Source organism: Carcharodon carcharias, chromosome 7, assembly GCF_017639515.1.
Source record: "Carcharodon carcharias isolate sCarCar2 chromosome 7, sCarCar2.pri, whole genome shotgun sequence".
Lineage (NCBI taxonomy): Eukaryota > Metazoa > Chordata > Chondrichthyes > Lamniformes > Lamnidae > Carcharodon > Carcharodon carcharias.
This window is the reverse complement of record NC_054473.1, coordinates 113,330,997-113,615,743: the sequence shown is the minus strand read 5'-3', so window position 1 is coordinate 113,615,743 and position 284,747 is coordinate 113,330,997.

Here is a 284,747-nt window from a genome sequence, read left to right as displayed (position 1 = left end):
GAGGGGTCTCGCCTGGATCAACAACCTTGGGGAACCTCCCCTGGGGGTGGGTCATAACACTTTGCACGAATATGGCATCTGGTGTAATTTACCCCACAGGTACGAGTGGGCATTGCCCACCATTTTGGAGCTGTAGGGGCATTCCTAGCACCCCAAAAACAGGTGCTCATGAGCCCAGTTTCTTCCCCCTTACATCTAATATGCTCCCTGGTCTACCCTATCTGTTACTGCTTCAAAGACTTCATTAAAGTTGGTTAAGCATGACCGTCACTTTCTGTGCTGGCTACCTCACATTATATTTTGAGTTTATAGATGTTTTTAATTAGATGTTTTGGTAAGAATTCCATTATCTTTTCTACCGCTGACCTTAGCTATTGGGGCTATAGTTGCCTGGACTTGTTCTACCTCTGTTTATATATATAAGATTTGTATTAGCAGTTGGCCAATCCTCTGGCACTATTCCTTTTTCTAATTTGAACGAACAATGGCACCATAGGCACACATGCCTGTGTATGGGTATGCTGGCCTGTAAAGTGGGGAGTGAAAACACAGGGGTGTGGGGGATGGGGGAAAGAGACAGAAACAATATAATAACATAAAGACTGCCCCTTATAGAAATTGCCCAAAATACAAACCACTCAGTTCATACCTTCACTGAAGAAGACGCAAATCCCCCTATCCCATGGCAAACTCCATCTGGTTCCATGCCCTCAGAGAGCATTGGCAACCATGCTCTTCCATCAGATTGGCCCATGACTATGCTTGGCAAAGCACTGCAGTGATCTGCCATTGCCTTCTGTACTACAGTTGACCAGGAGCTGTCCCAATCTTTCCACTTGCCATCAGGTGCATTGGAAGGATTGATAGGCCTTCCATGGCCATCAAGTCCTGAAGTGGGACTTGAACACAGATCTCCTGGTCCAGGTAGGGACTCTACCCACTGCACCAAAAGTCACCTTGACAAAGGGCCTTAAAAGTTGTCATTGTGAAGATTATTCTGAAAACAAGCACTGATTGGTGTCGATGTCATTTCAGCACTGTTAAACATTCTGCAAAGGAAACAGGGAGTGACTAACAGGAGAGAAATAGTTTCTCAATGCTGTGTTATTTTGTTTCGGCTGAATTCAAAATCAAAAATGAATGTCTCTTGCTGAATAAAATCTCTTCACTATTCAGTCTGAGTATGGAAAAAGTGAATATAAAACCTTGAACATAACAGATGCATTTTAATAATTCAATAAATTCTGTGGCCAAATTAAAATTGAAGTATGTTAATTTATTTCAAAGGTTTGCATATTGTGATAATAGGAAATTCAAGAATGAGTAATTGTGATATTAAAGTGGTATAATTAATTTAGTTTGCAAAGAATAGTAAACACCAACATTAATAAATTTACTTGATTACACATCAAACTAAAGGGATATTCATAAGCTCTAGAAAAAAATCTTTTTTCATTTCTTGAGCTGACATGGGCCTGGAGAAGTCTGTCAAAACTAAGCACTTGCCTGGATTATTTGCTGTTCGAATTAGTGTAGTTGAGCTGGAGGAAGGCTCTGAAGAATAGCCTGGAGCTGTGGTTATCAAATTAAATATAGCTTGGTGACGACACTCCCCATTTCAATCTCTGAGGTCAAGTAGAGATCGCTCCAATTGTTCTATTGCCGATTTTCCACATACTAAATTCTTGGAGGTTCTCCTGACCTCCTGCTGTGACTTTCACGGGAGACTAGCGAAACTGTTCGAGAGTTGGCATATATGGCTGAGAAATAGCTGTTTACACCAAAATTCCCGGGGCTGTGCCGACCTCTGGTTGGAGATACGCTGGGAGATTGTCAGAGCTCCACATGGAACCTCAATGCCTTGGACTTTTGCAAATCATTTTTTTAAAAAAAGTCTCTCTTGATACTACAAAAATCCTAAATTTAGCCTGGCCTTTAATCACAAAATGCCAGTGTGCACACATTGTGTTAGTGGCATTATCACCCAAAAGGGAAGGGCAATTTCACAGTACCTGATAGTGGAAAATGGACAATATTGGATCAACCACTCATTAAACAACTCACTTTCAGCACTTCACTGAAATGTCAGCCTAGATTATGTACTCGAATCTCTGGAATGAGGCATAAACAATGAATCTTCTAGTACAGTGGTCAGGGTGCTACTCATTGAGCCAAAGCTGACACTTAGAGCCAATTAAAGAAACAATTAAATATTGTAATGGTATGGGGATATAGAGGCATCCTATATTTATGAAGTTGGATGGTCTAAACGGCTTTATCATTCTTCATGATTTTATGAAGAATCCCACCTGACCATGCTGCTGTTAAAAATGCAAATTCATCTGTAATAATTCTTATTAACCATCCTAACTTCTGGGCGCTGGCTGCTGCTTACCTGGTGCCATGCTTTTTATTACACTGAGTGAGCAAAGACTGAGCAAGTGAGGCTGGAAACAGATACACAGCAGTTGGCTACATTACAGGTCGCTCAATGTGGTGACATGGCTTTGGCACCAATGGGCAAACTCCTCTGAGTAACAGTCGCTGGTATGCTAGCTATATTAACCAGTGAAGAGCATTTCAGGAGCTAGCAAGCACTTAAAAGCAGGGCGTTGAATTATCTCCATATACAGCTCTCAACTAAGCTGGTAAAGTCCTGATGTTGCTTTAATCATCCAGCCTAGGATGAATACTGAGACTTCCTTGGGCATGGTTCCTTGGGTGTTCATAGGCCCTCAGGAGCTCACCGAATTGGCCATTCTCATGTCCATGTCTAGACAGTGAGTGGTGATTGGGTTTCCTATCATGAGGACAGCATAACAACCAGGCCCCAACCTGCTCTCACCTCACCTCCTTGTCAAGCAGGGATAATGGTTGAAGTGGTTGATTTCCCTGCACCCTCTTCATCAATCCATGAGTATTGGGGCTATTGTCATGTCGCCACCTCCACTTCTGTAATTCTTTTGATGATGGCAGCTTAACGGATTTTACCTTATTCAAGTTATAATTGTCATTGATGGGGATCAGCAACTTCCATGCAACATGTACCAAATTATGGACCACATTTGTGCTTTGGACTCTAGTCTCCTAAACAGCAAATTGGAATTCCCAAAATCATTTTACACATAACCTTTACAGTTAAGAGAGAGTGGAGACCTTCACCCTCTACAAACTACTGTGGTTCCCTCTGCCATCCCACAAAGCCCTCTTTTTTCCATTTGTCTCCCCTGTGTTTAAAAACAAGTCCACAGCTCAGATTCTCATTCATAGTTCACTGTCCAATTTCCACAGACTGTGGTTTGTTCTTAGTGGTAAAGGGCCGACTTAGATGGAAACTGTGTTGAACCCAGGTCCCAGAGGTAAGGTGTAGCACATTAACCCATGACTTCACGGCCTAGCGAAGCAGGCTTTGACACGGTTGAGAGGCAAGATGCACCTTGGAGAGAAAATCCAGAAGAAACAGAAAAGCCGAAGCGTAAAATAAATTTCTAACTTTGTGCAACACATATTAAAATATTGATGAATCACAATTAAAAACGATATTTCATGTGGCCTTAATAGCTGTCTGGAGGATATTTAAAATACATTGTTCACATTACCACATAATGAATTGCTACTGAACATCCAGTGCAGTGCAAACCCAGTAAAAGTCTTGTCGAAAGGAAATTAATTTAAGTAGTGATGTTGGGCAAGTGAATTATTTAGATTTCTCACCAAGGAAATAAAGTTTCTTCACAGCTCAATACAAAATGATTTTTTGTCATCGATTTCATAATTGAATGGCTGTCATTGAGATTTGAATTGTTTCTAATTCTGATTTTTTTCCCCTTTCAAAATGTAAATTTCCTTTCCGATTTACAGAATGACATGAGTGATGGGGACTTGGAAACAATTTCGGCACACTGGTGTCAGGATCAAGCACCCTTAGGTCAGTCGAAATACAGTTAGAAAAGGCAATAGCCATAGCCCACAAAGGACTATAGGTATCGCTCTTGTTTGGAGAGAGTCAGTACCACTTCTCAAGCACATGGTGCAGAGCAACAAGCCTCCATGGGCTACCACAGGAATTAAACCCACTCCATTGCTATCATTATGTATCTTTCCCTGGCCAACTGAGCTAACTGATCCCTACTACAGAAGCAGAACAAATCATGCTGCCTCCAACAATGCGCTTCAGCACCAACCTTTACAGAATACTGCTTCTGCATCGTTCTCAATTTTCCCAAACCAGCAATCACTATAAACTCCAGGTGCAACTGTAAAAAGGAATTTAACAGTAGGGTCAGTACGTTTAGGGGGATAGCTACTGCTCTCTGCGGCCCAGTGAGTCCCGAAGGCTGTGTTGTCTGCCTGATGCCAGGGGTAAGGATCTCCCCTTGGAGCTGGAGAGGAACCTGGGGTGGAATTCTCCAAGCCTGCTGGCAGTGGGTGTGATAAGTGGTGTGTTCAGAAAATATGCTGGGACCCACTTCATGACGGTGGGAAGGCAGGTCGCGATCCTCCGCTCAGCCCGCCAAGGGCAGGCCGCGGTTCCTACCATCAGTCGGCAGGGAGCTCATTCTAATACATCAGCAGATAATGAACAGGCCATCCCGCCAGGCTCTCGGAACCCCACCGTATCATCACAACAACACACAGGCAACGTGCACTTGGCGGCCTTCACTTTGGGGGAACTGAGGTGAGTGAGCAGCATCGTTCTTCTCAGCTCACCCGTTATTTACAGGCCTCAGGGGCACCGGGAGGAGGGGGAAACTGATATCTGGCCCCTCAGGCAACTGCAGAGAGGGATGGGGGTGTGTCTGGCGGCATGTTGGCCAGCCTCGGAGGCCACTGCTGAGGAGCAGGGGTGTCTGGGGGAAGTGCCAGCCAGCCTTGAAGGCTACTGCTGAGGGTGGGAGTCAAGTGCTCCCCTGGTGCGGCATTCCGTGCACAGACAATCGAGGTGAGGTGCAGGGTAAGTGAGAGGAGTGGCCATGCATTAGAGACACCCTGTATAAACTGACCCTGACTCTGTAACTGAGACAGTTCAGACACAGTCACATTGATATGTTTGGGGTCAGGCTCCTAGCCTGCCCACCACGCAAGCATCGCGGAGGCACCAAAGGGCCACCAAGCGCTTCATACCTTACTCACCGCCCCCCGACCCCGGCACAGACTTCGAGCCCGCCAATACTTTATTGGAACTTGGAGCAGTTGGACTGCACACATTGTACAATCTCCTCGCCAACGCTGGCCATGTAGCAGCTACTGCTGCAGGTGCTCACAGCCCCTTGCAATCTCAGCATCCTGGTTTGGGCCAGTCTCCCTCATGTCGCAGATTGACAGGGCAGCCATGCAGCACACTCATCTCTGGCCATCCTAGGGGTGACCAGCACTCTCTGGGAAGCGTTAAGGGGCAGTCACACAGGACCAGAAAAGGTGCTAAGTACAGCCATGATAACCACGTCTCTCTCTCTTTCATGCTGCAGGAGGACAACATCAGGATCATGGATCCTGGTGACCTAGCTGTATGCCTGATGGCCTACAGAGACCATAGTAGGTGGAGGAGAGAGCGACTTAGGCTCCTGGCTGCGCAAAGGCAGGAGCAGCAACCTCATGAAGAAGGGGCAGCAGGGATTCCCGCACACGCTGCTCAGAAGGGTCAGTGAGCCGTGGCTGGTCGGTGTCTAGCTACACCCAGCGTCTATAGATACCGCCTACCATTCCTGCAGATGACTGAGAACCAGTGTCGCCGATGACTGCGCATGTCTAGGGACGTAGTGGCTCACATCCACCACTTACTGCAGGACCTGGCGCCAAGGGGCAATGGAGGGAATCCACTGCCATTGGCTGCGCAAGTGACCATGGTGCTCAATTTCTATGCCAGTGGCTCCTTTCAGGGCAACACAGGCGACATCTGTGGGATCTCACAAACTGCCACCCACACATGCATCTATGAGGTCACAGATGCCATCTTCTCCATGGCACACTACTTTATGCATTTTGCCCGGGACCGGGACAGCCAGGATGCATGGGCCATTGGATTCTCCTGGATCTCGGGATTCCCACAGGTGCAGGGTGCGATTGACTGCACTCATGTGGCGCTCAGGTCTCCATCGCTACACTCAGTGGACTTCATCAACCGCAAAGGCTTCCACTCACTGAACGTGCAGCTGTTGTGTGACCACAAGACACCCATCCTGCAGGTATGCACACGGTTTCCAGGGAATGTGCATGACACCCACATCCGGAGTCGCTCTCAGGTCCCTGCAGTCTTCCAGGGTCCACAGAAACTGCAGGGTTGGGTTCTTGGGGACAAGGGCTACCCACAGAGGCCGTGGCTGATGACACCCACGTGGCGGCCTCAGACTGCAGCTCAGACTCCGAGCGACACTATAATGTGGCTCATGCTGCAACTCGCAACTTGGTGGAGCAGACCATCGGGATGCTGAAGATGAGTTTCCGGTGCCTGGACCGGACTGGGGGGCCCTGCAATACAGTTCACAGAGGGTGTCATCGTCGTCTGCTGTGCACTTTACAACCTGGCCCTGCAACGGGAGAGGAGCTAGATGAGGAGGAGATGCTGGAGCTAGTGGTCTCCTTCAATGAGGAGGATGCTGATGGGGATGAGGCCCTTGCACTGGCTAGATGAAGTGGGCATGATCCGGAGGCCCTCATGGTTGTTAGATTTGTGGAGGATGACAATTACATGCAGTGAGGTGACCCCATAAATCCTCACATTGCATCCGTTAACATTTGACTCCAGTTTGGCTTATGGCAGTGCTAATGCCCTCTGTGAGAATGCTCCTGTCATGGGGATGCAGTGGAGGCCCTAATAGTCACTCAATTGCAGGAGAATGGTGACGACATGCAGTGAGGACACTCCATAGATCTTCACATAGCCTCTGAGAATGTCTGACTCCTGTCTGGTTGAGAGCAGCTTGCTTGTGCTGTGTGATCAGGGTCATATCATAGAGATACAGCCATGAAACTTTAGATACATCTGATGTTGTGTCCGCCTTCAGCACTTCATCCATTCAGGAGCTGGTGCACAGAATCCCTGATCACAGGTGCTGGAGCGATGGGGGTCAGCCCCACCTTAAAGGTGCTGAGAGCACACAGAGAGCACGAGAGAACTCTGCGATGCCTGCCCACTACATTCTGGCAGCAATGACCAGCACCACTGAGATGCTGCCATCAGTAATGTTTCCAGGAAATGTGAGGCTGGACAATCACTTTGGTCTGAAGGCTGCACAGAGCACTGGGAAAAGGCCCTGGACTGCCTTTATCTTGTGCAGAAAGATTTCACATCTGAGTGACAAGAACACTGCTCATCAGAACAAGGAGACACAGGCAGGGAGACATTCTTCGGAGTTTATTGACAATAGTGAACTGTACGTTCAAGTGATTAACACTGTGCCTAGGCTGTGCAATTACTTTTACTTAACTTTCCTAACCCTGCTGCTACATCTTGGTGCTCCCCAGGCATCCACAGTGGACATGGAGGCAGCCTGCTGACTGCTACTCCCTGTCTGTGATGACCTTGGTGAGCAACCTCTGGAGGGCTGAGACTTGGAGAGCCCCGGCCTGCTTTCAGGGTCCTGCTGTGTGGCAGTGACACCCTCCTCCTGTGAAGCTGGAGCTACGGAGGTTCCAGGAAGAGGGGAGTCAGATGGGCCGGTCACTCCCTGAGTCACCTGGGTGGATGGCCCTGGACTGTGCAGCTGCTGATCCTCCTCCCACTTGGTGCCCGAAGGCCCCTGGCTGACTCCATGAGCGGAAGGGGTAGCTGGACTGAAATATAGCTGCCCAGCACCCACCTCCCCCCACCCGCATACCCACTTTTGGAGGCCAATTATGGCATCAGCAATGGAGTTGAGCCCATGCAGCAGTGCAGGAGTGACATCCTGGACCAAGGTCTCCATGGCAGCCACCATCCTGCCAGTGTTGACCTCGGTGCATTGCAATGCCAGCGCAATCACCTCCACCTGAAGACGGATGGACTCCTCCACTGTGCCTTGCAATCTGAGGAGTGCAGGGGACATCCCTTCCTGATGTTCCCTAGTTTGCCTTTGCAACTCCAGCAACTGTGACATGACCGAGTCCAGAGACTTGGCATCAGTCCTCCAAGTGCCAGGGACCTGGGAAGGTCTCCACCTGCTATGGATCAGAAAGTGCGATGTGCTCACCAGATTGTGATCCCTACTCTAAACCTAGGTCCCACCTAGATTCTGCACTGGTGGAGGGTTTGGATGAGCGCTGTGATGGGATTTCAAGGAGGGTGCCTCCAGATTCATCTTCAGAGGTTTCTTTGGGGCTTGATTGGAGGCCCTGGGTCATGGACTCTCTCGGCTGCTTCCCAGATGTGCCTGCAAAAGCAAGGGGAGATAACTAGTGCATGGCAGTGGCCTGTGAAACATCACTCACAGCATGGTTGTCTGATGGATGTTGTACTGCTGGATCCTCACTTGGTAGAGCAGCACCGACCTCACCGTCAGCACAGGACTGGTCCTGGTCATCGCCGGCCAGCTGGATGGCTCTGTTTTTAAATTCTGTCAGAACTTTGATCTCCGGCATTCCTCCACCTGTCTGCAGCCTTTCCCTCCTGTTGTGTGCCAGTTTGTCTTGCGTGGATAGAGTGAGGAGAGTATATCAGGATGCCTGCCAGGCCAGATGATAAGTATACCTGGCCTGTGTGAGTGGTGAGTGGTCCCATGGATGGGATAAGGACAATGAAGATGTGTGTGAGAGAGTGAATGGTGATGTCCCTTGCACCGGCAGTGAGTGAGGGCCCTATGGACATGTGATGGGTTTGTGAGTGAGTGAGTTGAGAGTGATGAGAAGAGTGACTTACCCTTGGCTGAATGGAGGAGATCATTCATCATTTTGTGGCATTGGTGGCTGTCCTCCTCTGTAGTGTGTTCGTGCTGACCACCACTCTCACAGCCTCCCAAGTCGGGTTGGTGTCCAGAGCGGGGATAGAGCGTTGGACCTCCGCAGCATCCAGCAGTCGCTCGAGGGACCCGTCATTGAAGCAGGGGGCTGCAGTCTTTTTTCCTTTGCTGGCCATGTCTCCCAGGCAGCGGTGGTGAGCTGGTGAACTAGGCGAATGAGAGCCCGCCCACCATGGAAATGGTGAGTTTTGCAGGAGTGAATAATAATGAGGTGGGCTTGGGACAATACTGCATGAAAACCTGTCATTTTCATTGGTGGGTAGGACTCCATTTTAACTGGCTGCTACCACACTTAGTGCAACCCTGGGAAAATTCCGCCCATTATCTAGGTCACAAATAACGATTGGCCACTTAGTTGAGGTTGTCTGGAGCTATGTAGTCAACACTTTCAGGAATTTGATTAGAAAATGAATCCGTGTAGTTTCTGTTTACAATGCCTTCCTTGCTGTCAGTGTCCAATATTTCAAAAATAATGGGATAGTAATCAAATGATGCGTGAATGCCCTATCTCATACTCTGTGTATTCATGAGGATTTTACAGCAAATTAACAATGACTCTCTCTGGGAGTGATTAGAACTCATGGACAGAGAAGATAAACATTGCATAAGGAGCATAGGTATTAAAGTTACCCTTTCGGTTATTTTTAATTAAACTGATATAGAGGAAGGTTTTTATTGGAATATCAGTTTACACATTACACACTCGCAACAAAGCCTTTAAAGAATGTAACAGTCGTGGGCAGGTGAGGGGGCTGGGACAGAGTCCAGCACAATCCCTACAGAAAATGGCAAATTTGCTTTTGGATCATGAGGAGGGGAATCACAAAAATGATTTTCCCTCTGATTTAGGAGCCAGCAGCTTAACATGAGAACTCGGCTGTTTCGGGTGATGTTAGAAAACATTTCTTCGCGCAAAGGTTAGGGGAAATCTGAAAATCAACGCCCCCACCCGACCCCCCCGCAACCCACCACCCCCCTTCCAAAAGCTTTTGAGACGGGGTAGGGGGAGTGGGGGAGGTCATTTATAATGTCCGCAATTGTAATCTGTATGTTATGGAAGGGTTTTGGAAATGAGGTGAGTAGGTGGAGTTAGGGTACAGATCAGCCAGGGTCTGACTGAATAACCAAACAGGCTTGAGGGGCTGAATGGCCTACCCCTGTTCTCATATGTTTATCTCTTTGTCACAGTGTCTGTGCGGTTTAAAAGCAGGTTTGCTCACAGGAAATGGTCCAGCTTGCTTTGATACTCGATAGCTCCAGAATATAGACAGCATACTGAGTGAGAAATCTAAAGGAGGGACCAAGCCATTTGATTCCTGTATAGGAATCTTGTGCTTTTCTCCCCTTTCTTCTTCCACAGGATGTGGGTGTCGCTGGCAAGGCCAGAATTTGTTGCCCATCCCTAACTGTCCTTGAACTGAGTGGCTTGCTAGGCCATTTCAGAGGGCAGTTAAGAGTCAACCACATAGCTTTGTGTCCGGAGTCACGTGTAGGCCAGACCAGAGGATGGCAGAATAGCTTCCCTGAAGGGCATTAGCGAACCAAATTATGACAATTACTTTAAAATCCAGATTTATCAATTGAATTCAAATTCCACTAGCTGCTGTGGCGAGATTTGAACCCATATCACCAACACATTATCCTGAGTCCCTGGATTACTAGTACAGCGAAATGCTTCTCTCTATATTTGATTGGTAGCTCAGTATGAGTTGAAAAGGCACCTATTTACATTTCTGTGCCCTTGTTAAAACTTAGAAATCTTTCCTCAGCCTGTCTTGTTCAAATTGGAAAATGCATCTAAAGCCATCAGAGAGGTAGTCAGACTGAAGACACTCCAGGGATGATCCACAACAGAGTGCAATATGATGGTTAATGGTCAATAGTCAGGGATCTGGGGTTAAAAGTTCTTGGGCTTTAAGAACTTAATTTGGGGTGGGATGTAATTTTGTTTGGTCTCTGCCTTTTTTCAGCCAGCATAAAACTCCAGTGGACCTGGGAACGATGTTTCTCATTTCTGTCCTAACACTCCCCGTTTTTTCAGGCTGGGACAGACTGTTCCTAACCTCGTCACCCTGTTTGACCCCCCCCAAACAGGTATCTGCTCCACCACAAAGGCTGCCAGCTTCTATATCACATGAATCCACTCCTGCCTCAGCCCCGCTGCTATTGAAACCCTCATTCCAGCTTTCACTATCCAAACTCAAGGCTCTGCTTGCTGGCCTCCTACTTCACATCTCCCACAAACCTGAGCTCAGCCCAAAACCAATGTCATCAATTGCACTGTTTACCCACTACCAGCATGCTCGCTGATGCAAATGTGGCAGTGAACTGAGCGTAACTTGGTGCATTCTGGCCTGTGTTTACTCAGTAGCCCACCACCTAGTGCACTGGTCGGCATTAATGTTAATGTTAAACCATTACTGTTCAATTTCATTGTAAGATCTCCATCATCCTACAGTAGGCAGATATTGGAGGTTAAAGGCAAAAGCTCATATGGACTCGAAATGTTGACTCTGTCTTTCTCTCCACAGATGCAATCAGACCTGCTGAGTTTTTCCAGCACTTTTTGTTTTTGCTTCAGATATTGGAGGTTGTTGAGCTCAAGTTGATTTTATTAAAGTGATTCCAAGCAGTATTGGCGGAATCACTCCAGATTTGCACTAAGTGCGGCAGTGGGGGGAGAAAAGACATTTTAGCCGTTGGCCGCAGTGGTGGCTTCTCACGCCGTATCGTCCCAATCCCGCCTCATTAATTATGCATTCCTGGGAAACACGCCGTGTTGGTGGCAGGCGGCTTCTCATTCGCCCACCACGCCATCACCTCGCTGCTTCATCACGCCGGGTGCCATACGCCATATTTAACGTGCAGCCATGTGCACACCTCTCAGTGCTTCCTGACAAGGACCACTGCAAAGAAGACATGGCCCTGAGAAACAAGGAGACTGCAGCCGCCCACCGCCTCCCACCGCCCCCCCCACCCTGGTTTAATGACATGTCCCTTGAGCACTTTTTGGATGCAGTAGAGGCCTGCTGTGATGTCATCTGCCCCTCGTTCTGGCGACAGGAGGGGCAGCAACATCCCCAATCCAGCTTGGTGGCAGGGGTGGTCAGTGCCAGCGCCCTGCAAAAGAGGACAGCCACCCAGTGCAGGAACAGGATGAATGATCTCCTCCACCAGGGTAATTCACTCTTCTCATCACTCTCATCTCACACACTCACAAACCCATCACTCACCCACAGGGATCTCACACCTCAAGGGACAACACCACTAACTCTCACACACACCCTCACATCTCCATCAGGTTCATATCCTCTGGAGCTTGCATCCTCACCCTGTCCATGGCTCCGCTCACCACACAAACATTCCACACTGTGCCATGTGTCCTGCTCACACTCTCTCCAACTGTTTTCATGCAGGAGAAGCTGGCTCACAACAGAAGGGAGAGGTCCCAGACTGGGGTGGAGTGGCCCACATTAGGCCCCTCACTCACTTTGAGGAGTGTGTCATCGCGCTGACTAGTGAGGATGTGGACTGTTCCTGTGGCAACGGTGAGGTCGGCGACAAACACTCACCTGAGGATCCTGCACCACATCATCCCTCTCTCAACAGAGCTGTGAGCGCTCTCTCTCTCTCTCTCTCCTGCTTTTGAGTCTGCGCCATGTACTACTTATCTCTACTTTGGTTCACAGGGAAATCTGCCAAGTGACTGATACCCTCAGCCAGCCAGTCCCTCAGCTCCATCCACGTCCTCACCTCCAGCCAAGAGGACACCTTCTCCACTGAAGAGCAGGAAATAAGCAGACTGCAAGACCCGTCACAGTGCTTACCCACACCCTCCACCAGTGCAGGGACACACACCTCAGTGGAACCTAGATCTAGAGCAGGCTCAGGTTCATAATCTGGTGGTGGCTGCACAGATACGTGTTCTTTGCAAAAGGTGGCAGGTTTAGCCAAGCTCCCTGGCACTTGGAGGACTGCTGGGGAAGAACATATGTGAGGTCTGAGTGAGATGCAAGCCTCTGGATTCGGCCTTCCAACTCATCCTGGAGAGTCAGCAGAAGGCTGGGGAACATCACAGAGAGCCGTTGGAAGTCCTCAACAGAGTGGCACATGAGTCAGAGGAGTGGTGCCCACATGTGCAAGCATTGAGGTGTCCATGTGGAGGATGATAGATGCTATGGAGTCCTTGGTCCAGTAGAATGGGGAGATGTGTACCGACCTGCACTCCATCACTATAGCCATGGGTGGGTTCCTGGAGTGGTAACGCGAGAGGGAAACGGGGCACCTCAACATCCATCCAGATGCTCCTTCCCCTTCAGGAGATAGGCCAGGGCCCTCGGGCACCTGAAAGGAGGAGGAGCGGCAGCTGGACACCCCTGGGTCATCCACTCAGGAATCTCAGGAACAGTCTGTCCTTTCCCTCCAAGTGTCCTTTGCCTGAGACCCCCTCAAATCGGTCCTCTGTAACCTCCTCCTTCCCATCCCCAGCGTCTGTGTGTGCTTCCAGGTCCACACCAACCACCTGCGCCATCCCTGCTATCGATACCATTGCACCCTCACCCTCCCACCCTACCACCTCACTCTGTCCTCAGTCATTCTCATAATTCCCTCATACCATTCCCAGCCTCACTTCATTCCCCAGGAGGCAGTCATGGACTCAGTAGAACCCTCACTTGCATGTTCACCTGCACATACCCCCCTCTGGAGTCCTTCCCCTCTTGGAGCTCCTTTTCCCCACCCCCGATATCCCCTCCCTCCCCCAGACTCCTCATCCCCACTTAGTCCTTCTCCTTTCCTGACTCCTGCCTCCACTGTTACTTCTTCTGCACCCTTACTCCTTCCACTCTCTGGACTCTTTCCTCCACCCTTACTCATCCTCCAGCCTTACTCCTTCCCCTTTCCCTACTCTTCCCTCCAGCCTTACTTCTTCCCCCTTCCCCTCTCCGAAATCCCGCCCCCTCAGACTCCTTCCTTCCCTGGACACCTTCCCCTTTCCGGACTCCTTCCTCCCTCCAGACTCCTTCCCCTCTCCAGACGCCTTCCCCCATCTGAACTCCTTCCCTTACATCTTCGTCCTCCATTACAACTACCTCCCCAGTTGCCGTCTTCATGCCCATTACCCACTCCTGTACTCCCTCCCCCCTCCCAACCTCACCTCCTCCAACACCTTCATTTCCCCCCTTCCTACCCCATGCCGTCCCGATACCTCTTCCTCCTCCAATCGATCCTAGACCTTCCTCTCCCACCCCAGTACACTATCCTGTCCCAACCACAGCTGGATCTTCTCCTCCACTCCCTCGACAATCATCCATTGTGAGCAGACCCTCAACGGTGACTTCACAACTGCCGTGGCCTGCTTCATGGTGGAGCCATGTCCATGAGAATCCACCCAGCATGCCATGGACGTTCCTCCAGTGTGCTGTTGCTGTTGGGCTCCAGCATCTTCTGCTCCTCAGATGTCCATGATGTGAGTAAGGCTTTTGTGGTAAGTCCTGATTTCTGCACGTCACACTTGTCAAGACATGTTCTACGCTGGCGTGTTTTCCCGCTGACATGCTCAGATGATCCAGCGTTGGAGGATGATTCCGGTGAGCTGGGCCTATAATGATATGCAGATGTATTACATTGAAGTTCCCAACATGTGGCGGTGGGAAACACGGCCCACAATGGACGGGCAGAACGGACACTAGCAAACTAGTTTATGATGTTGTGATACCGATTTTTGGCCTTCTTGCATATTGTCTGCCCACCCCACCAAACATGCCAGACACCTGGGGGCATGGAAAATTCCACCCTATGAGTTTGGTTTGAGGATTCAGCAACAGGTTCAGGAATGTAGAAGGTCTGTGCTCATTTCATGGGGGAGTGTACTGAATGTTGATATTCCCTATATTACGATGGAAAAGTTAGCAGAGCACAGGTAACCTGCCCATCCACTGATGCAGCCTATTCTGCAGGGGATTTCCATTAGCCTGGAGCTCTCTCATCAATTGCTCTAATTGTTGCTCTGCTATCAACAATTGATATGGGACAGAGAAGCGCTTATCTTCTGCCACCCAGGGTCTCCTGTGCTGGGTTTGCCAGCTTCATTGGAACACCACGGCCTTGAGACTGACCAATTCACACAGTCTCCGCCATTACCAACTAATGCCAGCACCCCCTCGTAGCACTTGAGCTGAGGGACTACTCCCCAAGTTCTGAACCCGCTTCAGTCCCAGGCTCTGAACTTTGGCCACCAAGTAAAGAGGGAGGTGAGCAAGTTGGAGTGTATCCTCGGGATTTCCTCCTTGACTTGGCTGAGGTGACCACTCATAGGTCCAATGTGGCCCATGGGAGTAGTCACTCCAGATATCTGCCTTTCTTCCACAATGTTATCCATGTCTAGATGGTCCCAGAGAATGAGTGGGATGTAATGGTACACTTGAGCATTTAGTCCAGAACAAGATTGTTACTTAATTTAACCTGATGTTACTCTTCTTTGGAACTGAAGAGAGGTAGAGATGTCATGGGTTTTATGCTGTTGACAAAGCTGGAGGGTTAGGGGGATTGCAGATAGAGCAAAAGAGAAGGCCAGGGATAGGCAGTGCTATTGATGTCTGATATACTGACCTCTACCTCGTAGAGGCTGAGCAACAACTCTGAGTCACTTCCTCCTACCTCTCCCTGGACCATGACCCCACCACAAAACATCAACCCATTGTTTCCAGGACTGTCAGTGACCTCTTCTCCTCTGGAGATCTTCCCTCCACAGCCTCCAACCTCATAGTCTCCCAACCCCACACTTCTACCTCCTCCCCAAAATCCACAAATGGGACTGCCCTGGTAGACACATCATTTCAGCCTGTTCCTGCCCCATTTAACTGATCTCTGCCTACCTTAATTCTATTTTTTCTCTCCTAGTCCAGTCTCTTCCTGTCTACATTCATGAATCTTCTGATATTGTCATATCATCAATTACCAGTTCCCTGGCCCTAACTGCCTCCTCTTCACCATGGATGTCCAATCCCTCTATATATCCATCCCTCACCAGGATGGTCTGAGGGCTCTCCACTTCTTCCTTGAACAGAGGCCTGAACAATCCCTATCCACCACCACTCTCCTCCGTCTGGCTGAACTTGCTCTCTCATTGAACAATTTCTCCTTTAACTTGTCTCACTTCCCCCAAATAAAAGGTGTGGCTATGGGTACCCACATAGGCCCCAGTTATGTCTGTCTCTTTATGGTGTATGTGGAACATTCCAAGTTCCAGTCCTACTCAGGGCCCCTTCAAAACTCTTCTTTCGGTACATCGCTTTGCGGAACACCTACGCTCAGTCTGCGAGCCTGACCCGCACATTCCTTTGCTTGCCATTTTAGTTTACCATGTTGCTCTTATGCTCACATGTCTGTCCTTGGCCTGCTGCAATGTTCCAGTGAAGCTAACACAAACTGTAGGAACAGCACCTCATCTTCCGATTAGGCATGATACAGCCTTTTGGGCTCAATATTGAGTTCAACAACTTCAGACCATGAACTCCGTCCCTCCATTTAGAATTCCCTCCCTCCAGCCCATCTTGTTTTCATGGGTAGTATTCTCCCTTCAGGGGCAAAGGTCCCGACGTCACCGTGCTTCATTTAGATTGCAGATTCGGCAGGCGTGCAACCACATTGGCTGCGCGCCCGCCGAACTGTCAAAGGCCTATTAAGGCCATTATTAAACTAAATAAAGTTGTTAAGAATGCTGCTCGTCCAACCTTAAGCAGAAAAAACATGAAACCTCAACCACGAGTGAGATGAGGTTTCATGAGGGATTTAAAATTTGTGTTGCGTTTTTAATAAAAGTAATTGACATGTCCCAGCTCATGTGACAGTGCCACATGGGGGGACATGTCAATAAAATTTTTCTCATTGTTTATTATCTTTTTAAAAGTAACACAGGTCTCCCTGAGGCAGCACTTTGCCTCAGGGAGACCTGTGCGCTCTTCCGCACACATAAGCAAAAGAGCGCACTCCTGGCTCAAGAATTTCCCCCCGCCCATACAGGAAGCGCATAGCGCTTCTTGGCACATGTCACGCTGGGCGGGCCAAAAGGCCCGCCCATATAAAATGGTGGCACACCCCTGACTGGGGGCGCCGATTGGGAACCCGCCCCCTCCCGCAGAACCCCTCCGACGGGGGGAAAATGTTGCCCCATGTTTTTGCTTTCAGACAGCCCTGACCTTTATTCTGCTATTAACACATTCTGCTATTTTACTTTCAGACAGCCCTGACCTTTATTCTGCTGTTAACACATTCTGCTATTTTACTGTTAGACAGCCCTGACCTTTAGTCTGCTATTAACACATTCTGCTATTTTACTTTCAGACAGCCCTGACCTTTATTCTGCTGTTAACACATTCTGCTATTTTACTTTCAGACAGCCCTGACCTTTATTCTGCTATTAACACATTCTGCTATTTTACTTTCAGACAGCCCTGACCTTTATTCTGCTATTAACACATTCTGCTATTTTACTTTCAGACAGCCCTGACCTTTATTCTGCTGTTAACACATTCTGCTATTTTACTTTCAGACAGCCCTGACCTTTAGTCTGCTATTAACACATTCTGCTATTTTACTTTCAGACAGCCCTGACCTTTATTCTGCTATTAACACATTCTGCTATTTTACTTTCAGACAGCCCTGACCTTTATTCTGCTATTAACACATTCTGCTATTTTACTGTTAGACAGCCCTGACCTTTATTCTGCTGTTAACACCTACTTTGGCCCAATGCTTTGTGTCTTTAATAATAACATTACCACTCACTTTGCCTTGTGTTCCATGACATATTTGTAATTTGATCTCCCTCGCCCTCCAACTTATGCCTGACTTTCTATTTGTTCTCCCTGTCCCCTCCCATCCCAACATTTTGACTAGCATAAAGCACATCACATTTCTACCTCTCTTCAGTTCTGAAGAAGGGTCATATTGGACTCGAAACAATAACTCTGTTTCTCTCTCCACACTTGCTGACAGACCTGCAGAGTTTTTCTAGAACTTAATGTTTTATTTCAGATCTCCAGCAACCGCAATATTTAACTTTTACCTTAATACTTAATTTGATTAATTTTCTTTTTAAATTTTATTATTAGTTGTGCTTCTTGACAAACGGAACAACTGTATTATTCTCTTTAATTGATAACATTGAGGTAACACAGTATCCCCTCATTATTTGTATAATAAAAAACATGAAGAAAACACATTTCCCATAGGGATTCTGTATAAAGTCTATTGTTCAAACACACTTCAAAAGTTTAATTGTTGAGAAGGTCATAATCATCTGCCACTTTGCATAACCGGAGAGTGTACAGCAAAAGTAGATTTCCTGAAATATAATCATAGCTTAGAAATAAAAGAGTAAAATATAGCACTAACCTTTCAATCCTGGGCTGCCTGTAATTGAATCGTATAACACAGATTTAAAAGCTAATGTGAAATGTTTCCAGTGCTGGGTGGGGTCATATCCAAAAGATACAGATTGAATATTTCACAAAAGACAAAGAGGGGAGATAAGAGTAGATTTTTTAAAACAGGGAAACTTTGAAAATTTATGGCACAGAAGGGGGCCATTCAGCCCATCATGTGTATGTCGGCCAACAACAAGCTATCCAGCCTAATCCCACTTTCCAGCTCTTGGTACATAGCTTCATAGGTTACAACATTTCAAATGGGTATCCAAGTACTTTTTGCATATGAGATGAGGGTTTCCACCACTATCACCCTTTCAGGTACTGAGTTCCAGACACCCCACCATCTTCCAGACACCCACCACTTTCTAGATACCCACCACCTTCTAGACACCCATCATCTTTCCAGACTCCCACTGTCTTCCAGGCACCCACCATCCTTCAAGAACCCCATAACCTTCCAGACCCCCACCACCCATCCAGAACCTCATCACCTTCCAGACACCCACTGTCCTTCCAGAACCCCATCACCTTCCAGACCCCCATTACCCTTCCAGACCTCTTTCACCCTTCCAGACACCCGCCACCTTCCAGACCCCGACCACCCTTCTAGACACCCACCACCTTCAAGACCCCCACCACTCTTCCAGGTGCCCACCACTCTTCCAGACCCCCACATCCTTCCAGTATCCTGCCACCATCCAGACCCACACATCCTTCCAGACCCCTACTATGCTTTCAGACCCCAACACCTTCCAGATCCCTACCATCTTTCAAGACACCCACCATCCTTCCAGAACGCCACCACCTTCCAGGCACCCACCACCTTCCAGATACCCAGCATTCTTCCAGACCCCCATCATCTTCCATACCCCCACTGTCTTCCAGACACCCACCACCCTTCAAGAACCCCATCATCTTTCATACCCCCACCACCCATCCAGAACATCATCACCTTCCAGACACCCACCACCTTCCAGACACCCACTGTCCTTCCAGAACCCCATCACCTTCCAGACCCCCACTACCCTTCCGGACCCCCTTCATCCTTCCAGACACCCACCACCTTCCAGACCCCCACCACTCTTCCAGGTGCCCACCACTCTTCCAGACCCCCACCAGTCTTCCAGACACCCACCATCCTTCCAGACTCCCACCATGCTTCCAGACTACCACCAGTCTTCCAGACCCACACATCCTTCCAGACCCCTACTATGCTTTCAGACCCCAACACCTTCCAGACCCCCATCAGCTTTCAAGACACCCACCATCCTTCCAGAACCCCACCACCTTCCAGATCTGCACTATCCTTCCAGAACTCCACAACACTTCCAGACCCCTACCAGCCTTCCACACCTCCACAATCCTTCCAGAGTTAATCATAAATTTTGAAAGAGAATTGGATATATACTTGAAAAGGCAACATTTGCAGGTTTATGGGGAAAGAGTTTGGTCAGTGGGACTAATTAGCTAGCTCTTTCAAAGATCTGGCACAAGTACAATGGGCTGAATGGCGTTCTGCACTGCATGATTCTGTTATCCTGTAAACCCAAGGATCTACAATGCTTTTTTTCAAAGCAGCCTTATCAACATGCCTTGGCGCTTTCAAAGATTTGTGTACTTTGGCATTTTCTAAGCCCTATTATCGAGTTGTGAAATGCTTGTTTAAATTAAATGTCTAAAGCTTGGAGAGTATAAACACTGAAAGTGGTGATTGAGTGGTTCCGTGTGAACATTGGAGGACAGGAGAAAGATTTTTAGTCTGGGGGTGGGGGGGTGAGGTCTTTGAAAAGAAAGGCTTACAGTTATATATCACCTTTCACCATCTTAGGATATCCCAAGAAGTATTTAGAAGATCTCATGAGACTATTTTGAAGAAGAGCAGGGGAGTTCTCCCTGGAGCCTGGACCAATTTTTATCTCTGGATCAACATCACTAAAACAGAAGATCTGGTCATTGTCACATTGCTGTTTGTGGGACATTGCTTCATCCAAATTGGATGCCTCATTTCCTATGCCAGGATCTGCCCTTCAAAAGGGTGTAGAGGGTGTTGGAATACTCCAAGGCCTGAAAGATGCTATATAAATATAAGGTATTTATTTGCCAATAATTTCCAAGCTTGAGTACAATTGAACAAAGCCGACATCCACATTTGGGTATGGTCACATAATTGGGCCCAGCATCTCCTGGGGGAGTGGACTGACCATAAATTCAATGGACTCCGAACTAGAAGGTTCCAACCTACACCTCCTTTGGTCCTCTCAAAGGTTTCAGGGAGTGTTGGAGGGTCTTGCCTGCCCATGACAGCACTATATCCAGGATGCTCCATTCCCTGCTCGATGCAGTGCTTCATAAACCTGTAATTAGACCAAAGCAAGAAGATCCACATAAATGTTCTGATGGTGAGAACATCCCATAGGACGTTGAGGAGAGTTGTCCAATGGTCCAACATGAGCTGACTATGAAAGTGCGGGTGGAGGAAAAGTGCCACAAACAGTAAGTAAGCAGGAAACTGGAGAGACAATAAACAGCTAACTGTATCAGCACATCACTCATCTTTTGGGCAATGTCCTATAAATATAAATGGAAAAGGATTTTCACTGGTATATTTGTTCCATTTTCTTGCAATAAGAAAAAACATCCACTTGTGTGTTAGAGTGAGTTCATACACACAAACGCACACACACACTCACTCACACACACACATACTAACTCACACACACACTCACACACAAACACATACTCACTCGTACACACACACAAGCACACTCACACACACAGCACGTGCACACCCACACACATGCATGCACACACATTCGCACATACACACTTGCACACACTCTCGCGCACACACACACATGCACACTTGCACACACATGCATGCACACACACACACTCACGCACATACGAACACATTCGCACATACACACATGTAAACACACACTCACACACACACACGCACACAAAATTGCTGATCCCGGGTGAACCCCAACTTGTTATGACCCACCCCCTGGTAAGATTCCCCAAAGTTGTTGATCCAGGCGAGACCCCTCAATTTGTCACCACCTGGCTAAGACACCACCAGATCGTTATGTCCCAGGTGAGGAGGGGTGAACTGGCTCCCTGTCTTTATTCTGCCACCCTCCCCCCCTTCTGTTGGTTGCAATAAGATTAAATTTAAAAAGGGTCCCTCTCGCGGATACCTTTCCCCCAGACCCAATCATTCTGGTTTTGAAGGAGCCAATTTGATCAGACTTTCTTGAGTTAAAGGTAAGAGTAGGTTTATTAACTACTAAGGGCAAGAAAGGATAAATTACATGCATATATGGTCCTACAGGTTAAAAGTAAGAATTTAGCTTGAAGTAGGTGAATATATGTATGTGTATATAAAAAAAAGGGTATATGGAACAGTCCTTGACTCATGGGGAGTAGATGATTGAGCTTTCTGGACATTATGATTCGAGATTCCAGTAGAATTGACTCCGGTAGATGAATAGTTTGTTTTGAGATTCCAGTAGTGTTGAATTTGATAGAGAGGGAGAGAGCTCGGGATACCTGCAAAATGGCGATTTACAGGGATACTGTGTGTGGCTGTTATTTCTGAGTCAAACTTGCAGCACTTGCTCTCGCTCAGAACACCCACCAACAGACAGACACTGGGGCAGCTTTTCAGCTCAGTTTTAACCCCTTCTTTGTATATCCCAAATGGGAAGTGAATTCACAAATCTGTCTGGGCATTGCTTACAGGATATCTTGATGAGATGATACTCATCTCCCATTATGTCCAATTATCTCTACCCGAGGGAGCAATTAGTTTCTGGATGTCTTTAAAAGTACCTTGTCTGGCAACAGGGTGGGGTTCCATTACCTCTTAGGGAGTCACCCTGCAGCATTCCAGCCAGTGGCTTGTGTGCATTTTCAAAAGCTCAGCTCTTATTTTTTAAAGTCCAATATTTCCTGACGCAATTCAGTGATTTCCTTCATTATCATGACAACACAAACACACACACACACACACACATGCACTCAAACACAGGCGCACACACATGCACTTAAACACACACACACACACACACAAACACACACACGTGCACTCAAACACACACACACAAACATGCACTCAAGCACACACACACAAACATGCACTCAAACACACACACACAAACACACACACATGCACTCAAACACACACACACAAAAACATGCACTCAAACACACACACGCACAAACACACACACACACAAACACACACTCAAACACCTACACGCAAACACACAAACGCACACAAACACACACAAACACACACATGCAGGAAAATTACCTGCAGTTAGTTCTTCGTGGGTAACAGGAATTGGCCTCAGAAGTTTAGCAAGCAGTGTAGTTAGCTGCTGACTGTTCATCACTGGCCCTTGCTGGAAACTGTGCATGACATGTGATGGCATGGTATGATGCCAACACCCCGCTCACCCCCTCCCCACCCACCACTCCTCCATATTTAAATCTTTTGCCAACCCTTAGCCACTTGGATTGGTGTTCCTTGCATGGGAGCGTAGCCCAGCGTCAGTAAGCAGAGTCATCAGAGGAAGAAGGAAGTTTACATAGGATTACATAAGATATATGACACACTGACAGGCCATTAAGTCCAACCAGTTCATACTGGTGTTTATGTTCCACTCGAGCCACCTCCCATCTTTCTTTATCTAAATTTATCATTGTAACACTCTATTCCCTTCTCCCTCAGAGGGTTGGCTAGATTCTCTTTAACTGCACCTATATTGTTCACTTCAACCACTCCCTATGGTAGCGAGTTCCACATTCTCACCATTCTCTGGGTAAAGATGTTTCTCCAGATTTCCCAAATGGATTTCTTGGCGACTATCTTATATTGATAGCTTCTAGCTGTGCTCTTACCCACAAAAGGAAACATTCTTTCTGTATCCATTCCATCAGGAAGTTAGCCAAATGAAAGGAGAGGAGCAACGGGATAAAGAGAATGCACTCTCTATTTTATTGAACACATTTATTAAATTTATTATTTATTACAAGACGCGCCTGGGGACTCCCTGGATTGATTTGAGGTAAGTTCTTCTATCAACAAGGGTGTGGCAAAGAATGGCACCTGGGGTAGAGACACTGCGAGTAATTTGTGGTGCTTGTCGATAGATTAATTGCTGTTGGTCTGAGATAAATCAGGCGCGTTGAACTGCAGTTGACTTTCACATTGCACAATTAGGCACCATTCGGTAGGGGAAGGAAGGAGAGAGATTGGACGTGACAGTCGCAATCAGCCAGTGCACACCGGGTATTGGAGCTGTCACTCGGCTCAAGATAGATTGCAGGCCTCCTCCTCTTGGTGCTGAATCACTCAATTTCCTAAATAGTGCTTTGTGACAAGTCGATGAGATAGAACCTTCCAACATTGACACAGCTCAATAATGGATTCCTTTAACAGGCTGCAGCGAGGCTGTGGCCTTCAGCTGGTTGCACTTAACAGCAGACAGGAAACCTGATTCAGGGACATTTTATCAGTTTAACCCTTTCAGGCCCATTATTTGCTCTTCGTTCTACTTGAGCAGGTTCCATTTATAACAGGAGTTGAAGTGAATAGATTCAATCCAGTCACGATGATGCAAGTCCAAAAACAAGGGAGTTATGAGGAACTCGTATGAATCGCTGGATCATATCTCAGCTGGAGCACTGGGGGGAGTTATTATCTTCTCCAGATTGGAGAGGGGTGAGGTGGTCTTAAATTCTTAAAAAACAAATCCTACCACCTTGCCAGCATGGACATGCCTCTTTCCAGTTTAACTGGGGGCGAATGGGGGTCAGGTGAGTAGCTGCTCTCCAGAGGTTGATCTAATTATCTGCTTTTGGTTGAACACAAGCTATTTTCAACAAAAACAGGTTGAAAAATACTGAAGAGGAGTCATACTCAAAATGTTAACTGTTTCTCTCTCCACAGATGTTGCCAGATCTGCTGAGCTTTTCCAGCATTTTCTGTTTTTATTTCAGGTTTCCAGCATCCACAGTATTTTGTTTTTATTGAAAAATTCTGCACCCTGGAAGCATCATTCAGGCCAGAGACAGCAATGTTTCCAGTTCTCCTTCTGCATCTTCTGCCTCTTTGGGTCATTTCAGAAACATTTCTCGCTGAGAAGCATTGATCCGGAAAAACATGAGCCCAGAACTTCTGATCTCCAGGGAGGTCGTACCCCAGGGATACCCCAGAGGATGCACTGGCGGATCCCCATATCCCTCACAGAAGCTCCCAAGGAAGGACTGCATGGCATTTGCCCAGGAAGTTTAAATTTCCAATGGTAATTTATCCTGCACTGGGAAACATCCGATTTAAATTGGAGACCTCACATGGTTCCCACTCACTTACCAGAAGTTACCCAGGAAAGGTTAGAAGGATTAAAACCACTTCTAACTCCTGGGTAACTATGGTAATGGCCTCCGGCTCCCCACATGACATCCCAGCTACCCCTCCCCCTGATAATTCTCCACCTTAATCAAGTAACACCCCCAACCCCCAACTACTCGGCTACGCCGACCCTCCCGACTGCCCTCCCCACTTCCGACTACCTCCCCCCCCACTACCGACTGCCCTCAATCCCAACCCCCACCAACTTGGCCCAAATGAGTGAGAAATGTGCAGCTCCCGACCTGAATAAATAAAAAGGAGGGGGGGTGGGGTGGCAATCTGACAGTGATTGTCACTCAGTAGAAGTTCTGATCCATGACTATCATGTCGATTGATCACCACTCCCATGAATATGTGGCCAAATTTCAAAGAGGATTTTCCACAATGGCCTCTTGGGTTTTAGTTTAATGTCTGAAAAGTTTTTTCTTAATTTTGCTTTTAGGCAATCACCTCGTGCTATTCCAGAAAGTCAGACTGTGAAGGGTAGAACTGGAGCCAATCTTTACATACTTTATAAGAGCTGAATCTTTGGCTCGGCGAGCAGGGACAGGGCCTGCTTGCCGAGGCGTAAAACGAGGCAGGGTGATTTCAGGCTTGTGCCCTGATGTTACCGCGCGTCATTTAGATTTTCAGTTTGGCGGGCATGCAGCCGAGTCGGCTGTGCACCCGCCAAACTATCAAAGGCCTGTTAAGGCCATTAATTAACTAATTAAGCCTATTGAGAAAGTTTCCCATTGAGAAAGTTGCCCGTTCAACCTTAAGGTTGGGGGTCAGGCAAAGAGCCCAGGCGGCCTTCGCATTTTTCATGGAACCTCATCCACGGGCAGCATGAGGTTTCATGAATGATTTAAAATTTTCAGAAAAATTTTAATTAAAATTAATGCACATGTCCCAGCTCACGTGACAGTTTCACATGAGGGGACATGTCATAAAACATTTTTACAACATTTTATTAGACTATTTAAACCTAAAGCTAATCTCCCTAAAGCACCTCTTCGCCCCATGCCCAAAAGATCACACTCCCGACTCAGGCAACCTCCCCTCCACCCGCCCACACAGGGAGTGCCTAGCGCTTCCAGGCACCTTAAATGGCCTGTTCACATTAAATGGTGGCACCCAGCTGATCGGGGTGCCAATCGGCTCTGTGCCCACTTGCAGCAGCTCCCGTACAACCCCCCGCACAACTCCGCCAATGGGGAAAATATTGCCCCCCTAAATTTTCATTTACAGAGGTACACATTGCAAACATATACCTCCTAGCCTAACAACCGCAGTTTTAGTATGCTCCTATTGACAAGTGAATCGCCAGTTAATGCCTGTCATCAGCATACAATTAATCACAATTAATATACATTAAAAATGTGAATGTCAGAACCATGAACAGCTGCCATTCAAAAGCAAAAAAAAAAATTAGGCAAGCAAGAGGAAACAAAATGAGGGAAGGCATTGCATTAATTGTTGAATTCAGTGCTGAGCCCAGAAGGGTGGAAAGTGCCGAAATGAAAGATGAGGTGCTATTCCACAAGTTTACATTGAGCTTCATTGGAACATTGCAGCAGACCAAGGACAGAGAGGTCAGAGTGGACAAAAATGGGGAATTAAAATGACAGGTTACCAAAGGCTTGGAGTCACATTGTGAACTGAACGGAAGTGATCCACAAAGCGATAACCTAGCCTGTGTTTGGTCTCCCAGCATAAAGGAGACCACAGATTTGCCCAATTTACTGTAGGCAGCCTCTGTATCATCCTATTGATGGCAGCCTTATCTAAATCTAGAACTGAGGAAGACAGTGGCAAAGTAGTAATGTCACTGGACTTGTAATCCAGAGGCCCAGGCTAATAGCCTGGAGGCATGGCGGTTGGCGGACTTTAAATTCAATTAATAAGTCTGGAATTTGAAAAAAAGATGACCATGAAACCATTGTCATAAAAACCCATCTGGTTCACTAATGTCTTTTAGGGAAGGAAATCTGCTGTCCTTACCTGGTCTGATCTACATGTGACTCCAGACCCACAGCAATGTGGTTAACTCTTAACTGCCCTCTGAAATGGCCCAGCAAGCCACTCAGTTGTATCAAACCACTACAAAGCCTAAAACGAATGGAATGGGACAGACCACCCGGCATCGACCTCAGCACCGGAAACAACAATGGCAATCACAGCCCCGTCGACCCTGCAAAGTCCTCCTCAACAACATCTAAGTGCTTGTTCCAAAATTGGGAGAGCTGTCTCACAAACTATTCAAGCAACAGCTTGACGTAATCATATTTATGGAATTATACCTTTCAGACAATGCCCCAGACTCTACCCTCACCATCACTGGGTATTTCCTGATCTCACCGCCAGGACAGACCCACCAGGTGTGGCGGCACAGTGGTATACAGTTGGGAGAGAGTTGCTCTGGGAGTCCTGAGTATTGACTCTGGGCCCCATGAAGCCTCATGGCATAAGTTCATACATGGGCAAGGAAGCCTGCTGATTGCCATATACTGCCGTCAGTACCACCTCATACCTCACCCCAGCTGATGAATCAATACTCCTCCATGTTAAACATCAATTGAAGAAGCACTGAGGGCAGAAAGGGCACAGAATGTACTCTGGGTGAAGGACTTCAATGTTCATCTCCAAGAGTGGCTTGGTAGCACCACTACAGACTGAGTTGGTTGAGTTCTAAAGGACATAGCTGCTAGACTGGGTCTGCAGCAGGTGGTGAGGGAACCAACAAGAGGGAAATACATGCTTGACTTCGTCCTCACCCATCTGTACATAGCAGTATTGGTAGGAGTAAATACTGCATAGTTTTTGTGGAGACGATGTCCTGTCTTCACATTGAGGATACCCTCCATCATGTTGTGTGGCACTACCACCATGCTAAATGGAATAGATTTCGAACAGATCTAGCAGTTCAAAGCTGGGCAGTCATGAGGTGCTGTGAGTCATCTGCAGCAGCAGAATTGTACTCGAACACAATCTGTAACCTCATGGCCCAGCATATCCTTGATTCTGCCTTTACCATCAAGCAGTGGGGTAAATAGTGGTTCAATGAAGAGTGCAGGAGGACATGCCAGGAGTAGCACCAGGCAACCCTAAAAATGAGGTGTCAAACTGGTGAAGCTATAACACAGGACTACTTGTGTGTCAAACAGAGGAAGCAGCAAGTGATAGACAGAGCTAAGTGATCCCATAACCACGGATCAGATCTAAGCTCTGCAGTCCTGCCACATCCAGTGGTGAATGTTGATGGACAATTGAACAGAGATCCTCAAATATCCCCATCCTCAATGATGGAGGAGCCCACCACATCAGTGCAAAAGATAAGGCTGGAGCATTTACAACTATCTTCAGCCAGAAGCGCTAAGTGGATGATCCATCTTGGCCTCCTATGGAGGTCCCCAGCATCACAGACGCCAGTCTTCAGCCAAATCGATTCACTCCACATGACATCAAGAAACTACTGGAGGCACTGGACTATGGGCCCCCACACCATTTCAGCAATAGTACTGAAGACCTGTGCTCCAGAACTTGCCGTGCCCCTAGTCAAGCTGTTCCAGTACAGCTACAACACTGGCATCTACCCGTCTATGTGGAAAATTTCCCAGGTATGTCCTGTGCACAAAAAGCAGGACAAATCTCACCTGGCCAGTTACCGCCCCATTAGTCTACTCTCGATTATCAGCAAAGTGATGGAAGGCATCATCGACAGTGCTATCAAGTAGCACCTACACAGAAATAACCTGCTCACTGAACTGGACCAATGATATAAATACTATGGCTACAAGAGCAGGTCAGAGTTTAGGAATTCTGCAGCGAGTAACTCACTTCCTGACTCCCCAAAGCCTGTCCATCACCTGCAAGGCTCAAGTCAGGAGTGTGATGGAATATTCCCCACTTGCTGGGCTGAGTGCAGCTTCAACAACATTCAAGAAGCTGAACACCATAAAGCAGCCCACTTGATTGGCACTCTATTCACCATAATAAACATTCACTCCCTCCACCACCGACACACAGGGGCAGCAGTGTGTACCATCTACAAGATGCGCTGTAGAAACTCACCAAGGCAGGATAAAATCACAAACAACTAAGTCTTTCATTGTCACAAAAACAAAAATAGCTGGAAAAACTCAGCAGGTCTGACAACATCTGTGGACAGGAAGATAGAGTTAACGTTTCGAGTCCGTATGACTCTTCATCAGAACGGATCCTTCAAATCCTTCATTGTGCTGGTCTCAACAGCATGGAGACCATCCTCCCAGCAAATTCAACTTAGATGGGCAGGCCATGTCCCCACATGCGTGATTCCAGAATCCCCAAGCAGATATTCAGCAGGAAGACATTAAGGCAGTCAGTGCAAACAATACAAGGACAGCCTAAAAAAGAGCCTTAAAAGCCTCTGCACTGCAGGCCACCTCTCTTGGGAAAATAGTGCAGCCAGCCAACCCAAATGGAGGCCAGAACAGAAATTTGGGTTCAGCATGTTTCAAGGACTATCTAGGCCACAGCACAACAACTGACATGCCCACAGGAAAGCTAGAGTTGGCCCAGCTGCAAAACTTCCCCCAAGAACCAGCAATGACAACATGAATTTGCAGTTTTGTGGACGTTCATGCCGATCCCACATCGGACACCTCAGCCATGAGAAGAGCCACAGAAAACAATTAAGTCATTTACAGCTTGGACATACACGAACAATGAGGTGTTACAATGGCCTCCACTTCACCTGTTATTCAGTCTGAGATCTTTTTCTTAATTTTTCTTTAATAACTGAACAAGGGAAAGGTAAGCTTATAAAATTAAATTACAATATTCTTCTCAGTCCCCACTGGTCATGGAAAACCTGCAGTGTTCACCAGTGTATACCAGTGAACACTGTGCATTCCTTCTCTAGGGCAACCAGGACTTGGAAACAAATGCAGAAAAGAAGAAGTAGGAGCAGGAGCAGCCCAAGCTGACACTGAGGCCTGCTCCACCCTTTGATAACATCATGGTGGATCTTTTCCCACAATTTCACCTTCCTGAACTATCCCCATATCTCTTTATTCCTTTAGTTTCCAAAAACCTATCAATTTCTGTCTTGATGACTGACTCAATGACTGTCCATCCACAGCTCTATGGAGTACAGAATTCCAAAGAGTCACAATCTTTTGAGTGAAAAATAATTGGTTGATTTTATTCCTAAATGGCCAAACCTTTATTTTGAGGCTGTGACCCCTAGCTCTAGACTCCTCCTCCTATAATTCACCCTGTCAAGCCCAGGGAGAATTTTATGTTTCAATGAGATTTCCTCTCCCTGCATGTTAACTTTCTGTGAATAGTGAACGAGGATGCACAGGTGCCTCTGAATATCAACTTTTCCCTGTCTCTCACCATTTAAAAGATATCTTACTTCTCTAATTTCCCTACCGAATTGGGTGGCTTCACGCTTTTCCATATTATATTATAATAATTTCCATAAAGTTATTGGAATTTATTGTAAAGCAGAGTAATAGTGGGGTCTGTGACTATGTCTGTATGTGTGTGTGGGTCTTAATTGAATTAAAGGCAGCTGGTCTGAAGGCTTTGATGTATCAGAAGACAAGCTAGGTTTGAAACGTTGAATAAGTAAATATGGGGGAATTTTTAGAATGTGAGGTGTGAAGGGAACATTTACATTTTTAAATAAACCAGACTAGCCTGAATTCAAAAGAAGGGATGAAATGGTTCACCTAGCCAGGCAAAGTTAAGAAACAGTGTGTTTATTTTACCCAAAGATTTTTCGTAGAATTGGCACTATGATAGATTTTTATTATTAGAGAGGTAAAGTCCAAAGATGTAGTGTAACAATGGGAATTTGCATTCAAATTGGAAAATATGTATAAAGTAGAGAAGGCTGTGTGTAAGGGCAGGCATTCTAAGATCTAACACAATTGTGAAAAGTCTCCAGCACCTAAGCCTCAAACTGCTGTCTGCAAGAACTAAAGTTAAGAAAACTCACATTGAATTTGACTGTTACTTTGCCTGGGTCTTTTGAAATCTGTGGGCAGGATTTTATATTGGTAGGGCGGGCTTGGCGGGAACAGGCAGGGGCAGTCACAAAGCCAACTGCTGCCCACATTTGGCTCAGCACCGCGACTTCACACAGGTGGGCCAATTAAGGCCCTCCCAGCATGGAGAGTGGCTACTGAACAGAGTCACTGGATCCAGCTAATGAACTTTGAACAAAACATAAAAAATTTATTAAACAAGAAAAGATGAACTATATTACAATACTCCTTTACCCACAGCCATACCTTTACAGATGTATACAAATTTGTTAGGATAACACGAATTACAAACACTATCTTATACTCTAATGTTCACAGGAAGTACACTGCCCATGAAAACCAATAGGCACCCTGTGGTCAGACACACCACACTCTGAAATCACGTGACAGATGCCACCCCAGACAGATGCTATGAATTCCTCATCAACTCCCCCAGATGCTTGTCACACAGTGAGACAACCAGCCTCACTGAACTCCGTCTTCACATGAGGGCTTCCAATCTCCACTCTCCAAGAACGCAATTTGGAATCTTCTCCCTAACCAATGTTTTCTCTCAGATGCAAGGATTCACCTCCAAGGTTTTGAACTCTCCTTCTGATGTTCTTCTCCCTTGGCTCACCACATGCATTCAAGCTTTCTTCTGCACACTCTCAAATACTCAGCCGTGTCCACAGTACGCCATTGCTTCACATGCCCATAGCAAAGAGTTACAGACCTCTAGCTGTTTCTTTGCATCTTCTGGCTTTTCACTTTAAATCTGCTTCCTGCAGCTATTCTTCCTTTAATCTTGAGCTTGGAACCTTCCTCTGCTCCTCATTCTTAACTTCATGAACAGGACGTTTTTCCAGGTTCCTGTCCTTCTTTTGAATAGAAGGTTCTTCTTGGGATTTTATCCTGTTTCTGTCTCACTCCTTGGCCTTGGTACCTTTCCTTTTTAGCTTTGGACTTGATATCTGTCCCTTTTCATGTCCTGCCTGACGTGGCACCTTCTTCCAACTGAACTCAAACTGTTGTTTTTACCCATGTGTGTGTTTATGTGTGTCTATGTGTGTGTGTGTCTATATCTATGTGTGTCTATGTGTGTGTGTCTATGTGTGTGTGTCTGTGTGTGTGTGTGTGTGTGTGTGTCTCCCTCTCTGGACTCCTGCTGCTAGTTAACAGCACAGGTTTTTCTACTCTTGTGTTTGCTTTAACTTCTCTTCAGCATTGGGTAAAAACTCATTAGAAAGGCAGGCACCTTTTAAAGTGAAACTAAAACTCAACTTGACCTTTTCGTAACACACAAATACAGAAATAGAAATCAAATTTAAACTTTAAAGCTAAAACTCATTCCTAGCACCCACAAATACAATTTACTTAAACTGCCTCTATTTCCTAACAATTTCACATGAATCCAGAATTAAAAGACTAATGGGTCTTCAGAGGTCAGCAGACTGAAACTGTTGCAAGATGATCCGTCATCCCAGAAGCGATAGCACGTAGAGATCAATTAGTTTTGAAGGCACTGATACAGGAGTTCCAATGCTCCAGTAGTTCATAATGTAGATGAGGGCCAGGCACTTTACCTGAACAGAGCTCTTTCCGCTGCTGTTAGATGATAAAATGGTAGACTGTTTGGGTTCAGTTCTACATGGCAACATTACAGGTTCTAGCAGCTTGGGGAAGGTCATGTGACATACCAGCCCATTTTTTTTCTCCTCGGTGTTGGACAAAGGATGCATTTTTACAGGTTTGGAATCTTGAGGTGTTTAATAGGGGTTTGTCAGGGTCCCTTTTGGCCCTCGCAGACATGTCATCTCTGATGGCCAGCTCTGCCTTAGAAATATAAAGGAGTGTTGGTGGATTTCTTTGGAATTTGATTTTCCTAAGTCACAGAGGCATTAGCACCTCTTTAAATATAACAAGGTCCCTGCTGGTATCTGAAGGTTAGAAATTCCTCTGTTATGTGTCATGGCCAATCAGGGAAAAGCCTTTGTCCATTTAAAACAAAATAAAATAACCATGGCTCAGAGTTTTTGGTTATTTTCATTAGTTAATGGAGATAAGTGTCTTCTCTGTAGGTTAGTGTATTATTTGCCTACAAAGTAATTTTGAGTCAATGTTGATTTTATTTTGTTTGTTACAGTAAAGCCTGAAAAAATGAAATCTTGTCATGTGTTTTTTTTCTGTTGGTCGCTGGGAAAGTCACATCTCTTTTTAAAACTTCAGTCTCTATGGGGTTTGTAGCAACCATATGAAGGAAAAGTGGAGAATTCTCACACCAATTAAAAACTGCATCATGGCACAAATTCTCCTGGTCACCAATGCGGTAGATTAAATGCGAGTTTGAGGAAAGAACTGATCTGAGAGCTGAGGCTGTGTTTGGAGCAGTGTTGATAGGTTAGCAGTGTCACTTTAAAAGTGTAAAGTATTGGGTACAGTTTGAAATTGATTAGCCATTCACTGGTCAATACAAGGTGACTTGGTTGGAGGATTGGAAGTCAATATCATTACTTTGTCAGACCGTGGGCTAATCCCAAAGGCTGCAATATAAAAGCCTGTGGAATAAAAATGGCAATGTGTAATTGAGTGCTACAAGTGACCTATTTTGTACAGAATCTCCCAGCTAGAGGACGATTGCTGAACAGCTGGTATAGCAGTAGCACAGGAGCAGTACTACAAAATAATTATTTATATACATGACCTACAAGATCACTATAAGCTGCAGTAGTGAAGAAAAACAGTGGCGTAGATCAGATTCTGTTTATAACAAGTTTCATTTATCTAGCACCTTTAATGTACCAAAACCTTCAGAAGGTGCTTCACATCAGTGTAATTAGACAGCAATTAACACAATTGTTACAATCAGGGAAGATGGGCAAAGTAAACTTCTTTATTTTCTCACCAACTGTCTGTCCATAAGCAGAATTGTTTTAAGTAGGCTGTGGCATGTTTTTCCAACCCCTCAGTTTGTATGATCCAATTTAATATTCAGTGGCAGTAAACTTGCATTATAATTAACTCAGAAGGTTAGGCTATTCAGGGAGAAGTGTTTGCAGCATGCCACTCCACATACACTCACACACACAGACGCACACACACACACACACACACAACCAAAGTGGGGGTAGTAAAAAAGAAACTTTTTCAACCATGTATAGTAACAGTAAAAGAAACACAGAAATGAAAATTAGTTCATGTGATCATCAGAGTCCACAATCAGATTCCAGTTAGGAATTCCTTCACTTGAGAACTCTACAAAAGAACTTGAGCTCTTTTTACTGTTGGCGCTGAAACCTCAAGATTAAGTTAGTACACAAAAGTTAAGTCAGGTCTGCTGATGATGTTAGGGAATCTTCCAACAGAGGCTGGCTTCGGTGAGCAGGCTGTTGTTCAGCCTGGAGCCCTACTTCTTGGTGTTCACAGGTTGAATGTTAAACAGCAGACTCCTTATGTGGCCAGAGATGTAATGCTAAAATTGTCCAAAAGGCCAGAGGCCTGGTTCATGTGACATGGCCCATTAAATACTGATTGCAGCTTAACAATCAGTTTCTGTGCTTCTGGCCAGAATCCATTGTTCCCCCATAGGAGAGAGATGAGGTGGCTATTAGTATCTCTTCAGGCATACCAAGTTTTAATCTCTCTCCTTTGTGATAGTGATAGTTCAGGTTAGGGAGCCAGTTCATCTGCACTTCCCCTGTTTTCATTGATTACCTGGGGTCTGTAAAATGAGGTGTGAGATTCCACAGGAAGAGAGAGGGATACTTTTGTTCTTGTAACTGCCGCTAGAACATTCCAGAAACTGTGGTCACTCTTGTAACCAGGAGACCTGTAGCAGCCATTTTGTGGTCCAGCAAAAGTCCATTTTTAAAAATAATTAAAAAAGAATAAAACTTGATGTACCCAGTTTGACTTCTTTCATGTCTAATGGGCAGTTATAAAAAGAGAGGGTCAGGGCTGGTGACCAAGAGCTTAATTATCAGGAGTGTCTTAACAGAGGAGAGGGAGAGAGATAAAGAGGCAGAGAGATTAAGGGAGGGAATTCCAGAGCTTTGGGCCTCAGCAGCTGACGGATGAAGAAACTGAGAGAAGTACAAGCATTTACATCATCTTGAATAAATGCAATGCTTTTCAAATTTCTTACATTTACATTACTACTTCTCAGGAAATGAATAGCACAGTGATCTATTAAAGTGACCTTTCACTTCTGGGATTGGGTTCAAATTCAGGCAAGGCTTGAGGCCCACGTAAAAGCCTCCTCTTTCTGCTGGCTGTAAGAATCCAGCATGAAATGGCTTTGAACAGAATCAAGTTCTCGCTTTCTGTACACAGGCCCACATTATAGAACTGCTAAACTGGTTTAAGGAGGCAATTCCAGAGTTTAGGGCCTTGGAAGCTGAAGGCACAACGATTAAAATTCAGGATGCTCAAGAGGCCTGACTTAGAGGAACACAGGTATCCCGGAGGGTTATGAGGCCGTAGAAGATTGCAGAGGTAATGAGGGGCAAGTCTATGGAGGGATTTCCAAACAAGGGTGAGAATTTTAAAATCGGGGCATTGCTTAACTGGGTGATAGGGGGACGGGACTTGGTCCAAGGAAGGATTTGGGCAGCAGAATATTAGGTGACTCAAACTTATTGAAGGTAGTACATGGGAGACCAATCAGGAATGCATTGGAATAGTCAAGTCTAGTGGTAAAAAAGGCAGGAATGAGGTTCCAGCAGCAAATGAGCCAAGACAGTTATGGAGTTAGGCGATGTTACAGAGGAGCAAATAGGCAATCTTCGTGATGGGGTGTGAGGTCGAAAACTCATCTTGTGGACAATTATGATACCGAGGTTGCAAACAGTCTGATTCAAGTTCAGACATTTGCCAGGGAGATGAATAGATTTGGTGGCTAGAGAACAGAGTTTGTCACTTGAACTTAGACAGGCACATTCAGCCTCCCAATGGGCATTGAAGCCAATTGTTTGATATCAGCTAACTGAAGGTAAAGTTTGGATTCTCGCCTGGGATCTGAAGGATACCTCTGGCTCTGCTGCACACAGCCTTAACCAACTGTAGGCCAGGAAGTCTCAGCAGTGCCATTTGATAAAAATTGGTGAGGTGCAGGATGAATAGGTTTCCTCAGATGTGATTCTCCCAAAGTCCCAGACTGCAAAATATTATTTGTCTCTTACTGTGAACACACTAATTGCTTTTTATTAATTAAAAAGTAGGATTTGCAACAGTAATTCAATATGTGGATGGGGCTCAGTACAATAGCTCTTCCAGTTTCTAAGATTGCTGGACCATATCCTGGTCTCCCTGATCTTTATTTGAACATAGTTTTCTTCTCTTACACTCACTTTTAATTTCACTGAAGCATAACTGCAATAATTGAAACTGATTTGCTTCAAGAGCCTTGAATCAAAAATATTCTTTAATTATCTCCCTCAGAGGCAGGGTGCCAGAACATATGGAGAGGAAGGATAAAGATGGGGAACACCCACTCCAGGTACCTCTGTGTAATATTAGTGGTTACCTTGAGCCTTGACTATTTACACCTTTACACCAAGTAAATAAAAGACTACACAAAAAACATCCTTCAGCCACTACTGGAATCTCACTGGAAGTTGGGGTCAATTTAGTGTTATGGATTGGGTTCTGAGCCCGAGTGAAACGAGGTTGGGTTTGGAGAGTTAGGGTGGGGGGACGGTAGGAAATGGAGGCATGTGTGACACAGTGTGTTACAGCATGGTGCTTGTCACTCACGTCCAGTGCAAACCTAGTGCAGGCTCAAGGGATGAAGATCCGTTCAGTTTATCAGCCTCGCAAACAGCAGACAGAGACTTGAACTGCAAGTTCACTCAGATAATTCCAAGATATCTTCCTAGAAAATTAGTCAAATTTGACAGTCCAAGCAGTTGCCAGCTCAAAACAAAAGGCCTCGAATATAAGGCAGTACATGCAAACGAATGGTTAGGTTGCAGTTGGAAACACACAAAAGGGAAGGGGGGTCCGTCATAATACAGTCATAGATAGGCAAGAAAGATTCATGAGAACAAAGACAAAAATAAAAATACCTGGAAAAACTCAGCAGGTCTGACAGCATCTGCGTAGAGTTTGGTACCAGCTTATATTTCACCTCTTTTCTATTTTTCCTTAGTTCTGTTGAAGAGTCATACGGACTCGAAACGTTAGCTGTGTTCCTCTCCACAAATGCTGTCAGACTTGCTGAGTTTTTCCAGGTATTTTTATTTTTGTTTTGGATTTCCAGCATCTGCAGTTTTGTGTTTTTATCTTAGAGGTGAAATATAAACTGGTTTAAGGGGGGTTGAGACAGGTGGAGCTGGATAGAGGGCCAGTGATAGGCGGAGATAGCCAAAAGATGTCATAGACAAAAGGACAAAGTGGGGTTGACGGTGGCGATATTAGCTAAAGAAGGTGACATTAAGGACAATGAAAGCAGGACGAGCAAGATACAGATAGCCCTAGTGGGGGCAAAGGATCAAAATAGGCTAAAAGGTAGAGATAAAACAATGGATGGAAATACATTTAAAAATAATGGAAATAGGTGGGAAAAGAAAAATCTATATAAATTATTGAAAAAAAGTGGAATCAGAAAGGGGGTGGGGATGGAGGAGAGAGTTCATGATCTAAAGTTGTTGAACTCAACATTCAGTCCAGAAGGCTGTAAAGTGCCTAGTGGGAAGATGAGCTGCTGTTCTGAGATGTGACAGGCCATTTCAGCTTTCTTCCCCATGCAGGAGCAGTTGTACATTTCTCCTTTGCAGTTCCATTTTGATTGCAATCCCTATGGAAATCAGGTGGCAGAGAATTCAGAACAAAGTGAGCAGCCCACTAAATCAAAAAATTGCTTGATAACCTGCAAATGGGCTTGGGTTTCACATCCCGAGGGACCTTTGGAAAAACCTGTGAGGTAAAAGGCCGGCAATCGAACACAGGGATCGCAATGTGTGACTAACCTGTGCTGTTCTGTAGCAGTGTAGGCAGCACACAAGCTTCGCTGTCGGCTAATTTAAATGATAATAGTGTACAGCCCATTGTTAAGCGTGCTGCTGAGTGGCTTCATGCCTCAGGAGGAGATGCAAAATTGTGGGAGGTTAGAAGCAATTATAGCTAGCTTGGACTGGTGATGCGCAGGAGAAGAAGTAATGGAGACCTGTCCAGCGCTACACCTCCTGGATAAAAGCAAAAAAACTGTGGTTGCTGGAAATCGAAAACAAAAACAAAAATACCTGGAAAAACTCATCAGGTCTGGCAGGATCTGTGGAAGGGAGCACAGTTAACGTTTCGAATCCGCATGACTCTTCAACAGAACTAACGAAAAATAGAAAGGGGGTGAAATATAAGGTGGTTTAAGGCGGGGGGGGGGGGCGGGTCGGTTGGGACAAGAGAGCTGGATAGAGGGCCAGTGATAGGTGGAGACAACCAAAAGATGTCACAGACGAAAGGACAAAGAGGTGTTGAAGGTGATGATATTATCTAAGGAATGTGCTAATTATAGGTAGAAAGCAGGACGAGCAAGGTACAGATAGCCCTAGTGGGGGTGGGGTGGGGTGAAGGAATCGATAAAGGCTAAAAGGTAGAGATAAAGCAATGGATGGAAATACATTTAAAAATAATGGAAATAGGTGGGAAAAGAAAAATCCATATAAATTATTGGAAAAAAAACAAAAAGAAGGGGGAAAAATCAGAAAGAGGATGGGGATGGAGGAGAGAGTTCATGATCTAAAATTGTTGAACTCAATATTCAGTCCGAAAGGCTGTAAAGTGCCAAGTCGGAAGATTTGCGTTGAGCTTCACTGGAACAATGCAGTAGGCCAAGGACAGACATGTGGGCATGAGAGCAGGGTGTGTGTTGAAATGGCAAGCGACAGGGAGGTCTGGGTAATGCTTGCGGACAAAATGAAGGTGTTCTGCAAAGCGGTCACCCAGTCTGCGTTTGGTCACTTCAATGTAGAGGAAACTGCACTGGGAGCAGCGAATGCAGTAGACTAAGTTGAGGGAAGTACAGGTGAAATGCTGCTTCACTTGAAATGAGTGTCTGGGCCCTTGGCCGGTGAGGAGAGGGGAAGTAAATGGGCAGGTATTGCATCTTCTGAGGTTGCATGGGAAGGTGCCGTGGGAGGGGTTGAGGTGTAGGGGGTGATGGAGGAGTGGACCAGGGTGTCACGGAGGGAACGATGACTATGGAATGCCGGAGTTTGGGTGGGGGGGGCGGGGGGGGCGGGGAGGCGGTGGTGAAGGGAAGATGTGTTTGGTGTTGGCATCATGCTGGAGTTGGCGGAAATGGCGGAGGATGATCCTTTGAATGTGGAGGCTGGTGGGGTGATAAGTGAGGACAAGGGGGACCCTATCATGTTTCTGGGAGGGAGAAGAAGGTGTGAGGGTGGATGTGCGGGAGATGTGCCGGGCACGGTTGAGGGCCCAGTCAACCACCGTGGGTGGAAAACCTCGGTTAAGGAAGAAGGAGGACATATCAGAGGAACTGTTTTTGAAAGTGGCATCATCAGAACAGATGCGACGGAGGCGAAGGAACTGAGAGAATGGGATTGAGTCCTTACAGGAAATGGGGTGTGAGGAGCTGTAGTTCAGGTAGCTGTGGGAGTGGGTAGGCTTGTAATGGATATTGGTGGACAGTCTATCATCAGAAATTGAGACAGAGAGGGCAAGGAAGGGAAGGGATGTGTCAGGGATAGACCATGTGAAAATGATGGAGGGGTGGAAATTGGAAGCAAAATTAATAAAATTTTCCAGGTCCAGACGAGAGCATCAAGCAGCACCAAAGTAATCATTGATGTACTGGAGAAAGAGTTGTGGGAGGGGGCCAGAGATGGACAGAAACAAGGAATGTTCCACATACCCCATAAGGAGACAGGCATAGCTGGGACCCATGCGGGTACCCATAGCCACACCTTTTATTTGAAGGAAGTAAGAGGAGTTGAAGGAGAAATTGTTCAGTGTGAGAACAAGTTCAGCTAGACAGAGGAGAGTAGTGGTGGATAGGGATTGTTCAGGCCTCTGTTCGAGGAAGAAGCAGAGAGCCATCAGACCATCCTGGTGGAGGTTGGAGGTGTAGCCGGATTGGACGTCCATGCTGAAGAGGAGGCGGTTGGAGCTAGGGGACTGGAAATTGTTGATATGATGTAGGGTGTCAGAGGAATCACGGATGTAGGTGGGAAGGGACTGGACAAGGGGAGAGAGAAGGGAGTCAAGATAGCAAGAAATGAGTTCCGTGGGGCACGAACAGGCTGACACGATTGGTCTGCCAGGACAGTCTTGTTGTTGGATTTTGGTTAGGAGGTAGAAGCGGACCGTCCGAGGTTGGGAGACTATGAGGTTGGAAGCTGTGGAAGGAAGATCTCCAGAGGAGATGAGGTCAGTAACAGTCCTGGAAACAATGACTTGATGTTCAGTGGTGGGGTCATGGTCCAGGGGGAGGTAGGAGGAAGTGTCTGCGAGTTGACGCTCAGCCTCTGCAAGGTGGAGGTCAGTGCGCCAGACAACAACAGCACCATCCTTGTCAGCGGGTTTTACGACACTTCCCTTCCCTTCCTTGACCTCTCTGTCTCAATTTCTGGTGATAGACTGTCCACCAATATCCATTACAAGCCTACCCACTCCCACAGCTACCTCAACTACAGCTCCTCACACCCCGTTTCCTGTAAGGACTCAATCCCATTCTCTCAGTTCCTTCGCCTCCATCACATCTGTTCTGATGATGCCACTTCCAAAAACAGTTCCTCTGACATGTCCTCCTTCTTCCTTAACCGAGGTTTTCCACCCACGGTGGTTGACTGGGCCCTCAACCGTGCCCGGCCCATCTCCCACGCATCCACCCTCACACCTTCTTCTCCCTCCCCGAAACATGATAGGGTCCCCCTTGTCCTCACTTATCACCCCACCAGCCTCCACATTCAAAGGATCATCCTCTGCCATTTCCACCAACTCCAGCATGATGCCACCACCAAACACATCTTCCCTTCACCCCCCCACCGCCACCCCCCCTCCACCCCGGCAGTATTCCGTAGGGATCGTTCCTTCCGTGACACCCTGGTCCACTCCTCCATCACCCCCTACACCTCAACCCCCTCCAACGGCACCTTCCCATGCAACCTCGGAAGATGCAACACCTGCCCCTTTACTTCCCCTCTCCTCACCGTCCAAGGGCCCAAACACTCATTTCAAGTGAAGTCGCATTTCACCTGTACTTCCCTCAACTTAGTTTACTGCATTCATTGCTCCCAATGCGGTTTCCTCTACTTTGAAGAGACCAAACGCAGACTGGGTGACCGCTTTTCAGAGCACCTTCGTTTTGTCTGCAAGCATTACTTAGACCTCCCTGTCGCTTGCCATTTTAACACTCCACCCTGCTCTCATGCCCACATGTCCGTCCTTGGCCTGCTGCATTGTTCCAGTGAAGCTCAATGTAAACTGGAGGAACAGCGCCTCATCTTCCGACTAGGCACTTTACAGCCTTTCGGACTGAATACTGAGTTCAACAATTTTAGATCATGAACTCTCTCCTTCATCCCCACCCTCTTTCTGATTTTTCCCCCTCATTTTTGTTTTTTCCAATAATTTATATAGATTTTTCTTTTCCCACTTATTTCCATTATTTTTAAATGTATTTTCATCCATTGTTTTATCTCTACCTTTTAGCCTTTTTGGATTCCTTCACCCCACCCCACCCCAACTAGGGCTATCTGTACCTTGCTCATCCTGCTTTCTACCCTTAATTAGCACATTCCTTTAGATAATATCACCACCTTCAACACCTCTTTGTCCTTTTGTCTGTGACATCTTTTGGTTGTCTCCACCTATCACTGGCCCACTATCCAGCTCTCTTGTCCTAACCACCCCCCCCCCACCCCCCCTTAAACCAGCTTATATTTCACCCCTTTTCTATTTTTCCTTAGTTCTGTTGAAGAGTCATGCAGACTCGAAATGTTAACTCTACACCTCCTGGCATCAGTTCACTAACAGTTATTCCTGTGCAAACTGCTGCAACAGTTGCACTGAGATTTGCGCACATCTGATTTGCAATTGCTTTACCAGGGCTTGATGTCCCGGCCACTGTATTTTCTGTGCCCTGGATGCCTACTCTGTTGCAGAATCACTCACATACCGTGCTGCTGTAAATACTGCAGATTCACTTGTTGGATCTTCAAACTTCTACACACTGGGATTCCGTTGCATGTGGAGCAGTTCAGTGTTGCAGGTTCTTCAAACTTTTCAATTCAAATCTTCAGCATCTCCATTGCCACCACGTTGTGTTTTCTACTTTACACAAACACACCCGCTACATGGCGAAGATTGATAACTCGAATAGGTGTGTTCTTTTATTTGAAGAGATGCAACTATACAATATCTGGGAAGCTAGGTAACATGCCTAGACTCTAGGACTGCCTGATGATAACAAGAGTATATGTATCACTTCCAATCTGTTGATGCAGCCCTTAGAGGTAGACCACAACAAGCCCTGGCACTGACCAGGCAACACTGCCTTTGAAACTCACACTCTCGGCTACAGAGATCAGTTCCTCTAACTATTCCGTCCCCAACTAAAGCTACCTTCCTTTTTACTCAGCTTAAATTCCCTTCTGCACCATGGTGCCATGGTCAGTTTGTACATCAATCTTTGCTGTATCTTATCTCATCCACACAAGCTGCAAGAATCTCAAACCTGTTAGACAGGCAGGGGCTCCTCCATTGCTACATCCTGGGTCCTCATATCTTGCACTTGCTGTCCCGCCCTTCTGAAGAACCAAATCTGAAGAACCTATCATAAGGGGTGTTGCTTCCTCCTGGACCAAAGTGTCCAGATGACTTTCCTCTCCCTGATAGATTGCGGTGTCATAAGCTCCGACTCCAGCTCATCAACTCAGAGTTCAAGTTCTTGAGCCACAGAAACTTATGCAGGTGTGGTTGCAGTGGATCACACTGGTGTCCACCAGCCCCACATGCTGCAGCTGCAACACATCACTTGTCTTGCTATCTTGGTTGCATTTTATTTAACTAATTAGGTTTCAAGTTTAGAAATATCAATCAACAATTATTTGTAGTTATAGTTTTACAGGAGGCATACTGCTCATCCCGATGTTCAACAAGGCTGCCCCGCAGCCATAATGCTCTCTGGATAACTTCCAGGGGGTGAGGGTGGGACTTCTGCCCCTCAGTTTGAGGGAGCCCCTTCCCTCAATGGGAGGAAGTCCAGCTCTTGAGACCTGCTGGCCAATCTGATTGGCCGTCAGCTCTAGCAGTCCCAGCAGCACCAGAACTGACTGGTGGATGCTGCTGGGACTTCAAGGAGGCACCAGGATGAAGAGCAATGGATCCTAGAGAGAAGTAAGTCAGGGGCATTGGATGGAGAGGGATCAAGGAGCCAAAGGAGGGAATGTGGTCGGCCTTTAAGGCCAGGCGGGGATGAACATAGTGGGGTAACATGTTGGGGGAGGGGGTGTCCCCAATGCAGGCAGACTACCATCCGCCCCCCGCCGCCCCACCCCACCCCCGAAGTACATACACCTCCCATCCTTCCCACAATTTCCACAAAGCATTTTAAAAAATTGGCCTTTGGACTCTGACCCGCCTGCCCTCTCCAACTGTATTATAGGACGGCAGCATAATATTTGGGTTAATTAGCTTGTTAACAAGCCCAATTGCTCATTAATTTTTTTTTGAAAAAAAAGGTGGGTGGTCTGCTGATTTCCTGCCTGCCTACCATTTTATGGGATTGGTCAGGGGTGGGAGAAAGGCTGTGGGCTAGCCACCCATTATATTTTACACAAAAACATGCCTGGTCCAGGGGGAAGGGAGTGGGGCTATGAAATCCACCCCATTAAATAGTTTAACAATTTAAGCTATAGATTTAATACAATATTTATGTTTCCCCATAGCAGATAAACCTACTGCCCAGTAAATTAATGTCCACAGTCCCTGCTTTGTCATTTTGTACTTGTCGTACACCTCCTGTTAGGTTTAATTCCTCAGCTTAGAGTTTAGAGAGAGAGGAGGAAAAGTTCTCTCCAACCAATCTGACATCACATTAAGGGCAGAATATTGAGCCCGGCAGGCAGGCACGTGTCCGATCTGGCCGAGTGTTTAATGACGTGTGGTTATGCTGGGCGAGTGTCGCCCCCATGATATTTCGTTCGACGGACGTGGGCCGGATTCAGCAATGCACCCACCGACAATTAAAAAGCCTATTAAAGCCACTCTTGCTGGTCTCAGCTCATGTGGTGCTGATGCCATTTTGGTATTAAAACAACAGCTGCAGTGCCAAATGTACGGCTGGTATGGAGCTAAGTTCATGACCCATGTTTATTGGACAAACCTGATTTGAATATGGAACATTTTGTTTTCCTAAATCATACTTCAAAGGGCGTGAGAAGCATATTGAGGCAAGATGTTCCCAGTTCGCTAGTTCTGAATATATCCATGTACCCCAGCCCATGAAAAGGAAGATGGAAAACAAGAGCCTTATATTAGGAAAGACTTGAAATTTCTAGAATGCCTTTAGCAACCTCACAATGTTCCTAAAGATTTTGACAGTCAAGCAAGTTTTCTTGAAGTATAGTCACCGTTGTACTGTACTGAATAGCGCACAGCAAGTTCCCACAAACGGTAATGAGGTAACTGCCCAGATAATCTGCTTTTAGGGACATTGTCTGAGACATAAATGCTGGCCAGGACACCATAGTGTACAAGAGGTAGTGTAAAGTGAATCCAGGTTTACCATTATCAGTAGAGTTGGAAAAGCTACATTAGCCAAACTAGTGTCATATCTAAGAAAGAAAAATCTGAATAAACTGCTGCACTGCACTGCTCATCTGTTACTTGTCATCAGTTTGTTCCACAGTTTATTGCCTGAACCACACTCTGATTGTTTACCCTGCTGCTTTCTGAAATCTAGAAGGGCTTGTGTCAAGTCGAGTAAGGTGAATAGCAGTGAGGGATGGTGTTCAACCTCTGGGGTCACAAGTTAACCAGGCACTGGACATGTAAATTCACACACTGATTTGTAGGGCATGAATATTTGGTTACAGCACTGTTTTGATTCACACTGAGTATGAGAGTATTATCTAGGTAAAGCCTAAAAATAGAGTAGTTTTGGTAGCAAAGTTACAAAATCATTGAGGTATCAAAAGCTATTCAAACTTTGGACGTTAAAGTAAATTCAGCAGCAGCTTGCCTGTGCAAGATCATTGGAAGGGCTAGAATGGGAGCTGGAACATAGCTAGAATGAGCAAACAGCAACAATTACCATGGACCTTCGCCATCATTAGTATGTACTCTTGTCACAATTACCATTGACTTCCACCATCATAGATTGAAGGTTTTGGGCAAGATATACAGGGGGAATGTTTGAGAAAGAACAAGTTTTTACTCAGTGAGTGGACATGACCCTGGAACTTGTTATCTACAAGGTTGGCAGGAGCAGAAATGGCAAATGATCTCAAAAGGAAATTGGATAGGTACTTGAGGGACAATAAACTTGGAGAGTTACGTGGGATAGAGTAAGCAGGGAAATGGGACTATGGAGAGCTAGCATGCACTCAGTGGGCCAAATGTCTTTCTCCTGCGCGATTGTAACTCTGTGAGCGTTTCAGGAGAGCGGGGAAGGGAGAAAACCGGACAGGCATACCAGTTAGAAGGTGTTGAAAACAGAGACTGCAAACAGGAACACAAGCTTTAAGAGGAAAAATGAAAGAGCAATTAATGACCAGAAAGATGGAACATCAATGCAGCTTTGAAAAACTGCAAAACAGCTTCAGCAGAAGAACATAAACACACAGTGGAAGAACAGGAACATCCGCATGAACCCATGGTGGCTGTGGAGAACTGACTGACTGGTTTCACATAGGGGTTGCCAATCCTCCAGGGCGGCCCAAGATTTAAAGGTTAATCTTCAAGACACACCTGTAACCTGCGCCAAAAATTGTAAGCGCTTCAAAAATAGGATTTGCTTTGAACATGTTTGTTCATTAGAGTGCTTTGTTTATTGATTCATGGGGCGTGAGTGTCGCTGGCTAGACCTGCATTTATTGCCCTTCTCAAACTGCCCTTGAGAAGGTGGTGGTGAGCTGCCTTCTTCAACCACAGAAGTCCCATGTGGTGTAGGTACACCCACAGTGCTGTCAGGGAGGGAGTTCCAGGATTTTAAGCCATCAGCAATGAAGGAGCAGTGAAATATTTTCAAGTCATGACTTTGAGTGGCTTGGATGGGAACTTGCAGGTGGTGGTGTTTCCATGCATCTGCTGCCTTTCTTCTTCCAGGTGGTAGACGTTGTGGCTTTGGAAGATGCTGTCAAAGATGCATGTGGATGTTAAACCTTTTTTCCAAATATGCATGTCCCCTTTAACTTCTGGAACCTTGGTGAGCTGCTGCAGTACATCTGTTGCATAATGCTGCTACTGTATGTTAATGATGCAGGGAGTGAATGTTTAAGATGGTGGATGGGTTTCTGATCAAGGTGGTTGCTTTGCCCTGGATGGTGTCAAGTTTCTCGAGTGTTGTTGGATCCGCACTCACCCAGTCAAATGGAGAGCTTTCCATCACACTCTGTCGGACTGACAGCCAAGAATCATCCAATTGGTTGACAATGAATCTGTTTGCTGCCAAGTTGGATGGGTCTGTCATCCAAAGGGCCAGAGTGTGGGGACGGACAGTTGGGGCAAAAGTTCATGTGCAGAAATTTGTTGGAGCTGAAAACTCTACTCTGACATCCTTGCTGTGGCCTGGAAATATCCTATAGCTAAGGACCTGCATGAAAATTTAGTTTTGATGTATTCATCAAAAGTATATTAGGTAGCATTGTAAACTATGGGCTTGAGTGTGTTCTACGAGTTTCTGAATAAGATGCAATGCTCCATTTTCTGAATGATATTTTGTTGTTTGTGGAATCTCTGGTGATCAATGCACTTGACCCACCATCTTGAGCAATGGGCTAAATAAATGTATGTGTTGTTTGCTGCCCCTTCAAGTCACACACCATCTTGACTTGGAACCATATTGCTGTTCCTTCATTGTTTAACTGCCTACCTTTTTTTAAATTCATTCACGGGATGTGGGCATCATTGGCTAGGCCAGCATTTATTGCCCATGCCTAATTGCCCTTGAGAAGGTGGCAGTGAGCTGCCTTCTTGAACTGCTCCAGGCCCTATAGTGCGGGTACACCCACAGTGCTGTTAGGGAGGGAGTTCCCAGGATTTTGACCCAGCGACAGTTAAGGAACGGCGATATATTTCCAAGTCAGGATGGTGAGTGGTTTGGAGGGGAGCTTCCAGGTGGTGATGTTCCCATCTATCTGCTGCCCTTGTCCTTCTGGATGGTAGAGTTCATGTGCACAGCACTGTGGATGTACCTATTCTGGATGAACTGCAGTTCAAGAAGGCAGATTTTGAGAAGGGCTATAAATGCTGGTTTTGCCAGTGATGCCCACATCCTGTGAATCATCAAATAAAGCAGCTTATCAAACAAAAATGTTCAACATAAATGATATTTTTGAAGCCCCTGCGAATTTTGGTGCAAGTTACTTGCAGCAGTGTCTTGGAAATTAGGAGATTAATCTTGACTTGCACCACCCTGGAGGGATGGCAGGTATGATGCTCATTGTCCAAATATTTGCACACATCCATTCCCATGCTTGCCCCCAACAGGGTCCAAAAAGTCCTCCCCAATGTGTCTCAGCAATAAAATCTGGAGAGGTCTAAATGCCACTGAGATACCTCTCACACCATTCATGATAAACTGTGGGTGTCATCAGTTGTGCCGTGCACCCCATAAAGCCCAGTCACATGGTAAAATGGGGCAGCTCTGTCTCACCTCTACCACAAAAAACCAGGATGAATTCTTCTATAAGGTGAGTCAATGAGACATGCCAGGGCAGCACCCTGGGTGATAATGCATAGCTCCATGCTGTTGCCTGAAATATGCCTGTAGTACTAAAGTTGATTACAGTTGTCACTTTCACAGCCACAGGCAGTACTGTCCATACAGATAATCTTGATTGCAGTTCATATAATAACACAGCTCTCTCATTGTATAGTAATTATTGTTTTATTTAGTACCTTTAAGAATAATACGTTTTAGGAAAGATCACATGATCTGTAGTACCCAATAGGAGATTAGCACAGGCTATCTCAGTAGACAGTGCAGAGTTAGAGTTGGAGTTGAAAGCACACATGTAGTTGCTGCTGAATGTATTGTAAATAAACTTAATTTTTTCACTTAAGAAATGTCTGCAGTTCATCTCTATTAGTAATAGTACAAATTGGCCACTCTACAACAAACTGGTGATGAGAATAAAACAGGATTGATCAGAAGAAATCAAGTTAGAAAGAAATCAGCACCGTACCTTGCCCAGTGATTGTAAGTAGCAAGCTCTGTTAGAATTGAAAAAGTTATCCCCTCTCAAAATGGTGCAATTTGGGGGAATTGATCCTTTTGAACTAGCCACAGATGATTGGTCTCAATACATAGAACGCCTCATGTTCTTTTTTCAAACAAACAAGATTATGGGGAAGAGAAGAGGCAAGCGATCCTCTTGAGTACTTGTGGGAGTAAAACCTACAGCTTGATTCGAAATTTGATGGTACCCAGTGCCCCAGATTTGAAGAATTTTGATGAATTGATGGACCTCGTGAAGGGTCACTTTCAACCCAAGCCCTCAGTCACAATGCAGAGGTTCAGGTTTAATTCATGAAATAAAGCCCCGAGTGAGACAATTACATGCTATGTGGCAAATTTGAAGAAGTTAATGGGATATTGTGAGTTCGGTACGACTCTAAACAACATGTTCAGAGATCGTTTAGTGTGTGGTGTGAAAGAGGACACTATACAGAAAAGATTATTGTCCGAAGTGAATCTAGATTTCAAGAAGGCGTTAGAGATAGCGCTGGCCATGGAAAGCACTGTAAGAGATTCAAAAGCAATAAAGGGTGTGCAAGATGGCACTGTCCTTCACATTGAGCAGGAAACCTTAAGCAAAAGTGATGCGAAAAAGTGAGACTCTACCGAGAAGTGGGAAACAGCCCCCACTAGCCAAAGAATAAAGAAAAATAACTTAGCAGCGAGATTGAAGAATAATTTTAATGGAGGTGGAAACAATCAAACTTTTAGTGATTAGCAGTTTAAAAAAAAACTAATGCTATTATTGTCTTGGGAATGGATATACAATGAGATAGTGCAAGGAAAGATTTAAGCAGACTTATAAACAAAAGAAGAAACCCAATAAAATTTACAATGGAGAAGAGCCTGAAACAACAAATTCTGACATTTACTCATTGTTTAATCTGAAAGTTGGAAAGACAGAATCAACATTTGTCACAGTGAAAGTAAATGATAAACCTGTTAAAATGGAAGTAGACACAGGAGCTTCCAGTACAGTAATTGGGGAACATACCTACAGATATTTCAATAATGGCAAACATCAATTAAGTTTAGAAGAAACAGCCACCAAGCTAAAAACATAGACAGGTGAAGACTTTCAAGTAAACAAAGTAACTGTCCATTATGGAGGCCAATCGGCAAAGCTTCCAGTGTTAGTATTGTGAGGCAGAGGACCAAGCCCTCTACGGCAAAATTGGCTAAGGGAAATCAGCCTTGATTGGCCACTGAGATTCCAAAAGGAAGCTGGAAGCATTCCTGTCTTGAAAAAGGTGTGTGTAAAGATGGTAAAGACTCAACAACCTGAAGAAATGCAGGCTGTCTTAAGCCAAAACCTAGAAGAACAGCAGAAGAAACTTGAAGAGACCCTGCTTGATGACAGAGTTTGAAATGTGGTGAAACCTTCGAAGGGATGAAGAAAACCTGTTGAAAGACCGTCACACACTACAGTATTCTCTCAGGTCAAAGTTTATACATTCCGACAAGTGTGAAGAGAAACATAAATAATTCAGCACTTCTCTGAAGGAACTGAAGGACGAGTTGGCACAGAAGACACAACAATGTTCACTTTTCCAGGAGGCAGCAAACAAATACAAAAGAGAGACAGAAGAGCTGAAGAGTCAGCTAAATAAAGCCAAAGAGATTTTGGAAGCAAAAGTCTCAGAATTTTCCAAGAAGCAAACAGCTAATGAGATTTGGGAGACTCAGCCACTGAGCTCAGACAAGTTGAGCTAGTATCTGAGAGAAGTCTGGCCAACAGTGAAATCAAAAAGGCCGAGATTAAAATCTGTGCTAGAAAAAAGATACTGAAATAGTAATAGGGCTTAATTCTGGCAGCATACAAATACTCATTCATACATAGTCCTGGCAATCAAATCACAAATGCCGATGCCCTTAGTCATTTGCCTTTAAAAGAAAATGGTGATCTTGTCCCAGTTCCACAGGAACTTGTTTTACTGTTAAATTTTTTTGATTCCTCATCAGTATGTGCTCAACATATCAGAGACTGGGCAAGTAGGGACCCAGTCCTATCTCAAGTATGAGAACAAGTGCTACATGGTTGGTCACAGGAGCCTGTATCTGATGAAATGAAACCGTACTTCAACAGAAGACATGAAATAACCAGCCAGGATGGCATCTTATTGTGGGGAAGGGAAGGGAACCACTTTTAATGGAACTACACAGTGCCCATCCAGGAATTTCCCAAATGTAGACCATAGCATGCAGCTATTTATGGTGGCCTGGGACGGATGGCGAAATAGAGAATTTAATAAAACACTGTGTGCAATGTCAGCAACTACAAAAGTTACCAGTGACAGCTCCATTACACCCATGGGAGTGGCCAGCTAGACCCTGGGTGCAGTTACACATTGACTACCTTGGGCCTTTCCTGCGAACACGTTTCTGCTCATTGTTGATGCCCATTCAAAATGGTTGGATGTATATGAGGTGAAGTCATCAGCGTTGGCCGCTACAATTGAGAAACTATGTCAGAGTTTTGTTATTCATGGACTACCAGAAACAGTCATTTCTGATAACGGCACGGCATTTACGAGTGCTGAGTTTCAAAGGCTTATCAGCCTCAATGGTATCACTCATGTGAAAACTGCACCATACCACCCTTCCTCAAACGGACTGGCTGAAAGGGCGGTTCAAACGTTCAAGGCGGGTATGAAAAAACTGACTGGTGATTCCTTGGCAACCAAGCTAGCACACTTTCTTTTTCATTACAGGACTACCCCTCACACAACAACAGGTGTCACACCTGCAGAGTTATTGTTCAAATGCCATCTCAATGTGAGATTGAACTTAATAATGCCGAATTTAAAAGGAGTCAGGGAAGCCAAAAAACTAGACAGAACTGGCATAGCCACAAGACAATATTTACCATGGGAGAGCTGGTATACGTGAAGAACTTCAGGGAAGGACCAAAGTAGTTACCAGGTAAATAAGAGCATTGACTGGACCTCTATCTTACCATGTGGAGGTGGAATTCAAGATCATCTGTAAACATGTGGACCATTTAAGGAAGAAAGAGACAAATTGTCAAGATACGGTTCCACCATTGACCATGACCGGGTCTGCGTTTCCTGTTGAAGATACTCAACCCAGGACTGACATGTTTGATGTTCCTGTAGGAGTTGAAGATACAGAACTGCAAGTGCCCACCAAAGCACCTGATGTTCAGGCAACTCCTGAAAAGGAGGTTCCTGACAACGAATCTGAAGTTGTGGAGCTGCAACGTTCCACATGTACCAGGCAACCACCTAAAGACTGAACTTGTAAATTCCTTACCCAGTGTAAATATTATGTTGTCTTGAAAAAATGTACTTGTAAATATAATACGTACAGCCGAGTTAAAGGGGAAGGAATATAGTAATTATGGTTTTATTTAGTGTGTAATGCACTTTTAGGAGTAACAGTCATTAGGAAGGATCATATGATCTGCAGTAGCCAATAGGAGAGTAACGCGGGCTACCTCAGCAGACAGTGTAGAGAAAGAGTTGGAGTCGAAAACACAAGCGTAGTTGCTGCTGAGTATATTGTTAATAAGGTAAATTTTTCTCCTTAAGAAGTGTCTGCAGTTCAACTCTATCATCAATAGCAACAACTCAGCCACCCTACACCACATTGGCCAGGATTTTTCAGTCAGTGTGTGGGGCTGGCCCGTCACGCCGGCACGTAAGATGACGCACGATGACATTGGGCATGCGTCCTGACATCATCGCACTGTCTCGTGAAGTTCCGTTTGGCGGGAGCGCACCAAAGTCGGCTGCATGCTTGCCGATAATTAAAAGGCCTACTTAGGCCATTAAGGAACTAATTAATTTCAAAATTACACCGCCCATCCAACCTAATGGTTGGCAGGTGGGCAAAAAGACCACTTGGCTTTTACGTTTTTCAGGAAACCTCATCCATGAGCGGGTAGGTTCCCTAAAGCTTTTACAAATAGAATGAAAAATTTTTCAAAAATAAAAACTTGTTCCATCTCATGTGACACGGTCACACGAGGGGACATGTTTCATTAAATTTTCATTGCATTTAATTATTTTTTCAAAAGTGATTCAGTCTCCCTGAGGCAGCTCCATGCCTCAGGGGCATTAAAGCACTCTTTCACGCGCATGCGCGGAAGAGCGCTGGGCCCGACTCTCCCTCCTCTCCCTGCCCACACAGGTAACGTAGCGCTACCACTCACGTTTTATGCTGGGTGGGCTTTAATTGACCCTCCGCATAAAATGGCGGCGCGGAGCCGATTGTGGGCGGCAGTCAGTTCCGTGACCGCCCCCACCCGCTCCCATTGAGCCAGCACAACGCAGAAAAAATTCAGGCCATTGTCTCCTTGGCAAAGCACATTCTTTTCATACAGAGCTGCTCACTGTGCATTTATTAGCATCTGAACAGGCTGGAAACACTAGGGTCATTGGTGAGGTGGGTGGTGAGGGGATGGTCGATGGGAATTTCGGGAGGACAATATATGTTGGGGACAGTCTCTTTGAATGCACTATCCACTGCTCACTATCCACTATACACTGCTCATTATCCACTATCCTTCGAGTTACGATCCACCCCCAGGTGAGGTTCCCCAAAGTTGTTGATCCAGGTGAGGCCCCTCAATTTGTCACCGTCTGGCTGGGACACCCCCAAATTGTTATGTCCCGAGTGAGGAAGGATGAACTAGCTCCCTATCTTTATTTAGTCCTCCCTCTTCTGTTAGCCACAACAAGATTTAATCTAAAAACGATCCCTTTCATGGATAGCTTTACCTCAGACCCAATCGTCCTGGTTTTGAAGGAGACAATTTGATCAGATATTCTTGGGTTAAAGGTGAGAGTAAGTTTATTAACTGCTAAAGGCAAGAAAGGATAAAACACATGGGCGAGCATCCCAATGTCATCCCACGCTTGCACAAAATTTTGGTTGGTGGGCGGTTGCAAAAGTCAGAAGCCAGGCCTGCCGACAATTAAGCCCATTAATGGAATAATTGACTCTGATTTTTCCTGGTCCGTCCTCTTACGGTTGGCGGATGGGCAAATCGGCCAGGCGACCTTTACATTTTTCATGAAACCATCCCATGGGCAGGATGAGGTTTCTGTAAGGAAATAAAAGAAAAATAAATTTCTGTGGACAGCATTTTCAGTAGCTAAATTTTCAGGTGATTTATTAGGATGCACAGATACTTTCTTTCAACTTCTGAAACCTTTATTTTTGATTTTTCAGGTCTTCAGCTCCCTGAAGCAGCTCTCTGCCTTCAGGGAGCTTTCTCTCAGTGCTGACCCGCCTACCTTGACGTCAGTGCCCGCCCTCTTCCTGCCCCCGCCCCTGACAGTACTGAGATTCTCAGCATGCGCTTCATGCTGGCTGGCCGTTAATTGGCTAGCCGACGTGGAATCATGGTTGGGGGCCAATCACAGTCAGTGGTCTGTTCCCTGGCCGATCCCAGGCCCGCTGATCACGCCCGTCCGCCGACCTAAAAATTTAGACTGTGCATACACAGTCATGCAGGTTAGAAGTAAGAATTTAGCTTGAAGTAAATGAATATATATTATATATTTGAACAGTCCTTGACTCGTGGGCAGTAGATGATTTGAGTATTGTGGCTGTTACGATTCAAGATTCCATAGAATTGAATCCGGTAGACAAATAGCTGGTTTCGAGGTTTCAATAATTTTGACTCCAGTAAAGAGGAGGACAGATCGGGATACCTGCAAAATGGCGATTTGCAAGGGTACTGTGTGTGGCTGTTACTTCTGAGTTAAAGTTCCAGCACTTTCTCTCTCTCAGAGCACCCACAAACAGACAGACACTGGGGCAGCTTTTCAGCTCAGTTTTAACCTCTTCTTTGTATATTCCAAGTGGGAAGTGAATTCACAAATCTGTCTGGACATTGCTTATAGGGTTTCTTAATGAGATGATACTCATCTTCCATTATGTCCCATTGTCTCTACCAGAGAGAACAATTTGTTTCTGGATGTCTTTAGAAGTACCTTGTCTGGCAACAGGGTGGGGTTCCATTACCTCTTAGGGAGTCACCCTGCAGCATTCCAGCCAGTGGCTTGTGTGTATTTTAAAATCCAATATTTCCAGGCAAAATTTGGTGTTTTTTCCTTCATTATCATGACAACTGCTCACTACCCACTGGTCACTATCCACTACTCACTGCTCACAATCCATTGTTCACTATCCATTATCCACTGCTCATTATCCACTATCCATTGCTCACTATCTATTATTCACTGCTCACTGCTCACTATCCACTAACTGCTGCTCACTATCCACTGCTCACTATCCACTATCCACTGCTCACTATCCACTACCCATTGCTCACTATCTACTGCTCACTATCCACTATCCATTGCTGACTGTCCACTGCTCACTATCCACTGCTCACTATCTACTATTCACTGCTCACTGCTCACTATCCACTAACTGCTGCTCACTATCCACTGCTCACTATCCACTATCCACTGCTCACTATCCATTACCCATTGCTCACTATCTACTGCTCACTATCCACTATCCATTGCTGACTATCCACTGCTCACTTCCCACTAACCATTGCTCACTATCCACTGCTCACTATCCACTATATATTGCTGACTATCCACTGCTCACTATCCACTAAATATTGCTGACTATCCACTGCTCACTATCCACTGCTCATTATCCACTATCCATTGCTGACTATCCAGTATCCATTGCTCATTATCCACTGTCCATTGCTGACTATCCGCTATCCACTGCTCACTATCCACTGCTCACTATCCACTATCCAGTGCTTACTATCCACCACTCACTGCTCACTATCCACTATTCACTGTTCAATATCCACTGCTCACTATCCACTGCTCACTATCCACTGCTCGCTATTCACTGCTCACTAGCCACTGCTCACCATCTGCTATCCACTTCTCACTGCTCACTATCCACAACCACTACTCACTAACCACTGCTCACTATCCACTTCTCACTATCCACTGCTCACTATCCGCTATCCACTGCTCAGTATCTACTGCTCACTGTCCACTGCTCATTATCCACCTTCTGTATCTTATACTGTTGCACCTCTTCCATTGAAATTCCACAGAATCTCATAATTATTCCTGGGAACCTCGAAGAATGGAAGAAAACGTCAGAGCAGAAAATCAGGAAGTAATGGAAAGATAAAGGAATCCGGGACCTGAATTGATAAAGCACCTCATAAATTCTGTGACCTTTCACAAATTATTTGACGTCAAGTGGATCAGTAGGAGCTGTGACTAGGTAAATGTGTGGAGTGGTGGTCCTGGGAAAAGGCATACATTAACTTGGAACATTGTAGGAACTAATATTTGTGGGATCTTAAATAACCCTCTGAACCAGTGGTACAGACAAAAAGGGCCTCAATTTGTGTCTTGTCAAAAAGATGGCATCTCTGGCATTGCAGAACCTCTTCCTTACTGCATTGGAGTGTTAACCTAAATGTTGTGCTGGAGTGACACTTGAATCCATAGCCTGCCTTAGAGATAAAAGTGCCATCAAGTGAGTCATAGCTAAAGGCAAACGTGATGAGCTTCAAACCAATTACAGGCAGTATAGCAATAAGAAAGGACAAAAGATGTGCATGCAAAACTGGGTGTATCTGCTACCTTTGAACTTTGCTGAAAAGAGAGACATGTCGCTGAAGCTTTTGCACTCATCAGGAACAAATGCAAGAAAGCCAAATTTCAAACAATCACAACAATGTACACTACACTGGAGCAAAGGGTGCTGATTGGTTGGCCAGTTGACTCTGATTGCTTTTCACATGGTAGTGCCTCAGCCAAACAAAATTGACTTGCAACTAATCCACCCCCTTTATTCCTGTAATATAAATTGTTGTTGTTGTTTGATATTTGGCATTCTTATGTTGGTCCTGATTAGTGCAAGACAAAAAGCTTTGGCAACATGTTTCTCTTTTCAGCACCATCTGTTAAATGTTTTTCCTCTGTCTGTTTTGACTCATGATGATGTCAAGTTTCACTGGCTCCTCCACCCAAGTTCCACATGCTTGGGGGAGAATTTTCTCCCCATTGGTCGGGAACAGGTGCGGAGCCGATTGCACCCCGTGATTAGCTGCGTGCTGCCATTTTATGTGGGCAGGCCAATTAAGGCCCACCCAGCATGACATAACCTGGTAGCGCTCAGCATTACCTGTGCGTGCTGAGGCGAAGGGAGAGTCAGGGCCTACGCTCTTTCATGCATGCGCGTGAAAAAGTGCAGGAATCTCCCTGAGGCACAGAGCTGCCTCAAGGAAATTCAATTGTAAAGGTGGAAAAAATAATAAAGTAAAATTGTTTAGATATGCCCCCCATGTGACAGTGTCACATGAGCTGGGACATGTTTATGAATTTTCATAAAATGTTTTTAAAAATGAATGAACCATTCATGAAACCTCACCTCGCCCATGGATGAGGTTCCATGAAAGATGCAAAGGCCGCCTGGGCTCTTCGTCTGCCCGCCAACCTTAAGGTTGGACAGGCAGCCCTGACAATTCCGTTGATTATTAACGGCCTTTGGCAGTTCGGTGGGCGCGCAGCCAACTCCAGTGTGTGCCTGCCAAATGAAAGATCAGGATGACATGTGGTGACATCGGGACGCACGACTTGGTCTCTGAATGCTACCATTGGTCATTAATGTAGCTGAACCTAATCGTGAGGTAGGAAGAGGGCAATGCACTTATAAAGACTTTCACTCGATGATCTCTTTCTAAAATACCTAGGGCTACATTTTAATTTATTCATACATAAGAATAAGAACATAAGAGATGTACATTGGCTGGCACTTTGGTGCAGTGGTTGGTGCTGCTGCCTCAGGGACCCAGGTTCAATCCTGACCTTGGGTGTCTGTGTGGAGTTTGCATGTTCTCCGTGTCTGTGTGGGCTTCCACCGGGTGCTCTGGTTTCTTCCCACTGTCCAAAGATGTGCTGCTTAGGTGGATTGGCTACGGTAAAGTGTCTGTGTCTGTGTGTGTGTGTGTGCAGGTGTGTGATGCATATTTCATCTCTATACAGCCAACTCTAGCAGTGTAACAGAAGCTGAGCCCTCCTTCGGGGGATGTGTACTGTGCCAGCAGCTGCTCTGTCTATGAGCTGTGCAGAGTGCCATCTTGAGAGGGGCACCTTTGTGGTCCATATCCTGCCATGGGTGGAAACAGCTGAACAGCCTATTGGTTGAAGGAACACACATTGCCCAAATTTGGACCACCCAGAACCATTGGACAGATTGCACATCACTCAACTAGGATCAGCCATTCATCTTCAAGAAGTGTCCAGCAGCAGTGTTATTTAAAGTGCCAGGTACCCAGCCTTTTATGAACCTCTGCCATTGCACAGTGACTATGAATACTCTGGAGTGTTTCTTCAGATGTTATGGTGAGTTGCTGGATTTGGCAGGGGGTGTTGCTGCATCCCCATAGAGTGAGTAGAGGAGCAGGTGACCTGTCCACACAAAGACTGCCGTAGGTATCGGGGCTGCAGTTGCAGTGCCTCTGAGCATGCAGCAAGGCAGCATAGTGGAGCAGAGGCTGCTATCAGGACAAATTCTACATGCTGGCCCCTGCTAACCTGAAGCCAGATTTCTCCGTGCTCTCTGACAGTGGCAGGGGGATGCCTGGCAGACCAGCCAGTGCATTTCGCTGTGCATACCCATCAGCGTTTTCCTATATGCCACCCCACTAAGGCCCTCACCTGAGTCCTCTGCAGGATAACCTGCTGCCTCCTTTCCCTCTGGCAATCTGGCAACGAACCATCCTTTACCGTGAGCTGGTGACAGCCACTCATGGCTGGTGCCGCACCACATGATGATCTCAACTCTATGTTTGTCTCTAAGGTACATTTACTGTCAGAATCTGAGCTGGTGGCTGAGAGTGTCAGACCAAGTGATGGGGGCCTCTTCATCAGTGCTGTGCTGTTGTTCCCTCTTCTCCTCCTGAGGCAGGAGGCAGTTCTGGGGTGTCTGGAAGCAGAAACTCAAAAGGGGAAGGTCTGTGTGAGGGAAGTGTGGGGGGTTTTGGAAAGAAGAAGTCCATGGCCATACTACCAGCAGCATGTTCATCATAAGATGATAAGAAGCAGGAGCAGGAGTAGGCTATTTGGCCCATCTGAGCCCGCTGTGCCATTCAATGTGATCTTCTACCTCCAAACCATTTTCCAGTACTATCCCTGTATCCCATGATGTTTTTAATATGTAGAAATCTATCAATCTCAGTCTTGAACACACTCAATGACTAAGCCACCACAGTCCACTGGGGTACAGAATTCCAAAATATTCGCTACCCTCTGATTGAAAAAAATCCCTCCTCCTCTCAGCCTCTTTTGAAGCCTGAGAGAAGGTAGGATGTCTGTGGTTGTGTAACATTGAGTTTGGGTAATATGCCTGCCATGGATGAATAGCTGGAGGTACATGGAGACAGTGAGAGCTGGCTGTGAGGCTGCCTGCATTGGCAGGGTGGGTGGTGAGGGAAAGGCATGAGTCCTGAGTGCCAGGGCATATTGGTGAGCGAGTGATGGAGGTGAGTGATGCACTGGGCAGTGTCAGAGGCTTGTGGAGGATCAGGCAGGAGATGTGATCCGGAATACATTGACTGAAAGGGCGATGGCAGCAGATTCAATTGTAGCATTCAAAAGGGAATTGGATAAACACTTAAAAGGGAAATATTCACAGGGCATTGGGGAATGAACAGGAGTGTAGGACTAATTGTGTAGCTCAAGAATAGGCACAGGTACGATGGGCCAAAGGGCCTATTTCTATGCTTTATCATTCTATGGTTCTATGACAGCAGGAGGACAAGAAAAACCCAGGGTGCTCAAAACACGAATCTCAGCAGATGGTTCAAGAGTACAAATCCAGGAAAGGCAAGGCTGTTCTAAGAGACAAGAGTTTTCATGTCGGAGATTCTCCTAAACTGCCAACATCGCTGCTTTTACAATGAGAAGTAAATAAATCATCTGGTGTCCATGAGGTCAGCAAATCTCTCAGCTTCTCGGGGAATCTTTAGTGATTTGTCATATGGGCCCCTGTGCTGCAATTCCAGCGGGAGCCATTATTTTGCCAAGGAAGCAGAACAGATTTCTCTCAGTATGCTGGCAGTGGCAGGTGGTGTTGTATCAATGCTGCACTCACACAAATGTGCAGTGCTTCTTTCACACCGCTGTGACCTGATACCAGCATAAAGAACACAAACATATGCTTCATCAAGCCATTAAGACGACTGACATGTAGTGAATAATGTCAAAGCACAATACCTGAACCCAGTCAAGGGAGAAACACATTGCTCTCCACCCACAGTGAGCGACTTCACATCTTTGAGATAACTTCAAGTATTAGGCTCTACCCCTGTGTCCCTCAAAAGCTTTTGTGCAGACACTATTTGATTCCAGTAAATCACATGGTAGTGAGGATTCCTATTTGAAACAAAGCTCTAAAAGATTTCATACTGTGAAACCATCTGCATTAACTGTACTGGTGGGTCCCTGTAATGACGTGATGGTGCAGATGTGTTTCAACAAGAAACACACAAACTTTTTACAGAGAGCTTTTCAGATGCTACATGTTTGATCCGGGCTCTCATCAGGAAGCCTCACCCTCCTGGATTACCTGTGCTTAAAGCTCATTGGTCAGAGCCAAGAACATCAAGTGATCCCTGATAGACAGCAGGGGAGGCTATACCCTCAATTACTACATTTCCTCCACCTTAAGTTTTTTACATTTTCTATTTACAGAGAATATTTGAAAGTCCAACAGCATATACATATAAACAACTTCAGGATATTAAAGATTAAGTCATTGGTGTGCTTTCCTTATTTGGTTAGAGTGACATAGCTCTACCACTTAAGGTTCCTCCACAGGATCGACATGATCAGGATCTGCAGCACGAGATACATCATTAGAAAGTAGCAGTTCTGGGCTAGGCAACTCTACAGAGACATCGGGAGTGTCTATTCACTGTCGAAATGTCACCTTAGAAATTGATGTTTCGATGTTAATTACAGGTGGAATAGTTGGCTGTTGGAGTCTATCACGAATATGGTCCATGTGTTTTCAAACAATTCTGTCTTCCACTTACACCTTTTTTAAAATTCATTCATGGTATGTGGATTTTCCTGGCTGGACCAGCATTTATTGCCCATCCCTAATAGTCCTTGAGAAGGTGGTAGTGAGCTGCCTGGAAGGAAAAGCGAGCAGTCTTTGGGACAATGGTTCCAGGAACTGAATAATGTCCACTTCCGAAATTCCGCACGAATGCTATGTTTCCTACACTGAATGTGCGAGCTTTGCTATGAATATTGTGATTCAATTTTTGATTACTCTGATTCCTTTTTATCATCCCCTCTAAGTTTGGAAACACCAGACTTAACCTTGTACATAGGCGGTGTTTCATCAATAATTCAGACGGTGTTGAACCTGTAGTCGAATGAAGCATCATACAATAATTGAGAAGAAAGTGGGAAAGTTGAGTTTCTAGAGCACCTTCTGACAACCTTTTCATTCCCAATTTGAAAGTTTGCACAACTCCCTCAGCTAAACCATTCGATGAGAGATGATATGGTGCTGTTCTAATACGTCTGATTCCGTTTAAATTCATGAATCTCTGTAAAGACTGTACCATTATCAGAAGCGATGATTTCCAGTAGGCATTGTATGCTAAAACAATGACACAGCTCTCGATAGCACTCGAGGTTGCTGATTTGACTTCCCACACATCCATGCTTTTAGAATGTACATCTGCGATCAACAAAAACATGGTACCTATATAATTGATATGTAGTCTAACCCAGGATTGACCAAGCCACTGCCAAGGATGCAGTGGAGCTGAAACAGGCAGCTCTGTCGTTGCTGACAATGGAGACAGTGCTTGACCATGTTTTCAATGTCACTGTCAATGGCTGGCCACCAGTCAAAGCTTCGCACAAGCATTTTCATCTTCGATATGCCTGGATGCGCACTGTGAAGCTCTGTCAAGAGCAGTTGTCTATCTTGTGAAGGGATGACAACTCTTGATCTCCTCAACAAAATTCCACCCTGACAACTCAACTCTATTTTTCAGGCATGGAAATGTCTCATCTCCTCAGATAGAAGTGAATTTGACCATCCTTGCAAAACAAGGTCTCTGATTTTCAATAAAATTGGATCCCTGTTTGTCCAATTTCTAATTTGCTTCGCACACACAGGTGAAGAATCCAAGAAATTCAGTACAAGCACCACTTCTTGTGGCACTGGAGCATGTACAATGCTACCTGGTAATGGGAGACGACTGAGTGCGTCCACATTTGCAATGTGTAAGCCAGGACGGTACATAAAGGTATACTCATACGCAGATGCCCAATGTTGAATCCTTGCTGGTGCTATTGGGGGAATGGCCTTAGTCTCATTGAATAAACCCATTAGTGGTTTATGGTATACTTGTAGCGTCCAACATCTTCATTCTAGCTCCTTGAGCTCTAGTGTGGGGTTAGCCTTTTCTAATCTGATTTCTGTCCTTTCTTTTTCTGTTTGCCGCAGAGTTCTGCCTTGTCCTTCATTTTGATTTCACAGTCGGCAAGTTTCTCTCTGGTGAAATCTTAAACTTGGTTCAGTTTAGTAATTGAACTACCCATGGCTTCGTTACCCATTCGTATCTTGGAAATTTCTCATTCTTGTATCTCTTGGCTTCCTCCTGGAATATTGAACATTGTTGAGTCTTCTCTGCTAACTGTTTCTTCAGTTTGTTCAGAGTGATACTAAATTCATTGTGTTTCTCTTCATAATTTTCCAGAGGAACCAACTCTGATCTGAAGGATCCTTGCAGCATGTGAAGGTCCTTCAATCCTCCTAACATGTCCTGAAATACACCATCATGTTCCCATAGCTGTTCAAGAACTTCTCCTGATTTTGGGTGAAATATCTCAGACCAGTCAAGCCTGCTTTTCTGTAACCAGTCTTGACCTAGGAGATTAGATCCTTCTTCTGTTGCTATAGTGTCTGAAAGCTGGGCTGTCAGGTACTGTGACAATGCCCTTTACCTGTGTGGATTCTCCAGTGCATTTCTTCAATTGAGCCGTTGTTCACTCCAGATTCAGTGGCTGGGTACCTTCATTAAGGTACTTAAGTATGTTCTCTTCCACATCTGTGGTTGAGGCTCCCGTATCCACCTTCATTATTAGTGATTCCTCATTAACTTGGATAGTAACAGTGATAGGTTCAGTTTTTACAATAGTGACGTTATACGGGAATAGATGTCAGTGTAGGCAGCTTCAGGTTCTGCTGTACTTTTTAATTCAATCATGTTGGTTTGCTGCTTTTTGGGCTGTATCAACTTCGCCCCGCATTGCCTTACTGTGTGACCTTTCTTATGGCAGTAATGGCATTCTGTCTCCTTGAATCTGCAAGTGTCTGCTCCATGGTCACCCCCACATTTATAACCTTGCAGTCACTGCTGAAGTGTTTCTGCTCGGCCTTTTCATGTTTCTAACAGCAGACATTGCCTCTCGTTTCGATGCTGTGCCTCTGGTTTTTGTGCCACACCGGGCAGTGGGTTCCTTCCCCACATGAGGAACAGCGCCATGTTGTATGTGTTGCAAAGCCTGTGAGTCTCTCGCAGCACTTTCCACGGTGAGGGATATTTCCAGGACACGCTTCAAATCAATGTCGATCTCTGAGAGTAAACAGCGCTGAATGGTATCATCCCAAACTCCACAAACTAATCAGCCCCGCAGCAAATCATTTAGTGTGTCCCCGAAGTCGCAATGTTCTGTCAACTGCTTAAGGTTTGCTACATAGTTTGGGATGGACTCTCCCAGGGTGTTAACTCTGGAATTGATCTTAAACCTCTGCATTATTACGATGGCTTCGGCTGGAAATGCTTTCTCATGAGGTTCACCAACTCATCATGCGATTTACAATTGGGGCCATCAGACTGCGAATGAGATTGTATTTTGTTCACTACTAAATAAAACCAGGATGCTCTACAGCCTGGCTCCAGTCTTCCATAGTCACATCATAAGGATTGATTCTGCTGAAGGGTGTCATGACTGGTGAGTAGTCTTTTCTTATCTCTTAAGGTTTGTTGTACTCATGTTAAGAAGGTGAGGTGCAGTATCGGAGCTATTTTATCCTCATCACCAAATCTAATGAGGAGTGGTGGTGGCGTAATGGTACTATCGTTGAACTGGTAATCCAGAGACCTAGGGTAATTCTCTGGGGGCCCAGGTTCAAATCCCAACATGGCAGATGAATTCAATTAAAAAAATGGTAATTAAAAGTCTAATGATGATCATGAAACCACTGTTGATTGTTGTAAAAACCCATCTGGTTCACTAATGCCAAAATCTGGCTACATGTGACTCTAAATCCACAATAGACTCATAGATATCTACAGTACAGAAGGTGGCCATTTGCCAGTCGACAAAGATTTGACTATACTAATCCCATTTTCCAGTGCTTGACCCATAGCCCTGGAGGCTATGGCAATGCATTGATATATCTAAATGCTTCTTAAATGTTCTGAGAGTTTCTGACTCAACCATCCTTCCAGGCAGTGAGTTCTAGTCTCCCACTGCCCTCTGGGTGAAAAGGATTTCTTCTCAACTTCCCTCTTAGCCTTCTATCTCTTACCTTAAATCCATGTCCCCTGGTTATTACCCCCTCCACTAATGGAAGAAATGTCTTCCTTGTTATGCCCATCTTACACACCTCTATCAGGTTCCCTCCCAACTTTTGTTGCTCCAAGGAAAACAACCCCAGCCTATCCAATTTTTCCTCATAGCTCAGACCCACCAGCCCAGGCAGCATCCTGATAAATCTCCTCTGCACCCTCTCCAGTGCAATCACATCCTTCCTATCAGGTGATGATAAGTTCTCCAGTTGTGGCCTAACCAGCGTCTTATGTAGTTCCAACACAACCTCCCTGCTTTTGTATTCTATGCCTTGGCTAATAAAGGCAAGTATCCCATATGCCTTCTTAGCCACCTTATCTACCTGCCCTGCTACCTATAGGGATCTGTGGATATGCACACCAAGGTCCCTTTGATCTTCAGTACTTTCCAGGGTCCTACCATTCATAGTGTAATCCCTTGCCTTGTTAGCCATCCCCAAGTGCATTACCTCACACTTTTCTGGGTTGAATTCCATTTGCCACTGCTCTGCCTACCTGACCAGTCCATTTGATATTCACCTGCAGTTTACAGCTATCCTCCTCACTTTTTACCACCCCAATATTCATGTCATCAGCAAACTTCTTCATCATACCCCCTACATTTAAGTCCAAATCATTTATGTACACCACAAACAGCAAGGGCCCCAGCACTGCGCCCTGCGAAACCCCACAGGAAACAGACTTCCAGTCACAGAAACATCCCTCTACCATCACCCTCTGCTTCCTGCCTCTCAGCCAATTTTGGATCCAATGTGCCATTTTGCCTTGGATCCCATGGGCTCTTACTTTCTTGACCAGTCTGCCATGAGGGACCTTATCAAAAGTCTTGCTAAAGTCCATGTAGACCACATCAAATGCATTACCCTCATCAACACTCCTGGTTACCTCCTCAAAAAATTCGATCAAATTTGTCAAACACAACCTTCTCTTAATAAATCACTGCTGACTGTCTCTGACTAATCCGTGTCTCTCCAAGTGCCGATATATTCTTTCCCTCAGAATTCTTTCCAGTAACTTCCCCACCACTGAGGTTAAACTGACTGGCCTGTAATTTCCTGGTTTATCCCTTCCTGTCTTTTTTAATACTGGGACAACGTTAGCAGTCCTCCAGTCCTCTGGCACCTCACCTGTGGCCAGAGAAGGTTTAAAAATTACTGCCAGGGCCCCTGATATCTCTTCCCTTGCCTCCCTCAACAGCCTGGGATACATCTCATCCGGGCCTGCAAATTTATCCACTTTTAAGGCTGCTAAACCCATTAGTACCTCCTCCCTCTCTATGTTAATTTCCTCTAATATTTCACAGTCCTCCACCCTGATGTCTACACCTGCGTCGCCCTTTTCCATTGTGAAGACCGATGCAAGATATTCATTGAGAACTGTACCCACTTCTCCGGGGTCCACACACAGATTACCTCTATCATCCCTAATTGGCCCCATTCTTTCCTAGTTATTCTCTTGCTCTTTATATATTTAAAAAACCCCTTTAGGTTTTCCTTTATTCTACCCATCAATGCTTTCTCATGCACTCTCTTAGCTTTCCTAATTTCCTTTCTAAGGTCCCCCCTGCACTTTTTATACTCCTGTAAGGACTCTGCAGTATTGAGCCCTCAGTATCTGCCATAAGCTTCTCTTTTTTACTTAATCCTAACCTTTATGTTCCTTGACATCCAGGGGTCTCCGGACTTGGACACCCACTTTGTCTTTACCGGAACATATTTGCCCTGTGCTCTTGCCATTTCCTCCTTGAATGCCTCCCACTGCTCTGGCACAGTTCTATCTGCAAATGGTTGCTCCCAGTCCACTTGGGCCAAATCATATCTCACCTTAGTAAAATTAGCCTTTCCCCAGTTTAGAACTTTCATTCCCGGCCCAAACTTATCCTTTTCCATAACTATCCTAAATCTAACTGAGATATGGCTGACTCTTAAAATGCCCTCTGAACAACAAGGGCAATTAGGGATGGACATTAAATGCTGGCCTAGCCAGCGATGCCCACATTCCATGAACAAATTTTTTAAAATTGACTTGACGGAGTGGACGCGTTTCAACAAGAAATAGATAAACTTTATTAGAGAGAGCTTTTCAGGTGCTACATGTTCGATCAGGACTCTTATCAGGAAGCCCCAACCCCCCTGGTTTACCTGCGCTTAGGGCTTATTGGTTGGAGCCTCCAAGAACACCACGTGACCCCTGATAGACAGCAGGAAAGGATATACCTTCAGTTACTACTGCCCCAAAGCTCAAGATGGACAAATGGTTCATTGCTTGGTTTTTGAAAGCCTGAATCTGAGGTCTCTAACCAAGAGAGAAACCATTTTACAACAAATTAAGATTGATTTCAAAAGATCTTCCCCTGAATTAGGAAGGACAGAACATGTAATTTTACATGTATTTGATGAATTTCGAATAACAAGACATCCACTTTCATTTGGCTGCTATTTAGCTTTCTTTCCTCGACTTCCCAATTCAATTCTTCTGTACAGAGGCTTGCAACTTTGCAGGTTAAATCAATTTAATCTCGGAGCAATTCAGCGCTTGTCCAAACAAACTCAGAATCAGTTTCACTCAACATATCTATGTGATCCCTCGCTTTTGATGTTCTGCTTATCCATCCACAAGTTGTATGAAGGGTTTCGGGTGAAAAGGTTCCAATTCCATCCTGTTCTACATCTGAACTAAATTGGCCCCTTCAAAGGGTCCAGTAAAGCGTGCCTCAAATACTCAGGTAACAAATAATAGAAATAATTGATTTAGCTTGTAATTCACTTCCGGGTATCTATTAGTCTAAATATAAATCGTCTGAATCCTTCGATTAGACTCCAGTCTGTAACTCACTCCCGGATATCCATTTTTCTATATATAAACAATATGAACCCCTCGATTAGATTCCAGCCTGTAATTCACTCCCGGGTATCCATTATTCTATATATAAACCATCTGAACCCCTCGATTAGATTCCAGCCATTAGATTCTATGGCCAGGATTTCCCGGTCAGCGAGTGGGGGGGCTGGGCCTGCTTGCCGACGTGTAAAATTACATGGGATGACGTTGGGTGGAACTCCCAACATCACCACGCCCCATTTAAATTTTCAGGAAGGCAGAGGCTCAGCAGAATCAGCTGTGAGGCCGCTGACCTGTCAATGGCCAATTGAGGCCATTGACAGATTCATTTATGTAATTAATGGACCTGCCCATCCTTGGCCAGGAGCCCTGATGGGCATTAGAAAAAGTATGAAACCTCATCCACGGGCAGGATGAGGTTTCATGTAGGTTTTAAAAAATGTAATTAGAGTGCATTTAAAAGTGATGGACATGTCCCAACTCATGTCAGGGAATTTTTTTTTCTATTTTTAAGGTTTTTTACAGTAGAGCCGATCTCCCTGAGGCAGCACTTAGCCTCAAGGGGATGAGTGCACTCTTTTGTCCACATGCGCGAAAGAGTGCACTCTCGGCTCAGGGAATCCCCCCCCTTGCCCGCGCAGGGAGCGCAGCTCCCATGCGGGCATCATGCTGGATGGGCCTTAATGGGTCCGCCCACTTAAAATGGCAGCACGTCCCCAATTAGGGGCGCCAATCAGAGGCGCGCCTCCATGCGCCCACTCTGAAACTTCCCCCCCCCATCCCCAGCGGGGGAAAATTCTCCCTATATATAAATCATCTGAATCCCTCAATTAGATTCCAGCCTGTAACTCACTCCCAGGTATCTGATATTCTATATATAAATCTTGGACCCCTGAATTAGATTCTAACTTGTATGCATATCCATCTCCTTATGATGGTACAGGACAATATTTTGAAACCATCATTTCGATAAAGAATGGAATGGTATTCCAGAGTAGTATCATGTTGGACATATATTGAAAGCTTTAATTTTCAGACACTTGGGGGAGCTTTTCTTCCCCCCTCCCTCGCCCATTTTCTCAGGCTGTTTTCTCAAATCCTCAGTTAGGGGACAAGGTGACCGGCCGTGGTACCCCTGATGTTAACCGGCAGCCCAGGTCCCAGGTGACATTCGCAAGGTGCCAGTTTAAATGATGCTCATGTGCTACTTGCTAGTTGATAATTCATGTGAAAATCTTGCACCTGGGATTTTGTGTAAAATTGACGGGTCCAATTGCAACAGAGCCATTCTGGTTACAGCGAGAATGTTAAATCAGCAGCTAACAGAGGAGTGCTTTGTATGTTTTCCAGAGGCTGCTTGGAGTCTCATATTATGAGTGGAGCAGCCTGCCTTGTGTTCATTATCAATGCCTGCTGGGAGGAGGCTTAAGGCATAAAATTCAAATGAATGCCCTTTCATTTTAGTGTAGTTGCGGATGTTGATTCCATTGGGTTTTGAGATATCTGCTGCTCTGTCAGTCTCTCAATCTGCATTCTACACAGTTAAACAAGCATCAATACTTCTACAATGCAGGGCTCGGGAGACCAGCTAATTGGTTTTCAATGAGTTGAGGGGAACAGGGAATTGCTTGTTAAAGATGGGTTGCTGACCTTTGTTTTAATGTTCATTTAACCATCAGAAACCCACTGGAAGCTCAAAGCGAACATTTTGCTTAAAAAAAAGTTACCTAATTATTGCATCAACAGAAAAGTGTCATGATGTGCAAACTGTCACCTAGGGCTGGGCTTTACACAGAGGCAGTGGCGCTGTTCACTGGTTGTAAAGTCAGGGGCAAGTCTGCCTCCACCAGGCCAGGAAGCCAAGAGCAGATTTTACGGTTGTCGGGCAGCTAATTGCCTGTGGCTTCAGCCCCCTTGTAGGAGAATACCCCACCTTGAAGAGCTGCCAGCCAATCTGTCAGGAGCAGTGGCCACTGCCAGGACTGCAACCAATCCCTGGTGAGGAGCCATGGAGGAGGCCGGATTGGGAGATAAACAAGGTGACTTCACCAGGCCCAGTCAGGCAGGCCTTGGTGAGATGGCGTGCGGCCACAATCAGGGAGCTCAGGGGAGTTCAAGTGAGGGTGGCTCTTCCTGATGCTGGACAAAGGGTGCACAAACAAGAGGGACCCCCACTCCCACCACCCCCTCAAGCTTGCAGTAAGACCACCAGGGTTTATCTGGCAGCATCACCACTTTGTGTGGGCATCTACGCCGTCCTTGTAAAATACCAGCAAGGGTATGCAAGGGAAAGGGATAGCACCCCCTGCCGCACTCCAATTTTTGCCCCCACCCTTAGCCCCACACCTGCCACCTCCAGCCCCCTCCCAAAGAGGCGTAAAATTCTAGCCCTGGAGTATGGTAGACTGCGCAGTCAACGAAAATTGCTACCGTTAAAATGGAAAGCTTTTCCCCCTCACAAAGACAAGGTTCACATTTTTAAGGAGAATTACCCCACTGCATCTTTATTAGTATCTACACTATGTCCTGCACCAGCAGAGACTAGTACTGTTCCCTCCACTCCCGACCATCTCTCCAAAATGTCCATGTCTTAACGCTGGTACAAAAACTGGTTGGACTCCTGGTCATTTCGTTTTTTGTTAAGAATTCCAAAGCTGCTTCCATGTTAGCCCTGATGCTGGTTGGGATTTTCCTGTCCCGCTCATGGCGGGAATCCTCGTGGACGGGGCGGGAAATTTGACAGACCAGCCAAAGGTCTGTTGACTTCGGGCGTAGGAACAGGAAATCCTGGCCTGTTTGCGTTATTAACTCCTGTCATTGACTCTTGTCACAAGGGGCATTTTCAGCCTTTGGAAAACCCCAGTGTAAACTTGTTGTTTTTGATAATGGTTTGACAATTTGCCTAGTGCCACTCCTCCTGCCTTTTCCCCATAGCCTTGCAACATTTTCTTCTTCATATAATGATCCGTTAGAAAGCTGCAACATAAACCATAAAATACACCAAGTTTGCATTGAAGTTACCACTGGATATGTCAAACTGACCTATCAGGAATTAATGGTGTAAGCATCAAGCCAGATCAATGTAATACGTTCTCTGGAGGACATGCAGAGGCAAGTGTTCCCCTCCTCTCACTCACCTCAAAAAACTGGGTCCAGCCCCAGATTCCTCCCCGACCAGGTAACAGTGAATTTATATTGCTGGATTCCTGGAGTTTATGGCCCAATATTTGTTTGCTTTCACAAGCTCATGGAGCCTCTGTAATAACCAATAATTCTTTCACGGGTGTAGTCAGTGCCCCACAAATTTCATTCACCATCTACTTCAGTATCTTTGGATGTGTTCCATTTGATTTAGGAGGGTTGGTTAACCTTTAGTCTGCTCATTTTAGCAAGTAAGATCTCCACACTGTCCTTAAAGTTTTCTGAGTTGAGTGGTCAGTCATTATTTACCTCCCGAGATAAGCACATGAGAGATAAAGGAATAGGAAGACGGGGTTCGATAAAAGGGGTGGCATGGGGCTTGGTTGGACCAAAAACATCTGCTTGGACCCCATGAAATGATGGGATCCTAGAATGGGTACAGCACATAAGGGGCCATTTGGCCTGTTGTATCTGGGCTGGTTCTCTGCAAGAACAATTCACTTAATCCCATTTCCCTGTAGCTGCAACATTTTCTTCTTTAGAGAATGATCCATTTCTCTTTTGAAAGCCATAAGTGAGCCTACCTCCACCACACTGGCAGAGAGTGCAGTCCAGATTCAAACCACTTTCTTTGGCATGAGGAATTGCCATTTCTTCTTTTGCTGGACACCTTTAATCAGTGTCCTCTGGTTCTCAATCCTTCCACCAATGGGAACAGTTTCTCCCTATCTACTCTGTACACAGCCCTCATGATTTTGAATATCTCTATCATATCTCCTCTCAACCTTCTCTTCTCCAAGGAAAACAGCCCCAGCTTTTCTAATCTATCCCTGAAATCATTCCTGAATCTCCCATGCCTTCATTTCTTTCATAAAGTGCAGTATCCAGAACTGGATGCAATACCCCAGTTGAGGCTGAACCAGTGTTTTGTATAAGTTCATTGTAACATTCTTACTTTTGTACCCTATGCTGCTATTTATAAAGCCCTCATGCTCTTAGCCTGCCCTGCCACCTTCAATAATTTGTGCACATATACCCCCAGGTCCCTCTGTTCTAGCACCCCACTTTAGAATTGTACCTTCTTTTACATTGCCTCTCCTCTTTCTTCCTGAACTGAATCAGTTCACATTTCTCTACATTACATTTCAACTGTCATTTGTGTCCCATTCCGCCAACCTGGTCCTTTTGAAGTGTTACACGATCCTTGTCAGAGTTCACAATTTTTCCAATTTTCATGTCATACACAAGTTTTGAAATTGTGCTCTGTACAAGGGAGGACAGGGGTCCTAACGCTGACCCTTGGGGAACTATATTATAAACATTCCTCCAGTCTGGGAAACAGCGGCTCAGCACTATTCGCTGTTTCCTGTTATTCAGCAAATTTTGTATCCATGTTGTTAACGCCCCTTTTTATTCCAAGAGGTCTAACTTTGCTCACAAATCCATTGACTGGTGCTTTATCAAATGCCTTTTGCAAGTCCATGTACACATCAACAGCATTACCCTCATCAACCCTCTCTGTGACTTCATAAAAAAAAACGCCAGCAAGTTAGTTGAACATGATTTTCCCTTAACAAATCCATGCTGGCTTTCCTTAATTAACCTGTATTTGCCCAAATGACTATTAATTTTGTCCTGAGTTATCATTTCTAAAACTTCCCCACTACAGAGGTTAAACTGACTGGCAAAAGGTTGCTGGGCTTGTCTTTACACCCTTGTTTGAACAAGGGTGTAACATTTGCAATTCTCCAGTCCTCTGGGACCACTGCTAAATCACAGAAGCATAAAATCACAGTGCAGAAGAGGCCTTTCAGCCCATCGAGTTCGCACCGATACATGAGAAACATCTAACCTACCGACCTAATCCCATTTACCAGCACTTGACCCATACCCTTGAATGTTATGACGTGCCAAGTGCTCATCCAGATAATTTTTAAAGGATGTGAGGCAACCCTCCTCCACCACCCTCCCAGGCAGTGCATTCCAGACCGTCACCACCCTCTGGGTAAAGAAGTTTTTCCTCAAATCCCCCCTAAACCTCCTGCCCCTCACCTTGAACTTATGCCCCCTTGTCTAAGGAGGATCGGAATATTATGACCAGTGCATCCACAATTTCCATTCTCACTTCCCTCAGTATCCTTGGATGCATCTCATCCAGTCTTGGTGCCTTATCAACTTTAAGTACAAACAGCCTATCGAATACTTCCTCCTCATCAATTTTAAACCCATCAAGTGTCTGAATTACTCTCTGTTTCACTATGACTTGGGAAGCATCTTCTTCCTTGGTACAGAGAGATGCAAAGAATTCATTTAATACCTCAGCCATGCCCCCTGCCTCCATGTGCAATTTCCATTTTAGGTCCCTAATCAACCTCGTTCCTCTTTTTACCACACTTTTACTATTATGTATCTATCAAAGACTTTTGGATTCCCTTTTATGTTAGCTGTCAGTTTCTTCTCATGCTCCCTCTTTGCTTCTCTTATTTGTTTTTTTTTCAGCTTCCCTCTGAACTTTCTGTATTGAGCCTGATGTCCAATTGTATTACCCATCTGGTCTGTCAAAAATCCCCCATTTCTACTTCATATTATTTTCTATCTTTCATCATCAAGGGAGCTCTGGATTTGATTGCTCCCTGATTGGGTTCTCCCTGATCTATCTCCTCCTTAAAGGCAGGCATTGTTCAGTTATAGTTTTGCCTACCAATCTTTGATTCCAATTTATGTAGGCCAGATCCATTCTCACCCCAAAGAAGTTTTCCCTCACCCAATTAATTACTCTCACTCCAGATTGTACCTTGTCTTTTTCCACAGCCAACCTAAATCTTTTGATACAGTGATCACTGTTCCCTAAATATGTCCCTACTGACACTTTCTCTGCTTGGCCCACCTCATTCCCAAGAACTAGGGTCAGCAATACTTCCCTTCTCATTGGACTGGAAACATACTGCTGTAAAGGATCCTCCTGAAGGCACACAAGGAACTCTTGAGGAACTCCTGGCCCTCTCTGTCCTTTACACTACCACTATCTCAGTCTATATTAGGATAATAAAAGTCCCCCATTGTGACTAATTTATACTTCTTGCACTTCTCTGTAATGTCCTTGCAAATGTGTTCCTCTACATTTTCCCCACTAGTTTGTGGCCTAGAGAATGCACTGCGCAATGTAATTGTTTCTTATTTCCAGTCAAATAGATTCTGTCTTGGACCCCTCTTGGACATCCTCTCTCTCCAGCACTGCAATGTTCTCCTTAATCAATGTTTCACCCCTCATCCTTTAATTCCTTCCCTATCCTTCATGAATATCTTGGGCCAGATTTTATGGTCCCAATTTCTGCATTTCTGGTGCCAGCTATTTTCAGTGGTGCAGGAAATGGAGTGGATTAGGAACTGCTGCTGTTTAGAAGTAGGAAGCACAATTCTAGAGTTGAACATTTGAAAACTTCTGCAATTTCCATGGAGGCAGCCATGTTATGGAAGCTTTTCTGAATCACATCTTGTGAATGGTGGTGGAAAGACTTTAAAAGGTGAATAGAAATGGTGTTTCCTCCTTTACAGTTCATCATGAAATCCTTTATGTAGTCTGAGTTATATTTATGTTTATTAAAGTGAGTAATGACAGTGCTGTGATTGGAACATTAAGTGCCCATTAAATAATGTGGTTGCCTGGTTGTTACTTATGACAACTGGTAAGCTGTCAAATGAAAGAGCAAAATTGTAGAAATAGAAAAGTCTTCAGAAACGTTAGGTCATGCACTGGATAAAGTGTTATTCTGCATTGTACAATATTGAAAGTATAGCCCAGTATGAGATCAATAGCTAGTTGGTTAAACTTTTCTCATTGCTTTCATTCATTCTTAAGAGCAGCTCAGCCATCTGCTTGGCTATTTGAAAACTTTGACAGGTATATGGGGCTTTGGTTGTCTTCAAAAGCATTAATGGATTCTGTACTGCAGTGTTTGTTTGCACAGCTGTGATAGGGAATGTCACTTTGATGATTTGACTGCTTTCCAAACCACAAACGGATAATGTTCTGATGAGTTAATTTACACAGATGTCCTGGGGAATGTGAGCTGGATTATTTTGATAGGTTTATGAACTCCAAAGAGGGCAACAGTTTTTGAAGTGCCTGTGAAGTGGTCTTTGTTTATTATGGCAGACTTATGAGTATTTTAAAGACTTTCAAATGTTACTAAAAGGCTTATGAGTTCTATTTGTAATGTGGATACTGGATGATTGGGTAAGGGGTGGGGTGAAGAAGGGGTGAAGGTGGGGTGATATGGGTGAGGAGATGAAGGAATAAGAAAGGTGATGGGGTGAAGAATTGGGGTGAGTGGGTAGGTGGGTGTAGGGGTGAGGAGTTAAGGAGGTTTAAGGGGGTGAAGGGGGTTTTATTCTGATCTGCAGAACTGGGCTGATGCCTTTGAGGATGGAGGTGGGCCTATTAAACTAGCAGCTTTGGCATTGGTATGCTTCTGTCTCTGCTTTGGGCCCACTCAAGGCAGAATCGCAACATTGGGAAAATTCACGACCCCTGATTCCCACCTCCCTGAATAAAATTCTGTCCCTTGCATCCAGAAATATTTCCTACTGATTCTGCCCTTCTTTGAGCCAGACTTCCATTATCGCCACAACATCATATTGGCTATCTGTGCCTGCAACTCACCAATCTTATTTACAACATTCTTCACATTCACACACATGCGTAGTAACCCTAATTTAAATTTTCTTCCTTTCCCTCTTGCCCTGAGCCCACCCAATAACTTATTATTTACTACTTTGGTGCTATCTGTCTCTCCAAATTCTCTGTGCCTTGGTATTCCTCCCTAGTATTACCATCTCATTTCTATGCCCTTTTCAAATTCGTTTAAACCCTCCCCAATAGCGCCAGCAAATCGTTGTCCAAGGAAATTGGTCCTGGCTCTATTCAGGTATGATCCATCCGACAGGTACAGGACCCATTTCCCCCAAACCGGTCCCAATGTCCCGGGAATCTAAAGCTCTCCCTCCTGCACCATCTTTCCAGCCATGCTTTCATCTGCTTTATCCTCCCATTTCTATACTCACTTGCACATGTTACTGGGTCTAATGCAGAGATTACTACTTTTCAGTTGCTGCTTGCTTGTTTCTCTCCGAGTTCCCTAAACTCTGACTGCAGGACCACATCCCTCTTTCTACCTATGACGTGGGCCATGATGATTGGCGGTTCACCTTTCCCACTCAGAGTGTTCAATGACATCTTTGATCCTGCCACCCTGCATCCTGGATTCACATCTGTTGCTACAGAAATGCCTTCTCAGTTGGAAATTGCTTGAGGACATCCTGAGGTTGTGAAGTACACTATATAATTACGAGTATTTCTTTTCATAGATGATACAGCATAGGAGGCCATTTAAGCCATCATGCCTGTACTAGCCCTTTGATACAGCCATCCCTTAGTTCCACTCCCCTGCTCTTTCTCCATAGTCAAGACTTTTTTTATCTTTCAAGTGTTTAGCCAGTTTCTTTTGATTATTACTAAAGAATTTGCTTCCATCAGGTGTTCAGGCAATGCATTGCAGATCACAATAACTCATGCTGAAAGTCGTTTTCTTATGGCACCTCTGGTTCTTTTGCAAATCTCCTTAAATCTGTGTCCTCTGGTTACTAAACCTTCTACCAAGGGAAACTATGGCCGGGATTTTCCGGTCCCACTTGCAGCAGCAATTGTTGTGGGTGGGAGAGAAAATCTGATGCCAAAGGCCCATTGACTTCAGGCAGCCCTTATTATTGTGTTCCTAGGTTGGATTAGTTTCAATGATATCCCAAAGACTGCTAGCTATAAACACTCTAACATTCATTTTAACCTATTTACAGATTATGGAGAACACTCTTACAAATTTATGACCATTCTTGCTTCTTTCTTACTTTCACTTTAGACTGTCCCAGGTCTCACATCACATGAGTATATGTCACTCTCTTCTATGGCACCATAGACTTTATGGGACTTAGCCTAACATGCTCCTTTATACAACAGGAACAGTTTCTCCTCATTTACTCCATCAAAACTGTAGAAAAAGTTTACATATAGCAGCATTCCAACTCAGTATTCCAACACTGGGAGATGTCAACTTTAGTTACTGGGATTTTAGTCTCATGGTACACAGCAATTGAGGCGTACCTGGACCAAAGGTTGAATAAATTGCGCTTTTATTCATTAAATTTTCTTCAAAGGTGGAAAAAACACTTAATATGATGCTGCCCATACCCGTACAGCAACAACAATAATTTACATTTAAATAGCATAATGTGGTAAAATGTCCCAAGATGCTTCTCAGGTGCGATATCGAACGAACTTTGTCGCTGAGCCACATAACAAGGTATGAGGACAGAATGAACAAAAGTTTGGATAAAGAGGTTGGTTTTAAGTTGTTCTTTCAAGAAGGAGAGAGCAGTAGAGAGTTGCTCAGAAGCTGGAGTGTGAGAACATGCACCTCATTAAAGCTGTTATTTGTACATAAATCCTTCAGCTCCTCCACACAAGAGAGCTTCTCTCTAATGAAAAGGAAGCACAATGTCGTGACTTGAAATCTAATCTTTCCTTTGGTGCTTGAAAATTTAATACCCACAACTCTCAGATTACAAAACACAAAAGTGAATTGAAAATGACATTTAAAAGACGAGAACAAAAACAAAAACAGAATTACCTGGAAAAACTCAGCAGGTCTGGCAGCATCGGTGGAGAAGAAAAGAGTTGATGTTTCGAGTCCTCATGACCCTTCGACAGAACTTGAGTTCGAGTCCAAGAAAGAGTTGAAATATAAGCTGGTTTAAGTTGTGTGTGTGGGGGGCGGAGAGAGAGAGAGAGAGAGAGAGGTGGAGTTGGGGTGTGGTTGTAGGGACAAACAAGCAGTGATAGAAGCAGATCATCAAAGGATGTCAACAACAATAATACAAAAGAACACATAGGTGTTAAAGTTAAAGTTGGTGATATTATCTAAACAAATGTGCTAATTAAGAATGGATGGCAGGGCACTCAAGGTATAGCTCTAGTGGGGGTGGGGAGAGCATGAAAGATGTAAAAAATAAATATATATATATATTTTTTTTTCTCTCTTTCTCTTTTTATAATGGAAATAGGTGGGAAAAGGAAAATCTATATAATTTATTGGAAAAAAAAGAAAAGGAAGGGGGAAACAGAAAGGGGGTGGGGATGGGGGAGGGAGCTCAAGACCTAAAGTTGTTGAATTCAATATTCAGTCCGGATGGCTGTAAAGTGCCTAGTCGGAAGATGAGGTGTTGTTCCTCCAGTTTGCGTTGGGCTTCACTGGAACAATGCAGCAAGCCAAGGACAGACATGTGGGCAAGAGAGCAGGGTGGAGTGTTAAAATGGCAAGCGACAGGGAGGTTTGGATCATTCTTGCGGACAGACCGCAGGTGTTCTGCAAAGTGGTCGCCCAGTTTACGTTTGGTCTCTCCAATGTAGAGGAGACCACATTGGGAGCAACGAATGCAGTAGACTAAGTTGGGGGAAATGCAAGTGAAATGCTGCTTCACTTGAAAGGAGTGTTTGGGCCCTTGGACGGTGAGAAGAGAGGAAGTGAAGGGGCAGGTATTGCATCTTTTGCGTGGGCATGGGGTGGTGCCATAGGAGGGGGTTGAGGAGTAGGGGGTGATGGAGGAGTGGACCAGGGTGTCCCGGAGGGAGCGATCCCTACGGAATGCCGCTAGGGGGGGTGAAGGGAAGATGTGTTTGGTGGTGGCATCATGCTGGAGTTGGCGGAAATGGCGGAGGATGATCCTTTGAATGCGGAGGCTGGTAGAGTGATAAGTGAGGACAAGGGGGACCCTGTCATGTTTCTGGGAGGAAGGAGATGGCGTGAGGGCGGATGCGCGGGAGATGGGCCGGACACGGTTGAGGGCCCTGTCAACGACCGTGGGTGGAAAACCTCGGTTAAGGAAGAAGGAGGACATGTCAGAGGAACTGTTCTTGAAGATAGCATCATCAGAACAGATGCGACGGAGGCGAAGGAACTGAGAGAATGGGATGGAGTCCTTACAGGAAGCGGGGTGTGAGGAGCTGTAGTCGAGATAGCTGTGGGAGTCGGTGGGTTTGTAATGGATATTGGTGGACAGTCTATCACCAGAGATTGAGACAGAGAGGTCAAGGAAGGGAAGGGAAGTGTCAGAGATGGACCACGTGAAAATGATGGAAGGGTGGAGATTGGAAGCAAAATTAATAAATATATCCAAGTCCCGACGAGAGCATGAAGCGGCACCGAAGTAATCATCGATGTACCGGAGAAAGAGTTGTGGAAGGGGGCCGGAGTAGGACTGGAACAAGGAATGTTCCACATACCCCATAAAGAGACAGGCATAGCTGGGGCCCATGCGGGTACCCATAGCCACACCTTTTATTTGGAGGAAGTGAGAGGAGTTGAAGGAGAAATTGTTCAGCATGAGAACAAGTTCAGCCAGACGGAGGAGAGTAGTGGTGGATGGGGATTGTTCGGGCCTCTGTTCGAGGAAGAAGCTAAGGGCCCTCAGACCATCCTGGTGGGGGATGGAGGTGTAGCGGGATTGTACGTCCATGGTGAAGAGGAAGCGGATGGGCCAGGGAACTGGAAATTGTTGATGTGTCGTAAGGTGTCAGAGGAATCACGGATGTAGGTGGGAAGGGACTGGACAAGGGGAGAGAGAAGGGAGTCAAGATAACGAGAAATGAGTTCTGTGGGGCAGGATCAAGCTGAGACGATCGGTCTACCGGGGCAGTTCTGTTTGTGGATTTTGGGAAGGAGATAGAAGCGGGCCATCCGAGGTTGGGCGACTATCAGGTTGGAAGCTGTGGGAGGGAGATCCCTAGAGGAGATGAGGTCAGTGACAGTCCTGGAAACAATGGCTTGATGTTCAGTGGTGGGGTCATGAAGCTGCGCGTGCCCCCAGTTTCATTTTATCCTTCAGCTCATCTGACGCCTCAACAAGAAATTTTTTCTCTTTCTCTCAAGTGCTAAGGAACGCAAGCTCCAACAACTCATCGACACCAACATCCATCTAGGACCCTCCACCCCGGCCTGTCCCTCCGTCCCCACCCCATCTTCCAATCCCAACCCCAGCCGTGTATTCACTATACCCCCTGACCTTCCCCTCTCCGATGCTGAACGTTCAGTGCTCAGCAAAGGACTTAGTTTCATACTCTTACGCCTTCACCTCAATGAATTTCGGGCTCGGCATGATGCTGAACTCTTCTTCCGCCGTCTTCTTCTCCGGGCGCACTTCTTAGGGCAGGAATCCTCTCCCAGTTCAATGGATCCTTTTACCCATCTCCAATATTCTCCCTCCACCTGGACCCCTCCTTCTGGATTCTTACCTTCTCTTGATCTTTTCGTTGAGAACTGTCGGCGCAACATTAGTCGTCTCAATTTCTCTGCTCCTCTCACCCATTCTAACCTGTCTCTCTCTGAACTTACTGCACTCCATTCTCTCAGGTCCAACCCTGACATTGTCATCAAACCCACTGACAAGGGTGGTGCTGTTGTTGTCTGGCGCACTGACCTCTACCTCGCGGAGGCTGAGCGTCAACTCGCAGACACTTCCTCCTACCTCTCCCTGGACTATGACCCCACCACTGAACATCAAGCCATTGTTTCCAGGACTGTCACTGACCTCATCTCCTCTGGGGATCTTCCTCCCACAGCTTCCAACCTGATAGTCGCCCAACCTCGGACAGCCCGCTTCTATCTCCTACCCAAAATCCACAAACAGAACTGCCCCGGCAGACCGATCGTCTCAGCTTGCTCCTGCCCCACAGAACTCATTTCTCGTTATCTTGACTCCCTTCTCTCTCCCCTTGTCCAGTCCCTTCCCACCTACATCCGTGTTTCCTCTGAAACCTTACGTCACATCAACAATTTCCAGTTCCCTGGCCCCAACCGCTTCCTCTTCACCATGGACGTACAATCCCGCTACACCTCCATCCCCCACCAGGATGGTCTGAGGGCCCTTAGCTTCTTCCTCGAACAGAGGCCCGAACAATCCCCATCCACCACTACTCTCCTCCGTCTGGCTGAACTTGTTCTCATGCTGAACAATTTCTCCTTCAACTCCTCTCACTTCCTCCAAATAAAAGGTGTGGCTATGGGTACCCGCATGGGCCCCAGCTATGCCTGTCTCTTTATGGGGTATGTGGAACATTCCTTGTTCCAGTCCTACTCCGGCCCCCTTCCACAACTCTTTCTCCGGTACATCGATGATTACTTCGGTGCCGCTTCATGCTCTCGTCGGGACTTGGATATATTTATTAATTTTGCTTCCAATCTCCACCCTTCCATCATTTTCACGTGGTCCATCTCTGACACTTCCCTTCCCTTCCTTGACCTCTCTGTCTCAATCTCTGGTGATAGACTGTCCACCAATATCCATTACAAACCCACCGACTCCCACAGCTATCTCGACTACAGCTCCTCACACCCCGCTTTCTGTAAGGACTCCATCCCATTCTCTCAGTTCCTTCGCCTCCGTCGCATCTGTTCCGATGATGCTACCTTCAAAAACAGTTCCTCTGACATGTCCTCCTTCTTCCTTAACCGAGGTTTTCCACCCACGGTCGTTGACAGGGCCCTCAACTCGTGTCCGGCCCATCTCCCGCGCATCCGCCCTCACGCCATCTCCTCCCTCCCAGAAACATGATAGGGTCCCCCTTGTCCTCACTTATCACCACACCAGCCTTCGCATTCAAAGGATCATCCTCCGCCATTTCCGCCAACTCCAGCATGATGCCACCACCAAACACATCTTCCCTTCACCCCCCCTAGCGGCATTCCATAGGGATCGCTCCCTCCGGGACACCTTGGTCCACTCCTCCATCACCCCCTACTCCTCAACCCCCTCCTATGGCACCATCCCATGCCCACGCAAAAGATGCAACACCTGCCCCTTCACTTCCTCTCTCCTCACCGTCCAAGGACCCAAACACTCCTTTCAAGTGAAGCAGCATTTCACTTGCATTTCCCCCAACTTAGTCTACTGCATTCGTTGCTCCCAATGTGGTCTCCTCTACATTGGAGAGACCAAACGTAAACTGGGCGACCGCTTTGCAGAACACCTGCGGTCTGTCCGCAAGAATGACCCAAACCTCCCTGTCGCTTGCCATTTTAACACTCCACCCTGCTCTCTTGCCCACATGTCTGTCCTTGGCTTGCTGCATTGTTCCAGTGAAGCCCAACGCAAACTGGAGGAATAACACCTCATCTTCCGACTAGGCACTTTACAGTCATCTGGACTGAATATTGAATTCAACAACTTTAGGTCTTGAGCTCCCTCCCCCATCTCCACCCCCTTTCTGTTTCCCCCTTCCTTTTCTTTTTTTTCCAATAAATTATATAGATTTTCCTTTTCCCACCTATTTCCATTATAAAAAGAGAAAAAGAGAAAAAAAAAATATTTATTTATTTATTTATTTTTTTTTTACATTTTTATGCTCTCCCCTCCCCCACTAGAGCTATACCTTGAGTGCCCTACCATCCATTCTTAATTAGCACATTTGTTTAGATAATATCACCAACTTTAACTTTAACACCTATGTGTTCTTTTGTATTATTGTTGTTGACATCTTTTAATGATCTGCTTCTATCACTGCTTGTTTGTGCCTACAACCACACCCCAACTCCACCTCTCTCTCTCTCTCTCTCTCCGCCCCCCACACCCACACGTTAAACCAGCTTATATTTCAACTCTTTCTTGGACTCGAACTCAAGTTCTGTCAAAGGGTCATGAGGACTCGAAACGTCAACTCTTTTCTTCTCCGCCGATGCTGCCAGACCTGCTGAGTTTTTCCAGGTAATTCGGTTTTTGTTTTTGTTTTGGATTTCCAGCATCCGCAGTTTTTTTGTTTTTAAAAGACGAGCATTGTTGTCATTGTTTATGGTTTAGAAGAAGCTTGAATAACAAGACTAAAGCCAAACAGATGCTGCCACTTGTGGTCCTATTTTTGCCTATGCATATGGAGGGAGAATTATGATTAATGGTGATAAATATATGCCAAATACTGACAGGAATCTGAAACAAGAAAAGGGGGTTGATACTCCTGATGAAGTGTCCTTGTTGCATACAAGCTGTTTAAAAAGAGCAGCAAAGAGGTGATGCTTTAAAATAAATCTTAATCACTTGTCTTTGTAACAAGGCATAACGGCACTAATTAAAAGGCAAGTAAGGATGGAGGTGTCGTGCACAATATCCCGAGGTTAACTATAATTAGATAATTTGTAACAAAGGATGAATTGTACAATATCACTACAATAACAACCATACGATGCCCTTGGGGCCATCAGTTTGAACAATCCAACTTCAAATCTTGATATATGAATGTATTCCTGTATTTAGTCTCCTTTAATTTAGGGAGCTGTTCATGAAAGTCCCAGCAGTAGCACACAGTAAAACTCTCAGACCCAAGTAAATGTTGCAGAGATTATTATTGTTCATTCATTTCTAACATGGCTCTGAGAATCTAAGCCAATTTATGCTAGTCCCTTACCTTCCTCACCTTTTCCCTTCCTTCTGGTATATGTATGATTTTGTCCTAAACGCGGTGCTGACTTTATCCCAGTCGGCCATCCTTGCATTCAACCTTTCCGTGGTCTCAACCTTCCCCATTGTTGCAACGTCCTCCACTCCTAAAATCGTTTGAAAAGTCTACGTTTTTCCAACTCTGGTCCCTAGCTCATTCTTGACTTACTTCACACTACCATTGGTGGCCTTGCCTTCAACTGCCTAGGCCCTAAGCTCTGGAATTCCCCCATTAAACCTCTCTGCCTCTATCCTCCATTAAAATGTTCCTTAAAAGCTGCCTATTTGACAGGTCCTCATAAGTTCATCTTTAGCTTTGTATCTGATTGCACTCTTATCAAATATCTTGGGACATTTTCCTACAGTAAAAGTGCTATATTAATATATGTTGTTGCTGTTGTTGTAGGCTATCATAGGAACACACCCTATAAAAGGTCCCTCCAGTTGATTTGTGTAGCATGTTACTGGTGCCAGCTATCTGATGGGTGTTAAGGTTGGTGGATTTCAGGAAAGAAGACTCCATTGCTGCAGAAGGAAGATGGCATCAAAAATTGGATTGTCGTTAACTTGTGTTTTGTATATGAACCCAAGAGTAGGCAGCTGAAGAACACTAGTGGTAGAGGTGTTGAAATTGTACTTCACTTATCTTCCCAGTTTAGAGAAGTAATTATGCTGCCAGGAGAATTAAAAAAAAAGGTCATTGTTAGAAGATACCCAAGGATAAAACTAGGTTAGATGTTAGGTAATTAGCAACACTGGAGTTAATGGGAATCAGGGGGAATATTCTCCACTGGTTGGATTCATACCTAGCACAAAGAACAAATGGTAGTGGTTGTTGGAGGGCAGTCATCTCAGTCCCAAGACATCACTGCAGGAGTTCCTCGGGGTAGTGTCCTCAGCCCAACCATCTTCAGCTGCTTCATCAATGAACTTTCTTCCATCATAAGGTCAGAAGTGGGGATGTTCACTGATGATGGCACAATGTTCAGCACCATTCGTAACTCCTCAGATACTGAAGCAGTCTATGTACAAATGGAGCAAGATCTGGACAATATCCAGGCTTGGGCTGACAAGTGGCAAGTAACATTCCTGCCATACAAGTGCCAAGCAATGACCATCTTCAACAAGAGAGAATCCAACCATTGCCCCTTGATGTTCAATGGCATTACCATCACTGAATCCCCCACTAGCAGCATCCTGGGGGTCACCACTGATCAGAAACTGAACTGGACTAGCCATATTATTACTGTGGCTACAAGAGCAGGTCAGAGGCTAGGAATCCTGCGACGAGTAACTCACCTCCTGACTCCCCAAAGCCTGTCCACCAACTACAAGACACAAGTCAGGAGTGTGATCGAATACTCTACACTTGCCTGGATGAGTGCAACTCCAATAACATTCAAGAAGCTTGACACCATCTAGGATAAAGCAGCTGCTTGATTGGCACCCCATCCACAAACATTCACTCCCTCTGCCACCAATGCACAGTGGCAGCAGTGTTTACCACCTACAAGATGCACTGCAGGAACTCACCAAGGCTCATTCGACAGCACCTTCCAAACCCATGACCGCTACCATCTAAAGGAACATGGGCAGCAGATAAATGAGAACACCACCACCTGGAAGTTCCCCTCCAACTCACTCACCATCCTGACTTGAAAATATATCACCATTCCTTCACTGTCACGGGATCAAGATTCTGGAACTCCCTTCCTAGCAGCTCTGTGGGTGTACCTACACCACATGATCTCCAGCGGTTCAAGAAGGCAGCTCACTGCCACCTTCTCAAGGGCAACTAGAGATGGGCAATAAATATTGGCCCAGCCAGAGAAGCCCATATCCTGTGAATGAATAAAAACAGATATTCTTTTCCCAGATAAGCGTGAACCAATGGCCCAGGTTGCAGACTCGTATTGTGAATATACTTTCAAGAGAGAGTTGGACTTGCTTCTGGAGTGGAGACCATCTCACTCAAGAGCTAGGCATACAAATCATGAACAAAATGTGCTCCTGGATTAGTTTTGCTTGCCACAAGATACAGAGTTGGAATTTTCCAGATCTCTTCCCTCAGTTGGTCTGGGTTTTGCTTTGAGTTTTCATCTTCCCCAGGAAATTACATCAGAACACACCTATAGGGAACCAGCTAGATGGATCAGTGGTCTTTTCCTGTCTGACCATTGACCATATTCTCTTACCTAATTCACTCCTTTCCCTTCTCTTTGGGAAAGAAGCGAGTCAGGTAAAAAGACTCATGTTATAGAGCACCTTTCACAATCTCATGGCCCCCTAAAGCAGGCCTCATTAGGCCCCCCTGTGGTAGCTATTAACGATTTGGATGTCAGTTGAGAGGGAATGATCAAGAAGTTTGCAGACAACACAAAAACTGACTGTGCAGTTGAGGGTGAGGAGGATTGCTGTAGACCGCAGGAAGAGATCAATGGACTGGTCAGGTGGGCAGAAAAGTGACAAATGGAACTCAGCCCAGGGAAGTGTGAGGTGATGCATTTGGGGAGGTCAAACAAAGCAAAGGATTACACAATAAATGGGAGGATACTGAGAGGTGTAGAGAAAGTAAGAGGCCTTGGAATGAATGTCCACAGGTCTCTCAAAGTAGCAGGACGAGTTGATAAGGTGGTGAAGAAGGCACATGGAATCCTTTCGTTTATTAGCCGAGGCATAGAATATAAGAGCAGGGTGGTTATGCTGGAACTGTATAACACATTATTTAGGCCACAACTTGAGTACCGTGAGCAGTTCAGGAAAGATGTAATTGCATTCGAGAGGGTACAGAGGAGATTTATGAGGATGTTGCCAGGACTGGAAAATTGCAGCAATGAGGAAAGATTGGAAAGACTGGGTTTGTTCCCCTTGGAACAGAGGCGGCTGAGGGGAGATTTGACTGGGATGCACAAGATTGTGAAGGGCCTGGATAGTGTGGACGGGAAGGGCCTATTTACTTTAGCAGAGAGGTCAGTGACTAGGGGCATAGATTTAAAATGATTGTCAGAAAGATTAGCGAGGAGATGAGGAAACATTTTTTTTACCCAGTGGGTTGTTGGGGTCTGGAACTCACTGCCTGAAACTGTAGTAAAGGCAGAAATCCTCAGCCCATTTGAAAGGGTGTCTGGATTTGCACCTCAAGTGCTGTAACCTGCAGGGCTATGGACCAAATGCTGGGAAGTGGGGTTAGGCTGGGAGGCTTATTTTTCAGCCAGCACAGACACAATGGGCCAAGTGGCCTCTTTCTGTGCAGTAAACTTTCTATGGGGAGGGTTCTTCCCTCGTCGGGCAGTCTTGGCGGGGCAGTCAGGAAGCTGACCACCACCTGCAATCGGGTCCCAACTGCGATTTCACGCTGGCGGACCAATTAAGGCCCACCTAGTATGAAATGCAAGTGGCAGCGCTCAGCGCTGCCTGCCTGGGGAGGGAGGAGTGGAGGGAGGAGGGTGAACACGAATTTCACGCATGTGCCTAGGTGTGTGCTGGAAAAGTTCCCTGAGATACAGAGCTGCCTCAGGGACATGAACAGGTTAGTACATTAAAAATTAAGATTTTAAAAAATGTTATAAAGAATGTCCCCTCATATGTCCCTGAAACACGAGCAGGGACATGTTATAAATGAAATTTAAAAATTTTTTTTTTATTTTTATTTGCCGTTGGGAATCTCATCTTGCCCGTGGATGAGGTTTCCTAAAAATTGCAAAGGCAGCTTGGCCTTTCCGCCAGCCTGGCAACCGTTAGGTTGGATGGGCAGCAAAAAATTTGTTTCAGCTACCTTTTTAATGGCCTTAATAGGCCTTTTAAGGTTGGATAGGCAGGTACTTTAATTACTTAATTGACCCTGTCAATGGCATCAATTGGCCATTGACAGGTCGGCAGGCGCACAGCTGATTTCACTGTGCTCCTGCCTTCCTTAAAATTTAAATCAGGCGCAGTGATGTCAGGAGTTCCCCCGACGCCACCGCACATCATTTTACACATTGGCGAGCGGGCCCCACCCCTGCTCACCGACTCATAAAATTATGCCCTCAGTGTCTATTATTGGATTTACTATTTAAAAACACACTCATTCATTAAACTCATTCACTACATTTACATTTCTTCAAATGCACAATCCTTATAAAAAATTGTATTCATAGCCCCACATGAAATACTTTATAACGACTTGGAGCTGTCAATTAAATTGTGAACTAGCAGGCACCCCACTGTGATAATGATAGGTTGTGAATTCGGTCAGGCAGCACAAATCCCACAAAGTTAGCCCTCAGGCTTATGTCAACAGACAGCGTGAAATAACAGGCTCTTATTTCTTTTAAACTGCAGAATTTTTTTTTAAAATTACAGGTCAGGGGATTTGAATGCCTTGACAGCTTAACAGTTCCATTGAGTTTATCCACATTTTATGCACATTCACGCCTAATTTAAGTATTCCAAAAGGGCACCTTAATTCTCCCAAAGGTATCCCTGGACTTCTCTAAAAGGGTACCCTACCTCTTCAAATAACTGATAGCTTCAGACTTTCTCTTGAAAAGTGTGAAGCCCACAAGTCATGTTTTGGACAACCCACTAGCAAAAATTGCATATGTTTGAAGGCAGCTTCACTTTAAGGTATGCAGCAAACCTTGGGTATGCAAATTACAACCCACCCTTGCTGCTCCCCAGTGATGAGCCTGGTGGATGCCGGGTCAGGGAGCAGGACTTCCGGAATCAGGGCTCTGGTGCCATTTTGGCTAAGTTGGGAGACCCCCTCAGTCCTTGTAAATTTTTAGGCCTATATGTTCACCTGAGAGGCCAGATGATGTCCTGGTTTAGCATCTCATCTGAAAGAGCGCAGCTCTCCCTCAGGACTGCAATGAAATATCAGTCTAGATTATGTGCTGAAGTCTCTGGAGTGGGAGCAGAAGCCACAGCCTTTTGACTCAGAGGTGTGAGTGCTATTCACTGAGACATGGCTGGCTGTGTTAAGAGAAGGCAGAATCTATCTTTCACAAATTCTTTGGGATCAGAAAATTAGAATTCATGGCTAATAAAATGATGAGGGAAAGCTAAGGAAGCCTGTTTGACCTTTCCAGAGTAAATGCAATGTACATTTTCCCTGTAAAATGGGATCATTTCTCTTAATCTACACTAACACAGATAATCCTGCATCATTACTATAGCTCGGTATCTGAAAATCTGCTTGTGCAAATTATCAATATTCATCAATATATGTGTCAGATCAGAAGAGGCTCCCTGGACTTTACATGCTTCAAGATTAATAAATTATACTTGTTTTTCTTACTTTTGAATTATTATTCTGTTTCATAGACCCCAATAGGTGTGATACTAGAAAACAATTTGTACAGGGCAAGGAGATTAAGGGTTATAGAACAACTGATTCCATGCAAATAGCACAGTTTAACAAAGCATTACACAGTTCCATTGGTCCCCCAACGCACAGGCTATTAAGAATGTAAATAGTCATTTTCCTAAAGGACTGACTGTGGTGGGGGTGGGGTGGAGGGTATAGTTGACATGAGGAATGGCATCATCTTCTGGATCAGTCCTTTCAATCCAATTTGATAAATTTAATTCCAGCAGATTCTTCCCCACAGCTGACGCCTAATCAGTTTTTGTTCAATAGATTACTTTGTAACTCAATTTCATTGGCTCTGGAATGCACTAGAAAATAGACTGGGCTTGGGGGTGAACACAAGATGGAAACACACATGAACAGATTCCTTGAAAGCTAATAATGAAGAAATCTTGCCAAGGAAAGTCTCACAACTCCTTTATTTATCTTTAAGATAATCACAGGTCAGTATTGAAGATTGAACTGCTGGTATGGTGTAACTGAGTGGTAAAAATGCCCCACCTCTGAAGGGCATCTTCAATTACAAGATGACATTTACACTTCTCACACGGACCACCCTCTGGCCTCTCTGAATGGGACTACCAATCTCTGCTGAATTATGGGTGTGTCGGTACTACAGAGCCATTCCATTTATAACTGGGTTCCCTCAGACTCATGTCACTTCGGAGAGTTTGAACAGAGAAAAGAGGGAAAAGAGATAGCCACCAATCCAATGAGTCTGAGCTGGATTCACAACCAGATGCCTGAAGTGAAAGAATAGGCTCTTGGGGGAAAAAAAATCTCAAATTTCAAAAACAGATTACTGGCTACCGCACAATTGTTATCATCCCTGTTATTAACCTTTATACGCCACACATGGTCTGGGATGTACAGAGAAAGTTTTAGTAATTCTGTGTAATGAAGGCTCTAGTTTCCAGATTTCCACGACCATCCACACACCCGCCCACATTTCCCCAAATGACTCTTCAAACTCACACGATGACAGCTTTCTTACAAGTCTTCTGCAAGACACACATCCATCAGATTTGGCATGTAAGAACAGTCAAGGACTAGAACAGAACATCCAGTCTATTAAAATTCACCCTCTGGCATCTTAATTCATCAGCCTAGTGCCCAACAACATTGTGAACACTCCTAATGCCCATTACCTGGACTAGTATCTTTACAAGCACAGGTTTTATCCTTTATTCTTTGATGGGATGTGGGCATTGCTGGAAGGCTAGCATTTCTTGCCTGTCTAATTGCCCTTGAACTGAGTGGCTTGTTAGACCATTTCAGAGGGCATTTAAGAGTTAACCACATTGTTGTGGGTCTGAAGTCAAATGTAGGCCAGACCGGGTAAGGATGGCAGATTTCCTCCCATAATGGCCTGTTTCTGCTCCTATATCATATGTTCGTGGGGTTTTACGACAATTGATGATAGTTTCACGGCCACTATTACTGAGGCTAGCTTTCAATTCCAGGTTTATTAATTGAATTTAAATACCCCACCAGCTGCCATGGTGGGATTTGAACACGTGTCCCTAGAGCATTAGCCTGGGCTTCTGGATTACTAGGCCCAGCATTACCGGTATGCCACCACCTCCCCCATCACTCATGATAAGAGAAATTCTTCCTAATATCCATGTTAAATTTTCTTTATCCCTTATGTAAAACTATACCTTCTGGTGCTACTCATGCTCCTTATTGCAGAATAATATTCCATGTTTACTGTACCTACTTTCCAAAGTCCTCCCACTGAATGGGAGATAGGGCCAGGAGGAGGAGGCAGTGGCGGTGGGTAGTTAGGGAAAGTGAAGAACATATTTACTTCCACTAATTTTTTTCGCATGAGTTCTGCACTTCTCTTCTCCCAGTGCAAATGCCACAATTCCCCTGAAGGCCTCCCCTAAGTCTGTAAAGGTGTTGGCATGACCGCCTATACCATGTAACATTTTATGTACATGGTTAGGGCCCCACTTGAATTTTCTCTGTAGCCTGGACCATTGCAATATTTTGCTAATAATTCCATTGAAGACACAGTTAAGGGAGATGATTAGAGAAAGAGTGCTCCTGAGATTTATGGGCCTGAATTTTCATTCAAATAAATATCAAGGAGAGCGTGGATATACTTGGCCTAGAAATCAGCTCGAGTGAAAGCTCCTTTTGCACCCATATAATTAAAACAGACGCATTCTTAGATCAGCAGATCAGCTGTATATCCATTTCAGTAAAAAAACCTACAAGTAATGAGGGCAAACTGGGTGGCAGGGATTGTTCCCCATCTAAGTAAGGCTGAGGAACCAACGTAACTCAAGTAGAAAATTCCCACCATTTTACTTGAAGTGAAGTGCCATCATTTTAGTGTATCTTTATATAATCAGTTAAGTGCAGGGTGTTCTCTGCCTGGATCCTCAGGCCTGAAAACTTGGGCCTGAATTTTCGCTCCCGGGAGAGTGTGCCTTAGAATGTTGGGTGTTTGGCCTGGGAGGCTGGGGGAGCTGGGCAGTAGGTGGGTGAAAATGGGAGTCTGGCAAGCAATGCCAGAACAAGTGCAGAGGTGGGCTGGGCGGAAGGCCTGCCCTGGTGCATCAGCACTGTGTCAAAGTTTAAAAAAACAAGAAAACATAAAATGGCCCTGCAGCTCTCACCCTTCACACTCCCACCGCCTCCCCCCACCTCAGACTCCTCATGCCACATCCATAACAAATTTAGTCTCTCATCCACACACCTGGACCCTCACACCCTCCATGTCACCCACCCCATATGGCCCTTTATAGTCCCTACACCAACCTAGTGCCAAACCATGTCCCCCACACACCCCTCCCATGATCTTACACCTACCATGCCAATTCACCCAGTGCCCACCATGAACAGAGCTTAGGACCCATGATATGATGAGGTGAAATAAAGTTCTTTATTTAAAAGTAAAGCACTCTCATTCATTAAACCCACATTCACTACATTTACATTCCTCCAACTACACAATCCCTTATAAAAATGAACATTTCATTCAAGTGTTTAGTCTCATAACAATAAGTATTTGAATTCATAGTCCCATTTCAAAGCATCTATGAGCACTCGTAGCTGTCCATCAAACTGTGAAATGGCAGTCACCCCAATGTAATAATGGAAGGTTGCGTAATCAGTATTCCAGCACAAATCCAGTAATGATAACCCTCAGGCTTATGTCAACAGACAGAGTGAAATAGCAAGCCATGATTTTTTAACAATTGACATAGCTTTTTCAAAGATTTAAAGGACAGGAGTTTTAAATATCTCGACATAGCTTTTGGCAGTTGCTTTTGACAGTTCATTTTGACAGCTGTCTGGATAGTTCCAATGAGATTATACATTTTTTACAGACATTCATCTTTAATTTTAACAATCCCAAAAGGCACCTTACCTCTCTTAAAAGGCAGCTTACCTCTCCTAAAAGGAACTTGATGTCCCCCAAATATACCCAGGACCATATCCAAAACAGGTACTTTATTTCTGCAAAAGGATGTCCACCACTCCAAAGCACCGTGCAAGGTTTATGCTTGCTCCTACCAGGTCTATTCTGCATGCATCATGTTTCCCACTCCTGGCTAATGAAAATCAGGCTCGTCTGGTGACAGCTGCTGTTTTATATGGGCAGTAGCCACCATAAAATGCACATATACAAATCCCGACGTGCTCCCATTCCCATCGAAAATAGTAGGAAGATGGAAGACCTATTCAGGTTGGTGTGGTGTCGATAATTTGATATTGGATGGGGGTAAATTTTACAAAACAGCTTTGAAAAAAGGATGTCTTCTTACCAAGTTACAGGGATCATTTTTAAAAATAGAATTTTGGTTTTCTGAAGCAAGTTACATCTCTGCAAAATTCTCTTCCTATTTCTTCAATCATACACATAGAACATGCACTACAATAATGTTCAGCAAGTCTCCTGTACAATTTGGAGTGTCAGTGGTGAAGTATGATTTGGATTTTCTATATAAACTTCAGCAGCGCTGAGGACTATTACTCATGGACAGGGATATCAAGTGACAGTTTTGTTATCTGTTTTGCTGACATTCCTACTGTGCTGAGCTATAAATCAGGAGCTATGTTAGAATATCAATCCCTACGGAAAGAGGGGAAAAAAGTCAATCAAAAAAAATTCCTCCAGAACGGCCTCAGCAGGAAAAGTGTTGATGGGGCTATTTGGTGCTGGCCTCTGCCATACATGTTAGATTCAGTAGATATAGGAATTCAATCTACTTTCACCTATTCAAGATAACCACACTCACCAAGTGAAAAACCACCTATAGCTGCTCTTTAATTATCACTACAAAGCTTTGTTGGGCAGTGGAGATTAATCCTCCACAAATATGAGATGGATTTTCAAGCAGTGTGTTTTCATTTCTTTCTCTCCTATTTCCTCCTCTCCTCTCCTGAAGGTGCAGATACGTACAGAGATGCCCTCTGATACATCACCCAAGTGGCTATATTTGTCCACACATGTACCTAGGCAGTGAGACCCACAAGCTATTAACTGGAGACACCATAACAAAACCACTTCCTATCCTCCTGCAGTATCTACACATGTGAGCAGGGATGCTGTACAGTGATCAGGAGCAATGTCCTGGATAATACTTCCTTCTCCCCAGCCCAGGGATGTCAAAATCCATTGGTAGGACCCACCACTGCTACTCCAATTGAGACCAATGCACCCAACACAGAGCTGGAGTTCAAACATGGGGCCTTGCAAGTTTGATTCAGTTCTACACAGGGCAATGCATTTACCAATTGATCTAACAGGGCACCTTAAATTAGGTTTTGAAGAAAGAAAGAAAGGTTAGAAAGACCTGCACTTATTTAGTGCCCTTCACAACCTCAGGATGTCGCCAAGCACTTTGCAGCCAATGAGCCCCTTTTAAAATCATAGACTCATACTGCAAAAGTGGTGGGAATTTGGCCCTTTGGTCTTGCTATCCAGCTAATCCTATTCCCTTGCCTTTTTCCCCATATCTCTATAAATCCTTCCTTCAAGTATTTATATTGAATCATAGGCCTATGTTTACTGAGGTGAACTATGTAGAAAGTGGGAGGGGTGGTGCGGGGGATGGACAGGAGGTGTGAAGTTTCTACAGTGCATCCTGAAGTCAGGTTTGCACTCATGTCATGGAATTTTAACTCCATGGTATGGTTATTTTGGTCCTGACAGACAGGACCAGGGAGAGAATACACGGACCCTTATCTTTCTCCTGTTTCTGGGCCCCTTATCCCTATCCCTCCCACCCCCACCCACCATCCTTTAACGCTCCCCCTCAATCATGCATGCGATTTGTTCCCTTTTTAAGATTCACCAATTAATTCACCAAGCAATCACAGATAGGTCCTAGTAAAATGATAATGCCCATTGTTGGTATCTGGTTACAAATATTGTGCGATATATATGCATCATGGGTCATTAAAATTGAAAGCAGTGACAATATAATACTGTGTTAGTTTGTGTGCATCTATAGGTGATCTCACCACAACTATTAAACAAACCAGAGAGTGCAAATTTTACTTTAACAGCATGATGCAATATTGTTCATTTGGCAAGAAAATCTCCCACTAGTTATTTATAACAATGTGCAGACGATAACACTGATTTTGGAGACTTCCTCAGCCCTCGTTAACATGTTCACATATTGCACCTGTCACAATAATGAAGGAAAATCACTGAATTGCTGTCCAGAAATATTGGACTTTAAAAATAAGACCCAAGTTTTTTAAAATCCTCACAAGCCACTGGCTGGAATGCTGCAGGGTGACTCCCTAAGAGGTAATGGAACCCCACCCTGTGGCAGACAAGGTACTTCTAAAGACATCCAGAAACAAATTGCTCCCTCTGGTAGAGACAATGGGACATAATGGGAGATAAGTGTCATCTCATCAAGATATCCTGTAAGCAATGCCCAGAAAGATTTGTGAATTCACTTCCCATTTGGAATATACAAAGAAGGGGTTAAAACTGAGCTGAAAAGCTGCCCCAGTGTCTGTCTGTTGGTGGGTGTTCTGAGAGAGAGCAAGTGCTGGACGTTTGACTCAGAAGTAACAGCCACATACAGTACCCCTGTAAATCACCATTTTGCAGGTATCCCGAGCTCTCTCCCTCTCTACCAAATTCAACACTAATGGAATCTGGAAACCAGCTATTTGTCTACCGGAATCAATTCTACTGGAATCTTGAATCACAATGTCCGGAACGCTCAATCATCTACTCCCCATGAGTCAAGGACTGTTCCATATGCTCTTTTTAAAAAATTATATATATATTCACATACTTAAAGCTAAATTCTTACTTTTAATCTGTATGACCGTATATGCATGTGTTTTATCCTTTTTTGCCTTTGGTAGTTAATAAACTCACTCTTACTTTTAACGCAAGAAAGTCTGATCAAATTGGCTCCTTCAGAACCAGAATGATTGGGTCTGGGATAAAGGTATCTGTGAAAGGGATCCTTTTTACATTAAATCTTTTTGCTAGCAATGGGCCCGGGGGTTAGCTGAATAAAAACACGAAGCCAGTTCATCCCTCCTCACCTGGGGCATAACAATTTGGGGGTGTCCCAGCCAGACAGTGACAAAGTGAGGGGGTCTCGGCTGGATCAACAACTTTGGGGAACCTCACCTCAGGGTGGGTCATAATATACCATATGGACATGGTAACAGCAAATTCACATATGGGGGAAAGATTCAATGCTTGCAATTCAAATTGCAACAAACCTTTCAGTACATTTCGGCTACCTATTCTGCACAGAGGAAAAAGGCTATCTCCATGCTGCAGTTCACATTGTTTCATTGTTGGAGACTTGTAGAAGGGAAAGAGGGAAGCAGGGAAGCAGGGAAGGAGGGGAGGAGGGAGGGAGGGAAGGGAGGAGGAGCAGGGACAGTCCCATTCACTTGCTGCTGCCTAAGCTCCCTCTGTGTCCAGACAGATTGACACAACACTCGCTCACATGGCTCAAGGTAACTCAGTCTCACTAGAAGCAAAGTTCCAGGTCCCTGGGAGAGGCACATGCTGTGGATGTGGATGGCAGTTGGGTCTGACCTCGCATAAAGCCAAGTGACAACTCCCCCTGGCCTGCTCCCCCTTGGACTGCTCCCTCTGGCCTAATCCCATGGACCTGCTCCCCCGGGCCTTCTGTCCCAGGTCTGTTTCTGTGGGTCTGCGCCCTTGGGCATGCTCCCCGGGTCTGCTCTCACAGACTTGCTCCCCTAGGCCTACTCCCCTTGGTCAGTTCCATGGGCCTGGTCCCCAAGGCCAATACCGCCTTACCTGTCCCCCTGGGCCTGCTCCCCCTGACCTTGTTCCCTGGGTCTGATCCCCTGGCCTGCTCCGCCTGGCCTGCTCCAGCCTCATTACAGGTGGAGACTCTGATGTTTTCTCATTTTCTATTTCTTCTCCTTGACTGCCCAGAAGATGTCATCACAGATCATTCAGTGAGTTGGAATTCCTGTGTAGAGGCCAGTGGGAGTGACCAGAATGGCTATTCAACTCGTCCAATCACAGCTTCCTTCTCTCCCGCCCTTGATGCTCCTCCAATCATAGATTCTGTCTCTGGATGAGTAGTTCGAGCAGGAGAGAGGGAACCTCTGATTGGAGGAGCTGGAGCACTGAATTCACGGGCTTGTCTTCTCTCATTGGTTTCCCCAATAGCTTGACTCAATGGGTCTTAGCAACTTCAAGGAAAGGTAACATGAGAGCTTCAAAAGAAAGCCCTCAGCTGTACACTCACACTTACAGATCTGTTCATACATTATATCATCTTCATTTCATCTTCATACATAAAATGAAAATCATTGCTAGACAACCAATCAAAATAAGGGAGGGGGAAGAGACAGCGCCACACAGAGCCACAGGAAAACCAGCTTGACAAACAAATCACCAAAAATCAATGAACAAAAGGAAGAACTCATATATGTTCAGTGTGGGAAATACAGGATCTGAGATTGGAGCAGCAGCTCTGTCTTTACCACGCCTGTTGCACCCCCAAACACTGCCCTGCTGTCAGGTCCCACTCTCAGCAGCAGACAGTTTAACTGACAGTCAATGGTTGTTTTTAAAAACAAAGTTACAGTTGCTGAGAGTGGGGAAGACCTTCCGGCAGCTTCATGGTTGACCGGCTTTTAAAAGAATTAGAATCGCTATTTTAACGGCAGTGGCTACACTTCAAAAGTAGGTCATTTGCTGCAAAGTGCTTTGGAATATCCTGAGGTTGAGAAGATAATTTAAACTGCACAAGATCTTTTCCATTCTGTAGAAGAAGTGGAAATCTTCTTCCTGCCTGGGTGCGTGATATTATTTGATATAATTATTTCATGCAAGTGGTGTAATTGGATTCAATTTTATCATTAATGTCACAAGATAGAATTGTCAAATGACACCTGGGCAATGAAGTGGAATGATTGAACAACATAGGTCTTCACCGTCAGTGAGAAACATTGAAGCCCTCAGGTGTCTCTGTGCAATATAACTTCTATGAGGCCAGAGGACAATGACTGAAAGGCTCACAATTGTATCTGTGTTTTCTTGGTCAGCCAGTCTGAAAACTCTACTGGTTGCTGTTTCTCACTACAATATATTTTCAATATATACTAAGTAACATAAATTTATCATAATATTTTTCAATACCTCAAAAATACATAAAAGCACCAAGATGGAGTTGGATAATAAGTAAGTAAACAAATAGGGCAAGGTTGAAGTCAATGGAAAAGACTCTTGAGAATCATTTGCAGTGTAAAACTGGTAACCGATTCACTACAAGCTCATTATGCACTCCTGGCTATTTTGCCCCACAAAACCTGTTCACGGTAAACTTCTATTAGCGACACAATAAACAGAACTCCAGCCACGATTCCATCTTCTGTTCACAAGATAATTATGGTTGACAAAGGCCATCTAGCCCAGCTCATCTTATTTATCCAGATTGACCTTAAAAGATCTCCCAATTACTGGTACAACGTCCAATTGATTCTAAAAATTTCACTCACCATTTTTCAACTAGATTTTCAAGCAAAAGCACTCTTGTGACAGCTGCTGCGAGTAGGAACTGCTGCTGCTGACCTTCAGGCAACTTTGTAGTTTTCTGGCGGGTTTTTAAAGAAAAATTGGAACCACGAAGCTGCCTGAAGGTTGGAAGCAGCAGCACAGCTACTCATCAAAACTGGCCTGAAAGATCAACTTTTTAAAACAAAATCAGAGCTGCCTGGCTGATGGTTCTGATTTCTTTGTTAAAGTCAGTCTTTCAGGTCTGAAGCACTGGCTGCTCAGTGTGGACAATGATGAGAACTCCGTTTGCAACACTGAGGGTGGAATCATCCAGATTTGTAGTAAGTGGTAGCGGGTGGGTAAAACGACATTTTACCTGTCGGCCACAATGGCGGCTTCTCATGCCATTTCATCCCAGATCCACCACACAAATTATCCATTCCCAGGAAACACTCCATTTCCATTCAGTTGCTGAGAGTGGAGAAGTCCGTCTGGCAGCTTCATGGCAGTTTGGCTTTTAAAAAAATCAGAACCTCTATTTTAATGGCAGTGACTACACTCAAAAGTAGGTCATTTGCTGCAAAGTGCTTTGGAATGTCCTGAGGTCGAGGAGATGATTTAAACTGCACAAGATCTTTTCCATTCTGTAGGAGAAGTGGAAGACTTTTGCCTGCCTAGGTACGTGATAATACTCAATATAATTATTTCATGCAAGTGGTGTAATTGGATTCTATTTTATAAATAATCTCACTGGGTAGAAAGGTCAAATGACACCTGAGCAACAAAGTGGAATGAATGAACAATATAGGTCTTCACTGTCAGTGAGAAGCATTGAAGATCTTAGGTGTCTCTCACAGACTCTCATTCATCCGCCACACCATCACCTCACCATTTAATCACTCCGAGCGCCATATTTAAAGTGCAGCAGTGCACAGACCTCTCAGTGCATCCAGCCCAGGACAGCTGCATGGAAGACATGGCCCTTAAAGGCAAAAAGACTGCAGCCCCCAGGCTCAATGGTGAGTTCCTCGAGTGCCTTTTGGACGCCATGAAGGCTCGCTGTGATGTCCTCTACCCCACTCTGGCCACAGGATGGACAGCAAGATCACTAATCCAGCTTGGGAGGCGATGGCAGGGGTGGTCGGTGTCAACACCCTGCAAAAAAGACAGCCATCCAGTGCCGCAAGAGGATGAATGATCGCTTCTGTTTCACCAGGGTAAGTCACTCTTCTCATCGCTCTCAACTCATGCACTCACAAACCCAATACAAATCCCCAGGGATCTCTCTCACTGCCGGTTCAAGGGACATCACCATTCACTCTCTCACACTTACTGTCATTGATCTCATCCCGTCCATGAGACCACTCACCACCTACACAGACCAGGCATACTTATCAGGTGGCCTGCAGGCGTCCTGCTTACACTCTCTTCATCTCTATTTATACAGGACAAGCTGGCACACAACAAGAAGGCGACATTGCTTACTGGTGGAGGAATGCCTAAAATCAAGGCCCTCATGTACTTTGAAAACAGAGCCATCAAGCTGGCTGATTAGGATCTGGACCGTGAGGACAGCGGTTCTCTACAAAGTGAGGATCCAGCAGTGCAACATCCATCAGACAACCATGCTGTGATTGATGTGTCCTCTTTCACATGCCACTGCCATGCACTAATTATCTCCCCTTACTTTCACAGGCACATCTGTCAAACAGCTACTGAGGTCCATGGCCCATGGCCTCCAAGCAAGCCTTGAAGAAACCTCTGAAGAGGAATCTGAAGGCACCCTCTATCAGGAAGATATAATAATTTTCACAATGTTATTGGAATTTATTGTAGAGTAAAAGTGGAGTCTGTGTCTATGTCTGTGTGTGTGTGTGACTTAATTGAATTAAGGGCAGCATGTCTGAAGGCTTTGATATACCAGAGGGTAAGCTTGGTTTGAAATGTTAAGTAGATAAAAATGGGTGAGGTTTTAGAATGTAAGGTGCAAAGAGAGAATTTTCATTTTTAAATAAACCAGGCTATCTTTAATTCAAAAGAGAGGGGGTGAAATGCTTCACCTATCCAGGAGAAGTTAAGATAGAGTATACTTATTTTTCCCAAAAATTACTGATAAAATTGTTACTATGATAGATTTTTTATTATTAGAGAGGTAAAGTCCAAAGGCATAATGAAACAATGGGAATTTGAATTCAAAGGGGAAAATAAATATAAAGGAGTGAGGTCTGTGTGCAACAACAGGAATTCTAAGATCTAACAAGTGTGAAAAGCTTCCAGCATCTAAGCCTCAAGCTGCTGGCCAAGAAGAACTGAAGCTGAGAAAAACTCACTTTGAATGAGGCTGTTCAGGGTATTGTGTGTTACTTTGTCTGGATCTTTTAAAATCTATGTATCTTACTGTTGCCTTAATGAAAGTGTAACTGGGGGTTTAATTAACCAGGGGATTTACAAGTTATCATAGTAGTAATTTGTAGATCTATGTATGTGCTTAAAATAATTTCTTCTATTAATAAAGGTTTAATTTAGTTTTGTAAGGAACCCATCAGACCCGGTCTTATTACTACTGAATTCATGGCACATATCTCGAAATTTACACAAATTGCAAAACAGTTATGGCAGTTGTTCCAAGTTTCCCTTTGGGATTTGAGCAGCTTAGCATTTACCATTGGCTGTGCCATTATACCTCCTTGAATTCCCATCACAGCGCTCACCCACACCCTTCACCAGAGCAGAGACAAACCCCTTGGTGGGACCTCGCTTTAGAGTAGCCTCAGGATCACAATCTTGTGAGCACATTGCACAGTCTGACCAACAGCAGGTGGAAGCAGGGACTTCCCAGGTGTCCAGCATTCGGAGGACTGCTAGAGGCCAGAAATTTGCTGAGTCCAAGTCAGATGATGACCCTCTGGACTTGGGCATATCACAGTTGCTGGAGCTGGAAAGGCAAGCTCAGGAACATCAGGAAGGGATGCCCGTTGCACTCCGCAGATTGTAAAGCACGATGGAGTGGTCTGTCTACCTTCAGTCTGAGGTGATAGCACTGGCATGCTAATGCACTGAGGTCAACACTGATAGGATGGCGGCTGCCATGGAGGCCTTGGTCCAGGACTGAGCTCCATCGCTGATGCCATAGTTGGCCTCAAATAGTGTGTACACGAGACATGTGTGGGGCAGCCCAATCTCACTCCAGCTTCCCCTTCCCCTCAAGGAGTCAGCCTGGGGCCCTCAGGCACCCATAGGGAGCAGGATCAGGGGCCATCAACCCAGGTGACTCCAGGAGTGTCCGGCCCATCCAAATTCCCTCTTCCTGTGTCCTCAGCAGCTCCAGCTTCAGAGCTCGGGGAGGGTGCCGCTGCCACACAGCAGGATCCCGAAAGCAGGGCGGGGCCCTCCAGGTCTCAGCCTTCCAAAGGATGCCCACCAAGGTCTTCATAAATAGGGCATAGTAGTCAGCAGGTTGCCTCCACCTCCACTGTGGATGTTGGGGGAGCACCATGACATGGCGGCGGAGTTAGGGAAGGTTAAGATGTAACTCTTTTGAGCAAAACCATATAAACTAAATTGTAAAACCAAGGGACAAATCGAAAGGTAGCCCCTTTAAAGGGAAACTGCAAAAATAAGAGACAAAACTTAAAGGAAACTTACCAACATTAAATCAAAATGTGATTAAGAGGGTCAATAAAATACCCCAGTCCCCGTGGTGCCCACCGGGCACAGAAGGCCTCAACAGTGCCAGCAGACACCGCGTGCTCCCTCTCCAGGGACACCCAGCTGCGAACGTAGCCACGGAAGAGGGGCAGACAGTTGGGTCGGATGACCCCCTCAATTGCCCGCTGCCCGGGACTGTTAATGGCCAACTTGGCCAGGCCCAGGGATAAGTTCACAAGGAGTTCCTCCCCCCTCCCAGCACCCCCGCCGCACCAGGTGCCCGTAGATCAGGAGTGTGGGACTGAAGTACAAACAAAACAAAAGCAAAAGGTTTTTTAAGTAACTAAAAAGGGGGAGTGCAGCCAACAACAAACAACATAAGCGAGATCCATGGACACCACAAGGCTGCAAACTGTGCAGGTATCTTGGGAGTCTGTGAACCGACGCAACCTACAGCTGTGAGGGACTGCTGCATGCAACACCCTCCACCACAGGTCCTCGGTGGAAAGCGGGAGGACACCTCTGTAGAGGGCCCCCCAATGGGGACCTCCACCGCCGGACGGCAACAAAGCATGCCAGGGCGAGTCCTGGTGGGGGGTGAGGGCAAGGAAGTGAAAGGTGTACAGCAGGAAACCCCTCTGCGACATGCTAAAGGACACGGAGGGTAATTCCATGAGGTGACTCAGGTTGCAGGGCACCGGCTCCCAAGGGAGGGCTCGGGTCTTGGGGCCAATGTGGAATTCTGTCCGAACAGGGACACACTCAGTCGGAAGACCACCACGCACTGTGCCACCTCAAGAACTAGGGTGATGCCAGGGTCGAGCACGACTGTCTTAAGGTAATGAATGGCACTGGCTGCGAGCCATTCGTCCACGGACGCACAAGGCGCCAACTCCTATGGAAACATCCAGCCCACTCATCCACTACCCAGCACGTTCCTGATCCTGCTCACCACGGCAGCCACAGGCCTCCACTCCACCAGCCACTGTAAAGGGTGGAAGGGTGGATTCCTGAGCAGTGGCTCTCTGATGATAGCCGCTACTCCTAATAACAAAGAGCTGCGTTGCGAGATGACCATGTTCCGGACTTTGATCGGGTCCTGGTAAAATATATGCAATGCCTGCAAGGAGCCACAAAGGCCCCTCCAATCTACAAACAGGAGCTGCACATCATAATTCAGGCTGGGCACCTGGCAGAAGAAATGCGTCACCAGAGCACACCATCTCGGAGAGGATGTAACAGTATCACTGCAGGGCCTGAAGGTGGAAAGTCACCACCTGACTGCCCTCCCTAAGCAGGAGACTCAGAACCTCAGCAGTGACCCAGTGCAGCCTTTTGTCCCAGAAGTCGTCGAAGAGCATGCTCTGGATTTTTGTGACAAGGTCCGGGGGAGGGGTCAAAGTGAGCAGCTGGCACCACAGCACGGTGACCCCGGTAAGACAGCACTCGGAGCAGTCCTGTCCAGCGCCGCAGTCAAGTGGTGACTTTGGTCTCCAGCTCCTGCCTGTTTGCCGGCCAGGATTCCTCAGCAAGGCAAAGGTGGACCCCCAGGTAGACGAGGCTGGTCCTGTTCCAGGTGAAAGGCCTGAGCTCCTTGGGAAGGGGCCCACCTACCACTGACTGATCAGGAGTCCAGAACATTTCCCCCAGTTGATTCTGGTAGAGGACGCCACAGAGTGGACCTCCTGGCCTTCGCACATCCTAAGCAGGTCAGCCGGGTTGGTGAAGATGAGGAGCACATCATCGGCATAAGCCGAGACGACCACCCGATCCCCGGTCTGCGCAGAACCAATCCCTCGAACCTCCTCTGCAAGGAACAGGAAAGGCTCCACACAGATAGAATACAATTGGCCAGTTGGGGGCAGCCCTCCCAAAGCGAAGGGGCGTCAGGGACCCGTTAACCTTAACTGGATGCTCTGCGGCAGCGCATAGAAGTCGGATCCGGGCAACGAAATGTGTCCCGAACCCAAATGCTCGCAGAGACCCGATTAAATATCCGTGATCCACCCTGTCGAATGCCTTCTCCTGGTCAAGAGACAGGAAGGTACTCAACAGACCAGCCCTCTGGGAATAATGGATAATGTCCCGGACCAGATGAATGTCATCGAAGATGGCACTGCCCGGGATGGTGTAGGACTGGTCAGGGTGGATCATGTGGTCCAGCACGGTGCCAAGGCAAGAAGACATGACCCTGGCAAAGATTTTGTAATCGGTGCTGAGGAGCGAGACCGGGCACCAGTTTTTAAGTAGGCGGAGATCCCCCTCATTAGGCGCAGGGCAATCACGGCCCTGCGCCATGAGAGGGGCATCTCCTCGGTCGCGATACTCTCCCCCTGGACCCCTGTGTAGTTGTTCCCCAGGACGTCTCAGAACTCCCTGAATAACTCCACGGTCAGCCCATCCAGCCCCAGGGATTTGCCCCTGGAGAGACTGTCGTAGGCACTGGTCAGCTCCCCCAGACTTATAGGGGAGTCAAGCTTTCCGACAAAAGCCTCCCACAAACCTCTACAAGCCTCCTCGCTGGATGGATCCGGAGAGAACAGCGCAGTGTAAAGGTCTCAGGAGATAGTCCTGATGACCTCTGGATCCAAGGGAAGGGATCCGCTGTGGGCCAGCAGTGTAAGGAGCTGCTGACAGACCCCGTGCCTTTTTTCCAGCAACTAGAAGAAAGAAGAGCCACAGTCCAGGCCCTGGAGGAACTGGATCCGCGACCTCATGTGTGTGCCACAAGACCCAATGAGTTGCAAGTCCCACAGCGCGCAATCCTTCTCTTTGTATGCCAACCGCAGGGCCATGTCCGCATGGGGCTGATGGAGATGTGCCTCCAGGTGGAGCATCTTCTTTTCCAACTCCTTGACCCTGGATTTCCGCCTCTTTGTTGACTTCCTCGCGTACTCCTGACAGAAGACGTGGACGTGGGCCTTGCCCATGATCCAACATAGCCTCAAGGAAGGGAAGCCCCCTGCTTCCTTCTCCAGCCAGCTCAGAAAAGATGAAATGAGTCCAGGAACAGCTCGTCCTCCAGCAGCAGGTTGTTAATATGCGGACCCTATTCGAGCGCAGAATGGAGCGAGCTCCTCCCACGCCAAATGGTGATCCGTGTGTGGCATTTGCTGCACAGAAGCAGACAGAACGCAGGACACAAATGCTTGGGAAACACAAAGACAGTTGAGTCTGGACGCTCCAACTCCAGATGACACGAAAGTAAAAACGCTGGAGTCAGGATGAAAATGTCGCTAGACGTCCATCAAGTCGAAGGGCCCGACCAGGTCCCGCAACTTACTCACACCTAGTGAGCGGTGCTGGGCACTGTGACAGTCCCGGGCCTCGGGGGTACAGTTGAAATCCACCCCCCCCCCCCCCCGCCCCCCCCCCCCCCGAGGACGATGCACTGACTCTCATTGATGGAGCCTAGATGAGGGGACACTTCCTCAATGAAGCTCACGTGCTGCTGCATGCCCAGGGGAGTGTACACATTCACAAAGTGAAGCGCCGCACCCCCGAGGTGCACAGTAAGGTGCAGCAACTGGCCTGGCACCGGCTCCTTGACCCCCAAGATCTCTGGCTGAAAGTGTAGGGCCAACAAGGTAGCCACCCCGCCAGAATTGGAGGCTGGGTGACTCATGTAGACCCCCCCTCACCACTCCAGGAGCCATGTAACTTCGTCTCCCGGAACGGTATGGGTTTCCTGCAGGAAGCACAGCGCATACTTCCCATCCCGGAGGACCGAGAGGTTCTGGAACCTGCACTGTGCGTCCCTGCTGCCGTGGATGTTGAGGCTGGCTATGGTAGTCTTCACTGTTAGAACCATGTGCTACCATCACCCAGAATAAGTGCAAGAAGGGCAGGACTGTTTTAATCCTTCCTCTCCTTCAGAAGCCCAGCGAGAAATGCGTGGACCCTCTGCTTGGCATTCCAGTCCAGCCCAGGGGCCATGAGAGCCTCACGGCTGGGCCAGAACACCAGTGGAAACGAATGTCACTGACCAAGGCCGACTGGACCCTGTCTCGGCGACCGCAATTATTTGCTAAAAAGTCCAGAGCTCCCATTAAGGGGTGAGGGAAGGATTGGTGGGGTGGCACCAGGGGATCCACTACCTCTCCCGATAGCGACTCTGAGTCGTCCCCGGTGCTCGCCACCAAAACTCTGTCCTTGTCCAGGTCATCGCCTCCAGCTTCCAACCCCTCCCCCATATTGAGTACATGGCTGGTTCAGAGCTGCCACTCGGCTCCACCTCCACCTCGATCCCACTCCCAGGATCCAGGGCAGAGAGGGGCAGAGAGAGGGTTCTCTCTGGTCTCCTGTTCTGGTTTTGGGCCACAGGGCGATGGCAGTCCAGACCCCACTCTGCACCAGGCGCTGGGTTGCCTGGCAAATCCAGATAGAGTACTGGACCCAGGAGAGAGGCGCCCAGCACTAAAGGTTGTGAGGCCCTCCTCACCCATGAGCTCACCTCAATGATGAATTCAGCTTGGGAGAATTTCCAGCTTTGTGGATGGATCTGTTTTTGGAGCAATGTCCGTTAAACCCACTGCAAAATATCACGAAGACTTGATCTGCACTGGACATAAGTTTCTCTTGAAATTCTTCTGATTGACTTTGGACAAATATTGTTGGCAAAGGCATCACAACCGAAAGGAAACTCTATCCCAATGTAGCAGATTGTGGCAAAAGTAACTTCTGATCTGTATTAGGTTATTGATTCAAATTAATTATCACAAGTAATTGGGGGGGGGGGCGGTTGCGGTGGTGGGTAAATAAAACCATGTTCATAAAGAAGATGTCTTGATGAGATCTTGTTTGGCCTATTTTCACCTTGAAACTGAAACAGTCTACCGTCTACCTGGATAAAGGCTGCAAACCACACTCTCGAGTCAGGGACACATAACCTGGCTGACACTCCAGTGCTGCAATATCCAGAGGAGCTGACTTTTGGATGAGACGTTAAATTGACGACTTGACTGTCTACTCGGCTGGATGTAAAAGCACACTGGAGGAGCTGACCAGTGCCCTCTCCCAGGGCAACTCTCTGGGGCTGGATGGGCTGACTGTGGAGTTCTTCAGGACATTCTGGGACATGCTGGGGAACAACTATGTGTGGGAGAGTATCAAAACTGGGGAGATGCCCCTCTCGTGGTGCAGGGCGGTCATTGCCCAGCTGCCTAAGAGGGGGGATCTCTGCCAGACTGGTGCCCAGTCTCCCTCCTCATCAATGGAGTATAAAATCTTCGTCAGGGGGATGGCTTTGTGTCTTGGCACTGTGCTGAACCACATGACCTGCCCTGAACAGTCCTACGCTGTCCTAAGCCAGGCTATCCATGATAACATTCATCTGGTCCGGGGCCTGATCCACCATTCCCAGAGGGCTGGTCTGCCGAGTGGCTTCCTTTCCCTAGATCAGGAGAAGGCGTTCGACAGGGCAGGTCATGAATATTTATTTGGGACTCTGTGAGCATTCGGGTTCGGGATGCATTTTGTCACCCGGATCCAAGTCTGTACACTGCCGCAGGTTGTCTAGTGAAGTTTATGGGGTCCCTGACGGAGCCCCTTCACTATGGGAGGGGAGTGCATCAGGGCTGCCCCCTGTCTGGCCAATTGTATTCCATCTGCATAGAGCCATTCCTGTGCCTCTTGGGGAGGAGGTCGTTGGGATTGGTTCTGCACCGGCCGGGCATCGGGGTGGTCCTCTCAGCTTACACTGATTACGTGCTCCTCATGTTCACTGACCTGGCTGCACTGTGGAGGATGCAGGTGTGCCAGGAGATCTACTCTGAAGCATCCTCCACTAGGATCAACTGGGACAAATGTTCTGGACTCTTAGTTGGGCAGTGACATTGACTCCCTACTGGAGGAGCCCAGGCCTTTTGCCTGGAGTACCACCAATCTCCTTTACCTGGGAATCCATCTTAGTCCTACTGAGGATTCCTGGCCGCTGAACTGACAAGAGCTGGAAGCCAAAGTCACCAAGTAGGGTGCTGGACAGGATTTCTCCGAGTGCTGTCCTACCTGGGTCGAGAGGTGGTTATAAACCAGCTGATCATGGCAGTGCTGTGGTATGGCTGGTCACTTTGACCCCTCCCATGGACTTTGTCACAAAACACAGAAGAGGCTTAGTGATTTCTTTTGGGACAAAAGAGTCACTGCTGAGGTTCTATATCTCCCACTTAGGGATGGCCATCAATCGCTGGTGTGCCTTCATACCCAAGTGGTGACCTTTCATCTCCAGACCCTGCAGCCCCCTCCTTGATGGCGTGCCCTGGCGCTGCATTTCTCCTGCCAGGTGTACAGCCTCAACTATGACCTGCAGCTCCTATTCGTAGACCCGGAGAGTCTCCATGCCTCCCTGCAGAAGTTGCCTGTCGTCTATAAGGAACTGATCAAGGTCTGGAAAATGGTTGCTTTACGCTGGAGTTCTCTCCCATCAGGAGTAGCGGCTATCGTCAGAGCTACTGCCCATGAATCCCCTCCTCCATCAATACAGTTTCCAATGGCTGGTGGAAGAGAGGGCTGGGGCTGCTGGTGTGACCGGAGATGGGGGTGTGCTGGATGGCAGAGGAGTGGGCTGGATGATGTCGCAAGAGCCTTCCAGGTGATGTCTGTCAATGTCCAGCTTGTGGCCAAAACCATCCGCAGCCTGAAAGCAGCGGTGCTCGGACCCATTTGCACTGGTAGCGTCGAGGGGTCTCATGCGTGCAGTGGACTTCCGACCAAGCTGACCCCCGTTTAGACCAGATTTCGCATTGGTCCTGCATCCCGACACCTCCCTCGGGGGCTGCAGACCCAGCTTGGGGAAATTCCCTCCGTGCCTTTCCGTTCGGCGCAGAGGGATTTCCTGTATGGCCTGCTGCTGCACACCCTCCATTTTCTTACCTTCCTCCACTGTCAGGGCATGCCGTGGCATGCTGTTCTACCACTTGGCAGTGGGGGAGGTCCCCAGTGGAGGGCTGTCTATATGTGAGTGCTCTCTTTCTCCATCGGGGAGCTGCCGTGGAGGGTGTTGCATGCAGCAGAGCCATGCAATCATAGATTAGGTGGTTCACGGATCCCAGGCCGCATATGTTTTCTGCAGTCAAGAGGGGTCGGTGCTCCACGTATATCTAGATTGCCCGAGGAAGCAGCCCCTCAGTTTTTTTGAAGGGGCTGGTCCTCAATTTTTGGTTGCACTTCAGCCCTACGCTCCTGATCTTTGGCCACCCAGTGCAGAGGGAGGCCAGGGTGGGAGGAGGACCCCCCTGGTAAGCCTGCTCCTGGGCCTGGTCAAGGTGGTCATCAACAGGGACAGGCAGCGGGCAGCTGAGTGGGTCATCATTCCTGACTGTCTGCCCCTCTACCACAGCTACGTTTGTGGCTGGGTGGCTCTGGAGAGGGAGCACGCAGTGTCCATCGGTACGCCATTGCTGGGCAACGCAGGGGCTGGGATACCTCACCCCCGGAAATGACACTTTGATTTAATTTTGTAAATTTCCTTTCACGTTTTTGTTTTGCAGTGGCCCACCAGGGGCTGTCACCACCTCCGGCTATTGATTTTTAGTTTCATTTATTGATTTTTGCTTCTCAAAAAAAGTCTACAAATAGCAGACAGCTGGGACACTGGGTTAGGTGGGAGGGGGGGTGGGATTAAACAAGTCAATAAAGGAAAGCTCTGGATCTTGGCTTCTGCTTCATCAGCAGGCTTGGATCTGATTCGCAGAAATCAGGACTTCCTCACATGGAGGAAAGAAGATTAGATGGGGAGGCTCTTTGGGCCACAGCTACGTGCCTCCTAGTTTCTACTATGCATCTCTCAGCAACCGACCTAGACCAGACCTGAAGTTCCACTCATTCCCCTGAAGCCTGAGTGACACAGAAAGCAAATAACATCAGAAGATGCTGAAGTATGGACCAAGAGGACATCATATGGTCCATGAAGCCCGGTCCATCAACATTCAGGTATAATTTGTGCGACGCACCTCATCTAATTCCCCACTGAATGCTTCAGAAAAAGTTTCTGTTGAGACTAAATGAAGTTGAAGTAAAATTACACAATGTCTACCCAAGAATTGTGGCATACATTAGTACAGCGCATACATAGTCCCAAACGCTAAGGAACCTTAATGTTGCACTCAGCTTTTGAATGGCCCTATATTAACTAAGTGTCTACTGTTTTGTATCCTAACAGTCTATCTGCATAAGTGCCCATAGTGTTATCTCTGTTTCACCTCTAAATCAGAAGGTCATGAGTTCAAGTCCCACTCCAGAAACTCAAACACAAAATCTAGGTTTATGCAGTACTAAGGGAATGCTGCACTGCCAGAGGTGCCATCTTTTGGATAATACATTAAACTGAGGCCCTCTCAGGTGGACATAAAAGATTCCATGGCACCATTTCAAAGAAGAGCAGGGCAATTCTTCCACAATGACATGGCCAATGTTTGTTCCTCAACCAACACCTAGAACTGTTTATTTGGGCATTATTACATTTTCTGGGAGCTTGCTTGTGGTAGTTTGCTGTGCTACATTTAATTGGCTGTAAATTGCCTTAGAATGTCCTGATATCTTGAAAGATGCTATATAAATAAAAGTCTTCCTTTCTTCTTGTGGCAGTGTAAGCAGAGGGAAGTCAATCTAACTAAGTGAAGAACCTTGGTTGCTTGATACTCTGCATTTTGCTCTCATGTAGAGGGAGTGCATTTCAGACAATGGTTCTCTGCAATTGTACATGTTGTAAACTCGGCTGCTGTTGCTACAGCTGCAGGCTGGCACATTCTGAAACTACAATGAAAAATGTTGCCTCTCATGATGGCACTATTGTTTTAAATGAGGTGCCATTCCGATCCTTGCTCCTGTTACAATTCGATTTGCCCAAATTTTAAGTATTTTTCTGAGAGCCAAAATCTTGGCTGGTGACTTCTGACTATTTACCATTTATTTTCATTGCTGGTGGATACATATGGCAATGAGCTCTGAATGTCATGATTTGGCAAGCATTGAGATTGGCAGCTTTTTTACTCATTGATAGGAGAATATCACAACCTCTGCCTGTTAAACTCTCTCAGCTAGCTATTCAGTGCTTTCCACATTAGCTTCATTCTGTTTCCTTGAAAGCTTTCCTTTCTGGCTGGTTATGCCTTCACACAAACTCTAGTTTCTGTACACGTCTCCACATATTACACTCATAAATCTAAAAATGAGTGCTCCATATTAATGCCATGACTATTTGTCCTCTGACCTCACTGAGATCTTGATCAGCTGAATGAACAGATCAGGTAGACCGTGATCACAGAGGTCACCTGCCTCTCTCTGCCATCTCAAGCACTGGCGTGGGCTATTGCTGGGCAAGGCTGAGAGCTTTATAACATTGAGGACACTTTATAACACTGATTGTTTGAAAAAGTATATATGTACGGAAGGAAGCATGAGTGTTCTTTACTTGAATGGAAGAAAGCACAACCATTTTGTAATTTAGCAGGCTGCGCTGATCAGTCTAATATCTGTAACTGAGATGGATAATCATTATATTATAGGCATGAAATTCTGTGAAGGGTTTGACTAATTGAAGAAAATAGTTGGCTTGAGAACATTGTCATTCATTATTCTGCTCTTGAAAGAAAATTTGATGCTTATAAAGTTAATTCCATCCATTATAACATCCAATTTCTTTTACTTTTAAGATAAAATCCAAAAAAATCCAATAAGCTTCTGATTCTTTTAATTCAAATGCCATGATTGCTGAGACAGACTATTCATATCTATTTGCCTGTTCTCCATCTGTAAGGCATTGGATGAAAGGAAGTCCCTAGTAGTGTTTGAATAATCGGAGCACTGAATGTTATCAGTGACGGCATGACGCCAGAACTGAAATGTTGAAAGACTGATAGTTCCACCTCGACTCCAGCTCGATTTCAATGGAAGTCTCGGCAAGATTTTATTACATCATCTTTAGTCTGTGGAAAGTCCTTGGATCAAGGACGTGTATTTATCTAACACTACAGGTTATAGAAATAGACATCCATGCTACAAAAATTATATGCCATAGTCACTTCCCTGAAGGTAGGTTGTTCGAGTGCAAGATATCATAGACACTTCACTCAGGTAGACTAAGAGTACAAAACAGAGGCAAGGCTAACAACACAGCGTCCTGTCTTTCTCCAACATGCCCGAGATCAGATGGAGACAGTTATTTTGCAGTGCTGCACTGTTCTCATTGGGGTTCAGCAGGCAGATTCCACACAGATCCCTGGATATGACTGGGGCAGGCGTGGATGAAGTTGCTGCCTCTCAGTGTAGCCCTGTGTCTGGCAGCTCCCACTCATCACTGAATTGGAGGCTGATGTGCCAGTAAGTGGCCAGACCCAGGTACTCATTGGAGTTGAAGAGGCGGTGGAAACAGTTCCAGAGCCAGTGCCATGAGGCGGAGGGTGATATCCATCCCTAGAGGGTCTCACTGACATCCAGCATCCAGCTAACTCCACCCATTGGAGGAAAACCTAAAAGGAGGGCAGAGCAAACTAGAACATATAAAACACCATTAAAGGGAATTGCCAGGCAATAAAAAAGCTACCCATGCACACTAATCACTTTTAGAGAAATATATTTGGTAGCATTTCAGTAATAAGAGGAGGAATTGCTGTGAAAGATGCAGAATAGGCTATCAATGGATCAAAATACCAGAATTCTATTTTTCTTGGTTTCATGCAGAGGACACAGCTACTGAAGGTGTGATGGGTTGCACATTTTTCATTTGCAGAGGGACATCAATGCACTGGTTGGATGTGGCACGGCACTGAAGATCTCCTCCAGGAGACCCTGACAAGGATGTTCAACTGGGCCAGCTCAGGTCTGGTTCTGCTATGTGGGTCGGTCATCTTCTCCTCCAGCTATTCCCCAATGAGACCTATCTGGATGATGGCAGCCAACACCAATCTTCATGATCCTGGCAGGGCTGCTTTGTTCGATGTCCAATGATTGGTTCAGAGATCCGTGGACGTTTTTAAGACCTGTATTCGGTAATGACACTGATGGATGCAAGGACTTTGCTGTTTTCTTTTTATGGCTACTCAGCATAGTTGTGAGCCAGGGTCGGCGGGTAACTATGCCCTTGCCATTCATGAATACATAGCTATTGCATGGTGGAGCTCAGAGGCCATACTCCTTCATGGGACAGCAACAAAAATTATAGGAAATAACATTTCCAATTACAACAGCTCGTCAAATCAACCCAAGTTCAAAAACTAGTCGGGAACACCATTTTAGATTTCTGTTCCTTAAAATTTACTTCATTAATTGGACTTGGTGTCAATTTTGGCTATAGGTCAGAAGGTTATGAGCTTAAGCCAAACTACAAACTAGAATCTAACACCGAGGCAGTGCTCTGTGGAAGGAGGGTATCATCATTTGGATAAGTACTTAAACTGAGGTTGTGTCCATTTGCTGAGGTGGATATAAAAGATCAGGTATTCATCTCATCTGCTTTTAGTGGGGCCTTGCTGAGAACAAATTGGCTCCAAGAAGTGTCTATAATCACAACAATGATGCCCTTTTAAAAAGTAATGCTTTAGTTGCAAAGCATTTTGGGGCATTCTGAGAATGTGCTAAGGTTTCAAGAAGTTGTAAGCTCTTCCTTATGTAAAGTCAAAGCTTCTAGCTGTCTGTAGCTCTGCCCCTTTCAACTCCTAACCCTTATTAAATAGTTTGTTCTACTTAGTACAGCAGGAATGCATATCTACATCCACTTTAGCCTCTCTCTCAATCACTTTGATCCTTGATTGCTCAGCAAGACTTCAAATTCTCCCATGACAATCTACAAAGCTTTTTATTAAATGTACTTGATTGACGTCTAAATGATAGTTCACTGGTATCATAATCAGTTTAAATTCCAGCTTAACAATGACAAGAAAAGGGTAGCAAGTTGAAATTTGGCATGTTAACAGTCATTGTCTGGTCTTAGCCATGCATGTGTTCTCTCACGCAAGTCAAATGGTTTCTCAAATGGAAAGAGTATAAAGAAATTTGAAAATAGCAGACCTAATCTTCAGTGTAATATCTTCAAATAGATGATTATATTGTTACACTCTCCTGTGTTTTAAACTAGTGCAGATTGTCTTACAAAACCATTTGCAATGGTAAAATTGTCACTGTAATTTTACAGTTTTAAAAAAAATTAATATTTTGAAATTCAAGGCAGCCCAGTAAATTTTGACACGTCATAAGATGACTTTTTCAACAAATACCATTATGTATGTCAAAGTCTGGATTGCTACTGTGCTTTATCACACAGAAACGTCTCAAACACATCACACAATGTTTGATATGAAGTGACTGTTAGGCAAAGACTCTGTACCAGGAGCAGAGTAAATATTTTTCCATTCTCCATCTCTAACAAATAATTGTCAATTGGTTCTACTTCTGTTTAGGTATGGTTTTGAATGTAATATTCCCTCAGATCCTCAGCTTATTTGCTGACTGTTTAGGCACATCACATTTCGTCCTCTCTACACACATGCACATACTTTCTAAGCTGTGTTTCCTGACTTCCTTTGAAGGACAGTCATTTTGTTTCTTTTTCAATCAACCTCCTGTCAAATGACAGGACCTGCAAAGACTTCAAATAAGGGGAAAGCACCCTCTGTGCTCTCCAAGGTGAATTGTGTCAATGCTGAGGGACAGGGATTTTGTATACCTCAATATCAACATCAGTCACTTCCAGGTCAGGTATAACAGGGTTCAGCTGCAAGGTTGTATTCAGCTATGACAGACCCATTCTCACCTGAACACAACCAACATGAATTAAGATTATTTTCAAAAGCAAAATACTGCAGATTATTTTCACTGGATGTGTAGGGGACAGCAGTTCAATCCTGAGTGAGTATCGAAAGAAAAGTATCAAAGATTTGAATTTCTATAGTGCCTTTCACAACCTCAGGATGTTCCAAAGCTCTTTACAGCTAATGAAGTACAGTCCCTGCAGTAACGTGGGGAATACAGCAGTTACAAACAAGGTGACACCGACCAGATAATCTGTGCTTTTTGTGATATGAATTGAGTGGGAAATATTGGTCAGGTCACCAGGGAGAACGCCCCTGCTTCTCTTCCAAAGAGTGCCAGTGCAACACTCCTTCAAGATTATCCTGAGGTGTCAGCTTTGTTTTAGGGCTGAATTTTATGCTGGGGGGAGTTCCCGCAGCCAACACACTGGTTAATAAGCTTGAGGCGGGACGCTGCACCTCATCGGGGAGGAAGTCCTGCCTCAGAGCTGCCAGCCAATCAAATAACTAGCAGCTCTTTGGCCCCAGCAGCACCAACTGGATCAGTGACTGCTGCTGGGACAGCAGTTCACCCCAGGGGTAAGATATGATAGAGCCAGACATCAAGGTAGATCCCAGAGGCAGTGGGAGAAGACCATTAAGTGACCAATTAGGGCCTCAATTGGCCCACAATTGGGCAGGCCTCCTAACGCAGGGTAAAATTGCAGCAGGGTGGGGGGTTGGGATGATCAGATAAGCACAGGAGACAGGGCCCAATCTTAAGGGACAGAATTTTTCGCTCAGCAGGCAAGTGCACCCCCAACCCACTCGAGCGTGAAATAACACATGATGAAATCGGCCGAGCAATGGAGGCAGTGGCGCTCCCGTCAGTAATTAAGGGCCTTGACACACCGATTGCTTTGGGTTTACGTAGCCCGTGCGGTTTTTGGTCATTGCATGGGCAAAACAGGCAGCCAGGCAGACCACAATTAGCAAAAGCTCACCCACGGGCGGGATAAGAAGGGTCAGTGGCCTTGTCAATGTGAGTACTGATGAGTTTTGGATATAACTTGCTGCTGATTGCTTCTGTGAGCTCAACAGCTCCATCTCACTTCAGAGCTGCATTCTGAGCATTTCTAGGCTTCATTTCAGGATTCATTGGTGTCTTCCAGGCCCCTGGAGGATTCAGATTGTGTGGATCCTTCCAGGTATCAGACAGCCTTCCCTTACCCTGGTGATGGGAATTATGGTCTCCTCTGAGGAGGAAGAGAGGGCCAGAAAGGGGAAGAGGCCAGGTGTCCAGGGGAGGGGCCTGTGGGAGGAGAGGTGCAGACACGAAGGGCGGTAGAGGTTGCGGAAAACGCCAACATCCTGCTACCAGTGTTTACAGGCAGTGATGCAGCTACCTCAATATGTCTGAGGTGCAATGCTGAAGGAGGTTCTGCCTCTCAAGGGAGACAGTGACCTCCGTTTGTAAGAGGATTGGGCCTGAGATCAGCTCCGGCTGTGTGGCTGGACACCCCATGCCAGCGGTACTGAAGGTCACAGTGGCCCTCAACTTCCAAGGGCAGAATTTAGCCCTCGATGGGCGGGTGGGCAGCTGAACTCCACTGCCGAAATGGACCCCGCTGCCATTTTGAATGGGTGGGCCAAGTAAGGCCAGCCCAGCGGCCTGCCCGACAGGAAGCGCTATGCGCTTCCTGTTCTGGGAGGGGAGGGATTCCCCAACTGTCAAAGTGCGCTCTTTCGAAAGAGCGCACATCTCCCAGAGAGTAAGTGTCTCAGAGAGATTACTGACAGTTTGACAAACTTAAAAAATAGAAAAATAAAAAATGTCACACGAGATGGGACATGTTAATAAATATGAATAAAACTTTATTAAACTTTTAAAAAGCTGACATGAAACCTCATCCTGCCAGTGGATGAGATTTCATGGTTTTTCAGAAGCCCGCAGGGGTCCTGGCCTGCCCGCCAACCTTAAGATTGGACGGGCAGGGAACTTAATTGCCTTAATTATCCTGTCAATGTCCTCGATTGGCCATTGACAGGTCGGCGGGAGTACAGCTGATTTCACTGTCCACCCGCCTTCCTCAATATTTAGATGGGGCGGGTGACGTCAGGGGCTCCTCCCAACGTCATTCCGCATCACTTTCCCCTCAGCGATAGGGCCCCAACTCGCCGAAGGAAAACTTCTGGCCTATGCCTCCGGCTCTTTCCAAAGCTCAGCGGGGGATCTGTGTGGAGTCTCCCAATCAGTTGTTTCACAATTGCATCAAACTGGTGACAGACGGTCTGTTCAGGAGTGCATTGTCATTCAGTCATTATCCTATAGATGAGGCCAGCCAGACAGAGTGAGCCAGAGGCTTTGCAGTGATTACTGGGTTTCTCAACATCCAGGGTGCAATAGACTGCACACATGTGACCATCAAGGCGCCAGCGAGTGAGCCCGGTGCTTTCGTCAACAGGAAGGAATTCCATCCTTGAATGTGCAGATAGTGTGTGATCACAGGATGCTGATTCTACAAGTCTGTACAACGTACCCTGGCAGCTCCCATGGCGCTTACATCCTGAGACACTCCCAGGTGCCGAGGCTCTTCAGTGCTCCAGCTCGGCTGGATGGCTGGCTGCTGGGTGACAAGGGCTATCCCCTCAAAAGGTGGCTCATGATGCCTCTCCGCCATCCAAGAACAGAGTCTGAGCAGCGCTACAATAGGAGCCAGGGCACCACAAGGGCTGTGGTGGAGAGAACCATCGGTCTTCTCAAGATGTGCTTCTGATGCCTGGACCATTCAGGGAGCACTCCAATACCCCCAAGATCGTGTGTCACTGATAGTGGTTGCATGCTGCTCTCTCCACAATCTGGCACTGACAAGGGGGGAAGCAGTGGAGGAAGAAGATCTTGACGGAGCTACAGAGGCAACAGATGATGAGTCCAGTAGTGAGTCTCAGGATGAGCAGTGAGGAGAACACTGGGGGGACAGACGCTGACCTGGGTAACCTCCAGGGAGGCAGGGGGACCTAGAACACTTTGATCTAATGCTCCTTCGGCTAGACTACCAAATAAGAACCACCACCACATGCCAGGGCTGCAGGCTTCATACTCGATCCCTGACAGGGCCATTTCCTTAGCCAGCAGCATACACTCTGTATCTTTGTAATAAAGTTTCAGGAGAGACACGTCCATCATTACATAATGGCCATCCCCGCACCTACAGAACAAATGAAGCAGACAGAGGCCAAGAGGATAAGATAAAATCTCATTTAATTGTGAATGTAAAGCATAGCTGAAATAAACACTAACAGGTGTTTTTAATCACATCATGAAAAAATGTAAAGCAAAATGTGGGAATAAAATATCACCTGTGATAAGTCCATCTTGTCCTTAAGGTGCTTTACATTTACGTTTACGGATGCTACATCTAAGTGCTCCCCCCTTGCTGGCACCAGCATTGGAGACAGCCTGCTGACTCTGATGTCCTGTTGGCCTTAATGACGTTGGTGGTCATCCTCTGGCCCATGGAGCCTGTGAAGGCCCTGCCTGGGAAGGAACAGCCAGTGGCACAGCTGGCATCTCCCCAGTCTCCGCAGCCTCATCAGATGCCATGGGTATTGGCAGAGGGGTGGAGGAGCTGCTGCTGATCCAGAGACCCCTGAGAGGAGCCCACAGAGATGGCAAGCAGCTCATTTGCCAACGTCAGGTTGCTTTGGACCTCCCTGCTCACCATTGATGGACGGGCACCTAGCTGGGATATTGGATGCCCAATTCCATCTCCTGCACTGATACTGACCAGCTGAGGTCATTGCCGGTGTGAGGGCTTGCAGGTCCGAATTTATCCCCAGGAACCCCTGATTGAGCCCCTGGAGGAGCCTCTCCATGAGAGTCACCACTCTCTCCATGGAGGCATTACATTCGGCCATAAGGGTCAAAGCAGTGCTCACAATCCTCAGGGACTTCTCCACAACGGACACCATGGCACACATTCTCTCATGGATCTCCGCCAGATCCTCCTGCACACCCTGCTGGACATCCAGCATCTGCTGCTTCATGGATGACTCCGGAGGCCCATCATCAGCCATCAACTGATCATTGTCCTGGTCCCTAGCTTTCCTCTGACTGCCGATGTCCAGGGCACTCTCTGCCTCTGCCTGCATCTCAAGTGGGTGTGAAGTGACCTCACCAATGTGCACTGATAAACTACATGGTGATGTTATGCCCAGCGAGTTGCTGGTATCTGTGCTGGTGCCTGCTGGGTAAAGAGGGTGTGACGCAGGTGCATGATGAGCATGGTGGTCCTCAGGAGTCAGGGGGGGCCTTCAGGCTCCACATGACGAATGGCTGCTGTGAGCCTAAAAGGGAGAAGAAGGACCTGTGATTAGTTCAAGTTATGACACTGTCACTGTGTATGCCTGGCACCCTGATGAAACAGAGACCTGCATCATGATGCTCTCGTCTTTCGATTATCAATGGGGACTCCAGGTTCCAGGCTCACATCAGTATAGAGACAACACTGGAATGGTTGCAATAACCAACATTCTCACCTCAGTGCACTGCACTCTCACCTTCCTCTGGCACCCTAACCTCAACATGGCTGCTTGACCGAGGTGCATGATGCCTCTCCAGCTCCAGGGCCTCCTGCTCATTTCGCGTGAAGATGAGAAGGTGCGAGGGACCTCTGACAGTCCGCAACCTCTCAATATTGTTATGGGATGTTTTCTCCTGAAAGGATAGAGGAGTATGGATTAGTCTACTCTCTCTACTTGCAGCACCATTGCAGCTTGGTTAATCCTGGAGACACAAGGCACTCAGACCAAGTAGCCAGGGCTCACTCCCTTAGCCATCTCCTGCATCATTGACACTTGGCACTCACACTCTAACACCTCTGAGGTTTACAAGGGGATGTGCAGCACTTAACTGAGAAAAGTGACCCATACCACCATGGTACTCACCCTTCCCGATCCCAGGAGATCGTTGAAGCACTTCTGGCACTGTACCCAGGCGCGTCTCACCACATTGTGACTGCTGACCTTGGATGCCACCTCCTCCCAGACCATTTTGGTGACATGGGGGGGCTGCATCCTCCCATCCCTGGGGGCAAGGGTTTCTCTCCTCGCTGCCACTTCCTCCAGGAGGGCAGCAAGGCACTCATCCGAAAAACACGGAGTCAACTGCCCTGCCTACCTGCCCTCCCGGCCACCGTGTCCATCCACAACAGGATCCATGGAGACTTCAGCGTCCTTCCTTGGCAGCCTTCTAGGGGCTGCCTGGGCTGCTTTCGATTCGGCCGCCGGGTCACCATTGGACCCAGCGGATATCATGTCTCAATTGGCCCGCCAGCCGAAATTGCAGTGCACTGCCGATTGCGGGTGGCTTCCCAAATGCCCCTGCCCATCCCCGCCAAGCCTGCACACCAAGGGCAAAATCCTGCCCAAGGCTTCACACCCTCCCCCGCCTGATAACCCACCCTGAGGGGGCTGTAAAATTCCACCTCTGGAGTGGGACTTGAACCCACAGCCTTCTGATTCAGAGGTGAGAACATTGCCAATGAAGCCAAAGCTGACAGGAGGCAATAGTTCAGTCTATCTGAGAAGTAGGAGCAAATAACCCTCTGATTCAGGGGCAAGTGTGAGACCAGCTGAACCACTGCTGGCAGTACAAGCAGAGAAGTACAGAAAAGTGAAAATTGACTTACCAGACCAAATCGTCAAAGATGGTTTTTGAAAAGTAGATAATGCCAAAAACACTCTGGGCCAAATTCAGAAACAATAAGTGTAGCAGCAAAATTTCCTTGGCTGTCCCAACTGTACAAACAAAGGGAATCCAGTGACATAGCTGAAGAAATAAGCAGAGGCACTGGGTTGACGAACACTGGTATTTCCCACTGAGCTTTGAAAGGGCAAAACCTCTGCCCGCTCCATAGCAAGTCCCTGATGTGGAAGGGGAATACACATACTAGGAGTTACTCACAGAATCACAGACTGCAGAAGAGGCCCTTCGGCCCATCGAGTTTGCACCGACACGTGAGAAACATCTGACCTACCCACCTAATCCCATTTACCAGCAGTTGGCCCAGAGCCTTGAGTGTTATGACATGCCAGGTACTTTTTAAAGGATGTGAGGCAACCCGCCTCCACCACCCTCCCAGGCAGTGCATTCCAGCTGTCACTGCCCTCTGAGTAAAAAAGTTTTCTCTCACATCTCCCCTAAACCTCCTGCCCCTCACCTTGAACTTATGCCCTCTTGTGACTGACCCTTCAACTAAGGGGAACAGCTACTCCCTATCCACCCTGTCCATGCCCCTCATAATCTTGTACACCTCGATCAGGTCACCCCTCAGTCTTCTCTGCTCCAATGAAAACAACCCAAGTCTATCCAACCTCGCTTCATAACTTAAATGTTTCACCCTAGGCAAATCTGGTGAATCTCTCTGCACCTTCTCCAGTGCAATCACATCCTTCCTGTAATGTGGCAACCAGAACTGCACACAGTACTCCAGCTGTGGCCTCACCAAGGTTCTATACAACTTGAACATGACCTCCCTACTTTTGTAATATATGCTCAATTGATAAAGGCAAGTGTCCCATATGCCTTTTTCACCACCCCACTAACATGCCCGTCTGCCTTCAGAGATCTATGGACACACACGCCAAGGTCCCTTTGTTCCTCAGAATTTCCTAGTGTCATGCCGTTAATTGAATACTTCTTTGTCAAATTATTCCTTCTAAAGTGTATCACCTCACACTTTTCAGGGTTGAATTCCATCTGCCACTTATCTGCCCATTTGACCATCCCATCTATATCTTCCTGTAGCCCAAGATGCTCAACTTCACTGTTAACCACTCGGCCAATCTTTGTGTCATCTGCAAACTTACTAATCCTAACCCCCCCCCCCCCCCCCCCCCCCCCCCCATGTAGTCATCTATGTCGTTCATATAAATAACAATTCAGCCCATACTGATCCACTGAACATCCAGACAGCAATATAACTGACCATATGGTTGTACTCCCGAATAGAGCAAGTGGAATAGCAGGCTAAGGGTGCTTACCTAGATCCCCAAAGAAGAGGACAATTTTTTGGGAAAAAAATACTGTTCTTTGTATTGTGGGCCTACAGAATTTCAGGCCCAAAAGGAGCAAAAAACATTGAATACCAGCTCATGATGAACAGGCAGGTGGCTGGCCAGCTGGTTAGAAATTCTCCATGGTGCCCTGGCAAATACTTATCCCTCAACCAATATGATTAAAAACAGATTACTGCATTGCTGTTTGTGAAGTCTTCAGTGTACAAATTGGCTTCACATTTCCTATGTTACAGCAGTCACTCCACTTCAAAAGCACTTCATTAGCTGTAAAGCACTTTGAGATGTTTTGGGGTCATGAGAAGCACTATATAAATTCCAATTCTCTCTTTCTTAGTAAAGGAAGTGATGTGGAAGGATAATGACATGGCATTTCTTATCATGAATGATCTACACAAGGCACAAATGGTTGATTACAAATTACTGACAAACTCTGTTAAGGTGCTCACCAGTGACTACTAACTTGGCTGGTTAACAGTTTCACGTTTTCTGTGGAATATTCACAATCAAATGCTTCCTGTTTCCACTTGCCCTGATGGACATCTATTCTTGTTCTCAGAGGTGGCCATTTGCTATTCCTCTGTCTATTTCCTTAACAAAACCAGGTCTGCTTGAAGCCTGTTGATCTCTCAGTGTCCTGCTCATTCTGTCCACCGAGCCTGGTGGTATCAGCACATTTTTTATCTTATCGATAAACCAGGCTGATGTGCGCCGCTAGCTCAGGAAGGATGAGACGGTTTCCGCGAGGATGCAGGAATGGTTTACAAGAATGACTCCAGAGATGTGGGACTTCAGTTACGTGAATGGATTTGAGAAACTGGGCCTGTTTCTATTGAAAAGAAAGATCTGGGTAGAGCAAGATAAAAGTAAAATACTGTTGATGTTGGAAAACTGAAAGAAAAGTAAAATACACAGCAAGTCAGGCAGCATCAATGGAGGGAAACAGAGTTAACGGCCAAATTCTCTGGCTTCCCTGACCTCTAACGGGATCTCTTGGCCCCACCAAAGTCAATGGACGTTTAAATGGCTCGCTGCATCTGCCTCGGGAGATATCCCCAGCGGGGGGGTGGGGTGTTAGTGATGGTGTGGGGGGTGGGAGGGGTGGGGTTTGAGGGTCCAGGAAGAACAACAGGGAAGGTCTGTGATAGGGTGAAAGGCAGGAGAGATTACACAACAACATTTTTCATGACACAAAAGCCAAAGAGAGTGGTACTGGGTACAGTAAAGAAACAAGAATGGGGTGTGAATGGTTTATATAGCAACCACCTGAATGTAACATGAACGGAGGAAGAAGAAAACAAGTCAGCAAAAAACAAACACATAGAACAAGATGGAGGCAGAGGTAATGAAAGTTGAGAAGAGATTTGATAGAGGTGTTCAAAATCATGAGGGGTCTAGACAGAGTAGATAGGGAGAAACCATTGATGTAAGTGTCAAGAGGATATGATTTAAGGTAATTGGCAAAAGAAGCAATGGAGGAATGAGTAAGTGCGTTTTTCAGCAGTGATTCGGTTAGGATCCGGAATTCACTGCTGAAAGGGCGGTGGAGACAAATTCAATTGTGGCTTTTACAAGGGAATCGGATAAACACCTGGAGGAATATTCTGGAGGACGATGGGAGAGGACAGGGGGAGTGGGACAAGCAGGGTTGCTCTTGCAGAAAGCTGGCATGGGCATGATGGATCGAATGGCCTCTTCCTGTGCTGTAACTATTCTATGAATCCATGATTCTATATATAGCTCTCAATATTACCGTAGCATGAACAGAAAATACATCTAGTGCCCATTGGATACAATTACTTTAGTTGACAATTGACCTAAACAATTACATTATTTGTAAGGCATCAGGAAGACCATTGATTTGGCACTTGAATTTTGGGGTGAAAACTAATATCCTGCTGTAATGTATTGTGTGATTTAAGCACATGGACTGCAACAAAGTGTATCAACCCTCAAGGGAAAGCATAGCTCCAAGAAACAAACTATTTACAGAGAATATTCACAGCCAATGCTCTAGACCTCAGTCCTATTTGGGGCCTTGGCCCCTCAATGCAGTCACTAACCAGGCTTGTTCTGCTACCCAGTTCCTGGGTGCACTCCTGTTTCCACTCTTTCTCTCATGAAGCTTCTCCTGCCGAGGTGTATGTTTCTGTGCTGGTGGAGGGTGTGGGTAAGCACTGTGACGGGTCTTCCATGCTGCTTATTTCCAGCTCTTCAGTGGAGGAGGTGTCCTCTGGATTGGAGGTGAGGACCTGGATGGAGCTGAGGGGCTGACTGGCTGAGGGTGTTGGTCACTTGGCAGAGTTCCCTGTGAACCAAAGTAGAGGTAATTACTGCATGGCAGCAGAGTCAAAAACAGGAGAGAGACCACTCACATTTGAATTGAGAGAGGGATGATGTGGTGCAGGATCCTCAGGTGGGTGTTCGCCGCCGACCTCACCGTTGCCACAGGAACAGTCCACATCCTCACCAGTCAGCGCGATGACACACTCCTCAAAGTGAGTGAGGGGCCTAATGTGGGCCACTCCACCCCCAGTCTGGGACCTCTCCCTCCTGTTGTGAGCCAGCTTCTCCTGCATGAAAACAGATGGAGAGAGTGTGAGCAGGACACAGTGTGGAATGTTTGTGTGGTGAGCGGAGCCATGGACAGGATGAGGACGTGATCTCGAAAGGATATGAGCCTGATGGAGATGTGAGGGTGTGTGTGAGTTAGTGGTGTTGTCCCTTGAGGTGTGAGATCCCTGTGGGTGTGTGATGGGTTTGTGAGTGTGTGAGTTGAGAGTGATGAGAAGAGTGACTTACCCTGGCAGAACAGATGAGACTATTCATCCTCTTTTCGCACTTGGTGGGTGCCCTCTTTCACAGGGCATTGGCACTAACCACCCCTACCACCACCCCCATGCTGGATTGGTGACCTTGATTGCTAGTCTTCGCCCAGAGTGGGATTAGAAGACTTTGTAGCGGGGCCTCCAGTAGGCACTCGAGGGAGGCCTCGCCAAACCTGGGGGCAGCATGTTTCCTCCCTTTGGCAGACATCAGTTCCCAGCAGCTTCCTATCCCTTGAAGAGTGTTAGCCCTGTGCAGGGGCAACCTTTAAATATGGCACCCAGTTTACTGAAAGCCTGAGGAGGCAGTGCAGCGGGCGAATCAGAGGCCAGCAACCCAGCGTGTTTCCTGGGAATGCCTTATTTATGAGGTGGGATGTGCCAGGAATGGGATGATATGGTGCGAAAAGCCACCATTGCAAAAAGCATCCTTTTTCCCGGCCGCTACTGCATTTAATGCAAATCTGGGATGATTCTGCCCTATGTGTGGAATGCACATGCAGAGACCAACTAATAGACCAAACAATTGTCAATGCATGGGATCAGTCAGTCTATAGTGGGTAACCTGGGCAACTCAGTCACACAGGATCATGCATGCAAATGTGTCTTTTGTTTGCTGGGAAAAGAGGGGGTGTTTGTAACTTCACTTGCATGAAAAAGGGGATGTTTGGGTTTTCAAAATGCAATGCCGTACTGACTAACTGGCTTGCCATAGTCATGTGACTCTGCCTTATGGCACTCTGCCTCCAGAAGCAGACATCTTAGGTCAGTTCATAAAGGCTCTCACTGAGTACACACTGAAGAAGTGCAGCAGTCCTGAAACAGTGTCCTTTACAATCCCAGCCTTCCCCTGCAAGTGTTGCTTCCCTCACAGTCTTCCATGCAATCATCCCCTTAGTGGCCTTACCCAACACTTTGAACTTTTCTTTTCCTTTAATGTGCAGCACGGAATAACTCAGTTGTTAAATTGGAGTGAAATATTGTCATATAGAAGATTAAGATAAACACCTGTGTCAACAACTACTTCTCTTTATGTAGCAACTTTAATGACAGCTTGTACTTATATCGCACTAGAATACAGTCCCAAGGCATTTCACAGAAGGGGAGGAGGTGCCCTAATGGTACTGTCACTGGACTGGTAATCCAGAGACACAGGGTAATGCTCTGAGGAACTGGGTTTGAATCCCACCACAGCAGATGGTGGAATTTGAACTCAATATCCATCTGGAGATAAAAGTCTGAAGATGTCCATGAAGCTATTGCCGATTGTTGTAAAAACCCATTTGGCTCACTAATGTCCTTTAGAGAAGGAAATCTGTTGTCCTTACCTGGCCTGACCTACATGTGACCCCAGACCCACAGCCCCCTGAATAAGGGCAATTAGGGAAGGGCAATAAATGCTGGCCTAGCCAGTGATGCCCACATCCCATGAACAAAGAAATGATCAAACACGATTTGCCATTGAGTCACAGAGAGAGATATTAGGACAGCTTACCAAAAGTTTGATCAAAGAGGTAAGTTTTAAAGGAGGTGAGATGCAGGGGTAAAGAGACAGAGAGAGCTAGGGCAGGAATTCCAGCAACTGAAGGCACAGTCACCAATGGTGCAGTGATGAAAACCAGAAGCACACTAGGCTTTAGAATGGAGGGAGTGCATAGATCTTGGCGGGTTCTGGATGTTAGGATAGTGGCTCTGACATTAACTAAAAATGCTTCTCATGTTTTTTGCACCCTTTCATGGACAAGAGGCCGCAATCACTGGGGAGAGATTGGCTGTAGATGTCAGAACACCGAAGCTCTGGCTGACACCTCCCTCAAGAGGAAAATGCTCTTTAAATCTGTCGACAGAGACCATGGAAGGTGTACAACATCATGGTCCATTGACTAGTATATAGCAAACATTGTTTGCCGATAGGATACATGCCACTCAGACAAATAAAGTAAAAGAACCAAAGAAACAGGAAACTTAGCTCAAAGTCTTGGAAAGAGTAAGTGCAGCTACAAATTCATGAGTTTTTCAATAAATAAAATGCTCTTGAGCATCTGCATAATGAGAACAGATGCAGGGTGGCTCAGTGCTGTTACTTGGAGTGTGGGCAGTGCATAGACAGTTGAGATTAATGAGGCAGAAAGGAATAGCAATTTCAATACAGTTAGTTATGGACAAGGGGGAGTTCTAATCATCATAGGACAGTGAATGGAGCAAGTCTTTGCTCCCTCACATTACAAACTTTATAACTCACAATATTCCCAATGAGGCAGAGCCAACGGCTCTTAAACCACCATTACCATTAGCACTGAGGAGCACATATTGATGGATGGGCATATCATATGCAGCAATTCACAACTCAGCCTTGACCAGTCACGAGGAGCAGATAGTCCAACTCCTGATAAAATGTAGTCCCTCTTACTGCCTATAACTAACAATTCAATACAATAACAAGATATGAATGTGAGATACCAAGTGGTGAATTCTACGGTCCCCTGCCGGCATATTTGAAGGCCAGGAGCAAGCACATAAAATAAAGTGGGTGGTCAGCCCAATGCCTGCCCCATATTACAGGGGGCATCAGCCAGCCTGCTCACCCTTAGACCTGTTGAGACCCTTAGATCGCAAATTAAAAACCACATAAGGGCCCCTTTCATCCCCCATCACCATAATACAGTGGGTGGGGTAAAGCAGGAGGAAAATGGCCATCCCGCTGCTTTCCCAACTCGGGTAAGAGGCAGGAAGGAAGTGGGGTGGGGAACACCTTCCTTTGTGCCTTTGATCACCTCCTCCCCTGCTGAACTGGTCTCTAGAACCTGACCGCCCACACTTCTCACCCTTTGTGATTGGGTCCTCGATCCCTTCCCTGCCAAACACCAGGACTTACCTTTCAGTCGGGTATCCATGATCCTCTTCTGAGGATTCCATTGCAGTCCAAGCAGCAGCCATTACTATGCTGCTGGGACTACTCAGCTATTGGCCAATCAGACTGGCTGGCAGCTTTTGAAGTTGGGCTTGCTGTGCCTGAGGGGCGGAGGTCCCACTCTCACCTTGATAAGGCCTCCCCCAACGTATTATCACTGCGGGCCAGCCCTTGTAAAGTCAATGAGCTGCCGACCGATTTTTCTTCTGGGTTCAAGCAATAAGCTCCCCTCCCATAAAATGGAATCTCATATATACAAAAGTCCACCTTTATAATATAGTAAGCAAACAATTGTGTCCAACTTTGACTAGTCAACAGGAGGAGATAGCTCAATTTGAATGTTACATGAGTTACAGCTGCAGATACTCTAACTGCACTGTTACTGGGGCCTTTTATTGATCTGTCTACTGGGAAACAAAAGGTATGCATTTGTATAGCACCTCTCATGGCCTCAGAATGCCCCAAAGCACTTCACAACCAATCAAGTTCTTTCGAAGCAAAAACAGGAAATGCTGGGAAAACTCAGCAGGTCTGACAGCATCTGTGGAGAGAAAAGCAGAGCTAACATTTTGAGTCTGTATGACCCTTCTTCAGAGCCAAAGAGGAGTAAAAATGTGAAGAAATTTATATTGTTTAAGGGGTTGGAGCAGGTGGAGCTGGATAGAAGGCCAGCGATAGGTGGAAGCAAAGGAGAGATTGGCAAAGGTGCCATGACAAAAAGGAAAAGGGGGTGTTAATGGTAGCATACTGGCTAAAGGAGCTATTGATAGTGGCATTAAGGTAAGAAAGCAAAATGTGAAGTCCTTTTGAAGTGTAGCTACCATTGTAATGTAGGAAAAATTGGCCAGATAACATTTCTTTCTTTTTAATGATGTTGATTGAGGGATAAATATTGGCCAAGGCGCTGGGGATAGCTCCCCTGCTTTTCTTCAAATAGAGGCATAAGATCCACTTGAGAGAACAGATAGAGCTTCAATTTAATGCCTCGACCAAAAGACGACCAGCTCCAACAGTGCAGCATTCCCTCAGTACTGCATCAGAGTGTCAGCCTTGATTTGTGGTCATGACTCTGGAGTGGGGGCTTGAACCCCAACTTTCTGAGGGTCAGAGGGCAAATGGGAATTCTCCCTGCAGTAGTAACATTGGGAGGCTGAAAACTGGCTGACCTTCCATTTTCCTGTTGTGATTTACATACGGAGGGTGAGGAAGGGATGTCCAATGGCAAGGATGAGAAACTAAGGTGTGTAGCCTCACATATATGGAACCTCCCTGCCTAATTTTGTCTTCCCTTTTGCCACTTTCCTGTCCAATTTTTGTGAGGATGGCATAGGTAAACCCAGCATCTAGCTGTCTGTAACTGACCTAATATGCTGCATGCTGAAACAGAAAATGTTCTATCGCAAACACAAACATTGGAACAGGACGAGGAGGCCATTCAGCTCCTCGAACTTGCTCCGCCATTCAGTGAAGTTATAACTGAGCTGTACCTCACTCTACCCACCTTTGTTTCATATCCTGTGATACCCTTGCCTGACAGAAACCCATCAAATCACAGTCTTGAAAGCTCCAATTGTCACACCGTCCACAGGCTTTTTGAGGGATAGCGTTCCAGGCTTCCATGAAACTTTGCTTCCAGATTTCCCTCCTAAATGATCTGGCTCTCATTTTATGCTTCTGACCCCATTATTCTTGACTAACCCACCAGGGGAAATAATTTCTCCAACCCAACTCAACAGAATCCTTTAGACATTTTAAACACCTCGATCAGATCACTCAATCTTCTAAACTCATGTCTTACCTTGACAGGCGAAAATATTAAAATATGATTATGGTTGTTATTATCCATGCCGTTTAAATGTGTGTTAACAGCCAGTAGAAAGGGAAACTTATTCTCAGCACTAAAGGCCCCAGAAAACGGACTAGATTGAGTAAGGATGCTGTGCCCTTCAATTGCCTCTTTTTATTTGGGACAGCATTCATTCCCCCAGAGTTTTATTTCTCCCATCACAGACAAATTAATTCACCCACCTTGTGAAGTGGGGAGGGGTGGTGCAAGGAGGAGGGAATCAAAAGCACCACATCACTGAACAATTCCAATTAAATTCCCAATTAATTATTGATAACCCGGCATTCAATTTAATAGAGAAAAATCAATTTTGTAGAATAATATTAAAAACAAAACTGCTCTCATCTTTGACTGGGAAATATGTTCATTTATTTTCAGTCGGAATCCACTTCAGAGACCTTATTATGCATAAAGAACAGCAAAATCGTGTTTTTAAATTTTAATGTGTATTTTAATGAAATATGGGATGCATCATTCACGTCTGGTTATACCCACGTGATCTTTGCTTAACAGGCTCTGCAAAAATATTTCATCTGCCTCTCTCAGCAGAGATGCCCTGTTTAGAGGATTGATGGGCCAGGCTGAACAAGCTGACGCTCCGCAGAACTGAGCTGCGGGCTGCTCAAGGCCATAGGGACAAATTATTTTGCAGAAATTCTGGCTAAGAAACCAGCACGAGTGATAGATGGATGTGCTTTGTGGTCTTTTTTGGAAATAATGGAGGCTTTAAACACATGAAACCACATGTAACAATGCAAGGACAAAACAAAATAGTCAAAACTTAGGAAGGAGGAACAAGTCAAGAAAATATGGGTAATGGCACTTCCCTTGTTAAGCCTCCGATCTCTTGGTGAGATCTCTAGGTTATTAATTTTAACTGGGCACAGTAGTGTGATGGTTCTGACACTGAATTAATAATTGAGAGATCATGATTTAAAACCCAACCTGAGATTTTGAATTCAGATTTAAAAGTTAATCGGCAATAAAAAAACTTGCACCAGTAAGTGTTTATGAAGCTGTTGGATTGTTATAAATGCATATATGTATTTAAGTGGAAGTTGGATAAGTACACAAGGGAGCGAGGAATAGAATGATATGCTGATAGTGTTAGATGAAGTAGGAGCTTATGTGGAGCATAAACACCAGCAAATATAATTTCCATGCTGTAAAATTCAATGTAAAAACCCTAATGGTTCACTAACGTCCTTTTACTGATGTAAATCTGCTATCCTGATCTCGTCTGGTCTATATGTGAATCCAGTCTCATAGCAAACTTGTTGGTTCTTAACTGCCAATCTGACATCGTCTTACAAGTCACACAGTAGAAAAAGAACGTCCATCTTCTCAGCCAACTAAAGATGGATAACAAGTGCTGGGCTTACCATCTCAAGAATAAAAGGAAAAAATGTTTCTGTTTCTGACAACTGGAACTAAATCAGAGGCCTGTCTGGGAATTTGAAACCTTCAGATTTTGTTTTAAGTGCATTTTGTCTTCTTCAAATGGATGTGTGGATTAAGTAAGGAAAGCAAGCATTGGATTTGTGAAAGGCAAAATGGTCTTTCACTGACATGATTGAGTTTTTTAATGAGGTAACAGAGAGGGTAGATGAGGGTAATGCAATTGATGTGGTTTACATGGACTTTCAAAAGGCATTTGATAAAGTGCCATTTAATAAGCCAGCAAAGCTGAAGCTCATGGAATAAAAGGGACAGTGGCAGCAAGGGTATGGAGTTGACTGAGTGACAGGAACAGAGAGTAGTGGCAAATGGTTGCTTTTCAGACTGGAGGAAAGGCACAGTAGGGGTTCCCCATGAGTTGGTACCAAGATCACTGCTTTTCTTGCAATATATTAATGACTCAGACTTGGGTGCATAGGGCACAATTTCAAAATATGCAGATCACACAAAAAATGGAAGTATTGTGAACAATGAGGTAGATAGTGATTGACTTCCAGAGGACATAGGCAGGCTGGTGGAATGGGCAGACACAAGGCAGATGAAATTTAATGCAGGGAAGTGCACGGTGATATATTTTGTTCGAAAGAATGAGGAGAGGCAACATTGACTAGGCTGAGTTCTGGTGACGCTGCAACTGCAGAGTGAATTTCCACACAAACAGAGAGTGCATTTCCACACATGCAGAAAGTGCGTTTCCACACAAGCAGAGAGTGCGTTTCCACACAAGCAGAGAGTGCATTTCCACACAAGCAGAGAGTGCATTTCCACACAAGCAGAGAGTGCGTTTCCACACAAGCAGAGAGTGCGTTTCCACACAAGCAGAGAGTGCATTTCCACACATGCAACCACAGTGTCTGTGACTTCCCTGCATCAAACATGGCACAGATCAAACTCAGCCAGAAAAGGATTACATCTTGTGCTGGAAACTGCAAAGAATGCGAGATCCAAATGCCTGTCTTTTTATTAAAAAAGATAATATTGAAGCAGAATGTGTGTCAGAGAATTATTGCATTAAATTGTGTCAGTTCCTGAGAAATGTTTCAAGATGTAACTATAATGGTTCAGAAAGCAGTGTTCGTCTGATCTGAGGGAGCACTGAAAGGTATTTTGACAATTTAAGTGGTCAAAGTGAGCTGCTGTAACCTGTATCAATTCTGTGTTGTATCTTTCCAGGGGAGTGTGCGATGGGACAATGTACAGGGCAGGGTCCTCAGGGACTCACTGGTGTTGAAAGTGCAGGAGAGGAGCAGCAAATGAGAGCTTGAGCGAGAGGCAGCGACACTTCGGGAGACTGTTGACGAGCAGGAGGTACTGAGCGAGAGGTGAGATGCATTTAATGAGGCAGCGATAACTCGGGAAAAGGGGAGGCAAGTGGGAAGCAGTGAGCTGGAGACGCAGAGGAGGCAGCTGGAAAGAAGAAAGCGGGTAGAGAATGGGAGACATTCGTGTGAAGCGAGATGGCAAGAGAGCGACAATGAGTGGGCAGGAGGTAGTGAGTGGGTGGCAAGTGGGAGGCAGTGAATGGGAGTCAGCGAGTGGGTAGAAGTGATTGAGAAGCATGAGTTGGAGGCAGTTATTTAGAGGCAGTGAGTGGGAGCATGAGTGAGAGGCAGTGAGTGGAGGCAATGAGTGAGAGGCAGTGAGTGGGAAGCAGTGAGCGGAGGCAGTGCATGGGAAGTACAAGTGAGAGGCAGTGAGTTGGGGGCAGTGAGTGAGAGGCAGTGAGTGGGAGTCAATGAGTTGGAGGCAGGGAGTGGGACACAGTGAGTTGGAGGCAGTGAGTAGGAGTCAGTGAGTTGGAGGCAGTGAGTTGGAGGAAGTGAATTAGAGTCAGTGAGTTGGAGGCAGTGAGTTGGAGGAAGTGAATTAGAGTCAGTGAGTTGGAGGCAGTAAGTTGGAGGCAATGAGTTGGAGGCAGTGAGTTGGAGGCAGTGAGTTGGAGGCAGTGAGTTGGAGGCAGTGAGTGGGAGTCAGTGATTTAGAGGCAGTGAGTGAGGCAGTGAGTTGAAGGAAGTGAGTGAGGCAGTGAGTTGGAGGAAGTGAGTGAGAGTCAGTGAGTTGGAGGCAGTGAATGAGAGGCAGTGAGTTGAGGCAGTGAGTTGGAGGCAGTTAGTTGGAGGCAGTGAGTGAGAAGCAGTGAGTTGGAGGCAGTGAGTTGGAGGCAGTGAGAGGGAGTCAGTGAGTTGGAGGCTGAGAGTGAGAGACAGTGATTTAGATGCAGTGAGTGGGAGAAAGTGAGTGAGAGGCAGTGAGTGGAAGCAATGAGTGGGAGGCAGTGAGTGAGAGGCAGTGAGATGGAGGTACTGAGTGAAAGGGAGTAAGTGGGAGTCAGTAGGTTGGAGGCAGTGAGAGGGAGTCAGTGAGGTGGAGGCTCAGAGTGGGAGACGGTGAGTTAGATACAGTGAGTGGGAGAAGTGATTTGGAGGCAGTGAGTGGGAGAAAGTGAGTGAGAGGCAGTGACTGAGAGGCAGTGAGTGAGAGGCAGTGAGTTAGATGCATTGAGTAGAAGAAGGGAGTTGGAGGCAGTGAGAGGGAGAAAGAGAGTGGGACTCAGTGGGTTGGAGGCAGTGAGTGGGAGGCAGTGAGTTGGAGGCAGTGAGTGGGAGTCAGTGATTAAGAGGCAGGGAATTGGAGGCAGTGAGTGAGGCAGTAAGTTGGAGGAAGTGAGAGTCAGTGAGTTGGAGGCAGTGAGTTGGAGGCAGTGAGTGAGAGGCAGTGAGGCGGGGGCAGTGAGTGAGAGGTAGTGAGTGAGAGGCAGTGAGGCGGGGGCAGTGAGTGAGAGGCAGTGAGTGAGAGGCAGTTAGGCAGGGGCAGTGAGTGGGTGTGAATGAGTGGTAGGCAGTAAGTAGGAAGCTGTGAGATGCAGGAAGTGAGTTTGAGTCAGAGAGCAGGAGACATTTAGTTGAAGGCATTGAGTTGGTGACCATAAATGGGAGTCAGTGAGTTGGATTCAGAGAGTGGGAGGCATTCAGTTGGAGGCAGTGAGAGGGACGGAGTGAGTCGGGAACAGTGAGCTGGAGGCAGTGAGTGAGAGGCAGTGAGTGAGAGGCAGTGAGTGGGGGCAATGAGTGGGAGGAAGTGAGTGAGAGGCAGTCAGTGAGTTGGAGGAAGGGATTTGGAAGCAGTGAGTAGGAGGCAGTGAAATTGAGTCAGTGAGCGGAAGCAGAGAGTGGGAGGCAGTGAGTTAGATGCAGTGAGTAGAAGGCAGTGAGTTGGAGGCAGTGAGTGTGAGGCAGTGAGTGAGAGGCAGTGTGTGGGAGTCAGTGAGTGGGAGTCAGCGAGTGGGAAGAAGTGATTGAGAAGCATGAGTTGGAGGCAGTTATTTAGAGGCAGTGAGTGGGAGCATGAATGAGAGGCAGTGAGTGGAGGCAATGAGTGAGAGGCAGTGAGTGGGAAGCAGTGAGCGGAGGCAGTGCATGGGAAGTACAAGTGAGAGGCAGTGAATTGGAGGCAGTGAGTGATAGGCAGTGAGTGGGAGTCAATGAGTTGGAGACAGTGAGTGAGAGGTAGTGAGTTGGAGGCAGTGAGTGAGAGGCAGTGAATGGGGCAGTGAGTGGGAGTGAGTGAGTGGTAGGCATTAAGTAGGAAGCTGTGAGATGCAGGAAGTGAGTTTGAGTCAGAGAGCAGGAGACATTTAGTTGAAGGCATTGAGTTGGTGACCATAAATGGGAGTCAGTGAGTTGGATTCAGAGAGTGGGAGGCATTCAGTTGGAGGCAGTGAGAGGGACGGAGTGAGTCGGGGGCAGTGAGTTGGAGGCAGTGAGTGAGAGGCAGTGAATGAGAGGCAGTGAGTGAGAGGCAGTGAGTGGGGGCAATGAGTGGGAGGAAGTGAGTGAGAGGCAGTCAGTGAGTTGGAGGAAGGAATTTGGAAGCAGTGAGTAGGAGGCAGAGAAATTGAGTCAGTGAGCGGAAGCAGAGAGTTGGAGGCAGTGAGTGAGAGGCAGTGAATGAGAGGCAGTGTGTGGGAGTCAGTGAGTTGGAGGCAGTTGGAGGGAGAGAGTGAGAGACCGTAAGTAGCAACTAGTGAGTGGGCGGCAGGGAGCTTTAGGGTGTGAGTTAGATGCAATGACTGGAAGGAACTGAGTTGGAGGCAGTGAGAGGGAGCCAGTGAATTGGAGGCAGTGAGTGGGAGGCAATGAGTTGGAGGAAGTGAGTAGGAAGAAGTGAGTGGGAGGAAGTGATTTGGCGGCAGTGAGTTTGAGTCAGTCGCTTGGAGGAAGTGAGTGTGTGTCAGTGAGTTGAAGGCAGTGATTGGAGGCAGTGAGTGAGAGGGGGTAGTGAGTGGGAGGCTGAGTGTGTGAGCAGTGACTGGGAGTCAGTGAGTTGGAGGCAATGAAGGGAATCAGTGAGTTGGTGGCATTGGAGGGAGAGAGTGAGACACCGTAATTGGCAGGTAGTGAGTGGGGGGCAGTGAGCTTGTGGGAGTGAGTTAGATACAGTAAATGGGAGGAAGTGAGTGGGAGGCGGTGAGAGGGAGTCATCGAGTTGGAGGCAGTGAGTGGGAGGCAGTGAGTTGGAGGCAGTGAGTGGGAGGAATGAGTTGGAGGCAGTGAGTTCGAGTCAGTCGGTGGGAGGAAGTGAGTGTATATCAGTGAGTTGAAGGCAGTGAGAGTGAGTAAGTGGGAGTCAGCAGTGAGTGAGAGGGGCAGTGAGTGGGAGGCTGAATGTATGAGGCAGTGAGTGAGAGGCACTGACTTGGAGGCAGTAAGTGTGAGGCTGTGAAATGGAGTTTGTGAATGGGAGTCAATGAGTGGGAGGCAGTGAGAGGAAGTCAGTGAGTTGGAGGCTGTGAGTAGGAGGCAGTGAGTTAGATGCAGTGAGTGGGAGGCAGTGAGTTGGAGGCAGTGAGTTGGAGGCAGAAGATTGGAGGAAGTGGATAGAAGACAGTGAACTGGAGGCAGTAAGTTGGAGGCAGTGAATTGGAGGCAGGGAGTGGGGGCATGGAGATGAAGGGAGTGAGTGGGAGGCAAGGAGTTGGAAGGAGTGAGTAGGAGGCAATGAGTGAGAGGCAATGAGTTGCAGGAAGTGAGTTGGAGGCAGTGAGTGAGAGGCAGTGAGGGGGGCGGCAGTGAATGGGAGTGACTGAGTGGTAGGCAGTGAGTAGGAGTGTGTGAGATGCAGTAAGTGAGTTTGAGTCAGAAAGCAGGAGACATTATTTGAAGGCAGTGAGTTAGTGGCCATGAATGGGAGTCAGTGAGTTGGATTCAGTGAGTGGCAGGCATTCAGTTGGACGCAGTGAGAGGGACGGAGTGAGTGGGTGACAGTGAATTGGAGGCAGTGAGTGAGAGGCAGTGAGTGAGAGGCAGTGAGTTGGAGGCAGTGAGTGAGAGGCAGTGAGTGAGAGACAGTGAGTGGGGCAGTGAGTGGGAGTGAGTGAGTTGGAGGCTGAGAGTGGGAGGCAGTGATTTAGATGCAGTGAGTGGAAGAAGGGAGTTGGAGGCAGTTAGTTGGAGGCAGTGAGTGGGAGAAAGTGAGTGAGAGGAAGTGAGATGGAGTCAGTGAGTTGGAGGCAGTGAGTTAGAGGCAGTAAGTTTGAGGCAGTAAGTGAGAGGCAGTGAGTGGGGGCCAGCGAGTGGGAGGGAGTGAGTGGGATGCAATGAGTGCGAGGCAATGAGTTGGAGGAAGTAAGTTGGAGGCAGTGAGTGAGAGGCAGTGAGGCGGGTGCAGTGAGTGAGAGGCAGTGAGTGAGAGGCAGTGAGGCGGGGGCAGTGAGTGAGAGGCAGTGAGTGAGAGGCAGTGAGGCGGGGGCAGTGAGTGAGAGGCAGTGAGTGAGAGGCAGTGAGTGGGGCAGTGAGTGGGAGTGAGTGAGTAGTAGGCATTAAGTAGGAAGCTGTGAGATGCAGGAAGTGAGTTTGAGTCAGAGAGCAGGAGACATTTAGTTGAAGGCATTGAGTTGGTGACCATAAATGGGAGTCAGTGAGTTGGATTCAGAGAGTGGGAGGCATTCAGTTGGAGGCAGTGAGAGGGACGGAGTGAGTCGGGGGCAGTGAGTTGGAGGCAGTGAGTGAGAGGCAGTGAATGAGAGGCAGTGAGTGAGAGGCAGTGAGTGGGGGCAATGAGTGGGAGGAAGTGAGTGAGAGGCAGTCAGTGAGTTGGAGGAAGGGATTTGGAAGCAGTGAGTAGGAGGCAGTGAAATTGAGTCAGTGAGCGGAAGCAGAGAGTGGGAGGCAGTGAGTGAGAGGCAGTGAATGAGAGGCAGTGTGTGGGAGTCAGTGAGTTGGAGGCAGTTGGAGGGAGAGTGTGAGAGACCGTAAGTAGCAACTAGTGAGTGGGCGGCAGGGAGCTTTAGGGTGTGAGTTAGATGCAGTGACTGGAAGGAACTGAGTTGGAGGCAGTGAGAGGGAGCCAGTGAATTGGAGGCAGTGAGTGGGAGGCAATGAGTTGGAGGAAGTGAGTAGGAAGAAGTGAGTGGGAGGAAGTGATTTGGCGGCAGTGAGTTTGAGTCAGTCGCTTGGAGGAAGTGAGTGTGTGTCAGTGAGTTGAAGGCAGTGATTGGAGGCAGTGAGTGAGAGGGGGTAGTGAGTGGGAGGCTGAGTGTGTGAGCAGTGACTGGGAGTCAGTGAGTTGGAGGCAATGAAGGGAATCAGTGAGTTGGTGGCATTGGAGGGAGAGAGTGAGACACCGTAATTGGCAGGTAGTGAGTGGGGGGCAGTGAGCTTGTGGGAGTGAGTTAGATGCAGTAAATGGGAGGAAGTGAGTGGGAGGCGGTGAGAGGGAGTCAGTGAGTTGGAGGCAGTGAGTGGGAGGCAGTGAGTTGGAGGCAGTGAGTGGGAGGAATGAGTTGGAGGCAGTGAGTTCGAGTCAGTCGGTGGGAGGAAGTGAGTGTATATCAGTGAGTTGAAGGCAGTGATTGGGGGCAGTGAGTGGGAGGCTGATTGTGTGAGGCAGTGAGTGAGAGGCACTGACTTGGAGGCAGTAAGTGTGAGGCTGTGAAATGGAGTTTGTGAATGGGAGTCAATGAGTGGGAGGCAGTGAGAGGAAGTCAGTGAGCTGGAGGCTGTGAGTAGGAGGCAGTGAGTTAGATGCAGTGAGTGGGAGGCAATGAGTTGCAGGCAGTGAGTTGGAGGCAGAAGATTGGAGGAAGTGGATAGAAGACAGTGAACTGGAGGCAGTAAGTTGGAGGCAGTGAATTGGAGGCAGGGAGTGGGGGCATGGAGATGAAGGGAGTGAGTGGGAGGCAGTGAGTTGGAGGGAGTGAATAGGAGGCAATGAATGAGACGCAATGAGTTGCAGGAAGTGTGTTGGAGGCAGTGAGTGAGAGGCAGTGAGGGGGGCGGCAGTGAATGGGAGTGACTGAGTGGTAGGCAGTGAGTAGGAGTGTGTGAGATGAAGTAAGTGAGTTTGAGTCAGAAAGCAGGAGACATTATTTGAAGGCAGTGAGTTGGTGGCCATGAATGGGAGTCAGTGAGTTGGATTCAGTGAGTGGCAGGCATTCAGTTGGACGCAGTGAGAGGGACGGAGTGAGTGGGTGACAGTGAGTTGGAGGCAGTGAGTGAGAGGCAGTGAGTGAGAGGCAGTGAGTTGGAGGCAGTGAGTGAGAGGCAGTGAGTGAGAGGCAGTGAGTGGGGCAGTGAGTGGGAGTGAGTGAGTTGGAGGCTGAGAGTGGGAGGCAGTGATTTAGATGCAGTGAGTGGAAGAAGGGAGTTGGAGGCAGTTAGTTGGAGGCAGTGAGTGGGAGAAAGTGAGTGAGAGGAAGTGAGATGGAGTCAGTGAGTTGGAGGCAGTGAGTTAGAGGCAGTAAGTTTGAGGCAGTAAGTGAGAGGCAGTGAGTGGGGGCCAGCGAGTGGGAGGGAGTGAGTGGGATGCAATGAGTGCGAGGCAATGAGTTGGAGGAAGTAAGTTGGAGGCAGTGAGTGAGAGGCAGTGAGGCGGGGGCAGTGAGTGAGAGGCAGTGAGTGAGAGGCAGTGAGGCGGGGGCAGTGAGTGAGAGGCAGTGAGTGAGAGGCAGTGAGGCGGGGGCAGTGAGTGAGAGGCAGTGAGTGAGAGGCAGTGAGTGGGGCAGTGAGTGGGAGTGAGTGAGTAGTAGGCATTAAGTAGGAAGCTGTGAGATGCAGGAAGTGAGTTTGAGTCAGAGAGCAGGAGACATTTAGTTGAAGGCATTGAGTTGGTGACCATAAATGGGAGTCAGTGAGTTGGATTCAGAGAGTGGGAGGCATTCAGTTGGAGGCAGTGAGAGGGACGGAGTGAGTCGGGGACAGTGAGCTGGAGGCAGTGAGTGAGAGGCAGTGAGTGAGAGGCAGTGAGTGGGGGCAATGAGTGGGAGGAAGTGAGTGAGAGGCAGTCAGTGAGTTGGAGGAAGGGATTTGGAAGCAGTGAGTAGGAGGCAGTGAAATTGAGTTAGTGAGCGGAAGCAGAGAGTGGGAGGCAGTGAGTTGGAAGCAGAGAGTGGGAGGCGGTGAGTGGGAATCAGTGAGTTAGATGCAGTGAGTGTGAGGCAGTGAGTGAGAGGCAGTGAATGAGAGGCAGTGTGTGGGAGTCAGTGAGTTGGAGGCAGTTGGAGGGAGAGAGTGAGAGACCGTAAGTAGCAGCTAGTGAGTGGGCGGCAGGGAGCTTTAGGGTGTGAGTTAGATGCAGTGAATGGAAGGAACTGAGTTGGAGGCAGTGAGAGGGAGCCAGTGAATTGGAGGCAGTGAGTGGGAGGCAATGAGTTGGAGGAAGTGAGTAGGAAGCAGTGAGTGGGAGGAAGTGATTTGGCGGCAGTGAGTTTGAGTCAGTCGCTTGGAGGAAGTGAGTGTGTGTCAGTGAGTTGAAGGCAGTGATTGGAGGCAGTGAGTGAGAGGGGGTAGTGAGTGGGAGGCTGAGTGTGTGAGCAGTGACTGGGAGTCAGTGAGTTGGAGTCAATGAGAGGGAATCTGTGAGTTGGTGGCATTGGAGGGAGAGAGTGAGAGACCGTAAGTGGCAGGTAGTGAGTTGGGGGCAGTGAGCTTGTGGGGGTGAGTTAGATGCAGTAAATGGGAGGAAGTGAGTGGGAGGCGGTGAGAGGGAGCCAGTAAGTTGGAGGCAGTGAGTTGGAGGCAGTGAGTGGGAGGAAATGAGTTGGAGGCAGTGAGTTCGAGTCAGTCGGTGAGAGGAAGTGAGTGTATATCAGTGAGTTGAAGGCAGTGATTGGAGGTAGTGAGTGAGGGGGGAAATAAGTGGGAGGCTGAGTGTGTGAGGCATTGAGTAAGAGGCACTGAGTTGGAGGCAGTAAGTGTGAGGCTGTGAAATGGAGTTTGTGAATGGGAGTCAATGAGTGGGAGGCAGTGAGAGGAAGTCAGTGAGCTGGAGGCTGTGAGTAGGAGGCAGTGAGTTAGATACAGTGAGTGGGAGGCAATGAGTTGGAGGCAGTGAGTTGGAGGCAGAAGATTGGAGGAAGTGGATAGAAGACAGTGAATTGGAGACAGTAAGTTGGAGGCAGTGAATTGGAGGCAGGGAGTGGGGGCATGGAGATGAAGGGAGTGAGTGGGAGGCAGTGAGTTGGAGGGAGTGAGTAGGAGGCAATGAGTGAGAGACAATGAGTTGCAGGAAGTGAGTTGGAGGCAGTGAGTGAGAGGCAGTGAGGGGGGGCGGCAGTGAGTGGGAGTGACTGAGTGGTAGGCAGTGAGTAGGAGTGTGTGAGATGCAGTAAGTGAGTTTGAGTCAGAAAGCAGGAGACATTATTTGAAGGCAGTGAGTTGGTGGCCATGAATGGGAGTCAGTGAGTTGGATTCAGTGAGTGGCAGGCATTCAGTTGGACGCAGTGAGAGGGACGGAGTGAGTGGGTGCAGTGAGTTGGAGGCAGTGAGTGAGAGGCAGTGAGTGAGAGGCAGTGAGTTGGAGGCAGTGAGTGAAAGTGAGGCAGTTAGTGGGTGGCAGTGAGATGGAGGCAGTGAGTTGGAGGCAGTGAGTGAAAGTGAGGCAGTGAGTGTGAGGCATTGAGTTGCAGGCTGTGAATGGAAGAAGTGAGTTGGAGGCAGTGTGTGGGAGAAGTGAGTTGGAGGCAGTGAGTGAGAGGCAGTCAGTGAGTTGGAGGAAGGGATTTGGAAGCAGTGATTAGGAGGCAGTGAAATTGAGTCAGTGAATGGGAGGCAGTGAGTGGAAGCCAAAGAGTTGGAAGCATTCAGTTGGATGCAGTGAGTGAGATTCAGTGAGTTGGAGGCAATGAAATGGAGACAGTGAGTGGGAGGCAATGAGTTGGAGGAAGTGAGTAGGAAGCAGTGAGTGGGAGGAAGTGATTTGGAGGCAGTGAGTTCGAGTCAGTTGCTTGGAGGAAGTGATTGTGTGTCAGTGAGTTGAAGGCAGTGATTGGAGGCAGTGAGTGAGAGGGGGTAGTGAGTGGGAGGCTGAGTGTGTGAGGCAGTGACTGGGAGTCAGTGAGTTGGAGGCAATGAGCGGGAATCTGTGAGTTGGTGGCATTGGAGGGAGAGAGTGAGAGACCGTAAGTGGCTGGTAGTGAGTTGGGGGCAGTGAGCTTGTGGGAGTGAGTTAGATGCAGTAAATGGGAGGAAGTGAGTGGGAGGCGGTGAGAGGGAGCCAGTAAGTTGGAGGCAGTGAGTTGGAGGCAGTGAGTGGGAGGAAATGAGTGGGAGGCAGTGAGTTCGAGTCGGTCGGTTGGAGGAAGTGAGTGTATATCAGTGAGTTGAAGGCAGTGATTGGAGGCAGTGAGTGAGCGGGGGCAGTGAGTGGGAGGCTGAGTGTATGAGGCAGTGAGTGAGAGGCACTGACTTGGAGGCAGTAAGTGTGAGGCTGTGAAATGGAGTTTGTGAATGGGAGTCAATGAGTGGGAGGCAGTGAGAGGAAGTCAGTGAGTTGGAGGCTGTGAGTAGGAGGCAGTGAGTTAGATGCAGTGAGTGGGAGGCAATGAGTTGGAGGCAGTGAGTTGGAGGCAGAAGATTGGAGGAAGTGGATAGAAGACAGTGAACTGGAGGCAGTAAGTTGGAGGCAGTGAATTGGAGGCAGGGAGTGGGGGCATGGAGATGAAGGGAGTGAGTGGGAGGCAGTGAGTTGGAGGGAGTGAGTAGGAGGCAATGAGTGAGAGGCAGTGAGGGGGGGGCAGTGAGTGGGAGTGACTGAGTGGTAGGCAGTGAGTAGGGGTGTGTGAGATGCAGTAAGTGAGTCTGAGTCAGAAAGCAGGAGACATTATTTGAAGGCAGTGAGTTGGTGGCCATGAATGGGAGTCAGCGAGTTGGATTCAGAGAGTGGGAGGCATTCAGTTGGACGCAGTGAGAGGGACGGAGTGAGTGGGTGACAGTGAGTTGGAGGCAGTGAGTGAGAGGCAGTGAGTGAGAGGCAGTGAGTGGGGGCATTGAGTGGGAGGCAGTGAGGTCAAGTCAGTCGGTAGGAGGAAGTGAGTGTATGTCTTGCACACGCTGCCTCCAACTCACTGCCTTCATCAACACTGAAGGCATTGAGATGGAGGCAGTGAGTGGGAGGCAGTGAGATGGAGGCAGTGAGTTGGAGGCAGTGAGTGAAAGTGAGGCAGTGAGTGGGAGGCAGTGAGATGGAGGCAGTGAGTTGGAGGCAGTGAGTGAAAGTGAGGCAGTGAGTGTGAGGCAGTGAGCATGAGGCAGTGAGTTGGAGGCAGCGAGTGAAAGTGAGGCAGTGAGTGTGAGGCAGTGAGCATGAGGCAGTGAGTTGGAGGCAGCGAGTGGGAGAAGTGAGTTGGAGGTAGTGAGTGAGAGGCAGTGAGTGAGAGGCAGTGAGTTGGAGGTAGTGAGTGAGAGGCAGTGAGTGAGAGGCAGTGAGTTGGAGGTAGTGAGTGAGAGGCAGAGAGTGAGAGGCAGTGAGTGGGGGCATTGAGTGGGAAGCAGTGAGGTCGAGTCAGTCGGTTGGAGGAAGTGAGTGTATGTCTCGCGCACGCTGCCTCCAACTCACTGCCTTCATCAACACTGAAGGCAGTGAGATGGAGGCAGTGAGTGGGAGGCAGTGAGATGGAGGCAGTGAGTTGGAGGCAGTGAGTGAAAGTGAGGCAGTGAGTGGGAGGCAGTGAGATGGAGGCAGTGAGTTGGAGGCAATGAGTGAAAGTGAGGCAGTGAGTGGGAGGCAGTGAGATGGAGGCAGTGAGTTGGAGGCAGTGAGTGAAAGTGAGGCAGTGAGTGTGAGGCATTGAGTTGCAGGCTGTGAATGGAAGAAGTGAGTTGGAGGCAGTGAGTGAAAGGGAGGCAGTAAGTGAGAGGCAGTGAGCATGAGGCAGTGAGTTGGATGCAGCGAGTGGGAGAAGTGAGTTGGAGGCAGTAAGTGAGAGGCAGTCAGTGAGTTGGAGGAAGGGATTTGGAAGCAGTGAGTAGGAGGCAGTGAAATTGAGTCAGTGAATGGGAGGCAGTGAGTGGAAGGCAAAGAGTTGGAAGCATTCAGTTGGATGTAGTGAGTGAGATTCAGTGAGTTGGAGGCAGTGAGTTGGAGGAAGTGAGTAGGAAGCAGTGAGTGGGAGGAATTGAGTTGGAGGCAGTGAGTGGAAGGCAGTGAGTGAGAGGCAATGAGTGGGAGTCAGTGAGGGGGAGGCAGTGAGTAGGAAGCAGAGAGTGGGAGGCAGTGAGTTGGAGGCAATGAGTTGGAGGCAGTAAGTGTGAGGCTGTGAAATGGAATTCGTGAATGGGAGTCAATGAGTGGGAGGCAGTGAGAGGGAGTCAGTGAGTTTGAGGCTGTGAGTAGGAGGCAGTGAGTGAGATGCAGTGAGTGGGAGGCAGTGAGTTAGATGCAGAGAGTGAGAGGCAGTGAGTTGGAGGCAGTGAGTGAGAGGCAGTGAGTTGGAGGCAGTGAGATGGGGTCAGTGAGTGGGAGAAATGAGTTGGAGGCAGTGAGTTTAAGTCAGTGAGTTGGAGGCAGTGAGAGGGAATTAGTGAGTTGGAGGCATTGAGTGGGAGGCAGTTATTTGGAGACAATGAGAGGGAATCAGTGAGTTGGTAACAGTTGGATGGAGAGAGTGAGAGACTGTAAGTACCAGGTAGTGAGTAGGGGGCAGTGAGCTTGTGGGAGTGAGTTAGATGCAATGAATGGGAGGAGGTGAGTAGGAGGCAGTGAGAGGGAGCCAGTGAGTTGGAGGCAGTGAGTGGGAGGCAGTGAGTTGAAGAAAGTGAGTAGGAAGCTGTGAGTGGGAGGAAGTGAGTTGGAGGCAGTTGGAGGGACAGAGTGAGAGACCGTAAGTAGCAGGTAGTGAATGGGGGGCAGTGAGCTTGTGGGAGTGAGTTAGATGCAGTGAATGGGAGGAGGTGAGAGGGAGGCAGTGAGAGGGAGCCAGTGAGTTGGAGGCAGTGAGTGGGAGGCAGTGAGTTGGAGGCAGTAAGTGTGAGGCTGCGAAATGGAGTTTGTGAATGGGAGTCAATGAGTGGGAGGCAGTGAGAGGGAATCAGTGAGTTGGAGGCTGTGAGTAGGAGGCAGTGAGTGGGAGGCAGTGAGTGTGAGGCAGTGAGTTGGAGGCAGTGAATTGGAGGCATGGAATGGGGGCAGGGGGATGAAGGGAGTGAGTTGGAGGGAGCGAGTGGGAGGGAGTGAGTGGGAGGCAGTGAGTGAGAGGCAGTGAGTTGGAGGCAGTGAGATGGAGTCAGTGAGTGGGAGAAATGAGTTGGAGGCAGTGAGTTGAGTCAGTATGTTGGAGGCAGTGAGAGGGAATTAGTGAGTTGGAGGCAGTGAGTGTGAGGCAGTGAGTGAGAGGCAATGAGTGGGAGTCCGTGACTGGGACGCAGGGAGTTGAAAGCAGAGATTGGGAGGCAGTGAGTGGGAGGCAGTGAGTTGGAGGCAATGAGAGGGAATCAGTGAGTTGGTGGCAGTTGGAGGGAGAGAGTGAGAGACCGTAAGTGTCCGGTAGTGAGTGTGTGTCAGTGAGTTGAAGGCAGTGATTGGAGGCAGTGAGTGAGAGCGGAGAAGTGAGTGGGACGCTGAGTGTGTGAGGCAGTGAGTGAGAGGCACTGAGTTGGAGGCAGTTTATGTGAGGCTGTGAAATGGAGTTTGTGAATGGGAGTCAATGAGTGGGAGGCAGTGAGAGGGAGTCAGTGAGTTGGAGGCTGTGATTAGGAGGCAGAAGATTGGTGGAAGTGGTTAGAAGACAGTGAATTGGAGGCAATAAGTTGGAGGCAGTGAATTGGAGGCAGGGTGTGCGGGCAGGGAGATGAAGGGGGTGAGTGGGAGGGAATGAGTGGGTGGGAGTGAGTGAGAGGCAGTGAGTTGGAGGAAGTGAGAGGGAGCCAGTGAGTTGGAGGCAGTGAGATGAAGGCAGTGAGTGAGAGGCAATGAGTGGGAGTCATTGAGTGCGAGGCAATGAGAGGGAGCCAGTGAGTTGGAGGCAGTGAGTGGGAGGCAGTGAGTGAGAGGCAATGAGTGGGAGTCAGTGAATGGGAGACAATGAGTAGGAAGCAGAGAGTGGGAGGCAGTGAGTTGGAGGCAATGAGAGGGAATCACTGAGTGGGAGGCAGTGAGTTGGAAGCAGAGCGTTGGAGGCAGTGAAATGGAGGCAGTGAGTGGGAATCAGTGAGTTAGATGCAGTGAGTAGAAGGCAGTGAGTTGGAGGCAGTGAGTGTGAGGCAGTGAGTGAGAGGCAGAGAATGAGAGGCAGTTGGAGTCAGTGAGCTGGAGGCAGTTGGAGGGAGACAGTGAGAGACCGTAAGTAGCAGATAGTGAGTGGGGGGCAGTAAGCTTGAGGGAGTGAGTTAGATGCAGTGAATGGGAGGATCTGAGTTGGAGGCAGTGAGAGGGAGCCAGTGAGTTGGAGGCAGTGAGTGGGACGCAGTGAGTTGGAGGAAGTGAGTAGGAAGCAGTGAGTGGAAGTGATTTGGAGGCAGTGAGGTCGAGTCAGTCGGTTGGAGGAAGTGAGTGTGTGTCAGTGAGTTGAAGGCAGTGATTGGAGGCAGTGAGTGAGAGGGGGTAGTGAGTGGGAGGCTGAGTGTGTGAGGCAGTGACCGGGAGTCAGTGAGTTGGAGGCAATGAGAGGGAATCGGTGTGGTTTTGGCATTCGAGGGAGAGAGTGAGAGACCTTAAGTGTCAGATAGTGTGTGTGTGTGTCAGTGAGTTGAAGGCAGTGATTGGAGGCAGTGAGTGAGAGGGGGGCAGTGAGTGGGAGGCTGAGTGTGTGAGGCAGTGACTGAGAGGCAATGAGTTGGAGGCAGTAAGTGTGAGGCTGTGAAATGGAGTTTGTGAATGGGAGTCAATGAGTGGGTGTCAGTGAGTGGGAGTAAGTGGGTTGGAGGCTGTGAATAGGAGGCAGTGCATTAGATGCAGTGAGTGGGAGGCAGTGAGTGTGAGGCAGAGTTGGAGCCAGTGATTTGGAGGCAGAAGATTGGAGGAAGTGGGTAGAAGACAGTGAATTGGAGGCTTGGAGTGGGGGCAGGGAGATGAAGTGAGTGAGTGGAAGGAAGTGAGTGGGAGGGACTCAGTGGGAGACAGTGAGTGAGAGGCAGTGAGTTGGAAGCAGTGAGATGGAGTCAGTGAGTGGGAGAAATGAGTTGGAGGTACTGAGTTGAGTCAGTGAATTGGAGGCACTGAGAGGGAATTACTGAGATGGAGGCAGTGAGTGTGAGGCAGTGAGTTGGAGGCAGTGAGTTAGATGCAGTGAGTGTGAGGCAGTGAGTTGGAGGCAGTGAGTTGGAGGCAGAAGATTGAAGGAAGTGGGTAGAAGACAGTGAATTGGAGGCAGTAAGTTGGAGGCCGCGAATTGGAGGCATGGAGTGGGGGCAGGGAGATGAAGGGAGTGAGTGGGAGGGAGTGAGTGGGAGTCAATGAGTGGGTGTCCGTGAGTGGGAGGCAGTGAGTTGGAAGCAGAGAGTAGGAGGCAGTGAGTTGGAGGCATTCAGTTGGAGGCAGTGAGTGGGAGTTAGTGCGTTGGAGGCAATGAGAGGGAATCAGTGAGTTGGTGGCAGTTGGAGGGAGAGAGTGAGAGACCGTAAGTAGCAGGTAGTGAGTGTGTGTCAGTGAGTTGAAGGCAGCGATTGGAGGCAGTAAGTGAGAGGGGTGCAGTGAGTGGGAGGCTGAATGTGTGAGGCAGTGAGTTGGAGGCAGTAAGTGTGAGGCTGTGAAATGAAGTTTGTGAATGGGAGTAAATGAGTGGGAGGCAGTGAGAGGGAGTCAGTGAGTTGGAGGCAGTGAGTAGGAGGCAGTGAGTTAGATGCAGTGAGTGGGAGGCAGTGAGTGTGAGGCAGTGAGTTGGAGGCAGAAGATTGAAGGAAGTGGGTAGAAGACAGTGAATTGGAGGCAGTAAGTTCAAGGCCGCGAATTGGAGGCAAGGAGTGGGGGCATGGAGATGAAGGGAGTGAGTGGGAGGGAGTGAGTGGGAGGCAGTGAGTGACATGCCGTGAGTTGGAGGCAGTGAGAGGGAGCCAGTGAGTTGGAGGCATTGAGTGTGAGGCAGTGAGTGAGAGGCAATGAGTGGGAGTCAAAGAATGGGAGTCAGTGAGTGGGAGGCACTGAGTTGGAAGCAGAGAGTGGGAGGCAATGAGTTGGAGGCATTCAGTTGGAGGCAGTGAGTGGGAGTTAGTGAGTTGGAGGCAATGAGAGAGAATCAGTGAGTTGGTGGCACTCAGTTGGAGGGAGAGAGTGAGAGATCATAAGTGGCAGGTAGTGAGTGGGGGGCAGTGAGCTTGTGGGAGTGAGTTAGATGCAGCAAATGCGAGGAAGTAAGTTGGAGGCAGTGAGAGGGAGCCAGTGAGTTGGAGGAAGTGAGTGTGTGACAATGAGTTGAAGGTAGTGATTGGAGGCAGTGAGTGAGAGGGGGGCAGTGAGTGGTAGGGTGAGTCTGTGAGGCAGTGAGTGAGAGACACTGAGTTGGAGACAATAAGTGTGAGGCAATGAATGGGAGTCAATGAGTGGGGGGGGGCACTGTGTTGGAAGCAGGGAGTGGGACGCAGTGAGTTGGAGGCACTCAGTTGGAGGCAGTGAGTGGGAGTCAGTGAGTTGGTAGAATTTGGAGGGAGAGAGTGAGAGACCGTAAGTGGCTGGTAGTGAGTCCGGGGCAGTGAACTTGTGGGAGTGAGTTAGATGCAGTGAATGGGAGGAAGTGAGTTGGAGGCGATGAGTGGGAGGAAGTGAGTTAGAGGCAGTGAGTTCGAGTCAGTCGGTTGGAGGAAGTGAGTGAGTGACAGTGAGTTGTAGGCAGTGATTGAGGCAGTGAGTGAGAGACAGGAAATAAGTGGGAGGCTGAGTGTGTGAGGCAGTGAGTGAGAGGCACTGAGTTGGAGGCAGTAAGTGTAAGGCTGTGAAATGGAGTTTGTGAATTTGAGTCAATGAGTGTGAGGCATTGAGAGGGAGTGATTGAGTTGGAGGCTGTGATTAGGAGGCAGTAGTTGGAGGCAGTGAGTTAGAGGCAGAAGATTGGAGGACAGTGAATTGGAGACAGTAAGTTGGAGGCAGTGAATTGGAGGCAGGGAGTGGGGGCATGGAGATGGAGGGAGTGAGTGCCAGGGAGTCAGCGGGAGGAAGTGAGTGGGAGGCAGTGATTGAGAGGCAGTGAGTTGGGGGCAGTGAGATGGAGTCAGTGAGTGGGAGAAATGATTTGGAGGCAGTGAGTTGGAGGCAGTGAGTTGGAGGCATTGAGTGGGAGGCAGTGAGTGAGAGACAATGAGTGTGAGTCAATGAGTGGGAGTCAGTGAGTGGGAGGCAGTGAGTTGGAGGCAATGAGAGGGAATCAGAGAGTTAGTAGCAGTTGGAGGGAGAGAGTGAGAGACCGTAAGTGGCCGGTAGTGAGTGGGGGGCAGTGAGCTTGTAAAGTGAGTTAGATGCAGTGAATGGGAGGAAGTGAGTTGGAGGCAATGAGAGGGAATCAGTGTGGTTTTGGCATTGGAGGGAGAGAGTGAGAGACCTTAAGTGTCAGGTAGTGTGTGTGTGTCAGTGTGTTGAAGGCAGTGATTGGAGGCAGTGAGTGAGAGGGGGGGCAGTGAGTGGGAGGCTGAGTGTGTGAGGCAGTGACTGAGAGGCACTGAGTTGGAGGCAGTAAGTGTGAGGCTGTGAAATGGAGTTTGTGAATGAGAGTCAATGAGTGGGTGTCAGTGAGAGGGAGTAAGTGGGTTGGAGGCTGTGAGTAGGAGGCAGTGCATTAGATGCAGTGCGTGGGAGGCAGTGAGTGTGAGGCAGAGTTGGAGCCAGTGATTTGGAGGCAGAAGATTGGAGGAAGTGGGTGGAAGACAGTGAATTAGAGGCAGTAAGTTGGAGGCAGTGAATTGGAGGCATGGAGTGGGGGCAGGGAGATGAATTGAGTGAGTGGAAGGAAGTGAGTGGGAGGGACTCAGTGGGAGGCAGTGAGTGAGAGGCAGTGTTGGAATCAGTGAGATGGAGTCAGTGAGTGGGAGAACTGAGTTGGAGGTAGTGAGTTGAGTCAGTGAATTGGAGGCAGTGAGAGGGAATTAATGAGTTGGAGGCAGTGAGTGTGAGGCAGTGAGTTAGATGCAGTGAGTGGGAGGCAGTGAGTGTGAGGCAGTGAGTTTTAGCCAGTGAGTTGGAGGCAGAAGATTGAAGGAAGTGGGTAGTAGACAGTGAATTGGAGGCAGTAAGTTGGAGGCCGCGAATTGGAGGCATGGAGTGGGGGCAGGGAGATGAAGGGAGTGAGTGGGAGAGAGTGAGTGGGAGTCAATGAGTGGGTGTCCGTGAGTTGGAGGCAGTGAGTTGGAAGCAGAGAGTAGGAGGCAGTGAGTTGGAGGCACTCATTTGGAGGCAGTGAGTGGGAGTTATTGAGTTGGAGGCAATGAGAGGGAATCAGTGAGTTGGTGGCAGTTGGAGGGAGAGAGTGAGAGACCGTAAGTAGCAGGTAGTGAGTGTGTGTCAGTGAATTGAAGGCAGCGATTGGAGGCGGTAAGTGAGAGGGGTGCAGTGAGTGGGAGGCTGAGTGTGTGAGGCAGTGAGTGAGAGGCACTGAGTTGGAGGCAGTAAACGTGAGGCTGTGAAATGAAGTTTGTGAATGGGAGTCAATGAGTGGGAGGCAATGAGAAGGAGTCAGTGAGTTGGAGGCTGTGAGTGTGAGGCAGTGAGATAGATGCAGTGATTGGGAGGCAGTGAGTGTGAGGCAGTGAGTTGGAGGCAGTGAGTTGGAGGCAGAAGATCGAAGGAAGTGGGTAGGAGACAGTGAATTGGAGGCAGTAAGTTGGAGGCCGCGAGTTGGAGGCATGGAGTGGGGGCAGGGAGATGAAGGGAGTTAGTGGGAGGGAGTGAGTGGGAGGCAGTGAGTGACATGCCGTGAGTTGGAGGGAGTAAGATGGAGTCAGTGAGTGGGAGAAATGAGTTGGAGGCAGTGAGTTTGAGTCAGTGAGTTGGAGGCAGTGAGAGGGAGCCAGTGAGTTGGAGGCATTCAGTTGGAGGCAGTGAGTGGGAGTTAGTGAGTTGGAGGCAATGAGAGGGAATCAGTGAGTTGGTGGCACCCAGTGGGAGGGAGAGAGTGAGAGAATGTAAGTGGCAGGTAGTGAGTGGGGGCAGTGAGCTTGTGGGAGTGAGTTAGATGCAGCAAATGCAAGGAAGTAATTTGGAGGCAGTAAGAGGGAGCCAGTAAGTTGGAGGCAGTGAGTGGGAGGCAGTGAATTGGAGGCAGGGAGTGGGGGCATGGAGATGAAGGGAGTGAATGGCAGGGAGTCAGCGGAGGCAGTGATTGAGAGGCAGTGAGTTGGGGGCAGTGAGATGGAGTCAGTGAGTGGGAGAAATGATTTGGAGGCATTGAGTTGCAGGCAGTGAGTTGGAGGCATTGATTTGGAGGCATTGAGTGGGAGGCAGTGAGTGGGAGGCAGTGAGTGGGAGTCAGTGAGTTGGAGGCAATGAGAGGGAATCAGAGAGTTGGTAGCAGTTGGAGGGAGAGAGTGAGAGACCGTAAGTGGCCGGTAGTGAGTGGGGGGCAGTGAACTTGTGGGAGTGAGTTAGATGCAGTGAATGGGAGGAAGTGAGTTGGGGGCGATGAGAGGGAGTCAGTGAATTGGAGGCAGTGAGTGGGAGGCAATGAGTTCGAAGCAGAGAGTGGGAGGCAGTGAGTTGGAGGCACTCAGTTGGAGGCAGTGAGTGGGAGTCAGTGAGTTGGTTGCAGTTGGATGGAGAAAGTGAGAGACTGTAAGTGGCCGGTAGTGAGTGGGGGGCAGTGAGCTTGTGGGAGTGAGTTAGATGCAGTGAATGGGAGGAATTCTGTTGGAGGCGGGGAGTGGGAGGAAGTGAGTTGGAGGCAGTGAGTTCAAGTCAGTCGGTTGGAGGAAGTGAGTGTGTGACAGTGAGTTGTAGGCAGTGATTGGAGGCAGTGAGTGAGAGGGGGCAGTGAGTGGGAGGCTGAGTGTGTGAGGCAACGAGTGAGAGGCACTGAGTTGGAGGCAGTACGTATGAGGCTGTCAAATGGAGTTTGTGAATGGGAGTCAATGAGTGGGAGGCAGTGAGAGGGAATGAGTGCGTTGGAGGCTGTGAGTGGGAGGCAGTGAGTTAGATGCAGTGAGTGGGAGGCAGTGAGTTAGATGCAGTGAGTTGGAGGCAGAAGATTGGAGGAAGTGGGTTGAAAACAGTGAATTGGAGGCAGTAAGTTGGAGGCAGTGAATTGGAGGCAGGGTGTGGGGGCAGGGAGATGAAGGGAGTGAGTGGGAGGCAGTGAGTGGGAGGCAGTGAGTGAGAGGCAGTGAGTTGGAGGCAGTGAGATGGAGTCAGTGTGTGGGAGAAATGATTTGGAGGCAGTGAGTTTGAGTCAGTGAGTTGGAGGCAGTGAGAGGGAGCCAGTGAGTTGGAGGCATTGATTGGGAGGCAGTGAGTGAGAGGCAATGAGTGGGAGTCAATGAGTGGAAGTCAGTGAGTGGGAGGCAGTGAGTTGGAGGCAGTCAGTTGGAGGCAGTGAGTGAGAGTCAGTGAGTTGGAGGCAATGAGGGGGAATCAGAGAGTTGGTGGCAGTTGGAGGGAGAGAGTGAGAGACCGTAAGTGGCAGGTAGTGAGTGGGCTGCAGTGAGCTTGTGGGAGTGAGTTAGATGCCATAAATGGGAGGAATGAGTTGGAGGCATAAGTTTGAGTCAGTCGGTTGGAGGAAGTGAGTGTATATCAGTGAGTTGAAGGCAGTGATTGGAGACAGTGAGTGAGGGGGTCAGTGAGTGGGAGGCTGAGTGTGTGAGGCAGTGAGTGAGAGGCACTGAGCTGGAGGCAGTAAGTGTGAGGCTGTGAAATGGAGTTTGTGAATGGGAGTCAATGAGTGGGAGTCAGTGAGAGGGAGTCAGTGAGATGGAAGCAGTGAGTAGGAGGCAGTGCGTTAAATGCAGTGAGTAGGAGGCAGTGAGTTGGAGGCAGAAGATTGGAGGACGTGTGTAGAAGACAGTGAATTGAAGGCAGTGATTGAGGCACTGAGTTGGAGGCAGTAAGTATGAGGCTGTGAAATGCAATTTGTGAATGGGAGTCAATGAGTGAGATGGAGGCAGTGAGTTGGAGGCAGTGAGAAGGAGCCAGTGAGTTAGAGGCATTGAGTGGGAGGCAGTGAGTTAGAGGCAATGAGTGGGAGTCAGTGAGTGAGAGGCTCTGTGGAAGCAGAGAGTGGGAGGCAGTGAGTTGGAGGCACTAAGTTGGAGGCAATGAGTGTGAGTCAGTGACTTGGAGGCAATGAGAGGGAATCAGTGAGTTGGTGGCAGTTGGATGGAGCGAATGAGAGACCGTAAGTGGCATGTAGTGTGTGGGGGGCAATGAATTGGAGTATGTGAGAGGGAGAAAGTGAGTTGGAGACAGTGAATTGGAGGAAGTGAGTTGGAGGAAGTGAGTTGGATGCAGTGAGTTCGAGTCATTCGGTTGGCGGAAGTGAGTGTGTGACGTTGAGTTGTTGGCAGTGATTGGAGGCAGTGAGTGAGAGGGGGCAGTGAGTCGGAGGCTGAGTGTGTGAGGCAGTGAGTGAGAGGCACTGAGTTGGTGCCAGTAAGTGTGAGGCTGTGAAATGGAGTTTCTGAATGGGAGTCAATGAGTGGGAGGCAGTGCGAGGGAGTCAGTGAGTTGGAGGCTGTGAGTAAGAGGCAGTGAATTAGATTCAGTGAATTGGAGTCAGTGAGTGTGCGGCAGAAGATTGGAGGAAGTGGGTAGAGGACAGTGAATTGGAGGCAGTAAGTGGGAGGCAGTGAATTTGAGGCAGGGAGTGGGGGCAGGGAAATGAAGGGAGTGAGTGGGAGGGCGTAAGTGGGAGGCAGTGAATGGGAGGCAGTGAGTGAAAGGCAACGAGTTTGCGGCAGTGAGATGGAGTCATTGAGTGGGAGAAATAAGTTGGAGGCAGTGAGAGGGAGTCAGTGAGTTGGTTGCATTGAGTTGGAGTCAGTGAGTGAGAGGCAATGAGTGGGAGTCAATGAATGGGAGTCAATCAGTGGGAGTCAGTGAGTGAGAGGCAGTGTGTTGGAAGCAGAGAGTGGGAGGCAGTGAGTTGGAAGCATTCATTTGGAGGCAGTGAGTGCGAGTCAGTGAGTTGGAAGCAAAGAGAGGGAATTAGTGAGTTGGTGGCAGTTGGAGGGAGAGAGTAAGAGACCGTAAGTGGCTGGTAGTGAGTCGGGGGCAGTAAACTTGTGGGAGTGAGTTAGATGCAGTGAATGGGAGGAAGTCAGTTGGAGGCGATAAGTGGGAGGAAGGGAGTTGGTGGCAGTGAGTTCGAGTCAGTCGGTTGGAGGAAGTGAGTTGAAGGCAGTGATTGAGGCAGTGAGTGAGAGGGGGGAAATAAGTGGGAGGCTGAGTGTGTGAGGCAGTTAGTGAGAGGCACTGAGTTGGAGGCAGTAAGTGTAAGGCTGTGAAATGGAATTCATGAATTGGATTCAATGAGTGGGAGGCATTGAGAGGGAGTGATTGAGTTGGAGACTGTGATTAGGAGGCAGTGAGTTAGATGCAGTGAGTGGGAGGCTGAGAGTGAGAGGCAGTGAGTTGGAGGCAGTGAGTTTGAGTCAGTGAGTTGGAGGCAGTGAAAGGGAGCCAGTGAGTTGGAGGCATTGAGTGGGAGGCAGTGAGTGAGAGGCAACGATTGGGAGTCAATGAGTGGGAGGCAGTGATTGGGAGTCAGTGAGTTGGAAGCAAAGAGTGGGAGCCAGTGAGTTGGAGACATTGAGTGGGAGGCAGTGAGTGAGAGGCAACGATTGGGAGTCAATGAGTGGGAGGCAGTGAGTGGGAGTCAGTGAGTTGGAAGCAAAGAGAGGGAATCAGTGAGTTGGTGGCAGTTGGAGGGAGAGAGTGAGAGAGCGTAAGTGGCTGGTAGTGAGTCGGGGGCAGTAAACTTGTGGGAGTGAGTGAGATGCAGTGAATGGGAGGAAGTCAGTTGGAGGCGATGAGTGGGAGGAAGTGAGGTGGAGGCAGTGAGTTCGAGTCAGTCGGTTGGACGAAGTGAGTGAGTGAAAATGAGTTGAAGGCAGTGATTGAGGCAGTGAGTGAGAGGCAGGAAATAAGTGGGAGGCTGAGTGTGTGAGGCATTGAGTGAGAGGCACTGAGTTGGAGGCAGTAAGTGTAAGGCTGTGAAATGGAGTTTGTGAATGCGAGTCAAGAGTGGGAGGCATTGAGAGGGAGTGATTGAGTTGGAGGCTTTGATTAGGAGGCAGTGAGTTGGAGGCAGTGAGTTAGAGGCAGAAGATTGGAGGAAGTGGGTATAAGACAGTGAATTGGAGGCAGTAAGTTGGAGGCAGTGAATTGGAGGCAGGGAGTGGGGGCATGGAGATGAAGGGAGAGAGTGGCAGGGAGTCAGTGGGAGGCAGTGAGTGAGATGCAGTGACTGAGAAGCAGTGAGTTGGGGGCAGTGAGATGGAGTCAGTGAGTGGGAGAAATGATTTGGAGGCAGTGAGTTGGAGGCAGTGAGTTGGAGGCATTGAGTGGGATGCAGTGAGTGGGAGGCACTGAGTTGGAAGCAGAGCGTGAGAGGCAGTGAGTTGGAGGCGCTCACTTGGAGGCAGTGAGTGGGACTCAGTGAGTTGTTTGCAGTTGGATGGAGAGAGTGAGAGACTTAAGTGGCCGGTAGTGAGTGGGAGGCAGTGAACTTGTGCGAGTGAGTTAGATGCAGTGAATGGGAGGAAGTGTGTTGGAAATGGTAAGTGGGAGGAAGTGAGTTGGAGGCAGTGAGTTCAAGTCAGTCGGTTGGAGGAAGTGAGTGTGTGACAGTGAGTTGTAGGCAGTGATTGGAGGCAGTGAGTGAGAGGGGGCAGTGAGTGGTAGGCTGAGTGTGTGAGGCAACGAGTGAGAGGCACTGAGTTGGAGGCAGTAAGTATGAGGCTGTCAAATGGAGTTTGTGAATGGGAGTCAATGAGTGGGAGGCAGTGAGAGGGAATGAGTGCGTTGGAGGCTGTGATTAGGAGGCAGTGAGTTAGATGCAGTGAGTGGGAGGCAGTGAGTTAGATGCAGTGAGTTGGAGGCAGAAGATTGGAGGAAGTGGGTAGAAAACAGTGAAATGGAGGTAGTAAATTGGAGGCAGGGAGTGGGGGCATGGAGATGAAGGGAGTGAGTGGGAGTGAGTGGTGGGAGACAGTGGGTGGGAGAAATGATTTGGAGGCAGTGAGTTTGAGCCAGTGAGTTGGAGGCATTGAGTGGGAGGCAGTGAGTGAGAGGCATTGAGTGGGAGGCAGTGAGTGAGAGGCAATGAGTGGGATTCAATGAGTGGAAGTCAGTGAGTGGGAGGCACTGAGTTGGAGCCAGTAAGTGTGAGGCTGTGAAACGGAGTTTGTGAACGGAAGTCAATGAGTGGGAGGCAGTGCGAGGGAGTCAGTGAGTTGGAGGCTGTGAGTAAGAGGCAGTGAATTAGATTCAGTGAATTGGAGTCAGTGAGTGTGCGGCAGAAGATTGGAGGAAGTGGGTAGAAGACAGTGAATTGGAGACATTAAGTGGGAGGCAGTGAATTTGAGGCAGGGAGTGGGGACAGGGAGATGAAGGGAGTGAGTGGGAGGGAGTAAGTGGGAGGCAGTGAGTGAGAGGCAACGGGTTTACGGCAGTGAGATGGAGTCATTGAGTGGGAGAAATAAGTTGGAGGCAGTGAGAGGGAGTCAGAGAGTTGGTTGCATTGAGTTGGAGTCAGTGAGTGAGAGGCAATGAGTGGGAGTCAATGAGTGGGAGTCAATCAGTGGGAGTCAGTGAGTGGGAGGCAGTGTGTTGGAAGCAGAGAGTGGGAGGCAGTGAGTTGGAAGCTTTCATTTGGAGGCAGTGAGTGCGAGTCAGTGAGTTGGAAGCAAAGAGAGGGAATTAGTGAGTAGGTGGCAGTTGGAGGGAGAGAGGGAGAGACCGTAAGTGGCTGGTAGTGAGTCGGGGGCAGTAAACTTGTGGGAGTGAGTTAGATGCAGTGAATGGGAGGAAGTGAGTAGGAGGCGATAAGTGGGAGGAAGGGAGTTGGAGGCAGTGAGTTCGAGTCAGTCGGTTGGAGGAAGTGAGTTGAAGGCAGTGATTGATGCAGTGAGTGAGAGGGGGGAAATAAGTGGGAGGCTGAGTGTGTGAGGCAGTTAGTGAGAGGCACTGAGTTGGAGGCAGTAAGTGTGAGGCTGTGAAATGGAATTCATGAATTGGAGTCAATGAGTGGGAGGCATTGAGAGGGTGTGATTGAGTTAGAGACTGTGATTAGGAGGCAGTGAGTTAGATGCAGTGAGTGGGAGGCTGTGAGTGGGAGGCAGTGAGTTTGAGTCAGTGAGTTGGAGGCAGTGAGAGGGAGCCAGTGAGTTGGAGGCATTGAGTGGGAGGCAGTGAGTGAGAGGCAACGATTGGGAGTCAATGAGTGGGAGTCAGTGATTGGGAGTCAATGAGTGAGAGGCAGTGTGTTGGAAGCAGAGAGTGGGAGGCTGTGAGTTGGAGGCATTCATTTGGAGGCAGTGAGTGGGAGTCAGTGAGTTGGAAGCAAAGAGAGGGACTCAGTGAGTTGGTGGCAGTTGGAGGGAGAGAGGGAGAGACCGTAAATGGCTGGTAGTGAGTGGGGGGCAGTAAACTTGTGGGAGTGAGTTAGATGCAGTGAATGGGAGGAAGTCAGTTGGAGGCGATGAGTGGGAGGAAGTGAGTTGGAGGCAGTGAGTTCGAGTCAGTCGGTTGGACGAAGTGAGTGAGTGAAAATGAGTTGAAGGCAGTGATTGAGGCAGTGAGTGAGAGGCGGGAAATAAGTGGGAGGCTGAGTGTGTGAGGCATTGAGTGAGAGGCACTGAGTTGGAGGCAGTAAGTGTAAGGCTGTGAAATGGAGTTTGTGAATGCGAGTCAAGAGTGGGAGGCATTGAGAGGGAGTGATTGAGTTGGAGTCAGTGAGTGGGAGAAATGATTTGGAGGCATTGAGTTGGAGGCAGTGAGTTGGAGACATTGATTTGGAGGCATTGAGTGGGAGGCAGTGAGTGGGAGGCAGTGAGTGGGAGTCAGTGAGTTGGAGGCAATGAGAGGGAATCAGAGAGTTGGTGGCAGTTGAAGGGAGAGAGTGAGAGACTGTAAGTGGCCGGTAGTGAGTCGGGGGCAGTAAACTTGTGGGAGTGAGTGAGATGCAGTGAATGGGAGGAAGTGAGTAGGAGGCGATAAGTGGGAGGAAGGGAGTTGGAGGCAGTGAGTTCGAGTCAGTCGGTTGGAGGAAGTGAGCTGAAGGCAGTGATTGAGGCAGTGAGTGAGAGGGGAAATAAGTGGGGGCTGAGGGTGTGAGGCAGTGAGTGAGAGGCACTGAGTTGGAGGCAGTGTGAGGCTGTGAATTGGAATTCGTGAATGGGAGTCAATAAGTGGGAGGCATTGAGAGGGGGTGATTGAGTTGGAGACTGTGATTAGGAGGCAGTGAGTTAGATGCAGTGAGTGGGAGGCTGTGAGTGAGAGGCAGTGAGTTGGAGGCAGTGAGTTTGTGTCAGTGAGTTGGAGGCAGTGAGTGGGAGCCAGTGAGTTGGAGACATTGAGTGGGAGTCAGTGAGTGGGAGGCTGTGAAATGGAGTTTATGAATGCGAGTCAAGATTGGGAGGCATTGAGAGGGAGTGATTGAGTTGGAGGCTGTGAGTTAGAGGCAGAAGATTGAAGGAAGTGGGTATAAGACAGTGAATTGGAGGCAGTAAGTTGGATGCAGTGAATTGGAGGCAGGGAGTGGGGGCATGAAGATGAAGGGAGTGAGTGGCAGGGAGTCAGTGGGAGTGAGTGAGTGGGAGGCAGTGAGTTGGAGGCATTGAGTGGGATGCAGTGAGTGGGAGGCACTGAGTTGGAAGCAGAGTGTTAGAGGCAGTGAGTTGGAGGCGCTCACTTGGAGGCAGTGAGAGGGAGTGAGTGAATTGGAGTCAATGAGAGAGAATCAGAGAGTTGGTTGCAGTTGGAGGGAGAGAGTGAGAGACCGTAAGTGGCCGGTAGTGAGTGGGGGACAGTGAACTTGTGGGAGTGAGTTAGATGCAGTGAATGGGAGGAAGTGAGTTGGAGGCGGTGAGTGGGAGGAAGTGAGTTGGAGGCAGTGAGTTCAAGTCAGTCGGTTGGAGGAAGTGAGTGTGTGACAGAGTTGTTGGCAGTGATTGGAGGCAGTGAGTGAGAGGGGGCAGTGAGTGGGAGGCTGAGTGTGTGAGGCAACAAGTGAGAGGCACTGAGTTGGAGGCAGTAAGTATGAGGCTGTCAAATGGAGTTTGTGAATGGGAGTCAATGAGTGGGAGGCAGAGAGAGGGAATGAGTGAGTTCGAGGCTGTGATTAGGAGGCAGTGAGTTAGATGCAGTGAGTGGGAGGCAGTGAGTTAGATGCAGTGAGTTGGAGGGAGAGGATTGGAGGAAGTGGGTAGAAGAAAGTGAATTGGAAGCAGTAAGTTGGAGGCAGTGAATTGGAGGCAGGGAGTGGGGGCATGGAGATGAAGGGAGTGAGTGGGAGTGAATGAGTGGGAGGCAGTGAGTTGGAGGCAGTGAGTTGGAGGCAGTGAGTTGGAGGCATTGAGTGGGAGGCAATGAGTGAGAGGCATTGAGTGGAAGGCAGTGAGTGAGAGGCATTGAGTGGAAGGCAGTGAGTGAGAGGCATTGATTGGGAGGCAGTGAGTGGGAGGCAATGAGTGGGAGTCAATGAGTGGAGGACAGTGAGTGGGAGGCAGTGAGTTGGAGGCACTCAGTTGGAGGCAGTGAGTGGGAGTCAGTGAGTTGGTGTCAATGAGAGGGAATCAGAGAGTTGGTGGCAGTTGGAGGGAGTGAGTGAGAGATCGTTAGTGGCAGGTAGTGAGTGGGGGGCAGTGAACTTGTGGGAGTGAGTTAGATGCAGTGAATGGGAGGAATGAATTGGAGGCGGTGATTGGGAGGAAGTGAGTTGGGGGCATGAGTTTGAGTCAGTCGGTTGGAGGAAGTGAGTGTGTGCCAGTGAGTTGAAGGCAGTGATTGGAGACAGTGAGTAAGAGGGGGGCAGTGAGTGAGAGGCTGAGTGTGTGAGGCAGTGAGTGAGAGGCACTGAGCTGGAGGCAGTAAGTGTGAGGCTGTGAAATGGAGTTTGTGAATGGGAGTCAATGAGTGGGAGTCAGTGAGTGGGAGTCAGTGAGATGGAGGCTTTGAGTAGGAGGCAGTGAGTTAGATGCAGTGAGTGGGAGGCAGTGAGTTGGAGGCAGAAGATTGGAGGAAGTGTGTGGAAGACAGTGAATTGGGGGCAGAAAGTTGGAGGCAGTGAATTGGAGGCAGGGAGTGGGGGCAGTGAGATGAAGGGAGTGAGTGGGAGGCAGTGAGTGGGAGGCAGTGAGTGAGAGGCAACGAGTTAGAGGCAGTGAGATGGAGTCAGTGAGTGGGAGAAATGATTTGGAGGCAGTGAGTTTGAGTCAGTGAGTTGGAGGCATTGAGTGGGAGGCAGTGAGTGAGAGGCAATGACTGGGAGTCCATGAGTGGGAGTCAGTGAGTGGGACGCACTGAGTTGGAAGCAGAGTGTGAGAGGCAGTGAGTTGGAGGCAATGAGAGGGAATCAGAGAGTTGGTAACAGTTGGAGGGAGAGAGTGAGAGACCGTAAGTGGCCGGTAGTGAGTGGGGGGCAGTGAACTTGTGGGAGCGAGTTAGATGCAGTGAATGGGAGGAAGTGAGTTGGAGGCTGTGAGAGGGAGTCAGTGAATTGGAGGCAGTGAGTGGGAGGCAATGAGTTCAAAGCAGAGAGTGGGCGGCAGTGTGTTGGAGGCACTCAGTAGGAAGCAGTGAGTGGGAGTCAGTGAGTTGGTTGCAGTTGGATGGAAAGAATGAGAGAACGTAAGTGGCTGGTAGTGAGTGGGGGGCAGTGAGCTTGTGGGAGTGTGTTAGATGCAGTGAATGGGAGGAAGTGTGTTGGAGGCAGTGAGTTGGAGCCAGTGAGTTGGAGGCAGTGAGTTCAAGTCAGTTGATTGGAGGAAGTGAGTGTGTGACAGTGACTTGTAGGCAGTGAGTGGTGGCAGTGAGTGAGAGGGGGCAGTGCGTGGGAGGCAGTGAGAGGGAGTGAGTGAGTTGGACGCTGTGATTAGGAGGCAGTGAGTTAGATGCAGTGAGTTGGAGGCAGAAGATTGGAGAAAGTGGGTAGAAAACAGTGAATTAGAGGCAGTAAGTTGGAGGCATTGAATTGGAGGCAGGGAGTGGGGGCAGGGAGATGAAGGGAGTGAGTGGGAGTGAGTGAGTGGGAGGCAGTGAGTGAGAGCAGTGAGTTGGAGGCAGTGAGATGGAGTCAGTGAGTGGGAGAAATGATTTGGAGGCAGTGAGTTTGAGTCAATGAGTGGGAGTCAGTGAGAGGGAGTCAGTGAGATGGTGGCTGTGAGTAGGAGGCAGAAGATTGGAGGAAATGTGTAGAAGACAGTGAATCGGTGGCAGGGATTGGGGGCAGGGAGATGAAGGGAGTGAGTGGGAGGGAGTGAGTGGGAGGCAGTGAGTGGGAGGCACTCAGTTGGAGGCAGTGAGTGGGAGTCAGTGAGTTGGAGGCAATGAGAGGGAATCAGAGAGTTGGTGGCAGTTGGAGGGAGAGAGTGAGAGACCGTAAGTGGCAAGTAGTGAGTGGGCTGCAGTGAGCTTGTGGGAGTGAGTTAGATGCCATAAATGGGAGGAATGAGTTGGAGGAGGTGAGTGGGAGGAAGTGAGTTGGGGGCATGATTTTGAGTCAGTCGGTTGGAGGAAGTGAGTGTGAGTCAGTGAGTTGAAGGCAGTGATTGGAGGCAGTGAGTGAGGAGGGCAGTGAGTGAGAGGCTGAGTGTGTGAGGCAGTGAGTGAGAGGCACTGAGTTGGAGGCAGTAAGTGTGAGGCTGTGAAATGGAGTTTGTGAATGGGAGTCAATGAGTGGGAGGCAGTGAGAGGGAGTCAGTAAGATGGAGGCTGTGAGTAGGAGGCAGAAAATTGGAGGAAATGTGTAGAAGACAGTGAATTGGTGGCAGGGATTGGGGGCAGGGAGATGAAGTGAGTGAGTGGGAGCGAGTGAGTGGGAGGCAGTGAGTGGGAGGCACTCAGTTGGAGGCAGTGAGTGGGAGTTAGTGAGTTGGAGGCAATGAGAGGGAATCAGTGAGTTGGTGGCAGTTGGATGGAGAGAGTGAGAGACCGTAAGTGGCAGGTAGTGAGTGGGGGGCAGTGAGTTGGAGTATGTGAGTGGAAGAAAGTGAGTTGGAGGCAGTGAATTGGAGGAAGTGAGTTGGAGAAAGTGAGTTGGAGGCAGTGAGTTCGAGTCATTCGGTTGGAGGAAGTGAGTGTGTGACGGTGAGTTGGAGGCAGTGATTGGAGGCAGTGACTGAGAGGGGGCAGTGAGTGGGGGGCTGAGTGTGTGAGGCAGTGAGTGAGAGGCACTGAGTTGGAGGCAGTAAGTGTGAGGCTGTGAATGGGAGTCAATGAGTGGGCGGCAGTGCGAGGGAGTCAGTGAGTTGGAGGCCGTGAGTAACAGGCAGTTAATTAGATTCAGTAAATTGAGTGTGCGGCAGAAGATTGGAGGAGGTGGGTAGAAGACAGTGAATTGGAGGCAGTAAGTGGGAGGCAGTGAATTTGAGGCAGGGAGTGGGGGCAGGGAGATGAAGGGAGTGAGTGGGAGGGAATGAGTGGGAGGCAGTAAGTGAGAGGCAGTGAGTGAGAGGCAACAAGCTTGTGGCAGTGAGATGGAGTCATTGAGTGGGAGAAATAAGTTGGAGGCAGTGAAAGGGAGTCAGTGAGTTGGTTGCATTGAGTTGGAGTCAGTGAGTGAGAGGCAATGAGTGGGAGTCAATGAGTGGTAGTCAGTGATTGGGAGGCACTGTGTTGGAAGCAGAGAGTGGGAGGCACTGAGTTGGAGGCTTTCAGTTGGAGTCAGTGTGTGCGAGTCAGTGAGTTGGAAGCAAAGAGAGGGAATTAGTGAGTAGGTGGCAGTTGGGGGGAGAGAGTAAGAGACCGTAAGTGGCTGGTAGTGAGTCGGGGGCAGTAAACTTGTGGGAGTGAGTTGTTTGCAGTGAATGGGAGGAAGTGAGTTGGAGGCGATAAGTGGGAGGAAAGGAGTTGGAGGCAGTGTGTTCGAGTCAGTCGGTTGGAGGAAGTGAGTTGAAGGCAGTGATTGAGGCAATGAGTGAGAGGGGGGAAATAAGTGGGAGGCTGAGTGTATGAGGCAGTGAATGAGAGGCACTGAGTTGGAGGCAGTAAGTGTGAGGCTGTGAAATGGAATTCGTGAATGGGAGACAATGAGTGGGAGGTAGTGAGAAGGAATCGGTGAGTTCGAGGCTGTGAGTAGGAGGCAGTGAGTGAGAGGCAGTGAGTGGGAGACAGTGAGTGAGAGGCAGTGAGGTGGAGGCAGTGAGTGGGAGAAATGTGTTGGAAGCAGAAGTGGGAGGCTGAGTGTGTGAGGCAGTGAGTGAGAGGCACTGAGTTGGAGGCAGTAAGTGTGAGGCTGTGAAATGGAGTTTGTGAATGGGAGTCAATGAGTGGGAGGCAGTGAGAGGGAGTGAATGCGTTGGAGGCTGTGATTAGGAGGCAGTGAGTTAGATGCAGTGAGTGGGAGGCTTTGAGTTGGAGGCAGTGAGTTGAAGGCAGAAGATTGGAGGAAGTGGGTAGAAGACAGTGAATTGGAGGCAGTAAGTTGGAGGCAGTGAATTGGAGGCAGGGAGATGAAGGGAGTGAGTGGGAGGGAGTGAGTGGCAGGGAGTGAGCGGGAGGCAGTGACTGAGAGGCAGTGAGTTGGAGGCAGTGAGATGGAGTCAGTGAGTGGGAGAAATGATTTGGAGGCAGTGAGTTTGAGTCAGTGAGTAGGAGGCATTGAGTGGGAGGCAATGAGTGGGAGTCAGTGAGTGGGAGGAATTGAGTTGGAGGCAGTGAGTTCAAGTCAGTCGGTTGGAGGTAGTGAGTGTGTGTCATTAAGTTGAAGGCAGTGATTGTTGGCAGTGAGTGAGGAGGGCAGTGAGTGGGAGGCTGAGTGTGTAAGGCAGTGAGTGAGAGACACTGAGTTGGAGGCAGTAAGTGTGAGACTGTGAAATGGAGTTTGTGATTGGGAGTCAATGAGTGGGAGGTAGTGAGAGGGAATCAGTGAGTTGGAGGCTGTGACTAGGAGGCAGTGAGTGAGAGGCAGTGAGGTGGAGGCAGTGAGATGGAGTCAGTGAGTGGGAGAAATGAGTGGGAGGCAGTGAGTTTAAGTCAGTGAGTTGGAGACAGTGGGAGAGAGCCAGTGAGTTGGAGGCAGTGTGTGGGAGGCAGTGAGTGAGAGGCAATGAGTGGGAGTCAGTGAGTGGGAGGCAGTGAGTTGGAGGCAATGAGACGGAATCAGTGATTTGGGGGCAGTTGGATGGACAGAGTGAGAGATCGTAAGTGGCTGGTAGTGAGTGGGGGGCAGTGAGCTTGTGGGAGTGAGTTAGATGCAATGAATGGGAGGAAGTGAGTTGGAAGCAGTGAGTGGGAGCCAGTGAGTTGGAGGCAGTTAGTGGGAGGCAATGAGTGTGAGAAAGTAAGTAGGAAGCAGTGAGTGGGAGGAAGTGAGTTGGAGGCAGCGATAGGAGGCAGTGAGTGAGAGGGGTGCTGTGAGTGGGAGGCTGAGTGTGCGAAGCAGTGAGTGGGAGGCACTGAGTTGGAGGCAGAAATGAGTTGTGAATGCGAGTCAATGAGTGGAAGGCAGTGAGTTGGAGGCTGAAGATTGGAGGAAGTGAATAGAAGACAGTGAATTTGGAGGCAGTGAATTGGAGGCATGGAGTGTGTGCAAGGAGATAAAGGGAGTGAGTGGGAGGGAGTGAGTGGGAAGCAGTGAGTGGGAGGCAGTGAGTGAGAAGCAGTGAGTTTGAGGCAGTGAGATGGAGTCAGTGAGTGGGAGAAATGAGTTGGAGGCAGGGAGTTGAGCCAGTGAGTTAGAGGCAGTGAGTGTGAGGCATTGAGTGAAAGGCAATGAGTGGGATTCAATGAGTGGGAGTCAGTGAGTGGGAGGCAGTGAGTTGGAAGCAGAGATTTGGAGGCAGTGAGTTAGAGGCACTCAGTTGGAGGCACTGAGTCAGTGAATTGGAAGCAATGAGAGGGCATCAGTGAGTCGCTGGCAGTTGGAGGGAGAGAGTGAGAGACCGTAAGTGGCAGTTGGTGAATGTGTGTCGGTGAGTTGAAGTCAGTGATTGGAGGCAGTGAGTGAGAGGGGTGCAGTGAGTGGGAGGCTGAATGTGTGAGGCAGTGAGTGAGAGGCACTGAGTTGGGGGCAGAAAGTGTGAGACTGTGAAATGGAGTTTGTGAATGGGAGTCAATGAGTGGGTGTCAGTGAGAGGGAATCAGTGAGTTGGAGGCTGTGAGTAGGAGGCAGTGCGTTAGATGCAGTGAGTTAGATGCAGTGAGTGGGAGGCAGTGAGTGGGAGGCAGTGAGTTGGAGGCAGTGAATTGGAGGCAGAAGTTTGGAGGAAGTGGTTAGAAGACAGTGAATTGGAGACAGTAAGTTGGAGGCTGTGAATTGGAGGCATGGAGTGGGGGCATGGAGATGAAGGGAGTGAGTGGGAGGGAGTGAGTGGGCGGGAGTGAGTGTGAGGCAAATAATGAGAGGCAGTGAGTTGGAGGCAGTGAGATGGAGTCAATGAGTGGGAGAAATGATTTGGAGGCAGTGAGTTTGAGTCAGTGTGTTGGAGGCAGTGAGAGGGAGCCAGTGAGTTGGGGCATTGAGTGGGAGGCAGTGAGTGAGAGGCAACGAATGGGAGTCAATGAGTGGGAGTCATTGATTGGGAGGCACTGAGTTGGACACAGAGAGTGGGAGGCAGTGAGTTGGACGCAGAGAGTGGGAGGCAGTGAGTTGGAGGCACTCAGTTGGAGGCAGTTAGTGGGAGTCAGTGAGTTGGAGGCAATGAGAGGGAATCAGAGAGTTGGTGGCAGCTGGAGGGAGAGAGTGAGAGACCGTAAGTGGCAGGTAGTGAGTGGGGGGCAGTGTGCTTGTGGGAGTGAGTTAGATGCAGTGAATGGGAGGAAGTGAGTTGGAGACGGTAAGAGGGAGCCAGTGAATTGGAGGCAGTGAGTGGGAGGCAATGAGTTGGTGGAAGTGAGTAAGAAGCAGTGAGTGGGAGGAAGTGAGTTGGAGGCAGTGAGTGGGAGGAAGTGACTTGGAGGCAGTGAGTTCGAGTCTGTCGGTTGGAGGCAGTGAGTGTGTGTCAGTGAGTTGAAATCAGTGATTGGAGGCAGTGAGTGAGAGGGGTGCAGTTAGTGGGAGGCTGAGTGTGTGAGGCAGTTAGTGAGAGGCACTGAGTTGGAGGCAGTAAGTGTGAGGCTGTGAAATGGGATTCGTGAATGGGAGACAATGAGTGGGACGCATTGAGAGGGGGTGATTGAGTTGGAGACTGTGATTAGGAGGCAGTGAGTCAGATGCAGTGAGTGGGAGGCAGTGAGTTAGATGCAGTGAGTTGGAGGCAGTGAGTTAGAGGCAGAAGATTGGAGGAGGTGGGTAGAAGACAGTGAATGGGAGGCACTGAGTTGGAGGCAGTAAGTGTGAGGCTGTGAAATGGGATTCGTGAATGGGAGACAATGAGTGGGAGGCATTGAGAGGGGGTGATTGAGTTGGAGGCAGTGATTAGGAGGCAGCGAGTTAGATGCAGTGAGTGGGAGGCTGTGAGTGAGAGGCAGTGAGTTGGAGGCAGTGAGTTTGAGTCAGTGAGTTGGAGGCAGTGAGAGGGAGGCAATGAGTGAGAGGCAATGATTGGGAGTCAATGAGTGGGAGTCAGTGAGTGGGAGGTACTGAGTTGGAAGCAGAGAGTGAGAGGTAGTGACTTGGAGGCACTCAGTTGGAGGCACTGAGTGTGAGTCAGTGAGTAGGAGGCAATGAGAGGGAATCAGAGAGTTGGTGGCAGTTGGAGGGTGAGAGTGAGAGACCGTAAGTGGCAGGTAGTGAGTGGGGGGCAGTGAGCTTGTGGAAGTGTGTAACAGTGAGTTGAAGGCAGTGATTGGAGGCAGTGAGTGAGGGGGGCAGTGAGTGGGAGGCTGAGTGGGTGAGGCAATGAGTGAGAGGCACCGAGTAGGAGGCAGTAAGTGTGAGGCTGTGAAATGGAGTTTGTGAATGGGAGTCAATGAGTGGGAGGCAGTGAGAGGGAGTGAATGCGTTGGAGGCTGTGATTAGGAGGCAGTGAGTTAGATGCAGTGAGTGGGAGGCTTTGAGTTGGAGGCAGTGAGTTGGAGGCAGAAGATTGGAGGAGTGGGTAGAAGACAGTGAATTGGAGGCAGTAAGTTGGAGGCAGTGAATTGGAAGCAGGGAGATGAAGGGAGTGAGTTGGAGGGATTGAGTGGGAGGGAGTGAGTGAGAGGCAGTGAGTTGGAGGCAGTGAGATGGAGTCAGTGAGTGGGAGAAGTGATTTGGAGGCAGTGAGTTTGAGTCAGTGAGTTGGAGGCAGTGAGAGGGAGCCAGTGAGTAGGAGGCATTGAGTGGGAGGCAATGAGTGGGAGTCAGTGAGTGGGAGGAAGTGAGTTGGGGGCAGTGAGTTCGAGTCAGTCGGTTGGAGGTAGTGAGTGTGTGTCATTGAGCTGAAGGCAGTGATTGGAGGCAGTGAGTGAGAGGGTTGCAGTCTGTGGGAGGCTGAGTGTGTAAGGCAGTGAGTGAGAGACACTGAGTTGGAGGCAGAAAGTGTGAGACTGTGAAATGGAGTTTTTGAATGATAGTCAATGAGTGGGAGGTAGTGAGAGGGAATCAGTGAGTTGGAGGCTGTGAGCAGGAGGCAGTGAGTGAGAGGCAGTGAGTTGGAGGCAGTGAGATGGAGTCAGTGAGTTGGAGGCAGTGAGTTTAAGTCAGTGAGTTGGAGACAGTGGGATGAAGCCAGTGAGTTGGAGGCAGTGAGTGGGAGGCAGTGAGTGAGAGGCAATGAGAGGGAATCAGAGAGTTGGTGGCAGCTGGAGGGAGAGAGTGAGAGACCGTAAGTGGCAGGTAGTGAGTGGGGGGCAGTGTGCTTGTGGGAGTGAGTTAGATGCAGTGAATGGGAGGAAGTGAGTTGGAGACGGTAAGAGGGAGCCAGTGAATTGGAGGCAGTGAGTGGGAGGCAATGAGTTGGTGGAAGTGAGTAAGAAGCAGTGAGTGGGAGGAAGTGAGTTGGAGGCAGTGAGTGGGAGGAAGTGACTTGGAGGCAGTGAGTTCGAGTCTGTCGGTTGGAGGCAGTGAGTGTGTGTCAGTGAGTTGAAATCAGTGATTGGAGGCAGTGAGTGAGAGGGGTGCAGTTAGTGGGAGGCTGAGTGTGTGAGGCAGAGTGAGAGGCACTGAGTTGGAGGCACTAAGTGTGAGGCTGTGAAATGGAGTTTGTGAATGGGAGTCAATGAGTGGGAGATAGTGAGAGGGAATCAGTGAGTTCGAGGCTGTGAGTAGGAGGCAGTGAGTGAGAGGCAGTGAGTTGCAGGCAATGAGATGGAGTCAGTGAGTGGGAGAAATGAGTTGGAGGCAGTGAGTTTAAGTCAGTAAGTTGGAGACAGTGGGAGGGAGCCAGTGAGTTGGAGACAGTGAATGGGAGGCAGTGAGTGAGAGGCAATGAGTGGGAGACAGTGAGTGGGAGGCAGTGAGTTGGAGGCAATGAGAGGGAATCAGTGATTTGGTGGCAGTTGGATGGAGAGAGTGAGAGACCGTAAGTGGCAGGTAGTGAGTGGGGGGCAGTGAGTTGGAGTATGTGAGTGGGAGAAAGTGAGTTGGAGGCAATGAGAGGGAATCAGTGATTTGGTGGCAGTTGGATGGAGAGAGTGAGAGACCGTAAGTGGCAGGTAGTGAGTGGGGGGCAGTGAGTTGGAGTATGTGAGTGGGAGAAAGTGAGTTGGAGGAAGTGAGTTGGAGGCAATGAGTTCGAGTCATTCGGTTGGAGGGAGAGAGGGGGCAGTGAGCTTGTGGGAGTGAGTTAGATGAAGTGAAAGGGAGGAAGTGAGTTGGAGGCAGTGAGTGGGAGCCAGTGAGTTGGAGGCAGTGATTGGAGGAAGTGAATGAGAGGCAGTGAGTTGGAGGCAGTAAGTGTGAGGCTGTGAAATGGTGTTGTGAATGCATGGAAGTCAATGAGTGGAAGGCAGTGAGTGAGAAACAGTGAGTTGGAGGCAGTGAGATGGAGTCAGTGAGTGGGAGAAATGAGTTGGAGGCAAGGAGCTGAGCCAGTGAGTTGGAGGCAGTGAGTGTGAGGCATTGAGTGAAAAGCAACGAGTGGGATTCATTGAGTGGGAGTCAGTGAGTGAGAGGCAGTGAGTGAAAGGCAATGAGAGGGATTCAATGAGTGGGAGGCAGTGAGTGGGAGGCAGTGAGTGAGAGGCAATGAGTGGGATTCAATGAGTGGAAGGTAGTGAGTGGGAAGCTGTGAGTGAAAGGCCATGAGTGGGATTCAATGAGTCGAGGCAGTGAGTGGGAGGCAGTGAGTGAGAGGCAACGAGTTTGCGGCAGTGAGATGGAGTCATTGAGTGTGAGAAATAAGTTGGAGGCAGTGTGAGGGAGCCAGTGAGTTAGAGGCATTGAGTTGAAGTCAGTGAGTGAGAGGCAATAAGTGGGAGTCAATGAGTGGGAGTCAATCAGTGGCAGGCACTGTGTTGGAAGCAGAGTGTGGGAGGCAGTGAGTTGGAGGCTTTCAGTTGGAGCCAGTGAGTGCGAGTCAGTGAGTTGGAAGCAAAGAGAGGGAATTAGTGAGTTGGTGGCAGTTGAAGGGAGAGAGTAAGAGACTGTAAGTGGCTGGTAGTGAGTCGGGGGCAGTGAACTTGTGGGAGTGAGTTAGATGCAGTGAATGGGAGGAAGTGAGTTGGAGGCGATGAGTGGGAGGAAGGGAGTTGGAGGCAGTGAGTTCGAGTCAGTCGGTTGGAGGAAGTGAGTTGAAGGCAGTGATTGAGGCAGTGAGTGAGAGGGGGAAAATAAGTGGGAGGCTGAGTGTGTGAGGCAGTTAGTGAGAGGCACTGAGTTGGAGGCAGTAAGTGTGAGGCTGTGAAATGGGATTCGTGAATGGGAGACAATGAGTGGGACGCATTGAGAGGGGGTGATTGAGTTGGAGACTGTGATTAGGAGGCAGTGAGTCAGATGCAGTGAGTGGGAGGCAGTGAGTTAGATGCAGTGAGTTGGAGGCAGTGAATTAGAGGCAGAAGATTGGAGGAGGTGGGTAGAAGACAGTGAATGGGAGGCACTGAGTTGGAGGCAGTAAGTGTGAGGCTGTGAAATGGGATTCGTGAATGGGAGACAATGAGTGGGACGCATTGAGAGGGGGTGATTGAGTTGGAGACTGTGATTAGGAGGCAGTGAGTTAGATGCAGTGAGTGGGAGGCAGTGAGTTAGATGCAGTGAGTTGGAGGCAGTGAATTAGAGGCAGAAGATTGGAGGAGGTGGGTAGAAGACAGTGAATGGGAGGCACTGAGTTGGAGGCAGTAAGTGTGAGGCTGTGAAATGGGATTCGTGAATGGGAGACAATGAGTGGGAGGCATTGAGAGGGGGTGATTGAGTTGGAGGCAGTGATTAGGAGGCAGCGAGTTAGATGCAGTGAGTGGGAGGCTGTGAGTGAGAGGCAGTGAGTTGGAGGCAGTGAGTTTGAGTCAGTGAGTTGGAGGCAGTGAGAGGGAGCCAGTGAGTTGGAGGTATTGAGTGGGAGGCAATGAGTGAGAGGCAATGATTGGGAGTCAATGAGTGGGAGTCAGTGAGTGGGAGGTACTGAGTTGGAAGCAGAGAGTGAGAGGTAGTGACTTGGAGGCACTCAGTTGGAGGCACTGAGTGTGAGTCAGTGAGTAGGAGGCAATGAGAGGGAATCAGAGAGTTGGTGGCAGTTGGAGGGAGAGAGTGAGAGACCGTAAGTGGCAGGTAGTGAATGGGGGGCAGTGAGCTTGTGGGAGTGAGTTAGATGCAGTGAGTGGGAGGAAGGGAGTTGGAGGCAGTGATTTCGAATCAGTCGGTTGGAGGAAGTGAGTGTGTAACAGTGAGTTGAAGGCAGTGATTGGAGGCAGTGAGTGAGGAGGGCAGTGAGTGGGAGGCTGAGTGGGTGAGGCAATGAGTGAGAGGCACTGAGTAGGAGGCAGTAAGTGTGAGGCTGTGAAATGGAGTTTGTGAATGGGAGTCAATGAGTGGGAGGCAGTGAGAGGGAGTGAATGCGTTGGAGGCTGTGATTAGGAGGCAGTGAGTTAGATGCAGTGAGTGGGAGGCTTTGAGTTGGAGGCAGTGAGTTGGAGGCAGAAGATTGGAGGAGTGGGTAGAAGACAGTGAATTGGAGGCAGTAAGTTGGAGGCAGTGAATTGGAAGCAGGGAGATGAAGGGAGTGAGTTGGAGGGATTGAGTGGGAGGGAGTGAGTGAGAGGCAGTGAGTTGGAGGCAGTGAGATGGAGTCAGTGAGTGGGAGAAGTGATTTGGAGGCAGTGAGTTTGAGTCAGTGAGTTGGAGGCAGTGAGAGGGAGCCAGTGAGTAGGAGGCATTGAGTGGGAGGCAATGAGTGGGAGTCAGTGAGTGGGAGGAAGTGAACTGGAGGCAGTGAGTTCGAGTCAGTCGGTTGGAGGTAGTGAGTGTGTGTCATTGAGCTGAAGGCAGTGATTGGAGGCAGTGAGTGAGAGGGGTGCAGTCTGTGGGAGGCTGAGTGTGTAAGGCAGTGAGTGAGAGACACTGAGTTGGAGGCAGAAAATGTGAGACTGTGAAATGGAGTTTTTGTCAATGAGTGGGAGGTAGTGAGAGGGAATCAGTGAGTTGGAGGCTGTGAGCAGGAGGCAGTGAGTGAGAGGCAATGAGTTGGAGGCAGTGAGATGGAGTCAGTGAGTTGGAGGCAGTGAGTTTAAGTCAGTGAGTTGGAGACAGTGGGAGGAAGCCAGTGAGTTGGAGACAGTGAGTGGGAGGCAGTGAGTGAGAGGCAATGAGTGGGAGTCAATGAGTGGGAGGCACTGTGTTGGAAGCAGAGAGTGGGAGGCAGTGAGTTGGAGGCTTTCAGCTGGAGGCAGTGAGTGGAAGCCAGTGAGTTGGAGGCAGTTAGTGGGAGGCAATGAGTTTGAGAAAGTAAATAGGAAGCAGTGAGTGGGAGGAAGTGAGTTGGAGGCAGTGATTGGAGGCAGTGAATGAGAGTGGTGCAGTGAGTGTGAGTGTGCGAGGCAGTGAGTGGGAGGCACTGAGTTGGAGGCAGAAAGTGTGAGGCTGTGAAATGGAGTTGTGAATGCGAGTCAATGAGTGGAAGGCAGTGAGTTGGAGGCAGAAGATTGGAGGAAGTGAATACAAGACAGTGAATTGAAGGCAGTGAATTGGAGGCATGGCGTGGGAGCAGGGAGATAAAGGGAGTGAGTGGGAGGGAGTGAGTGGGAGGGAGTGAGTGGGAGGCAGTGAGTGGGAGGCAGTGAGTGAGAAGCAGTGATTTTGAGGCAGTGAGATGGAGTCAGTGAGTGGGAGAAATGAGTTGGAGGCAGGGAGTTGAGCCAGTGAGTTGGAGGCAGTGATTGTGAGGCATTGAGTGAAAGGCAATGAGTGGGATTTAATGAGTGGGAGTCAGTGAGTGGGAGACAGTGAGTTTGAAGCAGAGAGTAGGAGGCAGTGAGTTAGAGGCACTCAGTTGGAGGCACTGAGTGGGAGTCAGTGAGTTGGAGGCAATGAGAGGGAATCAGTGAGTTGCTGGCAGTTGGAGGGAGAGAGTGAGAGACCGTAAGTGGCAGTTGGTGAATGTGTGTCAGTGAGTTGAAGGCAGTGATTGGAGGCAGTGAGTGAGAGGGGGGGCAGTGAGTGGGAGGCTGAGTGTGTGAGGCAGTGAGTGAGAGACACTGAGTTGGAGGCAGTAAGTGTGAGACTGTGAAATGGAGTTTGTGAATGGTAGTCAATGAGTGGGAGTCAGTGAGGGAGTCAGTGAGTTGGAGGCTGTGAGTAGGAGGCAGTGCGTTAGATGCAGTGAGTGTGAGGCATTGAGTTGGAGGCAGTGAATTGGAGGCAGAAGATTGGAGGAAATGGGTAGAAGACAGTGAATTGGAGGCAGTAAGGTGGAGGCAGTGAATATAAGGCATTGAGTGGTGGCAGGGAGATGAAGGGAGTGAGTGGGAGGGTGTGAGTGGGACGCTGTGAGTGAGAGGCGATGAGTGGGAGTCAGTGAGTGGGGGGCAGTGAGTAGGAAGCAGAGAGTGGGAGGCAGTGAGTTGGAGGCAATGAGAGGGAATCAGTGAGTGGGAGGCAGTGAGTAGAAGGCAATGAGTTGGAGGCAGTGAGTTGGAAGCAGTGAGAAGGAGCCAGTGTGTTGGAGGCAGTGAGTGGGTGGCAGTGAATGAGAGGCAATGAGTGGGAGTCAGTGAGTGGGAGGCAGTGAGTAGGAGGCAGTGAGTTGAAGGCAATGAGAGGGAATCAGTGAGTGGGAGGCAGTGAGTAGAAGGCAGTGAGTTGGAGGCAGTGAGTGTGTGGCAGTGAGTGAGAGGCAGTGAATGAGAGGCAGTGTGTGGGAGTCAGTGAGTTGGAGGCAGTTGGAGGGAGAGAGTGAGAGACCATAAGTAGCAGGTAGTGAGTGGGAGGCAGTGAGCTTGAGGGAGTGTGTTAGATGCAGTGAATGGCATGAAGTGATCGGAGGCAGTGAGAGGGAGCCAGCGAGTTGGAGGCAGTGAGATGGAGTCAGTGAGTGGGCAAAATAAGTTGGAGGCAGTGAGAGGGAGCCAGTGAGTTTGTGGCATTGAGTTGGAGTCAATGAGTGGGAGTCAATGAGTGGCAGTCAGTGATTTGGAGGCAATGAGAGGGAATCAGTGAGTTGGTGGCAGTTGGAGGGAGAGAGGGAGAGACCATAAGTGGCTGGTAGTGAATCGGGGGCAGTGAACTTGTGGGAGTGAGATAGATGCAGTGAATGGGAGGAGGTGAGTTGGAGGCGATGAGTGGGAGGCAGTGAGTGGGAGGCAGTGAGATGGAGGCAGTGAGTTGGAGAAATGAGTTGGAGGCAGTGGGTTTGAGTCAGTGAGTTGGAAGCAGTGAGAGGGAGTCATTGAGTTGGAAGTGGTGAGTTGGAGGCAGAGTGGGGGGGGGGGGCATTGATTTAGATACAGTGAGTGGGAGGCAGTGAGTTGGAGGCATTGAATGAAAGGCAGTGAGTGGGAGGCAGTGAGTTGGAGGCAGTGAGTGAGAGGCAGTGAGAAGGAGTCAGTGAGTTGGAGGCAGTTGGAGGGTGAGTGTGAGAGACCGTAAGTGGCAGGTAGTGAGTAGGGGGCAGTGAGCTTGAGGGAGTGAGTGAGATGCAGTGAATGGTAGGATGTGAGTTGGAGTCGGTGAGAGGGAGCCGGTGAGTTGGAGGCAGTGAGTGACAGGCAGTGAGTTGGAGGCAGTGAGTGAGGGCTGTGAGTGGGGAGGATGAGTGGGAGGCACTGAATTGGAGGCTGTAATTTGGAGGCAGTGAGTGTGAGGCAGTGTGTGTGAGGTAATGAGTGGGAGGCAGTGAGTTGGAGGCAGTGAGAAGGAATTGGTGAGTGTGAGGCAGTGAATGAGAGGCAGTGAGTTGGCAGCACTTGGAGGTAGAAAGTTGGAGGGAGAGTATGAGAGAACGTAAGTTGCAGGAGGTGAGTTGGAGGTAGTGAGCACAGGGCATTGAGTGGGAGGCAGTGAGTTGGACAGTGAGCTTGAGGGACTGAGTTAGATGTAGTGAGTAGGAGGAAGTGAGTAGGAAGCAGTGAGTGGGAGGAATTGAATTGGAGGCAGTGAGTTCGAGTCAGTTGATTGGAGGAAGTGAGTGTGTATCAGTGAGTTGAAGGCAGTGATTGGAGGCAGTGAGTGAGGGGGTGCAGTGAGTGGGAGGCTGAGTGTGTGAGGTAGTGAGTGAGAGGCACTGAGTTGGAGGCATTAAGTGTGAGACTGTGAAATGGAGTTTGTGAATGGGAGTCAATGAGTGGGAGGCAGTGAGTGGGAGGCAGTGAGTTGGAGGCTGTGAGTTGGAGGCTGTGAGTTGGTGCAGTGAATTGGAGGCAGGAAGTGGGGGCATGGAGATGAAGGGAGTGAGTGGGAGAGAGTGAGTGGGAGGCAGCGAGTGAGAGGCAGTGAGTTGGATGCAGTGAGATGGAGTCAGTGAGTGGGAGAAATGAGTTGGAGGCAGTGAGTTTGAGTCAGTGAGTTGGAGGCAGTGAGAGGGAATTAGTGAGTGTGAGGCAGTGTGTGAGAGGCAGTGAGTTGGAGTCAATGAGTGGGAGTCAGTGAGTGGGAGGCACTGAGTTGGAAGCAGAGAGTGGGAGGCAGTGAGTTGGAAGCAGAGAGTGGGAGGCAGTGAGTTGGAGGCACTCAGTTGGAGGCAGTGAGTGGGAGTCAGTGAGTTGGAAGCAGTGAGTTGGAGGCAGTAAGTGAGTCACTGAATTGGAGGGAAAGAGTGAGATGCAGTGAGTTGGAGGCAGTATGTTGTGAGTGGGGAATGACTGGGAGGCACTGAATTGCAGGCAGTAATTTGGAGGCAGTGAATGTGAGGCAGTGAGTGAGAGGCAGGGAGTGAGAGGCAGTAAGTTGGAGGCAGTGAAAGGGAATTAATGAGTTGGAGGCAGTGAGTGTGAGGAAGTGAATGAGAGGCAGCAATTTGGAGGCAGTATGTTGGAAGCAGTGAGTGGGGGGATGAGTGGGAGGCACTGAATTGGAGGCTGTAATTTGGAGGCAGTGAGTGTGAGGCAGTGAGTGTGCGGCAGTGACTGTCAGGCAGTGAATGGGAGGCAGTGAGTTGGAGGCAGTGAGAGGGAATTAGAAAGTAGGAGGCAGTGACTGTGAGGCAGTGAGTGTGAGGCAGTGAATGAGAGGCAGTGAGTTGGCAGCAGTTGGAGGCAGAAAGTTGGAGGGAGAAGTGAGAGAACGTAAGTGGCAGACAGTGAGTTGGAGGTAGTGAGTGCAGGGCAGTGAGTGGAACGCAGTGAGTTGGACAGTGAGCTTGAGGGAGTGAGTTAGATGTAGTGAGTAGGAGGAAGTGACTAGGAAGCAGTGAGTGGAGCAAGTGAGTTGGAGGCAGTGAGTTGGAGGCAGTGAGTTCATGTGAGTTGGTTGGAGAAAGCGAATGTGTGTCAGTGAGTTGGAGGCAGTGAGTGGGAGGCTGTGAAATGGAGGCAGTGAATGGGAGTCAATGAGTGGAAGGCAATGAGCAGTGAGTTGGTGGCTGTGAGTGGGAGGCAATGAGTTAGATGCAGTGAGTTGGGGGCAGAAAGTTGGAGGCAGTGAGTGGGATACAGTGAGTTGAAGGCAGAGAGCAGGAGGCAGTTGGAGGCAGTAAGTTGGAGGTAGTGAATTGGAGGCAGGGAGCAGAGGGCAGGGCGATGGAGGGAGTGAGTGGGAGGCAGTAAATGAGAGGCAGTGAGATGGAGGCAGTGAGTTGGAGAAATGAGTTGGAGGCAGTGGGTTTGAGTCAATGAGTTGGAAGTGGTGATTTGGAGGCAGAGTGAGGGGGGCAATGAGTTAGATACAGTGAGTGGGAGGCAGTGAGTTGGAGGCAGTGTGTTGGACAGTGAGCTTGAGGGAGTGAGTTAGATGTAGTGAGTAGGAGAAAGTGGCTAGGAAGCAGTGAGTGGAGCAAGTGAGTTGGAGGCAGTGAGTTGGAGGAAGTGAGTTCGAGTGAGTTGGTTGGAGGAAGCGAGTGTGTGTCAGTGAGTTGGAGGAAGTGAGTGAGAGGGGGACAGTGAATAGGAGGCTGAGTGTGTGAGGCAGTGAGTTGGAGCCAGTAAGTGGGAGGCTGTGAAATGGAGACAGTGAATGGGAGTCAATGAGTGGAAGGCAATGAGCAGTGAGTTGGTGGCTGTGAGTAGAAGGCAGTGAGTTAGATGCAGTGAGTGGGAGGCAGCGAGTTGGAGGCAGTGAATTGGGGGCAGAGGTTGGAGGAAGTGAGTGGGATAAAATGAGTTGGAGGCAGAGAGCAGGTTGGCAGTTGGAGGCAGTAAGTTGGAGGTAGTGAATTGGAGGCAGGGAGCAGGGGGCAGGGCGATGGAGGGAGTGAGTGGGAGGCAGTGAGTGAGAGGCAGTGAGTGAGGCAGTGAGATGGAGGCAGTGAGTTGGAGAAATGAGTTGGAGGCAGTGGGTTTGAGTCAGTGAGTTGGAGGCAGTGAGTGAGGCAGTGAGTTAGAGGCAGTGAGAGGGAGTCAGTGAGTTGGAGGTGGTGAGTTGGAGGCAGAGCAGGGTGCAGGGAGATGGAGGGAGTGAGTGGGAGGCAGTGAGTGAGAGGCAGTGAGTTAGATGAAGTGAGTGGGAGGCAGTGAGTTGGAGGCATTGAATGAAAGGCAGTGAGTGGGAGGCAGTGAGTTGGAGGCAGGGAGTGAGGCAGTGAGAGGGAGTCAGTGAGTTGGAGGCAGTTGGAGGGAGAGTGTAAGAGACTGTAAGTGGCAGGTAGTGAGTGGGGGGGCAGTGAGCTTGAGGGTGTGAGTGAGATGCAGTGAATCGGAGGATGTGAGTTGGAGGCGGTGAGAGGGAGCCTGTGAGTTGGAAGCAGTGAGTTGGAGGCAGTGAGTTGGAGGAAGTGAGTTGGAGGCAAAGAGTGACAGGCAGTGAGTTGGAGGCAGTGAGTGAGGGCTGTGAGTGGGGAGGATGAGTGGGAGGCACTGAATTGGAGGCTGTAATTTGGAGGCAGTGAGTGTGAGGCAGTGAGTGTGACGTAATGAGTGGGAGGCAGTGAGTTGGAGGCAGTGAGAAGGAATTAGTGAGTGTGAGGCAGAGTGTGAGGCAGAGTTTGAGGAATGTGAGTGTGGGGCAGTGAGTGTGAGGCAGTGAATGAGAGGCAGTGAGTTGGCAGCACTTGGAGGCAGAAAGTTGGAGGGAGAGAATGAGAGGACGTAAGTGGCAGGAGGTGAGTTGGAGGTAGTGAGTGCAGGGCATTGAGTGGGAGGCAGTGAGTTGGGGTCAATGGGCTTAAGGGAGTGAGTTAGATGTAGTGAGTAGGAGGAAGTGAGTAGGAAGCAGTGAGTTAGATGCAGTGAGTAGGAAGAAGTGAGTAGGAAACAGTGAGTAGGAGGAAGTGAGTTGGAGGCAGTGAGAGGGAGTCAGTGAATTGGAAGCAGTGAGTGGGAGGCAGTGTGAGTTGGAGGAAGTGAGTAGGAAGCAGTGAGTGGGAGGAAGTGAATTGGAGGTGGTGATTTGGAGGCAGTGTGTTCGAGTCAGTCGGTTGGAGTGTGTGTCAGTGAGTTGGAGGCAGTGAGTGAGAAGGGTGCAATGAGTAGGATGCTGAGTGTGTGAGGCAGTGAATGAGAGGCATGAGTTGGAGGCATGAGTTGGAGGCAGTAAGTGGGAAGCTGTGAAATGGAGGCAGTGAATGGGAGTCAATGAGTGGGAGGCAATGAGAGGGAATCAGTGAGTTGGAGGCTGTGAGTAGGAGGCAGTGAGTTAGATGCTGTGAGTCGGAGGCAGTGAGTTGGAGGCAGTGAGTTGGAGGCAGAAGGTTGGAGGAAGTGAGTGGGAGACAGTAAGTTGGAGGCAGAGAGCAGGAGGCAGTTGGGGGCAGGGAATTGGAGGCAGGGAGATGGAGGTAGTGAGTGGGAGGCAGTGAGTGAGGCAGTGAGTTGGAAGTAGTGAGAGGGAGTCAGTGAGTTGGAGGTGGTGGGGGGGGCAGTGAGTTAGATGCAATGAATGGGAGGTAGTGAGTGAGAGGCAATGAGTTGGAGGCATTGAATGAGAGTCAGTGAATGGGAGGCAGTGAGTGGGAGGCAGTGAGTGAGAGACAGTGAAATGGAGGCAGTGAGTAGGAGAAATAAGTTGGAGGCAGTGGGTTTGAGTCACTGAGTTGGAGGTAGTGTGTGAGGCAGTGAGTTGGAGGCAGTGAGTTGGAGGCAGTGAGTGAGAGACAGTGAAATGGAGGCAGTGAGTAGGAGAAATAAGTTGGAGGCAGTGGGTTTGAGTCACTGAGTTGGAGGTAGTGTGTGAGGCAGTGAGTTGGAGGCAGTGAGTTGGAGGCATTGAATGAAAGGCAGTGAGTTGGAGGCAGTGAGTTGGAGAAATGAGTTGGAGGCAGTGGGTTTGAGTCAGTGAGTTGGAGGTAGTGTGTGAGGCAGTGAGTTGGAGGCAGTGAGTTGGAGGCATTGAATGAAAGGCAGTGAGTGGGAGGCAGTGAGTTGGAGGAAGTGAGTAGGAAGCAATGAATGGGAGGAAGTGAGTTGGAGGTGGTGAGTTGGAGGCCGTGAGTTCGAGTCAGTCGGTTGGAGTGTGTGTCAGTGAGTTGGAGGCAGTGAGTGAGAGGGGCAGTGAGTAGGAGGCTGAGTGTGTGAGGCAGTGAATGAGAGGCAGTGAGTTGGAGTCAGTAATTGGGAGGCTGTGAAATGGAGGCAGTGAATGGGAGTCAATGAGTAGGAGGCAATGAGAGGGAGTCAGTGAGTTGGTGACTGTGAGTAGGAGGCAGTGAGTTGGAGGCAGTGAGTGGGAGGCAGCGAGTTGGAGGCAGTGAGTTGGAGGCAGAAGGTTGGAGGAAGTGATTGGGAGACAGTGAGTTGGAGGCAGAGAGCAGGAGGCAGTTGGAGGCAGTAAGTTGGAGACAGTGAATTGGAGGCAGGGAATTGGAGACAGGGAGATGGAGGGAGTGAGTGGGAGGCAGTGAGTTGGAGGCGTTGAGTTGAAGGCAGAGTGGGGGGGCAGTGAGTTAGATGCAATGAGTGGGAGGTAGTGAGTTGGAGGCAGTGAGTTGGAGGCAGTGAGTGAGAGGCAGTTAAATGGAGGCAGTGAGTGGGAGAAATGAGTTGGAGGCAATGGGTTTGAGTTACTGAGTTGGAGGCAGTGAGTGAGGCAGTGAGTTAGAGGCAGTGAGAGGGAGTTAGTGAGTTGGAGGTGGTGAGTTGGAAGCAAGTTGGGGGGGGCAGTGAGTGGGAGCGAGTAAGTGGGAAGCAGTGAATTGGAGGCAGTGAGTGAGGGGCAATGAGTTGGAGGCAGTGAGAAGGATTCAGTGAGTTGGAGGCTGTGAGTTGGATGTACCGAGTTGGAGATAGTGAGTTGGAGACAGTGAGTGAGAGGGAGTCAGTGAGTTGGAGGCTGTGAGTGGGAGGCAGTGAGTTAGATGCAGTGAGTGGGAAGTAGTGAGTGGGAGGCAGCGAGTTGGAGGCAGTGAGTTGGAGGCAGAAGGTTGGAGGAATTGAGTGGGATACAGTGAGTTGGAGGCAGAGAGCGGGAGGCAGTTGGAGGCAGTAAGTTGAAGGTAGTGAATTGGAGGCAGGGAGTGGGGGCAGCGAGATGGAGGGAGTGAGTGGGAGGCAGTGAGATGGAGGCAGTGAGTTGGAGAAATGAGTTGGAGGCAGTGGGTTTGAGTCAGTGAGATGGAGGCAGTGGGTTTGAGTCAGTGAGTTGGAAGTGGTGAGTTGGAGGCAGAGTGGGGGGTGCAGCGAGTTAGATACAGTGAGTGGGAGGCAGTGAGTTGGAGGCATTGAATGAAAGGCAGTGAGTGGAAGGCAGTGAGTTGGACAGTGAGTTGGAGGGAGTGAGTTAGATGTAGTAAGTAGGAGGAAGTAACTAGGAAGTAGTGAGTGGAGCAAGTGAGTTGGAGTCGGTGAGTTGAAGGCAGTGAGTTCGAGTGAGTTGGTTGGAGGAAGCGAGTGTGTGTCAGTGATTTGGAGGCAGTGAGTGAGAGGGGGACAGTGAGTAGGAGGCTGAATGTGTGAGGCAGTGAGTTGGAGTCAGTAAGTGGGAGGCTGTGAAATGGAGGCAGTGAACGGGAGTCAATGAGTGGAAGGCAATGAGCAGTGAGTTGGAGGCTGTGAGTAGAAGGCAGTGAGTTAGATGCAGTGAGTGGGAGACAGCGAGTTGGAGGCAGTGAGTTGGGGGCAGAAGGTTGGAGGAAGTGAGTGGGATAAAATGAGTTGGAGGCAGAGAGCGGGTTGGCAGTTGGAGGCAGTAAGTTGGAGGTAGTGAATTGGAGGCAGGGAGCAGGGGGCAGGGAGATGGAGGGAGTGAGAGGGAGGCAGTGAGTGAGCGGTAGTGAGAGGGAGTCAGTGAGTTGGAGGCAGTTGGAGGGAGAGTGTGAGAGACCGTAAGTGGCAGTTAGTGAGTGGGGGGCAGTGAACTTGAGGGAGTGAGTGTGATGCAGTGAATGGGAGGAAGTGAGTTGGAGGCGGTGAGAGGGAGCCAGTGAGTTGGAAGCAGTGAGTTGGAGGCAGTGAGTTGGAGGAAGTGAGTTGGAGGCAGTGAGTGAGAGGCAGTGAGAGGGAGTCAGTGAGTTGGAGGCAGTTGGAGGGAGAGTGTGAGAGACCGTAAGTGGCAGGTAGTGAGTGGGGGGCAGTGAACTTGAGGGAGTGCGTGTGATGCAGTGAGTGGGAGGAAGTGAGTTGGAGGCGGTGAGAGGGAGCCAGTGAGTTGGAAGCAGTGAGTGGGAGGCAGTGAGTTGGAGGAAGTGAGTAGGAAGCAGTGAGTGAGAAGAAGTGAGTTGGAGGTGGTGAGTTCGAGGCAGTGAGTTCGAGTCAGTCAGTTGGAGTGTGTGTCAGTGAGTTGGAGGCAATGAGTGAGAGGGGCAGTGAGTAGGAGGCTGAGTGTGTGAGGCAGTGAATGAGAGGCAGTGAGTTGGAGGCAGTGAGAGGGAGGCTGTGAAATGGAGGCAGTGAATGGGAGTCAATGAGTGAGAGGCAATGAGAGGGAGTCAGTGAGTTGGTGGCTGTGAGTAGGAGGCAGTGAGTTAGATGCAGTGAGTCGGAGGCAGAGAGTTGGAGGCAGTGAGTTGGAGGCAGAAGGTTGGAGGAAGTGAGTGGGAGACAGTGAGTTGGAGGCAGAGAGCGGGAGGCAGTGAATTGGAGGCAGTAAGTTGGAGGCAGTGAATTGGAGGCAGGGAATTGGAGGCAGGAAGATGGAGGGAGTGAGTGGGAGGCAGTGAGTGAGAGGCAGTGAGTGAGAGGCAGTGAGTTGGAGGTGGTGAGTTGGAGGCAGTGAGTGAGGCAGTGAGTTGGAAGCAGAGAGAGGTAGTCAGTGAGTTGGAGGTGGTGAGTTGAAGGCAGAGTGGGGGGGCAGTGAGTTAGATGCAATGAGTGGGAGGTAGTGAGTGAGAGGCAGTGAGTGGGAGGCAGTGAGTGGGAGAAATGAGTTGGAGGCAGTGGGTATTAGTTGGAGGTAGCGAGTGAGGCAGTGAGTTGGAGGCAGTGAGAGGGAGTCAGTGAGTTGGAGGTGGTGAGTTGGAGGCAAAGTGTGGGGGGCAGTGAGTGGGAGGGAGTAAGTGGGAAGCAGTGAATTGGAGGCAGTGAGTGAGGGGCAATGAGTTGGAGGCAGTGAGAAGGAGCCAGAGAGTTGGAGGCTGTGAGTTAGATGTAGTGAGTTCGAGATAGTGAGTTTGAGGCAGTGAGTGAGTGGGAGTCAGTGCATTGGAGGCTGTGAGTGGGAGGCAGTGAGTTAGATGCAGTGAGTGGGAAGTAGTGATTGAGAGGCTGCGAGTTGAAGGCATTGAGTGGGAGAAGCGAGTTGGAGGGACTGAGTGGGAGGCAGTGAGTGAGAGGCAGTGAGTGAGAGGCATTGAAATGGAGGTATTGAATGAGAGGCAGTGAGTGGGAGGCAGTGAGCTGGAGGCAGTGAGAGGGAGTCAGTGAGTTGGAGCTGGCATGTTGGAGGCAGTGAATGTGAGGTAGTGAGTGAGGGGCAGTGAATTGGAGGCAATGAGATGGAGTCATTGAGTTGGTGGAAGTGACTTGTAGGCAGCGAGTGAGAGGCAGTGAGTTGGGGGGCAGTGATGGGGAGGGAGTGAGTAGGATGAAATAAATTGGAGGCATTAGTAGGAATCAGTAATTTGGAAGCAGTGAGTGTGAGGCAGTGATTTGGAGGCTGTGAGTTTGAGGCAGTGAGTTGGAGGCAATGAGTCGGAGGTTGTGAGTGTGGCAGTGAGTTGGAGGCAATGAGTGGAGGCAGTGAGTGGGAGGCAGTGTGTGGGAGGCAGTGAGTTGAAGATAATGAGTTGGAGGCAGTGATTTGGAGGAAGTGAGTGGGGGGTAGTGAGTGAGAGGCAATGAGTTGGAGGCAGTGAGTTTGAGAAAGTTAGTGGGAGGCAGTGAGTTGGAGGCAGTGAGTTGGAGAAAGTGAGTTGGATGCAGTGACTGGGGGGCAGTGAGTAGGAGGCAATGAGTTGGAGGCAGTGAGTTGGAGGAAGTTAGTGGGAGGCAGTGAGTTGGAGGCAGTGAGTTGGAGGCAGTGATTTGGAGGCAGTGAGTGGGGGCGTTGAGTGCAAGGGAGTGCATGGTAGGTAGTGAGTTGCAGGCATTGAGTGGGGGCATTGAGTGGGGGCATTGAGTTGTATTCAGTGAGTTGGAGACAGAGAGCGGGAGGGAGTAAATTGGAAATAGTGAATTGGAGGCAGTGATTGGCAGGCAGTCAGCTAGAGGCAGTGAGTTAGAGGTAGTGAGTGAGAGGGAGTGAATGGGTGACAGTGCGAGGGAGGGAGTGAGTGGGAGGCAGTGAGTGAGAGGGAATGAGTGGGAGGCGATGAGTTGGAGGTGTTAGTGGAAGGCAGTGAGTGCGAGGCAGTGAGTTGGAGGCAGTGAGTGAGAGGCAGTGAGTGAGAGGCAGTGAGAGGGAGACAGCGAGTGGGAGACAATGAGCAGGAGGCGTTAGTAGGAGGCCGTGAGCAGGAAGCAGGGAGCAGGAGCCAGTGAGTGAGAGGCAGTGATTGAGAGGCAGTAAGAAGGAGGCAGTGACTGAGGGGCAATGAGTGAGGGGCAGTGAGCAGGAGGCAGTGAGTGAGGGGCAGGGCGGCAGAGGGAATGAGTGAGAGGATGTGAGTGAGGGGAAGTGAGTGGGACGAAATGAGTGAGAGGCAGTGAGTTGGAAGCAGTGGGTGGGACGCAATGAGTGGGACGCAATGAGTGGAAGGCAGTGAGTGGGAGGTAGTGAGTGAGAGGTAGTGAGTGAGAGGCAGTGAGATGGAGGCATTGAATGAAAGGCAGTGAGTAGAAGGCAATGAGTAGGAGGCTATGAGTCAGAGGTTAGTTGGAGGCTGTGAGTGTGAGGCAGTGCGTGTGAGGCAGTGAATGAGAGGCAGTGAGTTGGCAGCAGTTGGAGGCAGAAAGTTGGAGGGAGAGAATGAGAGAACGTAAGTGGCAGGAGGTGAGTTGGAGGTAGTGAGTGCAAGGTAGTGAGTGGGAGGCAGTGAGTTAGGGTCAGTAAGCTTGAGAGAGTGAATTAGATGTAGTGAGTAGGAGGAAGTGAGTAGGAAGCAGTGAGTTAGATGCAGTGAGTTGGAGGAAGTGAGTAGGAAGCAGTGAGTGGGAGGAAGTGAGTTGATGTTGGTGAGTTGGAGGCAGTGAGTTCGAGTCAGTCGGTTGGAGTGTGTGTCAGTGAGTTGGAGGCAGTGAGTGAGAGGGGGCAGTGAGTAGGAGGCTGAGTGTGTGAGGCAGTGAGTGAGAGGCAGTGAGTTGAAGGCAGTAAGAGGGAGGCTGTGAAATGGAGGCAGTGAATGGGAGTCAATGAGTGGGAGGCAATGAGAGGGAGTCAGTGAGTTGGTGGCTGTGAGTAGGAGGCAGTGAGTTAGATGCAATGAGTCGGAGGCAGCGAGTTGGAGGCAGAAGGTTGGAGGAAGTCAGTGGGAGACAGGGAGGCAGAGAGCAGGAGGCAGCTGGAGGCAGTAAGTTGGAGGCAGTGAATCAGTGGCAGGGAATTGGAGGCAGGGAGATGGAGGGAGTGAGTGGGAGGCAGTGAGTGAGAGGCAGTGAGTGAGGCAGTGAGTTGGAAGCAGTGAGAGGGAGTCAGTGAATTGGAGGTGGTGAGTTGAAGGCAGAGTGGGGGGGCAATGAGTTAGATGCAATGAGTGGGAGGTAGTGAGTGAGAGGCAGTGAGTTGGAGGCATTGAATGAGAGGCAGTAAGTGGGAGGCAGTGAGTTGAGGGAGTGAGTAAGAGGCAGTGAAATAGAGGCAGTAAGTGGGAGAAATGAGTTGGAGGCAGTTGGTTTGAGTCACTGGGTTGGAGGCAGCGAGTGAAGCAGTGAGTTGGAGGCAGTGAGAGGGAGTCAGTGAGTTGGAGGTGGTGAGTTGGAGGCAAAGTGGGGGGGCAGTGAGTGGGAGGGAGTAAGTGGGAAGCAGTGAACTGGAGGCAGTGAGTGAGGGGCAATGAGTTGGAGGCAGGGAGTGGGAGGCAGTGAGTTAGATGCAGTGAGTGGGAAGTAGTGAGTGAGAGGCTATGAGTTGAAGGCAGTGAGTGGAACAAGTGAGTTGGAGGGACTGAGTGGGAGGCAGTGAGTGAGAGGCAGTGAGTGAGAGGTAGTGAGATGGAGGCATTGAATGAGAGGCAGTGAGTGGGATGCAGTGATTTGGAGGCTGTGAGTCGGAGGTTAGTTGGAGGCAGTGAGCTGGAGACAGTGAGAGGGAGTCAGTGAGTTGGAGGTGGCATGTTGGAGGTGGTGAGTGTGAGGTAGTGAGTGGGAGGCAGTGAATTGGAGGCAATGAGATGGAGTCAGTGAGTTGGTGGAAGTGACTTGTAGGCAGCGAGTGAGAGGCAGTGACTGGGGGGCAGTGAAGGGGACGGCGTGCGTAGGATGAATTAAATTGGAAGCATTAGTAGGAGTCAGTAATTTGGAAGCAGTGAGTGTGAGGCATTGATTTGGAGGCTGTGATTTTGAGGCAGTGAGTTGGAGGCAATGAGTGGAGGCATTGAGTTGGAGACAGTGGGTGAGAGCACGTGAATTGGAGGCACTGAGTTGGAGGCAGTGAGTGGGAGGCAGAATGTGGGAGGCAGTGAGTTGAAGATAATGTGTTGGAGCAGTGATTTGGAGGCAGTGAGTGGGAGGTAGTGAGTGAGAGGCAATGAGAGGGAGTCAGTGAGTGGGAGGCAGTGAGTGGGAGGCAGTGAGGGGAAGTCACTGATTTGGAGGCAGTGAATTGGAGGCAGTGAGTTGGATGCAGTGTGTGAGAGGCAGTGAGAGGGAGTCAGTGAGTTGGAGGCAGTTGGAGGGAGAGTGTGAGAGACCGTAAGTGGCAGTTAGTGAGTGGGGGGCAGTGAACTTGAGGGAGTGAGTGTGATGCAGTGAGTGGGAGGAAGTGAGTTGTAGGCGGTGAGAGGGAGCCAGTGAGTTGGAAGCAGTGAGTGGGAGGCAGTGAGTTGGAGGCAATGAGTGGAGGCACTGAGTTGGAGGCAGTGAGTGGGAGGCAGAATGTGGGAGGCAGTAAGTTGAAGATAATGTGTTGGAGCAGTGATTTGGAGGCAGTGAGTGGGAGGTAGTGAGTGAGAGGCAATGAGAGGGAGTCAGTGAGTGGGAGGCAGTGAGTGGGAGGCAGTGAGGGGAAGTCACTGATTTGGAGGCAGTGAATTGGAGGCAGTGAGTTGGATGCAGTGTGTGAGAGGCAGTGAGAGGGAGTCAGTGAGTTGGAGGCAGTTGGAGGGAGAGTGTGAGAGACCGTAAGTGGCAGTTAGTGAGTGGGGGGCAGTGAACTTGAGGGAGTGTGTGATGCAGTGAGTGGGAGGAAGTGAGTTGGAGGCGGTGAGTGGGAGCCAGTGAGTTGGAAGCAGTGAGTGGGAGGCAGTGAGTTGGAGGAAGTGAGTAGGAAGCAGTGAGTGGGAGGAAGTGAGTTGGAGGTGGTGAGTTCGAGGCAGTGAGTTCAAGTCAGTCAGTTGGAGTGTGTGTCAGTGAGTTGGAGGCAGTGAGTGAGAGGGGCAGTGAGTAGGAGGCTGAGTGTGTGAGGCAGTGAATGAGAGGCAGTGAGTTGGAGGCAGTAAGAGGGAGGCTGTGAAATGGAGGCAGTGAATGGGAGTCAATGAGTGAGAGGCAATGAGAGGGAGTAGGTGAGTTGGTGGCTGTGAGTAGGAGGCAGTGAGTTAGATGCAGTGAGTCGGAGGCAGCGAGTTGGAGGAAGTAAGTTGGAGGCAGTGAATTGGAGGCAGGGAATTGGAGGCAGGGAGATGGAGGGAGTGAGTGGGAGGCAGTGAGTTGGAGGCGGTGAGTGAGGCAGTGAGTTGGAAGCAGAGAGAGGTAGTCAGTGAGTTGGAGGTGGTGAGTTGAAGGCAGAGTGGGGGGGCAGTGAGTTAGATGCAATGAGTGGGAAGTAGTGGGTGAGAGGCAGTGAGTTGGAGGCATTGAATGAGAGGCAGTAAGTGGGAGGCAGTGAGTTGGAGGCAGTGCGTGAGAGGCAGTGAAATGGAAGCAGTGAGTGGGAGAAATGAGTTGGAGTCAGTTGGTTTGAGTCACTGAGTTGGAGGCAGCGAGTGAGGCAGTGAGTTGGAGGCAGTGAGAGGGAGTCAGTGAGTTGGGGATGGTGAGTTGGAGGTTTAGTGGGGGGGGCAGTGAGTGGGAGGGAGTAAGTGGAAAGCAGTGAACTGGAGGCAGTGAGTGAGCGGCAATGAGTTGGAGGCAGTGATTTGGGGGCAGTGAGTGGGAGGTAGTGAGTGAGAGGCAATGAGAGGGAGTCAGTGAGTGGGAGGCAGTGAGTGGGAGGCAGTGAGGGGAAGTCACTGATTTGGAGGCAGTGAGTTGGAGGCAGTGAGTAGGATGCCGTGACTGGGGGGCAGTGAGTGAGGGGCAATGAGTTGGAGGCAGTGAGAAGGAGTCACTGAGTTGGAGGCTGTGAGTTGGATGTAGCTAGTTGGAGATAGTGAGTTGGAGGCTGTGAATGGGAGGCAGTGAGTTAGATGCAGTGAGTGGAAAGTAGTGAGTGAGAAGTTGTGAGTTGAAGGCATTGAGTGGGAGAAGTGAGTTGGAGGAACTGAGTGGGAGGCAGTGAGTGAGAGGCAGTGAGTGAGAGGCAGTGAGATGGAGGCATTGAATGAGAGGCAGTGTTTGGGAGGCAGTGAGTTGGAGGCTGTGAGTCGGGGGTTAGTTGGAGGCAGGAGGCAGTGAGAGGGAGTCAGTGAGTTGGGGGTGGCATGTTGGAGGCTGTGAGTGTGAGGTAGTGAGTGCGAGACAGTGAATTGGAGGCAATGAGATGGAGTCAGTGAGTTGGTGGAAGTGACTTGTAGGCAGCAAGTGAGTGGGGGGCAGTGATGGGGAGGGAGTGAGTAGGATGAAATAAATTTGAGGCATTAGTAGGTGTCAGTAATTTGGAAGCAGTGAGTGTGAGGCAGTGATTTGGACGCTGTGAGTTTGAGGCAGTGAGTTGGAGGCAATGAGTGGAGGCATTGAGTTGGAGGCAGTGAGTGGGAGGCAGTGTGTGGGAGGCAGTAAGTTGAAGATAATGAGTTGGAGGCTGTGATTTGGGGGCAGTGAGTGGGAGGTAGTGAGTGAGAGGCAATGAGAGGGAGTCAGTGAGTAAGAGGCAGTGATTTGGAGGCAGTGAGGGGAAGTCACTGATTGGGAGGCAGTGAGTTGGAGACAGTGAGTTGGATGCAGTGACTGGGGGGCAGTGAGTAGGAGGCAATGAGTAGGAGGCAATGAGTTGGAGGCAGTGAGTTGGATGCAGTGAATTGGAGGAAGTGAGTTGGAGAAAGTGAGTTGGAGAAAGTGAGTTGGATGCAGTAAGTGGGGGGCAGTGAGTGGGAGGCAATGAGTTGAAGGCAATGAGTTGGAGGCAGTGAGTGTGAGGAAGTTAGTGGGAGGCAGTGAGTTGGAGGCAGTGAGTTTGAGAAAGTGAGTTGGATGCATTGACTGGGGGGCAGTGAGTAGGAGGCAATGAGTTGGAGGCAGTGTGTTGGAGGAAGTTAGTGGGAGGCAGTGAGTTGGAGGAAGTTAGTGGGAGGCAGTGAGTTGGAGGCAATGAGTTGGAGGAAGTGAGTTGGAGAAAGTGAGGGAGAGGCAGTGAGTGGGGCCATTGAGTGCAAGGGAGTGCATGGTAGGTAGTGAGTAGCAGGCATTGAGTGGGGACATTGAGTTGTATTCAGTGGGTTGGAGGCAGAGTTCGGGAGGGAGTAAATTGGAAATAGTGAATTGGAGGCAGTGATTGGCAGGCAGTCAGCTAGAGGCAGTGAGTTAGAGGTAGTGAGTGAGAGGGAATAAATGGGTGACAGTGCGTGGGAGTGAGTGAGTGGGAGGCAGTGAGTGAGAGGGAATGAGTGGGAGGTGATGAGTTGGAGATGTTTGTAGAAGGCAGTGAGTGGGAGGCAGTGAGCAGGAGCTAGTGAGTGAGAGGCAGTGAGAGAAGGGCAGTGAGAAGGAGGCAGTAAGTGAGAGGCAGTGAGTGAGAGGCAGTGAGTGAGGGGCAGTGAGCAGGAGGCAGTGAGTGAGGGGCAGGGCGGCAGAGGGAATGAGTGAGACGATATGAGTGAAGGGCAGTGCGAAGGAGGCAGTGATTGAGAGGCAGTGAGCTGGAGGCAGTGAGTGGGAGTCAGTGAGTGGGAAGCAATGAGTGCGAGGCAGTGAGTGGGAGGTAGTGAGCGAGAGGTAGTGAGTGAGAGGCAGTGAGATGGAGGCATTGAATGAAAGGCAGTGAGTTGGAGGCTGTGAGTCGGAGGTTAGTTAGAGGCAGTGAGTGTGAGGCAGTGAGTTGGCAGCAATTGGAGGCAGAAAGTTGGAGGGAGAGAATGAGAGAACGTAAGTGGCAGGAGGTGAGTTGGAGGTAGTGAGTGCGGGGCAGTGAGTGGGAGGCAGTGAGTTGGGGTCAGTGAGCTTGAGGGAGTGAGTTAGATGTAGTGAGTAGGAGGAAGTGAGTAGGAAGCAGTGAGTTAGATGCAGTGAGTGGCAGGAAATGAGTTGGAGGCAGTGAGTTGGAGGAAGTTAGTGGGAGGCAGGGAGTTGGAGACAGTGAGTTGGATGCAGTGACTGGGAGGCAGTGATTAGGAGGCAATGAGTTAGAGGCAGTGAGTTGGAGGAAGTTAGTGGGAGGCAGTGAGTTGGAGAAAGTGAGGGAGAAGCAGCGAGTTGGAGGCATTGAGTGGGAGAAGTGAGTTGGAGGGACTGAGTGGGAGGCAGTGAGTTAGAGGCAGTGAGTGAGAGGCAGTGAGGTGGAGGCAGTGAGGAGGAGTCACTGATTTGGAGGCAGTGATTTGGAGGCAGTGAGTTGGAGGCAGCGAGTTGGATGCAGTGACTGGGGGGCAGTGAGTAGGAGGCAATGAGTTGGAGGCAATGAGTTGGAGGAAGTTAGTGGGAGGCAGTGAGTTGGAGGAAGTGAGTTGGAGAAAGTGAGGGAGAGGCAGCGAGTTGGAGGCATTGAGTGGGAGAAGTGAGTTGGAGGGACTGAGTGGGAGGCAGTGAATAAGAGGCAGTGAGTGAGAGGCAGTGAGATGGAGACATTGAATGAGAGGCAGTGAGTGGGAGGCAGTGAATTGGAGGCAATGAGATGGAGTCAGTGAGTTGGTGGAAGTGACTTGTAGGCAACAAGTGAGAGGCAGTGAGTGGGGGGCAGTGATGGGGGGGGGAGTGAGTAAGATGAAATAAATTGGAGACATTAGTAGGAGTCAGTAATTTGGAAGCAGTGAGTGTGAGGCAGTGATTTGGAGGCTGTGAGTTTGAGGCAGTGAGTTGGAGGCAATGAGTCGGAGGTTGTGAGTGTGGCAGTGAGTTGGAGGCAATGAGTGGAGGCATTGAGTTGGAGGCAGTGGGTGAGAGCAAGTGAGTTGGAGACAATGAGTGTGAGGCAGTGAGTTGAAGATAGTGAGTTGGAGGCACTGAGTTGGAGGCAGTGAGTGGGAGGCAGTGAGTTGAAGATAGTGAGTTGGAGGCACTGAGTTGGAGGCAGTGAGTTGGATGCAGTGACTGGGGGGCAGTGAGTTGGATGCAGTAAGTGGGGGGCAGTGAGTGGGAGGCAATGAGTTGGATGCAGTGAGTTGGAGGAAGTTAGTGGGAGGCAGTGATTTGGAGAAAATGAGTTGGAGAAAGTGAGGGAGAGGCAGTGAGAGGGGGCGGTGTGTGCAAGGGAATGCATGGTAGGTAGTGATCTGCAGGCATTGAGTGGGGGCACTGAGTTGGATTCAGTGAGTTGGAGGCAGAGAGCGGGAGGGAGTAAATTGGAAATAGTGAATTGGAGGCAGTGATTGGTAGGCAGTCAGCTAGAGGCAGTGAGTTAGAGGTAGTGCGTGAGAGGAAGTGAATGGGTGACAGTGCATGGGAGAGAGTGAGTGGGAGGCAGTGAGTGAGAGGGAATGAGTGGGAGGTGATGAGTTGGAGGTGTTAGTAGAAGGCAGTGAGTGGGAGGCAGTGAGTTGGAGGCAGTGAGTGAGAGGCAGTGAGTGAGAGGCAGTGAGAGGGAGACAGTGAGAGGGTGACAATGAGTGGGAGGCATTAGTAGGAGGCAGTGAGCAGGAAGCAGTGAGCAGGAGCTGGTGAGTGAGAGGCAGTTAGTGAGGGGCAGTGATTGAGGGGCAGTGAGCAGGAGGCAGAGTGAGGGCAAGTGAGTGAGGGGCAGTGAGCAGGAGGCAATGAGTGAGGGGCAGGGCGGCAGAGGAAATGAGTCAGAGGATGTGAGTGAGAGGCAGTGAGCTGGAGGCAGTGAGTGGGATGCAATGAGTGGGAGCCCGTGAGTTGGAAGCAGTGAGTGGGAGGTAGTGAGTGAGAGGAAGTGAGTTGGAGGCAGTGAGAGGGACGCAATGAGAGGGACGCAATGAGTGGGAGGCATTGAGTGGGAGGTAGTGTGTGAGAGGTAGTGAGTGAGAGGCAGTGAGTTGTAGGCAGTGAGTGAGAGGCAGTGAGTTGGAGGTGGCATGTTGGTGGCAGTGAGTGTGAGGTAGTGAGTGAAAGGCAGTGAATTGGAGGCAATGAGATGGAGTCAGTGAGTTGGTGGAAGTGACTTGTAGGCAGCAAGTGAGAGGCAGTGAGTTGGGGGGCAGTGATGGGGAAGGAGTGAGTAGGATGAAATAAATTGGAGGCATTAGTAGGAGTCAGTAATTTGGAAGCAGTGAGTGTGAGGCAGTGATTTGGAGGCTGTGAGTTTGAGGCAGTGAGTTGGAGGCAATGAGTCGGAGGCAATGAGTCGGAGGTTGTGAGTGTGGCAGTGAGTTGGAGCCAATGAGTGGAGGAATTGAGTTGGAGGCAGTGGATGAGAGCAAGTGAGTTGGAGACAATGAGTGGGAGGCAGTGAGTTGAAGATAGTGAGTTGGAGGCACTGAGTTGGAGGGACTGAGTGGGAGGCAGTGAGTTGGAGGCTGTGAGTCGGAGGTTAGTTGGAGGCAGTGAGTGAGAGGCAGTGAATTGGAGGCAATGAGATGGAGTCAGTGAGTTGGTGGAAGTGACTTGTAGGCAGCGAGTGAGAGGCAGTGAGTGGGGGGCAGTGATGGGGAGGCAGTGAGTAGGATGAAATAAATTGGAGGCATTAGTAGGAGTTAGTAATTTGAAAGCAGTGAGAGTGAGGCAGTGATTTGGAGGCTGTGAGTTGGAGGCAGTGAGTTGGAGGCAATGAGTCGGATGTTGTGAGTGTGGCAGTGAGTTGGAGGCAATGAGTGAAGGCATTGAGTTGGAGGCAGTGGGTGAGAGCAAGTGAGTTGGAGACAATGAGTGGGAGGCAGTGAGTTGAAGATATTGAGTTGGAGGCACTGAGTTGGAGGCAGTGAGTGGGAGGCAGTGAGTTGGAGGCTGTGAGTCGGAGGTTAGTTGGAGGCAGTGAGTGAGAGGCAGTGAATTGGAGGCAATGAGATGGAGTCAGTGAGTTGGTGGAAGTGACTTGTAGGCAGCGAGTGAGAGGCAGTGAGTGGGGGGCAGTGATGGGGAGGCAGTGAGTAGGATGAAATAAGTTGGAGGCATTAGTAGGAGTTAGTAATTTGAAAGCAGTGAGAGTGAGGCAGTGATTTGGAGGCTGTGAGTTGGAGGCAGTGAGTTGGAAGCAATGAGTCGGATGTTGTGAGTGTGGCAGTGAGTTGGAGGCAATGAGTGGAGGCATTGAGTTGGAGGCAGTGGGTGAGAGCAAGTGAGTTGGAGACAATGAGTGGGAGGCAGTGAGTTGAAGATATTGAGTTGGAGGCACTGAGATGGAGGCAGTGAGTGGGAGGCAGTGAGTTGAAGATAATGAGTTGGAGGCATTGAGTTGGAGGCAGTGAGTTGGATGCAGTGACTGGGGGGCAGTGAGTAGGAGGCAATGAGTTGGAGGCAGTGAGTTGGAGGAAGTGAGTTGGAGAAAGTGAGTTGGATGCAGTAAGTGGGGGGCAGTGAGTTGGAGGCACTGAGTTGGAGACAGTGAGTTGGATGCAGTGACTGGGGGGCAGTGAGTAGGAGGCAATGAGTTGGAGGCAGTGAGTTGGAGGAAGTGAGTTGGAGAAAGTGAGTTGGATGCAGTAAGTGGGGGGCAGTGAGTTGGAGGCACTGAGTTGGAGACAGTGAGTTGGATGCAGTGACTGGGGGGCAGTGAGTAGGAGGCAATGAGTTGGATGCAGTGAGTTGGAGGAAGTGAGTTGGAGAAAGTGAGTTGGATGCAGTAAGTGGGGGGCAGTGAGTTGGAGGCACTGAGTTGGAGACAGTGAGTTGGATGCAGTGACTGGGAGGCAGTGAGTAGGAGGCAATGAGTTGGATGCAATGAGTTGGAGGAAGTTAGTGGGAGGCAGTGATTTGGCAAAAATGAGTTGGAGAAATTGAGGGAGAGGCAGTGAGTGGGGGCGATGAGTGCAAAGGAGTGCATGGTAGGTAGTGAGCTGCAGGCATTGAGTGGGGGCATTGAGTTGGATTCAGTGAGTTGGAGGCAGAGAGCGGGAGGGAGTAAATTGGAAATAGTGAATTGGAGGCAGTGATTGGCAGGCAGTCAGCTAGAGGCAGTGAGTTAGACGTAGTGAGTGAGAGGAAGCGAATGGGTGACAGTGCGTGGGAGGGAGTGAGTGGGAGGCAGTGAGTGAGAGGGAATGAGTGGGAGGCGATGAGTTGGAGGTGTTAGTAGAAGGCAGTGAGTGGGAGGCAGTGATTTGGAGGCAGTGAGTGAGAGGCTGTGAGTGAGAGGCAGTGAGACGGAGACAGTGAGATGGAGACAATGAGTGGGAGGCGTTAGTAGGAGGCAGTGAGCAGGAGCCGGTGAGTGAGAGGCAGAGTGACGGGCAGTGAGAAGGAGGCAGTGAGTAAGAGGCAGTTGGTGAGGGGCAGTGAATGAGGGGCAGTGAGTAGGAGGCAGTGAGTGAGGCCGAGTGAGTGAGGGGCAGTGAGCAGGAGGCAATGAGTGAGTGGCAGTGCGGCAGAGGAAATGAGTCAGAGGATGTGAGTGAGAGGCAGTGAGTTGGAGGCAGTGAGTGGGAGGTAGTGAGTTGGAGGCAGTGAGTGGGACGCAATGAGAGGGAGGCAGTGAGTTGGAAGCAGTGAGTGGGAGGTAGTGAGTGAGAGGCAGTGAGTTGGAGGCAGTGAGTGGGACGCAATGAGAGGGATGCAATGAGTGGGAGGCAGTGAGTGGGAGGTAGTGAGTGAGAGGTAGTGAGTGAGAGGCAGTGAGATGGAGGCATTGAATGAAAGGCAGTGAGTGAGAGGCAGTGAATTGGAGGCAGTGAGATGGAGTCAGTGAGTTGGTGGAAGTGACTTGTAGGCAGCAAATGAGAGGCAGTGAGTTGGGGGCAGTGATGGGGAGGCAGTGAGTAGGATGAAATAATTTGGAGGCATTAGTCGGAGTCAGTAATTTGGAAGCAGTGAGTGTGAGGCAGTGATTTGGAGGCTGTGAGTTTGAGGCAGTGAGTTGGAGGCAATGAGTCGGAGGCAATGAGTCGGAGGTTGTGAGTGTGGCAGTGAGTTGGAGGCAAATGAGTAGAGGCATTGAGTTGGAGGCAGTGGGTGAGAGCAAGTGAGTTGGAGACAATGAGTGTGAGGCAGTGAGTTGAAGATAGTGAGTTGGAGGCACTGAGTTGGAGGCTGTGAGTGGGAGGCAGTGTGTGGGAGGCAGTGAGTTGAAGATAATGAGTTGGAGGCAGTGATTTGGAGGCAGTGAGTGGGAGGTAGTGAGTGAGAGGCAATGAGAGGAAGTCAGTGAGTGGGAGGCAGTGAGTGGGAGGCAGTGAGGAGGAGTCACTGATTTGGAGGCAGTGATTTGGAGGCAGTGATTTGGAGGCAGTGAGTTGGAGGCATTGAGTTGGATGCAGTGACGGGGGCAATGAGTAGGAGGCAATGAGTTGGAGGCAATGAGTTGGAGGAAGTTAGTGGGAGGCAGTGATTTGGACGAAGTGAGTTGGAGAAAGTGAGGGAGAGGCAATGAGTGGGGGCGCTAAGTGCAAGGGAGTGCATGGTAGGTAGTGAACTGCAGGCATTGAGTGTGGGCACTGAGTTGGATTCAGTAAGTTGGAGACAGAGCGGGAGGGAGTAAATTGGAAATAGTGAATTGGAGGCAGTGATTGGCAAGCAGTCAGCTAGAGGCAGTGAGTTAGAGGTAGTGAGTGAGAGGGAGTGAATGGGTAACAGTGGGTGGGAGGGAGTGAGTGGGAGGCAGTGAGTTGGAGGCAGTGAGTGAGAGGGAATGAGTGGGAGGCGATGAGTTGGAGGTGTTAATAGAAGGCAGTGAGTGAGAGGCAGAGAGTTGGAGGCAGTGATTGAGAAGCAGTGAGTGAGGGGCAGTGAGCAGGAGGCAGTGATTGAGGGGCAATGAGTGAGGGGCAGTGAGCAGGAGGCAGTGAGTGAGAGGCAGTGAGTGAGGGCAGTGCGCAGGAGGCAGTGAGTGAGAGGCAGTGAGTGAGGGGCAGTGAGTGAGGGGCAGTGAGTGAAGGGCAATGAGCAGAAGGCAGTGAGTGAGAGGCAGTGAGTGAGGGGCAGTGAGTGAGGGGCAGTGAGTGAAGGGCAATGAGCAGAAGGCAGTGAGTGAGAGGCAGTGAGTGAGGGGCAGTGAGTGAGGGGCAGTGAGTGAAGGGCAATGAGCAGAAGGCAGTGAGTGAGGGGCAGTGAGTGGGAGGCAGTGAGTGAGGGGCAGTGCGCAGGAGGCAGTGAGCAGGAGGCAGTGAGTGAGGGGCAGTGAGTGAGGGGCAGTGAGTGAGGGGCAGTGAGCAGGAGGCAGTGAGTGAGGGGCAGTGAGTGAGGGGCAGTGAGTGAGGGGCAGTGCGCAGGAGGCAGTGAGCAGGAGGCAGTGAGTGGGAGGCAGTGAGTGAGGGGCAGTGAGTGAGGGGCAGTGAGTGAGGGGCAGTGCGCAGGAGGCAGTGAGCAGGAGGCAGTGAGTGGGAGGCAGTGAGTGAGGGGCAGTGAGTGAGGGGCAGTGAGTGAAGGGCAATGAGCAGAAGGCAGTGAGTGAGAGGCAGTGAGTGAGGGGCAGTGAGTGGGAGGCAGTGAGTGAAGGGCAATGAGCAGGAGGCAGTGAGTGAGGGGCAGTGAGTGGGAGGCAGTGAGTGAGGGGCAATGAGCAGGAGGCAGTGAGTGAGGGGCAGTGAGTGGGAGGCAGTGAGTGAGGGGCAGTGCGCAGGAGGCAGTGAGTGAGGGGCAGTGAGTGGGAGGCAGTGAGTGAGGGGCAGTGCGCAGGAGGCAGTGAGCAGGAGGCAGTGAGTGAGGGGCAGTGAGTGAGGGGCAGTGCACAGGAGGCAGTGAGCAGGAGGCAGTGAGTGAGGGGCAGTGAGTGGGAGGCAGTGAGTGGGAATCAGTGAGTTGGAGGCAGTGAGTGAGGGGCAGTGAGTGAGGGGCAGTGCGCAGGAGGCAGTGAGCAGGAGGCAGTGAGTGAGGGGCAGTGAGTGGGAGGCAGTGAGTGGGAATCAGTGAGTTGGAGGCAGTGAGTGAGGGGCAGTGAGCAGGAGGCAGTGAGTGAGGGGCAGTGAGTGAGGGGCAGTGAGCAGGAGGCAGTGAGTGAGGGGCAGTGAGTGAGGGGCAGTGAGCAGGAGGCAGTGAGTGAGGGGCAGTGAGTGAGGGGCAGTGAGCAGGAGGCAATGAGTGAGGGGCAGTGAGTGAGGGGCAGTGAGTGAGGCCGAGTGAGTGAGGGGCAGTGAGCAGGAGGCAGTGAGTGAGGTGCAGGGCGGCAGAGGAAATGAGTCAGAGGATGTGAGTGAGAGGCAGTGAGTTGGAGGCAGTGAGTGGGAGGTAGTGACTGTGAGGCAGTGAGTTGGAGGCAGTGAGTGGGACACAATGAGTGGGACGCAATGAGTGGGAGGCAGTGAGTGGGAGGTAGTGAGTGAGAGGTAGTGAGTGACAGGCAGTGAGTTGGAGTGAGTCAGTCGGAGGCAGTGAGTGGGAGGCAGTGAATTGAAGGCAGTGAGAGGGAGGCAATGAGTGAGTGGAAGTGACTTGGAGGCGCAGATGATAGGAGGAGGTAGCAAGTGGGCAGCAAGGGCTCGGCTCGGCGTCGGAGAGATGGCACAGGCATAAACCAGCATTGCCGCCAGCTGATGGTGTCAGAGGTGGATAAACCTCGCCCACACTGGCGGATGCATTAGGTGCTGACTGCGCATGTTCACAATGTTCCTGTTCAGTGTCAAGAGTTACAGTGTATAATTATTCTAAATCCTAAAAGGGTTGCAGGAGAGAGTGACGTGTGTATATGTGCACAAATCTTTGAAGGTTGAGAAAACGGTTAATAAAGCATAGAGGATCTTGGGCTTTGTAAATCGTGGCAGAGTACAAAAGCAAAGTTATGATGACATTTTCTAAAACACTGGTATGGTCACAACTGAAGGTGCATCCAGCTGTGAGCAGCACACATAGGAAGGAGGCGAGGGCTTCAAGGACGTGAGGAACATGGCTAAAGGGATGAAGGTCTTTGGTTACATGTATAGATTGGAGAATCTGGGGTTGTTCTTCCTAGTGAAGAGAAGGTTAAGAGGAGATTTGATAGAGCTGTTCGTGATCAGGAGGAGTCTCAACCAACTAGATAGGGAGAAACTATTCCCATTGGTGGAAGTTTTAAGAACCAGAGACAGATATAAGGTGATTGGCAAAAGAACCAAACATGACATGAGGGAAACATTTTTATGCAGCGTGTGGTTAGGATCTAGGAGACACTGTGAGAGTTTGGGGAAGCTAGCGGCAATTGTGGCTTTCAAAAAGGACTTGATTAAAAATCAAAAGGAAAAACAATCATAGGGGGCACTTGGGGGAAAGGCAGGGGCGGGACGGGCATGGATTCAATGGGCAGAATGGTCTCCTTTTGTGCTGTAACAATCCTGTGATAGATCTAGGGATGGTAACAATGGGGATGGCAGGCAGTGCTGGAATCAAACACTCTTCAGCCTGGTCCAGCATTGTTATTTGCTGAAAAGAGCTTACCCAGCTCTTCCACACCAGCACACCACAAAAGAGAAACACATCCCACCCCACCACCCAATTTCATTGGCCACTTCACTGCCTCTTTGAAGTTGTGCAATTGTGCCAATGTCTGTGTTGTTTTGTGCAGTGGGACCATGCCCAATCAGAATTTGGGAGATACTGCCCAAATAAACTGCAAAGAGATGAGATTTCCATCAGAGTGATCTGCATTAGGATCTGGATCCCACAGGTGAGAGGCTAATGAACAACACAGTTTCCTCATACTTTTCCTCAAGAATTCTGTGCTAATAGTTAACAGGTGGCTCTTTCCCACTGGGAATGTTGGGCTGCACAAGCGGTGGGCCCTCTTGCCCAAGTTACACCACGGTGCTGGGATGCTGAAGATATCTGAAAAGAATTCCTCCGTCACCCTATTATACAGGGGGCGAGAGCTCCTCCATGAACTGAATTTAACTACAGCACAAGCTGAGTAAGACAATGTGGGAGGGAAGGAGGCAGATTGTGGCTCTGTTGTTTTGCTCGAGAAGATGGATGTAACACGTTGGGTTGTGGAAGAAGAGGAATGCCAGCATTAACTGAGGAGAGCGAAGAGAGAGAGAGAACATGAAATCAGGAGACAGTGAACCTTTCCCCTTGTTTCCCAAATATTTATAACTAATGAACAAATGAGCACAAATGATATGATACATAATGTGCTGATTTTATTCTCATGGCGGGGGTCCCAATGATGAAACCCAAAGCTGGTGGTGGGGTGGTGGCAGGGCGTGGGGGTGGGGCACTCTCCCCTCAGCAGTTCATAGGACCCACTGTCTCATTTTATGGCGATCCGGCAACTCATTGGTTGCCACTGGGGCTGTCAGCCCTTTAAAGGATGGCCACCCAGCCCCAGCAGCTGCCAGCCAATTGGAGGGCCAGGAGCTCAGCGGTCTCAGCGATGCCGTCAGGAGTGGTGGCCAGTGCACATTGAAGAAGAGGATCCTTGGAAGCACGACATCTTCCCAACCAGATAAGTAGGGCCTGGAACAAATGTGGCCAGCCAGGCAGGCCCCAATGAGGAGGGTGGGGGAGGAGGTGCTTGGTGAGGGTGGACCATGCATTTGCTGTGGGGGCAGGCATTGCCACGGTAGCGGGGTGGGGGGGAGGGCTTTCACCTGCCGGTTTCCCCACACAGCAGAGGGCTCTGTCACCACTGGTAAAATGCCAGCAACAGTGGCGAGAAGCCTTTAATTGGCTGCTTAAGTGGCTCAATTGACCTCTGGTTGGCAGGGCTTACCCTCCAACCTCCCTGCTGGTGACAAAGTGGCATGGCAGCAGGAAGCCTCCCCCTGCCCTTGTCTCACCATTTTACAAGCCCTCCCCAGAGAGCAGGTAAAACCCAGTCCAATACTTTTAATGCCCTGACGATTATTCTTCACAGCAGAGTCCAGATTAACCTTTAATTCGAGAGATGCCAGCACAATCCTGGATGGTAACCCTATCGCCGTTCCTGATATGTCCTCACACCCTACTTCCTCCCCATCACTGAAAGACTGAACCCCATCTCTGAGCTGCATCTGGCTGCTAACGCTTCAGGCTGAGACCCTCCCTTCCTTCAGTGATGTTGCTGGTGCTGTGATAGGCATTGCGGTCTCTGTGTGCTGTTGGCATGAGTGTTCCTTTCCCTCGGTTTACAAAGGGCAACATTAATATTAGTGCTGGCAGTAGCACTGGGAGCAAAGCAATTACCAGCCTTGGAAACAAGAGGAACATTGTTACTGCTGATTTTTTTAGGGAGGTCTTTTACCTCTTACCCCCAGAGCTACCCTTAGCGCCAATGGGAATCTTCCAAGTGGTTTTTACAGAAAGATGGACTTATGCAGAAACACCAGTAAAGGCAAGCCTCACCATGCCCTCATGCCAGCACCCACAAACACCTGCGTCTGCAGAGGGAGGTGACATGAATTCAATTTGACAGAAGCAGTGCCACTGAGGGCTCTTCTTCCCAAAGCAACTGCAAAAGCAGTACTCCATTACATGATCTGTGAAAATCCTGAGTAGCTAGTGCAGCAAATAGTCCACCAGAAATAGCTATTCAAAGGATATCACACTTTCCCTAGGGCTGCACAAAGCACTAGAGTGATCAGCAGTCAGCATTATCCAATCGAGCATACCCAGCAAGGTCGCACCAAGCATTTCTTGAGGCCCTGGCACACCTACCTGGCAGTGGCCGCTCAGATTTGTCTTCGCAGAGTGTAGATCAGCAGAGACAGATGCTTCCTTGCTGTAAGGACATGTATGGCTGCCAAGCTGCACAGGACTGGTGGATGCAAGGAAAGTAGCAGCCACCTGGGCCTGCATCTTAATTGACACCCCCTTCTTCCAGGAATTCTACAATCCTGCACAGGGGACAGGATTGTGGAAAAAGCAAACATTCTCATGCAGCCTTACCTGGCCTTTAACAGCTTAAACAGAGAGTTGGGTGAAATGTTGCTCCATCATTGTGTCTGCAAACCCCTGGCTACTAGGGTTGCCAACTGTGATTAACTGTATTTCTGGAGGTTGCATACATGACTTGCCCCCCACGCTCCAGCCAGTAGTCGGCCAACATATCCATCTTTGTGACGCACTGCCTTTCTATGCCAATTGGAAAGCACAAAGACTCATTACCCAATTGGATGATGTGTTAGCCAAACAGCCTTCCCCACAACCCCAACCTCCCCACCCCTTGCCCCATTTTCAATATTTTTATGCCTGGTGAAGAGAAATGGTCTACGAAAATGACAAAAAAGGCAATCTTTTTCAATATCCTGATGATTTTTTTCTCCAGAGTTGCACACAGTGATGTCTTGGAGATTGATCTTCAATTCCTGGGGATTCCATGCCAGTCAGAAGGGTTGGCAACCCTATGGCTAAACCTTGGGTGCCCTTCGTCTTGGTTTCCAACCAACTGAGATTGTCCCATTCTGTCTTTGATTTCTGCTAGGAGCAGCTTTGGAACAGGAGGAGGCCATTTACTCTCTGACTGATCTATGAACTAGATCCATAGTTGCCCCATATCCCTGGATACCTTCGATTAACAAAAGTTTATCAATCTCAGATTTAAAGGTATCACTTGATCTGGCATCAATTACCTTTGCAGAAGAGTTGCAAGCTTCTATCACCCATTGTTTGTAGAAGTGTTTCCTAATTTCACTCCAGAAAGGCCTTTTTAGACCTTTTTAGTTTTTGGACCATGTCCCCTAGTCCTAGATCTTTTCTCATTATCTACCCTATCTTGAAAACTTCAAAGGACCATTAAACTTCTCAATTCCAGGAAACGCAACACTAGTCTTCTCAAGCTGTTTTTACAATTTGAGCACATTCATATCACAAAAGAATAGAGTCAACCCCTCAGGTAAGCAAATAAGTGCAGATAGAATCAATGCCTGGCAATTGCTCTATGATTGCAAAGGCAGGACAGAGTTACCCTTTTCCACAAGCAAATACAATGATTGCAACATTTACTCAAACTCAACACTTGAAACTCTCATAAAAGGCCAACCAGCAAAGATCATTTTCACTGTAATTATCCAGTCTCACACAATTGTCTCCCCCGATGTCATATCACGGTATGTGAACAGCCCTCGCTGAAACCTAGCTCACTATGTTACAGACGTGCAGCCACGTCTAGTGCTTGAAATAGTTCATTTTAAGAATATAAGATGAGGTGCAATGTGACTTTGCCAGTGGAACAGATTGTGCACAGTCAAGATTTTGAAATTTTAAACATGATTTCAATAAGGAGTCCATTAACTCTTGAATCTTAAAAAGCACTGAGTTAGGCAGGCAGTCAGCATCACCAGGAGGAGAGTACAAGAGGAGGAGCCTGGGACAAGCACTCAGCAGCAGCTAGCTGTGAGTGTGAGAGGTGGACCCTGGGACAGGCAGTCAGCAGCTCCTAAAGGAGACTGCAAGAGAAGGGTCCTGGGAATGAAAGCCAGCAGCAGCTAGAGGAGAGTGCGCATTGAGGACCCTGGGACAGGAAGTCAGCAGCAGCTATAGGAGAGGGTGTGAGGTGGACACTTGGACAGGCTATCAGCAGCATCTAGAGGAGAGTGCAAGATGAGGACCCGGGGATAGGCAGTCAGCTGCATATAGAGGAGAGTGCAAGAGAAGGGTCCTGGGACAGGCAGGCCGCAGCACCTAGAGGAGGGTGTGTGAGGAGGACCCTGGGAAGGTAGTCAGGAGCACCTAGAGGAGAGTTTGAGAGGAGGAACCTGAGAATGGCAGTCAGCAGCAGCTAGAGGAGAGTGTGCGTTGAGGACCCTGGGACAGGAAGTCAGCAGCACCTAGAGGGGAGTGTGTGAGGAGGACCCTGGGTGAGCAGTCAGCAGCGCCCTGAGGAGAGTGCAAGAGGAACACACTAGGACAGGCAGTCAGCAGCTCCTAGAGGAGAATGCGAGAGAAGGGCCCTGGGAAATACAGTCAGTAGCATTTAGAGGAGAGTATGAGAGGAGTTCCCTGGAACACACTGTCAGCAGCACCTACAGGAGAGTGTGAGAGGAGGACCCTGGGACAGGCTATCAGCAGCACCTAGAAGAGAGTGCCAGAGGAGGACCCTAGGACAAGCAGTCAGCAGCACCTAGAGCAGAGTGCACGAGGAACACCCTGGGACAGGCAGTCAGCAGCTCCTAGAGCAGAGTGCGCGAGGAACACCCTGGGACAGGCAGTCAGCAGCTCCGCGAGGCGAGTGTGAGAGGAGGACCCTGGGAGAGGCAGCCAGCAGCACCTAGAGGAGAGTGCGAGAGGAAGACCTTGGGACGGGCAGTCATCAGCATCTAGTGGCGACCGTGAGAGGAGGAACCAGAGAAAGTCAGTCAGCCACACCTAGCGGAGAGTGCGAGAGGAGGACCCTAGGACAGGCAGTCAGCAGCACCTAGAGGAGAGTGCGAGAAGTGTCCTGACACAGGCAATCAGCACGGACTATAAGAAAGGGCGCGAGGAGGATCCTGGGAAAGATGGTTAGCAGCATTAAGAGAAGAGTGTGATAGGAGGATCCTGGGACAGGAAGTCAGTAGCAAATAGGGGAGTGTATGAGAGGAGGAACTTGGGATAGGCAATCAGCAGCACGTAGAGGAGAGTGCGCGAGGAGGACCGTGGGACAGGCTATTGGCAGCATTGTAAGGAGAGCGCGAGAGGAGGACGCCAGGTCAGGCAATCAGCAGCACCTAGAGGAGAGTGTGTGCGAAGGGTCCTGGGACAGGCAGGCAGAAACGCCCAGAGGAGAACGTGAGAGGAGGACCCTGGGACAAGCAGTCAACAGCAGCTAGCGGAGAGCGTGAGAGGTGGACCCTGGGACAGGCAGTCAGCAGCTCCTAAAGGAGAGTGCAAGAGAAGGGTCCTGGGAATGAAAGTCAGCAGCAGCTAGAGGAGAGCACAAGATGAGCACGCGGGGACAGGCTATCAGCAGCACAAAGAGGAGAGTGCAAGAGAAGGGCACTGGGACAGGCAGTCAGCGGAACATAGAGGAGAGTGCGTGAGAAGGACCCTGGGAAGGTAGTCAGGAGCACCTAGAGGAGAGTTTGAGAGGAGGAACCTGGGAATGTCAGTCAGCAGTAGCGAGAGGAGAGTGCACATTGAGGACCCTGGGACAGACTGTCAGCAGCACCTAGAAGTAAGTGCGAGAGGAGTACCCTAGGACAAGCAGTCAGCAGCACTTGGAGCAGAGTGCACGAGGAGCACCCTGGGACAGGCTGTCAGCAGCTCCTCGAGGCGAGTGCGAGAGCAGGACCCTAGGACAGGCAGCCAGCAGCACCTAGTGGAGACCTTGAGAGGAGGACCCAGGGAAAGTCAGTTAGCCAAAACCTAGCGGAGAGTGCGAGAGGAGGACCCTAGGATAGGAAGTCAGCAGTACCTAGAGGAGAGTGTGAGAAGAGGTACCTAGGACAGACAGTCAGCAGCACCTAGAGGAGATTGCGCGAGGAGGCCCCTGGGACAGGCAGACAGCAACACCTAGATGATAGCATGAGAGGAGGACCCTGGGACAGGCAGTCAGCAGCTCCTAGAGGAGAGTGCGAGAGGTGGACCCTAGGTCAGGCAGTCAGCAGGTCCTAGAGGAGAGTGCGAGAGAAGGGTCCTGGGACAGGCAGGCAGCAACACCTAGAGGAGAGAGCAAGAGGAGGGCCCAAGGTCAGGCAGTTAGCAGCACCTAAAGGAGAGTGTGAGAGCAGGGACATGGGACAGGCAGTCAGTAGCTCCTAGAGGAGAGTGTGAGAGAAGGGCCCTGGGACAGGCAGTCAGCAGAACAAAGAGGAGAGTGCGAAAGGAGGACCCTGGGAAGCTAGTCAGGAGCACATAGAGCAGAGTTTGAGAGGAGGAACCTGGCAATGGCAGTCAGCAGCAGCTAGAGGAGAGTGCACGTTGAGGACCCTGGGAAAGGCAGTCAGCAGCACCAAGAGGACAGTGCATGAGGAGGACCCAGGGACAGGCAGTCAGCAGCTCCTAGAGGAGAGGACGTGAGATGGACATTGGGACAGGCTATCAGCAGCACCTAGAGGAGAGTGCAAGATGAGCACCCGGGGATAGGCAGTCAGCAACACATAGAGGAGAGTACGAGAGAAGGGTCCTGGGACAGGCAGTCAGCAGAACATAGGGGAGAGTGTGTGAGGAGGGCCCTGGGAAGGTAGTCAGGAGCACCTAGAGGAGAGTTTGAGAGGAGGAACCTGAGAATAGCAGTCAGCAGCAGCTAGAGGAGAGTGTGCGTTGAGGACCCTGGGACAGACAGTCAGCAGCACCTAGAGGGGAGTGTGTGAGGAGGACCCTGGGTGAGCAGCCAGCAGCAGCTAGCGGAGAGTGTGAGAGGTGGACCGTGGGACAGGCAGTCAGCAGCTCCTAGAGGAGAGTGCAAGAGAAGGGTCCTGGGAATGAAGGTCAGCAGCAGCTAGAGGAGAGTGCGCATTGAGGACCCTGGGACAGGAAGTCAACAGCACCTATAGGAGAGGGCATGAGGTGGACACTGGGACAGGCTATCAGCAGCACCTAGAGGAGAGTGCGAGAGAAGGGCACTGGGACAGGCAGTCAGCGGAACATAGAGGATAGTGCATGAAAAGGACCCTGGGAAGGTAGTCAGGAGCTCCTAGAGGAGAGTTTGAGAGGAGGAACCTGTCAGCAGCAGCTAGAGGAGAGTGCATGTTGAGGTCCCTCAGACAGACTGTCAGCAGCACCTAGAGGAGAATGTGCGAGGAGCACCCTGGGACAGACTGTCAACAGCTCCACGAGGTGAGTGCGAGAGCAGGACCCTAGGACTGGAAGTCAGCAGCATCTAGCGGAGACCTTGAGAGGAGGACCCAGGGAAAGTCAGTCAGCCACACCTAGTGGAGACTGCGAGAGGAGGACCCTAGGACAGGTAGTCAACAGTACCTAGAGGAGAGTGCGAGAGAAGGGTCCTGTCAGCAGCACCTACAGGAGAGAGTGAGAAGAGGTACCTAGGGCAGACAGTCAGCAGCACCTAGAGGAGATTGTGAGAGAAGTGGCCTGGGTCAGGCACTCAGCAGCACCTAGAGGAGAGTGCGGGTGAAGGGTCCTGGGACAAGCAGTTAGCAGCACCTAGATGATAGCGTGAGAGGAGGACCCTGGGACAGGCAGTCAGCAACAGCTAGAGGAGAGTGCGAGAGGTGGACCCTAGTTCAGGCATTCAGCAGCACTTAGAGGAGAGTGCGAGAGAAGGGTCCTGGGACAGGCAGGCAGCAACACCTAGAGGAAAGTGCAAGAGGAGGACCCAAGATCAGGCAATTAGCAGCAGGAGAGTGTGAGAGAAGGGACATGGGGCAGGCTGTCAGCAGCTCCTAGAGGAGAGTGTGAGAGAAGGGCCCTGGGACAGCCAGTCAGCAGAACAAAGAGGAGAGTGCGAGAGGAGGACCCTGGGAAGCTATTCAGGAGCACATAGAGCAGAGTTTGAGAGGAGGAACCTGGCAATGGCAGTCAGCAGCAGCTAGAGGAGAGTGCACGTTGAGGACCCTGGGAAAGGCTGTCAGCAGCACCTAGAGGACAGTGCATGTGGAGGACCCAGGGAAAGGCAGTCAGCAGCACCTAGATGATAGCATGATAGGAGGACACTGGGACAGGCAGTCAGCAGCACCTGGAGGAGAGTGTAAGAGGAGGACATTGGGACAGGCAGTCAGCAGCAGCTAGCGGAGAGTGTGACAGGAGGACCCTAGGACAGGCAGTCAGCAGCACCTGGAGGAGCATACGAGAGGAGGACCCTTGGGAAAGATAGTCAGGAGAAACTAGAGGAGATTACAAGATGAGGAACCTTGGAAAAGCAGTCAGCAGCACATAGAGGAGAGTGCGCGAGGAGGACTCTGGGAAAGACAGGCAGCAGCACCTAGAGGAGAGTGCGAGCATATAGTCTTGGGACAGGCAGTCAGCAGCAGCTAGAGGAGAGTGTGACAGGAGGACCCTACGACAGGCAGTCAGAAGCACCTAGAGGACAGGGCAAGAGAAGGGTCCTGGGACAGGCAGGCACCAGTACCTAGAGGAGAGTGCAAGAAGAAGTACCTAGGAAAGACAGTAAGCAGCACCAAGAGGGGATTGCGAGTGAAGTCTCCTGGGTCAGGCAGTCAGCAGCCCCTAGAGGAGATTGCGCAAGGAGAATCCTGGGAAAGAGGGTTAGGAGCATTTAGAGGAGAGTGTAAGAGGAAGATCCTGGAACAGACTGTCGACAGTTCCTGGAGGAGAGTGCGAGAGGAGGACCCTGGAACAGGCAGTCAGCAGCACGTAGAGGAGAGTGCGAGAGGAGAACCCTGGGACAGGCAGTCAGCAGCACGTAGAGGAGAGTGCGAGAGGAGAACCCTGGGACAGGCAGTCAGCAGCACGTAGAGGAGAGTGCGATAGGAGGACCCTGGGAAGGTAGTCAGGAGCACCTAGAGGAGAATTTGAGAGGAGGAACATGGGAATGGCTGTCAGCAGTAGCTGGAGGAGAGTTCGCGTTGAGGATCGTGGGACAGGCAGTCAGCAGCACCTAGAGGAGAGTCCATGAGGAGGACCCAGGGACAGGCAGTCGGCAGATCCTAGAGGAGCTTGCGAAAGGAGGACCCTAAGACAGGCAGTCAGCAGCTCCTAGAGGAGAGTGTGAGAGGAGAACCCTGGCAGAGGCAGTCAGCAGCTCCGAGAGGAGAGCACGAGATGAGGACCTTGGGACAGGCTGTCAGCAGCACCTAGCGGAGACCATGAGAGAAGGACCCAGGGAAAGTCAGTAAGACACAACCAGCAGAGAGTGCGAGAGGAGGACCCTAGGACAGGCAATCACCAGCACCTAGAGGAGAGTGCACGAGGAGGATCCTGGGAAAGACGGTTAGCAGCATTTAGAGAAGAGTGTGAGAGGAGGATCCCGGGACAGGAAGTCAATAGCACATAGGGGAGTGTACAAGAGGAGGAACTTGGGAAAGGCAGTCAGCTGCACATAAAGGAGAGTGCGAGAGGTGGACCAAGGGACAGGCTATTAGCAGCACCTAGAAGAGAGTGTGAGAGGAGGACCCGAGGTCAGGCAATCAGCAGCACCTAGAGAAGAGTGCGAGAGAAGGGTCCTGGGACAGGCAGGCAGCAACACCTGGAGGAGAACGTGAGAGGAGGACCCTGGGACAAGCTGTCAGCAGTGGCTAGCGGAGAGTGTGACAGGTGGATCTTGGGACAGGCAGTCAGCAGCTCCTAGAGGAGAGGACGTGAGATGGACATTGGGACAGGCTATCAGCAGCACCTAGAGGAGAGTGCAAGATGAGCACCCGGGGATAGGCAGTCAGCAGCACATAGAGGAGAGTACGAGAGAAGGGTCCTGGGACAGGCAGGCACCAGCACCTAGAGGAGAGTGCGAGAGAAGGGCCCTGGGACAGGCAGTCAGCAGAACATAGAGGAGAATGCGTGGGAAGGACCCTGGGAAGGTAGTCAGGAGCACCTAGAGGAGAGTTGGAGAGGATGAACCTGGGAGTGGCAGTCAGCAGTAGCAAGAAGAGAATGCGTGTTGAGGACCCTGGGACAGGCAGTCAGCAGCACCTAGAGGGGAGTGTGTGAGGAGGACCCTGGGAAATACAGTCAGCAACCTTTAGAGGAGAGTATGAGAGGAGGTCCCTGGGACAGACTGTCAGCAGCACCTAGAAGTAAATGTGAGAGGAAGACCATAGGACAAGCAGCACTTAGAGCAGAGTGCGTGAGGAATACCCTATGAAAGGTAGTCAGCAGCTCTGCGAGGCGAGTGCGAGAGCAGGACCCTAGGACAGGCAGTCAGAGCAACTAGCGGAGAGTGCGAGAGGAGGACCCTAGGACAGGCAGTCAGCAGCACCTCGAGAAGAGTGCGAGAGAAGGGTCCGGGGACAGGCAGTCAGCAACTCCTAGAGGAGAGCACGAGAAAAGGACCCTGGGAAGGTAGTCAGGAGCACCTAGAGGAGAGTTTGAGAGGAGGAACCTAGCAATGGCAGTCAGAGGAGAGTGCACGTTGAGGACCCTGGGAAAGGCAGTCAGCAGCACCTAGAGGACAGTGCATGAGGAGGACCCAGGAACAGGCAGTCAGCAGCTTCTAGAGGAGAGTGCAAGAGAAGGACCATAGAACAGGCAGTCAGCAGTACCTAGAGGAGAGTGCGAGAGAAGATTCCTGGGACAGGCAGGTAGCAACACCTAGAGGAGAGTGCGAGAGAAGGACCCTGGGAAGGTAGTCAGGAGCACCTAGAGGAGAGTTTGAGAGGAGGAACCTGGCAATGGCAGTTAGCAGCAGCTAGAGGAGAGTGCACATTGAGGACCCTGGGAAAGGCAGTCAGCAGCACCTAGAGGACAGTGCATGAGGAGGACCCAGGGACAGGCAGTCAGCAGCTCCTAGGGGAGAGTGCAAGAGGAGGACCATAGAACAGGCAGTCAGCAGCACCTAGAGGAGAGCGTGAAAGGAGGACCTTGGGACAGGCAGTCAGCAGCACCTAGAGAATATTGTGAGAGGAGGTCCCTGGGATAGAAAGTCAGCAGCACCAAGTGGAGAGCATGACAGGAGGACCCTAGAACAGGCAGTCAGCAGCATCTGGAGGTAAGTGCACAAGGAGGACCCTGGGACAGGCAATCAGCAAAGCAAAGAGGAGAGTACGAGAGGAGGACCCAGGGAAGGTAGTCAGGAGAACCTAGAGGAGTGTTTGAGAGGAGGAACCTGGCAATGGCAGTCAGCAGCAGCTAGAGGAGAGTGTACATTGAGGACCCTGGGAAAGGTAGTGAGCAGCACTTAGAGGACAGTGCATGAGGAGGACCCAGGGACAGGCAGTCAGCAGCACCTAGAGAATAGTGTGAGAGGAGGTCCCTGGGATAAAAAGTCAGCAGACCAAGTGGAGACCATGACAGGAGGACCCAAGGACAGGCAGTCAGCAGCATCTTTAGGTAAGTGCACAATGAGGACCCTGGGACAGGCAGTCAGCAGCACCTGGAGGAGAGTGCGAGAGGAGGACCCTTGGGAAAGATAGTCAGGGGAAACTGGAGGAGAATACGAGATGAGGAAACTTGGATAGGAAGTCAGCAACACCTAGAGGAGAGTGCGTGAGGAGGACCCTAGGTCAGGCAATCAGCCGCACTTAGAACAGAGTGCACGAGGAGCACCCTGGGACAGGCAGTCAGCAGTTCCGCGAGGCGAGTGTGAGAGCAGGACCCTAAAACAGGCAGTCAGCAGCACCTAGCGGAGAGAGTGAGAGGTGGACCCTGGGACAAGCAATCAGCAGCTCCTAGAGGAGAGGGCGTGAGATGGACACTGGGACAGGCTATCAGCAGCACCTAGAGGAGAATGCAAGATGAGAACCCGGGGATAGGCAGTCAGCAGCACATAGAGGAGATTGCGTGGGATGGACCCTGGGAAGTTAGTCAGCAGCACCTAGAGGAGGGTTTGAGATGAGGAACCTGCGAATAGCAGTCAGCAGCAGCTAGAAGAGATTGTATGTTGAGGCCCCTAGGAGAGGCAGTCAGCATCACCCAGCGGAGACCATGAGAGGAGGACACAGGGAAAGTCAGTCAGCCACACCTAGCAGAGAGTGCGAGAGGAGGAGCCTAGGACAGGCAGTCAGCAGCACCTAGAGGAGATTGTGCAAGGAGGACCATGCGACAAGCAATCAGCAGGAAATATAGGAGAGTGCGTAAGGAGGATCCTGGGAAAGACGGTTAGCAGCATTTACAAAAGAGTTTGAGAGGCGGATCACAGGACAGGAAGTCAGTAGCACATAGAGGAGTGTATGAGAGGAGGAACTTGGGATAGGCTGTCAGCAGCACCTAGAGGAGAGTGCAAGAGAAGGGACCTGGGACAGGCAGTCAACAGCACCTAGAAGAGAGTGCGAGAGGAGGACCCTTGGGAAAGATAGTCGGGAGAAACTACAGGAGAGTGCCTGAGGAGAATCCTGGGAAAGACAGTTAGCAGCATTTAGAAGAGAGTGTAGGTGGAGGATCCTGGAACAGACTGTCTACAGCTCCTAGAGGACAATGCGAGAGGAGGACCCTGGGACAGGCAGTCAGAATCACCTAGAGCAGTGTGCGAGAGAACTGTGTGAAAAGCAATCAGCAGCACCTAGAGGAGAGTGCGAGAGAAGGGCCCTGGGAAGGTAGTCAGGAGCACATAGAGGAGTGTTTGAGAGGAGGAACCTGGGAATGGCTGTCAGCAGCAGCTAGAGGAGAGTTCGGGTTGAGGACATGGGACAGGCAGTCAGCAGCACCTAGAGGAGAGTCCGTGAGGAGAACCCAGGGACAGGCAGTCAGCAGCTCCTCGGGGAGAGTGCAAGAGGAGGACTCTGGGAATGGCTGTCAGCAGCAGCTAGAGGAGAGTGCACGTTGAGGACCCTGGGAAAGGCAGTCAGCAGCTCCGAGAGGAGAGCGTGAGAGGAACGTTGGGACAGGCAGTCAGCAGAACCTAACGGATAGTTTAAGAGAAGGTCCCTGGGACAGAAAGTCAGCAGCACCTAGAGGAGAGTGTAAGAAGAGGGCCCTGGGACAAACAGTCAGCAGAACATGGCGGAGAGAGCGTGGGGAGGACCCTGGGACAGGCTGTCAGCTGCTCCCAGAGGAGAGTGCGAAAGAAGGAACCTGAGACTGGCAGTCAGCAGCATGTAGAGCAGAGTGCGAGAGGAGCACACTAGGACCAGCAGTCAGCAGTACCGAGAGGAGTGTGAGAGAAGGACCCTGCACAGGCAGTCAGCAGCACCTGGAGGAGAGTGCGAGAGCAGGACCCTTGGGAAAGATGTTCAGGAGCACCTAAAGGAGAGTACAACAGGAGGAACCTTGGAAAGGCAGTCCGCAGCACATAGAGGAGAGTGCACGAGGAGGACTCTGGGAAAGACAGTCAGCTGCACTTAGAGGAGAGTACGAGAGGATAACCCTGGGACACACAGTCATCAGCACCTAGAGGAGAGCGCATGAGGAGGACCCTAGGTCAGGCAATCTAGAGGAGAGTGCAGGAGAAGTGATCTGGGGCAGGCTGTCAGCAGCTCCCAGAGGATAGCGCGAAAGAAGGGTCCCTTTGAAAGGCAGTCAGCAGCACCTGGAGGAGAGTGCGAGAGGAGAACCCTTGGGAACGGTAATCAGAAGAAACTATAGGAGAGTACGAGACAAGCAACCTTGGATAGGCAGTCAGCAGCCACTGGTGGAGATTGCGCGAGGAGGACCGTAAGCAAAGCAATCAACAGCAACAATAGGAGAGTGCCTGAGGAGAATCCTGGGAAAGACGTTTAGCAGCATTTAGAAGAGAGTGTAGTGGAGGATCCTGGAACAGACTGTGCTCAGCTCCTAGGGGACAGTGCGAGAGGAGGACACTGGGACAGGCAGTCAGCAGCACATAGAGGGGTGTATGAGAGGAGGAACTTGGGATAGGCAGTCAGCAGCACATAGAGGAGAGTGCGAGAGGAGGACTGAGGGAAAGGCAATCAGCAGCACCTAGAGGAGAGTGCGAGAGGATGGCCTTGGGACAAGCAGACAGCAGAACATAGAGGAGAGTGCGAGAGGAGGTCCCTAAGAAGGTAGTCAGGAGCACCGAGAGGAGAGTTTGAGAAGACAAACCTGGGAACGGCTGTCAGCAGCAGCTAGAGGAGGGTTCACATTGAGGACCCTGGGACAGGCAGTCAGCAGCACCTAGAGGAGAGTACGTGAGGAGGACCCAGGGACAGGCAGTCAGCAGCTCCTAGAGGAGAGTGCGAGAGGAGGACCCTAAGCCAGGCGGTCAGCAGCACCTAGAGGTGAGTGTGAGAGTAGGACCCTGGGACAGGCAGTCAGCAGCTCCGAGAGGAGAGCGCAAGAGGAACCTTGGGACAGGCAGTCAACAGAACCTAGCGGATAGTGTAAGAGGAGTTTCCTGGGAAAGAAAGTCAACAGCACCTAGAGAAGAGCATAAGAGGGGGGCCCTGGGACAAACAGTCAGCAGAACATAGCGGAGAGAGCGTGGGGAGGGCCCTTGTACAGCCTGTCAGCTGCGCCCAGAGGAGAGTGCGAGAGAAGGGACGTGGGACAGGCTGTCAGCAGCTCCTAGAGGAGAGTGCAGGAGAAGGGCCCTGGGACAGGCAGCAGCAGCTAGAGGAGAGTGCACGTTGAGGACCTGGATGCAAGTGTGTGAGGAGGACCCAAGGTCGGGCAATCAGCAGCACCTAGATGAGAGTGTGAGAGAAGGGCCCTGGGACAGGCAGTCAGCAACACCTAGAGGAGAGCATGAGAGGAGGGCCCTGGGACAGGCAGTCAGCAACACCTAGAGGAGAGTGCAAGAGGAGGACTTTGGGACAGGCAGTAAGAAGCTACTAGAGGAGAATTCGAGAGAAGGGCCTTGGGACAGGCAATCAGCAGAACAAAGAGGAGAGTGCGAGAGGGGGACCATAGAACAAGCAGTCAGCAGCACATAGAGGAGACCACGAAAGGAGGACCCTGGCACAGGCAGTCAGCAGCACCTAGACAATAGTGTGAAAGGAGGTCCCTGGGATAGAAAATTAGCAGCACCAGGTGGAGAGCATGACAGGAGGACCATCGGACAGGCAGTCAGCAGCATCTTGTGGAAAGTGCACAAGGAGGACCCTGGGAGAGGCCGTCAGCAGCACCTAGATGATAGCGTGAGCGGAGGACACTGGGACAGACAGTCAGCAGCACCTAGACAATAGTGTGAGAGGAGGTCCCTGTGATAGAATGTCAGCAGCACCAGGTGGACAGCATGACAGGAGGACCCTAAGACAGGCAGTCAGCAGCACCTACAGGGGAGTGCATGTAGAGGACCATGCGACAGGCAATCAGCAAGAAATATAGAATGCTCGGGGAGGATCCTGGGAGAGACGGTCAGCAGCATTTAGAGGAGTGCATGAGAGGAGGCACTTGGGATAGGCAGTCAGCAGCACCTAGAGAGTGCGCAAGGAGGACCCTAGGACAGGCTGTCAGCAGCACCTAAAGGAGAGTGCGAGAGGTGGACCTTGGGACAGGCTATTAGAAGCACCTGGATGAGATTTCGAGAGGAGGACCCAAGGTCAGGCAATCAGCAGCATCTAGAGGAGAGTGCGAGAGAAGGTTCCTGGGAAAGGCAGGCAGCAACACATAGAGGAGAGTGCGAAAGGAGGACCCTAGGCCAGGCAATCAGCAGAACTTAGAAAATATTGTGAGACGAGGTTCCTGGTATAGAAAGTCAGCAGCACCAAGTGCAGAGCATGACAGGAGGACACTAGGACAGGCAGGCAGCAGCATCTTGAGGAAAGTGCATGAGGAGGTCCCTGGGACAGAAAGTCAGAATCACCTAGAGGAGAGTGTGAGAGATGGACCCTGGGACAGGCAGTCAGCAGCACCTGCAAGAGAGTGCAAGAGGAGGTCCCTGGGACAGAAAGTCAGAATCACCTAGAGGAGAGTGTGAGAGATGGACCCTGGGACAGACTATTAGCAGCACTTAGTTGAGAGTGCAAGAGGAGGACACTAGTTCAGGCAATACACCAGCACCTAGAGGAGAGTGAGTGAGGAGGACCCAGGGACAGGCAGTCAGCAGCTCCTAGAGGAGAGTTCGATAGGAGGACCCTAAGACAGGCAGTCAGCAGCACCTAAAGGAGAGTGCGTGAGGAGGACCCTGGGACAGGCAGTCAGCAGAACGAAGAGGAGAGAGCAAGAGGAGGACCCTGGGAAAGTCAGTCAGCAGCTACTAGAGGAGAGTGCAAGAGCAGGACCCTGGGAGAGGCAGTCAGCAGCTCCAAGAGGAGAGCGTGAGAGGGGGACCCAGGGACAGGCTATCAGCTGCTCCCAGAGGAGAGGGTGACAGAAGGAATCTAGGAATGGCAGTCAGCAGCACCTAGAGGAGAAAGCGTGAGGAAGAGCCTAGGACCGGCAGTCAGCGGAATCAAGAGGAGAGCATGAGAGATGGACCTTGGAAATGGCAGTCAGAAGCACCAAGCGGAGAGCATGAGATGAGGACCCTTGGGAAAGATAGTCAGGAGCACCTAGAGGAGAGTACGAGAGGAGAAACCTTGGATAGGCAGTCAGCAGCACATAGAGGAGAGTGCGAGCAAAGGAACCTGGGACTGGCAGTCAGCAGCACCTAGAAAGAAGGGTCCTGGGACAGGCAGGAGGCAGCCCCCAGAAGTGCGAGAGGACGACCCTGAGCCAGGCTGTCAGCAGCTGCTAGAGGACAGAGCGAGAGAAGGGCTCTGGGAAAGGCAGTCAGCAGAACATAGTGGAGAGTGCAAGAGGAGGACCCCTGGACAGGCAGTCATCATCTCCTAGAGGCGAGTGCGAGAGGAGGACTCAGGGACAGGCAGTCAGCTGCACATAGAGGACTGTAAGAGAGGACGAACTTGGGATAGGCTGTTAGCAGCACCTAGAGGAGATTGCGCGAGGAGGACCCTGGGACAGGCAGTCAGCATCTCCTCGAGGGGAGTGCGTGAGGAGGACCCTGGGACAGGCAGGCAGCAGCACCTAGTAGAGAATGCGAGAGGAGGACGTAGGGAGAGGCGGTCCGCAGCTCTTAGCGGATAGCGTGAGAGGAGGTCCCTGGGACAGAAAGTCAGAATCACCTAGATGAGAGTACAAGAGGAGGACGCTAGTTCAGGCAATACAACAGCACCTAGAGGAGAGCGTCAGAGGAAGACCCTGGGACAGGCAGTCAGCAGCTCCGAGAGAAGAGCGCGAGAGGAGGACCTTGGAACTGGCAGTCAGCAGCACCTGACGGATAGCGTGAGAGGAGGATCCTGGTACAGGCAGTCAGCAGCACCTGCAAGAGAGTGCAAGAGGAGCTCCCTTGGGAAAAATAGTCAGGAACACAGAGAGGAGAGTATGAGAGGAGGATCCTTGGATAGGCAGTCATCAGCACCTAGAGGAGAGTACGAGAGAAGGGTCCTGGGACAGGCAGGCAGCTGCACTTAGTAAACAGTGCGAGAGGAGGGCCCTGGGAAAGGCAGTCAACAGAACATAGAGGAGAGTGCGAGAGGAGGACCTTGGGAGAGGTAGTGAGCAGCACATAGCGGATAGCGTGAGAGGAGGTCCCTGGGACAGAAAGTCAGAATCACCTAGAGGAGAGTGTGAGAGATGGACCCTGGGACAGGCTATTAGCAGCACCTAGATGAGAGTGCGAGAGGAGGATGCTAGATCAGGTAATACACCAGCACCTAGAGGAGAGGGCCAAAGGTGGACCCAGGGACAGGTTGTCAGCTGCACCTAAAGTAGTGTTTGAGAGAAGGGTCCTGGGACAGGTAGGCAGCCGCGCCCAGAGGCGAGTGCGAGAGGTGGACCCTAGGACTGGCAGTCAGTAGCACCTTGAAAGGAGTGCGAGAGGAGGGCCCTGGGAGAGGCTGTCAGCAGCTGCTAGAGGAGAGTTCGAGAGAAGGGCCTTGGGACAGGCAGTGAGAAGAATCTTGAGCAGAGTGCGAGGGGAGGACCTTGGGACAGGCAGTCAGCAGCACCTAGCGGATAGCGTGAGAGGAGGACCCAGGGATAGGCTGTCAGCTGCTCCCAGAGGAGAGGGTGAGAGAATGAACCTGGGACTGGCAGTCAGCAGCACCGAGAGGAGAAAGCGTGAGGAGGAGCATAGGACCGGCAGTCAGCAGAACCAAGAGAAAAGCGTGAGAGGAGCACCTTGAAACGGGCAGTCAGAAGCATCAAACGGAGAGCGTGAGAGCAGGACCCTTGGGAAAGATAGTCAGGAGCACCTAAAGGAGAGTACGAGAGGAGAAACCTTGGACAGGCAGTCAGCAGCACATAGAGGCGAGTGCGCAAGGCGGACTCTGGGAAAGACAGGCAGCAGCACCTAGAGGAGAGTGCGAGCGAAGGAACCTGGGACTGGCAGTCAGCAGCACCTGGAGAGAAGGGTCCTGGGACAGGCAGGAGGCAGCCCCTAGAAGAGAGTGCGAGAGGAGGACCCTGGGCCAGGCTGTCAGCAGCTGCTAGAGGACAGAGCGAGAGAAGGGCTCTGAGAAAGGCAGTCAGCAGAACATAGTGGAGAGTGCAAGAGGAGGACCCTGGGACAGGCAGTCAGCATCACCTAGAGGGGAGTGCGAGAGGAGGACTCTGGGACAGGCAGTCAGCTGCACATAGAGGACTGTAAGAGAGGACGAACTTGGGATAGACAGTTAGCAGCACGTAGAGTAGATTGCGTGAGGAGGACTCTGGGACAGGCTGGCAGCAGCACCTAGCAGAGAGTGCAAGAGGAGGGCCCTGGGAAAGGCAATCAACACAACATAGAGGAGAGTGCGAGAGGAGGACCTTGATAGAGGAAGTCAGCAGCAAATAGCGGGTAGTGTGAGAAGAGGTCGCTGGGACAGAAAGTCAGAATCACCTAGAGGAGAGTGTGAGAGATGGACCCTGGCACAGGCTACTAGCAGCACCTAGATGAGAGTGCGAGAGGAGGACGCTAATTCAGGCAAATCACCAGCACCAAAAGGAGAGTGCGAGAGAAGGGTCCTGGGACAGGCAGCAGCACCTAGAGGAGAGCATCAGAGGAGGACCCTGGGACAGGCAGTCAGTAGCTCCGAGAGAAGAGCGCGAGAGGAGGACCTTGGAACTGGCAGTCAGCAGCACCTAACGGATAGATTGAGAGGAGGACCCTGGTACAGGCAGTCAGCATCACCTGCAAGAGACTGCGAGAGGAATTCCTTTGGGAAAAATTGTCAGGAACACAGAGAGGAGAGTACGAGAGGAGGATGCTTGGATAGGCAGTCATCAGCACCTAGAGGAGAGTGCGAGGGAACGGTCCTGGGACAGGCGGGCAACAGCACCTAGCAGAGAGTGCGAGAGGAGGACCTTGGGAAAGGCAGTCAACAAATCATAAAGGAGAGTGCGAGAGGAGGACCTTAGGTGAGGCAGTGAGCAGCACATAGCGGATAGCATGAGAGGAGGTCCCTGGGACAGAAAGTGAGAATCACCTAGAGGAGAGTGTGAGAGATGGACCCTGGGACAGGATATTAGCAGCACCTAGATGAGAGTGCGAGAGGAGCATGCTAGTTCAGGCAATACAGCAGCACATAAAGGAGAGTGCAAGAGGTGGACCCTAGGACAGGCAGTCAGCAGCTTCGAGAGGAGAGCGTGAGAGGAGGACCTTGGGACAGGCAGTCAGCACCATCTAGCGGATAGCGTGAGAGACGGACCCAGGGACAGGCTGTCAGCTGCTCCCAGAGGAGAGGGTGAGAGAAGGAACCTGGGACTGGCATTCAGCAGCACCTAGAGTAGGAACCATGAGGAGGAGCCTTGGACCGGCAGTCAACAGAACCAAGTTGAGAGCATGAGAGGAGGACTTTGGAACTGGCAGTCAGAAGCAGCAAGTGGAGAGCGTGAGAGGAGGACCCTTGGGAAAGATTTTCAGGAGCACCTAGAGGAGAGTACGAAATGAGGAACCTTGGATAGGCCTTCAGCAGCACATAGACAAAAGTGTGAGAGGAGGACCGTCGGACACGCAGTCAGCACCACCTAACGGATAGCGTGAGAAGAGGACCCAAGGACAGGCTGTCAGCTGCTCCCAGAGGAGACTGTGAGAGAAGGAACCTGGGATTGCCAGTCAGCTGCACCTCGAGGAGAGTGCGAGAGGAGGAGCCTAGGACCGGCAGTTAGCAGCACCTAGAGGAGAGCGTCAGAGGAGGACCCTGGGACAAGCAGTCAGCAGCTCTGAGAGAAGAGCGCAAGTGGAGGACCTTGGAACTGGCAGTCAGCAGCACCCAACGGATAGCCTGAGAGGAGGACACAGGTACAGGCAGTCAGCAGCACCTGCAGGAGAGTGCGAGAGGAGGTCCCTTGGGAAAAATAGTCAAGAACAGGGAGGGGAGAGTACGAGAGGAGGAACAATGGATTGGCAGTCATCAGCATCTACAGGAGAGTGTGAGAGGAGGACCCTAGGACCGGCAGTCACCAGCATCTAGCGGAGAGTGAGAGGGGAGGACCCTGGGACAGACAGTCAGCAGCTCCGAGGGGATAGCGCGAGAAGAGGACATTGGGACAAGATGTCAGCAGCACCTAGCGGAGAGCGTGAGATGAGGATTCTAGGACAGACAGTCAACAGCACCTGAAGAAGAGTGCGAGAGGAGGACCCTTGGGAAAGATAGTCAGGAGCACCCAGAGGAGAGTATGAGAGGAGGAAGCTTGGATAGGCAATCAGCAGCACCTAGAGGAGAGTGCGAGAGGAGGACCCTGTGACAGGGAGTCAGCAGCTCAGACATGAGAGCGCGAGAGGAGGACCCTGGGACACCAGGCAGCGGAACATAGGGGAGAGTGCATGGTGAAGACCCTGGGACAGGCTATGAGCTGCTCCAAGAGGAGAGTGCAAGAGAAGGAACCTGGGATTGGCAGTCAGCTGCACCTAGAGGAGAGTGCGTGAGGAGGACCCTGGGACAGGCAGGCAGCAGTTCCTAGACAGGTGCATGAGAGGAGGTATCCTCGGGCACACAGTCATCAGCACCTAGAGAAGAGTGTGAGAGGAGGACCCTAGGACTGGCAGTCAGAGGCACCTTGAAAGGAGTGCGAGAGCAGGACCCAGGGACAGGTTGTCAGCAGCACCTAGTGGAGAGTCTGAGAGAAGGGTCCTGGAACAGGCTGGTGGCAGCACCTAGAAGAGAGTGGGTGAGGAGGGCGCTGGGACAGGCTGTCAGCAGCTGCTAGAGTAGAGTGCGAGAGAAGGGCCCTGGGACAGGCAGTCAGCAGCACCAAGCAGATAGCAAGAGAGGAGGACCCAGGGACAGGCTGTCAGCTGCTCCCAGAGGAGAGGGTGAGAGAAGGAATCTGGGACTGGCAATCAGCAGCACCTAGAGGAGAAAGCGTGAGGAGGAGCCTAGGACCAGCAGTCAGCAGAACCAAGAGGAGAGCATGAGAGGAGGACCCTTGGGAAAGATAGTTAGGAGCACAGAGGAGAGTGCGCGAGGAGGACTCTGGGAAAGACAGGCAGCAGCACATAGAGGAGAGTGTGAGAGAAGGGTCCTGGGACTGGCAGTCAGCAGCACCTAAAGAGAAGGGTCCTGGGACAGGCAGGAGGCAGCCCCTAGAAGAGAGTGCAAGAGGACGACCCTGGGCCAGGCTGCCAGCAGCTGCTAGAGGACAGAGCGAGAGAAGGGCTCTGGGAAAGGCAGTCAGCAGAACATAGTGGAGAGTGCAAGAGGAGGACCATGGGACAAGCAGTCAGCATCTCGTGGAGGGGAGTGCGCGAGGAGGACTCTGGGAAAGACAGGCAGCAGCACATAGAGGAGAGTGTGAGAGAAGGGTCCTGGGACTGGCAGTCAGCAGCACCTAGAGGAGAGTGTGAGAGAAGGGTCCTGGGACTGGCAGTCAGCAGCACCTAGAGAGAAGGGTCCTGGGACAGGCAGGAGGCAGCCCCTAGAAGAGATTGCAAAGAGGACGACCCTGGGCCAGGCTGCCAGCAGCTGCTAGAGGACAGAGCGAGAGAAGGGATCTGGGAAAGGCAGTCAGCAGAACATAGTGGAGAGTGCAAGAGGAGGACAATGGGACAGGCAGTCAGCATCTCGTGGAGGGGAGTTCAAGAGGAGGACTCTGGGACAAGCAGTCAGCTGCACATAGAGGACTATAAGAGAGGTCGTACATGGGATAGGCAGTTAGCAGCACGTAGAGGAGATTGCACGAGGAGGAGTCTGGGACAGGAAGGCAGCAGTACCTAGTGGAGAGTGCATGAGGAGGGCCCTGGGAAAGGCAGTCAACAGAACATAGAGGAGACTGCGAGAGGAGGACCTTGGGAGAGGCAGTCAGCAGCAAATAGCGGATAGCATGAGAGGAGGTCCGTGGGACAGAAAGTCAGAATCACCTAGAGGGGAGTGAGAGAGGAGGACTCTGGGACAGGCAGTCAGCTGCACATAAAGAACTGTAAGAGAGGAGTATCTTGGGATAGGCAGTTAGCAGCACGTAGAGGAGATTACAAGAGGTGGACCCTGGGACAGGCAGGCAGCAGCTGCTAGAGGACAGAGCGAGAGAACGTCTCTGGGAAAGGCAGTCAGCAGAATATAGTGGAGAGTGCGAGAGTAGGAGCCTGGGAAAGGCAGTCAACAGAACATAGAGGAGCGTGCGAGAGGAGGACCTTGGGAGAGGCAGTCAGCAGCAAATAGCGGATAGCATGAGAGGAGGTCCCTGGGACAGAAAGTCAGAATACCCTAGATGAGAGTGCGAGAGGAGGACGCTAGTTCAGGCAATACACCAGCACCTAGAAGAGAGTGCGAGAGGACGACCCTGGGCTAGGCTGTCAGCAGCTGCTACAGGACAGAGCGAGGGAAGGGTTATGGGAAAGGCAGTCAGCAGAACATAGTGGAGATTGCAAGAGGAGGACCCTGGGACAGGCAGTCAGCATCTCCTCGAGGGGAGTGCAAGAGGAGGACTTTGGGACAGGCAGGCAGCAGCACCTAGTAGAGAGTGCGAGAGGAGGGCCCTGGGAAAGGCAGCCAACAGAACATAGAGAAGAGTGCGAGAGGAGGACATAGGGAGAGGCGGTCAGCAGCTCATAGTGGATAGCGTGAGAGGAGGTCCCTGGGACAGAAAGTCAGAATCACCTAGATGAGAGTGCAAGAGGAGGATGCTAGTTCAGCCAATACACCAGCACCTAGAGGAGAGTGTGAGAGAATGGTCCTGGGACAGGCAGCAACACTTAGAGGAGAGCGTCAGAGGAGGACCCTGGGACAGGCAGTCGGCAGCTCCAAAAGAAGAGCGCAAGTGGAGGCCCTTGGAACTGGCAGTTAGCAGCACCTAATGGATAGCCTGAGAGGAGGACCCTGGTACAGGCAGACAGCAGCACCCAATGGTTAGCCTGATAGAAGGACACTCATGCAGGCAGTCAGCAGCACCTGCAGGAGAGCGTCAGAGGAGGACCCTTGGGAAGAATAGTCAAGAACACGGAGAGGAGAGTACGAGAGGAGGAACAATGGATAGGCTGTCATCAGCACCTAAAGGAGAGTGCGAGAGGAGGACCCTAGGACCGGCAGTCACCAGCACCTAGAGGAGAGTGAGAGGGGAGGACCCTAGGACAGACAGTCAGCAGCTCCGAGAGGATAGCGCGAGAAGAGGACCTTTGGGCAGGCAGTCAGCAGCTCCTAACAGAGAGCGTGAGAGGTGGATTCTACCACAGACAGTCAACAGCTCCTGAAGGAGAGTGCGAGAGGAGGAGCCTTGGGAAAGATAGTCAGGAGCACCCAGAGGAGAGTACGAGAGGAAGAAGCTTGGATAGGCAGTCAGCAGCACATAGAGGAGAGTGCGACAGGAGGACTCTGGGAAAGACAGTCAGCAGCACATAGAGGAGAGTGTGAGAGAATAACCCTGGGCCAGACAGTCATCAGCACCTAGAGGAGAGCGAAAGAGGAGGACCCTGGGACACCAGGCAGCAGAACATAGGGGAGAGTGCGTGGTGAGGATCCTGGGACAGGCTATCAGCAGAACCTAGAGGAGAGTGCGAGAGAGGGAACCTGGGACTGGCAGTCAGCAGCTCCTAGACGGGAGCATGAGAGGAGGATCCTCAGACACACAGTCATCAGCAACCAGAGGAGAGTGCGAGAGGAGGACCCTCGGACTGGCAGTCAGCAGCACCTTGAAAGGAGTGCAAGAGGAGGACCCAGGGAAAGGTTGTCAGCAGCACCTAGTGGAGAGTCTGAGAAGTGGACCCTGGGTTAGGCTATTAGCAGCACCTAGAGGAGAGTTTGAGAGAAGGGTCCTAGGAGAGGCAGGCAGCAGCACCTAGTAGAGAGTGCGAGAGGCGGGCCCTGGGAAAGGCAGTCAACAGAACATAGAGGAGAGTGCGAGAGGAGGACCTTGGGAGAGGCAGTCAGCAGTAAATAGCGGATAGCCTGAGAGGAGGAACCTGGGACAGGTACTCAGCAGAACATAGGGGAGAGTGTGTGAGGAGGACCCTGGGACAGGGTGCAGGGTGTCTGCAGCTCCTAGAGAAGAGTGGAAGAGAAGGTCCCTGGGAGAGACAGTCAGCAGCTCCTAGAGGAGAGTGCGAGAGGAGGGCCCTTGACAGGCAGTCAGCAGCACCTAGAGGAGAGTGCGAGATAAGGGCCCTGAGACAGGCAGTCAGCGGCTCCTAGAGGAGAATGCGAGAGGAGGACCATGACAGGCAGTCAGCAGCATGTCAAGGAGAGTGCGAGAAGTGAACCCTGTCACAGCCAGTGAGCAGCTCCGATAGATGAGTGCGAGAGGTGGACCTTGGCACTGGCAGTCAGCAGCACCTAGCAGATAGCGTGAGAGGAGGACCCTGGTACTGGCAGTCAGCAGCACCTGCAGGAGTGTGCGAGAGGAGGACCCTTGGGAAAGATAGTCAGAAGCACCTAGAGGAGAGTACGAGAGGAGGAACCTCGGATTGGCAGTCAGCAGCTGCTAGAGGAGAGTGCGAGGGATGGGCCCTGGGAAAGGCAGTCAGCAGAACATAGAGGAAAGGGCATGAGGAGCATTCTCGGAAAGCCAGTCAGCAGCAGTGTGCGAGAAGGGTCCTGGGACTGGCACTCAGCAGCTCCTAGAGGAGAGTTTGAGAGGTGTATCCTAGGACAAGCAGTCAGCATCTCTGAGAGGAGAATGTGAGAGGAGGACCCTGGGGCAGGCGGTCACAGGACCTAGAGGAGAGTGAGAGAGGAGGTCCCTGAGACAGTCAGCAGCTCCGAGAGGAGAGTATGGGAGGAGGGCCTTGGGAGAGGGAGTCAGCAGCACATATTGGATAGTGTGAGAGGAGGTCCCTGGGACAGAAAGTCAGCAGCAAATAGAGGAGAGTGACAGAGGAGGAACCTGGGACAGGCTGTCAGCTGCTCCGAGAGGAGAGTGCGAGCGAAGCAACCTGGGACAGAAAGTCAGCAGCTCCCAGAGGAGAATGCACGAGGAGGACCCTGGGACAGGTAGTCAGTATCTCGTAGAGGCGACTGCGAGAGGAGGATCCGAAAACCTGCAGTCATCTGCATTTAGAGGAGTGTAGGGGAGGTCGAACTTAGGATAGGCAGTCAGCAGCACGTAGAGCAGAGTGCGCGAGGAGGACAGGCAGTCAGAATCACCTAAAGGGGAGTGTGAGAGATGGACCATGGGACAGCCTATCAGCAGCACCTAGACGAGAATGCATGAGGAGGACACCACGACAGGCTGTCAGCTGCTCCCTGAGGAGAGTGTGAGAGGAGGAGCCTAGGACCAGCAGTCAGCACCACCTAGAGGAAGAATGAGAGGAGGACCCTGGGACAGGCTGTTAGCTGCTCCCAGAGGAGAGTGCGAGCGAAGAAACCTGGGACTGGCAATCATCAGCATCTAAAGGCGAGTGCATAGGGGGACCCTGGGAGAGGCACGTAGCAGCTCTTAGAGGAGAGTGCGAGAGGAGGACCCTAGGACCGGCAGTCAGCACCACCTAGAAGAGAGCGTGAGAGGAGCATCCTGGGACAGGCAGTCAGCAGCGCCGAGAGAAGAACGCGAGAGGAGTACCTTGGATAGGCAGTCATCAACACCTAGAAGAGAGTGAGAGAGGAGGACACTTGAACAGGCAGTCAGCAGCTGCTAGAGGAGAGTGCGAGGGAAGGGCCCTGGGAAAGGCAGTCAGCAGAACATAGAGGAGAGTGCAAGAGGAGGATCCTGTGACAGGCAGTCAGCAGCTCCTAGAAGAGAGTGAGAGAGGAGGACCCTTGACAGGCAGTCAGCAGCACCTAGAGGAAGGTGCGATTGGTGGACCCTCGGACATCCAGTCAGCAGCTCCGAGAGGAGAGCGCAAGAGGAGGACCTTGGGACAGGCAGTGAGCAGCAGCTAGAGGATACCATGAGAGCAATACCCTGGGACAGAAAGTCAGCAGAACATATGGGACAGTGCATGGGGAAGACCCTGTCACAGGCTGTCAGCTGCACAGGGTGGAGTATGAAAGAGAAGGAAACTGGGAATGGCAGTCAGCAGCTCCTAGAGGAGAGTGCGAAAGGAGATCCTTGGAACTGGCAGTCAGAATCACCTAGCGGAGAGTGTGATAGGAGTACCCTGGGACTGGAAGACAGCAGCAGCTGGAGGAGAGTGTGAGAGGAGGACCCTTGGGAAAGATAGTCAGGAGCACCGAGAGGAGAGCACGAGAAGAGGAACCTTGGATAGGCAGTCAGAAGCACATAGAGGTGAGTGCGAGAGGAGGACTTTGGAAAGACAGACAGCAACACCTAGAAGAGTGTGCGAGAGGATAACCCTGGCACAGGCAGTCATCAGCACCTAGAAGAGAGTGTGAGAGAAGGGTCCTGGGACTGGCACTCAGCAGCTCCTAGAGGAGAGTTTGAGAGGGTATCCTAGGACAGGCAGTCAGCAAACCTGAGAGGAGAGTGTGAGAGGAGGACCCTGGGACAGGCAGTCACAGGACCTAGAGGAGAGTGCAAGAGGAGGTCCCTGTGACAGACAGTTAGCAGCTCCAAGAGGAGAGTATGAGAGGAGGACCTTGGGAGAGGGAGTCAGCAGCACATATTGGATAGTGTGAGAGGAGGTCCCTGGGACAGAAAGTCAGCAGCAAATAGAGGAGAGTGACAGAGGAGGACCCTGGGACAGGTAGTCAGCATCTTGTAGAGGCGACTGCGAGAGGAGGATCCGAAAACCTGCAGTCATCTGCATTTAGAGGAGTGTAGGGGAGGATGAACTTGGGATAGGCAGTCAGCAGCACGTAGAGCAGAGTGCGAGAGGAGGACAGGCAGTCAGAATCACCTAAAGGGGAGTGTGAGAGATGGACCATGGGACAGCCTATCAGCAGCACCTAGACGAGAATGCATGAGGAGGACACCACGACAGGCTGTCAGCTGCTCCCTGAGGAGAGTGTGAGAGGAGGAGCCTAGGACCAGCAGTCAGCACCACCTAGAGGAGAGCATGAGAGGTGGACCCTGGGACAGGCTGTTAGCTGCTCCCAGAGGAGAGTGCGAGCGAAGAAACCTGGGACTGGCAATCATCAGCATCTAAAGGCGAGTGCATAGGGGGACCCTGGGAGAGGCAGGTAGCAGCTCTTAGAGGAGAGTGCGAGAGGAGGACTCTAGGACCGGCAGTCAGCACCACCTAGAAAAGAGCGTGAGAGGAGCATCCTGGGACAGGCAGTCAGCAGCGCCGAGAGAAGAATGCGAGAGGAGGACCTTGGCACTGGCAGTCAGCAGCAGCTAGCAGATAGCGTGAGAGGAGGACCCTGGTACAGGCAGTGAGCAGCACCTGCTGGAGAGTGCCAGAGGAGGATCCTTGGGTAAGATAGTCAGGAGCACCTAGAGGAGAGTACGAGAGGAGGAACCTTGGATAGGTGGTTAGCAGCACATAGAGGAGAGGGTGCGAGGAGGATTCTGGGAAAGCCAGTCATCAATACCTAGAGGAGAGAGCAAGAGGAAGACCCTAGGCCCGGCAGTCAGCACCACCTAGAAGCAAGCGTGAGAAGAGCATCCTGAGACAGGTAGTCAGCAGCTCCGAGAGAAAAGCGCTAGAGGTGGACCTTGGAACTGGCAGTCAGCACCACCTACCGGATAGTGTGAGAGGAGGACCCTGGTACTGGCAGTCAGCAGCACCTGCAGGAGTGTGCGAGAGGAGGACCCTTGGGAAAGATAGTCAGAAGCACCTAGAGGAGAGTACGAGAGGAGGAACCTTGGGTAGGCATTCAGCAGCTGCTAGAGGAGAGTGCGAGGGAAGCGCCCTGGGAAAGGCAGTCAGCAGAACATAGAGGACAGCGCGAGAGGAGGATCCTGCGACAGGCGGTAAGCTGCTCCTAGAAGAGACTGAGAGAGGAGGACCCTTGACAGGCAGTCAGCAGTAGCTAGAGGAGAGTGTGATTGGTGGACCCTGGAACAGGCAGTCAGCAGCTCCGAGACGAGAGTGCGCGATGAGTACCAAGGGACAGGCAGTGAGCAGCAGCTAGTGGATACCATGAGAGCAATACCCTGGGACAGAAAGTCAGCAGAACATACGGGACAGTGCTTGGGGAAGACCCTGTGACAGGCTGTCAGCTGCTCACAGTGGAGCGTGCGAGAGAAGGAAACTGGGCATGGCAGTCAGCAGCACCTACAGGAGAGTGCACGAGGAGGACCCTGGGACAGGCAATCAGCAGCTCCTAGAGGAGAGTATGAAAGGAGGACCTTGGGAGAGGGAGTCAGCAGCACATATTGGACAGTGTGAGAGGAGGTCCCTGGGACAGGCAGTCAGCAGCAGCTGGAGGAGAGTGTGAGAGGAGGACCCTTGGGAAAGATAGTCAGGAGCATCGAGAGGAGAGTACGAGAGGAGGAACCTTGGATAGGCAGTCAGAAGCACATAGAGGGGAGTGAGCAAGGAGGACTTTGGAAAGACAGTCAGCAGCTCCTAGAGGAGAGCTTGAGAGGGATATCCTGGGACAGGCAGTCAGCATCTCTGAGAGGAGAGTGCGAGAGGAGGACCCTGGGACAGAAAGTCAGCAGCACATATTGGATAGTGTGAGAGGAGGTCTCTGGGACAAAAAGTCAGCAGCAAATAGACGAGAGTGAGAGAGGAGGAACCTAGGACAGGCTGTCAGCTGCTCTCAGAGGAGAGTGCGAGTGAAGGAACCTGGGAATGGGAGTCAGCTGCTCCTAGAGGAGAATGCGCGAAGAGGACCCTGGGACAGGTAGTCAGCATCTCGTTGAGGCGACTGCGAGAGGAGGATCCTAGAACCTTCAGTCATCTGCATTTAGAGGAGTGTATGAGAGGACGAACTTGGGATAGGCAGTCAGCAGCACGTAGAGAAGAGTGCGCGAGGAGGACCCTGGGACAGGCAGTCAGAATCACCTAAAGGTGAGTGTAAGAGATGATCCATGGGACAGCCTATTAGCAACACCTGGACAACAGTGCAAGAGGAGGACCCTAGGTCAGGCAAACAGCAGCATCTAGAGGAGAGTATGAGAGAAGGGTCCTGGGACAAGCAGGCAGCAGCAACTAGAGCAGAGTGCAAGAGAAGGGCCCTGGGACAGGCAGTCAGCAGCTCCGTGAGGTGAGCGTGAGAGGAGGATCTTGGGACAGGCAGTCAGCAGCACCTAGCGGATAGTGTGAGAGGAGGTCCCTGGGACAGAAAGTCAGCAGCACCGAGAGGAGAGCGTGACAGGAGGACCCTGGGACAGGCAGTCAGCAGAACATAGGGAAGAGTCCGTGAGGAGGACCCCGGGACAGGCTGTCAGCTGCTCCCATAGGAGAGTGTGAGAGGAGGAGCCTAGGACAGGGAGTCAGCACCACCTGGAGGAGAGCATGAGAGGAGGACCCTGGGACAGGCAGTTAGCTGCTCCCAGAGGAGAGTGCGAGAGAAGGAACCTGGGACTGGCAGTAATCAACACCTAAAGGCGAGTGCGTAGGGGGACCCTGGGACAGGCAGGCAGCAGCTCCTTTCGGAGAGTGCGAATGGAGGACCCTTGGACAGGCAGTCAGCACCACCTAGAAGAAAGCGTGAGAGGAGCATCCTGGGACAGGCAGTCGGCAGCGCCGAGAGAAGAGCGCGAGAGGAGTACCTTGGCACTGGCAGTCAGCAGCAGCTAGCGGATAACGTGAGAGGAGGACCCTGGTAAAGGCAGTGAGCAGCACCTGCAGGAGAGTGCCAGAGGAGGATCCTTGGTAAGATAGTCAGGAGCACCTAGAGGAGAGTACGAGAGGAGGAACCCGGATAGGCAGTCAGCAGCACATAGAGGAGAGGGCGCGAGGAGGATTCTGGGAAAGCCAGTCAGCAGCACCTAGAGGAGAGTGCGAGAGGATAAACCTGGCACAGTCACTCATCAACACCTAGAGGAGAGTGCAAGAGGAGGACACTAGGACAGTCAGTCAGCAGCACCTAGAGGACAGTGCGAGAGAAGGATCCTGGGACAGGCAGGCAGCAGATCATAGAAGAGAGAGCGAGGGAAGGGCTCTGGGAAAGGCTATCAGCAGAACATAGAGGAGAGTGCGAGAGGAGGACCCTGCGACAGGAGGATCCTGCGACAGGCAGTCACCAGCACCTAGAGGAGAGTGTGATTGATGGACACTGGGACAGGCAGTCAGCAGCTCCGAGAAAAGAACACGAGAGGAGGACCTTGGGACAGGCAGTGAGCAGCAGCTAGCGGAAACCATGAGAGCAATACCCTGGGAAATTCAGCAGAACATATGGCACAGTGCATGGGAAAGACCCTGGGACAGGCTGTCAGCTGCTCACAGAGGAGTGCGCGAGAGAAGGAAACTGGGAATGGCAGTCAGCAGCACCTACAGGAGAATGCACGAGGAGGACCCTGGGACAGGCAGTCAGCAGATCCTAGAGGAGAGTGTGAAAGGAGGTCCTTGGAACTGGCAGTCAGAGTCATCTAGCGAAGAGTGTGATAGGAGTACCCTGGGACAGGCAGTCAGTAGCAGCTGGAGGAGAGTGTGAGAGGAGGACCCTTGGAAAAGAATGTCAGGAGCACCTAGAGGAGAGTACGAGTGGAGGAACCTTGGATAGGCAGTCAGAAGCACATAGAGGAGAGTGCGAGAGGATAACCCTGGCACAGGCAGTCATCAGCACCTAGAGGAGAGTGCGAGAGAATGGTCCTGGGACAGGCAGTCAGCAAATCATAGAGGAGAGTTTGAGAGGGGTATCCTGGGACAGGCAGTCAGCATCTCCGAGAGGAGAGTGCGAGATGAGGACCCTGGGACAGGCAGTCACAGGATCTAGAGGAGAGTGTGAAAGGAGGTCACTGAGACAGAGAGTCAGCATCTCTGAGAGCAGAGTTCGAGAGGAGGAACCTTGGATAGGTAGTCAGCAGCACCTAGAGGAGAGTGCGAGAGGATAAACCTGGCATGGGCAGTCATCAACACCTAGACAAGAGTGCAAGAGAAGCACACTGGGACAGGCACTCAGCAGCAACTAGAGGAGAGTGCAATAGGAGGACCCCAGTTCGGTCAATTAGCAGCATCTAGAGGAGAGTGCGAGAGAAGGGTCCTGGGGCAGGCAGGCAGCAGATCATCGAAAAGAGTTCAAGGGAAGGGTCCTGGGAAAGGCGGTTGGCAGAACATAGAGGAGAGTGCGAGAGGAGAATCCTGCGACAGGCCGTCAGCAGCTCCTAGAGGAGAGTGAGAGAGCATGAGAGAGGGGGACCCTTGACAGGCAGTCAGCAGCACCTAGAGGAGAGTGCGATTGGTGGACCCTGGAACAGGCAGTCAGCAACTCCGAGAGGAGAGCGCGAGAGGAGGACCTTGGGACAGCAGGGAGCAGCAGCTAGCGGATACCATGAGAGCAATACCCTGGGACAGAAAGTCAGCAGAACATACGGGACAGTGGGTGGGGAAGATCCTTGGACAGGCTGTTAGCTGCTCACAGTGAAGTATGCGAGAGAAGGAAACTGGAAATGGCAGTCAGCAGCCCCTAGAGGAGAGTGCATGAGGAGGACCCTGGGAGAGGCAGTCAGCAGCTCCTAGAGGTGGGTGCGAAAGGAGGTCCTTGGAACTGGCAGTCAGAATCACCTAGCGGAGTGTGTGATAGGAGTACCCTGGGACGGGCAATCAGCAGCAGCTGTAGGAGAGTGCGAGAGGAAGACCCTTGGGAAAGATAGTCAGCAGCACCAAGAGGAGAGCACGAGAAGAGGAACCTTGGATAGGCAGTCAGAAGCACATAGAGGAGAGTGCGCGAGGAGGACTTTGGAAAGACAGTCAGCAGCACCTAGAGGAGAGTGCGAGAGAAGGGTCCTGGGACAGGCAGTCAGCAGCTCCTAGAGGAGAGTTTGAGAGGGGTATCCTGAGACATGCAGTCAACATCTCCTAGAGGCGAGTGTGAGAGGGGAATCGTAGGACAGGCAGTCACAGGACCGAGAGGAGAGTGCGAGAGGAGGTCCCTGAGACAGACAGTCAGCATCTCCAAGAGGAGAGTGCGCGAGGAGGACCTGGGGAGCGGGAGTCAGCAGCACATAATGGATAGTGTGAGAGGAGGTACCTGGGACAGCAAGTCAGCAGCAAATAGAGGAGGGTCAGAGGGGAAGAACCTGGGACAGACTGTCAGCTGCTCCCAGAGGAGAGTGCGAGCGAAGGAACCTGGGATTGGCAGTCAGCAGCACCTAGAGGAAAATGCGCGAGGAGGACCCTGGGACAGTTGGTCAGCATCTCATAGAGTAGACTGCGAGAGGAGGATCCTAGAACCTGCAGTCATATACATTTAGAGGAGATTGCAAGAGGAGAACTGTGGGACAGGCAGTCAGCTGCACATAGAGGAGTGTATGAGGGGACGAACTTGGGATAGGCAGTCAGCAGCAAGTAGAGGAGAGTGCGTGAGGAGGACCCAGGGACAGGCAGTCAGAATCACCTAAAAGGGAGTGTGAGAGATGCACCAAGGGACAGGCTATTAGCAGCACCTAGACGAGAGTGCGAGAGGAGGATCCTAGGTCAGGCAAAGAGCAGCTCCTAGAGGAGATTGCGAGAGAAGGGACCTGGGAAAGGCAGTCAGCAGCTCCGCAAGGTGAGCGTGAGAGGAGGACCTTGGGACAGGCTGTCAGCAGCACATAGCGGATAGTGTCAGAGGCGGTCCCTAGGACAGAAAGTCAGCAGTACCGAGAGGAGAATGAGAGAGGAGGTCCTTTGTCGGTCTATCAGCAGCATCTAGAGGAGAGTGCGAGAGATGGGTCCTGGGACAACTAGGCAGCAGCACCCTGATGAGTGTGAGAGGAGGACCATAGGTCAGGCAATCAGCTGCACCTAGAGGACAATGCGTGAGGAGGACACTGGGACAGGCAGTCCGGAGCTCCTAGAGGAGAGTGCAAGAGAAGGACACTAGAACCGGCAGTCAGCAGCACCAAGAGGAGAGTGCGAGGTTAGGACTCTGGGGCAGGCAGTCAGCAGCACCATGAGGATAGTGCACGAGGAAAACCCTGGGACAGGCAGTCAGGCGCACCAAGAGGAGAGTGCGAGATGAGGACTCTGGGGCAGGCAGTCAGCAGCACCTAGGGGACAATGTGAGAGGTGGACCTTGAGACAGGCTATGAGCAGCACCTAGAGGAGATTGTGAGAGGAGGACCCTAGGTCAGGCAATCAGAAGCCCATAGTGGAGAGTGCAAGAGAAGTGCCCTGGGACAGGCAGTCATCAGAACATAGAGGAGAGTGCAAGAGCATAACCCTGGGACAGACAGTCGGCAACTCCGATAGGAGAGCGCAAGAGGAGGACCTTGGGACAGGCCGTCAGAAACACCTAGCAGATAGCATCAGAGGAGGATCCTGGGACAGGCAGTCAGCTGGACATAAGGGAGAGTGCGTGGGGAGGACCCTGGGAAAGGCTGTTAGCTACTCCCAGAGGAACGTGCGAGAGGAGGAACCTGTGAATGGCAGTCAGCAGAACCTAGAGGAGAGCGTGAGAGCAGGACCCTGGAACTGGCAGTCAGAAGCACCTAGCGGAGAGTGTGAGAGGAGGATCCTGGGACAGTCAGTCATCATCACCTGGACGAGAATGCGAGAGGAGGACCCTTGGGAAAGATAGTCAGGAGCAACCTAGAGGAGAATACGAGAGGAGGAAACTTGGATAGGCAGTCAGCAGCACCTAGAGGATAGTGCACGAGGAGGACTCTGCGAAAGACAGTCAGCAGCACCTAGAGGAGAGCGGGAGAGGATAACCCTGGGACAGGCTATTAGTAGCGCCTAGAGGAGAGTGCATGAGGAGGACCCAGGGACAGGCAGTCAGCAGCTCCTAGAGGAGAGTGCAAGTGAAGGAACCTGGGACAGTCAGTCAGCAGGTCCATGAGGAGAGTGTGAGAGGAGGACCCTAGGACCGGCTGTCAGCAGCACCTCAAGGAGAGTGAGAGAGGAGGACCCTGGGACAGGTATTCAGCCGCTCCGAGATTGGGACCTTGGGAACGGCAGTCAGCAGCACCTTGAGGACAGTGCGAGAGGATAACCTGTGGACAGACAGTCAGCAGCAACTAGAGGAGGGTGCAAGAGGAGGAATCTAAGACAGGCAGTCAGCAGCACCTAGAGGAGAGTGCGCGAGGAGGAAACTGGTACAGGCTATCTGCAGCACCTAGAGGAGAGAGTGAGAGGTGGACCTTGGGACAGTCTATTAGCAGCAGCTAGATGAGTGTGCGAGAGGAGGACCGTCGGACAGGCAATCAGCAGTACCCAGAGGAGAGTGCAAGAGAAGGGTCCTGGGACAGGCAGGCAGCAGCATCTTGATGAGAGTGCCAGAGGAGGACCATAGATCAGGCAATCAGCTGCACCTAGAGGAGAGTGCGAGAGGAGGACACTGGGAGAGGCTGACAGCAGCATCTAGAGGACTGTGCGTGAGGAGGACCCTGGGATAGGCAGTCAGGAACTCGAAGAAAAGATTGCAAGAGAAGGACCCTAGAACCGGCAGTCAGCAGCACCTAGAGGAGAGTGTGAGAGGATAACCTGTGGACAGACAGTCAGCAGCAACTAGAGGAGGGTGCAAGAGGAGGAATCTAAGACAGGCAGTCAGCAGCACCTAGAGGAGAGTGCGCGAGGAGGAAACTGGTACAGGCTATCAGCAGCACCTAGAGGAGAGAGTGAGAGGTGGACCTTGGGACAGTCTATTAGCAGCAGCTAGATGAGAGTGCGAGAGAAGGGTCCTGGGACAGGCAGGCAGCAGCATCTTGATGAGAGTGCCAGAGGAGGACCATAGATCAGGCAATCAGCTGCACCTAGAGGAAAGTGCGAGAGGAGGACACTGGGACAGGCTGACAGCAGCATCTAGAGGACTGTGAGTGAGGAGGACCCTGGGAAAGGCAGTCAGGAGCTCCAAGAAAAGAGTGCAAGAGAAGGACCCTAGAACCGGCAGTCAGCAGCACCTAGAGGAGAGTGTGAGAGGAGGACCCTAGGTCAGGCAATCAGAAGCCCATAGTGGAGAGTGCAAGAGAAGTGCCCTGGGACAGGCAGTCATCAGAACATAGAGGAGAGTGCAAGAGCATAACCCTGGGACAGACAGTCGGCAACTCCGATAGGAGAGCGCAAGAGGAGGACCTTGGGACAGGCCGTCAGAAACACCTAGCAGATAGCATCAGAGGAGGATCCTGGGACAGGCAGTCAGCTGAACATAAGGGAGAGTGCGTGGGGAGGACCCTGGGAAAGGCTGTTAGCTACTCCCAGAGGAACATGCGAGAGGAGGAACCTGTGAATGGCAGTCAGTAGAACCTAGAGGAGAGCGTGAGAGCAGGACCCTGGAACTGGCAGTCAGAAGCACCTAGCGGAGAGTGTGAGAGGAGGATCCTGGGACAGTCAGTCATCATCACCTGGACGAGAATGCGAGAGGAGGACCCTTGGGAAAGATAGTCAGGAGCAACCTAGAGGAGAATACGAGAGGAGGAAACTTGGATAGGCAGTCAGCAGCACCTAGAGGATAGTGTACGAGGAGGACTCTGCGAAAGACAGTCAGCAGCACCTAGAGGAGAGCGGGAGAGGATAAACCTGGGACAGGCTATTAGTAGCACCTAGAGGAGAGTGCATGAGGAGGACCCAGGGACAGGCAGTCAGCAGCTCCTAGAGGAGAGTGCAAGTGAAGGAACCTGGGACAGTCAGTCAGCAGCTCCATGAGGAGAGTGTGAGAGGAGGACCCTAGGACCGGCTGTCAGCAGCACTGAGAGGAGAGTGAGAGAGGAGGACCCTGGGACAGGTATTCAGCCGCTCCGAGATTGGGACCTTGGGAACGGCAGTCAGCAGCACCTTGAGGACAGTGCGAGAGGATAACCTGTGGACAGACAGTCAGCAGCAACTAGAGGGGGGTGCAAGAGGAGGAATCTAAGACAGGCAGTCAGCAGCACCTAGAGGAGACTGCGCGAGGAGGAAACTGGTACAGGCTATCAGCAGCACCTAGAGGAGAGAGTGAGAGGTGGACCTTGGGACAGGCTATTAGCAGCAGCTAGATGAGAGTGCGAGAGGATGACCGTCGGACAGGCTATCAGCAGCACCCAGAGGAGAGTGCGAGAGAAGGGTCCTGGGACAGGCAGGCAGCAGCATCTTGATGAGAGTGCCAGAGGAGGACCATAGATCAGGCAATCAGCTGCACCTAGAGGAGAGTGCGAGAGGAGGACACTGGGACAGGCTGACAGCAGCATCTAGAGGATTGTGCGTGAGGAGGACCCTGGGATAGGCAGTCAGGAACTCGAAGCAAAGAGTGCAAGAGAAGGACCCTAGAACCGGCAGTCAGCAGCACCTACAGGAGAGTGTGAGAGGAGGACTCTGTGACAGGCAGTCAGCAACACCTAGAGGAGTGCATGAGAGGAGGAATTTGGGTTCGGCAGTCAGCAGCTCCTTGAGGAGAATGCAAGATGAGGACCCTTGCACAGGCAGTCAGCAGCACCTAGAGGACAGCGTCAGAGGAGGATCCTGGGACAGGCAGACAGCAGAACATAGGGGAGATTGCATGGGGAGGACCCTGGGACAGGCTGTTAGCTGCTCCCAGAGGAATGTGCGAGAGAAGGAACCTGTGAATGGCAGTCAGCAGAACATAGATGAGAGCGTGAGAGCAGGACCCTGGAACTGGCAGTCAGAAGTACCTAGCGGAGAGTGTGAGAGGAGGATCTAGGGACAGGCAGTCATCAGCCCCTGGAGAAGAATGTGAAAGGAGGATCCTTGGGAAAGTTAGTCAGGAGCAACCTAGAGGAGAGTACGAGAGGAGGAGACTTGGATAGGCAGTCAGCAGCACCTAGAGGATAGTGCGCAAGGAGGACTCTGCGAAAGACAGTCAGCAGCACCTAGAGGAGAGCGGGAGAGGATAACCCTGGGACAGGCTATTATTAGCACCTAGAGGAGAGTGCGAGAGGAGGACCTAGGTCAGGCAAAGAGCAGCTCCGAGAAGAGAGTGCGAGAGAAGGGTCCTGGGACAGGCAGTCAGCAGCTCCGCAAGGTGAGCGTGAGAGGAGGACATTGGGACAGGCTGTCAGCAGCACATAGCAGATAGTGTCAGAGGTGGTCCCTAGGACAGAAAATCAGCAGTACCGAGAGGAGAATGAGAGAGGAGGTCCCTTGTCAGTCTATCAGCAGCATCTAGAGGAGAGTGTGAGAGATGGGTCCTGGGAAAACTAGGCAGCAGCACCCTGATGAGAGTGTGAGAGGAGGACCATAGGTCAGGCAATCAGCTGCACTTAGAGGACAATGCATGAGGAGGACCCTGGGACAGGCAGTCCGGAGCTCCTAGAGGAGAGTGCAAGAGAAGGACACTAGAACCGGCAGTCAGCAGCACCAAGAGGAGAGTGCGAGGTTAGGACTCTGGGGCAGGCAGTCAGCAGCACCAAGAGGAGAGAGCGCGAGGAAAACCCTGGGGCAGGCAGTCAGCAGCACCTAGAGGACAATGTGAGAGGTGGACCTTGAGACAGGCTATAAGCAGCACCTAGAGGAGAATGTGAGAGGAGGACCCTAGGTCAGGCAATCAGAAGCCCATATTGGAGAGTGCAAGAGAAGTGCCCTGGGACAGGCAGTCATCAGAACATAGAGGAGAGTTCAAGAGCATACCCTGGGACAGACAGTCGGCAACTCCGATAGGAGAGCGCAAGAGGAGGACCTTGGGACAGGCCGTCAGAAGCACCTAGCAGATAGCATCAGAGGAGGATCCTGGGACAGGCAGTCAGCTGGACATAAGGGAGAGTGCGTGGGGAGGACCTTGGGAAAGGCTGTTAGCTACTCCCAGAGGAACGTGCGAGAGGAGGAACCTGTGAATGGCAGTCAGCAGAACCTAGAGGAGAGCGTGAGAGCAGGACCCTGGAACTGGCAGTCAGAAGCACCTAGCGGAGAGTGTGAGAAGAGGATCCTGGGACAGTAAGTCATCATCACCTGGACGAGAATGCGAGAGGAGGACCCTTGGGAAAGATAGTCAGGAGCAACCTAGAGGAGAATACGAGAGGAGGAAACTTGGATAGGCAGTCAGCAGCACCTAGAGCATAGGGCGCGAGGAGGACTCTGCGAAAGACAGTCAGCAGCACCTAGAGGAGAGCGGGAGAGGATAACCCTGGGACAGGCTATTAGTAGCACCTAGAGGAGAGTGCATGAGGAGGACTCAGGGACAGGCAGTCAGCAGCTCCTAGAGGAGAATGCAAGTGAAGGAACCTGGGACAATCAGTCAGCAGCTCCATGAGGAGAGTGTGAGAGAAGGACCCTAAGACCGGCTGTCAGCAGCACCTCAAGGAGAGTGAGAGAGGAGGACCCTGGGACAGGTATTCAGCCGCTCCGAGATTAGGACCTAGGGACCGGCAGTCAGCAGCACCTTGAGGAGAGTGCGAGAGGATAACCTGTGGACAGACAGTCAGCAGCAACTAGAGGAGGGTGCAAGAGGAGGAATCTAAGACAGGCAGTCAGCAGCACCTAGAGGAGAGTGCGCGAGGAGGAAACTGGTACAGGCTATCAGCAGCACCTAGAGGAGAGAGTGAGAGGTGGACCTTGGGACAGTCTATTAGCAGCAGCTAGATGAGAGTGCGAGAGAAGGGTCCTGGGACAGGCAGGCAGCAGCATCTTGATGAGAGTGCCAGAGGAGGACCATAGATCAGGCAATCAGCTGCACCTAGAGGAAAGTGCGAGAGGAGGACACTGGGACAGGCTGACAGCAGCATCTAGAGGACTGTGAGTGAGGAGGACCCTGGGAAAGGCAGTCAGGAGCTCCAAGAAAAGAGTGCAAGAGAAGGACCCTAGAACCGGCAGTCAGCAGCACCTAGAGGAGAGTGTGAGAGGAGGACCCTAGGTCAGGCAATCAGAAGCCCATAGTGGAGAGTGCAAGAGAAGTGCCCTGGGACAGGCAGTCATCAGAACATAGAGGAGAGTGCAAGAGCATAACCCTGGGACAGACAGTCGGCAACTCCGATAGGAGAGCGCAAGAGGAGGACCTTGGGACAGGCCGTCAGAAACACCTAGCAGATAGCATCAGAGGAGGATCCTGGGACAGGCAGTCAGCAGAACATAGGGGAGAGTGCGTGGGGAGGACCCTGGGAAAGGCTGTTAGCTACTCCCAGAGGATCGTGTGAGAGGAGGAACCTGTGAATGGCAGTCAGCAGAACCTAGAGGAGAGCGTGAGAGCAGGACCATGGAACTGGCAGTCAGAAGCACCTAGCGGAGAGTGTGAGAGGAGGATCCTGGGACAGTCAGTCATCATCACCTGGACGAGAATACGAGAGGAGGACCCTTGGGAAAGATAGTCAGCAGCACCTAGAGGATAGTGCACGAGGAGGACTCTGCGAAAGACAGTCAGCAGCACCTAGAGGAGAGCGGGAGAGGATAACCCTGGGAGAGGCTATTAGTAGCGCCTAGAGGAGAGTGCAGGAGGAGGACCCAGGGACAGGCAGTCAGCAGCTCCTAGAGGAGAATGCAAGTGAAGGAACCTGGGACAATCAGTCAGCAGCTCAATGAGGAGAGTGTGAGAGGAGGACCCTAGGACCGGCTGTCAGCAGCACCGAGAGGAGAGTGAGTGAGGAGGACCCTGGGACAGGTATTCAGCCGCTCCGAGATTAGGACCTTGGGACCGGCAGTCAGCAGCACCTTGAGGAGAGTGCGAGAGGATAACCTGTGGACAGACAGTCAGCAGCAACTAGAGGAGGGTGCAAGAGGAGGATACTAAGGCAGGCAGTCAGCAGCACCTAGAGGAGAGTGCGCGAGGAGGAAACTGGTACAGGCTATCAGCAGCACCTAGAGGAGAGAGTGAGAGGTGGACCTTGGGACAGTCTATTAGCAGCAGCTAGATGAGAGTGCGAGAGGAGGACCGTCGGACAGGCAATCAGCAGCACCCAGAGGAGAGTGCGAGAGAAGGGTCCTGGGACAGGCAGGCAGCAGCATCTTGATGAGAGTGCCAGAGGAGGACCATAGATCAGGCAATCAGCTGCACCTAGAGGAAAGTGCGAGAGGAGGACACTGGGAGAGGCTGACAGCAGCATCTAGAGGACTGTGCGTGAGGAGGACCCTGGGACAGGCAGTCAGGAGCTCCAAGAAAAGAGTGCAAGAGAAGGACCCTAGAACCGGCAGTCAGCAGCACCTAGAGGAGAGTGTGAGAGGAGGACTCTGTGACAGGCAGTCAGCAACACCTAGAGGAGTGCATGAGAGGAGGAACTTGGGTTCGGCAGTCAGCAGCTCCTTGAGGAGAGTGCAAGATGAAGACCCATGCACAGGCAGTCAGCAGCACTGAGAGGAGAGCGTGAGAGGAGGACCCTGGGACAGGCGTTCAGCTGCACCCAGAAGAGAGTGCAAGAGAAGGAACCTGGGAATGGGAATGAGCAAAATCTAGAGGAGAGTGCACGAGGAGGCCCCTAGGTCAGGGAATCAGAAACACCTAGTGGAGAGTTTGAGAGGAGGAAAACGTGAAAAGCTGTCAGCAGCAGCTAAATGAGAGTGCGCATTGAGGACACTGGGACAGGCAGTCAGTAGCCCCTAGAGGAGGTTGCATGAGGAGGACCCAGGTACAGAAACTCAGCAGCACCTAGAGGAGAGTGCGAAAGGATGACCCTAGGACAGGCAGTCAGCAGCACCTAGAGGAGAGTGCGAGTGGATTACCTTGGCACAGATAGTCAGCAGCTCCGAGAGGAGAGCGTGAGAGGAGGTGCTTGCACAGAAAGTCAGGAGCATCTAGAGGAGAGTGCGAGTGGATGACCCTGGCACAGGCAGTCAGCAGCTCTGAGAGGAGAGCTTGAGAGTAGCACCTGGCACAGAAAGTCAGCAGCACCTAGAGGAGAGCGTAAGAAGTGGACCCTGGGACAGGCAGTCAGCAGAACATAGGGGAGTTTGCGTGGGGAGGACCCTGGGAAAGGCTGTCAGCTGCTCCCAGAGGAGAGTGCAAGAGAAGGAACCTTGGAATGGCAGTCAGCAACATCTAGAGGAGAGTGCACGAGGAGTATCCTGGCACAGGCAGTCAGCAGGTCCAAGAGGAGAGTGCGAGAGGAGGACCCTTGGGAAAGATACTCATGAGCATCGAGAGGAGAGTACGAGAGGAGGAAAATTGGATAGGCCTTCATCAGCACCTAGAGGATAGGGTGTCAGGAAGACTCTAGCAAAGACAGTCGGCAGCATCTAGAGGAGAATATGAGATGATAACCCTTGGACAGTAAGTCAGCAGCACCTAGAGGAGAGTGTGCGAGGAGGAAGCTGGTACAGGCTATCAGCAGCTCTTAGAGGAGAGCGTGAGAGCAGGACCATGGAACTGGCAGTCAGAAGCACCTAGCGGAGAGTGTGAGAGGAGGATCTAGGGACAGGCAATCATCAGCCCCTGGAGAAGAATGCGAAAGGAAGACCCTTGGGAAAGTTAGTCAGGAGCAACCTAGAGGAGAGTACGAGAGGAGGAAACTTGGATAGGCAGTCAGCAGCACCTAGAGGATAGTGCGCGAGGAGGACTCTGCGAAAGAAAGTCAGCAGCACCTAGAGGAGAGCGGGAGAGGATAACCCTGGGACAGGCTATTAGTAGCACCTAGATGAGAGTGCGAGAGGAGGATCCTAGGTCAGGCAAAGAGCAGTTCCCAGAGGAGATTGCGAGAGAAGGGACCTGGGACAGGCAGTCAGCAGCTCCGCGAGGTGAGCGTGAGAGGAGGACCTTGGGACAGGCTGTCAGAAGCACATAACAGATAGTGTCAGAGGCGGTCCCTAGGACAGAAAGTCAGCAGTACCGAGAGGAGAATGAGAGAGGAGGTCCCTTGTCAGTCTATCAGCAGCATCTAGAGGAGAGTGTGAGAGATGGGTCCTGGGACAACTAGGCAGCAGCACCCTGATGAGAGTGTGAGAGGAGGACCATAGGTCAGGCAATCAGCTGCACCAAGAGGACAATGCATGAGGAGGACCCTGGGACAGGCAGTCCGGAGCTCCAAGAGGAGAGTGCAAGAGAAGGACACTAGAACCGGCAGTCAGCAGCACCTAGAGGAGAGTGCGAGGTTAGGACCCTGGGGCAGGCAGTCAGCAGCACCAAGAGGAGAGAGCGCGAGGAAAACCCTGGGACAGGCAGTCAGGCGCACCAAGAGGCGAGTGCGAGATGAGGACTCTGGGGCAGGCAGTCAGCAGCACTTAGAGGACAATGTGAGAGGTGGACCTTGAGACAGGCTATAAGCAGCAACTAGAGGAGAGTGTGAGAGGAGGACGCTAGGTCAGGCAATCAGAAGCCCATAGTGCAGAGTGCAAGAGAAGTGCCCTGGGACAGGCAGTCATCAGAACATAGAGGAGAGTGCAAGAGCATAACCCTGGGACAGACAGTCGGCAACTCCGAGAGGAGAGTGCAAGAGGAGGACCTTGGGACAGGCCGTCAGAAACACCTAGCAGATAGCATCAGAGGAGGATCCTGGGACAGGCAGACAGCTGAACATAAGGGAGAGTGCGTGGGGAGGACCCTGGGAAAGGCTGTTAGCTACTCCCAGAGGAACGTGTGAGAGGAGGAACCTGTGAATGGCAGTCAGCAGAACCTAGAGGAGAGCGTGAGAGCAGGACCCTGGAAATGGCAGTCAGAAGCACCTAGCGGAGAGTGTGAGAGGAGGATCCTGGGACAGTCAGTCATCATCACCTGGACGAGAATGCGAGAGGAGGACCCTTGGGAAAGGTAGTCAGGAGCAACCTAGAGGAGAATACGAGAGGAGGAAACTTGGATAGGCAGTTAGCAGCACCTAGAGGATAGTGCGCAAGGAGGACTCTGCGAAAGACAGTCAGCAGCACCTAGAGGAGAGCGGGAGAGGATAACCCTGGGACAGGCTATTAGTAGCACCTAGAGGAGAGTGCATGAGGAGGACCCAGGGACAGGCAGTCAGCAGCTCCTAGAGGAGAGTGCAAGTGAAGGAACCTGGGACAGTCAGTCAGCAGCTCCATGAGGAGAGTGTGAGAGGAGGACCCTAGGACCGGCTGTCAGCAGCACTGAGAGGAGAGTGAGAGAGGAGGACCCTGGGACAGGGATTCAGCCGCTCCGAGATTAAGACCTTGGGACCGGCAATCAGCAGCACCTTGTGGAGAGTGCGAGAGGATAACCTGTGGACAGACAGTCAGCAGCAACTAGAGGAGGGTGCAAGAGGAGGAATCTAAGACAGGCAGTCAGCAGCACCTAGAGGAGAGTGCGCGAGGAGGAAACTGGTACAGGCTATCAGCAGCACCTAGAGGAGAGAGTGAGAGGTGGACCTTGGGACAGGCTAGTAGCAGCAGCTAGATGAGAGTGCGAGAGGAGGACCGTTGGACAGGCAATCAGCAGCAACCAGAGGAGAGTGCGAGAGAAGGGTCCTGGGTCAGGCAGGCAGCAGCATCTTGATGAGAGTGCCAGAGGAGAACCATAGATCAGGCAATCAGCTGCACCTAGAGGAGAGTGCGAGAGGAGGACACTGGGACAGGCTGACAGCAGCATCTAGAGGACTGTGCGTGAGGAGGATCCTGGAACAGGCAGTCAGGAGCTCCAAGAAAAGAATGCAAGAGAAGGACCCTAGAACCGGCAGTCAGCAGCACCAAGAGGAGAGTGTGAGAGGAGGACTCTGTGACAGGCAGTCAGCAGCACCAAGAGGAGTGCATGAGAGAAGGAACTTGGGTTCGGCAGTCAGGAGCTCCTTGAGGAGAGTGCAAGATGACGACCCATGCACAGGCAGTCAGCAGCACTGAGAGGAGAGCGTGATAGGAGGACCCTGGGACAGGCATTCCGCTGCACCAAGAAGAGAGTACAAGAGAAGGAACCTGGGAATTGGAATCAGCAACTTCTAGAGGAGATTGCACGAGGAGAAAACTGGTACACGCTATTGGCTGCACCTAGAGGAGAGTGTGAGAGAAGGGTCCTGGGATAGGCAGGCAGCAGCACCTAGAGGAGAGTGTGAGAGAAGGGTCCTGGGATAGGCAGGCAGCAGCACCTAGAGGAGAGTGTGAGAGAAGGGTCCTGGGATAGGCAGGCAGCAGCGCCTAGAGGAGAGTGTGAGAGAAGGTTCCTGGGACAGGCAGGAAGCAGCACCTAGAGGAGAGTGCAAGAGGAGGCCCCTAGTTCAGGGAATGAGAAAGAACTAGAGGAGAGTTTGAGAGGAGGAAAACGGGAAAAGCTGTCAGCAGCAGCTAAATGAGAGTGTGCATTGAGGACACTGGGAAAGGCAGTCAGTAGCCTCTAGAGGAGGTTGCATGAGGAGGACCCAGGAAAAGAAACTCAGCAGCACCTAGAGGAGAGTGCGAAAGATGACCCTAGGACAGGCATCAGCAGCACCTAGAGGAGAGTGCGAGTGGATTACCCTGGCACAGGCAGTCAGCAGCTCCGAGAGGAGAACGTGAGAGGAGGTCCTTGCACAGAAAGTCAGCAGCATCTAGAGGAGAGCGTAAGAAGAGGACCCTGGGACAGGCAGTCAGCAGAACATAGGGGAGGTTGCATGGGGAGGACCCTGGGAAAGGCTGTCAGCTGCTCCCAGAGGAGAGTGCAAGAGAAGGAACCTTGGAATGGCAGTCAGCAACATCTAGAGGAGAGTACACGAGGAGTGCTCTGGCACAGGCAGTCAGCAGGTCCAAGAGGAGAGTGCGAGAGGAGGACACTCGGTTAGGCAATCAGCAGCACCTAGAGGACTATGGATGAGGAGTACCCTGGGAGAGGAGGTCAGGAGCTCCTAGAGGAGAGTGCAAGAGAAGGACACTCGAAACGGCAGTCAGCTGCACCTAGGGGAGAGTCCCAGAGGAGGACTCTGGGACAGGCAGTCAGCAGCACCTAGAGGATTGTATGAGAGGAGGAACTTGGGATAGGCAGTCAGCAGCACGTAGGGCGTGCGCGAGGAGGACCCTGGGACAGGCTGTCAGGCGCAGTTAGAGGAGAGTGAGAGATCAGGAAACTGGTACAGGCTATCAGCAGCACCTAGAGGACAGTGTGAGAGGTGGACCTTGGGACAGGCTATTAGCAGCAGCTAGATGAGAGTGCAAGAGGAGGACCCTCAGTCAGGGCATCAGCAGTACCCAGAGGAGAGTGCGAGAGAAGGGTCCTGGGACAGGCAGGCAGCAGCAAATTGATGAGGGTGCGAGAGGAGGACCATAGATCAGGCAGTCAGCTGCAGATAGAGGAGAGTGCGAGAGGAGGACCCTGGGACAGGCAGTCAAGAGCTCCAAGAAAAGAGTGCAAGAGAAGGACCCTAGAAACGGTAGGCAGCAGCACCTAGAGGAGAGTGTGAGAGGAGGACTCTGTGACAGGCAGTCAGCAACACCTAGAGGAGTGCATGAGAGGAGGAACTTGGGTTCGGCAGTCAGCAGCTCCTTGAGGAGAGTGCAAGATGAGGACCCTTGCACAGGCATTCAGCAGCACCGAGAAGAGAGCGTGAGAGGAGGACCCTGGGACAGGCAGTCAGCTGCACCCAGAAGAGAGTGCAAGAGAAGGAACCTGGGAATGGGAGTCAGCAACATCTAGAGGAGAGTGCGCGAGGAGGACACTGGTGCAGGCTATCGGCAGCACCTAGAGGAGAGTGTGAGAGAAGGGTCCTGGGACAGGCAGGCAGCAGCACCTAGTGGAGAGTGCGAGAGAAGGCCCCTAGGTTAGGGAAACAGAAACACCTAAAGGAGAGTTTGAGAGGAGGAAAACGGGAAAAGCTGTCAGCAGTAGCTAAAGGAGAGTGCGAGAGGAGGACCCTGGGAAAGGCTGTCAGGTGCACCTAGAGGTGAATGCGAGATGAGGTATCTGGGGCAGGCAGTCAGCGGCACCTAGAGGACAGTGTGGGAGGTCGACCTTGAGACAGGCCGTCAGAAACACCTAGAGGACAGCGTCAGAGGAGGACCCTGGGACAGGCAGTCAGCTGCACCTAGAAGAGAGTGCAAGAGAAGGAACCTGGGAATGGGAGCCAGCAACATCTAGAGGAGAGTGCGCAAGGAGGAAACTGGTACAGGCTATCAGCAGCAGCTAGATGAGAGTGCAAGATGAGGACACTGGGAGAGGCTGACAGCAGCATCTAGAGGACTGTGCGTGAGGAGGACCCTGGGACAGGCTGTCAGGATTTCCAAGAAAAGAGTGCAAGAGAAGGACCCTAGAACCAGCAGTCAGCAGCACCTAGAGGAGAGTGTGAGAGGAGGACTCTGTGACAGGCAGTCAGCAACACCTAGAGGAGTGAATGAGAGGAGGAACATGGGTTCGGCAGTCAGCAGCTCCTTGAGGAGAGTGCAAGATGAGGACCCATGCACAGGCAGTCAGCAGCACTGAGAGGAAAGCGTGAGAGGAGGACCCTGGGACAGGCATTCAGCTGCACCCAGAAGAGAGTGCAAGAGAAGGAACCTGGGAATGGGAATCAGCAACATCTAGAGGAGAGTGCAAGAGGAGGAAACTGGTACACGCTATTGGCAGCACCTAGAGGAGAGTGTGAGAGAAGGGTCCTGGGATAGGCAGGCAGCAGCGCCTAGAGGAGAGTGTGAGAGAAGGGTCCTGGGACAGGCAGGAAGCAGCACCTAGTGGAGAGTGCAAGAGGAGGTCCCTAGTTCAGGGAATCAGAAACACCTAGTGGAGAGTTTGAGAGGAGGAAAACAGGAAAAGCTGTCAGTAGCAGCTAAATGAGAGTGCGCATTGAGGACACTGGGGCAGGCAGTCAGTAGCCCCTAGAGGAGGTTGCATGAGGAGGACCCAGGTACAGGCACTCAGCAGCACCTAGAGGAGAGTGCAAAATGATGACCCTAGGACAGGCAGTCAGCAACACCTAGAGGAGAGTGCGAGTGGATTACCCTGGGACAGGCAGTCAGCAGGTCCAAGAGGAGAGTGCGAGAGGAGGACCCTTGGGAAAGATACTCAGGAGCATCTAGAGGAGAGTACGAGAGGAGGAAACTTGGATTAGCCTTCATCAGCACCTAGAGGATAGTGTGTCAGGAAGACTCTAGCAAAGACAGTCGGCAGCACCTAGAGTAGAATACGAGAGGATAACCCTTGCACAGAAAGTCAGCAGCACCTAGAGGAGAGTGCGCGAGGAGGAAATTGGTACAGGCTACCAGCAGCACCTGGGGGAGAGTGTGAGAGGTGGAACTTGGACAGGCTATTAGCAGCAGCTAGATGAGAGTGCGAGAGGAGGACCCTGGGACAGGCATTCAGCTGCACCCAGAAGAGAGTGCAAGAGAAGGAACCTGGGAATGGGAATCAGCAACATCTAGAGGAGAGTGCGCGAGGAGGAAACTGGTGCAGGCTATCGGCAGCACCTAGAGGAGAGTGTGAGAGAAGGGTCCTGGGACAGGCAGGAAGCAGCACCTAGAGGAGAGTGTGAGAGAAGGAAAACGGGAAAAGCTGTCAGCAGTAGCTAAAGGAGAGTGCGCGAGGAGGACCTTGGGAAAGGCTGTCAGGTGCGCCTAGAGGTGAATGCGAGATGAGGTATCTGGGGCAGGCAGTCAGCGGCACCTAGAGGACAGTGTGGGAGGTCGACCTTGAGACAGGCAGTCAGCAGCAACTAGACGACAGCGTCAGAGGAGGATCCTGGGACAGGCAGTCAGCAGAACATAGGGGAGAGTGCATGGGGAGGACCCTGGGACAGGCTGTTAGCTGCTCCCAGAGGAATGTGCGAGAGAAGGAACCTGTGAATGGCAGTCAGCAGAACCTAGAGGAGAGCGTGAAAGCAGGACCCTGGAACTGGCAGTCAGAAGCACCTAGCGGAGAGTGTGAGACGAGGATCTAGGGACAGGCAGTCATCAGCACCTGGAGAAGAATGCAAAAGGAGGACCCTTGGGAAAGTTAGTCAGGAGCAACCTAGAGGAGAGTACGAGAGGAGGAAACTTGGATAGGCAGTCAGCAGCACCTAGAGGATAGTGCGCGAGGAGGACTCTGCGAAAGACAGTCAGCAGCACCGAGAGGAGAGCAGGAGAGGATAACCCTGGGACAGGCTATTTGTAGGACCTAGAGGAGAGTGCATGAGGAGGACCCAGGGACAGGCAGTCAACAGATCCTAGAGGAGAGTGCAAGAGAAGGACACTCGAACCGGCAGTCAGCAGCATCGAGAGGAGAGTACCAGAGGAGGACTCTGGGACAGGCAGTCAGCAGCACGTAGAGAGTGGGCGAGGTGGATCCTGGGACAGGCTGTCAGGCGAACTTAGAGGAGAGTGCGACATGAGGAAACTGGTACAGGTTATCAGCAGCACCTAGAGGATAGTGCGAGAGGAGGAACCTGGGACAGGCTAACAGCAGCATCTAGAGGACTGTGCGTGAGGAGGACCCTGGGACAGGCAGTCAGCAGCTCCAAGAGGAGAGTGCAAGAGAAGGACCCTAGAACTGGCAGTCAGCAGCACCTAGAGAAGAGTGTGAGAGAAGGACTCTGAGACAGGCAGTCATCAACACCTAGAGGAGTGCATGAGAGGAGGAACTTGGGTTCGGCAGTCAGCAGCTCCTTGAGGAGAGTGCAAGATGAGGACCCATGCACAGGCAGTCAGCAGCACTGAGAGGAGAGCGTGAGAGGAGGACCCTGGGACAGGCATTCAGCTGCACCCAGAAGAGAGTGCAAGAGAAGGAACCTGGGAATGGGAGTCAGCAACATCTAGAGGAGAGTGCGCGAGGAGGAAACTGGTACAGGCTATCGGCAGCACCTAGAGGAGAGTGTGAGAGAAGGGTCCTGGGACAGGCAGGCAGCAGCACCTAGAGGAGAGTGCGAGAGGAGGCCCCTAGGTTAGGGAATCAGAAACACCTAGAGGAGAGTTTGAGAGGAGGAAAACGGGAAAAGGTGTCAGCAGTATCTATAGGAGAGTGCGCGAGGAGGACCCTGGGAAAGGCTGTCAGGTGCACCTGGAGGTGAATGCGAGATGCCGTATCTGGGGCAGGCAGTCAGCAGCACCTAGAGGACAGTGTGGGCGGTGGACCTTGAGACAGGCCGTCAGAAGCACCTAGAGGACAGCGTCAGAGGAGGATTCTGGGACAGGCAGTCAGCAGAACATAGGGGAGAGTGCAAGAGAAGGACCCTAGAAATGGTAGGCAGCAGCACCGAGAGGAGAGCGTGAGAGGAGGACCCTGGGACAGGCAGTCAGCTGCACCCAGAAGAGAGTGCAAGAGAAGGAACCTGGGAATGGGAGTCAGCAACATCTAGAGGAGAGTGCACGAGGAGGACACTGGTGCAGGCTACCGGCAGCACCTAGAGGAGAGTGTGAAAGAAGGGTCCTGGGACAGGCAGGCAGCAGCACCTAGAGGAGAGTGCGAGAGAAGGCCCCTAGGTTAGGGAAACAGAAACACCTAGAGGAGAGTTCGAGAGGAGGAAAACGGGAAAAGCTGTCAGCAGTAGCTAAAGGAGAGTGCGAGAGGAGGACCCTGGGAAAGGCTGTCAGGTGCACCTAGAGGTGAATGCGAGATGAGGTATCTGGGGCAGGCAGTCAGCGGCACCTAGAGGACAGTGTGGGAGGTCGACCTTGAGACAGGCCGTCAGAAACACCTAGAGGACAGCGTCAGAGGAGGACCCTGGGACAGGCAGTCAGCTGCACCTAGAAGAGAGTGCAAGAGAAGGAACCTGGGAATGGGAGTCAGCAACATCTAGAGGAGAGTGCGCAAGGAGGAAACTGGTACAGGCTATCAGCAGCAGCTAGATGAGAGTGCAAGATGAGGACACTGGGAGAGGCTGACAGCAGCATCTAGAGGACTGTGCGTGAGGAGGACCCTGGGACAGGCTGTCAGGATTTCCAAGAAAAGAGTGCAAGAGAAGGACCCTAGAACCAGCAGTCAGCAGCACCTAGAGGAGAGTGTGAGAGGAGGACTCTGTGACAGGCAGTCAGCAACACCTAGAGGAGTGAATGAGAGGAGGAACATGGGTTCGGCAGTCAGCAGCTCCTTGAGGAGAGTGCAAGATGAGGACCCATGCACAGGCAGTCAGCAGCACTGAGAGGAAAGCGTGAGAGGAGGACCCTGGGACAGGCATTCAGCTGCACCCAGAAGAGAGTGCAAGAGAAGGAACCTGGGAATGGGAATCAGCAACATCTAGAGGAGAGTGCAAGAGGAGGAAACTGGTACACGCTATTGGCAGCACCTAGAGGAGAGTGTGAGAGAAGGGTCCTGGGATAGGCAGGCAGCAGCGCCTAGAGGAGAGTGTGAGAGAAGGGTCCTGGGACAGGCAGGAAGCAGCACCTAGTGGAGAGTGCAAGAGGAGGTCCCTAGTTCAGGGAATCAGAAACACCTAGTGGAGAGTTTGAGAGGAGGAAAACAGGAAAAGCTGTCAGTAGCAGCTAAATGAGAGTGCGCATTGAGGACACTGGGGCAGGCAGTCAGTAGCCCCTAGAGGAGGTTGCATGAGGAGGACCCAGGTACAGGCACTCAGCAGCACCTAGAGGAGAGTGCAAAATGATGACCCTAGGACAGGCAGTCAGCAACACCTAGAGGAGAGTGCGAGTGGATTACCCTGGGACAGGCAGTCAGCAGGTCCAAGAGGAGAGTGCGAGAGGAGGACCCTTGGGAAAGATACTCAGGAGCATCTAGAGGAGAGTACGAGAGGAGGAAACTTGGATTAGCCTTCATCAGCACCTAGAGGATAGTGTGTCAGGAAGACTCTAGCAAAGACAGTCGGCAGCACCTAGAGTAGAATACGAGAGGATAACCCTTGCACAGAAAGTCAGCAGCACCTAGAGGAGAGTGCGCGAGGAGGAAATTGGTACAGGCTACCAGCAGCACCTGGGGGAGAGTGTGAGAGGTGGAACTTGGACAGGCTATTAGCAGCAGCTAGATGAGAGTGCGAGAGGAGGACCCTGGGACAGGCATTCAGCTGCACCCAGAAGAGAGTGCAAGAGAAGGAACCTGGGAATGGGAATCAGCAACATCTAGAGGAGAGTGCGCGAGGAGGAAACTGGTGCAGGCTATCGGCAGCACCTAGAGGAGAGTGTGAGAGAAGGGTCCTGGGACAGGCAGGAAGCAGCACCTAGAGGAGAGTGTGAGAGAAGGAAAACGGGAAAAGCTGTCAGCAGTAGCTAAAGGAGAGTGCGCGAGGAGGACCTTGGGAAAGGCTGTCAGGTGCGCCTAGAGGTGAATGCGAGATGAGGTATCTGGGGCAGGCAGTCAGCGGCACCTAGAGGACAGTGTGGGAGGTCGACCTTGAGACAGGCAGTCAGCAGCAACTAGACGACAGCGTCAGAGGAGGATCCTGGGACAGGCAGTCAGCAGAACATAGGGGAGAGTGCATGGGGAGGACCCTGGGACAGGCTGTTAGCTGCTCCCAGAGGAATGTGCGAGAGAAGGAACCTGTGAATGGCAGTCAGCAGAACCTAGAGGAGAGCGTGAAAGCAGGACCCTGGAACTGGCAGTCAGAAGCACCTAGCGGAGAGTGTGAGACGAGGATCTAGGGACAGGCAGTCATCAGCACCTGGAGAAGAATGCAAAAGGAGGACCCTTGGGAAAGTTAGTCAGGAGCAACCTAGAGGAGAGTACGAGAGGAGGAAACTTGGATAGGCAGTCAGCAGCACCTAGAGGATAGTGCGCGAGGAGGACTCTGCGAAAGACAGTCAGCAGCACCGAGAGGAGAGCAGGAGAGGATAACCCTGGGACAGGCTATTTGTAGGACCTAGAGGAGAGTGCATGAGGAGGACCCAGGGACAGGCAGTCAACAGATCCTAGAGGAGAGTGCAAGAGAAGGACACTCGAACCGGCAGTCAGCAGCATCGAGAGGAGAGTACCAGAGGAGGACTCTGGGACAGGCAGTCAGCAGCACGTAGAGAGTGGGCGAGGTGGATCCTGGGACAGGCTGTCAGGCGAACTTAGAGGAGAGTGCGACATGAGGAAACTGGTACAGGTTATCAGCAGCACCTAGAGGATAGTGCGAGAGGAGGAACCTGGGACAGGCTAACAGCAGCATCTGGAGGACTGTGCGTGAGGAGGACCCTGGGACAGGCAGTCAGCAGCTCCAAGAGGAGAGTGCAAGAGAAGGACCCTAGAACTGGCAGTCAGCAGCACCTAGAGAAGAGTGTGAGAGAAGGACTCTGAGACAGGCAGTCATCAACACCTAGAGGAGTGCATGAGAGGAGGAACTTGGGTTCGGCAGTCAGCAGCTCCTTGAGGAGAGTGCAAGATGAGGACCCATGCACAGGCAGTCAGCAGCACTGAGAGGAGAGCGTGAGAGGAGGACCCTGGGACAGGCATTCAGCTGCACCCAGAAGAGAGTGCAAGAGAAGGAACCTGGGAATGGGAGTCAGCAACATCTAGAGGAGAGTGCGCGAGGAGGAAACTGGTACAGGCTATCGGCAGCACCTAGAGGAGAGTGTGAGAGAAGGGTCCTGGGACAGGCAGGCAGCAGCACCTAGAGGAGAGTGCGAGAGGAGGCCCCTAGGTTAGGGAATCAGAAACACCTAGAGGAGAGTTTGAGAGGAGGAAAACGGGAAAAGGTGTCAGCAGTATCTATAGGAGAGTGCGCGAGGAGGACCCTGGGAAAGGCTGTCAGGTGCACCTGGAGGTGAATGCGAGATGCCGTATCTGGGGCAGGCAGTCAGCAGCACCTAGAGGACAGTGTGGGCGGTGGACCTTGAGACAGGCCGTCAGAAGCACCTAGAGGACAGCGTCAGAGGAGGATCCTGGGACAGGCAGTCAGCAGAACATAGGGGAGAGTGCAAGAGAAGGACCCTAGAAATGGTAGGCAGCAGCACCGAGAGGAGAGCGTGAGAGGAGGACCCTGGGACAGGCAGTCAGCTGCACCCAGAAGAGAGTGCAAGAGAAGGAACCTGGGAATGGGAGTCAGCAACATCTAGAGGAGAGTGCACGAGGAGGACACTGGTGCAGGCTACCGGCAGCACCTAGAGGAGAGTGTGAAAGAAGGGTCCTGGGACAGGCAGGCAGCAGCACCTAGAGGAGAGTGCGAGAGAAGGCCCCTAGGTTAGGGAAACAGAAACACCTAGAGGAGAGTTCGAGAGGAGGAAAACGGGAAAAGCTGTCAGCAGTAGCTAAAGGAGAGTGCGAGAGGAGGACCCTGGGAAAGGCTGTCAGGTGCACCTAGAGGTGAATGCGAGATGAGGTATCTGGGGCAGGCAGTCAGCGGCACCTAGAGGACAGTGTGGGAGGTCGACCTTGAGACAGGCCGTCAGAAGCACCTAGAGGACAGCGTCAGAGGAGGACCCTGGGACAGGCAGTCAGCTGCACCTAGAAGAGAGTGCAAGAGAAGGAACCTGGGAATGGGAGTCAGCAACATCTAGAGGAGAGTGCGCAAGGAGGAAACTGGTACAGGCTATCAGCAGCAGCTAGAGGAGAGTGCAAGATGAGGACACTGGGAGAGGCTGACAGCAGCATCTAGAGGACTGTGCGTGAGGAGGACCCTGGGACAGGCAGTCAGGATTTCCAAGAAAAGAGTGCAAGAGAAGGACCCTAGAACCGGCAGTCAGCAGCACCTAGAGGAGAGTGTGAGAGGAGGACTCTGTGACAGGCAGTCAGCAACACCTAGAGGAGTGAATGAGAGGAGGAACATGGGTTCGGCAGTCAGCAGCTCCTTGAGGAGAGTGCAAGATGAGGACCCATGCACAGGCAGTCAGCAGCACTGAGAGGAGAGCATGAGAGGAGGACCCTGGGACAGGAATTCAGCTGCACCCAGAAGAGAGTGCAAGAGAAGGAACCTGGGAATGGGAATCAGCAACATCTAGAGGAGAGTGCACGAGGAGGAAACTGGTACACGCTATTGGCAGCACCTAGAGGAGAGTGTGAGAGAAGGGTCCTGGGATAGGCAGGCAGCAGCGCCTAGAGGAGAGTGTGAGAGAAGGTTCCTGGGACAGGCAGGAAGCAGCACCTAGTGGAGAGTGCAAGAGGAGGTCCCTAGTTCAGGGAAGCAGAAACACCTAGTGGAGAGTTTGAGAGGAGGAAAACGGGAAAAGCTGTCAGTAGCAGCTAAATGAGAGTGCGCATTGAGGACACTGGGACAGGCAGTCAGTAGCCCCTAGAGGAGGTTGCATGAGGAGGACCCAGGTACAGGCACTCAGCAGCACCTAGAGGAGAGTGCAAAATGATGACCCTAGGACAGGCAGTCAGCAACACCTAGAGGAGAGTGCGAGTGGATTACCCTGGGACAGGCAGTCAGCAGGTCCAAGAGGAGAGTGCGAGAGGAGGACCCTTGGGAAAGATACTCAGGAGCATCTAGAGGAGAGTACGAGAGGAGGAAACTTGGATTAGCCTTCATCAGCACCTAGAAGATAGTGTGTCAGGAAGACTCTAGCAAAGACAGTCGGCAGTACCTAGAGGAGAATACGAGAGGATAACCCTTGGACAGACAGTCAGCAGCACCTAGAGGAGAGTGTGCGAGGAGGAAATTGGTACAGGCTATCAGCAGCACCTAGAGGAGAGTGTGAGAGGAGGAAAACGGGAAAAGGTGTCAGCAGTATCTATAGGAGAGTGCGCGAGGAGGACCCTGGGAAAGGCTGTCAGGTGCACCTGGAGGTGAATGCGAGATGACGTATCTGGGGCAGGCAGTCAGCAGCACCTAGAGGACAGTGTGGGCGGTGGACCTTGAGACAGGCCGTCAGAAGCACCGAGAGGACAGCGTCAGAGGAGGATCCTGGGACAGGCAGTCAGCAGAAAATAGGGGAGAGTGCAAGAGAAGGACCCTAGAAACGGTAGGCAGCAGCATCTAGAGGAGAGTGTGAGAGGAGGTCTCTGTGACAGGCAGTCAGCAACACCTAGAGGAGTGCATGAGAGGAGGAACTTGGGTTCGGCAGTCAGAAGCTCCTTGAGGAGAGTGCAAGAGAAGGACCCTAGAAACGGTAGGCAGCAGCACCGAGAGGAGAGCGTGAGAGGAGGACCCTGGGACAGGCAGTCAGCTGCACCCAGAAGAGAGTGCAAGAGAAGGAACCTGGGAATGGGAGTCAGCAACATCTAGAGGAGAGTGCACGAGGAGGACACTGGTGCAGGCTATCAGCAGCACCTAGAGGAGAGTACGAGAGAAGGATCCTGGGACAGGCAGGCAGCAGCACCTAGAGGAGAGTATAAGAAAAGGGTCCTCGGACAGGCAGGCAGCAGCACCTAGAGGAGAGTGCGAGAGAAGGCCCCTAGGTTAGGGAAACAGAAACACCTAGTGGAGAGTTTGAGAGGAGGAAAACGGGAAAAGCTGTCAGCAGTAGCTAAAGGAGAGTGCGAGAGGAGGACCCTGGGAAAGGCTGTCAGGTGCACCTAGAGGTGAATGCGAGATGAGGTATCTGGGGCAGGCAGTCAGCGGCACCTAGAGGACAGTGTGGGAGGTCGAGGTTGAGACAGGCCGTCAGAAGCACCTAGAGGACAGCGTCAGAGGAGGACCCTGGGACAGGCAGTCAGCTGCACCTAGAAGAGAGTGCAAGAGAAGGAACCTGGGAATGGGAGTCAGCAACATCTAGAGGAGAGTGCGCAAGGAGGAAACTGGTACAGGCTATCAGCAGCAGCTAGAGGAGAGTGCAAGATGAGGACACTGGGAGAGGCTGACAGCAGCATCTAGAGGACTGTGCGTGAGGAGGACCCTGGGACAGGCTGTCAGGATTTCCAAGAAAAGAGTGCAAGAGAAGGACCCTAGAACCGGCAGTCAGCGGCACCTAGAGGAGAGTGTGAGAGGAGGACTCTGTGACAGGCAGTCAGCAACACCTAGAGGAGTGAATGAGAGGAGGAACATGGGTTCGGCAGTCAGCAGCTCCTTGAGGAGAGTGCAAGATGAGGACCCATGCACAGGCAGTCAGCAGCACTGAGAGGAGAGCATGAGAGGAGGACCCTGGGACAGGCATTCAGCTGCACCCAGAAGAGAGTGCAAGAGAAGGAACCTGGGAATGGGAATCAGCAACATCTAGAGGAGAGTGCGCGAGGAGGAAACTGGTACACGCTATTGGCAGCACCTAGAGTAGAGTGTGAGAGAAGGGTCCTGGGATAGGCAGGCAGCAGCGCCTAGAGGAGAGTGTGAGAGAAGGTTCCTGGGACAGGCAGGAAGCAGCACCTAGTGGAGAGTGCAAGAGGAGGTCCCTAGTTCAGGGAATCAGAAACACCTAGAGGAGAGTGTGAGAGAAGGGTCCTGGGATAGGCAGGCAGGAGCACCTAGAGGAGAGTGTGAAAGAAGGGTCCTGGGACAGGCAGGCAGCAGCACCTAGAGGAGAGTGTGAAAGAAGGGTCCTGGGACAGGCAGGCAGCAGCACCTAGAGGAGAGTGTGAAAGAAGGGTCCTGGGACAGGCAGGCAGCAGCACCTAGAGGAGAGTGCGAGAGGAGGCCCCTAGGTTAGGGAATCAGAAACACCTATAGGAGAGTTTGAGAGGAGGAAAACGGGAAAAGCTGTCAGCAGTAACTAAAGGAGAGTGCGCGAGGAGCACCCTGGGAAAGGCTGTCAGGTGCACCTGGAGGTGAAAGCAAGATGAGGTATCTGGGGCAGGCAGTCAGCAGCACCTAGAGGACAGTGTGGGAGGTGGACCTTGAGACAGGCCGTCAGAAGCACCTAGAGGACCGTGTCAAAGGACGATCCTGGGATAGGCAGTCAGCAGAACATAGGGGAGAGTGCATGGGGAGGACCCTGGGACAGGCTGTTAGCTGCTCCCAGAGGAATGTGCAAGAGAAGGAACCTGTGAATGGCAGTCAGCAGAACCTAGAGGAGAGCGTGAGAGCAGGACCCTGGAATTGGCAGTCAGAAGCACCTAGCGGAGAGTGTGAGAGGAGGATCTAGGGACAGGTAGTCATCAGCACCTGGAGAAGAATGCGAAAGGAAGACCCTTGGGAAAGTTAGTCAGGAGCAACCTAGAGGAAAGTACAAGAGGAGGAATCTTGGATAGGCAGTCAGCAGCACCTAAGGGTAGTGCCAATGGAGGACTCAGGGAAAGACAGAAAGCAGCACCTAGAAGAGAGTGCGAGAGGATAACCCTGGGACAGACAGTCAGCAGCAGCTTGAGGAGGGTGCAAGAGGAGGACCCTAGGACAGGCAGTCAGCAGCACCTAGAGGAGAGTGTAAGAGGTGGACCCTGGGACAGGCTATTAGCAGCACCTAGATGAGATTGCGGGAGATGTACTTTAGGTCAGGTAATCAGCAGCAACCATAGGAGAGTGCGAGAGAAGGTTCCTGGGTCAGGCAGCAGCACCTCGATGAGAGTGCGAGAGGGGGACCATAGGTCAGGCAATCAACTGCACGTAGAGGAGAGTTCAAGAGGAGGAGCCTTGGACAGGCTGTCTGCAGCTCCTCAAGGATGATGCATGAGGAGGACCCTGGGACAGGCAGTCAGAAGCACATAGAGGAGTGTATGAGAGGAGGAACTTGGGATAGTCAGTCAGCAGCACGTAGAGTGTGAGAGGAGGACCCTAGGTCAGGCATTCAGAAGCCCATAGAGGAGAGTGCAAGAGAAGTGCCCTGGGACAGGCAGTCAACAGAACATCGAGGAGAGTGCAAGGGGAGGACCCTGGGAAGGTAGTCAGGAGCACCAAGTGGAGAGTTTGAGAGGAGGAAAATGGGAATGGCTGTCAGCAGCAGCCAGAGGAGAGTGCACATTGAGGACACTGGGACGGGCAGTCAGTAGCACCCAGAGGAGAGTGTGAGAGGAGGACCCTGGGACAGGCAGTCAGCAGTTCCGAGAGAAGATTTTGAGATGGGTATCCTGGGATAGGCTGTCAGCAACTGCTTGAGGAACGTATGAGAGGTGGACCCTAGGACAGGCAGTCAGCAGTACCAAGAGGAGAGTGTGAGAGGAGGACCCTGTGACAGGCAGACAGCAGCTCTGAGAGGTGAACGCGAGAGGAGTACCTTGGGACAGGCAGTCGGCAGTACCTAGCAGATAGTGTGAGAGGAGATCTCTGGAACAGAAATTCAGCAGTACCTAGAGGACAGCATGAGAGGAGGACCCTTGAGCAAGCAGTCAGCAGAACATAGGGGAGAGTGAAAGATGAGGACATTAGGACAGGTTGTCAGCTGCACCCAGAGGAGAATGTGAGATAAGGAACCTGGGACTGACAGTCAGCGGCAACTAGAGATGAGTGCGAGAGGGGGACCCTTGGGAAAGATAGTCAGGAGCTCCTAGAGGAGAGTACAAGAAGAGGAATCTTGGATAGACAGTCAGCAGCACCTAGAGGGTAGTGCGCATGGAGGACTCAAAGAAAGACAGACAGCAGCACCTAGAAGAGAGTACGAGAGGATAACCCTGGGACAGACAGTCAGCAGCACCTCGACGAGGGTGCAAGAGGAGGACCCTAGGACAGACAGTCAGCAGCACCTAGAGGAGGGTGCGCGAGGAAGAAACTGGTACAGGCTATCAGCAGCACCTAGATGAGAGTGCGAGAGGAGGATTTTAGGTCAGGTAATCAGCAGCACCTATAGGAGAGTGCGAGAGAAGGGTCCTGGGGCAGGCAGGCAGCACGTCGATGAAAGTGCGAGAGGAGGACCATAGGTCAGGCAATCAACTGCACATAGAGCAGCGTTCAAGAGGAGGAGCCTTAGAGAGGCTGTCTGCAGCACATCGAAGATGATGCATGAGGCGGACCATGGGTCAGGCCATCAGAAGCATGTAGAGGAGAGTGCGAGAGGAAGACCCTGGTACAGGCAGTCAGAATCACCTCGAGGACTGTCCGCAAGGAGGACCCTGGGGCAGGGAGTCAGCAACACCTAGAGGGGAGTGTGAGAGGTGGACTTTGGGAAAGGCAATCAGCAGCGCCTAGAGGAGATTGTGAGGGAAGGATCCTGGGACAGGCAGGCAGCAGCACCTAGAGGAGCGTATGAGAGGAGGAACTCGGGACAGGCAGTTAGCAGCACGTGGAGGAGAGTGCACAAGGAGCACCCTGGGACAGGCAGTCAGAAACACCTTGAGGAGAGTGCTCGAGGAGCAAACTGGTGCAAGCTATCAGCAGCACCTAGAGGAGAGTGTGCGAGGTGGACCTTGGGACAGGATATTAGCAGTACCTAGATGAGAGTGCAAGGAGAGGATCCTCAGTCAGGCAATCAGCAGCACCAAGAGGAGAGTGCGAGAGATGGGTCCTGGGGCAGGAAGCAGCACCTTGATGAGAGTGCGAGAGGAGGACCATAGGTCAGGCAATCAGCTGCACCTAGATGACAATGCATGAGGAGGATCCTGGCACAGGCATTCAGGAGCTCCTAGAGGAGAGTGCAAGAGAAGAACACTAGAACCGGCAGTCAGCAGCACGTAGAGGAGAGTGCGAGAGGAGGACTCTGGGACAGGCTGTCAGCAGCACCTAGAGGACTGTATGAGAGGAGGAACTTGTGATAGGCCATCAGCAGCACGTAGAGGAGTGTGCGCGAGTAGGATCCTGGGACAGGCAGTCAGCAGCACCTAAAGGAGAGTGCGATGAGGACCCTGGGACAGGTAGTCAGCAGCACCTAGAGGAGTGTATGAGAGGAGGAACTTGGGATAGGCAGTCAGCAGCACGTAGAGGAGACTGCAAGAGGAGGACCTTAGGACAGGCAGTCAGCAGCACCTAGAGGTGGGTGCGCGAGGAAGAAACTAGTACAGGCTATCAGCAGCACCTAGAGGAGAGTGTGAGAGGTGGACCCTGGGACAGGCTATTAGCAGCACCTAGATGAGAGTGCGAGAGGAGGATTTTAGGTCAGGTAATCTGCAGCACCCATAGGAGAGTGCAAGAGAAGGGTCCTGGGGCAGGCAGGCAGCACGTCGATGAAAGTGCGAGAGAAGGACCATAGGTCAGGCAATCAGCTGCACGTAGAGGAGAGTTCAAGAGGAGGAGCCTTGGACAGGCTGTCTGCAGCACCTCAAGGATGATGCATGAGGAGGACCCTGGGACAGGCAGTCAGAAGCACATAGAGGAGTGTATGAGAGGAGGAACTTGGGATAGTCAGTCAGCAGCACGTAGAGTGTGAGAGGAGGACCCTAGGTCAGGCATTCAGAAGCCCATAGAGGAGAGTGCAAGAGAAGTGCCCTGGGACAGGCAGTCAACAGAACATCAAGGAGAGTGCAAGGGGAGGACCCTGGGAAGGGAGTCAGGAGCACCTATTGGAGAGTTTGAGAGGAGGAAAATGGGAATGGCTGTCAGCAGCAGCCAGAGGAGAGTGCGCGTTGAGGACACTGGGACAGGCAGTCAGTAGCACCTAGAGGAGAGTGGGAGAGGCGGACCCTAGGCCAAGCAATCAGAAGCCCATAGAGGAGAGTGCAAGTGAAGTGCCCTGGGACAGGGAGTCATCAGCACCTAGAGGAGAGTGTGAGATGAGGACCCTGGGACAGGCAGTCAGGAGTTCCGAGAGAAGAGTTTGAGAGGAGTATCCTGGGATAGGCTGTCAGCAGCTGCTTGAGGAACGTACGAGAGGTGGACCCTAGCACATGCAGTCAGCAGTACCAAGAGGAGAGTGCGAGAGGAGGACCCTGTGACAGGCAGACAGCTGCTCTGAGAGGTGAATGCGAGAGGAGTACCTTGGGACAGGCAGTCACGGCAGTACCTAGCGGATAGCGTGAGAGGAGGCCTCTGAAACAGAAATTCAGCAGCACCAGAGGACAGCGTGAGAGGAGGACCCTGGGGCAAGCAGTCAGCAGATCATAGGGGAGAGTGAATGGTGAGGACCCTGGGACAGGCTGTCAGCTGCAACCAGAGGAGAGTGAGAGAGGAGGAACCTTGGATAGGCAGTCAGCAGCACCTACAGGGTAGTGCCAATAGAGGACTCAGGGAAAGACAGACAGCAGCACCTAGAGGATAGTGCACGAGGAGGACTCTGCAAAAGACAGTCAGCAGCACCTAGAGGAGAGCGGGAGAGGATAACCCTGGGACAGGCTATTAGTAGCACCTAGAGGAGAGTGCATGAGGACCCTGGGACAGGCAGTCAGCAGCTCCTAGAGGAGAGTGCAAGAGAAGGAACCTGGGACAGTCAGTCAGCAGCTCCAAGAGGAGAGTGTGAGAGGAGGACCCTAGGAACGGCAGTCAGCAGCACGTCAAGAAAAGTGAGAGAGGAGGACCCTGGGACAGGGACTCAGCTGCTCCGAGATGAGGACCTTGGGACCGGCAGTCAGCAGCACCTAGAGGAGAGTACAAGAGGATAAGCCGTGGACAGACAGTCAGCAGCAACTAGATGAGGGTGCAACAGGAGGACTCTAGGACAGGCAGTCAGCAGCATCTACAGGAGAGTGTGCCAGGAGGAAACTGGTACAGGCTATCAGCAGCACCTAGGGGAGAGAGTGAGAGGTGGACCTTGGGACAGGCTATTAGCAGCAGCTAGATGAGAGTGCGAGAGGAGGACACTGGGACAGGCTGACAGCAGCATCTAGAGGACTGTGCGTGAGGAGGACCCTGGGACAGGCAGTCAGGAGCTCCAAGAAAAGAGTGCAAGAGAAGGACCCTAGAACCGGCAGTCAGCAGCACCTAGAGGAGAGTGTGAGAGGAGGACTCTGTGACAGGCAGTCAGCAACACCTAGAGGAGTGCATGAGAGGAGGAACTTGGGTTCGGCATTCAGCAGCTCCTTGAAGAGAGTGGAAGATGAGGACCCTTGCACAGGCAGTCAGCAGCACTGAGAGGAAAGCGTGAGAGGAGGACCCTGGGACAGGCATTCAGCTGCACCCAGAAGAGAGTGCAAGAGAAGGAACCTGGGAATGGGAATCAGCAACATCTAGAGGAGAGTGCGCGAGGATGAAACTGGTACAGGCTATCGGCAGCACCTAGAGGAGAGTGTGAGAGAAGGGTCCTGGGACAGGCAGGCAGCAGCACCTAGAGGAGAGTGCAAGAGGAGGCCCCTAGGTCAGGGAATCAGAAACACCTAGAGGAGACTTTGAGAATAGGAAACCGGGAAAAGCTGTCAGCAGCAGCTAAATGAGAGTGCGCATTGAGGACACTGGGACAGGCAGTCAGTAGCCCCTAGAGGAGGTTGCATGATGAAGACCCAGCTACAGGCACTCAGCAGCACCTAGAGGAGAGTGCAAAAGGATGACCCTAGGAAAGGCAGTCAGCAGCACCTAGAGGAGAGGGCGAGTGGATTACCCTGGCACAGGCAGTCAGCAGCTCCAAGAGGAGAGCGTGAGAGTAGATGCTTGCACAGAAAGTCAGCAGCAGGTAGAGGAGAGTGCGAGTGGATGACCCTGGCACAGGCAGTCAGCAGCTCTGAGAGGAGGGCGTGAGAGTAGGCCCTGGCACTGAAAGTCAGCAGCACCTAGAGGAGAGCGTAAGAAGAGGACCCTGGGACAGGCAGTCAGCAGAACATAGGGGAGTTTGCGTGGGGAGGACCCTGGGAAAGGCTGTCAGCTGCTCCCAGAGGAGAGTGCAAGAGAAGGAACCTTGGAATGGCAGTCAGCAACATCTAGAGGAGAGTGCACGAGGAGTACCCTGGCACAGGCAGTCAGCAGGTCCAAGAGGAGAGTGTGAGAGGAGGACCCTTGGGAAAGATACTCAGGAGCATCTAGAGGAGAGTACGAGAGGAGGAAACTTGGATAGGCCTTCATCAGCACCTAGAGGATAGTGTGTCAGGAAGACTCTAGCAAAGACAGTCGGCAGCATCTAGAGGAGAATACGAGAGGATAACCCTTGGACAGACAGTCAGCAGCACCTAGAGGAGAGTGTGAGAGGTGGAACTTGGGACAGGCTATTAGCAGCAGCTAGAGGAGAGTGTGAGAGGTGGACCTTGGACAGTCTATTAGCAGCAGTTAGATGAGAATGTGAGAGGAGGACACTCGGTTAGGCAATTAGAAGCACCTAGAGGACTATGGATGAGGAGTACCCTGGGACAGGCAGTCAGGAGCTCCTAGAGGAGAGTGCAAGAGAAGGACACTCGAACCGGCAGTCAGCAGCACCTAGAGGAGAGTCCCAGAGGAGGACTCTGGGACAGGCAGTCAGCAGCACCGAGAGGAGTGTATGAGAGGAGGAACTTGGGATAGGCAGTCAGCAGCACGTAGGGAGTGCGCGAGGAGGACCCTGGGACAGGCTGTCAGGCGCTGTTAGAGGAGAGTGAGAGATCAGGAAACTGGTACAGGCTATCAGCAGCACCTAGAGGATAGTGCGAGAGGTGGACCTTGGGACAGGCTATTAGCAGCAGCTAGATGAGAGTGCAAGAGGAGGACCCCCAGTCAGGGAATCAGCAGTACCCAGAGGAGAGTGCGAGAGAAGGGTCCTGGGACAGGCAGGCAGCAGCAACTTGATGAGAGTGCAAGTGGAGGAACATAGATCAGGCAGTCAGCTGCAGCTAGAGGAGAGTGTGAGAGGAGGACCCTGGGACAGGCTGACAGCAGCATCTAGACGACTGTGCATGAGGAGGACCCTGGGACAGGTATTCAGCTGTTCCGAGATGAGGACCTTGGGACCGGCAGTCAGCAGCACCTAGAGGAGAATACGAGAGGATAAGCCATGGAGAGACAGTCAGCAGCAACTAGAAGAGGGTGCAAGAGGAGGACTCTAGGACAGGCAGTCAGCAGCACCTAGAGGAGAATACGAGAGGATAAGCCGTGGACAGACAGTCAGCAGCAACTAGAAGAGGGTGCAAGAGGAGGACTCTAGGACAGGCAGTCAACAGCACCTACAGGAGAGTGCGCAAGCAGGAAACTGGTACAGGCTATCGGCAGCACCTAGAGGAGAGTGTGAGAGAAGGGTCCTGGGACAGGCAGGCAGCAGCACCTAGAGGAGAGTGCGAGAGGAGGCCCCTAGGTTAGGGAATCAGAAACACCTAAAGGAGAGTTTGAGAGGAGGAAAACGGGAAAAGCTGTCAGCAGTAGCTAAAGGAGAGTGCGCGAGGAGGACCCTGGGAAAGGCTGTCAGGTGCACCTGGAGGTGAAAGCAAGATGAGGTATCTGGGGCAGGCAGTCAGCAGCACCTAGAGGACAGTGTGGGAGGTGGACCTTGAGACAGGCCGTCAGAAGCACCTAGAGGACCGTGTCAAAGGACGATCCTGGGATAGGCAGTCAGCAGAACATAGGGGAGAGTGCATGGGGAGGACCCTGGGACAGGCTGTTAGCTGCTCCCAGAGGAATGTGCAAGAGAAGGAACCTGTGAATGGCAGTCAGCAGAACCTAGAGGAGAGCGTGAGAGCAGGACCCTGGAATTGGCAGTCAGAAGCACCTAGCGGAGAGTGTGAGAGGAGGATCTAGGGACAGGTAGTCATCAGCACCTGGAGAAGAATGCGAAAGGAAGACCCTTGGGAAAGTTAGTCAGGAGCAACCTAGAGGAAAGTACGAGAGGAGGAATCTTGGATAGGCAGTCAGCAGCACCTAAGGGTAGTGCCAATGGAGGACTCAGGGAAAGACAGAAAGCAGCACCTAGAAGAGAGTGCGAGAGGATAACCCTGGGACAGACAGTCAGCAGCAGCTTGAGGAGGGTGCAAGAGGAGGACCCTAGGACAGGCAGTCAGCAGCACCTAGAGGAGAGTGTAAGAGGTGGACCCTGGGACAGGCTATTAGCAGCACCTAGATGAGAGTGCGGGAGATGTACTTTAGGTCAGGTAATCAGCAGCACCTATAGGAGAGTGCGAGAGAAGGGTCCTGGGGCAGGCAGGCAGCACGTCGATGAAAGTGCGAGAGGAGGACCATAGGTCAGGCAATCAACTGCACATAGAGCAGCGTTCAAGAGGAGGAGCCTTAGAGAGGCTGTCTGCAGCACATCGAAGATGATGCATGAGGCGGACCATGGGTCAGGCCATCAGAAGCATGTAGAGGAGAGTGCGAGAGGAAGACCCTGGTACAGGCAGTCAGAATCACCTCGAGGACTGTCCGCAAGGAGGACCCTGGGGCAGGGAGTCAGCAACACCTAGAGGGGAGTGTGAGAGGTGGACTTTGGGAAAGGCAATCAGCAGCGCCTAGAGGAGATTGTGAGGGAAGGATCCTGGGACAGGCAGGCAGCAGCACCTAGAGGAGCGTATGAGAGGAGGAACTCGGGACAGGCAGTTAGCAGCACGTGGAGGAGAGTGCACAAGGAGCACCCTGGGACAGGCAGTCAGAAACACCTTGAGGAGAGTGCTCGAGGAGCAAACTGGTGCAAGCTATCAGCAGCACCTAGAGGAGAGTGTGCGAGGTGGACCTTGGGACAGGATATTAGCAGTACCTAGATGAGAGTGCAAGGAGAGGATCCTCAGTCAGGCAATCAGCAGCACCAAGAGGAGAGTGCGAGAGATGGGTCCTGGGGCAGGAAGCAGCACCTTGATGAGAGTGCGAGAGGAGGACCATAGGTCAGGCAATCAGCTGCACCTAGATGACAATGCATGAGGAGGATCCTGGCACAGGCATTCAGGAGCTCCTAGAGGAGAGTGCAAGAGAAGAACACTAGAACCGGCAGTCAGCAGCACGTAGAGGAGAGTGCGAGAGGAGGACTCTGGGACAGGCTGTCAGCAGCACCTAGAGGACTGTATGAGAGGAGGAACTTGTGATAGGCCATCAGCAGCACGTAGAGGAGTGTGCGCGAGTAGGACCCTGGGACAGGCAGTCAGCAGCACCTAAAGGAGAGTGCGATGAGGACCCTGGGACAGGTAGTCAGCAGCACCTAGAGGAGTGTATGAGAGGAGGAACTTGGGATAGGCAGTCAGCAGCACGTAGAGGAGACTGCAAGAGGAGGACCTTAGGACAGGCAGTCAGCAGCACCTAGAGGTGGGTGCGCGAGGAAGAAACTAGTACAGGCTATCAGCAGCACCTAGAGGAGAGTGTGAGAGGTGGACCCTGGGACAGGCTATTAGCAGCACCTAGATGAGAGTGCGAGAGGAGGATTTTAGGTCAGGTAATCTGCAGCACCCATAGGAGAGTGCAAGAGAAGGGTCCTGGGGCAGGCAGGCAGCACGTCGATGAAAGTGCGAGAGAAGGACCATAGGTCAGGCAATCAGCTGCACGTAGAGGAGAGTTCAAGAGGAGGAGCCTTGGACAGGCTGTCTGCAGCACCTCAAGGATGATGCATGAGGAGGACCCTGGGACAGGCAGTCAGAAGCACATAGAGGAGTGTATGAGAGGAGGAACTTGGGATAGTCAGTCAGCAGCACGTAGAGTGTGAGAGGAGGACCCTAGGTCAGGCATTCAGAAGCCCATAGAGGAGAGTGCAAGAGAAGTGCCCTGGGACAGGCAGTCAACAGAACATCAAGGAGAGTGCAAGGGGAGGACCCTGGGAAGGGAGTCAGGAGCACCTATTGGAGAGTTTGAGAGGAGGAAAATGGGAATGGCTGTCAGCAGCAGCCAGAGGAGAGTGCGCGTTGAGGACACTGGGACAGGCAGTCAGTAGCACCTAGAGGAGAGTGGGAGAGGCGGACCCTAGGCCAAGCAATCAGAAGCCCATAGAGGAGAGTGCAAGTGAAGTGCCCTGGGACAGGGAGTCATCAGCACCTAGAGGAGAGTGTGAGATGAGGACCCTGGGACAGGCAGTCAGGAGTTCCGAGAGAAGAGTTTGAGAGGAGTATCCTGGGATAGGCTGTCAGCAGCTGCTTGAGGAACGTACGAGAGGTGGACCCTAGCACATGCAGTCAGCAGTACCAAGAGGAGAGTGCGAGAGGAGGACCCTGTGACAGGCAGACAGCTGCTCTGAGAGGTGAATGCGAGAGGAGTACCTTGGGACAGGCAGTCACGGCAGTACCTAGCGGATAGCGTGAGAGGAGGCCTCTGAAACAGAAATTCAGCAGCACCAGAGGACAGCGTGAGAGGAGGACCCTGGGGCAAGCAGTCAGCAGATCATAGGGGAGAGTGAATGGTGAGGACCCTGGGACAGGCTGTCAGCTGCAACCAGAGGAGAGTGAGAGAGGAGGAACCTTGGATAGGCAGTCAGCAGCACCTACAGGGTAGTGCCAATGGAGGACTCAGGGAAAGACAGACAGCAGCACCTAGAAGAGAGTGCGAGAGGATAACCCTGGGACAGGCAGTCAGCAGCACCTAGAGGAGGGTGCACAAGGAGGACCCTGGGACAGGCAGTCAGCAGCACCTAGTAGAGAGTGCGCGAGGAAGAAACTGGTACAGGCTATCAGCAGCACCTAGAGGAGGGTGCGAGAGGAGGACTTTAGGTCGGGTAATCAGCAGCACCCATAGGAGAGTGCAAGAGAAGGTTCCTGGGGCAGGCAGCAGCACCTCGATGAGAGTGCGAGAGGGGGACCATAGGTCAGGCAATCAACTGCACGTAGAGGAGAGTTCAAGAGGAGGAGCCTTGGACAGGCTGTCTGCATCACATCGAAGATGATGCGTGAGGAAGACCATGGATCAGGCAGACAGAAGCACGTAGAGATGAGTGCAAGAGGAAGACCCTGGGACAGGCAGTCAGAATCATCTCGAGGACTGTCCGCAAGGAGGACCCTGGGACCGGCTATCAGGCACACCGAGAGGAGAGCGTGTGAGAGGAGGACCCTGGGGCAGGGAGTCAGCAGCACCTAGAGGGGAGTGTGAGAGGTGGACATTGGGAAAGGCAATCAGCAGCGCCTAGAGGAGATTGTGAGGGAAGGATCCTGGGACAGGCGGGCAGCAGCACCTAGAGGAGAATGTGAGAGGAGGCCCCTAGGTCAGGAAATCAGAAGCACCTAGAGGAGAGTTTGAGAGGAGGAAAATGGGAAAGGCTGTCAGCAGCAGCTAGAGGAGAGTAAACATTGAGGACCTTGGGACAGACAGTCAGCAGCACCTGGAGGAGAGTGCGAGAGGAGGACCCTTGGGAAAGATAGTCAGGAGCTCCTAGAGGAGAGTACAAGAGGAGGAACCTTGGATAGGCAGTCAGCAGCACCTACAGGGTAGTGCCAATGGAGGACTCAGGGAAAGACAGACAGCAGCACCTAGAAGAGAGTGCGAGAGGATAACCCTGGGACAGACAGCAGCAGCTCGAGGAGGGTACACGAGTAGGACCCTAGGACAGGCAGTCAGCAGCACCTAGAGGAGAGTGCGCGAGGAAGAAACTGGTACAGGCTATCAGCAGCACCTAGAGGAGAGTGTGAGAGGTGGACCCTGGGACAGGCTATTAGCAGCACCTAGAGGATAGTGCGCGAGGAGGACTCTGCGAAAGAAAGTCAGCAGCACCTAGAGGAGAGCGGGAGAGGATAACCCTGGGACAGGCTATTAGTAGCACCTAGATGAGAGTGCGAGAGGAGGATCCTAGGTCAGGCAAAGAGCAGTTCCCAGAGGAGATTGCGAGAGAAGGGACCTGGGACAGGCAGTCAGCAGCTCCGCGAGGTGAGCGTGAGAGGAGGACCTTGGGACAGGCTGTCAGAAGCACATAACAGATAGTGTCAGAGGCGGTCCCTAGGACAGAAAGTCAGCAGTACCGAGAGGAGAATGAGAGAGGAGGTCCCTTGTCAGTCTATCAGCAGCATCTAGAGGAGAGTGTGAGAGATGGGTCCTGGGACAACTAGGCAGCAGCACCCTGATGAGAGTGTGAGAGGAGGACCATAGGTCAGGCAATCAGCTGCACCAAGAGGACAATGCATGAGGAGGACCCTGGGACAGGCAGTCCGGAGCTCCAAGAGGAGAGTGCAAGAGAAGGACACTAGAACCGGCAGTCAGCAGCACCTAGAGGAGAGTGCGAGGTTAGGACCCTGGGGCAGGCAGTCAGCAGCACCAAGAGGAGAGAGCGCGAGGAAAACCCTGGGACAGGCAGTCAGGCGCACCAAGAGGCGAGTGCGAGATGAGGACTCTGGGGCAGGCAGTCAGCAGCACTTAGAGGACAATGTGAGAGGTGGACCTTGAGACAGGCTATAAGCAGCAACTAGAGGAGAGTGTGAGAGGAGGACGCTAGGTCAGGCAATCAGAAGCCCATAGTGCAGAGTGCAAGAGAAGTGCCCTGGGACAGGCAGTCATCAGAACATAGAGGAGAGTGCAAGAGCATAACCCTGGGACAGACAGTCGGCAACTCCGAGAGGAGAGTGCAAGAGGAGGACCTTGGGACAGGCCGTCAGAAACACCTAGCAGATAGCATCAGAGGAGGATCCTGGGACAGGCAGACAGCTGAACATAAGGGAGAGTGCGTGGGGAGGACCCTGGGAAAGGCTGTTAGCTACTCCCAGAGGAACGTGTGAGAGGAGGAACCTGTGAATGGCAGTCAGCAGAACCTAGAGGAGAGCGTGAGAGCAGGACCCTGGAAATGGCAGTCAGAAGCACCTAGCGGAGAGTGTGAGAGGAGGATCCTGGGACAGTCAGTCATCATCACCTGGACGAGAATGCGAGAGGAGGACCCTTGGGAAAGGTAGTCAGGAGCAACCTAGAGGAGAATACGAGAGGAGGAAACTTGGATAGGCAGTTAGCAGCACCTAGAGGATAGTGCGCAAGGAGGACTCTGCGAAAGACAGTCAGCAGCACCTAGAGGAGAGCGGGAGAGGATAACCCTGGGACAGGCTATTAGTAGCACCTAGAGGAGAGTGCATGAGGAGGACCCAGGGACAGGCAGTCAGCAGCTCCTAGAGGAGAGTGCAAGTGAAGGAACCTGGGACAGTCAGTCAGCAGCTCCATGAGGAGAGTGTGAGAGGAGGACCCTAGGACCGGCTGTCAGCAGCACTGAGAGGAGAGTGAGAGAGGAGGACCCTGGGACAGGGATTCAGCCGCTCCGAGATTAAGACCTTGGGACCGGCAATCAGCAGCACCTTGTGGAGAGTGCGAGAGGATAACCTGTGGACAGACAGTCAGCAGCAACTAGAGGAGGGTGCAAGAGGAGGAATCTAAGACAGGCAGTCAGCAGCACCTAGAGGAGAGTGCGCGAGGAGGAAACTGGTACAGGCTATCAGCAGCACCTAGAGGAGAGAGTGAGAGGTGGACCTTGGGACAGGCTAGTAGCAGCAGCTAGATGAGAGTGCGAGAGGAGGACCGTTGGACAGGCAATCAGCAGCAACCAGAGGAGAGTGCGAGAGAAGGGTCCTGGGTCAGGCAGGCAGCAGCATCTTGATGAGAGTGCCAGAGGAGAACCATAGATCAGGCAATCAGCTGCACCTAGAGGAGAGTGCGAGAGGAGGACACTGGGACAGGCTGACAGCAGCATCTAGAGGACTGTGCGTGAGGAGGATCCTGGAACAGGCAGTCAGGAGCTCCAAGAAAAGAATGCAAGAGAAGGACCCTAGAACCGGCAGTCAGCAGCACCAAGAGGAGAGTGTGAGAGGAGGACTCTGTGACAGGCAGTCAGCAGCACCAAGAGGAGTGCATGAGAGAAGGAACTTGGGTTCGGCAGTCAGGAGCTCCTTGAGGAGAGTGCAAGATGACGACCCATGCACAGGCAGTCAGCAGCACTGAGAGGAGAGCGTGATAGGAGGACCCTGGGACAGGCATTCCGCTGCACCAAGAAGAGAGTACAAGAGAAGGAACCTGGGAATTGGAATCAGCAACTTCTAGAGGAGATTGCACGAGGAGAAAACTGGTACACGCTATTGGCTGCACCTAGAGGAGAGTGTGAGAGAAGGGTCCTGGGATAGGCAGGCAGCAGCACCTAGAGGAGAGTGTGAGAGAAGGGTCCTGGGATAGGCAGGCAGCAGCACCTAGAGGAGAGTGTGAGAGAAGGGTCCTGGGATAGGCAGGCAGCAGCGCCTAGAGGAGAGTGTGAGAGAAGGTTCCTGGGACAGGCAGGAAGCAGCACCTAGAGGAGAGTGCAAGAGGAGGCCCCTAGTTCAGGGAATGAGAAAGAACTAGAGGAGAGTTTGAGAGGAGGAAAACGGGAAAAGCTGTCAGCAGCAGCTAAATGAGAGTGTGCATTGAGGACACTGGGAAAGGCAGTCAGTAGCCTCTAGAGGAGGTTGCATGAGGAGGACCCAGGAAAAGAAACTCAGCAGCACCTAGAGGAGAGTGCGAAAGATGACCCTAGGACAGGCATCAGCAGCACCTAGAGGAGAGTGCGAGTGGATTACCCTGGCACAGGCAGTCAGCAGCTCCGAGAGGAGAACGTGAGAGGAGGTCCTTGCACAGAAAGTCAGCAGCATCTAGAGGAGAGCGTAAGAAGAGGACCCTGGGACAGGCAGTCAGCAGAACATAGGGGAGGTTGCATGGGGAGGACCCTGGGAAAGGCTGTCAGCTGCTCCCAGAGGAGAGTGCAAGAGAAGGAACCTTGGAATGGCAGTCAGCAACATCTAGAGGAGAGTACACGAGGAGTGCTCTGGCACAGGCAGTCAGCAGGTCCAAGAGGAGAGTGCGAGAGGAGGACACTCGGTTAGGCAATCAGCAGCACCTAGAGGACTATGGATGAGGAGTACCCTGGGAGAGGAGGTCAGGAGCTCCTAGAGGAGAGTGCAAGAGAAGGACACTCGAAACGGCAGTCAGCTGCACCTAGGGGAGAGTCCCAGAGGAGGACTCTGGGACAGGCAGTCAGCAGCACCTAGAGGATTGTATGAGAGGAGGAACTTGGGATAGGCAGTCAGCAGCACGTAGGGCGTGCGCGAGGAGGACCCTGGGACAGGCTGTCAGGCGCAGTTAGAGGAGAGTGAGAGATCAGGAAACTGGTACAGGCTATCAGCAGCACCTAGAGGACAGTGTGAGAGGTGGACCTTGGGACAGGCTATTAGCAGCAGCTAGATGAGAGTGCAAGAGGAGGACCCTCAGTCAGGGCATCAGCAGTACCCAGAGGAGAGTGCGAGAGAAGGGTCCTGGGACAGGCAGGCAGCAGCAAATTGATGAGGGTGCGAGAGGAGGACCATAGATCAGGCAGTCAGCTGCAGATAGAGGAGAGTGCGAGAGGAGGACCCTGGGACAGGCAGTCAAGAGCTCCAAGAAAAGAGTGCAAGAGAAGGACCCTAGAAACGGTAGGCAGCAGCACCTAGAGGAGAGTGTGAGAGGAGGACTCTGTGACAGGCAGTCAGCAACACCTAGAGGAGTGCATGAGAGGAGGAACTTGGGTTCGGCAGTCAGCAGCTCCTTGAGGAGAGTGCAAGATGAGGACCCTTGCACAGGCATTCAGCAGCACCGAGAAGAGAGCGTGAGAGGAGGACCCTGGGACAGGCAGTCAGCTGCACCCAGAAGAGAGTGCAAGAGAAGGAACCTGGGAATGGGAGTCAGCAACATCTAGAGGAGAGTGCGCGAGGAGGACACTGGTGCAGGCTATCGGCAGCACCTAGAGGAGAGTGTGAGAGAAGGGTCCTGGGACAGGCAGGCAGCAGCACCTAGTGGAGAGTGCGAGAGAAGGCCCCTAGGTTAGGGAAACAGAAACACCTAAAGGAGAGTTTGAGAGGAGGAAAACGGGAAAAGCTGTCAGCAGTAGCTAAAGGAGAGTGCGAGAGGAGGACCCTGGGAAAGGCTGTCAGGTGCACCTAGAGGTGAATGCGAGATGAGGTATCTGGGGCAGGCAGTCAGCGGCACCTAGAGGACAGTGTGGGAGGTCGACCTTGAGACAGGCCGTCAGAAACACCTAGAGGACAGCGTCAGAGGAGGACCCTGGGACAGGCAGTCAGCTGCACCTAGAAGAGAGTGCAAGAGAAGGAACCTGGGAATGGGAGCCAGCAACATCTAGAGGAGAGTGCGCAAGGAGGAAACTGGTACAGGCTATCAGCAGCAGCTAGATGAGAGTGCAAGATGAGGACACTGGGAGAGGCTGACAGCAGCATCTAGAGGACTGTGCGTGAGGAGGACCCTGGGACAGGCTGTCAGGATTTCCAAGAAAAGAGTGCAAGAGAAGGACCCTAGAACCAGCAGTCAGCAGCACCTAGAGGAGAGTGTGAGAGGAGGACTCTGTGACAGGCAGTCAGCAACACCTAGAGGAGTGAATGAGAGGAGGAACATGGGTTCGGCAGTCAGCAGCTCCTTGAGGAGAGTGCAAGATGAGGACCCATGCACAGGCAGTCAGCAGCACTGAGAGGAAAGCGTGAGAGGAGGACCCTGGGACAGGCATTCAGCTGCACCCAGAAGAGAGTGCAAGAGAAGGAACCTGGGAATGGGAATCAGCAACATCTAGAGGAGAGTGCAAGAGGAGGAAACTGGTACACGCTATTGGCAGCACCTAGAGGAGAGTGTGAGAGAAGGGTCCTGGGATAGGCAGGCAGCAGCGCCTAGAGGAGAGTGTGAGAGAAGGGTCCTGGGACAGGCAGGAAGCAGCACCTAGTGGAGAGTGCAAGAGGAGGTCCCTAGTTCAGGGAATCAGAAACACCTAGTGGAGAGTTTGAGAGGAGGAAAACAGGAAAAGCTGTCAGTAGCAGCTAAATGAGAGTGCGCATTGAGGACACTGGGGCAGGCAGTCAGTAGCCCCTAGAGGAGGTTGCATGAGGAGGACCCAGGTACAGGCACTCAGCAGCACCTAGAGGAGAGTGCAAAATGATGACCCTAGGACAGGCAGTCAGCAACACCTAGAGGAGAGTGCGAGTGGATTACCCTGGGACAGGCAGTCAGCAGGTCCAAGAGGAGAGTGCGAGAGGAGGACCCTTGGGAAAGATACTCAGGAGCATCTAGAGGAGAGTACGAGAGGAGGAAACTTGGATTAGCCTTCATCAGCACCTAGAGGATAGTGTGTCAGGAAGACTCTAGCAAAGACAGTCGGCAGCACCTAGAGTAGAATACGAGAGGATAACCCTTGCACAGAAAGTCAGCAGCACCTAGAGGAGAGTGCGCGAGGAGGAAATTGGTACAGGCTACCAGCAGCACCTGGGGGAGAGTGTGAGAGGTGGAACTTGGACAGGCTATTAGCAGCAGCTAGATGAGAGTGCGAGAGGAGGACCCTGGGACAGGCATTCAGCTGCACCCAGAAGAGAGTGCAAGAGAAGGAACCTGGGAATGGGAATCAGCAACATCTAGAGGAGAGTGCGCGAGGAGGAAACTGGTGCAGGCTATCGGCAGCACCTAGAGGAGAGTGTGAGAGAAGGGTCCTGGGACAGGCAGGAAGCAGCACCTAGAGGAGAGTGTGAGAGAAGGAAAACGGGAAAAGCTGTCAGCAGTAGCTAAAGGAGAGTGCGCGAGGAGGACCTTGGGAAAGGCTGTCAGGTGCGCCTAGAGGTGAATGCGAGATGAGGTATCTGGGGCAGGCAGTCAGCGGCACCTAGAGGACAGTGTGGGAGGTCGACCTTGAGACAGGCAGTCAGCAGCAACTAGACGACAGCGTCAGAGGAGGATCCTGGGACAGGCAGTCAGCAGAACATAGGGGAGAGTGCATGGGGAGGACCCTGGGACAGGCTGTTAGCTGCTCCCAGAGGAATGTGCGAGAGAAGGAACCTGTGAATGGCAGTCAGCAGAACCTAGAGGAGAGCGTGAAAGCAGGACCCTGGAACTGGCAGTCAGAAGCACCTAGCGGAGAGTGTGAGACGAGGATCTAGGGACAGGCAGTCATCAGCACCTGGAGAAGAATGCAAAAGGAGGACCCTTGGGAAAGTTAGTCAGGAGCAACCTAGAGGAGAGTACGAGAGGAGGAAACTTGGATAGGCAGTCAGCAGCACCTAGAGGATAGTGCGCGAGGAGGACTCTGCGAAAGACAGTCAGCAGCACCGAGAGGAGAGCAGGAGAGGATAACCCTGGGACAGGCTATTTGTAGGACCTAGAGGAGAGTGCATGAGGAGGACCCAGGGACAGGCAGTCAACAGATCCTAGAGGAGAGTGCAAGAGAAGGACACTCGAACCGGCAGTCAGCAGCATCGAGAGGAGAGTACCAGAGGAGGACTCTGGGACAGGCAGTCAGCAGCACGTAGAGAGTGGGCGAGGTGGATCCTGGGACAGGCTGTCAGGCGAACTTAGAGGAGAGTGCGACATGAGGAAACTGGTACAGGTTATCAGCAGCACCTAGAGGATAGTGCGAGAGGAGGAACCTGGGACAGGCTAACAGCAGCATCTAGAGGACTGTGCGTGAGGAGGACCCTGGGACAGGCAGTCAGCAGCTCCAAGAGGAGAGTGCAAGAGAAGGACCCTAGAACTGGCAGTCAGCAGCACCTAGAGAAGAGTGTGAGAGAAGGACTCTGAGACAGGCAGTCATCAACACCTAGAGGAGTGCATGAGAGGAGGAACTTGGGTTCGGCAGTCAGCAGCTCCTTGAGGAGAGTGCAAGATGAGGACCCATGCACAGGCAGTCAGCAGCACTGAGAGGAGAGCGTGAGAGGAGGACCCTGGGACAGGCATTCAGCTGCACCCAGAAGAGAGTGCAAGAGAAGGAACCTGGGAATGGGAGTCAGCAACATCTAGAGGAGAGTGCGCGAGGAGGAAACTGGTACAGGCTATCGGCAGCACCTAGAGGAGAGTGTGAGAGAAGGGTCCTGGGACAGGCAGGCAGCAGCACCTAGAGGAGAGTGCGAGAGGAGGCCCCTAGGTTAGGGAATCAGAAACACCTAGAGGAGAGTTTGAGAGGAGGAAAACGGGAAAAGGTGTCAGCAGTATCTATAGGAGAGTGCGCGAGGAGGACCCTGGGAAAGGCTGTCAGGTGCACCTGGAGGTGAATGCGAGATGCCGTATCTGGGGCAGGCAGTCAGCAGCACCTAGAGGACAGTGTGGGCGGTGGACCTTGAGACAGGCCGTCAGAAGCACCTAGAGGACAGCGTCAGAGGAGGATTCTGGGACAGGCAGTCAGCAGAACATAGGGGAGAGTGCAAGAGAAGGACCCTAGAAATGGTAGGCAGCAGCACCGAGAGGAGAGCGTGAGAGGAGGACCCTGGGACAGGCAGTCAGCTGCACCCAGAAGAGAGTGCAAGAGAAGGAACCTGGGAATGGGAGTCAGCAACATCTAGAGGAGAGTGCACGAGGAGGACACTGGTGCAGGCTACCGGCAGCACCTAGAGGAGAGTGTGAAAGAAGGGTCCTGGGACAGGCAGGCAGCAGCACCTAGAGGAGAGTGCGAGAGAAGGCCCCTAGGTTAGGGAAACAGAAACACCTAGAGGAGAGTTCGAGAGGAGGAAAACGGGAAAAGCTGTCAGCAGTAGCTAAAGGAGAGTGCGAGAGGAGGACCCTGGGAAAGGCTGTCAGGTGCACCTAGAGGTGAATGCGAGATGAGGTATCTGGGGCAGGCAGTCAGCGGCACCTAGAGGACAGTGTGGGAGGTCGACCTTGAGACAGGCCGTCAGAAACACCTAGAGGACAGCGTCAGAGGAGGACCCTGGGACAGGCAGTCAGCTGCACCTAGAAGAGAGTGCAAGAGAAGGAACCTGGGAATGGGAGTCAGCAACATCTAGAGGAGAGTGCGCAAGGAGGAAACTGGTACAGGCTATCAGCAGCAGCTAGATGAGAGTGCAAGATGAGGACACTGGGAGAGGCTGACAGCAGCATCTAGAGGACTGTGCGTGAGGAGGACCCTGGGACAGGCTGTCAGGATTTCCAAGAAAAGAGTGCAAGAGAAGGACCCTAGAACCAGCAGTCAGCAGCACCTAGAGGAGAGTGTGAGAGGAGGACTCTGTGACAGGCAGTCAGCAACACCTAGAGGAGTGAATGAGAGGAGGAACATGGGTTCGGCAGTCAGCAGCTCCTTGAGGAGAGTGCAAGATGAGGACCCATGCACAGGCAGTCAGCAGCACTGAGAGGAAAGCGTGAGAGGAGGACCCTGGGACAGGCATTCAGCTGCACCCAGAAGAGAGTGCAAGAGAAGGAACCTGGGAATGGGAATCAGCAACATCTAGAGGAGAGTGCAAGAGGAGGAAACTGGTACACGCTATTGGCAGCACCTAGAGGAGAGTGTGAGAGAAGGGTCCTGGGATAGGCAGGCAGCAGCGCCTAGAGGAGAGTGTGAGAGAAGGGTCCTGGGACAGGCAGGAAGCAGCACCTAGTGGAGAGTGCAAGAGGAGGTCCCTAGTTCAGGGAATCAGAAACACCTAGTGGAGAGTTTGAGAGGAGGAAAACAGGAAAAGCTGTCAGTAGCAGCTAAATGAGAGTGCGCATTGAGGACACTGGGGCAGGCAGTCAGTAGCCCCTAGAGGAGGTTGCATGAGGAGGACCCAGGTACAGGCACTCAGCAGCACCTAGAGGAGAGTGCAAAATGATGACCCTAGGACAGGCAGTCAGCAACACCTAGAGGAGAGTGCGAGTGGATTACCCTGGGACAGGCAGTCAGCAGGTCCAAGAGGAGAGTGCGAGAGGAGGACCCTTGGGAAAGATACTCAGGAGCATCTAGAGGAGAGTACGAGAGGAGGAAACTTGGATTAGCCTTCATCAGCACCTAGAGGATAGTGTGTCAGGAAGACTCTAGCAAAGACAGTCGGCAGCACCTAGAGTAGAATACGAGAGGATAACCCTTGCACAGAAAGTCAGCAGCACCTAGAGGAGAGTGCGCGAGGAGGAAATTGGTACAGGCTACCAGCAGCACCTGGGGGAGAGTGTGAGAGGTGGAACTTGGACAGGCTATTAGCAGCAGCTAGATGAGAGTGCGAGAGGAGGACCCTGGGACAGGCATTCAGCTGCACCCAGAAGAGAGTGCAAGAGAAGGAACCTGGGAATGGGAATCAGCAACATCTAGAGGAGAGTGCGCGAGGAGGAAACTGGTGCAGGCTATCGGCAGCACCTAGAGGAGAGTGTGAGAGAAGGGTCCTGGGACAGGCAGGAAGCAGCACCTAGAGGAGAGTGTGAGAGAAGGAAAACGGGAAAAGCTGTCAGCAGTAGCTAAAGGAGAGTGCGCGAGGAGGACCTTGGGAAAGGCTGTCAGGTGCGCCTAGAGGTGAATGCGAGATGAGGTATCTGGGGCAGGCAGTCAGCGGCACCTAGAGGACAGTGTGGGAGGTCGACCTTGAGACAGGCAGTCAGCAGCAACTAGACGACAGCGTCAGAGGAGGATCCTGGGACAGGCAGTCAGCAGAACATAGGGGAGAGTGCATGGGGAGGACCCTGGGACAGGCTGTTAGCTGCTCCCAGAGGAATGTGCGAGAGAAGGAACCTGTGAATGGCAGTCAGCAGAACCTAGAGGAGAGCGTGAAAGCAGGACCCTGGAACTGGCAGTCAGAAGCACCTAGCGGAGAGTGTGAGACGAGGATCTAGGGACAGGCAGTCATCAGCACCTGGAGAAGAATGCAAAAGGAGGACCCTTGGGAAAGTTAGTCAGGAGCAACCTAGAGGAGAGTACGAGAGGAGGAAACTTGGATAGGCAGTCAGCAGCACCTAGAGGATAGTGCGCGAGGAGGACTCTGCGAAAGACAGTCAGCAGCACCGAGAGGAGAGCAGGAGAGGATAACCCTGGGACAGGCTATTTGTAGGACCTAGAGGAGAGTGCATGAGGAGGACCCAGGGACAGGCAGTCAACAGATCCTAGAGGAGAGTGCAAGAGAAGGACACTCGAACCGGCAGTCAGCAGCATCGAGAGGAGAGTACCAGAGGAGGACTCTGGGACAGGCAGTCAGCAGCACGTAGAGAGTGGGCGAGGTGGATCCTGGGACAGGCTGTCAGGCGAACTTAGAGGAGAGTGCGACATGAGGAAACTGGTACAGGTTATCAGCAGCACCTAGAGGATAGTGCGAGAGGAGGAACCTGGGACAGGCTAACAGCAGCATCTAGAGGACTGTGCGTGAGGAGGACCCTGGGACAGGCAGTCAGCAGCTCCAAGAGGAGAGTGCAAGAGAAGGACCCTAGAACTGGCAGTCAGCAGCACCTAGAGAAGAGTGTGAGAGAAGGACTCTGAGACAGGCAGTCATCAACACCTAGAGGAGTGCATGAGAGGAGGAACTTGGGTTCGGCAGTCAGCAGCTCCTTGAGGAGAGTGCAAGATGAGGACCCATGCACAGGCAGTCAGCAGCACTGAGAGGAGAGCGTGAGAGGAGGACCCTGGGACAGGCATTCAGCTGCACCCAGAAGAGAGTGCAAGAGAAGGAACCTGGGAATGGGAGTCAGCAACATCTAGAGGAGAGTGCGCGAGGAGGAAACTGGTACAGGCTATCGGCAGCACCTAGAGGAGAGTGTGAGAGAAGGGTCCTGGGACAGGCAGGCAGCAGCACCTAGAGGAGAGTGCGAGAGGAGGCCCCTAGGTTAGGGAATCAGAAACACCTAGAGGAGAGTTTGAGAGGAGGAAAACGGGAAAAGGTGTCAGCAGTATCTATAGGAGAGTGCGCGAGGAGGACCCTGGGAAAGGCTGTCAGGTGCACCTGGAGGTGAATGCGAGATGCCGTATCTGGGGCAGGCAGTCAGCAGCACCTAGAGGACAGTGTGGGCGGTGGACCTTGAGACAGGCCGTCAGAAGCACCTAGAGGACAGCGTCAGAGGAGGATTCTGGGACAGGCAGTCAGCAGAACATAGGGGAGAGTGCAAGAGAAGGACCCTAGAAATGGTAGGCAGCAGCACCGAGAGGAGAGCGTGAGAGGAGGACCCTGGGACAGGCAGTCAGCTGCACCCAGAAGAGAGTGCAAGAGAAGGAACCTGGGAATGGGAGTCAGCAACATCTAGAGGAGAGTGCACGAGGAGGACACTGGTGCAGGCTACCGGCAGCACCTAGAGGAGAGTGTGAAAGAAGGGTCCTGGGACAGGCAGGCAGCAGCACCTAGAGGAGAGTGCGAGAGAAGGCCCCTAGGTTAGGGAAACAGAAACACCTAGAGGAGAGTTCGAGAGGAGGAAAACGGGAAAAGCTGTCAGCAGTAGCTAAAGGAGAGTGCGAGAGGAGGACCCTGGGAAAGGCTGTCAGGTGCACCTAGAGGTGAATGCGAGATGAGGTATCTGGGGCAGGCAGTCAGCGGCACCTAGAGGACAGTGTGGGAGGTCGACCTTGAGACAGGCCGTCAGAAACACCTAGAGGACAGCGTCAGAGGAGGACCCTGGGACAGGCAGTCAGCTGCACCTAGAAGAGAGTGCAAGAGAAGGAACCTGGGAATGGGAGTCAGCAACATCTAGAGGAGAGTGCGCAAGGAGGAAACTGGTACAGGCTATCAGCAGCAGCTAGATGAGAGTGCAAGATGAGGACACTGGGAGAGGCTGACAGCAGCATCTAGAGGACTGTGCGTGAGGAGGACCCTGGGACAGGCTGTCAGGATTTCCAAGAAAAGAGTGCAAGAGAAGGACCCTAGAACCAGCAGTCAGCAGCACCTAGAGGAGAGTGTGAGAGGAGGACTCTGTGACAGGCAGTCAGCAACACCTAGAGGAGTGAATGAGAGGAGGAACATGGGTTCGGCAGTCAGCAGCTCCTTGAGGAGAGTGCAAGATGAGGACCCATGCACAGGCAGTCAGCAGCACTGAGAGGAAAGCGTGAGAGGAGGACCCTGGGACAGGCATTCAGCTGCACCCAGAAGAGAGTGCAAGAGAAGGAACCTGGGAATGGGAATCAGCAACATCTAGAGGAGAGTGCAAGAGGAGGAAACTGGTACACGCTATTGGCAGCACCTAGAGGAGAGTGTGAGAGAAGGGTCCTGGGATAGGCAGGCAGCAGCGCCTAGAGGAGAGTGTGAGAGAAGGGTCCTGGGACAGGCAGGAAGCAGCACCTAGTGGAGAGTGCAAGAGGAGGTCCCTAGTTCAGGGAATCAGAAACACCTAGTGGAGAGTTTGAGAGGAGGAAAACAGGAAAAGCTGTCAGTAGCAGCTAAATGAGAGTGCGCATTGAGGACACTGGGGCAGGCAGTCAGTAGCCCCTAGAGGAGGTTGCATGAGGAGGACCCAGGTACAGGCACTCAGCAGCACCTAGAGGAGAGTGCAAAATGATGACCCTAGGACAGGCAGTCAGCAACACCTAGAGGAGAGTGCGAGTGGATTACCCTGGGACAGGCAGTCAGCAGGTCCAAGAGGAGAGTGCGAGAGGAGGACCCTTGGGAAAGATACTCAGGAGCATCTAGAGGAGAGTACGAGAGGAGGAAACTTGGATTAGCCTTCATCAGCACCTAGAGGATAGTGTGTCAGGAAGACTCTAGCAAAGACAGTCGGCAGCACCTAGAGTAGAATACGAGAGGATAACCCTTGCACAGAAAGTCAGCAGCACCTAGAGGAGAGTGCGCGAGGAGGAAATTGGTACAGGCTACCAGCAGCACCTGGGGGAGAGTGTGAGAGGTGGAACTTGGACAGGCTATTAGCAGCAGCTAGATGAGAGTGCGAGAGGAGGACCCTGGGACAGGCATTCAGCTGCACCCAGAAGAGAGTGCAAGAGAAGGAACCTGGGAATGGGAATCAGCAACATCTAGAGGAGAGTGCGCGAGGAGGAAACTGGTGCAGGCTATCGGCAGCACCTAGAGGAGAGTGTGAGAGAAGGGTCCTGGGACAGGCAGGAAGCAGCACCTAGAGGAGAGTGTGAGAGAAGGAAAACGGGAAAAGCTGTCAGCAGTAGCTAAAGGAGAGTGCGCGAGGAGGACCTTGGGAAAGGCTGTCAGGTGCGCCTAGAGGTGAATGCGAGATGAGGTATCTGGGGCAGGCAGTCAGCGGCACCTAGAGGACAGTGTGGGAGGTCGACCTTGAGACAGGCAGTCAGCAGCAACTAGACGACAGCGTCAGAGGAGGATCCTGGGACAGGCAGTCAGCAGAACATAGGGGAGAGTGCATGGGGAGGACCCTGGGACAGGCTGTTAGCTGCTCCCAGAGGAATGTGCGAGAGAAGGAACCTGTGAATGGCAGTCAGCAGAACCTAGAGGAGAGCGTGAAAGCAGGACCCTGGAACTGGCAGTCAGAAGCACCTAGCGGAGAGTGTGAGACGAGGATCTAGGGACAGGCAGTCATCAGCACCTGGAGAAGAATGCAAAAGGAGGACCCTTGGGAAAGTTAGTCAGGAGCAACCTAGAGGAGAGTACGAGAGGAGGAAACTTGGATAGGCAGTCAGCAGCACCTAGAGGATAGTGCGCGAGGAGGACTCTGCGAAAGACAGTCAGCAGCACCGAGAGGAGAGCAGGAGAGGATAACCCTGGGACAGGCTATTTGTAGGACCTAGAGGAGAGTGCATGAGGAGGACCCAGGGACAGGCAGTCAACAGATCCTAGAGGAGAGTGCAAGAGAAGGACACTCGAACCGGCAGTCAGCAGCATCGAGAGGAGAGTACCAGAGGAGGACTCTGGGACAGGCAGTCAGCAGCACGTAGAGAGTGGGCGAGGTGGATCCTGGGACAGGCTGTCAGGCGAACTTAGAGGAGAGTGCGACATGAGGAAACTGGTACAGGTTATCAGCAGCACCTAGAGGATAGTGCGAGAGGAGGAACCTGGGACAGGCTAACAGCAGCATCTAGAGGACTGTGCGTGAGGAGGACCCTGGGACAGGCAGTCAGCAGCTCCAAGAGGAGAGTGCAAGAGAAGGACCCTAGAACTGGCAGTCAGCAGCACCTAGAGAAGAGTGTGAGAGAAGGACTCTGAGACAGGCAGTCATCAACACCTAGAGGAGTGCATGAGAGGAGGAACTTGGGTTCGGCAGTCAGCAGCTCCTTGAGGAGAGTGCAAGATGAGGACCCATGCACAGGCAGTCAGCAGCACTGAGAGGAGAGCGTGAGAGGAGGACCCTGGGACAGGCATTCAGCTGCACCCAGAAGAGAGTGCAAGAGAAGGAACCTGGGAATGGGAGTCAGCAACATCTAGAGGAGAGTGCGCGAGGAGGAAACTGGTACAGGCTATCGGCAGCACCTAGAGGAGAGTGTGAGAGAAGGGTCCTGGGACAGGCAGGCAGCAGCACCTAGAGGAGAGTGCGAGAGGAGGCCCCTAGGTTAGGGAATCAGAAACACCTAGAGGAGAGTTTGAGAGGAGGAAAACGGGAAAAGGTGTCAGCAGTATCTATAGGAGAGTGCGCGAGGAGGACCCTGGGAAAGGCTGTCAGGTGCACCTGGAGGTGAATGCGAGATGCCGTATCTGGGGCAGGCAGTCAGCAGCACCTAGAGGACAGTGTGGGCGGTGGACCTTGAGACAGGCCGTCAGAAGCACCTAGAGGACAGCGTCAGAGGAGGATCCTGGGACAGGCAGTCAGCAGAACATAGGGGAGAGTGCAAGAGAAGGACCCTAGAAATGGTAGGCAGCAGCACCGAGAGGAGAGCGTGAGAGGAGGACCCTGGGACAGGCAGTCAGCTGCACCCAGAAGAGAGTGCAAGAGAAGGAACCTGGGAATGGGAGTCAGCAACATCTAGAGGAGAGTGCACGAGGAGGACACTGGTGCAGGCTACCGGCAGCACCTAGAGGAGAGTGTGAAAGAAGGGTCCTGGGACAGGCAGGCAGCAGCACCTAGAGGAGAGTGCGAGAGAAGGCCCCTAGGTTAGGGAAACAGAAACACCTAGAGGAGAGTTCGAGAGGAGGAAAACGGGAAAAGCTGTCAGCAGTAGCTAAAGGAGAGTGCGAGAGGAGGACCCTGGGAAAGGCTGTCAGGTGCACCTAGAGGTGAATGCGAGATGAGGTATCTGGGGCAGGCAGTCAGCGGCACCTAGAGGACAGTGTGGGAGGTCGACCTTGAGACAGGCCGTCAGAAGCACCTAGAGGACAGCGTCAGAGGAGGACCCTGGGACAGGCAGTCAGCTGCACCTAGAAGAGAGTGCAAGAGAAGGAACCTGGGAATGGGAGTCAGCAACATCTAGAGGAGAGTGCGCAAGGAGGAAACTGGTACAGGCTATCAGCAGCAGCTAGAGGAGAGTGCAAGATGAGGACACTGGGAGAGGCTGACAGCAGCATCTAGAGGACTGTGCGTGAGGAGGACCCTGGGACAGGCAGTCAGGATTTCCAAGAAAAGAGTGCAAGAGAAGGACCCTAGAACCGGCAGTCAGCAGCACCTAGAGGAGAGTGTGAGAGGAGGACTCTGTGACAGGCAGTCAGCAACACCTAGAGGAGTGAATGAGAGGAGGAACATGGGTTCGGCAGTCAGCAGCTCCTTGAGGAGAGTGCAAGATGAGGACCCATGCACAGGCAGTCAGCAGCACTGAGAGGAGAGCATGAGAGGAGGACCCTGGGACAGGAATTCAGCTGCACCCAGAAGAGAGTGCAAGAGAAGGAACCTGGGAATGGGAATCAGCAACATCTAGAGGAGAGTGCACGAGGAGGAAACTGGTACACGCTATTGGCAGCACCTAGAGGAGAGTGTGAGAGAAGGGTCCTGGGATAGGCAGGCAGCAGCGCCTAGAGGAGAGTGTGAGAGAAGGTTCCTGGGACAGGCAGGAAGCAGCACCTAGTGGAGAGTGCAAGAGGAGGTCCCTAGTTCAGGGAAGCAGAAACACCTAGTGGAGAGTTTGAGAGGAGGAAAACGGGAAAAGCTGTCAGTAGCAGCTAAATGAGAGTGCGCATTGAGGACACTGGGACAGGCAGTCAGTAGCCCCTAGAGGAGGTTGCATGAGGAGGACCCAGGTACAGGCACTCAGCAGCACCTAGAGGAGAGTGCAAAATGATGACCCTAGGACAGGCAGTCAGCAACACCTAGAGGAGAGTGCGAGTGGATTACCCTGGGACAGGCAGTCAGCAGGTCCAAGAGGAGAGTGCGAGAGGAGGACCCTTGGGAAAGATACTCAGGAGCATCTAGAGGAGAGTACGAGAGGAGGAAACTTGGATTAGCCTTCATCAGCACCTAGAAGATAGTGTGTCAGGAAGACTCTAGCAAAGACAGTCGGCAGTACCTAGAGGAGAATACGAGAGGATAACCCTTGGACAGACAGTCAGCAGCACCTAGAGGAGAGTGTGCGAGGAGGAAATTGGTACAGGCTATCAGCAGCACCTAGAGGAGAGTGTGAGAGGAGGAAAACGGGAAAAGGTGTCAGCAGTATCTATAGGAGAGTGCGCGAGGAGGACCCTGGGAAAGGCTGTCAGGTGCACCTGGAGGTGAATGCGAGATGACGTATCTGGGGCAGGCAGTCAGCAGCACCTAGAGGACAGTGTGGGCGGTGGACCTTGAGACAGGCCGTCAGAAGCACCGAGAGGACAGCGTCAGAGGAGGATCCTGGGACAGGCAGTCAGCAGAAAATAGGGGAGAGTGCAAGAGAAGGACCCTAGAAACGGTAGGCAGCAGCATCTAGAGGAGAGTGTGAGAGGAGGTCTCTGTGACAGGCAGTCAGCAACACCTAGAGGAGTGCATGAGAGGAGGAACTTGGGTTCGGCAGTCAGAAGCTCCTTGAGGAGAGTGCAAGAGAAGGACCCTAGAAACGGTAGGCAGCAGCACCGAGAGGAGAGCGTGAGAGGAGGACCCTGGGACAGGCAGTCAGCTGCACCCAGAAGAGAGTGCAAGAGAAGGAACCTGGGAATGGGAGTCAGCAACATCTAGAGGAGAGTGCACGAGGAGGACACTGGTGCAGGCTATCAGCAGCACCTAGAGGAGAGTACGAGAGAAGGATCCTGGGACAGGCAGGCAGCAGCACCTAGAGGAGAGTATAAGAAAAGGGTCCTCGGACAGGCAGGCAGCAGCACCTAGAGGAGAGTGCGAGAGAAGGCCCCTAGGTTAGGGAAACAGAAACACCTAGTGGAGAGTTTGAGAGGAGGAAAACGGGAAAAGCTGTCAGCAGTAGCTAAAGGAGAGTGCGAGAGGAGGACCCTGGGAAAGGCTGTCAGGTGCACCTAGAGGTGAATGCGAGATGAGGTATCTGGGGCAGGCAGTCAGCGGCACCTAGAGGACAGTGTGGGAGGTCGAGGTTGAGACAGGCCGTCAGAAGCACCTAGAGGACAGCGTCAGAGGAGGACCCTGGGACAGGCAGTCAGCTGCACCTAGAAGAGAGTGCAAGAGAAGGAACCTGGGAATGGGAGTCAGCAACATCTAGAGGAGAGTGCGCAAGGAGGAAACTGGTACAGGCTATCAGCAGCAGCTAGAGGAGAGTGCAAGATGAGGACACTGGGAGAGGCTGACAGCAGCATCTAGAGGACTGTGCGTGAGGAGGACCCTGGGACAGGCTGTCAGGATTTCCAAGAAAAGAGTGCAAGAGAAGGACCCTAGAACCGGCAGTCAGCGGCACCTAGAGGAGAGTGTGAGAGGAGGACTCTGTGACAGGCAGTCAGCAACACCTAGAGGAGTGAATGAGAGGAGGAACATGGGTTCGGCAGTCAGCAGCTCCTTGAGGAGAGTGCAAGATGAGGACCCATGCACAGGCAGTCAGCAGCACTGAGAGGAGAGCATGAGAGGAGGACCCTGGGACAGGCATTCAGCTGCACCCAGAAGAGAGTGCAAGAGAAGGAACCTGGGAATGGGAATCAGCAACATCTAGAGGAGAGTGCGCGAGGAGGAAACTGGTACACGCTATTGGCAGCACCTAGAGTAGAGTGTGAGAGAAGGGTCCTGGGATAGGCAGGCAGCAGCGCCTAGAGGAGAGTGTGAGAGAAGGTTCCTGGGACAGGCAGGAAGCAGCACCTAGTGGAGAGTGCAAGAGGAGGTCCCTAGTTCAGGGAATCAGAAACACCTAGAGGAGAGTGTGAGAGAAGGGTCCTGGGATAGGCAGGCAGGAGCACCTAGAGGAGAGTGTGAAAGAAGGGTCCTGGGACAGGCAGGCAGCAGCACCTAGAGGAGAGTGTGAAAGAAGGGTCCTGGGACAGGCAGGCAGCAGCACCTAGAGGAGAGTGTGAAAGAAGGGTCCTGGGACAGGCAGGCAGCAGCACCTAGAGGAGAGTGCGAGAGGAGGCCCCTAGGTTAGGGAATCAGAAACACCTATAGGAGAGTTTGAGAGGAGGAAAACGGGAAAAGCTGTCAGCAGTAACTAAAGGAGAGTGCGCGAGGAGCACCCTGGGAAAGGCTGTCAGGTGCACCTGGAGGTGAAAGCAAGATGAGGTATCTGGGGCAGGCAGTCAGCAGCACCTAGAGGACAGTGTGGGAGGTGGACCTTGAGACAGGCCGTCAGAAGCACCTAGAGGACCGTGTCAAAGGACGATCCTGGGATAGGCAGTCAGCAGAACATAGGGGAGAGTGCATGGGGAGGACCCTGGGACAGGCTGTTAGCTGCTCCCAGAGGAATGTGCAAGAGAAGGAACCTGTGAATGGCAGTCAGCAGAACCTAGAGGAGAGCGTGAGAGCAGGACCCTGGAATTGGCAGTCAGAAGCACCTAGCGGAGAGTGTGAGAGGAGGATCTAGGGACAGGTAGTCATCAGCACCTGGAGAAGAATGCGAAAGGAAGACCCTTGGGAAAGTTAGTCAGGAGCAACCTAGAGGAAAGTACAAGAGGAGGAATCTTGGATAGGCAGTCAGCAGCACCTAAGGGTAGTGCCAATGGAGGACTCAGGGAAAGACAGAAAGCAGCACCTAGAAGAGAGTGCGAGAGGATAACCCTGGGACAGACAGTCAGCAGCAGCTTGAGGAGGGTGCAAGAGGAGGACCCTAGGACAGGCAGTCAGCAGCACCTAGAGGAGAGTGTAAGAGGTGGACCCTGGGACAGGCTATTAGCAGCACCTAGATGAGAGTGCGGGAGATGTACTTTAGGTCAGGTAATCAGCAGCAACCATAGGAGAGTGCGAGAGAAGGTTCCTGGGTCAGGCAGCAGCACCTCGATGAGAGTGCGAGAGGGGGACCATAGGTCAGGCAATCAACTGCACGTAGAGGAGAGTTCAAGAGGAGGAGCCTTGGACAGGCTGTCTGCAGCTCCTCAAGGATGATGCATGAGGAGGACCCTGGGACAGGCAGTCAGAAGCACATAGAGGAGTGTATGAGAGGAGGAACTTGGGATAGTCAGTCAGCAGCACGTAGAGTGTGAGAGGAGGACCCTAGGTCAGGCATTCAGAAGCCCATAGAGGAGAGTGCAAGAGAAGTGCCCTGGGACAGGCAGTCAACAGAACATCGAGGAGAGTGCAAGGGGAGGACCCTGGGAAGGTAGTCAGGAGCACCAAGTGGAGAGTTTGAGAGGAGGAAAATGGGAATGGCTGTCAGCAGCAGCCAGAGGAGAGTGCACATTGAGGACACTGGGACGGGCAGTCAGTAGCACCCAGAGGAGAGTGTGAGAGGAGGACCCTGGGACAGGCAGTCAGCAGTTCCGAGAGAAGATTTTGAGATGGGTATCCTGGGATAGGCTGTCAGCAACTGCTTGAGGAACGTATGAGAGGTGGACCCTAGGACAGGCAGTCAGCAGTACCAAGAGGAGAGTGTGAGAGGAGGACCCTGTGACAGGCAGACAGCAGCTCTGAGAGGTGAACGCGAGAGGAGTACCTTGGGACAGGCAGTCGGCAGTACCTAGCAGATAGTGTGAGAGGAGATCTCTGGAACAGAAATTCAGCAGTACCTAGAGGACAGCATGAGAGGAGGACCCTTGAGCAAGCAGTCAGCAGAACATAGGGGAGAGTGAAAGATGAGGACATTAGGACAGGTTGTCAGCTGCACCCAGAGGAGAATGTGAGATAAGGAACCTGGGACTGACAGTCAGCGGCAACTAGAGATGAGTGCGAGAGGGGGACCCTTGGGAAAGATAGTCAGGAGCTCCTAGAGGAGAGTACAAGAAGAGGAATCTTGGATAGACAGTCAGCAGCACCTAGAGGGTAGTGCGCATGGAGGACTCAAAGAAAGACAGACAGCAGCACCTAGAAGAGAGTACGAGAGGATAACCCTGGGACAGACAGTCAGCAGCACCTCGACGAGGGTGCAAGAGGAGGACCCTAGGACAGACAGTCAGCAGCACCTAGAGGAGGGTGCGCGAGGAAGAAACTGGTACAGGCTATCAGCAGCACCTAGATGAGAGTGCGAGAGGAGGATTTTAGGTCAGGTAATCAGCAGCACCTATAGGAGAGTGCGAGAGAAGGGTCCTGGGGCAGGCAGGCAGCACGTCGATGAAAGTGCGAGAGGAGGACCATAGGTCAGGCAATCAACTGCACATAGAGCAGCGTTCAAGAGGAGGAGCCTTAGAGAGGCTGTCTGCAGCACATCGAAGATGATGCATGAGGCGGACCATGGGTCAGGCCATCAGAAGCATGTAGAGGAGAGTGCGAGAGGAAGACCCTGGTACAGGCAGTCAGAATCACCTCGAGGACTGTCCGCAAGGAGGACCCTGGGGCAGGGAGTCAGCAACACCTAGAGGGGAGTGTGAGAGGTGGACTTTGGGAAAGGCAATCAGCAGCGCCTAGAGGAGATTGTGAGGGAAGGATCCTGGGACAGGCAGGCAGCAGCACCTAGAGGAGCGTATGAGAGGAGGAACTCGGGACAGGCAGTTAGCAGCACGTGGAGGAGAGTGCACAAGGAGCACCCTGGGACAGGCAGTCAGAAACACCTTGAGGAGAGTGCTCGAGGAGCAAACTGGTGCAAGCTATCAGCAGCACCTAGAGGAGAGTGTGCGAGGTGGACCTTGGGACAGGATATTAGCAGTACCTAGATGAGAGTGCAAGGAGAGGATCCTCAGTCAGGCAATCAGCAGCACCAAGAGGAGAGTGCGAGAGATGGGTCCTGGGGCAGGAAGCAGCACCTTGATGAGAGTGCGAGAGGAGGACCATAGGTCAGGCAATCAGCTGCACCTAGATGACAATGCATGAGGAGGATCCTGGCACAGGCATTCAGGAGCTCCTAGAGGAGAGTGCAAGAGAAGAACACTAGAACCGGCAGTCAGCAGCACGTAGAGGAGAGTGCGAGAGGAGGACTCTGGGACAGGCTGTCAGCAGCACCTAGAGGACTGTATGAGAGGAGGAACTTGTGATAGGCCATCAGCAGCACGTAGAGGAGTGTGCGCGAGTAGGATCCTGGGACAGGCAGTCAGCAGCACCTAAAGGAGAGTGCGATGAGGACCCTGGGACAGGTAGTCAGCAGCACCTAGAGGAGTGTATGAGAGGAGGAACTTGGGATAGGCAGTCAGCAGCACGTAGAGGAGACTGCAAGAGGAGGACCTTAGGACAGGCAGTCAGCAGCACCTAGAGGTGGGTGCGCGAGGAAGAAACTAGTACAGGCTATCAGCAGCACCTAGAGGAGAGTGTGAGAGGTGGACCCTGGGACAGGCTATTAGCAGCACCTAGATGAGAGTGCGAGAGGAGGATTTTAGGTCAGGTAATCTGCAGCACCCATAGGAGAGTGCAAGAGAAGGGTCCTGGGGCAGGCAGGCAGCACGTCGATGAAAGTGCGAGAGAAGGACCATAGGTCAGGCAATCAGCTGCACGTAGAGGAGAGTTCAAGAG